Here is a 219,778-nt window from a genome sequence, read left to right as displayed (position 1 = left end):
GCAGAAATTGGGCTTGTTTTTGGCTTATTTGGCTTGTAAGTCACTTGTTGACTAGTTTTTGGCTTGAGGCTTGTTGCTTGTTGACTTGTAGCTTATTGCTTGTTGTAGCTTGTTGCTTCTTTTTTTTTTTGAGTGGCTCCCAGCAAGCAGAGGTGGGGCGGGGCAAGCAGGGGAGACAGTCAGGGGTTCACAGTGGGTCACCACAGTTCCAGACTGCACACGGGTAGAATCTAGTCATATAGAGTATTGGGGTTCTTAGGGATTGGCTTGTTTTGGCCTTGTTTTGAAATGGAATTAGCTTGATTTTTGGCCTATTGTGAAAGTCAGGGTGCTTATTTACCACGTGAAAGTTGGCAACTGTGTCAGGAAATAATGCAGAGAGACTCCCACATCCCGAAATCTGCTGGATTGGAAGCAAAATTCCCTAGGGAACCTCAGGCTTCTTGTGATTTGAAGGGCAAACTCAAGGGGAGACCTGTGTCCAAACCAGCTTGATTTCCTTCTTTGACAGGGTAACTAGTTTAGGGGATAAGGGGAATGCAAAGGATATAATATACTGAGACTTTAGCAGAGCTTTTGGCACAGTCCCACATGACATTCTAATAAGTAAGCTGGAGCAACAAGAGCTTAGCAGAACTACCATTAAGTGGATACATAATTGGTTAGACAACCACAAAGAAAGAGTAACTATTAATGGAATGATGTCAGATTGGAAGGAGGTCTCAAGTGGGTTTCCACAGAGACCTGTTCTGGGTCCAGTGTTATCTAAGATCTTTATTAATGACCTGAATGTAGGAATAGAGAGCATACTGATCAAATTTGCAGATGATACAAAGATGGGAGCGTGGGGGGGAAAGAGTTGCAAACACTTTGGAGGATAAAGCTAAAATTCAAAGGGATCTTGCTAAATTATAGAACTGGGTTATAGACAACAAAATGAAATTCCACAAAGACAAATGTAAGGTGCTACACTCAGAGAAGAAAGCCAAATGCACAAATACAGAAAGGGGAAAAACTGGCTTGGCAGCAGCACTGCTGAGAAGGATCTGGGAGTTGTTGTAGATCACAACTTCAACATGAGTCAGTAATGTGATACTGTTGCAAAAAACAGCAAATGCAATTTTAGGTTGCATTAACAGAGCCATAGCATGCAAGTCACGGGAGGTGTTAGAACCACTCTACTCGGTACTGGTTAGACCTCAGCTGGAGTTCTACATCCAATTTTGATCGCCAATGTATAGAAAAGAGGTAGCGAAACTAGAAAGGATCCAGAGGTGAGTGACAAAGATGATGAAGTATGCAAATGCTGAAGGAAATGGGTATGTTTAGTTTGGAAAAGAGAAGTTTAAGGGGTGACATGATAGCGGTCTTCAAATACTTGAAAGGCTGCCATAAAGAAGATGGAGAAAAGTTGTTCTCTCTGGCTGCAAAGGGCAGGACAAGAGGCGATGGGCTCAAACTATGTCATAGCAGATTTACATTAAATCTCAGTAAAAACTTCCTAACTGTAAGAACAGTAGGACAATGGAACTTACTGCCTAGGAAAGTCGTGGAAGCTTCTTCACTGGAGGTTTTCGAAAGGAGGCTGGCTAGCCATCTGTCTTGGATGGTGTAGACACAACAAATCCCGCATTGACAGGAGGTTAGATTTTCACTAGATGAGTTTTGTTTTCCTTTCTAACCCTATGGCTCTATAATTTTAGGACTGTGGCAGTGATCCTATGAGTTGAACCCCATGTAGGTCTAGAAGCACTTTTCCTTCTTCCCTGGGTTATTCGGGGTGGGGGAGCACTTGGTCCTTATAATGTAAAGCCATTATTCTAAGAGTTTTCTAATATACTGTGTCAGCAACTTTCATATTTTCTGTGCTCAGTTCATCGGTGATGCTTGGAAAAGAAAATAGGTTAGTAACAATAATTTCCATGTCACATTGGATCACATTTTTATTCACACAACACCCATATTTCTTCTATTATTCACATTTGTCATGCACCGAGCCATGCTGCTGAAACAGTGGATCCCCATGTTTATTGAAATGTGTGTCCGACGTGTATTGTCTTTGTCTTAACTTCAGGAACAATGTCTTTATGATTGTGTCTAAACACACCACTAGAAATTAATGAATATTAGGTCCAATATGAAGTCCTGACACATTTTACTCAGATGATAAATCAGGTCTGTCAGTTAAGAGGTCTGAAATTAAGGTTGAAATCTTAAGATTTCTTGAGGTTTGGAAGGAACATTTTGACCATTTATTTTTTTAAATAATTCAAAAGCTTAAAAATCCCACAATACTCAGATAGATCCATCCACCCCCATCTGGCTGCAATTCATGAAGAAATTACAAGTTAAGATTTCTAATTTATTTTTGACTCCAGCAATTGTTCCCCTGCAGTATGACAAGTCAGCAAGTATCTGTATGCATATGCTAGGTCATGTGCATCAGGATTCCAGATGCTTTTCTAACATGTATTTTACATTGTAGCAGCAGAAATGAAGCGTGTGCTGAAGTTGCCTGCAGTTATGTACTGAGAAGGCTTACCTTTCAATTGACATGAAATCTGAGGGTGGGAAGTTAATCCTTGCGAGAGGTCACAGTCCACCAACAACTGCTGCTGTCACTCTTTGGACAACGTGCTTATTCTGTAAATACTCAGGGGAGGGAGAGAGAACAGCCCTGGCGAAAGAGGGAAATTATTATATGCAGTATAAACCCCCGCCTCATGTACAGGGGAACCAATACATAAAAGCATTACATACCATACAATGTATATGAGTCTCTTCTATACGTTTCCTCAGAAGAGAGCCTTTTTGAATGCATTGATTCCAGAAAGAATGTTGCAAAAGTTATTTATTGCATTACATTAAACAGACCCTTTAGAGATTGCTCTTGCTCCATTGAAGGCGGTAGAAATTGAAAGCACTCCACTCTGATTACTAATAGCTTAATGATTGAAAGTGGACTACTACAAACAGTGTCAATGACAGCATAGTGTATATGCTATGACTGAAAGGTAAAGAACATCTAAGAAACATACAAGCCCTTTTTCATTTGACATCTGTTGCTTTAACAAAGTAACTGTTCTCATAAACAGGAGTTCTCAAGCTAATGAACAGTGTGAACCGCATTTAAATGGAGATTGTCTCCTTCCCCCAAATCGTTTCCAGACATCAATGGTACCGACCAACCACTCCTCTCATTCACCATCACATCCCTGTGGCAACTATAACAATTGCTTAGAAGGAAAAAACAACATTAGAGAGGTACTTAATGCTTTCTTAATTATCTTTTAATGCAATTTTGCAGCTGGAAACGAGGAGTCAGCTGTCCACAGGAAACCAGCAAGTGCTGCAGAGAGCCATTTTGTGAATAAATGGTTTATGCGGTCATTAACTAATAATGATAAGAACTGAGCAATTGTTATATCAGTATTGACTAAAGGCTTGATTCAGGGCCTATTTCTGCCCACCCTTTTTCCATACTGGTTCAAGTGAGTGAGCATAACACAACATGAGTCAGAGTGGCAGAATTTGGCTCTTAATTTTTTATTTAGTCCCTATACAAGCAAACCTCTCATTGAAGTGATTGGAAATTTTGCATGAGTAAAGCCTGAGCAAAAACTAAGTAAGGGCTTCAAGATTTGGTCTTTCCGGTTTTGTAAAGGGGCATGCACATTTATGGTGCTGTCTAATTCATAACACATTAGAGTTGTGTGTCTTTATAGTGGTATTATTCAACAAAGTCCATAAAAACACCTCCTGTTAACTTGTGGTCAGTACATCCATTGGAACGAGAACTGTGTATGTGTATGGCACAAAAGTCTCCACACTGCAATCTGAATTTTGCAAGTAAAATTAAAAATAAACAAATAAAGGCCTACATTTTCAAAAATTTCTATTAATCTGGGTGCTTCTGTTTTGTGGGGAACAACTTGAACACCAAGAGTCTTATTTTCAGAGACCCATAACACCAGCTGAAGATGGTGAAGGCTGAAGAGATCACAAGAGGAACACTTTGAAAAACTGTGGCACTCAAAATTAGAAGCCACTTTTGAAAACATAGGCTGAAGGGCACAATATACACTAGCATACAATTACCCTGCCTTTTTCGAATATTGTGGAAAGCAATATCAAAGTTTTTGTATCTAATGAAGAGCCTAAAATATATGACTGGCTGGAGTAGAGCAAGATAGTGAAAATATATAGTTCTCAATAGAATCCCATTTCATTCCACTTAATTCCCTTGATTAGCTGAGGTTCATTCAGTGCCACCAGTTATTGGTTTAGAACCGTGTAATTTCTATATTTTCCTATTCCTCCAGTCCAGGAAGACATAATTCAATACTAATAAAAATTGCATATCACACACTGGATTGCAAAGGCATTTATTAGTGCAGAGGGCCAGCTTTAATGATATTTCTGCTTTGTGCATTCAGTAAGGACTGTATCACTATGGAGAAACAATTATTGTCTCTACGGCAAAACAAGCTGTGTAGCACAGTAGGGGAAGAGAACAAATGTTCCTTTTTAAAATTTAAAATCGTCCACTGATGTCTGTCTATTCTGAGTCAAACTGGGAAGACTATGGAACTGATATAGGCATTTTCACAGCACTAGTAGATTGTATAGTAATGCTCATATCCCAGAATCAATTAAAATTAGTTTAATACTCATATCACTGGTAAATTATCTTCATTTCAACTAAGTGCAAAATAACAAGAAAACTATGTGGAAACAGCTAGCGATGCAAGAGAAATCCCCATATCATAAATTATCAGTGTTATGATCCTAAATTTTCAAATTAAAATTTCTTTCACACTTATTAGGGGTGATTTGCTAATAATATGGTATCAATCCTGTTGTAGGTCAGGACTGCTAACTACTATGATATCATTCAAGTCATTCTGAGAGATTTATCAGCTGATTGTCCATGTATTTGAATAGAAAATGAGGCTCCCACAGGTCATAGGGCTGTATTGCATTCATATATTATAAAGAATCCATATTTACATATACACAGATATGGTTGTTCCCAGCAAAACAGGCCTAATGTACATGCGGAATAGAACTCAGTACATCTTTCTCCAGCAGAAGAGGTCTTTACCAATTTAACTAAGGGAGACCTTCCTTACTATTTAGTACTTAGCATCCTCTTTGTAGGCCAAACACCAGAAGGTGACAGACACCTGAGCCATCTGATTCCATTGAAATACAGGACAATGGTACATATGCACACTAGCCAATACCATGTGTTGTACCCAGTTCCAACAATGGGTTATTTTTTGAGTACCTAAAAACATGCTAGGGGCCTGAACCATATGGAAGGCATTAGATTCTGGTAAAGAGAAAGAGGGTTGAATGCTCAGGCACAAGCATATTTGGTCTCTGTTGTTTACCATATGTGCTTCTGTTTACTCCTTAAAACACATGCTGAAATTTCAAGGCAACTTTTGGGGGTTCTGTTTACATGCAAATAGAGGGGAGGAAGAGACAAACCATGGAAACCACTCTCGGTTCAGAAGTTCTTTTTCAACCCATTCCCTGGCTCCTGGCTGAAGAAGAGGCCTCTCTAAGTTTTTATCTGATGGGATCCATACTTACAGGTCCTTATAAAAATCTCACATGTGGATCACATTAATTATGCACTCAGAGAAGCCTCTTCTTTAATTCTTTGGCATGACTTGCACCTTCCCAGGGTGAATTACATTCATCTACAAAAGAGAACCATTCATTAGACTGAAGAGTAATATTTTATTCAGATAGAAAACAACATAAAAGGGGACAATCCAAAGGAACCTGTAGATAAAACAGGGGGTTGGCCACATAGATGGAATACGCACCTTAGTTTAAAAAATAAATAAATCTATACATTTGCTTTTACCATGTTTCCAAATGGGTTGTGGTGTAGTACCCCCAATGACTGAAAATCTTTATCATCACATTGAGTTTTTGCAGAATGCACTTGAAGTGGAAATTTTAAACGCTTGACTGGTGACATTCATATAACTTTATACAGAACATTCCATTTCAAGAGTATTAATTCCAATTGAAGTAAAGTTCAAGGCAAATAAACATAAATGTAACTTAAGTTTTGTTTTGTTTTTTCAATTCAAATTCAGCCCATGTACTGGTTTCAACTATGAATAAGGCATAGTGGTTCAAGTACTGTACTACCTTAACAGAAAGAGAACAACAACGAAAAAATAATACCATGAAGTTCTTCTATCAGAGTACTTTATTAGGGAGGGTAAAAAGCATTGTTCAAACACTCTGAATAGCCTTGGCTTTCTGCACTATCCATCTCCTCAGGTTCAAAGTCATCTGGATCGTGGGTTAATTGGTCGGTGTCCTCATCTGAAGTGGAAGGGCGTGTTAGGATGATTCGAGGTATCTTGAGTAAAATAGAAAGGATTTCAGAGAAAAGAGATGAGAGAGTTCAAAAACAAGAAAGCACAAGAAAACAAAATTATACTGAATGAAAAGAGAGAACAGAGCCAATGAATTAAATAACTAGTGCAATTAAAATGTGCAACAGATGTGAGCAACACAGCAGAGATCTGTGGCAGATGAAAGAGTATGAACAATGTACTTATCTATCATACCTTTTACAAAATCCATGCACTGGAAGCAAGGAAATGAGTTCTGACGGACCTCATAAATCTTTCACTCCCCACATAACAAACAAACAATATTCCTATTTAGATATCAGAAAATGCACACTTCATCGTAACACAAACTCTTAACTCTGATACATTTTTCAAACCCCAATAATTAATGTATTATTTTGATTTTGAAGTCTTTGTATTTTGTTTTAAGGAATACATTAAAAAGGAAAAAATTGGTAACACAGTCAATATAACAATTAATATATTAGTCACATGACTGTAGACATTTCTGATAAAGTATTTAAAACTGATGTGCTTTGAGAATTGTGTGAGATTTAATTTTATTTAGTCATTTAGCAATTTTTGATGATAGGAAAGTACATGACATTGTGATTGATGGCAAAAATATAAAGGTATATGGACTTTCATTTGAGACTGATGAATGTATTATTAATATATATATATGGATTGCTGTGTTTCTTTTTGAGAAAGGTGTGTATTATGTTTAAATTTTGAGACTACTGGTGAAAGTAGTAGTTATTGCGGATAAGATTTAAGGTTGCTCTATTGTGTTGAAATATGCATTTCTTTATGCTTGATAAGAATGACATGCTTGTTTATTAGGTTGGCAGCATAAAATTTATCATATCTTTAACTATTCATTTCCTTGCTCTTAAGGGTTTAGTTTTTGTAAAAAATGTGGCAGGTAAGTGCACAGATGTCACTTAGCAACTTCAACTAGTTTTTGAAATGAGATTTTGGTTTTAGGAATTTTCCAAGTAATTTTTGATCCATTGTTTTTTCTTCTCTCCTCTCTTTCTAACTTCATCTTAATTAACCTAAGCAAAAGGAAGAAAATCAAAGATACAGTGTTTTAATTTAAAAAAATGGGACAGAGAGATCACCATATTTTAATTAATAGTGAGTAAGGTGCTGGCCAACCTGGTAATAGCTCTTGAGGAGATTTGCCTTATTCAGTGCACCCCATGAGGATATGTATGCTCACTACATAGCTGAGTTAGTTGTGCATCCTTCATAGAACCACCTCTCAACACTGAATGTTGGTATAAGGTGCTACAAATCATAACCAATAACAGAACCCAGGTTGCTTTGTTCTACACACCTAACGCCCAATCTAGTAGGTTTCAGATGGCCTAATTACATATGGAGATTTGTAGAATATGGATATGAGGCACTGTGGTGTAGCTGGTGTGATATAGGCTTACTACCTCAGAGGTCAGGGCTGAAATTCTGAAGTCAGTGGTAAAATTCCCAGGAACAGGGTCCAGATTTCACCCAGTGGACTGTTTCAAACTCCACTACAAACTTCTAATGATACTTTTGGTAAATCACTTAAGTTCTCGGTTTCTTGGTTATTTGGTCTTGAAACAGACATGTGCACATTTCCCCAAGGCTCTGGGAGCATTTAATTGGGAATGCTGGAGAAGGAGTAATTTTACCAGAGCCTGAGTTTCCATTCCCTTTTAAAAAGTAGCCCTCAGCCATTTTGTAGGATAATCATTAAAATATTCTCCATCACCGTGGTCTCATTGGCAAAAAAACTAATTATTATTTATATTATTGTGGCTCCGAAGAGTCCCAGTCATGAACCAGGACCTTATTGAGCTAGATGCTGTAGAAACACAGAATAAAAAAACAAACAAACAAAAAAACCCGGTTCCTTACAAACTATGTATACGACAAGAGACAACAGATAGATACAGACATTGATGGGGGAGTACAAAGAAGCAATGAGACAACATTGATCAGCATATAGGCCATGATCTCAGCTCACCACTCGCCTAACTGTTGCAAGATTTTTGTATGCATCAAAGCAAAGGAAAGTTTGAAGGAGGATAATGAGTTAGGTTTGCAGATGTTTATGGGGAGCTCTTGTCAGGCATGAGGGGCGGCACTGGGAGAAAGCACAAAGGCGCTTGCCAAATTTTAACTAGGAGCAATGGAGGCAGGCACCACGGGCGGATCAGATTCAGAAGTTGCAAGCTTGATAGTGAGTGACAGGGATAAGTAGAGAGGGGACAGGATGCGAAGGGCTTGGAAAGTGGAGACAAGTAGTTTATGGTTGATAACGGTAGAGAAGACAGAGTGAGTGGAGGGGTGCAAGGAGAGGGGTGACATGGTCAAAGTGACAGGCTAGGGAAATGATCTGTGCAGCAGCATTCTGAATGAATATGAGTGGGACAAGCCTGCATTTAGCAAGGCCAGAAAGAAAGATGTTGGAGTAATTGAGATGCAACTTGATGGGAGCTTGAATGAGTTTTAGCTGCGTAGATGTATAGGAAAGGCCATATCTGTATAGGAAAGGCCATATCTTAGAGATGTTATGCAAAGACTCTGTACGACAAACATAGCCGAGATGTGAGGATCTCAAGAGAAGTCTGACATCCAAGTTACATGACCGAGACACAGGCAGGAAGTGGTGGTGTCTCCAGGGACTGAGAAAAGAAATACTGGGCAGGCTTGCGGATGGGGGTGAGTGGGGCTTAAGAATTGTTTAGCCATGTTGATCTTGAGCCGATGGCTAGACATCTAGGGGTAGATGTCGGAATCATGTCTAGCTTTCAAATAAAGCAATGTCTTAAACATTTCAGTAGCCCTGCTTTTGAAATATGCATTTTACATAAGCCAATGTCAAATATAACTACTTTTCAAATATTACGATGCTATTTGATTTCATTGTACAGGTTGAGAAACAAAAATAATTAGGTGTTTTGAAAAAAATTCTAGAAGGAGCCACTTTTATGTCTTTCAGTGACAAAAAGCATTTACTTAATTTAATCAAAATGTCAAAACATTCTAGTTGTCAATGAGATGTAACGAAAAAATTAAAAGTTGCTCTTAAACATCCCTCAATTCAAGAGTCTTAAACTTATCTACAGTCCATACAAATTTGATTTCCCCTCATTTTTGTTTTTAAAATTATTTACATCTGAAAGAATCATGGAACGGAGGTTATAGAACGAGTTACTTACACTAGAGGAATGAATGCCACAGCATTTTAAGTTTCTGACAAACAGATTTTTGTGTCCCTCATTGTAGGTCTATAGATATGACTACACTTCAAAATGGAAGGTGTAAACTCCAGCTCAAGGAGACATACCCACCCTTGCTCTGATTGAGCTAGCGCACTGAAAATAGACCGTAGATGTGGTGGTGCAAGTAGTGGGAGGGGCTCGCCATCCCAAGTACATACCTAGCTAGCATCTTGGATGGGTTCGTACTCAGGACTGCTAACCCTTGCCATGGCTTGAGCTGCTGCAGCTCTACATTATTTATAGTGCACTAGCTTGGTCAGAGATATCACAGTTATGTCTCCTCCAGCTGGAAACTATACCTCCAGCTCAAAGCTTGAACTAGGCATATTCTATGTCACAGTGCATCACACATTTGGGATTTGGCAAGCTGAGAGGTAAGGACCTGGATAGGGGTTGCAATTCTAACTTGGAAGGACTATGGCCTCTCCATCATAAAACAACACAAACCACCTGCAGTGCTGAGGTTGGAACACTGAGCTTTTAGTTCCAAAAACACAGCCCTCTATGGTTTTAAGCAAAAGCAGGTACCACACTTATTAATAGAAAGATTTTTCTCAGATCCCTCCCATAAGATTCATTGCTACATGGGCCACCTTGTCTCTCATTCTTGACTCCACATCACCACTGTGGCAACTACAACAATTACTTCCACAAAAAAGTAGCATTAGGAAGTTATTTCATGTGTTTTTTAGCTGTCTTTTCATGCAGTTTTGCAGCTGGAAACAAGGAGGAGGAGCCAACACCATGTGATCAGCCAGCTTTCTACAGACTATATGAAATCACTCTGCAGACCAACAGGGGTCTAAAGACTAGAGTTTGGGAACTTGTGAACTACAAGGAGAGAGAGCACTGTCACCATACAATTTATCATATCCTTAACTATTTATTTCCTTGCTCTTAATGGTTTAGTTTTTGTAAACTATGTGGCAGGTAAGTGCACAAATGTCAAACCCCAGTTTGAGAAACACTGGTCTAGAACATGAAATTAGTTCCTTTTATCCAGTAGTGCAAGTAGAAATCATTTCTTGCTGGTACTGCATTCATGGGAGGGCACATGACCTTCCCACGTGACCCCTCCCTGTGACTCCTCCCCACCCCGCCCCCAGCCTGGGGCCCCCACACTCTCCCCATCACCTCCAACACCCCCCTTACTGGTCTAAAATTTTACAACTGAAACAGATGCAGTTGTAAAATTATACTTTGGGCCCCTGGTGTACTTCCAGGTGTCATTGAGGATCCAGCAGCACCCAAAATTGAAAACTTCTTAAATGAAAGAAGGATAGGAAGGACAATCACCCCACTTTCCCTTAACACACTATCACTGCCTCCCTTATGTCCAAACTAAGCTGCTGCCACCTTGCCTTTATGTAAGCATTGACCTCCACCAGGCACTAGGAAAGCAAAGATGCTGAGCCATCTGGGTTTGATGAAAAAGAGGCATAGAACCATGCGTGCCATGTACATCTTGATATAACTACAGCCCAAATTGTTTTATTATTTTCCTCAGCATGACATACAGGAGGGACAATCAAAATCAGCCTGGCAGAACATGCATAAGAACTGTCTCTGGACAGATAAGCAATTGATCAAAATCACGTTCTCTGATCTCTTGGGGCCAAATCCTGTTCACATTGAGATCAAAAGGAGTTTTGCTATTGAGTTCAATAGGAACAGGCTTTGACATTTGGAAAGGAAAGAACAAAACCAGCCAAGCAGGGGCTATGTTGCTTATACCACAGGTATCAAAGGCTGCTAACTCATGTGAGAAAGTCAGCAGACATCTGATCTTTGTCCATTGCAAGGGAGAAATCAGCAAACAAGGAGGCTAGAACAGTCTCTGTACCATATCCAACTCATAAGTCCATCTGCAAAGGATCAAGGAAATATGAAGACTCCAGATTACCTTAAAGTCCCCAGTCCCTTGGTTAGAATGCTTCCATTAGTATATGTTCATAGTCCAGAGGCTGGAGCAGGAAAGAGGCCAGAGCAGGAAAGGGGCAAAATGGATATGTTTCCAGGCTAGGGCCTTTTAGCTTCTGCTAAGCGCCAAGTAAAGGGAAATCTGTTCTTATTGTGAACGATGGTGTTTGGAGTCACATGGGCAAGTTACACGTCCATCACCCCCACCCATATTCTAGTTAGAACATTCAGAGAAAATCCATTAAGTGTAGACAGGCGTTTTCCAGGGTCCATTGTTGACTTTTCCCTTCACATGCTGGCTAAATACCTTGTGGGCGTTACCACAGGAGCAAGCATGTAATTATAGCTAATATTCATAACTTCAGATATCAAGATGAATATACATGCATAGAAATAGCATAATCATAAGTACCAGCTAGTTCACCTACAGGACTGCTATTCCCAAAAGAGATTATGAAAAATCACACCATGTAACTCAGACCCTATGTGCCAGCACCGTGCCCCATTGGAGTTTTGTTATCTGTTATGTAACAACAGAGAAGAAGCCAATGACATGACTCCATTTAGTTTAAAAGGGCAAGGTTAATTTTTAGCTGTTCAGGTATGACTGCACCTTTAGTCAGTGAGGGCACACTGACTGGCACACGTTCAGGTTAACGGGCTTCAGTGTTCCTTTGCAGTTAACTTTTTAATGTTCATAAACCTGGTATGTGCTGAGGTTTAAAGCATAACACAGGTTTTTAGGTTTGCAAATCTGTGAACCTCTGCCTCTGAGATTTTATTATTTATTTAGTTATTTAATTTATTTTGCTCGTCAATGTGGGAGGGTCTCCTCTCTGCCCTCTGCTCACCAGGTTATGTATGTGTCTTGTAGCACTTGTCTGAACACCAGTTGGAAGGAATTTTTTTTTCAGCAAGTGTGGACTGATTCTTTTCTCTTAGAACGGATGTAATTTTTTCCGGTTCAAACTGATTAACACAGAAAACAATTGGGGCTGTAAAACTTTCTTCACATGTCATAGAAAATTAAGTTCAGCTATATTTTCCAGTACAGTGATGAAATGGGTGTTTGTATATACAAACATCAACGTGCTTAACTACTCACTTTCTCCCAGAATATGCAGGATTTCAGTCTGTTTATATGGAATATGGGAGTTGGGTGAGGAGCCATTTCAGCATATGACTTATTAAAAAGACAAATTTTAAGTAGAACTGTATCCTAAACTTCATTATGGTATTATACCCAAAGATTGCATTTCAATGGGAGATTCAACTTCCTTTATAGGAACAGAACAGACTCCTGAAACTTTTACCACAAAGACAGGTTTCAGAGTAGCAGCCATGTTAGTCTATATTCACAAAAAGAAAAGGAGTACTTGTGGCACCTTAGAGACTAACAAATTTATTTGAGCATAAAAATATGGAACACTTCACAAATTCGTGAAGTGTTCCATATTTTTATGCTCAAATAAATTAGTTAGTCTCTAAGGTGCCACAAGTACTCCTTTTCTTCTTACCACAAAGGTGGTCCATAGATATGCGAATAGTAAGAGAGTTTCAGGAGTCTGTTAGACTAGTTTGGCTGCAAAGAAGAATTCTTTGTACACTGGGGACAACACCTGATACCTGTCAGGCTGCAGAACTGGGCTGACATCAGAATCCAAACATCCTCTGGTCAGAGCAAGCAGAGGCATTCCTCTAATGATTTGGACTTGATGTGATGCAGTATGAATGTCATGGATAATTCAGATCAATGGGGATAAACAGAATCAAAAACACTGTTTAAACACCTTCTGCCCCTCCACACCCCATTCCCACCGCTCCCCTCTTGAGGGCTCCTGACCAATTTAACAACATTTAAAAGCCTTTGTTTAAGTTTGTTAGCATATGCATTGTGCTGTTAAAGCCATATAAAGCATGAATGCCCTCCCTAGCACTGTTCTGCTCCTTTAAGGAGCAGAGCGCACCTCCTCCCCCAGAGGTGGGGGGCTAGCCCCAACTCTTTCCGGTACCCCGTACCCCTAAAAATCTCATTGGTACTGCGTACTAGAGAGTACCACCCTACTTGCACTACTGCTTCTATCAAAACCAGAGAACACAAAAAGAACTCAAGATTATAGTGAAAGCAATTGAACACTAAACCTCAATATCTGCAGTTCTAAGGCTCTCAAAATAGACAGAGGCTTAGCGTGCTAATGGAAGTCAGCCCGGAAAGGTCACACAAGCCTGATTCTGATCTCACCAGGAGTTTTACAGCAGTGTCTCTCTATTGACAGTGTGCTGGTTACTCCTGATCGACTCTGGTGTAAGTGAGAACGGAATCCACTTGTTGATCCCACTTATACCAAATTAATTTTTTCTCTGGAACTTTTTTTTTTAGAAAAATTGCTATGTTCTCAGGTTCATCCATTGCCCAAGCAAGACACAATATTCAAATGCCTTTCACTGTGGGGATTTGAATTTGAGGGACAAAACTTTGCTAAGAGTCTAGAAATAGTTCTGACATTGTGGGGAGATAGATCTCATATTCAGCTGGTACCATTTTACTACTATTTATATGTTGCTTCATGGCTTGTTTATGGAGATGAAGGCTATCTAAGATCTGTGTCCATAAGTCTGATTCAGACAGAGCCTAAAGGAAATAGCCTCCTCTTTATCAGTATCCCCTTTGGATATGCTACCCAGAACTAAATACAGTACTGTTTTCCCAGTGCTGGTCTCATCAGACCTGTACAGAAAACAATAGTTATCACTTTGCCTGGCATCATGACTGATTACATCTTTGTGTATATAACCCAAATGTCCATGGATTTTTTGGTACCACAGGTTTCTCATTTTATTTCCTGCTCATGGTTCCATCTTAACCACCCTCCACCCCAGCCTTTGTAATAGATCGCTGCCCTTTTTCATAATTAAAACCCTTTCCAATTTAGTATCTTCCATAGATTTAATTAATAGGCTGTTTGCTTGCTCTTCCAAGTCATGAAGATGTTAAATAAGACTGAACCTAACCCCAGTCCCTGCAGCACTTGGCTAGAGGCCTGATCCAAAGTCCATTAAAGCCAACGGAAAAACTTGCATTGATTTCAATGGGCTTTGGATGAGGTTTTAAGTACCTTCCGCTGTCTCTTAACATAGCTGATTAGGTTGCATGACAGTGCTGAGCACACCTGATATTATCATGCTAGGAGCATTGGGAGAGTATTATCAGCACCATGCAGGGCCATCCCTAGCTATTCTGGGGCCCTACACAGCCCTCCTGCAGGGTGGAGGTGCGGGGGACTGGCTCGGGGGACAGGGGGCAACTGCCCCCCAGCACTCACTGGCAGCATGGCAGAGGCCCGACCCTGCTGCAGTCCTCAGGGGAGTGGGGGCAGAACAGGGGCTGGAGCAGCACGCAGCTGCGCAGGGCACCAGGAAGATGCCCTATGCAGCTGCGTACTTTGTGTATGGGTAAGGATGGCCCTGGCACTAGGACACACTCAGCCAGAAGGAATAGGTCAAAGAAGGAAGGTGGAGAACCAGGCCAGCTAGCACTGGCTGAGTGGGGGATAGGAAAGCCAGGCTGGCAATCTAACCAAAAGAAGGTGGGAAGAGCCAGGGCTGGTGAACAGGATGGGAAAGGGGCATTTGGACTGACCAGTTGTAGATGAAGTTGGAAATATGGGAAGTGTTAATCCCCTCTTTAGACAAACTAATTTTTAATATGCTTAGGAAAATGTGACCTAGTTCAGATGAATTTACTTAAAGAAAACTTTCTTAAGGAAAGTTTTGTTTCAAACAGGGGGACAACGCCCCACTTTTCTTTCTACTGGTGCAATGGTGGTGCAATCATCTATTTCCCTTGGACAAGAGTATATTTCAGAGAGACTTTTTTAAACAGGACACACCTCCCTAGATGAGAGCTTTCGGATTGTATGTGAAATGTAACCACTACTTTATAAGTTCAAATCTAAATTAATGTTGTTTTTTTATTTGCACTGATAAAGGCAATAGTTAGACTTTAACAAAAGTAAAAGAGTTACACACCTGACTCCTCATCAGAGAATGAAAGCAGATTTTTGTTTTTTACTGTGTACACACCAGCAAAAGTTTGGATTTGATAATGTATCTATATCCATAACAGATCTTGTCTAAATTAAATTTCTTTATTCTGAGTGAAGGAGGTAATTCCTACTCATGCCTGATAAAATTAATTATATGTAGCTTTTTAAAAAATAATATTTTTTATCAGAAGAGTCTAATAATGTGTCTGAGAATTGCAGTAGTGAATGTATTTATCAACTTCCCCAAAACTTAGATAATACTGACATCTGCTGGCTTTTAAATTAATACAATAAGGTGATGGTTAAATAAAGACAAGACAGATGGCACAACCTGCGCTCAAAGAAAACTTAAAGGAAGTTAAAGATACAAGAATGACTTAAATAGTTTCACAAACTTACATGACTTTTAATGTCATACAGCCCATGTGCATTATTCATACATACACATAATGTCCATGTGATAAATTGCAGAGGTATCATTTGCCATGACCTGCATAATTCAAAAGGAGCTTTGCCTATCAGGATAAAGTTAGTAACTATGTTACCTGAGCACCGAAGTGGCTGGCAGAGTAGATTAGACAGATAAAATAGGTAGACATTATGATCTCTTCCAGATCTTTAAACATCTCAGGCACACAACTACATACAAACATGCACATGAAACTGCCTACCTAAATTTATGCATGCAATAAGACATCTTTCTCTATACTAGAGTTTTAAAACATGTTAGTTAAAATGTTCCAGCTGACATGAAAAGACAAGCCCTAAATGCTTCTTCTTTATCACCATGTGTAACAGTTGGTTTTTCCATTAAAAGAAAGAGCCTTAGCCTTAATGAACTGATTGTGTGTTGAGGCATTATGTCAAACTTCAATAGACAGCCCAGAAGACATGCAAATAAAAGTGTGAATTCATTACTGCCAAAGAGATATGAAAGAGAAGCAAACACTAACATGGCTGCTGGGGCCACCCAACCCCAAAATGCTGACATCAGTGACAGCAAGGTTATAAAATCCTTCCTCTGTCCTTTGGGAATCTGCTGCTGTCTGTCCATTGCCCAGCTCCAAACACTCTTGTCCAGGACAGCGAGGCATAAACCCTTCCAATGCCCTTGGGAACAATCTTGCAGACTCATTCTCGATTGTGCTTGTCTGAGTCTTCGGAGACCAGGTTAACGATCTGGTGCTTCTCTTGGTTATTTTTTTAATACATCATGAGGTATGTAAGAGGAGACAGATCCCATTTAAATATTTTATATATTTCCCAATTGTGTTGTACTTTTTAAAAATTGTGTATTTCCTGTGTTGTTGGGGCAGAGGAGTCAAGCTTAAAAGAGAATTGTATTTTCTCCCCATTCTTCTCCTTAGTTGGTACTAGTATAATTCTCCCCGAAGAAACAAGGAAAAAACAAGGAAGCTGAAATTAGGGAAAAATGCACAGGCTCAGATTTAGCAAAAGGCAAAAAGGATGGAGAAAGACAAATGTGTTCCCTCATTCGTAACTCCCTTCGGCCACAGCAGGTTTAGATGTTGTTTAAGCTGCTGATTAGCAGGCTTCACTCCATCTCCCTCATCTTCTAACGTATCATTAAATATGGTTTTGTCTGAGGGCAGTTCTACACTGCGGGGTTAAGTCAACCTAAATTACACAGCTCCAGCTATGTGAATAATGTAGCTAGAGTTGACATACCTTAGCTTGACTTAGTGCAGTGTCTATACAATGCTGGGTCGATGGGAGAAACTCTCCCATTGACTTACCTTATGCTTCTCGTTCCAGTGGAGTATTGGAGTAGACGGGAGAGCGATTGATTTAGCGGGTCTTCTCAATACCCGCTAAATCGACCCCCGGTGGATCAATCACCACACATCAATCCCCCAGTAAGTGGAAACAAGCCCATTTTATCACTTAGAATCTAAGTGAGCTTGTCTACCCAGGAGGTTAGTGCACAGTAAGCCAGAGTGTGAATTTATACCACACTAGCTACTCCCTACTCATTCCCTATGTGGACACTCTTAGTCCACACTAGAAGTACCCTTGAGTGGCTCAGCTCGATATGCTTAAGTGTACTTTTAGCGTGAAGTATGTTTGTCCACACAGAGAATTAGCGCAGAGTAGTTAGGGTGTGAATTTAAGGCGCTCTAACTTGCTGCTCACTAACTTCCCACATAGACAAGCCTTAGAATCAAAGCCACCAACATACGGTGCTGAAATATCAGACAAAGCCATACTGAGTGATGCACCCTAAATTAGATACAGAAGGACTTGATTCTCCTGTGTCTTTCATCTTGTGTAGTCATTTACAGCCTGATCCTTCAAAGCAGTTAAGAACACGCATGGTTTTTCTCAAATGAATTGTCCAATTGACTTCACAGGGACTACTCACATGAGCAAGCTATGTTTGTGCCTAAGTGCCATGTAGGAATGGGTCCATACAAAGTGGATGTAAAATGCAACCAAATCAAAATGCTTGCAACTTGCACCCACTTGCAGAGGAGTAAATGCCTAGACAAGAGGCAAGCCAGTTGAGAAGCAGATCTTATAATCTCTAAAACTACCTAATTAGAAGGGAATCTTAAAAAACTGATCTGACCACACTAAGGACCATGTAGGTGTTTTTGATCAATGATAATGCAATTCTTCATAGAAAACTTTAGGGGTCTGAAAATAATATCAAATCATGTAATGTCAGGATAACCGGTTTCTCAAAGCATTCACTCTGAGAAGCTTTGTTTGTTTGAAACAATTTTGGAACAAAAGTCTGATGATCACTGAAGAGGATTAAAGCATTCTGTAGTCCATTTAAATGGTCTCTTCTGACTTCTGCTTCTTTGAGCTGAACATTCAATTACTTTTGCTCCAATAAAATGACAAAGATGAGGTGATGTCTGAAGTATGGAGAAGGAAAATTTATTGCATTTCTGTGAAAAGTTTACATTTTCCTGAGATAGTAGAAACTACTAGGAATGGAAAGAAGTTATTGATGCTTACATTTGAGTTTTTAAATCAGTCCTGCGTTAGGAGGGCATTTTCTTGCTAGGCCTGGATTGACTGTAGAGGAAAAGGATTTGTCCATTTTGATTCTGATTGATGTAAAGATTTTCTTGGATCATGTCTGAACAATGCAAATGAAAGGCAGAGTGATGAGTGCCCAGATGGTTCAGTGCAAGTAGCGGGGGTTGGGGGAGGGGGTTGCTATGCTTGATTCAGACCAGGGACTTAAACCTGGGTCTTGTACCCCTCAAGTGTGTCCTGATCACCAGACATCTGGTTCTCTAGGGTGGGTCTTGCACAGTTTCTCCTGTTGGAGCTGTTCCATTTTGTATAAATAATTAAATATTCATTGAATGAGAGACAGATTCTCTAGTCCAGTAGGTAGGGTACTCACCTGGGATGCAGGTGACCTAGGTTCAAGTCCCTGGTCTGAATCAGGTCTCTGTTTCATCCGGATGAGGAATGGGAAATTTTTTTTAATTTCCAAAAGTTTCATAAGATGAGGGAAATTATTCCCATCCAACTCTGCATAAATAATAAGGTGTGATTGATGATTTCAATGATAGGGGGAGAGAGATTTCCTTAAAACTGAGGACCACCTATGGGAATACATGCCCAGCTCGCCTTGAAATACTTGTAGGCTTCTTTGAAAAATCTGCAATAATTAGTAATTAGGGCTGACTGTATTGGTAAATGACATATAACACTACAACAGAGGAAACATGGGAAATTTGCGGGTTTAAGGTAGAAAGATAAGAAAAATGAATTTTAATGGACACTGGTGAGATATCACATGACAGGATTTGGAAACAATATTAAGTCCAAACAGCCTGGTAATATTAAAGAATCATTAGGTCAAAAGTTGCAACAAAGATGGACCAGAAAAGAAGCAGGACATGCTGACACACTTCAGAAGAGAAGAATAGGTGATGCTGATAACATTCGTATTGGAGAGAGTCCACTGGCAATGCAAACTCAGACTTGGAGAATAAGGTTTGATTTCTTTTAAACAGAGGATCAGATGTTTAGTCTCCAGAAACAGCAGCAGATACTGAAGACTGAGAGGAACAGAACAACAGAAAATCACGTTCTTGGAGAAAGCCAGGCAGTGCAGGTGGGTCAGGGTCAATGCAGAAGCAGCACTATTACTCCATGAGGTAAAAGAGGAAGATGGGGAAGATAAAGAAACAGAATTAGATAAAAAGCATGCAGAATCCGAGACAGCATAGTATGGGGGCAAGCCTGAGTGATGTGTTCCTTTTGGAAATGGGTGAAGTCAGGACTTGCTCTGAAAGCACAGAGATCCACAAGCAGTGATTTGAGTCCCATAGCATTAGGTTATTTTTTCAGCCTTTGATCTTTTGGCTTCTCAGGACTTTTGTACACAACTAAAATAACTACATCAGTTTTAATTCAAGCCTTTTTGCAAGTCTGTGTGTGGACACTCTTTTGTGGACTCAGAACGTCTTACTCTGATTTAGTTTAAATTAGTAAGGAATCAACTTAAGCTAACCCACACTAAGACACTTCTATTCTGAAAGAAGAGTGTCCTTACAGGTTTCAGAGTAACAGCCGTGTTAGTCTGTATTCTCAAAAAGAAAAGGAGTACTTGTGGCACCTTAGAGACTAACCAATTTATTCGATCATAAGCTTTCGTGAGCTACAGCTCACAGAGTTACCCCAAAATAAGAAAAGATGTGAATTAACACTGATGCAGTTATTTTGCTGTGTGAGTGTCAGTAATTTTTATGCATAGCTATAGCAAGTTTGTAAAGTTTGTCAGTGAAAACTATATTTCATTGTAATTTTAGTTTTTAAAATTGTAAATTTCAAAAGTTAAACTGGTCCATCACAAATTTAAAAAAAGCTAGCCTGTTTCTAAGGGCTAGTCTACACTAGAAGCGCTACATTCGTGCAGCTGCACTGGTGCAGCTGTGCCACTGTAGGGCATCTGGTGAAGATACTCTATGCTGACGTGAGAAAGCTCTCCCATCAGCATAATAAATCCACCTCTGCCAGAGGCAGTAGCTATGTTGTTGGGAAAAGCTCTCCTGCCAGCGTAGCACTGTCCACACGGGTGCTTAGGTTGGTGTAACTTATGTCACCCAGGGGGCTGGCACATTCACATCCCTGATCAACGTATATTATACTAAAGTAAGGGGTAGCGTAGACCTGGCCTAATTTTTACTTTGAAAAACAGGGATGCGGTGTGAAAGGGATTTTCTTGTTTGTCCAACTAATTACTGATAATTCAAAGTGGCATTAAAGCTGAAGGCTGGCATGTAAGCATTTGGATTTTGGACTAGTTAAAATTCAAATGAGCCTTTTAAAATAATCTGGAGCAACCAGCTCTTTGAAGAATGGAAGACCAGAGAGGAGAAATTGAATCTGTTGGAGACAACATCTTTTGTCATGGCTGTGATACGATCTGTGGAGACATCATTAAAGCATAGGAGATAAAAGAGGCCAGGCAGGATGTTGAAAGAACAGAAGTATGATTAATAATAAAAGGGAGAGTTTTTCCTGATTAAAAACACACAAAAGTGTTTAATTTCTGAATTTATAACTTAATAAACGTAGCAAAAGATGTTTCTCTCTGTTTTTGAGGCAAGATCAGAAATACAGGGGAGAAGAATACTCTGCAAAGGACAGAAAGATCATTAAAATGTTACATCCTAGATCTTTAATAAGAGGAAGATTCTAGCCCACCAGAGCTTTAGTAAGAACTTTCTGCACCATCTAGTCCATCCCTCTGAATACTATTGGTCTTTTATCCAGATGTCTGGACCCAATGCTGCAATCCTTTCTCAGGAAAAACTCCCACTGAGGGTCAACAGGAGCTGTGCCTGAGTAAAGCTGGAGTAAGAATATAAGATGAGGTATTGACTACATCCAAAGTCAACAGGATAACATTCCCAAAGAGATGAGAGTCCCAGAGAGTGTTGTATATTCCCCTCTGCCAAAGGCACAGTAGTATGCACAAGTCAGCATAAAGACTTCTGTGAGTAAGTCTCTTGCAGAGACACATTTACAAAGATTTCAATGCAAAAATTTCTCTGCAGAAAGTATGTGCTGAAGCATCTCACCACCTGAAACAGCTCTAGCTAGCTGGCTCCTTCAGGGCCTCCTGCTCTAAAGTGGCCAGCATCGTCTGACCTTTCCCCTCCTCTTCTCACAAAGGGGTGGCTAGCTGGTCATATCCGGAAGGAAATATCGTAGAAGCCAGCTGGGTTATGTTACCATCAGGAGATAACATGGGAAGTGGTCAGTTTCTCTCCTCAGCAGAAATCAAAGGGAGAAGCCAACCAGCTCCTTCTACAAAAGATTTGGTCAGCCAACCACCATATTAACCAGCCTTTTCAATCATGTTCCCGTTGAATTGCAGTGATGATGTCCGACAGACTATTAGCCTCGAATATCTGCTAATACCTCTTAAGAGGATATTAGCTCTGCCTAGAGTTGGTCAGAAAAACTTAAGGCAGTTCATTCTAAATCAAAAAGCTTCAGGAAATCATGTCAATTTTGCCAACATTTTGTTGTGGACAAAAACTGAAAAAACAAAGTTCCTACAACATTGACCTGTTCTGTTTTGCTGTTTTGTTTTGAAATGACATTTCATTTCTATTTTTTATTTTGAATTATTATTATATAAGATCATATAAAAATAAAAAGTCAAAATCAAAATATAATTAAACATTTCAATCACTCCAAAACTAAAATTTTCAGAATTTTCCTTTGCGGAGAATTTCAAAGTTTCCAATTCAAAACACAGCCAAATTCAAAGTCATTTCATGTCCTCCAGCTTGATCGAGCTCTGATCTATTTTTGGTCATGTGACCAACTTGCAATCAAATTGCTTAAAAAATTCCAGAGGTTTAATCAAAACTGAATCATATGTTCACACATATTGTCATAAATATAAAGGGAAGGGTAACCACCTTTCTTTATACAGTGCTATAAAATCCCTCCTGGTCAGAGGCAACATCCTTTCACCTATAAAGGGTTAAGAAGCTAAGGTAACCCCACTGGCACCTGACCCAAAATGACCAATGAGGGGACAAGATACTTTCAAATCTGGAGGGGGACAAAGGGTTTTGCCTGTCTGTGTGATACCTTTGTTGGGAACAGATCAAGGATGCAAGCCTTCCAACTCCTGTAAAGTTAGAAAGTAATCTAGCTAGAAAATGCGTTAGATTTTCGTTTGTTTTTTTGGCTTGTAAAATTCGCTGTGCTGGAGGGAATGTGTATTCCTATTTTTGTGTCTTTTTGTAACAAGGTTTTGCCTAGAGGGATTCTCTATGTTTTGAATCTGATTACCCTGTAAGGTATTTACCATCCTGATTTTACAGAGGTGATCCTTTTACTTTTTCTTTAAATAAAATTCTTCTTTTAAGAACCTGATTGCTTTTTCATTGTTCTTAAGATCCAAGGGTTTTGGTCTGTGTTCACCTGTACAAATTGGTGAGCATTCTTATCAGCCTTCCCCTGGAAAGGGGGTGTAGCGCTTGGGGGCATATTTTGGGGGAAGACGTCTCCAAGTTGGCTCTTTCCCTGTTCTTTGTTTAAATTGCTTGGTGGTGGCAGCGTATCAGGTTTTTAACCTAAGCTGGTTCCCAAGGCAAGAAAGAAATCTGTGCCTTGGGGAAGTTTTAACCTAAGCTGGTAAGAATAAGTTTAGGGGGTCTTTCATTCAGGTCTCCACATCTGTATCCTAGAGTTCAGAGTGGGGAAGGAACCTTGACACATATAAATTAGTGTAAAGAGCTTCCCCTGCCCCATTAGCTGTGTCACAGGCAGGTGTGGTTTGAGAGAGAGGCTGGAGGAAAGGGAAATGAAACAAAGTATTCTATTGGTAGGTAGAACCACCTGGTACCAGCTCTAGGGGAGGCAGGCATTCCAGTATGAAGGCTCTAACTGAGTTAAAATTTGAGAGAATATTTTAGACAATGTGGTCACTCCTCTTTCCTTCGAGTATCCCTGGATTATACAGTATGTTCCGAATAGATAATGGGACAGTGCTCAGCAGCATCCCCAGCTAGGTCCAGATTTTCAAAAGAGCTGAGTTTCCATTTAAGCATCTAAGGAAGGATCAGATTTACAAAAATATTCAGCACCCAGCATCTCCTAGTGTGGCACTTAAGGACAGATTTTCAAGAGACCCAAAAGAGTGAAAATCTGATTTCTTAGTTTGATTTCTCAATGGGAGTTGAGCTCTTTTGGGAATTTGGTCCTGATCGTGGCTGCTGAGTATTTGATAATCTGAGTATTTGATAATGCAGTGTTTCTTTTATTATCCAACTTTTTATTAATTCAAAATTTTTGCTAATGTCTCTCTGAATGCTGGGACAGCATTTGTAACACAACTCAAAAAATATTTGTGTAAGCATTGCTGTTTGTTCATTGAATTCACCATCTTCACTTACTGTTATGATGTGATTTACTGTCTGGAATGGGCTGCTTTTAGCTGGTGCTTCACCAGGACCAGAGTCAGGTGTGTTTGGTTCTAAAAGGATGGATCCCTTGAGAGGGGAAAAGAAAAAAAAAGCATAAAATGACCACCTTTATTTTCTGGGTACTGCTAAAATAAAAGATAACTAACTCCCCCACACTCAAATCAGCTTAAACAGTGACTAGACACATTATCATGTAGGATTCCACCAGGGTAAATTCAAGCAGAGGGGGCTAATTCCTCTCATAGTTCCTTAATTCACCGAATATGTGTGTTTGAGTTCTTGAAAAGGTCAGAACACTAAAAAATTGTAAAACATCAAGCCAAGTGACAATTTTAGTTTTTGAACTTACATTTGTCCTGTTGTCAAAACATTAAAACTCCCTTTTAAATATATTTTAATGTACTAATTCCTTTTCATCTCTCAAAAAAAGTGAAATCTTTCCCCACATTTTAAAATATCTGAATTGTTCTGCTAATAGTGCCATCTTGTGGCATGCACAGGAAATACAGATACTTGTTGAACCAGCTGCATATTTGAGAAGGAATGTCTTCCCTTTTTGGTTCTTGATTTTACACGCTCACCAACTGAACAATATTTAGTAGCTAACACATGTTGAGTGACACTGGGTTCTAAGAGATTATTACTGCATGAGTCCATACTGCACCACTGATTTTTAAGCAGAACTGTCTACTTATTTCAGTCAGGAATTCTACTTCAAAATTGAGGGCACAGTAGGGCCAATAGTAACTAGAAAAGTGGATTTATTTTGCAGATAATCTGCTGATATGAAATACATATGGATAAAATGTTTCTTTCAAATTTTCAGTTTGCCAAAATCCAACTGTTTTCAGGTAATAATAGTCCTTTATTCAAAGAAAAAGTTTGTATTCACCCCTGTGGAAAAGTCCTATAACATTTAACAGAGAATTATAACCTTTCCAAAGAATTTTACAGCCAACCTGTAGAATTCAACCACAGGAATATAATCCTCTATTAAATTCTATAGGGTAGTTTTAAACATTCAAGAGAAAGGATATCATTCTGTTAAATTCTATAATTCTTGGAGTAAATTTCTTGTAGAATCCTGTTTACTTTCTATACCTCCCTATTTTTTTATCCCTATAAATTCTCTAGGACTTTTCTATAAAAGGCTTTGTAGGTCATGCATTATATCCCCAATGCAGACAACTTAATACATATTATGTATCAACCTTGATTCAACAAGAAACATCTCAGAATAAATAGCATTAATTCTAGGAAAAATAATAATAATAGAGTGCTAGCAACAATAATAAAAGGTTACTAGTTTGAGAACTATAGCTTGGAATAGTAGCACCACTGGGTCAGATTCATCCCAGGACAGCCCTGGCAAATGCTGCTCGGAGGAAAATTCTGGCACAAAACATCTGCAATCTCCTCATTGGGGAAACCTGAGGGACCTACATGAATCAAAAGAACAGGTGGCACTAGTGGAGAAAAAGGCCCAAAGGTAGAGCAGCCAGACATACACACTTATTATTTAGCACATCTCATTTGAAGCCTGTATCAGTAGAGCAATTATGAGCTGACCTCCCCGGTGTGAGCATCCTCTTGAGGGCATAAGGAAGCGTAGTTTATACTTCCTGCACCAAGCTTTGGTAAATCTGGACTAATAAATCTAACTGAAGTAAATAAGAAACCTTCTCAGAATTAGTCATTGAGCTAATAAAGGCAGTGCATTTTCAGGTTCATAATAAGGCGTTCTTTTTTCTTTATGAATTAGCCATTAAAGATCAGGATATTTTGTTAAACGCTTAGAAAGTATAAGATCTGAAAAATATATGGTAAATAATGGGAAAAAACTCAGAAGTCAAGGATGTCATTTCATGAACAAAAAGTAAAAACTATTTCCCCATGCTAATTTTTCCCCTTCTGTTACTCACACCTTCTTGTCAACTGTTGGAAATGGGCCATCCTGATTATCACTACAAAAGTTTTTTTTTTCTCTCCTGCTGATTATAACTAGACTAATCAATTAAGGTGGGCTATTGTGTGTATAGCAACACCCATTTTTTCATGTTCTCTGTGTATATATATCTTCCTACTGTATTTTCCACTGTATGCATCCGATGAAGTGGGTTTTAGCCCATGAAAGCTTATGCCCAAATAAATGTTAGTCTCTAAGGTGCCATAAGTACGCCTCGTTCTTTTTGCTGATACAGACTAACACACGACCACTCTGAAACATTTCATGAATGATTTGCATATTGAAACTAAAAATGGTTCCAAAGCTGCAAAGTCCAAATCTGGATCCAAAAATTCAAAATCTGGGATATTCAGATTAAGGATTTTGATTCAGGCGCATAAAAAAACATCAGATTAAATATGTGTTTATATGACCCAGTGGGGAAGGAGTAGGGAATTCTATCGCTCATGTAAGAAAATACAGCACTCCATTATCAAATAAAGCTTTCTACCTCCAGCACTTTGTCTCCTCCTTGTACCCCAGTCAAGTCCGCTGGGCCATCTTTGGCCACCCTTGCAATTAAGATTGCCTGGTAACATAAAACACAAAATTTCAGATCCAACTGAGTTTATCTCATAGCTCTTGGATGTTAAAAAGTACATGTGCAGCAAATTGATTTTCAAAGCCTGTTGCTCAGCTGCCTCTAAATACATATAAGCTAAATGTCTTAATTAACACATTAACAGAAAAATAAAACCACCCATTGCTGTCTGACACAAACAGCAATAAACACAAGTCAGTAACAATTTACCCAGCGCCACGAGGGACATATTTGAGAATAAGGATTTGAATGATAAACTGAGAAAAGACAAGCACTGTTCAAAAAGGGGTTAGTGTGAACGAACAAGTGGGATGGAAGCTGCAAATGTGTGTTACCTTGAATTGTGGGCTGCAAATGGAGTTACCTTGAATTCAGGTGGAAAATAACCAGTGGGATTTCAGCTGTGAGGCCTTCTTCTGGAACTAATTGTTCACATGATGCTTCCTTTCAAAGAGGCGTCACAGTTAAAAGCTACCACCAACTTCAACATCTATCTTGGGGACAAATATAAGAATACCCTTTTGTTCCCCTTGTCAATTTTACTACTAAGCTTACAGCATTACACGGATGATGACTGATGATGACTTCAAAAAGAAAACAGCTAAATAGGCTAGCTTCCAAAAACTGCTTTTTTCCATCTCTTTCTGAAGATTACTTGGTAAATGTTGGAATAATGAAATGCACCTCATCATTTTCTTTATATGGAGATGAGCCCTTTCCACCAGCAATGCTAATACCAAGACTCCCCATTTGACTGCACACAGTAATGGTTATCTGCAAGAGAATTATAGTTAATAACAAGTGGCCTGATGAATCAAAACAGCACCCCATACATTACACAGGCAACAATACTGTAGTTCCCATTCTGTAAACAATCTATCTAATTCAACACAAAGAAAAATGGTGTTTATCCTGTAGTAATATCCTCTTCGCATGGACTACCACATGGAAGTATAACCTTTACCTTTCCCAGAAGCACGAAGAAACACAGTATTTCCAGATCTAGGTCTTAAAGCTATGCAGAGACAATTTTGGAAGCTTATATTTTCTCATCATGTCACCCTTATATACTGAGCAGTATATTAGTGGTTAGTCCCATTGCTTTTAAGAGTACTAATTATGGAGTCAGGTACTACTGAATGGACGAAATCCTAGCCCTATTGAAAGTTATGGCAAAACTCCCATTGACTTCAATGAGGAGAGGATTTCACCCAATGTGAAATAGCTAGTGCTGTTGTATTCTGATCATCAGGTATCCATTTCAGAGAACAGGTGGGGTGATCAAATTATTTCTTTCACATACATCAATGATTTATTGAGCATTTGCCTTGGCAACAACACTATTTCTATGCATGCATCACAGTGAATTGTAAACCCCTTTTTTGGAAAAGTTTTTATATTCACTTTGGGTTGAAATTTCACACAAGTTCCCATCCCATACACATTCTTTTCTGGACCAGGTAATTACAGTTGATCAGCACTAAATTGGATTTAGACTGCTCTTTTTAGAGCTACTGAAATGTAATCTTCTCCTTTTTTTAAAATCAACATTTTTCAGACTAGCAGCTCATTAAATGGTAAAGGCCTTTTGGTTTTAAAAAAGCAAGGGAATTCAGAGTTAAAGCTGACATTGTATTCTTACTGCACTCTCACATGCCTAGAAATTTTAGTACATCTGGGCAACACCTTTGTACCATATTCTGTATCTCCAGTCCCTACAACACAGGCCAAATGGAATTCGTTTAGGTCACAGCGACAACTTAAATTAACCATTACTTTTGCAAGTTCTATTTGATGGTTTTCATAAATAATGTCATTGATATTGAAAAGCAGAAATAGCTTGCAAACATAATTCTAATACAGCGAATATTAGGTAAGGAAAACCATTTAAAATTGAAATTGAGCTGGAAGATAAATAAGGTTTCATCCATCAGTCATGTGTGTAGCTGAGATGCTCTTACTTTTGCTGCTTTAGCTAACACCTCTAAAGCAATCAGAACTTGGATTTTTTTAAATTTTACATTCAGAATTTTTCAATACAGCTGTGGTTTTAAACCACTCAGACAGTGTATTTAATTAATATTACAGTTCTAACATGGTGTGTTGATTTGTAACTAATTATATTTAAACGTGCAAGAAAATGCCTTATTATACTGATTAAAAAACTTACAACACTTAGATTATGCTCCATTTACCATGGAGTCCAACCACTATTTATGCTCAGCCTGAGTAGTCCCATTGAATTCAATACGACCATTCATGAGAGTAAAGTTAGTCACATGCACCAAAGCTCACAAGACCATCATTTCCCACAACGCTTCATTGATCTCATCAGGCTAGACTATAGCATGGTCTGTGCATCCACATAGGGGAGTAAGACCGTCCCTTACATTCCTGTGCAGCTTCCCCAGGCTCCAGTGCCATATGTGTGCATTATGTAGCTGCTATTAGCCCTAACTTAACCAAGTGGATAGGGAGAGGGCCTGTGCTCCCTCCAGCATGCTGGCCAGCAGAGAGAGAACTCAGCATGGGGAGGGATCATAATTTACTACTGGTATGAACCTGCACCAAGCACTACCCCCTAGAGCAAGCCTCTGAGGCATGCAGTTCCTTCTCTGTGCTGCTCCAGGGGAGTGCACCTAGGCCATGTCATGCCATGCTCAGGGCTATGGTCAAACCATGATCTAGTCTCCCCTCCCCTCCCCACTACACACACACACACAGTAGTTTTTTTCCATAAATCCAAGGCCCAGTTTTGCAATTCCCGCTCATAACAGTAGTCCTTGCTCATCTGAGCATTCCCACCAATTGCAAAGAGATATTCAAGTATGCAACGTCTGTAAGGCTGTGTCTTTAATTGTGAGTCACTAAGGCCCAAATATCCACAAGTAACCACTGGTTTTGGATGCCCAACTAGAGACACCTTGGGAATGGATCTCCATAGATGTGGGGCATCCACAACTCCCAAGGACTTCATTTGCACTTGCACTTGTGAGTGTTCAGCCCTTTTGAGAAATCATCCCACAGTGTCTGAAGCTGGGCATTCAAAAATTTAGTCACCCAAAATCAGGGGCTTCTTTTCAAAAGTTTGGCTACAAATAACTCAGAATATGGACCAACCCCTGTTCCCACTAAAGCCAATGGGAACAGGAATGGACTCCGGACAGCATTATATGAATATATTGTAAGTCAGATGAGGATATTTCTTGTCTTTATATATCCAGGGCCGGCTCCAGCTTTTTTGCCGCCCCAAGCGGCGAAGGAAAAAGAAGAAAGAAAAAAAAAAAAAGAAAGAAAAGAAAAACCAGCCTGGTTGAGCTGCCACCAAAGTGCCGCCGGAGAGGAAGAGAGGGACTGCAGGGCCTGCTGCCGAATTGCTGCCAAAGACCTGGACGTGCCACCCAGATGACGCTTTCTATTGGCCACCCCAGGTACCTGCTTCCTTTGCTGGTGCCTGGAGCCGGCCCTGATATATCACACTTAAAAACGGTCTCCTTTAAATTCAAAGCTTCTCAGATAAACCAAGAGTCACAGAACAGAACGGGAGTGAAAGGCTCTTCAGGGAGATGCTGCATTACCTTTAATGGTGACTGTGTCACCTCTGCAGCTCTTGGAACTTGCTCTTTCATTTCCTCTGGAAACCTGTTGCTGTCTGCTGGAAAGCTGCCTGCTGTGGAGGCAGGAGCCTGTGGCTTGTTGTTAGCCTCTGGAAAAGGCTTCGCTTTCACTGCTGCTTTGTGCTTCTCCTGAACAGCTGCTTTAGGGTTTCTTTGATCTTTAATGTTGTCATCAGTGTCAAAAAGACTGCCAGAAAACTTGGATATCGGCTCCTGTTTGTTAGAGAAAGACAAAACAACAGAAATGTAAATGCCTAATTACTGTCTAGGAGCCTGGACATTACATTCAGTAAATTAGTGTCATTTTTCTCTGTCACATGGGTGTAGATCGGGGGTAACTCTACTGAAGACGCTAGACTTAACTGTATCCCCCAAATTCAGATACAGAGGGGATCCTCCACGCAACTGCCTCTGTGACACCACCTCCCATTTCTCAGTGGAGCATGTGAGGCAGGTTTGGGATTCACAAGCAATGGTAGGGGACTGGGTAAGGGTGAAGGTGGGCAGTGGTTGGCTTCTCCTTAGCAGGGTTGAGGCCTCTGCCTGCTCTGAATCCATGGAGATAAGATAATGCAGCCTGGGACTGGATTACCTAATATGCGGAACCTCCTCTGCAGTGGGAATCCTCCACTAAGGGAGTTGGGAGCCAGCTGGAATCCCTGGTACAACAGCTACATTGGAGCCATGCTGCCAGGAAGTGTGAATGGGGCAATGGAAGCACATACATGGTGCAGAGGCATAGGTCCTCCATGCAGATGACCTTATGTCTCCTGTGAATCTCCAGAGATCTGTGTAGTAACCCCAGGATCCATGAGAAGGTGGTGATCCAACCCATTGTTTTAGCTCAGGCTCCAAGAGATAGTGAAGAAGAATGTATGTATAAACCATCCACATAAAACATCTCCAATAATTCATTCAGGCTGAGGAGTTCCTTCAGACAGCTCTGGTTTCAAAGAGCACTAGGTTTTCCGTCTTCACACATGCAATTTAATTTTTCTTGATGCTATTTTTATTAGAGAGGAGTTAGCAAGCTGGATAAACAAATCTCAGCCCCTCTCTTCTAAATTAGCTCCATGGGTACAGGGTTTCCATATTTATATACGGCTGTTTTTCTCTTTCTAACTTGGCAGCTAAAGGTTTGGATCAGATCTGTTGACTATTGTATCCTTTACTCCTTTAGTTGGAAGTAGGGCTGTCAAACGATTAAAAGATAAAAAAAAGTGGAATCTACAAGTTGAAGCACAAAGGGTCATATGAATGTTCAGCATATCTGGCACGTAATTACCTTGCAACACCGGCTACAGCAGTGCCATGCAAACGCCTGTTCTCACTTTCAGGTGACATTGTAAATCAGAAGCAGGCAGAATTATCTCCATAAATGTAAATAAACTTGTGTGCCTTAGCGATTGACTGAACAAGAAGTAGAACTGAGTGGACTTGTAGGCTCTCAAGTTTTATGTTGTTTTGTTTTGGAGCACTGTTATGTAAAAAGAAATCTACATTTGTAAATTGCACTTTCACGATAAAGAGATTGCAGTACAGTACTTGTATGAGGTGAATTGAAAAATCCTATTTCTTTTTTTATCTTTTTCACAGTGCAAATATTTGTAGTAAAAAATTATATAAAGTGAGTACTATATACTTTGCATCCTGTGTTGTAATTGAAATCAATATATTTGAAAATGTAGAAAAACATCCAAAAACACTTATAATAAATTTAAATTGGTATTCTATTATTAACTGTGTGTTTAAAACTGTGATTAATTGCAACTATTTTTTTCGTTAATCACTTGAGTTAACTGCATTTAATTGACAGCCCTAGTTGGAAATAAAATTATTTAACATACACACGTGTATGAACAACTGGGCCAGGATTTCAGCTTCTCTTTCTAAAGTTGCAGTACTTAATACAAAGCAAGACAATAGGCCTAATCCCGCCAACCTTCCTAGAGCAAAACTCCTGGTCCTTATCAGGCCATTGATTTTTAAGGCTAGATTGTGGCTTTGCTACAAACCTTGTGCATGGGGTACAGAGTAGCTGTACCAGCCTGGGGCAGAACAGGTAAGGGACTCTGGCTCTGAGGAGCAATTTCCTCACTACTTCCTCCCCCTTGATCCAAGGAGTATAAATTTGCTGCTGGCCTGTACCACAAGCAAATTACAACCACCTCTGGCCAGCTCAGTTCTGCTGGTCAGTGATTTAAGGGTGGGGAGGAACCAAGGTTCTGCCTACATGCTTCAGGGGTAGAAGTAGCTTGAGCACCATGTGGGGCATAATGGGAGCCTTTACATGAGTAAGTACACCAAGTCCCAAGCTAGCTTTTAGACAGCACTGGTCAAGGACTTATATACTGATTTCTGTAAGGACTGTACTGAAGCCAGTGTTATCCAAATAACCTATATTTACTCAATTCAAAATATTCAGACTTCTATAACTTTTCAACGCTAGCATTTGTATAGATATAACTAATTAACATGAGACCCCTTGTCTCTGGAATTCACTCTCCATTCCCCTCCTTATTCCCCAATAGTCTGAATCCACTGATCATCAAGGTATGCTGAATAGCCCATTTCACTAGAACTGGGGGAGGCATGTCGATATGGAAGGTTAGGTATTTCTAGGGAAACAGGATATTTCTATTTTTCATTGCTGGCCAGATTTTTTTTAAGTGTGGGTTTGGGGCTCTGCCCCAAGTGGTTTTGTTTTAGACAATTGTTAAGGCTCCTAGAATCTGGGAGAGGCATCTGCTTAAATGTATTTCAATCAAAATAAATAAAGGCCTGAAGGTGATTCCATCTCCTCCACCACAAAACACGAACAGGAACACTGAAACTATGGATTAGAACAGTGACCAGGCCAGTTCAGGAAGCTATAGCTCCTTTCTAACCAGGAGCATCCAGATGTTCATTGAATCAAAAATTGAATGGGTTGAATATATTTTTAATCTACTAGATTATGTCTGTGAGATTGTAAAGGAAGCTACTTACATCCTCATCAGGATCCTCCAATTCCTCTGCTTCTTGCTCAGGACTGACTCTCCCTTCCTTCCAATTTTCATTGCCTGAGTTGAATTTATACACATTGCCATCACGAAAACTTTCTTTTCCCTTTAATGAGGCCCAGCGAGAGCTCTGCGAGCTCCAGTTATGGCCGCTATAGAGTTTAGGAGACTTGGGAAGCCACTTAACAGAGTCCTGGTGAAGAAGAATAAAACAAGACAGGAGGCAATGAATAGATTTTTAAAATGTGACTGTATTACTGTCAATATCTACCTAGCAAGGAGATGGTCTGGCAAGTATGGTTGAGTGTTTCATCATCACATAATTCTTCATTGGCTTACACGGAGGTAAGCACTGCACCTAGGAAAGTGCCTTTAGTCCAACAGAGACAGTTAAGGTATGCCCACACTGCAATTGAAGGTATGATTTGCATTAGCTTTAATCTAGTTAACACACTAGTTTTAATCTAGCTAATACACTTAAAGGTGAAGACCATCTAACTGCTGTTTTGACCTGTGCTAGCTAGATGAGAGCTAGCGTGAGCACACATACCTGAGCTACAACTCATACTCAATTGCAGCATAGATGTACCCTTAAGGAGTAAACAGGCTGTAGTGGTGGCATGGGGCATGATCCGAGATCAGCCGGCATTGAATCGAGACCACATTCAGCATCTTAAAGGAGGAGCTCACTGCTTACGCTCAGATAAACACAATTGGCAACATTGTCCGTGAGAGCACCAGGTAGTGGCTTCTATACTGCTCTGTTAAAACAAACGGTCTGATAGAGCAGCCACGACTTCACCTGCTGTTTCTCCCCATCTCTTGGTGTAGAATCCCAGTGATAGTTAAGTGTTTGCTTTCACTGCCTTTGGAACGAAGTGCTTTATTTTAAAAGCATTGCCAACAAAAGATAAGAAAACAGTAAATTAGTATTTTTTTTAAAAGTTCACGGATATCTAAAGCACTGTGAAAAAGCCAAGGCACAAAGGGAAGGGGGAACTTTGAGAGCCACATAGCATGCTATTATAATTTACCGTGTGGTAATTTAGTCTAGTTTTCACAACATGTGGGCCTCTCATTAAAGCTATACAAAAATAGTTCTCTTTTCCCACCCAAACTTACACATTTCAGAGAGCTTTGCAGTTACACAATGTGTGGACCCTAGAAAAGTTGCATGTAAAGATGGGTGATAGTGGTCACACATCATCAAATGTACATATGTTCTCTTTGAACAAACTCCTTAAAGCTACAGTATTGACCCTGGAAATGAGGCAGCAGCTAGGGAGGTTGGTGTTGGGAAAGCATCAGTTCTTTTACATTGCACTTCTACAATAGCTTCCATCTGAGGATCTCAAAAGCATTTTACAGCCTAAGAACATTTCTATAATTGGTAGGTATTATTCTCATTTTACAGATGGAGAAACTGAGGCACACAGGTTATATGCCCCACATAGAATCATAGAAATGTAGAACTAGAAAAGGACCTTTATAGGTCATCTAGGCCAGTCCCCTGAGACAGAACTAAGTATTATCTAGACCATCCCTGACAGGTGTATGTCTAACCCGTTCTCAAAAATCTCCAATGACAGAGATTCCACAACTTCCCTAGGTAAGTTATTCCTGAGAGTAACTACCCTTACAGTTAGGAAATTTTTTCTAATGGCTAACATAAATCTCCCATTATTTTTTGTCCTGTCTTCAGTGGTTAAGGAGAACAATTTATCACTGTCCTCTTTATAACAACCTTTTACATACTTGAAGACTAATGTCCCCCTCCACTCTCCCACCTTCCCACTCTCGTCTTCTCTTCTCAAGACTAAAAAAAAAAAAAAAAAAAAAAAATTTTTTTCAATCTTTCCTCATAGGTCATGTTTTCTAGAACTTTAATAATTTTTGTTGCTCTTCTTTGGACCTTCTCCAATTTTTCCACATCTTTCCTAAAGAGTGGTGCCCAGAACTGGAATTCTAATCTCATCTTCCAAAGTGCTTGCCACCCCTCTCAGCTTGGTATTGTCCACAAACTTTATAAGTGTACTCTCTATGCCATTATCTAAATCATTTATGAAGATACTGAATAGAACTGGACCCAGGACAGATAAATTCAGAACCCCACTTGATATGGCCTTCAAGCTGGAGTGTGAGCCATTGATATCTGCTCTCTGAGTACGGTTTTTCAACCAGTTGTGTAACCACCATACACTAGCTTCCTCTAGGCTATATTTCCCTAATTTGCTTATGAGAAGATCATGAGACACAGTGTCAAAAGCCTTACTAAAGTCGAGATATAGCATATCTATTTCTTCCGCCCTCCACAAAGCTTGTTAACCTGTCAAAAAAGGATATAGGTTGGTTTGACGTGATTTATTCTTGACAAATCCATGTTGACGGTTACTTATCACCTTGTTATCCACAAACCGATTGTTTGATTATTTGCTCCATTATCTTTCTGGGTACCAAAATTAAGCTGACTGATCTGTAATTCCCTGGGTTGTCCATATTCCCCTTTTTTATAGATTGGTAATATTTTTGCACTTTTCCAGGCCTCTGGGATCTCTACTATCCTCCACAAGTTCTGAAAGCATCCTCACATGAATTTTGTCAGGTCCTGCCAACTTGAAGACATCTAACTTGGACTCTAGCAGAGGTTTACACCCCATTCATACTACACAAATTACTTGTGATGAATTCAATCCATTTTCTGAATGTATACATGAGTCACAGAGAAAAATGTAAAATAAAATAAGTGTGTGTGCATGCGCAGACATACATACGTACTCGTCAATGAGGTAAAGAGATGGAGGACAGTTCTAGACAAGGGAAACTTCAGGAAAGGCTACCTCAAGAACACTCCATCCTCAACAAATGGTTGCACTCACGCTGTTTAACCAGATCTTGGTTTAAGAAATGGTTTTCTTCATATTGCTTTTTTGTTTTTTAATGCAGCATCATTGCTATATGAGGCTCTGCACATACACAAATTATTGGTGTCAGCACAACTGATATTACAATCTGTTTTATATATAATATAGCAGCTGGTGACAATAAAAGTCCTAGGGAGGGAACATAGGAAGACAAGGATTACAATGCTGAAAGATCATGCAATATGTTTGTAGTCCTCTTGGGATTTTGTCTGCTTGTTTTTTGTTATTATAGTTGAAGAGACTAGGTACCATGCAACAACAGTAGTTCAGTGCAAGATGTATGACAAAATTACAGAACTCTTTCACAGACTTTTCTAATAGATCGTAATACACTAAAAATTAAACATACATTTTCCATTACTATATTCCAGTATGGTCACTTTGCCTCTAAAAGAAATTAGTTGTTAAAGGGTGCACTCAAAATAATTTTATGCTTAAAAACTCCCCAACCCCTGACCCTTTAATAGTAAAACAGCAAGGATTTCTGGATATTCTAAATCATGTAAGGTCAAAGTATTCTGCTTTGCAGAGCTGGAGAGCCAGTTCACTAATGAATGGAGTTTGAAAGAGCCACAAACAATCAGGTTTGCATTAGTGGCCCCCATTCCTGACAGCTTGGTAGATAGGAGAAAGGATTCTCTGTTGCATTTATTTCATCACTCTCCTTGGATGCCAGACAGCACGGGGACTGCTCCTGTGATCACCACTCTGCTTATTCTTTTTGAGATTAGGTCGGAAGATCAGAACTCTGATCAGACACATGGATTACATGAAAGAGCCACCATGAGGTTCTAGAACTGCAGGTAGGATATCACCAGTACAGGAGGTTATAGAGGTTTCAGAGTAACAGCTGTGTTAGTCTGTATTCGCAAAAAGAAAAGGAGTACTTGTGGCACCTTAAAGACTAACCAGTTTATTTGAGCATAAACTTTCGTGAGCTACAGCTCACTTCATCGGATGCATACTGTGGAAAATACAGAAGATGTTTGTTTTTATACACACAAATCATGAAAAAATGGGTGTTTATCACTACAAAAGGTTTTCTCTCCCCCCACCCCACTCTTCTGCTGCTAATAGCTTATCTAAAGTGATCACTCTCCTTACAATGTGTATGATAATCAAGGTGGGCCATTTCCAGCACAAATCCAGGGTTTAACAAGAACATCTGAGGAAGGGGGAGAAGGGGGTTAGGAAAACAAGGGGAAATAGGCTTGAATAGAGACTGGGAGTGGCTAAGTCATTATGCAAGGTAACCTAAGTTAATTGCATCCAATTTGCAAATGAATTCCAATTCACCAGTCTCTCGCTGGAGTCTGGATTTGAAGTTTTTCTGTTGTAATATCGCGACTTTCATGTCTGTAATCGCGTGACCAGGGAGATTGAAGTGTTCTCCGACTGGTTTATGAATGTTATAATTCTTGACATCTGATTTGTGTCCAACCGCATTTGCTCCAACCCCTCAGACAGAGACAAACACCTACAAGATCTCTAACAAGCATTCTTACAACTACAATACCCACCTGCGGAAGTGAAGAAACAGATTGACAGAGCCAGAAGAGTTCCCAGAAGTCACCTACTACAGGACAGGCCTAACAAAGAAAATAACAGAACGCCACTAGCCGTCACCTTCAGCCCCCAGCTAAAACCATTCCAGCGCATTATCAAGGATCTACAACCTACCCTGAAGGATGACCCAACACTCTCACAAATCTTGGGAAACAGGCCAGTCTTTGCCTACAGACAGCCCCCCAACCTGAAGCGAATACTCACCAGCAACCACATACCACACAACAGAACCACTAACCCAGGAACCTATCCTTGCAACAAAGCCCGTTGCCAACTGTGCCCACATATCTATTCAGGGGACACCATCACAGGGCCTAATAACATCAGCCACACTATCAGAGGCTCGTTCACCTGCACATCTACCAATATGATATATGCAATCATGTGCCAGCAATGTCCCTCTGCCACGTACATTGGTCAAACTGGACAGTCTCTATGTAAAAGAATGAATGGACACAAATCAGATGTCAAGAATTATAACATTCATAAACCAGTCGCAGAACACTTCAATCTCTCTGGTCACGCGATTACAGACATGAAAGTTGCAATATTACAACAGAAAAACTTCAAATCCAGACTCCAGCGAGAGACTGCTGAATTGGAATTCATTTGCAAATTGGATACAATTAACTTAGGCTTGATTACAGACTGGGAGTGGCTAAGTCATTATGCAAGGTAACCTATTTCCCCTTGTTTTCCTAACCCTCCCCCTTCCTCAGACGTTCTTGTTAAACCCTGGATTTGTGCTGGAAATGGCCCACCTTGATTATCATACACATTGTAAGGAGAGTGATCACTTTAGATAAGCTATTACCAGCAGGAGAGTGGGGTGGGGGGAGAGAAAACCTTTTGTAGTGATAAACACCCATTTTTTCATGATTTGTGTGTATAAAAACAAACATCTTCTGTATTTTCCACAGTATGCATCCGATGAAGTGAGCTGTAGCTCACGAAAGCTTATGCTCAAATAAACTGGTTAGTCTCTAAGGTGCCACAAGTACTCCTTTTCTTTTTGAGGTTATAGAGGTTATTTTTTAAAATATTAGAAATTGGACTCAGCCGCAGTTTAATTATGGATTTGAACTTCCCCAACAAAAAGGGTGTTAGGACATAGGGATTGGACCTCTGTCTGCTTTGCATCTGAGACCATTAGAAAGCAAGCAGACAGCGTTGATAGTAAAAATAAACACAGGTGTAGGTCTCTGATCCCATTTAAAAGCTGAACGGCAGCTCCTTAAACACACACACAATGTTGAAAACACTTTTTCAGCATGACCAGAAAAAGTCCATTTTCCCAAATGAGTGCAAGTTGAAAGATGTAAACAGAGAATATTATGACTGAATGTGGAGAGGTCTCAGTCAGTTACAAAAAGAGAGAGCTTCATTTCCCCCTCACTGCTGGGGGTGCTGCTGTCACACACATATGGAAAGTGAGTAGGTTGTCCTCGATACAGGTTAAATTTCAATCTGTAACTTGGAAGGGAAGATAAGCCTGGAAGATGTAAGTGCAAGGTAGTCTGCGTTCCCTATTTGTATTTTCTTCTTTGGTACAATAAGTTTCATAGCATCAGTTTTTTAGGTTGAACTTTATGCTCAGGCCATAAATGGTGATAAATAAGGGAATTGGGGGCAAAAGCACATTAGGAATTCAGGATCTTTTTCACATTCATAAGCTTTTTCATCACCGGGGATCTTTTGCATATGCAAAATATGCATAAATAATTTAATTCCACCTTAAGCAGTTTTTTTCTATACACACACATTTAGGATCGCTAAGGTTGAGCTACACGGGCAGTTCCAGAGAAAAAGAGCTCACCGTTCTATCAGGACTGTGCAATGTTCCCTCATGATCGATCACCAGAATGCGTTGCAAAGAGCCACAAAGTAAAACATAGCCAATGAAATCTTTGTGCCGGTGTGCTGATGTGAATGCAAGCCTTAACTTCTTCATCGCTTTTTATAAATCACTCCTCTTCCATAAAAGTTTTCAATGCAAAAATAGATCAATAAATAAATAATGCAGAGATGTAGGTCATGAACCTGAGTACAGTAAGAATGGAGGGTGCTGCATGGAGAACAGGGAGTGTTCAGCATCTTGCAGGCTCAAAACCCAAAGACTGCAAGCTCCCTGGAGCACAGAACCATGTCTTTCTCCACATTGTACAAAACCAAGCATACAACCGGAGTACACAATGCTGTCCATTCTTAGTTATACTAATGACATGCATCCAGAAAAGATGCATCAAGATGTCTCTTGATGGTGTTGTATTATAATTGAATATTCGTTAGCACTTGAATCTTTCAACAGCCCCCATTTATTGACCGAATAGAATATATGTCTTTCTCTGAGACAGAGCCACCTGTTGGCACAATACTAGCATTAATACAGCAATTTTTGCTTTCCAAGCATTTTACAAACAATAGCTAACTTTATGACACCCAGGTAAGATAATCATTCACATCCCTATTTTACACAGAGAAGAAACTCTGGCACACCCAGGTGAAATGGCAAACCTAATGTGCCTAATATCAAATATGAATTTAAGTGCCTAACTTTTAGACCATAACCTTTGAAATTTTTGAAATAATCCAAGAGTAGAATTGGATACCCTGGTTCCTAATTTTGTATTCAGAACTTTTTAAAGAAGCGTTTTTAAAATAGCAAAGATATTTTGCTTATGGAATATAGTTCCGTTCAGGAAATTTAAAATAAATTATTGAAACAAACATTTTTCTCATATCCATCAAAGTTTATTTCATTACAATGCACATAAATACAGTTCCCATTGCATGCCCTTCATCAGCATGTGCACACCACGTTGACGTACAAAACTGCTTTTCTACTTAATGAACAAGAAACAGGTTAGGTGATCCTCCTTTCCCCTGCAGAGGCTCTTAATCTCTGCCTCCTACCCTGTGCTGTCTTCATATGCAATCTCTAAGGATAAGATTATGTCACTGAGGTCATGGAAGTCACAAATTCTGTGACTTCCAGAGACCTCCGTAACATTTTTCGCCTCAGCCGTTGCGGCCAGTGGGTGGGTGGGGACTCAGAGCGCCGAGCTGCCGTGGGCATTGGTGGGGACCTGGGACTCCCACCTACTGCCCCGGAGCGCCAAGCCACTGTGGGAAGCAGGTACTGCTTCCCTCCCACCTGGCTCTCATCCCTCTTCCCTTGGGCTTCAGTCATTCCCCATCAGCCCCCCCACCCCATTTTTAGTAAAAGTCACAGACAGGTCATGGGCTTTAGTGAATCTTTATTTATTGCCCAGGACCAATCCTTGACTTTAACTGAAAATAACTCTCAAAATCTTAACTTTAGCAATCCATATGGAACAGTATTTTTTGTCACACCCTTGTGTGTTAAGAGGACAAGCTATCCTCATGAGGGCACAAATAAAATGGTGTGCAGATATTAAAAAAAAATCTCTTTAATAAATCCTCTATAGGAATGAGTTTTCCACAGGCAAAAAGGTTTGCAAGTACCACATATCGCTATAAATCATCCATGCAAAACAACAAAAAAATCCTAATCAATTACTCAAAAGAGAAGAATGGCTGATCTACTCATTTACATTTTAAGATTAAAGAGAAACAATCTTCATAGCAGTAGGCTAATTACATTGTATTTTGACTTGCAGAAGGAATGTTAACATGGCAGAATTTTCAGATGTGTAGAACTTGCAAAATGAAGCACATTTTGTTATCCATAACCTAGCTCATAAAGCCCAAATTTCACATTCCAACCTGCTTGTTCCCTATTTTTAAAATAAGTTTATTTATATTTTAAAATATTTTTTAAAAATTGTGAAAATATGGTACTGGTTTTAGTTTTGCAAGGTGTTTTCCTAGAGTAGACTTCCTTGCCATTTTATGTATGCAGTGCATGTAGCATTCTAACCAACCAAAAAGGATTGTACATTAATATAGCTCTTTTAAAGAGAGAAAGATTTCAAAGTGCTTTACAATCAAACAGATTTTTTTTAAAAGTGCACAAATCTCTTAACCTGAACAGCACACACATCAACATTACTAAATCCACCAATATTCTCAGGTACAGGAAGAGGCTATTTCCAACAGATACTGAAGTTTCACGAGGTAGGCAGAATGTAATCACTCAAACTGGAATTTTGATTAGGCTCACAGGGTTAATGCTCCTACACTTACAAAAAAACAACAACCCAAAATGGCCACAAGATCATTAATCACCACAGATGATCAAGACTTCCAGGTTGGCATCTCATCCAGAAGATGGCAAACACCAACAGTGTTTTGCTCCCTACCCCATGGCTCAGCATCCAGCATCAGAAAGTCCTTCGGTTCTGATTAAGGCGACAGCCACACCAATTCTACGGGTACCTTAGAGCTTATTGACTCAGTTTTTGCACCTATTTCAGTAAACGAATAGATGAACTGAAAATCTCCTATTGTGGATGCAGTTATACCAGCATAAAGGTGGTGTTTATCCTAAAGATGTTTATGCCAGTCTAATTGAGTCCACATTCTAGACTAGAGTTGCCCTGATTTAGTTATATCGGTGCAAAAGCTATGTGTAGACTAATGATCAGATCCTAAAAAATAAAAAAAGTGCTGAAACACTTCCAGTAGTCACTCGTAGGCAACAGAACCAAAAGTACCAGAGGCTAGAATGTAAAAAAGGCCGGAACGGAGTTCTGTGATTACTCAAGCCCTGGTGTAGACCAGCCCATAGGGTTCCCTGAGTACCCTCCTATCAAAGTGGCAATGCAGCCTAATCAGACCTAGGTTGTGAGATGTGAAAGAATCATAGCACAAGATGGTATCGTTATTGGCTTGGTTCACATCAACCAGCCACACTAAGAACTGCAGGAAATGATTCACCCAACTCCGGTAAACATTAATATCTCCCTTTTTGCGATGGAAGAATGGAGGCAGAGAAGTTCAATGCTTTGCCCTTAGGGACAAAACAAGTTAATGGTAGAGATGGGAACAGAACAGGAGAGTGCAGATTTCTAGTCGTCTGCTTTACTAGTAGAGAACACTCCCCATGACTGTTCAAATACTATGGTGAGGAGCCTAATAAAGGACAGCCCCAAAATAACAGCTGTTGTACTCTCATGTTGTAGGAAAGAGTAGCCTTAACTGAACATGTACATCCACAGTATTCCACTTACAGAACATGGCATCAAAGCTTACATATGTTGCCTGACCCTTTTTAAGGTTAATAATGTTTGAATTAATGGCCAATTCATCTGACTGTGATAAGGTTCTTCCTCCAGAATTGGGCTACACAGAACACACACTACGGAGTTCACTATTTTGTGGGGAATTTCGGGGTGGATGACAAAGACTACACTGAAAGCAAAGTAAAACCTTAGGTATCTTTACAAAAATAATGGATAAAGCTAGAAAAGACCCAAGCCACATAACCTCAGTGTTGTATTATCTCTATCTTGTTTTTCTGTGGTATCATTCTATGCATAAGCTCTTAGAATTACATACTCACACCCTTTGTTGAGGACCGAGTGGTAGGAGACAAAAGGACCAGCACTGTCTTTGGCATGCCACAGTGTCCAATGGTCCAAGTTCCTCAATGAGTTGAAGAGTCAAACAGTAGAAAGAGCAGCCAGCAATGGAAAAAACCCAGGAAAGATCAAGCCCCAGTCCACATGGTGACTGTCCTGTTATAGGGCCCGAGCATCATCTTCTCATGCTCAGTCCTCCATGCCCATACTTAGCCTTTTCACCCACATAATACTGAGGTGTACTTATTCTATAGTAGGTTAGCATATTGATACGCGTAACTGCCATATCAGCTCCTGATCATACCCATCGCTCTTTACTTAAGTGGATTTGCAGTTATTACTTCCATGTTCCTTGCGGTAGCACTTACTGAAACATGCTAACTCCTACCATTGAGCAAGCTCTTCTTAGTTCCCAAAATCTAAAGGTAACCACTAATCTATGCCAAGGGTTATGGCCAATTTAACCACACTTATACTAACTTATGCTTCAGCTAATATCTTACAGGAAACAGACCTGTAGGTTTCTTGTGTTATGGCTGAATATAATGAAAGCAGCTAAATATAATGAAGGCCAGGCAGTGAATATAATAGGCAAGCTTGCCCTATAGCTACACACAAAAAATCTCACAGTGCATCCGTGAGATCACAGCTGTGAAAATACAACCACACTTTGCACTACAAATACCTCAAGTGGTTGAAAAAAATCTGTTATTGTACAAAGACCACAGAAAATATACTATTGAGAAATGTAGAATGCATTTGGTGCTCACACATGGGTCTACTGAACTTAATAGGTTGAGCCTAACAAACTCCTTACCCCTATGACTACACATGAGCAGAATGGCAGTATTGAAATGTTAATATTAATCCACACCGCCATCTTGGTCAATTGGTCTCGTTAAAAGTTGGTATGGCAATCCCCATTTTTTCAGTTCTCTGTGTGTGTGTGTGTGTGTGTGTGTGTGTCACATGGGCTAAAGCCCACTTCATCAGATGCATGCAGTGGAAAATACAGTAGGAAGATATAGATATGCATGCTGCATGCATCTGATGAAGTGGGCTTTACCCATGAAAACTTACGCTCAAATAAATTTGTTAGTCTCTAAGGTGCCACAAGTACTCCTCGTTCTTTCTGCTGATACAGACTAACACGGCTACCACTCTGAAACCTGGTTTTCCTTAGTTATGTATTCAGCTAATTTATGATAGAGGAAAACAACTGTTACAGGCACTAGTGTAAGAAATTAGACCCAGCATCAACTTGGTTTTCCTTTCTATTAAATGTAAATAATACTTACCAGCTATACTTTACAGTGGTGGTGTTAGGAGAAAAACACTATGTAAAGGGATGGCCATTGAACAGTTAGCATTTGCTATCTCCTATTTAAAGCACAGATTGTTCTCAGACAAGTGTAGTCACTTAGCAAATGCTGACTTTGTAATGGTGTCACTGTAATTCTTATTAGCTCCAGGTTCTATGAGACTGGTTTCTGCCAATCATGTCATCTCTTATGATATAAAACAGTTTGTGGACCCAGTGTCCATAAATTCAAGCAGACTTTTGCCATTTCTTAACTGTTTTGAAAGGCAAATTACTACGAAGGAAAAGCAGTAAGTTTTCAAATCACCATTTACAGCAGCTCTTGTATCATCAGCCACACTGTAGGCAGCTGTAACATAGCATTCACTAGCCCAGACACTCTGCCGACTCTGCTACCTTTCCAAACGTCCTCATCCCTAATAGTCTACATTGCTGCACTCTGTGGTGTGGTAAAATCCCAACCTGCTGCACAAAAGGTTTTAACAGGGCCCCTAACAAGACAACAGTTCCATTAGAAATTTTACCTTCCAGGGTAACAAACATGTCTAATACTCTTGCAGCCATGCCCTGGATTCTCACTAATGAAAGATTAGGAAAAGCCAGGCTGTCAGTAAACATTCAAGGAGATAGACAAAGTGAGACCAGAGTCCTAACTGCAGCCTAAAATTACATTCCCTTCCACAGTGACTTCACTCTGGAGACAACGTCCAAGTGATTTGGAGTAAGTCTACACTGCAATGTAAGCCCAGGGTTTGTGGGACTTGAACCACAGGCTCAGTGTTTGTCAGCCCAGGCTTGAGCAGCGACACTGAGTATGCAGGCTGCTACCCACAACCTGTAATAAAAATTGCATTGGGTCATAAACTGGAAATCCCTCCCATTAGTATATTAACAACAGACGGAGTCAGAAACTTACCAGGCTCTGGGGCTGCTTCTGCAGTGGTTTCTGCTGCCGGCAGGCTGCCTCAGGGATAGTGTCATAAAACAGCTCCTTCCTCAAGTATGGACCTGGGTTATGCTACAGCTTCTGTGGAGGCAAAGCCTCTTAGTGGACTGGCATGACCACCAAAGTCACTTCACTAGCCTGATCCAGCAGCTGCCTACTCTCCCTCCAGTACTATATTAGAGTCAGGGTCAGAAGGTCACCATCCTGGCTGATCAGGCTACCATGAACCACTCTTGGCTCAGTGCTCAGCGTAGTGCCCAGCAGTAGCCAAAGTTCTCAAAAAAGAGGCTGGATGATGACAAGTTCCTAGAGTGATGGTTCTCATTCCTGGCTTTCTATTAGCTGCTCTTGAGCCACTTACTCTGGTCCCCAATGCTGCCAATTTATCCACGATTTCTTGGTACACGTCATTTTTGGTACACTTACTGACGTTGAACATCTTGCTTTGCCTCATACCAGAGATTTATCAGAATCTGACTGCGGTCCCACGCCCAGGTAGTAGCATGCTTGGCAAAGGACTTCTTGTCTGGGGCCATAGCTAATGCAGGAAACGGTTCATTCTGTTTGTAGCTCAGTGGTCAGAATAAAATGGAAGGGTTAAGCACCAAGCTGCTGTACTCAGTGATGAGCTGCCAAAATCTTAACTGGTTCCCTCCTCACCCCACGAGGGGGTTGTGGCCCACCCCTGCCCCCCGGGACTCCTGACCCATTCAACCCCCTGCATTCCTCAATGCCGCCCCCCCCCCCGGGACCCCCGCCCCATCCACCCCCCTCCCCGTCCCCTGACTTCCCCCAGAACCGGGAAGGAGGGTCTCGTGGGCCACCGGATGCCCACTGCGCCACGCCCTTAAGAGCCAGAGGGACCTGCCGGGGGGGTGAGGTGGGGAGTCCTGGCGTTGTTTACTTGGGGCAGCTCCCAGGAAGCATCCGGCAGGTCCCTCTGGCTCCTAGGGGCTTGGTAGCGCAGCTGAGGGCAGGAATGGCCTCTCCCCCCACTGATCACATCCAAAGTGGCACCTTAGGCACCGACTCCGTGGGTGCTCTGCGGCTGGAGCACCCACAGGAAATATTTGGTAGGTGCAGAGCCCCCACTGGCAGCTCCCCGTCCCGCGCCCGACCCCAGCTCATCTCCGCTCTGCCTCCGCCCCGAATACGCCGCCCTGCTCTGCTTCTCCGCCCCGGCTTCCCACGAATCAGCTGTTCACACAGGAAGCCTGAAAGGGCTGAGAAGCAGGCAGCGGCTTCGCGCTCAGGCCCAGGGAGGCGGAGGCAAGCTGGGGCGGGGAGCGGTTCTCCTGCAAGCCCCCCCCAGGGTTACCTGCTGCGGCACCGGCAGCCCACCTCACGCCCCCCCACCCCAGCTCACCTCCACTCTACCTCTGCCTCCCTGGGCCTGAGCACAAAGCTGCCACTTGCTTCTCAGCCCTCCCCAGCTTCCCGCGCGAAGAGCTGATCCAGCCCTGGAGCACCCACAGAGTTCATGCCTAAGGCGCCACTTTTGGCCGGTTGTTAAATTTAGAAGCCCTTTTAGAAAGGGCTTCTAAATTTAACAACCGGTTCCAGCGAACCGGTGCGAACCAGCTCCAGCTCACCACTGACTGTACTTGATTGCTTCTGTTTCCTAGGAGTTGATTGGCTATTCTTGGGATAGAAAGGAAAGGAAAGGAACAGTGGCCCATGGGATAGTATTGGTGGACTCTCAGGACTTGAGTCCGGGGAGACTGACCCAAACTGCATTCACACTGCAAAACAAATGAGAGTCCAACAGAACCTGGCTTGGATTCACCCCCAGATCCTAGGGGCTGGGTTATGCCAACTTATTGGCCTGAGTCAGACAGATTTGTGTGTAGATGGAAGGGAGTTTGGCGTGAGCCTGAACCTTTGAAGGAGTGTCGGACAAGACCCAAATTACAGCCCAACGTTTTCTTTTACGCTAGTAACATCTGCTGGGAGAGCAATACAGCGGTGCACAGACAATCCAGGAAGTTTTTGGAAAGTGTTGGGGACAACTTCCTGGTGCAAGTGCTGGAGGAACCAACGAGGGGCCGTGCTCCTCTTGACTTGCTGCTCACAAACAGGGAAGAATTGGTAGGGGAAGTAGAAGTGGGTGGCAACCTGGGCAGCAGTGACCATGAGATGGTCGAGTTCAGGATCCTGACAAAAGGAAGAAAGGAGCAGCAGAATACGGACACTGGACTTCAGAAAAGCAGACTTTGACTCCCTCAGGGAACTGATGGGCAGGATCCCCTGGGAGACTAATATGAGGAGGAAAGGAATCCAGGAGAGCTGGCTGTATTTTAAAGAAGCCTTATTAAGGGCACAGGAACAAACCATCCCGATGTGCAGAAAAAATAGAAAATATGGCAGGCAACGAGCTTGGCTTAACAGAGAAATCTTCGGTGAGCTTAAAACACAAAAAGGAAGTTTACGAGAAGTGGAAATTTGAACAGATGACTAGGGAGGAGTATAAAAATGTTGCTTGAGCATGCAGGGGTGAAATCAGGAAGGCCAAAGCACAACTGGAGTTGCAGCTAGCAAGGGATGTGAAGGGTAACAAGAAGGGTTTCTACAGATATGTTAGCAACAAGAAGGCTGTCAGGGAAAAGTATGGGACCCTTACTGAATGGGGGAGGCAACCTAGTGACAGATGAATGGGGTTCCAAAGAGGATGGCTCTAGACTGTTCTCAATGGTAGCAGATGACAGAACGAGGAGTAATGGTCCCAAGTTGCAGTGGGGGAGGTTTAGATTGGATATTAGGAAAAACTTTTTCACTGGAATGTGTTACCTAGGGAGGTGGTAGAATCTCCTTCCTTAGAGGTTTTTAAGGTCAGGCTTGACAAAGCCCTGGCTGGGATGATTTAACTGGGAATTGGTCCTGCTTCGAGCAGGGGGTTGGACTTCAGGGGTCCCTTCCAACCCTGATATTCTATGATTCTATGACGTGAAAAAAGCAAGTACACAATGCCTTTTTTGCATCAGTCTTCACAGACAAGGTCAGCTCCCAGACTGCTGCACTGGGCAGCACAATGCAGGGAGGAGGTGAGCAGCCCTCAGTGGTGAAAGAACAGATTAAGGACTATTTAGAAAAGCTGGACGTGCACAAGTCCATGGGGCTGGATGCAGTGCATCCAAGGGTGCTGAGGGAGTTGGCTGATGTGATTGCAGAGCCATTGGCCATTATCTTTGAAAACTTGCGGTGATCGGGAGAGGTCCCGGACGACTGGAAAAAGGCAAATAGAGTGCCCATCTTTAAAAAAGGGAAGAAGGAGAATCTAGGGAACTACAGACCAGTCAGCCTCACCTCAGCCTCACCCCTGGAAAAATCATGGAGCAGGTCCTCAAGGAATCCATTTTGAAGCACTTGGAGGAGAGGAAGGTGATCAAGAACGGTCAACATGGATTCATCAAGGGCAAGTCATGCCCGACCAACCTGATTGCCTTCTATGATGAGATAACTGTCTCTGTGGATATGGGGAAAGCAGTGGACGTAATATACCTTGACTTTAGCAAAGTTTTTGATACGGTCTCCCACAGTATTCTTGCCAGCATGTTAAAAAGGTATGGATTGGATGAATGGACTATAAAAGGTGGATAGAAAGCTGGTTAGATCATTGGGTTCAACAGGTAGGGCTCAATGGCTCAATGTCTTGTTGGCAGCCAGTATCAAGCAGCGTGCCCCAGGAGTCGGTCCTGGGGCCGGTTTTGTTCAGTTTCGTTAATGATCTGGATGATGAGATGGATTGCACCCTCAGCAAGTTTGCGGATGACACCAAGCTGGGGGAGAGGGGAAGAGGTAGATATACTGGAGGGTAGGGATAGGGTCCAGAGTGACCTAGACAAATTGGAGGATTGGGCCAAAAGAAATCTGATGAGGCTTAACAAGGACAAATGCAGAGTCCTGTACTTAGGACAGAAGAATCCCATGCACCGCTACAGACTGGGGACCTACTGGCTAAACAGCAGTTCTGCCAAAAAGGATCTGTGGATTACAGTAGACGAGAAGATGGATATGAGTCAGTGTGCCCTTGTTGCCAAGGAGGCTAATGGCATATTGAGCTACATTAGTACGAGCATTGCCAGCAGATTGAGGGAAGTGATTATTCCCCTCTATTTGGCACTGGTGAGGCCACATCTGGAGTATTATGTCCAGTTTTGGGCCCCCCCCTCCCACTACAGAAAGGAGGTGGACAAATTGGAAAGAGTCCAGAGGAGGCAACTAAATTATTAGGGGGCTGGGGCACATGACTTATGAGGACAGGCTGAGGGAACTGGGCCTACTGAGCCTGCAGAAGAGAAGAGTGAGGGGGAATTTGATAGCAGCCTTCAACTACCTGAAGGGGGGTTCCAAAGAGAATGGAGCTCAGCTGTTCTCAGTGGTGGCAGATGACAGAACAAGGAGCTATGGTCTCAATTTGCAGTGCGGGAGATCTAGGTTGGATATTAGGAAAAACTATTTCACTGGGAGGGTGGTAAAGCACTGGAATGGGTTACCTAGGGAGGTGGTGGAATCTCCGTCCTTGGACGTTTTTAAGGCCTGGCTTGAAAAAGCCCTGGCTGGGATGATTTAATTGGGGTTGGACTAGATGACCTCCTGAGGTCTCTTCCAACCCTAATCTTCTGTGATTACTCATCCAGAGTCTAGAGACGAAAGAATGTTTTTTAATCAATTGCCAATGGAGGATGGTACAGTCATCACAGGAGACTATGATGTCACTAGTTACCATTTTTGCTTTCCTCCAGTGCAAAAGGTTTATCCTAGAACAGATTTGCTGAGGTTTATCTGGACTCTAGCTATACAGTCTACCATAGTTTCAGATCTTTTGTAATATTTGGATTATCAAAACAATAAAACGGCACCCTATTCAAAGGCTATAGCCAACCCTGCCAAAAACTAACAAATAAAATTAAATAGCAACATACCCATGACAAGCAAAACTCTGCCTCCAGCAAAACAGAACGTCCTTACTCCATGTAAACCTAATCCCTATCAAATCCCATTATCTGTAGCAGACCATGCAAATAAACATGCTTTGAGGGTCAAACCTGGGCTACTTGGGACCAGATCAGACTATGAAATGCATTACCTATGTACTTTATATTGGAACTGGACAAATTATACAGAGTTCATGTTAAATTCTGAAGGAAATGGAAAGTTACAGTAAGTGTTAACCTGATATACCCAACATTTTGAGTCTGTAATATTGATTTTGTATAAACCTGACTTGGAGCATTTGAACAAAGCAGTATTGCAACTCACCACTCAGTGGGAAAATGCAAGAAAGCATACCCTACTCAAACCTTTTACTGATGTTTTAGTGATTTAAAATGCATGCAAAGTAATTATAATTATTACAAACATTTAATAATGTTCATAAAAAATGGTTACCTACCTGTGAGTAAGTACCTACCTCAAAGTTGCTCTTTGAAATGTGATGAAGATACAATTCTATTTCAGTGCGTTTTCACCCAGTGAACTGGAGCCAGAGAACTTTGCCTAGCAGGATGCATAGGAACAGTGCTCATGAATCCCTCCCCGATCTCATAAGGGCTGCATTGCCCTGACCCCCTCAGTCCTTTCACACCAAACATCAGAAGTCTAGACACTGATGCAGTGGGGATGGAGGGTGGGTGCATCACATCTTGAAAAACAGTTAGGTAACAGTTTTCTCTTCTTCAGGTAGATGCAGGTGTGTAGTCTACTTGGGTGACTCACAAGCAGTACTGGCAGGAGGTGGTGTAACGTCTATTTCAAAAAGGACAGCAGGACTCACTCCCAAAGTTTGCATCTGACTTGTAAAAATATGCACTGAGGACCAAGTGGCAACCCTGCAAGCGTCCAATATAGGAATGTCACTCAAACGCAGTCAACATTCCCCAGGCTCTGTTAGAATGAGCTAACACCCTTTGAGGAGACGTAGCCTGGGCTACTTTACATGCTGTATGCATGAAACAGGAAGTTATACACCTGGAGATCATCTGTGAAGAGACCCCTTGACGCTTCATTTGGTTTGCATATAAACAAAGAAGATGAGAGCGGAAAAGTTTGGTCATACCTAGATAAAAAGCTAAACATCGTCAGACATTCAATGTGTGAAGACATTGTTCCTCTGGGGTTGAATGTGGCCCTTGGTTCGCGTGCAAATGGGAAACCACTTTGGATAAAAACTTATGGTGCAGATGCAGGATTGCTTTGTCTCTTTAGAAAATTGCATATAGGGGGTTCCACTATCAAAGCCTACAACTCACGCATCCTCCTTGCACACGTTATTGCTACAAGAAAGGCAGTTTTCTAACACAGAAGGGAGAAAAGTTGTCAGAGCCTCAGAGGCCCTATAGGAGCCACTAGGACAGCATTATGGTCACGCAAATGAATTGTCTCTTTCACTGGCAGGTGGAGACGAGTGACTCTTTTCAAACCCCATGGCAGTGAGGTTCTTGAAAACACCAACTTCCAATGGATGGGCAGATGAAAGGCTGAAAATGCCAACAGGTGAGCTCTCAATGAACTAAGTGTAAGACCAGAAGACTGAACATGTAACACATACTCCAAGATGTTCTGGACGAACTTGCCAGGCTAATGACCATATTGAGAACTGCTTCCACTTGGCCAAAATAGGTTGCTCTTGTGGAGGGCTGTCTTCTATTGAGCAAGGCTTGCTGGACCACCTCCAAAATTGCTCCTCCTCATCATTTAACTATGCAGCATCTATGCTGTGAGATGCAGGGAAGGGAACACACCAAGATACTGGAGTCAGGCAATCAGAATAAGGAGGAAGGGATATGAGAGGCTGAACCAATAATGCAAGGAGGTTGGAGAACCAACATTGCTCCAGCGTGGCTGGGACAATGAGAATGAGCTTGACACAGTCCAATTTCAGCTTGAGAACGTCCTGCAGGATGATTGGAATTGGAGCAAATACATACAGGAGTGCTGATTCCCAGCTCAAGTGAAAATGAGACCAAACTGAGACCCCCTTTGGAAGCAAAACAGCTGATGTTTCTTGTGGTCTCTTATGATGAACAAGTTGATTGTTGGGATGCTCCAAATTGCAAAAATGAACTGCAGGAGACTGGGCTTTAGCAACCTTTTGTGATTCAGGGAAAAATATATGTTGAGGTGATCCACCAGGTGATTCTGGATCCAAGGTAAGTGATTGACCGTGCATCTTCCCCAATGCAAAAAACTGCCAGAGCCTGGTCACTTCCTGACACAGCATGCTGGAGCATGCTCTCCAGTCCGTTCATATAAATACACCACCACAGTATTGTCTGTAAGGATGTGCACTGCCTAGTCTCTGATGTGATCTCAAAGGGGCCGACAGGCAGCATAGATGGCAGGAGGCTCCAGGACACTGATATACAGAGAAGCTTCCAGTTCAGACCATAGGCCTTGAACTTTCAGTGACCCCAGATGCACTCCCCAACCTGTCCAGTCCAGGACTGGTGGAGGAAGTTGGACCAGTCTGTCCAAAAGGATGAGAACTGAGATGATAGACCAACTTCAGCCACATCTGAAGAGGATGCAGGTGCAGCCTGGTATCTTGGACCAGCTTGTGCATGCAGCTATATGCCCTAGCAATCTCAGAGATACTTGGACTGTGGTTGAGAATTGAGAGTGAAACTCCAGATATAGATGGCAAATTTCCTGGAATTTCTTAATCAGTAGAAATGCTCTCAAATGCTCTCAGGGCCCCAATGGACTTGATTCTTGGAGCTGGAACCAGTGTTGACTTCTTGTCATTTAGGATGAGACCTGAACGACTGAGTAGTAATGTGAAATGGACATGCCAGAGGACTTCCTCTCTGGACTTGCATCTCAGTAACCAATCGTCCCAATACAGGAAGATATGAATTACCCTTTTCCTAAGGTATGATGTTACCAAGTCATGGCATTTGGTAAAAAACCTGGGGACCAAAAGACATGCTGAAAGTCAGCATGGTAAACTGGTAGTGCCAGCCATCTATGACAAACCCGAGGAACCTCCTATGGCTTGGAAAGATTACTACAAGAAAATAAGTGTCCTGCAGGTTGCGGGCAAAAAACTAGTCATGATTAAAGGTTGGAAGGATAGTTGTTAGGTTAGCCATACATGCTGAAATTGTAGTGGTCCAGGACAGCTCTCATCCCTTCCTTGGTCCTGCAGACCAGGAAATACCAATGCTTAGAACCTGCCCCCAGTGCTGCAAGGGAACCTCCTTGCCAGACTTCAGAGTCAGTAGAGACTGAACCTGCTGAAGGAGCAGTTTCATGTGAGACAGGTCCCTGAAGACGGATGGGGTGGGGAGGAAGGATGGAGAGAAACTATCTGGCACAACCTGATGTGACAGTGCTTAGGACCCAGTTCAAGTCAAGCCAAACACCACAAAAACAAGCCAACAAGTCCCTGAACAGAGGGGATGGAGGAGAGGCCACCAGTGGCTCAGTCCTGGACACACAAGTCAAAATGGGCACTTACTGGATGCGGGGGGTGGAGGAGAAGGGGGACACGGAGAGCTGGCTGGTTAAGCTCAGAACCAGAAGACCTGCTCCTCTGGGATCTGTGGCCCTTCCAGGAATAGTCCAGCTGCCTTACAGGAAGGTAGGACTGTCCAGAAAAAAATCTGCAGATGGTATTGCTGCTGCTGCTGACCGCTATCGTGCGTCTCTCCATGGCTGGAGCATAGGCTCCGAAAGAACAAAGTAGCTTGGGAGTCTTTTAAAAAAAGGAGTGCAAAATTTTGTCAGTTTTCTCTAAAAACAAAACCCAGGCATCAAAACTTTAAATCCCCCAATGGTCTGCTGCACACTGGGTGCAATGACCAAATCCTGCAGCCATGAGGTCCTCCTCATGGTCACAGCCAATATCATAATTCTGGATGAGACATTAAACTCTTCTATGGAAGGTTCTGGTAACTTATCCATGATCTTAGACATGGCCACCCAATTGACAAAATCATATTTAGAGAGCAATGCCTACTAGTCTGTGATGTGGATTTGCAGGGAACAGGAGATATAAATATTCCTCTCCATCAAGTCCATCCTTTTGGGCTCTTCATCCTTAGGCATGGACTTATACCTTCTCTGTTGTGCCCTGCCATTTGCCACAGTTACCACCAAAGAGTTAGGGGCCAGGTGGGAGTAGAAACCCACAAAACCCTTCATGTGGAAAAAAGTACCGCTTCTCCAAATACTTCACCACAGAAGACAATGAAGCTGGATGATTCCAGAAGGCCTTTGCAGACTTCAAAAGGAGCTTCATTTATTGAGAGGGTTACTCTCCCTGGAGCTAATAATTTGAGAATATTCAACAGTTTATGAGTAATTCTCCTGCAGGAATCTTCCTGGATACCCAAGCCATACACCTCTGGAGGTGTGAATATGGCTTAAAGTCTTCTGGCACAGAGGAAGAAGATGATTCTGGCACAGTAGAGTTGTCCAGGTAGGATGAGGTGGTTTGGTGCACGAATGATGGATCCTATTCTTGCACCACAGTGGGAAGAGCTCCAGAGGTCCAGGGTGAAAGGGCTCAGCAGTCACTTGCAGCTGACATGGTTTGGGAGCAGGAGCCACCATCAGCGATCTCATTCTGCAGAGAGGCAAGGAGTAGGACCTCATAGACCAAGGAGCATCCCAAAGATTCCAAGAAGGCCACTGGGCATACAGACAAGGCATTAGTGACCACCAGGCACCAGGCCAAGAGCTCCTGCCTCAGCTGTGGGACAGATGTCAAATCTCGGTACCGATGGTGAGCCAAAGGTTATCTCTGGTGCCTATCTGTTCTGGAGGAGTCTTGGAGATTCTCTGGGGACAATGAGGGAACCAGCCCCAATGGAGCAAACAAATGGTCAGACACTTCTGATGTCCAATATGGGGTAGCATCAGTGCTGAAGAGGAATGGGGGGATTGGCACCTGTGGTACCAAATGAAACACACTCCCATCTGATTCTGGGAGAGGTGCCAGTACCAAGGCTAAGGACAGTACTTAACTCAAAAGGATCTACTGCCAAGACAACAATGGTGCCAAAGGATGCACCAGCATCAGTGGGACGTTTGGTGCCGGACCCTGCATCAGTCTCTACTCTACTGTCTGAGGCCCGGGCGGTGCGAGCTGTGGTGCTGATGAACCCAAAGCTCTGTGATGCAACCAGAAGGTGACAATGGCACAACATAGGATGAGACAGTAGAAGCCATGGCACCAGAGAACTCCTGAACCAGTGTAGAGTCCAAGACTGAGAGGCAAAAAAGGTTTGATGCAGTAAGTGCCCATGCTGCCTAGTATGTCATCAGAGTGGAGGTAGTCAGTGCTGGTGCCAATGTCATTGGTATTGGACTCAACAGACACCTCATGGCAGAACCAGAGTTGATGGTACAGGCTCTTACCCTATCTTGGGAGTGGCTTTGGAGAGCAGCTGGATGGACTGCTCCATCCTGTGTGCCAGACAGAGTATGGTGCCTGTCAGCACTCCTCTTAGAAAATGTGGTGGAGTCTCCCTGAGTGGTCCTTATTTGTTTTATGGCACCTCTTCCTCGTTGTACCAGCAGAGGGAGAATGACTCCTTCCTCTTTGGGGAAATGGCTGAGCCAAAGTGCAGAGTGACATCACTTGAAGGCGACTGGCAATCACACAAGGGCCTCCATCCTCATGGCCTGCTCCAGCAGGTGCTGCTTCAGCTGCAAGTGTCTTACCACCTCAGTCCTCTCTGAATGACTTGCAGATGGAGCACAACTCTTTAATGTGTCTTTCACTGAGACACAAGCACCTTGTGTGAGAATCATTGTTGGGGATGGCCTCCCCACACAATGGACAATGCTGGAACCCTGGTGAGGGCATCACACAGGACAGCCAACTACTCTAATTCCATACTAAACTTAACCTAATGTACTAACTAGTATACACAAGAAAAAAAATTATCAGAAACTGAGACCAAAAGCAGAGTTCTAACTGTAGCCATGGGCTGAAAGCAGGGACGGAGAGGGTCAGAGCAGTGCTGCCCTTGTATGACTTGGGGAAGGGCTAGGGCTGTGAGCACCTCTCCTAAAGGTACTGCTGGGCAAAGTTCTCTGGGCCCAGTCCACTGGATGTGCACGTACCTAAGTAGAATACATAGCTGCATCTACTTGAAGAAGAAATTCTATTATTGTTTCTGCCTGCCACCCCCACTCCCCTTTCTGTGCCTGCTAAAGGAAAAAAAAAACAACAGTTACTAACCTTCTCGTAACTGTTGTTCTTCGGGATGTGTTGTTCACGTCCATTCCACATTAGGTGTGCTCGCATCGCGTGCACGAGCTTTGGAAACTTTTTTCCTTAGCGGCTCCTGTCGAGCCAGTGGGGCCCCTGAGTGGCGCCACTGCGCCGTGCATATATACCCCTGCCACCCGTCCCCCTCCAGTTCCTTCTTGCCGGTGACTCCAACAGAGGGGTAGGAGGGTGGGTGGTGGAATGGACATGAACAATACATCTCAAACAACAACAGTTACGAGAAGGTAAGTAACCATTTTTTCTTCTTTAAGTGCTTGTTCACGTCCATTCCACCTTAGGTGGATCACAAGCTTACCTCTGGAGGAGGGTAGGAGTCACGGAACAACTGATTGGAGGACCGCTCTGCCAACTGCTGTGTCCTCTCTGGCCTGCTGGTTGACTGCGTAGTGGGTCGTGAAGGTGTGCTCCGAGGACCAGATGGCTGCTCTGCAGATCTCCTGGATCGGGCCCTGTGCCAGGAAAGCCGTGGAAGTCGCTTGCGCCCTGGTTGAGTGGGCTGTGACCGCCGGGGCCGGAACACCTGCGAGCTCATAGCACGCCCAGATGCAGTTTATAATCCAAGATGAGATCTGCGTCAACACCGTGAGGCCTTTCATCCTCTTGGCTACGGCCACGAACAGCTGCGTGGATTTAGGAAAGGGCTTGGTACGTTCAAACAGAATGCCAGCGCTTGACGGACATCCAGGGTGTGTAGGCTGCGGTGACTCGGGTCCGTATGGGGTTCTGGAAAAAACACCAGCAGACAAATGTCCTGGCCCAAATGGAATTGCGAGACCACCTTAGGGAAAAACTTGGGGTGCGGTCGGAGCTGCACCTTATCCTTGTGAAACACTGTATATGGTGGCTCAGAGGTGAGAGCCCTCAGCTCAGACACCCTTCTGGCCGAGGTAATGGCCACCAGAAATGCCACCTTCCAGGAAAAGTGGAGGAGGGAGCCGGTAGCGAGGGGCTCGAACGGGGGTCCCATGAGCTTAGAGAGGACCAAGTTAAGGTTCCAAAGAGGGACTGCAGGGCATGAGTACGGAAACATCCTCTCCAATCCTTTAAGAAACCATCCCACCACTGGGAGGGAAAAGACCGAGCCACCCAAAAACCCCGGATGGAAGGCGGAGATGGCCGCTAGGTGTACTCTGAGTGAGGACGGGGCCAGCCCCTGCTGCTTGAGGTGCAGGAGGTACTTGAGGATGGCTTGCACTGGGGTCTGGCACAGCCGCACCTGTCGGGGCTCACACCAATGCAAGAACCTTTTCCACTTGGCCACATAAGTAGCCCTGGTAGAGGGCTTCCTACCGCCAAGCAGAATCTGCTGCACAGGAAGGGAGCACTGGCTCTCCAAGGCATTTAGCCACAGAGCTTCCATGCTGTCAAGTGTAGTGATTGCAGGTTGGGGTGGAGAAGCCACCCGCCGTCCTGCGTGATGAGGTCCCGGTGTAGGGTCAGGACTACTGGGGCCTCCACTAACAGCTCTAGGAGCGTTGTGTACCAGTGCTGGCGGTGCCACGCCAGGGCGATGAGGACCACCACTGCCCTGTCCCTGTGTACCTTGAGCAGGACCTTGTGTACCAAGGGGAGCAGAGGAAAAGCATACATCAAGCCCCCTCCCCCCGGGATTGTAAATGCGTCCGTGACTGAGCCCGGGCTGTGGCCCTGGAACTAGCAGAAGTGCGGGCACTGGGTGTTGGCCCTGGTGGCAAACAGGTCTACCCGAGGAAACCCCCACCTGTGGAAGAGCAAAAGTACAACGTCCGCTCTGAGCGTCCACTCGTGCATGCGATATGGACCTGCTGAGGTAGTCCGCCAGCTCGTTTCGCACCCATGGGAGATACGACGCCTAGAGGTGAATGGCATGGGCTATACAAAAGTCCCAGAGGAGGATAGCCTTGTGACAAGGCAGCGAGGAACGGACCCCACCCTGCTTGTTTATATAGGACATGGCAGTAGTGTTGTCTGTCAGAACGGTCACGCTGTGACCACTCAGAGTGGCGTGAAAGGTCTGGCAGGCTAGATGGACTACCCTGAGCTCCTTCACATTGATATGGAGCGACCGCTCTGCTCCGGACCACAAGCCCTAAGGTCCCCCAAGTGAGCCCCCCATCTGTGGTCTGACGCGTCCGTCACCAGCATCAGGTCCGGTTGTGGGGAGGCAAAGGGGATGCCTTCGCAAACCACAGGCTGGGACTGCCACCACAGCAGGGAGTCTAGCATGTCTCTTGGGGCTGTCACTACCAAGTCCAAGGGGGTCCCTGCCTGGGCAGTACACCCGAGCGAGCCACGCCTGCAGAGTCCTGAGTCTCAGTCTGGCATGCCTGACCACGTGCGTGCATACTGCCATGTGGCCCAGCAGCCGCAGGCAGCACCTGGCCGTTGCCATTGGAAACTGGTGCAAGGAGGCCACCACTTGCTGGATAGCCCAGAATCAGGACACTGGAATGCTTGCCCTGGCCTGCACCACATCCAGGGCCGTCCCTATGAATTCCACTTTCTGCATGGGCATGAGAGTGAGCTTGGGGACATTGTTCCGTGAGCTAGGGCTCCTGGTCAATCTCAGGGACACCTCCACGTAGCCCCGCACTTCGGCTTCAGCTCGACCCCCCAGGAGCCAATTGTCGAGGTACGGGTAAACCCAGATCCCCTGCCTCCGTAAGAAGGCCACCACCACCGCCATGCATTTTGTGAACACCCGTGGGGCCATGGCTAGACCGAATGGGAGAACCGCAAACTGGTAATGTTCTTGGCCCATGGTGAAGCGCAGGAACTGCCGATGTGCTGGGTGGATGGCGAGATGAAAGTATGCGTCCTTCATGTTGAGGGCAGCATACCAGCCTCCCAGATCCAGGGAAGGGTTGATGGTGCCCAGAGAGACCATGCAGAACCGGACCTTGACCAGGAACTTGTTGAGCCTGCGCAGGTCTAAAATGGGATGAAGGCCCCCTTTGGCCTTTGTGATGAGGAAGTACCGGAAGTAGAAACCTTTCCCCCTTAGGCCGTGCGGCACCGCCTCTACTGCCCATGACTCCAGCAGCGAGAGAACCTTGCTCTCTGGGAGATGCTCGTGAGAGGGGTCCCTGAAGGAGGACGGGGAAGGGAGGTGGGAGGGAGGGAAGGAAGAGAATTGCAGCGAGTACCTGTTCCGTATCATGCGTAAGACCCAATGGTCCGACGTAATGCTGGACCATGCTCAGGAGAAATGGACCAGGTGGTTCAGGAAACAAGGAGACAGATCTGGTGACTGGTTTGGTATGCTGTCCTTGAGCACACCTTCAAAAGCCTGGTTTAGTGCCCGGCTGGGATTTGTGCTGACCATGGTTCTGACCTGGAGCATTATTGTTATTATTGCGTCATCGCCTATTATCCCTGTTATCACCTATGGTAAGGTTCATGCCTATGACGAGGCTGGTACTGGCGCTGAGGCGGAGGCTGCAGCTTAAAGGGCTTCCTCTGCGTCACCAGTGTGTGGATACCCAGCGACTTAAGTGTAGCCCTTGAGTCCTTGAGGTTATGCAGCCGCGCGTCTGTCTGGTCCGAAAAGAGCCCAGACCCTTCAAAGGGGAGGTCCTGAAGCGTACTCTGGACCTCAGATGGCAGGCCTGACTCCTGCAGCCAGGCAGAGCGCCTCATGACCACCCCCGATGCGATTGTTCTGACCGCCGTGTCTGCTGAATCCAGGGAGGCCTGGAGACAGGTCTTAGCTACTGCCTTGCCCTCATATACCAGGGCCGTAAACTCCTGTTGGGAACCTTGCAGGAGGTTGTCCTTAAACTTCCCCACCGCTGCCCAGGAGTTAAAATTATGCCTGTTGAGGATGGCCTGCTGGTTAGCAATCCTCAACTGAAGGCCCCCTGATGAGTACACCTTTCTGCCAAAAAGGTCCAGGCGTTTTGCCTCCTTGGCCTTAGGTGCCAGGGCCTGTTGACCAGGGCGCTCCCTTTCGTTCACCACTGAGACCACCAGGGAGCATGGACTTGGGTGGCAGAACAAGAATTCGTAGCCTTTGACGGGGCAAAGTACTTGCGCTCCACACCTTTGGCCGTTGGAGCGCTGGATGCCGGGGTCTGCCATATAGTCTTATAATTCAATTGGATGGTCTTAATGAGCGGGAGCACTATTCTAGATGGACCTTCAGGGCTCAAAATGTCCACCATGGGGTCCTCCTGCTCAACCATCTCCTCAGCCTGCAACCCCAAGTTCTGGGTGACCCTACGCAGTAACTCCTGGCGGGCTCTGTGGTCTAAGGGTGGAGGGCCAGACACCGCTGTTCCTGCCACCACCTCATCCGGGGATGACGAGGAGGTTAGCAGCTGCTCAGCCCGCTCTGGCTGGTCCTCCTCTCCCCTTCTCCCATGGGAGGGGCCTCTGGCTCAGGCTGGGAGACCTCGGGGTGACACCGGAGTTGGTGCTGGTCTCTCTGGTTTATCCTGGGGGGATGCTGGAGGCCTGGATACTGTAGCTTCCGGTGCTGTCGGGCGTCGGTGCGGGAAACGGGACCGCTGCAACAAGTAGCTCGCCCTGGATGGGGCCCCTTGGCACTGTTGATAAGCCCAAGGAGTCCAGAAGGGCCAATGACCTGGCGGCTCCCATTGGGGGTACCACCCCGTCTGAGGGTCCTTGCTGTCCGGAGCACGGTGTGAGTAACTGTAATGGCTGGAGTCGGCGCCGGACTGCAGTGACACTGACTGCAAAGGCCACTGTGGTGCCGATGATCTGTGCTGGCGGGAGGTCAATGAATGGCTCCTAACGGAACGGGAGTGAGACCCAGCACCGATATCCCCGGGACCGGCACTGGCGTTCTCAGGACCGGGATCGGTGTCTGCGGGAGTCCTCCAGCAAGGGCCGTCTCAACTCCTCCCAGTGCCAGTCTCTAATCGGTGCCGGAGAGCGTCATGACTCTTCCGTTACTTCCTCGCGCCGACCCACTCCCGGTAATGCGACTTCCTTCTGAGCCGTGGGTAACTGGGAGTCCGCAGAGGCAGAGCTCGCCTGGGACCAACTCCGGAGCGATGCCGGGATGGTGTCCTCTAACGGCACACCATTGCCGGCTTACCCCTCAACGGCACCCGTGGCATGGGTGCCGGAGGATTCTCCCTATACAGGAGGGGGCTCGTTGCCGACAGCTCAATGAGGTCCTTTGCAGACTCAAAGGTGTGAGGCGTGGAGGGCTGATCCATTAAATCCTCGAGCCCATCGTCCGCATTGAGCTCACTTAGGCCTGGGCTCGGTGGGACTTGTGGTGCTCAAGCCACAGATGCCAGCGCCGGTACAGTGGCCTTCCCACTCTTATTGGTGCTTCTATGTGGGGAACATCTGCGCCTTCCTTTTGTCTGCGCCATGGAGGACGAGTGGTGCCGGGGCCTAGTCTGGTGCTCTGGGGCCGACAGCTTTCAGTATTTAGCCGGTGCCGGGTCTCCCGACGGCTCCGGGACACTACGCACTGAGGAACCTGGAGCCGGCGTCAGGCGCTCCAGGCCCGGTGGCTGCAATGCGGCTTCCATCAACAACTGCTTTAAACAAAAGTCTCTTTCTTTCTTTGTTCTTGGCTTGAACGCCTTGCAAATCTTACACGGCTCAGTTTGATGTTCTTCCCCCTGGCAACGTAGACACGAGCCGTGGGGTCACTAACTGGCATAGGCCTGCAGCACGTGGCACAAGCCTTCACCCCGTGGGCCTGAAGCGGGTGCTGGAAACCTCCAAGCACCTAATCATTTAAGTGTCCAGAACAAAGGTATGCTAACTAACTGATAACAGCTATCTATGAGAAAGGCTAAAGGATTGCTCTCATCCGAGAGAGAGGTTGTTCCAACGCTGCCACGGATGGCAAGAAGGAACCGGAGGGGGTCGGGCGGCAGGGGTATAGATGCACGGCGCAGTGGCACCACTCCCGGCGGGGCCTGCTAAGGGGAAACGTTTCCGACACTCATGCACGCGACGCAGGCTCACCTAATTGGAATGGACATGAACAAGCACTCGAAGAAGAATTGAAGTTTACAGTAGCCAGTTTCTTTGGCCTTCAAAATATTCTCGCTAACAATACAAACCGGACAAAGAATTTGCTCGCTGTAAGTTTCTCAAGTCTTCCTGTCAAACATTCAAACGTTTACAAGAAGGTTTAGTTCCAAATGATTATGTGCTGAGAAAGTAACAGGTTTATTTTGATCCAATTTAAGTCTGTTCATTTCAGTTATCAACTTGCATCTGAATGCACTAGGTATATTAAACCTGCGTTCTGAACCTAAAGGCTATTCAGTTGTCTACATGGGATAAGTTAGCAGTCTTGGTCCAGTTCCTAGTGGACACAATCAAAACTGACACCATTGTTTCAAGTCTCAGCAGAAGTGCCAAGAATTTAATATATATGGAGATTGAATTGGTCTGATATGTATGCCACAGTCCAGGAACATTGAGAGTGGCATCATGAGAAACCTTACAATGCAACTGTTCGTGTTGTATTTGCACTGCATTTGAGAGACTACTTTCTCCAACATATGTTAAATCTGGTACTTTCCACAGCATTATATTCAGTTTAACAGAGTTCACTTAACTTAATAAAGCCAGTGTTCACTTATTTAAGATGTAGCACAATAAAATGTACAAATAAAGTCAATTCGAATATTTATCATAGCAATTTTAATGATACAATAAAAAGCTACTGAGGCTTTCAGATTTTTATTTTATTGTGGTTTTATATGTAGATATAAAACCTGCAAAGCACTTTAAAAGAATATCACTCTTCTTGTGTCATACATAAAACTAGTTTCATACTGTGCTTCTGAAAGTCTAGTGTGCATTTTGTTCTGTTTATTTTACAAATGGCACATTCAACTTTAAAAGTGGGAGCATGAGTTTCTATTGACTGCAATCCATCATTGCATCCAAAGCAAGAGGTTTCCTTATGATTAAGTTAAAGTGTGAGTGCATTGTGTAATAAACAGTAGCAGTCTGGTCATTTAATCTCAACTCAGCATACAATAAAATAAACAGTTGTGCTTCACAAATTTGAATCCTGTGATATAAACATCAGTTTTCCTTCTTTTTGTAATACCCCAAAGGTTAATTACTGCTTGAAATGAACACTTCCAAACAGGCACGATTGTTTTAACCTTGCTCTGCCCAAGGCTTCTGTTTTCTTTTAAGACTGGTCTGACATACAAGACACATTAAGGCACAAGTGGGCAGTACAAACAACAAATGAATACAACTATCCATGAAACTCACGTTCTCTTCCACAAATACTAAAATATGTACCGATTAAGATAAATTTCTTTTTAAAAATGAAATACACCATTTTGTTATGAAACTCCTATACAAAATTTTAAAATTTACACCATCTGAGCTGCCAAAGAGTAAAAATGTATCCATTTTCCACATAAAACTATATTTCTCACCAGCATATCTAACAACTGGGAAGAAGATACCCCAGCACTTAGGAAAAATCATATTTCCCCACATGTAAGACAAAAATATGGCACTACCTATACAGTAGTGTACTCTATTTATTAAAAACAAACTAAACTATTAAAAGTACAATATTGATTTGTAGATTATTGGTTCAATGCCTGGCTGAGATAAGGCACTTTCTTCCAGTGATCAGCACCTTCCACATACAAGGAGATGATGAATCAGGTTCTGGTTAAAAACAAAGGGGTCTGAATGACGTCCCAGAAGACGACAGGAACATTTCAACAGCAGGGGAAGACACAGGAGGTAAAACCTGGAGATGTAACTCTACACAGAAGTGGTCACTCTGTCAATGGCATTAGTGACCTCGTTTTTGTTTGAATCCAGTCCTTTAGCAGCATTCATATCATTCCGTAAATTCTCCACTGTCTTTTTCATGTTCTTTAACTCTCCAGGATGTGGAGTGGCTCGCCTTAGAAGTGTTCTCTAAAAACAAACAGTGGAGTAAACGGTTTTGCTTTTGTCTTTTTGAACCACACACACTTTCAAGGTTTTAGCATTTAATACCAAATATTAGCTATAACATGATTTTTAAAAATCATAATGTTAATTTCAAGATATGTTAATTTCATAGCTGCTTGTTGATGAAGTCAGTGAAAGAGGTCTTTTGGGGGGGGGGGGGGAGAACAGACTCTGGGCACATAATTTTCCTAATCTGCCCTATTAATTTGAAATCCACATCAAAAGAAGTTCCCAGTTGTGTGTGTGTGTGTGTGTTTGTTTGGGGGGGTGGGGGGGTCATGAAAAAACTATATGGGATTTTCAAAACCGCCGAAGTGATTTAGGAATTAATTCCATTAACCAAACAAAACAGATGCTTTTGAAAAAATCCCACAACACCTCTCTGTGATGTCTCTCTATATGGTCAAGTAAATGTTTGTGTGATGTTCTACTCTCCTTCCATCATCAAGACATGGATTAGATTATGTTTTGCCAAATAGATACTGAACTTGGAGGGAAAGAGAAGGAACATAACAGTTTATTTTCAGTAATTCTGTACCATCTCCTAGAGAAGGATATGTCCTTATGTTGGAATATGTGCAAGGAAAGTTGACAAAAGCTAAATGGAAAGATAATTTACTTGCATAATTTGAATAACCAGTGAATTACCTTTTAATTTTCTTTTTAAAAAAATCTATACCACATTAAGTATAACAGCATGAGTGTGTGTGCAGGTGCATATGTATATAATTTTTAAAAATAAGTATTTTGTGTACTATTTACATTATTACAGTAGCATTAGTGAACTATAAGGGGCATACATTGGGAATTAACGACTAGCTGAATAAAACACTTTTTTGATTAGATCACAAAATGATTTACATACATATTTTTTTTTCCAGTATCAAAAGTCGACTGCTTCAGGGCAGTCTGTAAATCCCCAAGTAATGTCCTGTACTTGAATTTTTAATAGTGTTTCAAAGTGCCTGCTGTTCTGAGTTCATTACAAGTGGTTCAATAAGAAGAGGTAGAAGTTTTAAGAGTTTAGTTAAAGATTCTTATTTCACAACTTTATGTGGTTCAGTTATGAAAAGTGACACCTTATTCAAAACGCAGTTCTGCTGCGTGCTGCCCCAGTCATATATGCTGCCTTCAGTGACCAAATTTAGTTTTACTACTTTTTACTCCAGTTAGCCCTGCACAAATGACACAACTGAAGAAAAGTAAACTAGATTATATTCCCCCTTGTGTATTCACAAAAGTTGCTTACTAAGTTTCCATCAGCTACCCCTGTGGAAACCAATATGAGGCAATCACAGCTGGCACAGATGTCAGGGGGACTAATCTGATCTGCTAAACCCTTTACTCCTGGTTCTGAGAAGGACATACCCTAGCTTGTCAGATCCCTCGTTCAGTTTACAGAGCAGGTAGTAAGGAAAAAATATATCTGTACACTTGTAAAATGAGCATATTTGATATGCAAGTGATTGTTAAAAATACTGTCTGTTTCAAAGTCACTCTTCAGAATAAAGCCATACTGCTAGCATGTCTGGAGTGTTATAATTAAGATCTTCTTGAGAGAGTACAGATCTGAAAATCCCCATGTTTGGAGATTTTTTAGATTTGTGTTTTGATGCAGGCTCACTTCAAATTAGGCTGAAGGCGAAGACATCAGCATGCCTCTGAAAATGTGCATGCAAAATTGGTACTATCAGCAAGTTTTGGGAGACATTTAGAAGTCTGCGGAAAGTTCTTTTGGCGCTAAAAGTCTCAATATTTACACGTAGCTGCTGTTAGTGAAGCAAAGCCATTACAAAAGAATGCTTTATTTCAAAGACCACCTCAAATTTTTTATTTCCAGGGAGTATGAAATGACCATTTAATGGAGGTCTCATAAGTACAGTGACAGATGCTCCCAATAGCCATTCTTCATTTGAGTTGGAAACAGCATGCACCAATGTGCCACATGCCATCTGATTATGGACACTATGTTGGTATCAATACATATGGTCATGAGATGAAGGAGGGGTAATGAAAGTGGGGGAAAAGACAAACATGATAGTGGGGGTAGAAAACTCAATGTGGACGAATGTCGGAGTGTAATAACTCAAAGTTACTGCCTAAAGGACATAGAGTCCAAGGCTTACACCTTCCACAGAGCAGAAGACCCTACTCCTATCCTGCTTTTGGAAAACTGGAAGGAACCATCCTAAAAAAATAAAGAAAAAACAGACTAAAATTTTCACAGTAAGAGAGTCTTGTTTTAGCAGAACTGAAAGTTGTATTTGATTTAAGCAGATAAACAATACCAAATTTAAAAAGCCTTTTTAAACTACTATAAAACCAATGTTTAACAGCTCTGCTATAAACATAGAAAGTCTGCTACTACTGTTAGAAACTTGGAATGTTTAAGGCAAGATGTAGACAGTTCAAACACTTTTTACTCTTTTGCATTTTAGTCACTACATGTGTAATAGCGTATGTTTGAGAAACGTACCATTTCATTATCCTCTTCATCTTTTTCATCATCTAAAAAGCGGATTGAACTGATTCTGTTTACTGCACGCTCATTCCAGGTTTCATCTGACATTTCAGTTACCAAGCTCTCAAATGCACCACATCGGGGCAGGTTATCTGTTATAATGGAAACAAACAAAGCTGAACCTTCTCAAGAAAGAACATGTTAACATACATTATGAGGACTTTGGGGTTTAATTAATTTCATTTTGCAGGGTTTGTTTTTAGTAATTTTTAACTTTTATGTAGATGTCCAAAAATTGGGTGGGTTTTGGGGCTCTTTGTATATAATATACATTACTAATTACATTACTTGTTACACTGTATCCTACTGTAACAAGTAATCTCTTGGTAATGTTACCTAGTGCACTTTAACTTAGTACTGTTTCAAACAGCACAACATTAAAATGCACTGGGGAACCTTTAGTGCACACCACCACCTCTATACAGGCCAATTAATGTGCAACATGTTAGTGAATTTTAGACATCACACCCTTGTCTGCATTAGTATTCCATATAGACAAGCCCTTAAGTACAAGTAACCATTTCTGGCATTTTTCCAGTGAAACATTCATTTTTTTGTATTGAGGGTGTTATCAGCTAAAACTGAAAATTAGAAGCCCTAATTATTACCTACTCATCCCACCCAAAATTCTACTGACCACTCACTTAGTCAAGCAATTTTATTTTTGACAGAAGAGAAAGCAGTTTTTCCATTATCAAGCATTCATCACGAAGGAATATGTAGAGTGCATGTGTTTGGTTAAAACTATAGTTTTGGATTAACTATCTGGCTAAGAAATGAGCCAAAAGGTTTGTAGCTAATCAACAGGCAACAATACAACATTTATCAACTCTCTGTCATTGGCTGACATGATGTCATGTTAAACAAGTGGATGAGACAGTGGCTGGTAATCCAAGAAGCTGGACCCACTACACTTATTTTGTTTACGTCAGGACTATGGTCTTGTGTGCCACCCAGTTTCCTACTGTGACAAAGTTCCTGCTCTATCTTGGTGGGTCTTGCGCTTATTGGTGGATTTGCTCACCTTGGAGCTTCACGGCAGCCCTCAGCTTGGCCGTTTTTCTGAATTCACAGTCCAGGTCGACTCCTCCTGTGTCTGACCAGGAGTTGGGAGATTTGGGGGGAACCCGGGCCCGCCCTCTACTCCGGGTTCCAGCCCAGGGCCCTGTGGAATGCAGCTGTCTAGAATGCCTCCTGGAACAGCTGTGAGACAGCTACAACTCCCCGGGCTACTTCCCCATGGCCTCCTCCCAACACCTTCTTTATCCTCACCATAGGACCTTCCTCCTGGTGTCTGATAATGCTTATACACCTCAATCCTCCAACAGTCCGCGTTCTCACTCTCAGCTCCAAGTGTCTCTTGCTCCCAGCTCCTCACACCACAAACTGAAGTGAGCTCCTTTTTAAAACCCAGGTGCCCTGATTAGCCTGCCTTAATTGATTCTAGCAGCTTCTTGATTGGCTGCAGGTGTTCTAATCAGGCTGTCTCAATTGTCTCCAGAAGGTTCTCGATTGTTCTGGACCCTTCCCTGTTAAGGAGCCGGAATCGTTCTTCACTCGCTCCTGAGCTATTTGCTTTCCTTTCTTTCCTAAAGCCCCCCGGCCCGGATTTTTCACACTTTTCCTTTTGCTTAGTTTCCCCCCCCCCCGCGTTTGGGCCGGACGCTTTGTTTTTTTGGTTTCGGTTTTTTTTGTTCTTTTGAGCTGCGTCAGTGTGCTGGCCGGTCGCCAGCACCCCCCCCCCCCCCCGATGCCTGCTTTTGGACTTTGCTCCTTGCTTACTTGAAACCCCCGGAGGAGGGGGGGAGGACTGCCAACCTGCTGTCCGGAGAGGGGAGTGGACCCCCCCAGACCCAGCTGTTTTGCTTTTTGCCTGGACTTTTTCCGAGAGCCTTGGGACAGAGCCAACAGCTGTAGCAGACGCCAGAGGCCGGAGAACTCCCGGGCAGCTATGAATCATCGTGGAGAGAGGCCGTAAGACTGAGGGATTTCTTTTGAATTTCTACCCTCGGGGGGGGGAGTTGACTGCATTTCAGCTGCGCCTGCGGCGGCACAGGGGTGTAGCAGGGAGCTACCCCCAGATCCATCGGTGCCCCCAACCCCCCCCACCACTATTACAACTATCACGGCCCCCGCTGCTTCGTCCCTGCTGGCAATCTGCCATCTGCCTTCGGATCCAGCTGTTTGCTTTGGACTTTGCCTTTTGGACCAGGCATAACAACCAACCAAGCGAGACTCTTTGGACACTTGTGGTGGGTTGTCCTCCCCCCCCCCCCCCCGGATTGTTTACCCCATAGCCTACCCCTACTACCGGACCCCGATTTTTGCCCCCCCCCCCCAGTGTTTCCCTGTCTCTCCCTGCTTACAATGGCAGAGAAGGAGAGACGCAAGGCCCCTCCACCGAAATTGGTTGCCCCTTCCCCATCTACCCTCCTGCCCACCCCTCAAGATTTCCCCACCGCCTCCATTGTTAGAACCCCTGCCACCGCCCCCGCTGGGGCATCGGCAGTGGGAGGCACCGGGGCGATTACTACTGCTGCTCTGGTTCCTGCCCCACTAGATTCTAGGAACCCCCCCCCCAGTTAGACGGAAATATCGAAGCGGGCCAAAAGGGAAGGGCCCCGCTAATGCCGCTGGACCCTCCGTGGCAGAGGCCGCCCCCACCACAGTGGCCTCGTCATCGATCGCGGCACCCCTCCCAGCTGTTCCCTCCACCAGCTCTGCGACCATCCCTCCCCCGGCCCCCAGGACGTATGCCCGGGTGGCGACAGGCCCCCCCTCACCTGCCGCCTCCTCATCTCGCCCTCCCACTGCCTCCGCTGCCATTACTAGTAGTCGGGGCCCTCTTCCCGCCCTGACCAGGAAGCACGGTGTTCGTTGCCTCCTAGTACCCGCCTCGCCCCACGTGGAGGCATACGTGCAGGCGTTGGCGAAAGTGGTAGGACCCATGGCCATTGTGGCGGCCTCCAAGATGTATGGGAAGGTCGTTCTCTTTCTGGCCTCGGAGACTGCCGCCCAGGAGGCGGTGGAGAAGGGCCTAGTGGTGGGGGGGGTGTTTCTCCCCCTGGAACCGCTAGAAGATCTGGGCGTTCGCTTCGTCCTCACCTCCGTTCCTCCCTTTTTACCTAATGTTGCCCTGTTACCTGCTCTTTCTGCCCTGGGGAAGCTTGTTTCTGTTATTAGCCCTCTCCCGTTAGGCTGCAAGGACCCCGCCCTCCGTCACGTCCTATTGTTCCGCCGGCAAGTGCAGATTTTACTGCCGGCGGGGGTGCGTGACGGAGAGGCGCTCGAGGGGTCCTTCCTAGTTCCCTACCAGGGAGCCCGCTATAGGGTCTTTTATTCCACCGGAGAGGCCCGGTGCTACCTCTGCCGCTCGGCAGGGCATGTCCGCAGGGACTGCCCTTTGGCCCGGGGGAGAGGGGCACCTGAGACCCCCGAGACCCGGCGGGATATCGGCCCTGTTGTTGCCGACACCCCTGGCCACCCGGCACCCGACACCACCCCCCCTCCCACCCGATCCACCGCTGCCCCCGTCCGGGCCCAAGAGGCACCCCTCCAACAACGCCCGGGCGACCACGGGAGTCCCACTCTTGCCGTAACCACCTCGGCAGAGCCTATGGAGGGGGGTGTGGCAAAGCTTTTACCGGGTGCAGGAGAGGGCTCGCCCCAAGGAGAACCCCCCGCCCCTAATGCTGCCTTACCGCTACCCCCCCAAACCCCTGAACCTCTGCCTCCGCGCCCCGCTCCGTCCCCTGCTACTCCACCCCCGGACGACGCCATGGAGGGCTGGACTGTAGTCCAGGGGAAGCGAGGCAAGCGGAGGGCTCGAGCTCCGCTGCATTCATCTGACGCGGAAGCCCCCCGGAAGACCAGGAAGGGAGGTACCGACCCTGAGCCTCCCGCCTCGGCCACGAGTGGGATCCATTCGCTGGTGTCGGGAGGTGAAGATAGACCAGCATTGGAGGGTGGAATCCCCCCTCCGCGGGGGACCCTCCCCTCCGAAGCCCCGGGGGAAGCCCCTTCTAACCAGATACCACCTGAACTCCCAACGAACCCCGATGTGACCGCCGAGGCGGGCCCTAGCGGAGAGGCCCCTGGGGTGGTGGGAGTCGGCCTTTCCTCTGTGTACGCAGAGATTGAAGCCCTGGATTTGACCCCGGTCACCCAGGGAGGGGATGATTTACTGCCGGCCGGCCTCGATTTGGGCAATCTCACCCCAGGCCCCCTCTCCCCATGCCCTTTCCCCCTGACTGCCTTTCCGGGTGAGCACCCCACGGAAAGTGGTTTACCGCCTGGGGCCATGGCTGCCACGACCACCCCGGAGCCAGTACCTAGCATTCCTCGGAGCCCCCTCCCTTGCCCCTTCACCCCCGACCCTGCTCGGGAGGCGCCTTCTTTTCGCTGTGCGCCTCCTGAAGCCCAGGGCCTTACCTCTGCCCCTGCCCCCACCCCTATTCCGGTTCAGTCTCCCTCCTCCTGCAAGGCTACCGCCGCCCCTGGGGTTATTTCTTTTCCGCCTTTTGCAGATTCCCCCCAGGGAGCAGTCTTTATGTTTTCTAGTTGCGACTCCCCAGGAGTTGCACCTTTCCCCCTGCCATCCCCGTCCGCCCCAAGGCACGAGATGGAGTTAGTAACCCCAGCCTGTCAGACACCCCGTCGGCGGTCCGCACCCTGCCTACCCGCCTTAGCGGACCACGAAGCTGCATCAAAAGCCCCACCAGGGACTGCTCTGGGAGTTGTAACCCTACCCCCCCATGAGCTGCAGCATGCATTACGGGAGTTCTTGAAACGATGCCGTGGTGCCCGCGATAGGGCACAGCTGGCTCTCCAGCAATGGGGGGACTTTGATCGACTCCTTCGGGCCGCGAGAGCCCTTATGAGGGAGGGTAGAGGGCAAGGGAAGGGCGGTGCCGCGGCCTACGAGCGGGCCCGCAGCTTCCGGAAAGAGTTACTTACTCACGGGATGGGACACGGGTTGCTACGCGACCCGCCGGGGGCCATGAGTACCCCCACCCCTGAGAACTCCCCACCCCCCCAGCCCTCCGCATGACACCTCTCATCATTGTAACCCTGAACACCAGGGGCTGTAGGATGGCTCTCCGCAGGTCCCAGGTGCTCTCCTACCTTCGGGAGGGGAGGTACTCTGTGGTTTTCCTGCAGGAGACCCACACGGACCCAACCGCCGAGGATAGGTGGCGGCTGGAATGGGGGGACGGGGTATACTTTAGCCACTGCACGGCTTGGCAAGCTGGAGTGGCGACCCTGTTCTCCCCCACCCTGCGGCCCGAGGTGCTCGGAGTCACTGAGGCCGTGCCGGGCCACTTGTTGCACCTCCGAGTTCGTTTGGAGGGGCTCGTGGTCAATTTTGTTAATATCTATGCCCCGCAAGTGAGCTCACAGCGGCCGCAATTTTACCAGCAGGTGTCCGAATTTCTCGACACCCTGGATTCACACGAGTGCCTGATCCTGGGAGGGGACTTTAACACCACCCTCGAGGAACGGGACCGCTCGGGGGCCGAGCCGAGCCCGGCCGCCGCGACCATTCTTCGAGACATAGTCGACTATCACTCCCTAGTGGACGTCTGGCGTGACCATCACCCAGATGATACTTCCACGTTTACCTTCGTTCGGGTGGAGGCCCGTCGGTCGCACCGCTCTCGGTTAGACCGTATTTATCTATCCCGTCTCCATCTTTCACAGGCCCACTCCTCCACCATTCGGCCGGCCCCTTTTTCCGACCATCATTTGGTTGCCGTCACGGTCTCCCTCCGTGCAGAGGGACCGGGGCCGGCTTACTGGCATTTTAACAACAGCCTGTTGGAGGACGAGAGCTTTGTGATGTCCTTCCAGGAGTTTTGGCTGGCCTGGCGGGAGCAGTGGCGTGCCTTTCCCTCGGTGCGGCGCTGGTGGGATTTAGGGAAGGTACGCGCCAAGCTCTTCTGCCGCAACTACACTCGGGGCACCAGCCGACGGAGAAATGCGGCGATAGAGCAGTTGGAATGGGAGGTCTTAGAGCTAGAGAGGCGCCTGGCCGCCAGCCCCGGGGACCCGTCCCTCTGCGGAGCGTGCCGGGAGAAGCGGGAGGAACTTCGAGCCCTCGAGGACCACCGGGCCCGAGGTGCCTTTGTCCGGTCCCGCATCCGCCTCCTTCAGGAGATGGATCGCGGCTCCCGCTTCTTCTACGCCCTGGAGAAAACGAGGGGGGCCAAAAAACACGTCACCTGCCTTCTAGCGGAAGACGGTACCCCCCTCACGGATCCGGAGGAGATGTGTGGGAGGGCCCGTGACTTCTACGCAAACCTTTTCTCCCCGGATCCGACCGATCCTGGCGCTTGCGGGGTGCTCTGGGAGGAACTCCCCACGGTCAGCGTGGGCGACCGAGACCGGCTAGAGCTGCCTCTCACCCTGGCCGAGTTCTCGGACGCCCTCCGTCGCATGCCCACCAATAAATCTCCGGGCATGGACGGGCTGACCGTGGAGTTTTACCGCGCGTTCTGGGACATCCTTGGCCCAGACCTAGTCACTGTTTGGGCTGAGTCCTTGCAGAGCGGGGCCCTCCCTCTCTCGTGCAGACGAGCGGTGCTCGCCTTGCTGCCGAAGAAGGGGGACCTCCGCGATTTACGAAACTGGCGTCCCCTCTCACTCCTTAGCACGGATTACAAAATCGTAGCGAAAGCAATCTCGCTGCGGCTAGGGTCCGTGATGGCGGACGTGATTCACCCAGACCAGACCTATACTGTCCCGGGTCGCAGCATTTTTGACAACCTCTTTTTAGTCCGAGACCTTTTGGAACTCGGGCGGAGAGACGGTCTGTCGTTCGCCCTCCTGTCTCTCGATCAAGAGAAGGCGTTCGATAGGGTAGATCATGGGTACCTCCTGAGCACCCTGCGAGCGTTTGGATTCGGACCTCAGTTTGTGAGTTTTCTCCGGGTGCTGTACGCCTCCGCGGAGTGTCTGGTTAGGCTCAACTGGACCCTGACCGAACCGGTCAGCTTCGGGCGAGGGGTGCGGCAGGGGTGTCCCCTCTCAGGCCAGCTGTACGCTCTGGCGATCGAGCCTTTCCTCTGTCTCCTCCGCAGGAGGTTGACGGGGTTGGTGCTGCGGGAGCCGGAGCTGCGACTGGTCCTGTCGGCGTACGCCGATGACGTCCTCCTCGTGGTCCAGGACCCGGGCGACTTGGCGCGAGTGGAGGCATGCCAAGCCATCTTTTCGGCAGCCTCCTCCGCCCGAGTCAACTGGGTCAAGAGCTCTGGCTTGGCGGTGGGGGGCTGGCGGCAGGTAAGCCCCCTCCCACCCGCGCTTCAGACCATCCGGTGGAGTGCCGGCCCTCTGCTCTATCTCGGCGTTTACCTTTCTGCCACGCACCCTTCTCCGCCGGAGAACTGGCAAAATTTGGAAGGCGGCGTGATTGAGCGGATCAGGAAATGGACGAGGCTACTCCGATGTCTCTCCCTTCGGGGGAGAGCACTGGTGCTTAACCAACTAGTCCTGTCCACGCTCTGGTACCGGCTCAACACCCTAGCCCCGGCCCCGGGTTTCCTGTCCCACCTCCGGAGATTGATTCTGGAGTTCTTTTGGTCAGGATTGCACTGGGCCCCTGTTGGAGTTCTCCACTTGCCCCTGAAGGAAGGAGGGCAGGGCCTGAAGTGTCTGTACACTCAGGTCCGCGTTTTCCGCCTCCAGGCCCTGCAGAGGCTCCTTTATAGTGCAGGTAGTTCGACGTGGAGCATATTGGCGCATGCCTTTTTACGCCGCTTCCATGGGCTCCGATATGACCGACAGCTCTTTTATCTTTGTCCGAGAGGTTTTCCGCGAGACCTCTCTGGGCTACCGGATTTCTACCAGGACCTCCTCCGGGCCTGGAAACTGTTCTCAACGACCAGGTCCGTGGCGGCCATCGTGGGGGCAGATCTCCTCACGGAGCCCCTGCTACACAACCCCCAACTTTGTGTGCAGGCGGCGGAGTCCCGCACGGTGCGCCAGAGGTTGGTCCTGGCGGGAGTTACGAGGGTCGGGGACCTCCTGGACTACGACCGGGGGGACTGGCTGGATCCCCTGACGCTCGCTCGACGCATGGGGCTCTCCAGCCTTCGCACCCCCCGGCGCGTGCTTCAGGAGGTGGAGGCCGCTTTGACCCCCGCCGCTCGGGCTTATGTTAGCCGAGCCTTGTGCGAGGGCGCGCCCCGCCCATCCCTTACCCCAGGCCCGCCGGACCTTTCCATCGGGCCCCTACCCTGCCGATCCCAACACACCCCTCATCCTTTCACTGCGAGCCGGCTGCATGAACTGCAACCGGTCGGTTTTCAAGTTGCATCACGGCAATATTTATATACACTCACGCTCCATACCCTTCATGCCCGCACCCTGGTGTCCCGCCCCGATACAAAGTGGCGAGATCTCTTACCACCTTTGGAGGGCGAGCAACCTCGGTGGGCCAGCCTGTACTCCACCTTGGTCCCGAGGCCCGTCGGGGACATCAGTTGGCGGCTCCTTCACGGGGCTGTGAGCACGGGCGTGTTTTTGACACGTTTTACCTCCCTTCCGGAGACTTGCCCTTTTCGCAATGTGAGGGAAACCCTGGCGCACGTCTATTTAGAGTGTGCCAGATTGCAGCCTCTTTTTCGGCTCCTCACAAATATTCTTTTGCGCTTTTGGCTTCATTTCTCCCCCCACCTCTTTATCTATTCACTCCCCATCCGTGGCCCCACCAAGTCGCGGGATCTCCTGGTTAGCCTCCTCCTAGCCTTGGCTAAAACAGCCATTTATAAGACCAGAGAGCGGAGGTTGGCTCATGAGGCGTCCTGCGATTGTGAGGCCGTTTTCCGACTCTCAGTACATTCACGTATCCGGGCGGAGTTCCTCTGGGCAGCGTCCACCGACTCCCTTGACACCTTCGAGGAGCGGTGGGCGCTGTCCGGGGTTCTCTGCTCGGTGACCCCGTCCGGTTCCCTCCGTCTGACCCTCTGAATGAGGGACAGAGCGAGAGCCGCCGGCCACAGCCGTTAGTTGCTGTGAATACCATCATTACTGTCTTCTAGGAGGGGTCCTATAATACATGGATGTACCCCCCTCCCTCCCAACCACCCACCCCGCAGCCGTGCCCATCTTGTCGGGCACTCTCAGGAGAGGGAGGGTCAGTGACCCTGGGCGCGGCACTAGGTAACTCGAGAGGGTGGAAGACCACGAGTGTCGAGGAAGCCCCCCCGCTCTAGGCCACCAGGTAACTCAGGAGGGTGGAAGACCACGAGTGTCGAGGAAGCCCCCCCGCTCTGGGCCCGGGCTAACCTGAACACCTCTCCCTCCTGAAAGCTGTTGTGTTATACCTTTTGATTGCGTTGTTTTGTTGCTAAGTTTTTTTTTTTATCCCTTTGTATTCTTTGTAACTGTTACAAATAAATTTCCTTTCTGTTTCAAAAAAAAAAAAAAAAAAAAAAAAAAAAACCTTCCCTGTTACCTTACCCAGGGAAAAGGGACCTACTTAGCCTGGGGCTAAAATATCTGTCTTCTATTACTCTCCTATAGCCATCTGGTCCGACCCTATCACACTACCTATCAGTGACACCCCTCCTCCGCCCCCCCTCCCCCCCCAAGAGTAGCATGCCTAAACCCCCTTCTCTAACCAGGCTATCTAGGTTCCACTCTTGCCACCCCCAAGCTTTCAAAAATCAGCCAGGTTCTCAAAAATCATGACATGGCTTTTTTGAAAATCATGATTTTTAAGCCAAACAAATAAAATCTTGGTGCTTTTTATTTGCCTTCTGGTTTGAGATTTTAGGATTCAGATTTTCAATCTTTGTCTCTGCAACTATGGGCACTAAAGGGTTAGGGGTTTTTTGGTTTTTGTTTTTAAATTAAATAGATTCTCATGTAATCCACGTGCCTCTTGGAGTTGGCCTTTAAGACAGACACCAAATATAGAGAATCACAAAAAAATTGTGAGAACCGACAACACTGAGCAATCACCACAGTATCTGAGTACCAATAAATAGCTGTTACTTTTGTGGGCATATCTGACCCTTCAGATATTGGGTTGCCACAGAAGTTCTAAAGACTCAACTGAGCCCCGAAGGGACTAGTTACACATGAGGGAACAAAGCAAAAGAGTTCGTAATTTAACTGACCCCACCAATCCCTCACCTATTCTTTTAAGACTGAAATACCAAGTTACTGCACAGTATTTACATTTGAGAGAAAGCCTGTTGACCCCTTTTTGACAGAATGGTGACATTCTAGGGATGATAATGCCTATTTTTTATGACATCTGCTATTAACTCACCTGGATTTTTCGAGTCAAAACTCAATCTTCAGCTTCCAACTCTGTTCCATAGCCACATACACAAGATTGAAAAACATATATCCACTTTGTACACATGTGCTTCACTACCGAGCTCTCATGGATTTGGGGGGTAACAAGATAATTATGCTTGCTTACTTTGTATTTTCGTTAAATAAATTCACACTTATATAACTGATGTAGAGGGGAGGTAAATCAATTTACTTAACAACTTACTCACTGGAGTTAAAATCTTTTGAGACAGTGAATAGTGAAAGGCAGAAGAGAAGCTCTTTAAAGGTGAACAACGAAAATGTTATCCGTTACCAAATATTAACTGTTTTTGTTATGTTTTTTTAAACAAAAGCTAAATAAACTAAAGATAAACTAAAGCTTTTTGTACAATGCTGAGGGGGGAAAGATACCAGACAGTAGATTTTTAAGATGACAGTTCTGCTGTACGTGGAAATGATTTTCAAAGTATACCATACCTTGGCAACTGGGCTCAGAAGGCATTTGAGGAAGTAAAACACATGTTAAAATTTTCTCTCCTGTTTCAGGGTCTGTGTCAGTCTGGAACATCAGCAAAGGTTGGGACTGGTTATCAGACAACCACAAAGCCTTCAGCTTCAAGGAAGTCAGTGACAGAGGAAGATGTATCAGCCTAATTTAAAAAGAAATGGAAAGTCTGAAATTTCAGGCCAGTTTCTAAGAGACTTAATAAATCAACCTGCCCAACTGGGCAGCGAACCAGTTGCATACCTGCATATGGTTTGATTTCAAGTAAAAATAAAGATGACTCAGCGAACTGGCTAACCATCTCACTTTATACCTTGTGCCAGGCCTGTTCTACTCAGCTGTTTCTCATTATGCTTAGATGTAATTTGGAGCAGGGAATGTCTTTTCATTGTGTGTGTACAGTGCTCACCATAATGGGGCCCTGGTTCAGGCCTCTACTTGTGCAACAATATAAACAACAAATAAATGAATCCAAAACATCACTGCATGACATGAGATCTGTAAGCCCAGTTTTTATGCTGATAAAAAAGTATAACTTCTGTTGTCTTAACATTTATATGATTAACCTGATTGTCAAACTTCCCATTTAGAAGGATCAGCTGGCATTAATGAGTCAATTCACCAGACTTCACCTGAAGCCAAGATCTCTTTGTTTTAATTTAAAAAGTCAGAAGAACATGAAGTGAAAAAGTTAGACTTTTCTGTTCCTGGCTGAAGAAAACCTGAAAGTCATGATTGGAATCCTATATTTTTATGTGTATTTGTCACAAAAGTAGTTTTGACACACATACGTATTGGCAGGGTTTGGAATTACATTTGGCCAGAGAGCAGGAACATATTGCCAATTTCAAAGTATTGTGAAATTCGAGTATAAGCTTTTTTTGCTGCTTCATTCTAAGACATCAAATCTACATGTCTTGACTGAGTATGAAGCAAAACCAGCATGGTAACAGGACACTATAAAATCTCTCTCACCTGTTTCCAGCTACATCCAGGACATGCAGTTCAGTGGCTTGTGAAATCTCAGAGGGAATTCGAGATAATCTGTTGTCACGCACAGAAAAGACATTAAGACTGCAGCACCCCCCAATCTATATTAAAAAGAGAGGAAAACTATTTTTGTTGCAGAACCATATTGTAAGAAAGGCATGTCACATAGATTGCACAGGATGTCACAGCTCATTCAAATTATAATGGCTTCAAGTCACAGACTGCAAATTAATAATATTAATGAGATAACAGATCTCTAGACAGTCTCTTTTAGTACTTTCATGAACAATAAGCTTGTAAAACTATAAAGTTCATTATTTAGAAACAAAGAGGTCAAGATTCTGCCTCACCTGTTCCTGCCTTCTGCTGCACAACCAATTATCTCAGCTGCACAGGTCATCTGTATGCGTCTCCCAGCAAATGTTAGTTTTTACCCCTCAACTTTTTCTAACCTTATATTTCAGTGTTAACATTCTTGGATCGTTTTTGTACCTCACCAAGCACAACAGAGCTCTGGGCAATATAAAATGTTAAATAAGCCAGTCAGCTCTTAACGTTTGTTGAGATTGCGGTCACTAGAGTCAGCAACTAGCAACAGTGTGAGACAAAGTAATAAACATCTTACAAATAAATGTCTTTGGTATAGCTCAAACAGTGACACCATTGTTTTATTAGAAGTTTCCAAAACTGATCCCTTCTTTCCCATACAAGCTGCCCAATATACTCTAATATCCTCTGCCTCCAGTCTTTTTCCAAATGTGATCATTTAACTCCCTCCATCCTGCCAACTAAGCTTACCTCATCCACAGCACTCCACATGGGTAATATATCCTCTGTTCATCATAGATACAAGTTTCTACACCCAGACTTTGATGCAAAATATATTTTCACATAAAATGCATAGTTAAAAATAGCATTAAATTGGTAAAATCCAGCTTCAATGACCTTTGCTCTGGATGGCAACTACTGATAACAAGAGTACTGAGGTTATTGAATTCACCCAGCAGAAAGCTTCTTCAAGCAATTCACTGGTTGTTCTCCTTCAGATGAGAACCTTACTTACCTTGGGTCTGCTAATCTTATATATGTTCACAAAAAAAAGAACAAAAATCCCTCTTACTTAAAAGTATATTTCTTTCCCCTTAATCCATGTATTAGGCCAAAATATCAGAAGCCTTTTGAAACTTTCAGATCAAGTTGATTTAAAACCTGACTGCATTAGTAAAAGCAGAAGCTACAGATGTGGATCCTAGTCTAAAAAGTAAGACTCTTTCTACACATATATACACACACACAATTTAAGTAGTTTAATAATATTTTATTATTCAATTAATTAATATTCCCTCTCTCAAGTGAGCCAATATATAATTGATATTATCCAGGATGCCTCCCCTTTAGCAGCTCTCTCTCCAACATGAAATGTTTTCTATTGTCAGCAACACCACCAACGCCACTCTCTTGCTAAAAGAGTAGGCTCCTTTGTAAAGCAATATGGTTCTTTCATTACAAACAACATTCAAAGTTCTTAAAATCCTTGATTACGGATCTTCAAATTACTTGTGTTAGTACCAACTAGCTATCAGAGCAAGCTCTACCTTGGCCAAAGCTAGAAATTAATAATCAAAAATCCATCTAAAATTAAGCTGTGTGTTGTCTTCAAACAAAATAATATGTTTTGATCATATGCATTTAACCCACTACTCCCTTTCTCCTGGGTTAATAAAGGTTTTAACATATTGGATTAAAAAACCCTAACCAAAACAAAAACATCCACCACCTTCATCTACATTTACATATTTTTTCATGGACAAATGCAGTATTTAACTATACTAGAAATTGGCATTGAAAGCATAAGCAAAAATGTTAAAATTACAATTCTTCTGCTAATTACTTTATTTCACCACCTCTTTGCAGCATCAAGTGACCACTCACTCAAATTGTTAATTAAGTTGTCTTGACAAATTCACAGCATTTGAGGTGCCATCTAGAAAAAAAAAATCAAATCTATTCAGTGTCTAATTGGTGCATCTAATATGAGGAGCTGTGAGGACAACAGCTACAGTTAGTGAATGTTAGATGAGCTGGCAAGTGATGACTCACCATACACAAAGTGTTTGTTTTTCTATGAATGAAGTTTGAGTAATTCAATCTTGGGAGCATGAGGATCTGAACAATTTTGCCAGACAAACAGAAAAAGCCATGCAGCCCTGTTGGGATACCCCACTAAGCTGAAAATTTCTATACTTTGACAATGAAGAATGTGCAGTGGAGCCAGCTGGTTTGAGTCATCATGCATTTAAAGCACTTAAATGAGAGATAGAGCAACTGTGGACTGAATAATATTTAAAAGGTTACAAGTTTACCTGACTCAATTTTCCAAGCAGCTAACAATTAAGAAAACACAAGAGACATTCATTTGATTTATTCTTCATCATCTGTACTGAATGGACCATACTATGCTAAAAATGGAGATAAAACATAAATCCCATCTCCCCTAAAGAGCTGCCAAAATTCACATGTGGTTGCTGCTACCTCAATTACTTTAACATGAACTATTCATCAGAACATAGTCTAATAATAAACTCACAAGTCCAGACCATTTGTATTTCAAAATAAAAAATTACACAGACAAAATACTGGAAGCTGTTTATGAAACAATGTTCTTCCATGGGGGAGATAGCATATATTGAGCAATTAACGTTAAGGGAAAACTTTATGACAGGATAAATGAATCATTTGGAAGATAAGCATTTGCTACTATTTCAAGAAAAGAATGCATCCACCCAGCATTGTAGGAAGACACCAGGACCGAAACACAAAAGCCATTGAGGTAGACTGCATGTACTAAACAGCATATTGAAAGAAAAATATGTCACTGTGACCACTATGAAGTAATGCAATACCAGAACACTGTACTTTACTTGGCTGCACGTCATTAATTGACAAAGAGCCAGGGACTCAGGCCATGCTTTTGTTGGTTTGGCAACATCTATTATGCATAATTTCAAACACATATTCAAACCATTACATGTATACTAAACATACAACAGTTCAGCCCTCATTCCACAAAACGTTTAAGCACATACTTAACTTTAAATATGGACTTCACTGATTTTAATGGGCCTACTCATCTGAGGAAAGTGCACACTTCAGTGCCCTGTTGAATTGGGGCTGCTTAAAGTGAGGACATTTTTTAAACTGTCTTTACTAAACTATATGCCATGGAAAGTGCTGATACACAACCAATTTCAAAGTATAGTCTACACACAACTAAACATAAGAAAATATATCTTAGTACGATACAAAAACAAGTTTCTAGGTCTGTTACAACAGCCTTGCATACCAGCCATGTTATATCACGTGTCTGTTTTCCTTTAAAAATTAAAAAAAATAAATAAAACCAAACAAATAAAATCAACCCAGCTGGTCAGATGGCAATTTGTAAGGTTGAATTACATATGTTTAAAATAAGATATCAGAGCCCTACAATTGATAGTTATGCAGTCTACATCTGATAATTGAAAGAAAATTAAGTGTTTAGGATTTAGAAAAATTACATACAAATCATGCACATGCTTATTATTTACATTAAAATGCAAGTGTTCTCGAAAATACACTTCATTGGATAACATGGAAACTCTTCCCTTGTCTTTTTTGGTACAATTTTTTGGTTTTCCTAAGTCTGACTGCTCTTCCAACAGTGACTGCTCTTCCCTTATCCCACTGTGGATGACCCTTAAACCTCAGACATGGGTGATTCTTTCTACTTCCATGGTTTCAGCTCTCATCTCTATGCGGATAATTCAGCTCAGCCCACCACTGATCTTTCCATCTCTGCCAAATTGTACATTGCCATTTCTCTCCAATGTCTTCTACCAGATGATATTTCACCATTAATTAAAAGCGTAACATGATTGAAGCAAAGCTCTATCTTTTCACACAAAATTCTCCCACTCTTCCTCCTTTCCCAGTCGGTCAATACCACCATCCTTCACCTCACAACTTGGGGATCATCATCTGCAACTCTTATCTCATTCTCAACATATGTCCATGTCTTGCCATGTGTTCCTCCACAATAACGTTCTCTCACCCATGCCCTGATCATTTCCAGTCTTGATTCTTGCAGCCTCTCACTTTCTTGATAACCATGACACCCACTACCTATCCATCCCAAATACAGCCATACCACTTCCTCTTTTGACTTTTCATGTCTCCAGTGGCTCTCCCATACCCTATTGCATCATGGACTCTGATTTTATCCTTTAAGGCCCTGCATCACTCACCTTTTCTTGTTCATTTACTGAATCTTTTTTTGTGCTACTACTCTGCAAATTTTGCAAACCTCAAGGCTCCATCTATCTGCTTCTTCTCCTCCCCACTCCTCCCTGGCAACTTGGTATGCCCTTCTTGAAATGGTCTGCAAAGCCAGTACCCTCTCCTCATTTATCCTTCCTGGATGCTCACTTCTTTTCTTTTGAACAATACAGCAGGGGTAAATTATAGTCATATCAGTTGGGACAGTTTAAAAAGAGATGGAAATAACATGACATAACTCTTACTACCTTTGTTACTTTGCTTGAATGTGGTATCCTTCATCCTAGTCAGTGTATCGTCTCTAAATGACTAAACTCTTTGAGGTAGTGCTGCAATATCTACTGAATCTTTTAAAGGAATCAAGGATATCTGGTAGTTGCTTGGTTTCAGAGTAGCAGCCGTGTTAGTCTGTATTCACAAAAAGAAAAGGAGGACTTGTGGCACCTTAGAGACTAACAAATTTATTTGAGCATAAGCTTTCGTGAGCTACAGCTCACTTCATCGGATGCATTCAGTGGAAAATACAGTGAGGAGATTTATATACACACACAACATGAAACAATGGGTGTTACCATACACACTGTAAGGAGAGTGAGCTATTACCAGCAGGAGAGCGGGGGCGGGAAAGAAAACCTTTTGCAGTGATAATCAAGGTGGGCCATTTCCAGCAGTTAACAAGAACGTCTGAAGAACAGTGGGGTGGGGGGATAAACATGGGAAAATAGTTTTACTTTGTGTAATGACACATCCACTCCCAGTCTCTATTCAAGCCTAAGTTAATTGTATCCAGTTTGCAAATTCATTCCAATTCAGCAGTCTCTCGCTGTAAGGAGAGTGATCACTTTAGATAAGCTATTACCAGCAGAAGAGTGGGGTGGGAGGAGGTATTGTTTCATGGTCTCTGTGTATATAATGTCTTCTGCAGTTTCCACAGTATGCATCCGATGAAGTGAGCTGTAGCTCATGAAAGCTTATGCTCAAATAAATTGGTTAGTCTCTAAGGTGCCACAAGTCCTCCTTTTCTTTTTGCGAATACAGACTAACACGACTGTTACTCTGAAACCTGTCATTGGAGTCTGTTTTTGAAGTCTTTTTATTGTAATATTGCAACTTTTACGTTAGAGATCGAGTGACCAGAGAGATTGAAGTGTTCTCCGACTGGTTTATGAATGTTATAATTCTTGACATCTAATTTGTGTCCATTTATTCTTTTACATAGAGACTGTCCAGTCTGACCAATGTACATGGCAGAGGGACATTGCTGGCACATGATGACATATCAGATTGGTAGATGTGCAGGTGAACGAGCCTCTGATAGTGTGGCTGATGTGATTAGGCCCTATGATGGTGTCCCCGAATAGATATGTGGACACAGTTGGAAACGGGCTTTGTTGCAAGGATAGGTTCCTGGTTAGTGGTTCTGTGGTGTGGTGTGTGGTTGCTTCAGGTTGGGGGGCTGTCTGTAGGCAAGGACTGGCCTGTCTCCCAAGATTTGTGAGAGTGATGGCTTGTCTTTCAGGATAGGTTGTAGATCCTTGATGATGCGCTGGAGAGGTTTTAGTTGGGGGCTGAAGGTGATGGCTAGTAGCGTTTTGATATTTTCTTTGTTGGGTCTGTCCTGTAGTAGGTGATTTCTGGGTACTCTTCTGGCTCTGCCAATCTGTTTCTTCACTTCCGCAGGTGGGTACTGTAGTTGTAAGAATGCTTGATAGAGATCTTGTAGGAGTTTGTCTCTGTCTGAGGGGTTGGAGCAAATGCGGTTGTATCGTAGACCTTGGCTGTAGACAATGGATCGTGTGGTGTGGTCTGGGTGAAAGCTGGAGGCATGTAGATAGGAATAGCGGTCAGTAGGTTTCCGGTATAGGGTGCTGTTTATGTGACCATCGCTTATTAGCACCGTAGTGTCCAGGAAGTAGATCTCTTGTGTGGACTGGTCCAGGCTGAGGTTGATGGTGGGATGGAAATTGTTGAAATCATGGTGGAATTCCTCAAGGGCTTCTTTTCCATGGCTCCAGACGATGAAGATGTCATCAATATAGCGCAAGTAGAGTAGGGGCATTAGGGGACGAGAGCTGAGGAAGCGTTGTTCTAAGTCAGCCATAAAAATGTTGGCATACTGTGGGGCCATGCGGGTACCCATAGCAGTGCTGCTGGTTTAAGAGCAGCATGGCCTCGAGTGCTGCCATGGCTGGGAAAGGGGAGTGAGCTGAAGAGCAGTGCAAGAGGAAAAGGTGGGCTTCAACTGCAAATTCTGACAAATCATGTAGAGGGAGTCCTGGCTTCAGCTGCCCCAAATTCACTCTCTCTCGCCAGTCTCATAAATTCGAGGTGGCTGTGGCTGAAGGGTTAAACTCTACAATTCCAGTTTATGAAATTAAAGAAATAATTGAAACTGAATGATGTAAAACTAAAGGCCTTAAAGTAAACACATAACTTACCCAAACGAATCCACAGATTCACACCAGAGGTTTTACTTGTTTTGTTATTATTACAGTTGTCTGGAAAATAGGAATCCCTTCCCACAAAAAAATTTATGTTTTTGGAACAAATTTTAATCCCAAACTGGGAAGGAAAAGTCAAAACTGAGAAATATTTCAAGGGAAGGGATTTAAAAAAAACCAAATAAACAAAAAAAGCTATTTTGGGAGACTCTGAACAGCATTTTCCAGCTTCCCAGTGAAACTGACATAAGCCTTCCAGCCTGGCTGTCAGAGTTCAGTGCACACAGCAGCTGGATGGCTGGGGGAAGGCAGAAAGAGAAACTGACAAGAGCCTTCAACAGGGAAACTGTCATTTTGATTTCTCCCCCCAAGGGAAAACTGAAGTTTTCCCAGGAAAAATACTGATTTTGCAAAATGGATATTTTCAGTCAGACAGACAATCATTCCAACAACATTTTTTTGACCAGCTCTACTTATTACGCCAGGTAGTTCTCTGTGTCAGATTTCTGCAGATGTAGGCTCATTAATGAGCACGTAATTACACAATTTAGGATACTTTAAAGTATCCTAAACAGGTGGTTCAGCACACTAGTTTCGCTCATGTTCTAACCGCAGGATGCGATTTAAGATTAGAGTTAGTCACCGAGCAGGTCTTTCAAGTTTAAAGGAATAAACCATTTGTGATCATGAACAAGTTTAAACACATTCAGCTCTTCCTGAAGTTAGAGTTTTGCCACTAGCTTCAATGAGAGCAGAATCATCTTCAAAATACGAATACTGAATACATAACTTGTCAAGCGACTGGAGTATCTGGCAGCCATTCAGTCTTTAACATTTTCACATTATGAATTGCCATCAGGTTCAGAAGAACCTTTGAACCAGAAAGCATCTAAAGAATTATGATGCTAAAGGTTCAGAATAATCTTGAACCATACCATAATTATGTAATAAGGTGTCAATGTCACCTTACTGCAGTAGGGAAAGACTGGTTTTACAAGAGCGTATAGGTATAAGTACATAAATACTTGTTTCACAGGTTTACCCAAACCCCACACCTAAAATAAAGTTTTATTCATACAATTCATAGTTCTGTCAGAGCACTATATTTCATTAAAACAAACAGTTTCTGATATCACAGGTACAAGTTATATCTCTGCTGCAGGGAGACATTTTAGGGGGCCGGAAGGGGAAGAACACATGTGTGTTTAGCAGCTCACACTTGACTACTGACATTTAGAGGTCAGAGACCACCATCTTCCCAATGCCATCCCGACAGCCACCTTGAGTTCAATACACAGAGGGACCAAGTCACCAACGGCAGTTTTTTAAGTGAACGTTCAGACCTCCTTGCTTAACTTCTGTATCAAAATCAGCTTGAGATGGGAATAAATGGGAAAGTGGTAATGAACACAGTACAATCTCACTATTAAGTAGTCACAAGCAGGGTTCTTCCCTTCTCTTACCAAGAAGAGTGAATGAAAAGGTCTTCAATATTTGTAACATTGTTTTGTTCAGTATGGAAATGGACACAATCTTCAGCAAAAGACCAAGCGAATCTCCTCCATGATGAGATTCATCCCTGGAGTCATGATCAACATCATCAGTATCCTTGAAGACACTCCTGAGCCTGGGTTGTTTGCATGGCCCATACTGCATGTGCCATACCACCTACGAGGCTGGTCAGACTCCTTTTTTCTTTTAGAATTGTAGAACATAAGAATCTCCATTCATTCCCCTCCCCGCCCCCCATCCACTTTAACATCATGAATTTGTGCCACAAATAAGAAAAAAAAACTTACGATTTGCTTAAAGCTAGTGTTTGTGGTTAAGACGGGTACTATACTAAGGGAACTGAACTGTTAATTACCCCAAGCACACACAGCATGAGCAGCACAGCAAGCTTCTCCACATGACCCCACGAGTGTTCCATAAGTCTTTTTTGGGGGGAGCAGAATCCAAAAAGGCATTCGTGTTGGCCTGTCTAAGCACAAAGAACTGAGGCAGCCACAGTGGTTTCTGTGACATGTTATTTATGAAAGCAAGTGAAGCAAATGCAATCTACCACGTGGACCCAAGAGTGTAATTTATTTTCCATTTGCTACCATTACCAACTCTGAATTCAAACCACTGACTTTGAGGTGAAAGGCTATAATAGCCATGTGTAATAGAAAGTAACAGACTGCATTTCCTGAAGTTTCAAGGGCTAGCAAATCATGTACAAAGCAAATGCACTTAAGCAGAGTTAGTGTTCCAGAGCATTTTGTTAGTGGTGAAGACATAGATATAAGATTAAAGCCTATCATTCTGATTATAGTGAGCACTAACACACACAAAAAACCTCGGAAATGTTTAGATAAAAAACTAATTAAGTGCACACTGCTTTGTAAAGGTGACTATTAAGGGGTTACACATTTTGTAGCTTCTGTAGGCTGAATGCACTGTGCACCCCAAGGTCTCATTTCCTTCCTCCATCCCCACCCCTGTTCCCTGCATGCCACCCTCCCATCCCCCTCTATTTCAGGGACTCCCAGCAACTCCTTCCACTCCCATCCCGTCTGCCACTGCCAGGGGGCTGTGTATGCCCCATTCTCCCCCCAGGCAGAGGCACAGTATGGCCCACCCATGACATTCATCCCTTCCTTCCTTGCCCTCCCTAATGGCATTTCCCACTATGCCCAGATCTCTGTGTGGCTCCCTCATTCCCCCTAGCCAGGTCTAGCTTGTCTCACCCCACTCCAGGGTCTGTGGTCCCCCCTTCTCCACTCACCATCTCGGTTTCCCCTGATTCCACACCCACATGCTCAGTTTCCTTCCCACCCCAGGGCCCTGGCTTCCCTCATCACCATTACTCCCATCTTGTAGGTTCCTGATTTGGCCCCCATCCACCCACTTCCTTCAGCCCTATTACCAAATTCACTTCCCCTCCCACACTTATCTCACAATCCCTGCCTGCCCCCGCAACTCTTTTTCCAGGTTCCTACTTCTCCCCCTAACTCCAACTTCCCCATCCACCCCAGGTCTCTGTTTCCATCACCACCACAGTCCCACCCTGGCTGCTTCCCATGACCCCACTCCAGGTTGCTCTTCCCCTCTGCAGGTCCTTATTCCTCCCCTCTCCTTCCCCCAACAAACTATCCCTGTAAGGCTCTTATTTCTGTGAGTTCAGACTACAATCTCCCCCTGCAGCAAGCTTAGCTGTTACCTCTAATATGGGTAGGCAGCAGCAGGGGGTAGCAAAGAGGAATTAACACACTGAATCAGTAGCACAGATGGCATTAGAATTCAGGCCACTTAACTCTCTGTCCCATGCTTTAATCACATCACACTGGCTCTCTCTATTATACTCCCTGCCAACCCCAGCAATACCAACCTTTCCAGGTTTTACTGATGAGCTAGACCAACTTCTCAGACCACCATTACATTTAATCCTATTCTACCTTTGTTTTGCTTCATACACTGCTTAAGTTGAGCAAGAAGCCCCAGTGATCACAGCTATAAAACTAGGGTATCGCTAAGCTTAGTATTACACAAATCACTGCTTTAGGTCTGGCTGTTTGATGACACAAGCAGCCTGTAGAGACTTTCATAAAACAAAGATCCCAAAATTGCAGAACCCCAAATAATTTCTTCTCTCTCTCATATTAAAAAAAACCAAAACAACAAAAAAAATCCCACCACCCATGTGCTTTCCAACCACAACTTTAAAGATCAGAATTTCTTGTGGTATCGTCATTCTACCTGCAGAAAAAATTACACCTTGGTTTAAGTGCACTGAGTTATAAGCAGACCTTAAAAACCTGTCTTCAAGTAGTGGTGGGTCTGACATGTACAATCAGATAGTTTCTAAGAAACTATTTAGGTCTTGGACCTCTTGTTCCATTATACCAGCCACTCACTAGCAGCCAAACCACCTCTACTTTTGTCCAGGCCTCTGCAATCCTATAGACAAAGCCTTGGTCATAGCCTGTTAGGTAGGAATATTTTCTAGTAATTTAAGTAGAACAAAAGCTGCTTACTACTTCCTACAAGCACCGATATTCACCATTTTTGTTTGTAACAGACTATCTATAATAATGCATATCTATAATCATAATGGTTGACTGCACACAACATACCTCTTTGGGCAAAGATATTAATTTGTTTCTGTCAACATTCAAATTGTTCAGCTTCTTTAGTTTTCCAATGCTCTTCGGCAATTTCTGTTTCAATAGAAAGTGACACATGAACAAGCTTTCTATTATCACAATGTCAAACAAAACTTTACCTCACTTTGAATAGGATCTAGGAGACAGCCCTTTTTGTAATAAAAAAGTTTACATATAAAGGACTAATTCTATTCATAGTCACAACTGTGCAACTCCACTGATTTCAGTGGCGTTCCAGAGTTGTAACTGAGACAGAATTGGCCTGCTTGTTTCAGCTTCTAACCAAACTGCACTCCTTACTTTATCTTTGTACTAAAATGACCATATACACAAGGTAGAAGATACATTATTTAAGTGTCCTTTAGAAGGCAGTTTTGAAGAAGTGGAAAAACAAATAAGTTCCCGCTAGAACTAAGGGATTGTCTACACCACGCAGCTTTTAGCGACAAGGCTGTGTCGACACTGCCTTGTTGCTAAAAGTCAGGGTGTGTAAACACCCTTTGTCAGCACTTTTGCCAACAAAATACTTCAAGCCCCGCAAGCGGCTTTAGCTTTGTCGGCAGGAGAGTGCTCCTACCGACAAAGCCACGTTCACACTGCCACTTGCGTGGGCAAAACTTTTGCCTTTTGTGTGTGGGCTTTTTTAAGTACCTGAGAAAGACAAAAGTTGTGTCAACAACTTTGCAGTGTAGACACCCTAAACCTCAGATTTTATTTTCATTCAACACGTGTAGCATTAAATCACTGGCTGAAACAACTGATTAACAAAGCAGGGAGCGACACAAAGAGCAACCACATAGCAGTGGGGCCTGCAATTTGACTCCACCATTATTTATAAAGATATGCACAGCACTAGTTGGCATCAAAGGGGAGCTTTGTCTACACAGGGAGCTATTCCCAATTTAAATTCATGTGTGGATGCTCTACTCTGAAATAAGAGCATCAACACACCAAATTGAATCAGGAAGTTAATTCATTTTAAATTCATGCTCCATCTTATTCCTACACAATGTTCATGTGTAGACAAACCCAAAGTAAAAGCTTCCTACACAACAGGCTCTCCAATTCTCTTATTAGTCATGGAAGACTTTAAAATGAATATGTACGTGAATAAATCTTCCCTTCATGTCAAGTTAGATCCTTCAGCAGTTAGAGGTAAAAGACAAGGGAATCTGTTTAGCTAGATACAGTATAAACTTTGGCTGCCACTTTCAGACATCATCTACTTCCCCTGTTTGAGACTGTAGCGGGGTGGCTACCCTGCTCCTAAAATAGAAGGGGTTAAAAGCAGCCCCGGAGAAGGCTGTGGCTGGGGATGGCTGATTGGGGAAACAGCCGCAGCTGGGCCATGCCCCAATCAGGCCCCAGCTGGCCTGTATAAAAAGGCTGTGAGCCAGAGGCCCAAGGAGTCTCTCTCAGGCTGGGAGAGAGCAGGGCCTGGCTGCCTGCCTGACAGGGTACTGGGAGTGAAGGAGGGCTGGGTAAGGAGCACGTTGAGCGGGGCGCTCCAGGCTGGCAACTCCCCAGGCTGTAGGGCCTGGTCCAAGGCCCATAGAGGTACTGGGAGGCAGAGGAAGGCAAAAGGTCCGAACCCCCTTGCCTATGATGAGTGGCCTTTACACTGCAGTCTGCCCCAGGGAGCAGGGGCTTGGTGATGACTGGCAGTAACCCAGACTGAGGCAAGGTGGGGATAGTGGGTTGGGGGTTCCCCAGGAATGGGAGACCCAGAGGTAGAGTGTGGGGATAATGCCAGGGGGCAGAACCCAGAGAAAGGGGCACCGGGGTCTGTGAGGTACATGGGGGCCAGAGCTGTGCGGATCACCGGCCTGCAGAGAACGCTCCATGCTCGAAAGAGCTAATTTCCCAATGACCAGCAGGAGGCGCTGCAGTGGGTCTGCTCCTTTACAGAGGCTCAGTATGAATTCTCATTGGGGACACTGTGGCACGGACAAAGACATTAGGTTACTTCTTGTATTTATACAGGCTCCCGTGCCATCTGCTTCTGGATTACAAGTGCTCAGTTGAGCTCGTTGAGGCAAAACAAAATATCCTCTTGCTATCCAACACACAGAGGATAAACGATTCTTTCTATATCTAAAAGAATCCTGAACTTTTCACTTACCCAAAAAGGTGCAGGCAGGGAAGCAAGCTCCTATTACTATACTCAGGTTATTCCTTGCCGTTCAATAAGCTCTGCTAACTCAACTAAAAGATGTATACAATAGGGCTGTCAAGCAATTAAAAAATTAATAGTGATTAATCAAACTGTTAAACAATAATATAATATCATTTATTTAAATATTTTGGATGTTTTCTACATTTTCAAATATATTGATTTCAATTAGAACACAGAATACAGTGTAAAGTGCTCCCTTTATATTTATTTTTGATTACACGTATTTGGACTGTAAAAAACAAGAGATCTAGTATTTTTCAATTCACCTCATACAAGTACTGTAGTGCAATCTCTTTATCATGAAAGTTGAACTTACAAATGTAGAATTATGTGAAAAAAAAACCTGCATTCAAAAACAAAACAATGTAAAATTTTAGACCATGCAAGTCCAGTCTTACTTCTTGTTCGGCCAATCGCTAAGACAAACAAGTTTGCTTACATTTGCAGGAGATAATGCTGCCTGCTTCTTGTTCACAATGTCACCTGAAAAAGTGAGAACAGGTGTTCTCATGGAACTGTTGCAGCCAGCGTTGTAAGATATTTATGTGCCAGATGCGCTAAAGATTTGTGCTGCATCCACCATTCCAGAGGACATGCGTCCATGCTGATGACTGATTCTACTCCATAACGATCCAAAGCATGTTCATTTTCATCACCTGAGTCAGATGCCATCAGGGGAAGATTGATTTTCTTTTTTGGTGGTTCGGGTACTGTAGTTTCCGCATTGGATTGTTGCTCTTTTAAGACTTCTGAAAGCATGCTCTGCTCCCCATCCCTCTCAGATTTTGGAAGGCACTTCAGATTCTTAAACCCTGGGTTGAGTGCTTTGCTATTTTTAGAAATCTCACATTGGTACCTTCTTTGCGTTTTGTGAAATCTGCAGTGAAAGTGTTCTTAAAATAAACAACATGTGCTGGGTTATCATCCGAGACTGCTACAACATGAAATATATGGCAGAATGTGGGTAAAACAGACCATGGGACACACAATTCTCCCCCAAGAAGTTCAGTCACAAATGTAATTAATGCATTATTTTTTTAACGAGTGTCCTCTGGAATGGTGGCCGAAGCATGAAGGGGCATATGAATGTTTAGCATATCTGGCACAGAAATACCTTGCAATGCCAGCTAAAAAAGTGCCATGCAACTGCCTGTTCTCACTTTCTCTTGACACTGTAAATAAGAAGAGGGCAGCATTATCACCTGTAAATGTAAAAAAAAAAGCTTGTTTGTCTTAGCAATTGGCTGAACAAGAAGTAAGAGTGAGTTGACTTGCAGGGTCTAAAATTTTACATCGTTTTGTTTTTGAGTGCAGTTATGTAACAACAACAACAACAAAAAAAATCTACATTTGTAAGCTGCACTTGCCCAACAAAGAGACTGCACTACAGTACTTGTATGAGGTGATTTGCAAAATACTAATGTCTTTTGTTTATCATTTTTACAGTGCAAATATTTATAATAATAAATATACACTTTGATTTCAGTTACAACACAGAATACAATATATATAAAATGTAGAAAAACATCCAAAATATTTAATAAATTTCAACTGGTATTCTATTGTTTAACAGTGTGATTAAAACTGCAATTAATTGTAATTAATTTTTTAAATTGCAATTAATTTTTTTGAGTTAATCGCGTGACTTAACTGAGATTGACAGCCCTAGTATATAATTTTAGATTAAGTCAGCAAATCACAAGTTAAAGTGAAGCTCTACTTCAAAATATGGACCATGTAAAAATGGCACCTTGTTACTCAGCATCATTGCTCTACACCAATTCAGTCATCGGTGCTTACAGTTCATACCATGGTCAAGAACAGAGTAAAAAGACTGAGGCTACTCACATCTGTTATTCTGATAAATAAGTTTTTACTCATTAGTACTGCAGAGCCAAAATAGCTAAAACTGAACAGGGTTCCATTCTGCTTTCTCCATCAATAAAACTGTGAACTAAAATCTAATTGCAGAGCCAAGTTCTGCCTTTAGTTACACCTGGGCAACATGAACAATTGTTGTTGTTGATAATGATTCGCATATTCAAAACAATCTAAATTGATTTTTCGCTCAAAAGTTGAGTCTACAGGTCTTGCCATTAGGTGAAGAAAATCTTTATACTTGTAAAGAGAGCATACCTTCCATAAGAGTCAGTAAAACAAATCTGTAACCCCACAATGCCATTCTCTCATATAATCACTCGCAGAAAAACAGTTATTTAAAAATGAGAACTTTGATTTACCAATTTTATATTATGGAAAGTTCCTCTTGAATGTATTGTCATTTAAATATACAGAATATATTCTATATGGAAACAATATCACGACTGTTGTAACAATCATGCATTTACTTAATGCAAACTCCACTGTATTGTACTTAGCAGTAACTATAATAGGAGGAGAAATAAAATAAAGGCATTACAACCAGAATGAATCAGGGCATAGCAGCAGGCCTAATTACTGTCAGCTATTTGAGCAGTCAAGACTATACTCACCAGCAGCTGGTTTTCTGTTAGAACTAGTTCAGTAAGGCTTTCACAGTCTCCTATTGCTTCTGTCAACTGAACAAGTTTGTTCTGATCAACCTTCAAGATAGACAAGTTCTTTAAATTTCCTATAGATAAAAGAATTGTTAAGTTTGGTGGTTGGCTTCAACTATACCTGCATCAGATGTTCCCTTTAAGATTAACACAGTCATGTTGTTGAAATTATATTATTCCAGAACATCTGCAATATATGTGAATATCTAAATATTATTTTTTTTTTAAAATAACATTTTTAAAATGTTAATTTTGTTATTGCATTACAATTTTTTGTAAAACCAAATGCTACAATGCATTGTTTCCTCAGATAACCTAACTAGTTTTGTAAAGCTACAACAATACTAAATATTCTATAATTCAGAAAACATTTAATGTTTTGGATTGCATTGCTAATGGGGATTGAACACAAACAGTAAGAGCAAAAAAAATAAAGTAAGGAACTCTAAGCATGTTCAACAGCAGACAATGGAGACTATGAAACTGCACATAACCTACAGTTTGAACATTTAAAATCATACAAAATACAGTGCAACTTTTCTTCTGTTGGGAAATTTTGGTGTATTTGACAAGAGTTTTCCAGACTAAAGTTCAATAGCAAAAACAGGATAAGTGTCAGATATAGACAATGAAAGCTCACTTGGAATTAGACATCACAAATGTAAGACAAACAGGGGAATTTTCCAATTTGCAATGGCTGTGTTTTATTGAATATGTAATGCTTATTTCCACTTCGATTTTAGGTGCTGAATTGCCAGCACACTATAGTTCTTCTAGACAATGATAATAAAATATCCATAAATAAATTTTAACTGTAGGATTGTTATTGGTGAAAGAGGAGCTGAAAATCACATATCGTCCTCCTCAAATAGTGACTCCATAAAACTATGTGAAAAGGAAAAAAAGTTAGTTGTGGGGTGAACTCAAGAACAAATGCTCCCAATAATAAATGCCTTTAAAATCCAAAAAAAACTTTAAAAACTGAAAGGTTTGCTTGGGAGCAAAAGTGTTTTCGGTTATATTTCATGAGTCTGAAGTTTGACGAAGGGGTAACAGTATACTATATCAATGCGTTAAGAAATGGGAAGTCCTTTTAGACAGGGAGTGTGGGATAATCAGGAGTTAAATATTTCACCATCCAAACATGACTGGGGAGATTTGGGGGGGGGGGGGGAATCAAGCCATACAATATTTCCTGATAAGCATACAAAAGTGTTTGAAATTTTAAGCCTCTAGTAATCTGTATTCATTAAACACAGATACTAAAAAACAAACAAACAATCTAGTACTTATGAAAACTGAACCCGCATTTAATTTTCTGTGATCAAAACATACTACATTTAGTTAGAATAGGCAGGTCCATGATATGGTGTAGGATGCCCTTCTCTATCCTTATCATTGTGCTGGACTACTATACGAACATGCTAGTTTTATACAAAACACAATTATAATCCCAAACATTAGGTTACCAGATCCTTCGTTATATAATGAATTCTCTATGAATATATAAGATTTCATGTGATTTCCTTTTTTGCTTTGTTTCCTTCCACTGTGTGCTCTTATGACATTTAACGTAAAATTTTCAAGCATTTGCCTCACCTAACTTATTCTTAGTGATTTTAGCAGGTAACTGAAATCACATGATAAAGGCTCCCAAGGAGGTTACACTGGTAAACGCTGCAGTTTCATATCCTGTGTGCATATTTACTGAAGAGGGCTAAGACCGAAAGGCATAGAAGGAAAGTTCGAACAACCCCATCTGTTGATATCAGTACATGACTTGTAGCCTGAACTCTGCACATCAGCCTCAATGTCACCAAGTGGCACCAAATAGGAATTTTTTTTTTTTTTTGCATTCTACTTTTTTTAAAAAGCTGACAAAAATTACCACATAAATGCCAGACTATTATTACTGTTAGTTTGTTCTAGCAATACAAACTAGAAGTAGTAATACTAACAGTAAACAGCCGTCGTTTGAGGTAGCACACCCAAAAGCCCCAAATAGGACCATGGCCAAATACACTAGGTGCTGTACAAACACTAGTTAGTCTCATACTGGCCTGGTCAACAAAGATAGACAGATGCAATAACTGATAAGGTCAGAATTCAAAGAAAATCATTCTGGGAGATGAGTTCAAGCCCTGTCACTGTCAAAGAGCTCTGTACCAGAATCACTGTAGCTCAGGACACAGATAGCTAGTATAAGCACTAAGTGCCACTCTGCTTCTTGGCGAAAGGACCACATCTTCCTCCAGGTCAGTGGTATCTAACCTTTTCAGCTGAAGAGCCAAACATTACTTTTAAAAAGGTCAGTGAGCCACAACTGACACTACAGGCAGACTCTGTCCTGTTCTGGTCCCTTTGTGCTATGTACGATGGAGACCTCTGCCAGCTGAGGAAAGTTTGAGCATTTCCCAGGCTGCTCTAACTTGTTCTGGAGACAGAGAACCTGTGAGTCATCACTGGGTGCCAAGTTAAGTTTTCTTCCTTCTACCCTCTCCTGAGCTGCCCTGAATGGCTGTGCTAGGCTCGGCAGCATCAGTCAAGCTCCATTCCTGTTCTTCGTAGGGTTCTAACAACCCAACAGGGAAGCAGATAATGGAACTGCCAGAGTTACTCTCCTCCCTCCCCTCAGATGCAAAAGGCAGCCAGGGGTGGAGCTGCTGTGGTTTAAAAACCACACAAAATGTTTTTTTAAAGACCTATGCTCCATGAATTTTACTAAATTTACTAAATGTACTACATGTGATGTGCTACAAAATAGAATTTACAGATTATAAAACCTCCAATGAATCAACTTGTACACCAGAGTGTGATAGAGCAAGTTCCTGCAGTATCTTTGGGAGATCTTACTGTATTAAGTTTATGTATCATTGTAGGCCAAGGATTCCATGAATTCCATGGGCGAGGGTGACCAAAGCTCCTGCAAGAACTAACAATGGGGGGTGATTAGGCAAATTCACTCAGGCTGCAACACTTCCAGAGAGGTGTCACCACCTGGAGAGGCTCCCATGTACTAGTTCAAATAGGATTCTCCAGAGAGCAGCAAAGAAAGGACTTCTGGATAAACTGAGTTTAAAATAACTGAGTGTCTTATTTCTGATCCATTCCAACCAACAGACAGACCTAATCCTTCCCTGGATGGGTTGGAAGGATTTGGGCCTACTGAGGTCCCATATTACTGATGGGTGACCTCTGGAAAGTTGTTAGCATGCGTATAAGGAACTTTTATTGATTTTTAGAGGTTTTCTCTGTAATGTTTTCATGTTAAGAATAAATGTGCATGCTTAGAAAGGGCCGTGTGGTAACTTGACTGCTCGCAACTATAGCTGTTTATAGCACTTGAAGAGAAAGATGGCGGCCTGTTTAGGTAGTCTGGCTTTCTGGGGTTATCACAATGTACGCAGAGAACTGTGCAGCCTCAAAACACTCAGTCAAGAGTAAGAAAGATCCGTGTCTCTAACCAAGAGAAATGACAACTGAGGAGCCGGGAGCCTTGAGTGGGTGCCATTGGTGGACCCCATGCAGAGGGAGCATGGGGCAGTTGCCCTGAACTGTGACACTCAACCCTCTGGTGCTGATGGTAATGTATCACATACGATGTACTGTCTCATACTCTGCTCAGCAAGTTGTTAATAAATTTAGGCAGCCTAAATGGTGAGGCATAAATTCCATAGTAGAAATAAAAATATTCAAAGTGCAAAATTAGCAGGACTGTGTGTATAATTAGACTTTGTTTACAAAAATTGGGATAGGCTCATCTCTTACATAGGCAGAAATTGCAAAAGATATTCAGGACACATACGCTTGCTATTTAGACCAGATCCAATAGTTGTCTATTATGTTTACTTTATACTACTTACCAATACCATCAGGTAGCACCTCAAGTAAATTCTGAGAAACGAGCAAATCTGTTAAGGAAGTCAGACCATTGATCTCTTCAGGAAGTCTTTCCAATTTATTTTCAGAGACATCCAAACATAGCAGGTTTTTCAGATTTCCTATTTCCTACAACACATTTCACAAAACAAAAAAATCCAAAATCATGTCCAAACTTGCAATACCAAGTCACTGACAGTTTCCTACCACATTTAAATTCCATGAAGAACTCAGAAGGAGGACCTCTTTTCTAAATGCTGGAAGATGACCACTTTCATTTTGTGTGATATTACAAATGACAACAGCAGCTTCTTATGATAAAAATATTGATTAGCACAGGCTAGGTAATTTAGACAAAACGTTTCCATCTCAAACATTGTGTACATAATAGGAACCACAAGCAAGCAATATAAGTGAAACATAAGCCAAAACAGTCTTTTTCTTGAGGAAATACTCAATGTAGTTGTTTCTCAGAGTTACAGAACTGAAATCCCAAGTACAAAGTCTGTCTCTCCCAAGTAACTCAAGGCAAATTATGATCAGCCCCTCTTGGCTGATATTTCAACATACCATAACTATCAGTATCTAGGGATTTCATATCTTTTTCCTCCCTTTGCAACAAATGGAGAAATACAAATCAGAAGTGCTGCACTAGCAAGCTTATAAAGCTATGAAATTATACTGAGGTCCTCAGCTATTGTTACCAATTACTTAGTTTTGACAATGATATAGTTTATCTAAAGATCTGATTGGGAAAAATTGACACCTCTTATTTTTATATTTTTCAGTACACCCTCACTCTGAGTATACACCTACACACATTCTGTCACAGCTGACTTTAATCATCAAAACATTCAGCACTGCTGTACCAACACAGCTGAAAATAAAGATAAAAAATAGAACAGCAACCTTAATATTTCATATATAGACTTTTACAGAGTAGCAACAAGATCACTGAAAATCTGAAGACTGATCACGTTAGATAGCAAAGATTTTTCTCTCTATTTTCTAATATTTGAACAACTAATTACATAAAGTAAGTTGCTCATAAAAGGCTTTTTCTTAGGATTTTTCCATTGGACATGAACAAAACCCACTAATTATTGCTAAAAATGGCTGCTAAACTTCAGATGTCCACAGAAAGCCTGATATAGCAGAGTCTAATTGGATCCTCTTACAAGTTCTTACTGTAGCTAGTCTAAATGACTGAAAAAGGCATACACTAAGTTCAGTTGCAATCACTATTATTTTTGCATTGATTTTCAGCATGCAAGATTTCCACACCACCCACAGTGGACTCAGCATATAGAATACCAGTGAAATGGCCTGATTTTTTGGCTTGAATCTTAAAAAAAAAAAAAAAAAAAAGCTGTTCTTAATGCACTAAGGACAGGGAAGCTTACTAGATTACAGAAATACCTTAGCTGTTAAGGCCCCTCATCCTGCAACTGAAGTCAATGGGTTATTTGCTTGCATGTATCCAGTTGCAGGACTGGGGTCTCAAAATTCTATTTATGGAGGAAATTTTATTATCCTATATCCTCTGTACACTGTATTTTAAACAGCAGAAGAAAGCTACAGAAGAGGACAGTTCACACACAACTTTGATTAGTTGCATTTTGACAAGTGTGAAGAGTGAGGATCAGTTGAACTGAATACTGGTCCCCTGATCCCTGGGCCATGAACACTACAGACAGAATAATCCATTTCTGGAAAGGGGAAATGTCCTGTCATTCATCACATAAATACTCTGAAGCCTATCAGCCATGTTTGGTGCATATGACAAAGGCATCATGCCCAACCTTCTAAAGCTGAGGGGCAGAAATCCTAAAGATACTTGCTGAACTTTTCAAAAAAGCTTATAAACTTCAAAGTTTAAAAACATATCCCCCAAAAAAGGAAGTTTGATATTTGTAGTTTAGCCGCAAAGAATTTTTTCTTCACACATACTTTTTTCACGAGAACACTACTTTACCTGAGGTATTTCAGCTAACTGGTTTCCATCCAGCCAGAGGTCTTTAAGACTGAAAAGTGCACCAATTGTTTCTGGCTGCAAAATGTAAACAAAAACAAAAGAGCAAAAGGTAGTTAGAGTAATACAGAAACAAGCAGTGCATGCAACAGAAGAAAAACTGGTTGCCCAGGAGACCAAACACACTGATTTTAGTACTATTACTATGTTGTAATGCTAGTTCTGATTTAGAAAATGTGACTACGTATGACCATAAGTTATCTGTATTCATTATATATTCTGGTAAGTATCCAACAGGTGATTTATGTTTTTGACTAAGACTATGTTAGTCTAACAAAGGGGACTCCACATTCTCAGACAGTTTTTAAACACCCTTACATGCAGAGGAGAGACAGGTATTAGGCTAGCAACTACAACCCATTAGACAGAATCAGAAAAAAAATGTATATTCAAGTGACCATACAGGGTCCTCTTTCTTGTTTTGCTTACCTAAAGAATTAAACTCCAAGTTATAGCTCCCAAAACAACTCTAACCCATCCCCTTCCCACCCGCCCCCATATACACACACAAAATACTATATATTATTGTCATATCTGAATGCCATAAGAATATACGGGAGAACACAGTATACCACAAGTGCGTAATTAGAGTTGTTGGTGGAACCATAATTGTAACATTAATATAATTTTAGTGTTTAGCGTAATCACTAAAATATGCTTTAAAAAGAGCAAAGTGTAAGCATTTGTGTTTCTGCACAAGAGCCTTATTTCATATTTTAGCACCCAAATGAGACGTCCGTTCAATCTTGAAATAAAAAAAAAGGTAAGTACTGGGGCACAACTGAGGAACAGAGAAAACAATCTGTGCCCCTTGCTTTGTTTCTGCAGAGAGATCTGTGGGGATCCTTCCTTTTTTGCAGAAAAATAATTCTACCACAAATTAATAACATATGGTGAAGTGCCAGACTACAGATCACATCATTTTAATAGCTATAGCAATAGTTAGGATAGGGTCATAAAAGTATCAAGGTACATCAGCTGAACTTATTGTTTTGTATTGTACGATGATCGCAAGAAATAGGTAACATGATGGCAGCATGTCACTGCCAATTTTTCATTTATACGTATAGAAATGTTCCAGAAGTGTCACTGCTTCCAGTGTGCGACATTTCTGTTCTGGATATTTTAGTTCCACATGAAACAGCAACATTTTCAATGACATATTCCACTGATAATATCTTACCAAGTTATAAAGTTCATTGTTTCCTAAATCCAGTTCTTCTAGTCTCTGCAGGTGGGTGAGTGATCTGTAAGCAGAGAAAGAACCCCATTAGGCTAGAACCCCTAGATCCCATCAGAACCCCTAGATACTTGAATGAGCTCTTTCCACTGTATAGCCAAACGTCCTTCTAGAAAAGGATTTTATTGGGCATAGATTATGTACATTAACATGATACTGAAGAGTACTGGGTTTGTCAGTATAATGTTGTGCCTCTCAAGCATAAAATACATTATAACTGATAAGATCATAGCCCACTATGCTAATCACCAGTCTTAGCCATGGTCAATACCACAATTTAGAATAAGTTGAAAACCTCCACAAAATGGAGCCAAACAATTTATGCCTGGATGAAAACTTCTTACATTACCCTGCATTGTTCATGTTAAATGGTTTATAAAGATGTAGGTCAAGATTTAACAAGTCCCTCATGTGCCTACTCACCAAGAGCAAATAAAGATTTTTTTCCCTGATGAATGTCTTAACTCATTAGCTTGTACAGAATTTCACTTGAATTAAAAAAAAACATTTGAGCATTTATGGCTTTAAAAGAAGCCTTCTGAATGTGAACAAACAGAACTTTCCTGACACTTCAGAACAGACCCCTCCTCTGGAGCTTCTGCTTACCTTTCCCCATGCTGCCTCAGCATGAAGACAAGACTGGCCAGTTTCACTACTGCTAGTCAGAACTCTGAGCAGCAGTAAGACTATCCATTTATAAACAGTTTTACTCTGATGCTGCATGGAAAAACTATCTATTCATACTAACTATTCTATAGTTCATTGTGGCATTTGAAGCGCCATGAGGCTCATGAGAGTTACGAACAGCAGCAACTGGGGAACTACTGGATATATCCGCAAGAGAGGAAGTTTCAAAAGAGGATGATACAGGAGGAGAGTATCCCCTGATAGTAGCAGCCAGGAAGCTAAGAGAAGAGACTCTTTACTCCCTTAGTCCATCAGCAGTGAGGAGACTCTGGGGTACTGGGAAGAAAGAAGGGAAAAATCTTCTTCTTCCAGTAGCCAAAAGGGAGAAAGGAGTTCAAAAACAGTCAGATGTCCAAGCAGGGGCCGTCAAAAAAAAGACTTGACTCCCTGTACCTGGTGCAGACACAGCACCCCAATAAAAATCCTAGGACCTTCTTTCTTTCACTGAAGTAGTGGGGTTGAATTATATATTGCAAGGGGATGCCAGACGCTCTCATCTCCAGGTTTGCAAGGTTTCTGTAAATTACTCAACCTCTCATGTAATTGCTTATTTACAATGTTTTTTTAAAAAATGTAAAGCTCCACACAGGTTTAATACAGCTCACACAGTGAATGTTAAAAGTTTTGAACATGAGATCTACCTTCATTTACGTAATAATTAATATTGGTCATGTAAGGATTAAAGCTTCCACCTCTTTAATAATTTGGCATTCGTTTACAGTATTTAGCTATTCAGTATATTCTGCACATTTCTATTACACAGATATATTACACAGGTAAAACTGATTTGCACACAGCCTTCAGACTCCTGTTCCTAACCAGTTATGAACTAAGTTCCTGAGGCAACTTGCTATTTATGAAGGGAAAGCTACAGCCCGTAACTCTTCATTCATTACGCAGGAGACTGAAAACACCTTGTATTCATCCACAAATTACATGAGGGCCAGAGAAAATATTAACTTCAGACTTTTTTTTTTCCCCCCCGAGGATGGGCATATATTAAAGCACACACGACCACAGACACACATGCAATGGAACTTACTCAGGTAAGTATGTCAGAAGATTCTCTCTTAGTTCCAAGGAAGCCAGGTTAAAAAGGCTAAAAATAGAAATGATAATTTTTGAAGTCATCTTAAGATATTTTCTTTAATAGTTTCAGTAACTAAGGAAAAAGGAAGCTTTATACAGTGTATTCCAGTGATCTCTAATGGAAGTCATCCACCAATAATTTCTTTTTTAAAATCTCCTCACACTTCATTTCACATGATTGCTTGATAGACTAAAGAGAAATTTTAAAAATTAGTTTTTTGTTTGTTTAAAAACAGTTCAAGGAAGGAAGGAATCAACATAGGAAGTAACACCCCACATTTCCACTTCGATAAAAAGGTCGGTGATATTAAGTTACTAAAAAGATAATGTAGGTTTTTTTAGTCATTATATGAAAGTAATTTTACTGATTGGCTTTTAGATGATGACATGTGGGCTGTAAAGTTACAGCAGCAGCCACTAAACTCATCTCTGGCTATACCCAACTTGACAACTATGGCATGCTCATTATCATAAGTGACAGTATGTTTCTAAGCTGTTTGCTTACTCCAGAACCCAGGCTTTTACTAACATCACCATAGTAACATTCAGATTTTTCAGGGTTTTATTTACGACTCAATGGAACACAAGGAGTCAGACATTATCCCAATGCTATAATCTGCCTTAATCCTCTAGCGTCCCAGGAAAAAATAAAAACCAGATATTGTATCTACAAATAAAAAACAGTTCCCTACAACATAATATGCTCTGCCTTGAGTGCTAAAGGTTTAGATTTTCTTTTTGGACAAAGTGAGGTAAAAATATAAAGTATTTATAGCTACTACTGCAAAGAGAAATGCAATCACACTCCTATTCTTCAGCCAAATCTGAATTCAAACAAAAACTAAATTTAAAACATTTCTAACATTGACCATATCCAACACTGGAGAATTTATTACTAGAATGAGAATACATGAAGTTGAATGAGTACCTTAGTATAAAAACCCACCAAGGACAAACAAAGTTGCAAATAAATATTTTTCTTCTGAATCAATACAAGAAACTGGATTACGATCAAGTATCCACAATGATGAGATGCTGGTACCTTGACTAGGATAAACAGTGTATGAGTTTAGAATCTAATGTAACTTTTTAAACAGAAAGAAAAGGAGTACTAGTGGCACCTTAGAGACTAACCAATTTATTTGAGCATAAGCTTTCGTGAGCTACAGCTCACTTCATCGGATGCATTCAGTGGAAAATACAGTGAGGAGATTTATATACACGGAACATGAAAAAATGGGTGTTATCATACACACTGTAAGGAGAGAGATCACTTAAGATGAGCTATTACCAGCAGAAGAGCGGTGGGGGGAGGCAGGGGAGAAAACCTTTTGTAGGGATAATCAAGGTGGGCCATTTCCAGCAGTTAACAGGAATGTCTGAGAAATGGGGGGGAACGGAGGGGGGAATAAACATGGGGAAATAGTTTTACTTTGTGCAATGACACACCCACTCCCAGTCTCTATTCAAGCCTAAGTTAATTGTATCCAGTTTGCAAATTCATTCCAATTCAGCAGTCTCTCATTGGAGTCTGTTTTTGAAGTCTTTCTGTTATAATATTGCGAACTTTAGGTCTGCAATCGAGTGACCAGAGAGATTGAAGTGTTCTCCGACTGGTTTTTGAATGTTATAATTCTTGACGTCTGATCTGTGTCCATTTATTCTTTTACGTAGAGACTGTCCAATTTGGCCAATGTACATGGCAGAGGGGGCATTGCTGGCACATGATGGCATATATCACATTGGTAGATGTGCAGGTGAACAAGCCTCTGATAGTGTGGCTGATGTGATTAGGCCCTATGATGGTGTCCCCTGAATAGATATGTGGACACAGTTGGAAACGGGCTTTGTTGCAAGGATAGGTTCCTGGGTTAGTAGTTCTGTTGTGTAGTGTGTGGTTGCTGGTGAGTATTTGCTTCAGGTTGGGGGGCTGTCTATAAGCAAGGACTGGCCTGTCTCCCAAGATTTGTGAGAGTGGTGGGTCATCCTTCAGATAGGTTGTAGATCCTTGATGATGCATTGGAGAGGTTTTAGTTGGGGGCTAAAGGTGATGGCTAGTATCGTTTTGTTATTTTCTTTGTTGGGCCTGTCCTGTAGTAGGTGACTTCTGGGTACTCTTCTGGCCCTGTCAATTTGTTTCTTCACTTCAGCAGGTCGGTACTGTAGTTGTAAGAACGCTTGATAGAGCTCTTGTAGGTGTTTGTCTCTGTCTGAGGGGTTGGAGCAAATGTGGTTGTATCGTAGAGCTTGGCTGTAGACGATGGATCGTGTGGTGTGGTCTGGGTGAAAGCTGGAGGCATGTAGGTAGGAATAGCAGTCAGTAGCTTTCCGGTATAGGGTGGTGTTTATGTGACCATCGTTTATTAGCACTGTAGTGTCCAGGAAGTGGATCTCTTGTGTGGACTGGACCAGGCTGAGGTTGATGGTGGGGTGGAAATTGTTGAAATCATGGTGGAATTCCTCAAGGGCTTCTTTACCATGGGTCCAGATGATGAAGATGTCATCAATATAGTGGAAGTAGAGTAGGGGCGTTAGGGGACGAGAGCTGAGGAAGTGTTGTTCTAAGTCAGCCATAAAAATGTTGGCATACTGTGGGGCCATGCAAGTACCCATAGCAGTGCCGCTGATTTGAAGGTATACATTGTCCCCAAATGTAAAATAGTTATGGGTGAGGACAAAGTCACAAAGTTCAACCACCAGGTTTGCCGTCACATTATCGGGGATACTGTTCCTGTTTGCTTGTAGTCCATCTTTGTGTGGAATGTTGGTGTAGAGGGCTTCTACATCCATAGTGGCCAGGATGGTGTTATCAGGAAGATCACTGATGGATTGTAGTTTCCTCAGGAAATCAGTGGTGTCTCAAAGATAGCTGGGAGTGCTGGTAGCGTAGGGCCTGAGGAGGGAGTCTACATAGCCAGACAATCCTGCTGTCAGGGTGCCAATGCCTGAGATGATGGGGCGTCCAGAATTTCCAGGTTTATGGATCTTGGGTAGCAGATAGAATACCCCAGGTCGGGGTTCCAGGGGTGTGTCTGTGCAGATTTGTTCTTGTGCATCACTTGCCCCATAACCTCAGCCGTGCAGAACACAATGCCATCCACAGCCTCAGAAACACCTCTGACATCATAATCAAAAAGGCTGACAAAGGAGGTGCTGTCGTCATCATGAATAGGTCGGAGTATGAACAAGAGGCTGCTAGGCAGCTCTCCAACACCACTTTCTACAAGCCATTACCCTCTGATCCCACTGAGGGTTACCAAAAGAAACTACAGCATTTGCTCAAGAAACTCCCTGAAAAAGCACACAGTGAAAGACAGCAAGCCTTCCTCCAACACCTCAGAGATAGCTGCATACCTGTCCCTCTCTTCAGCACCAGGGCCGCAGAAAAGCAGCCCCATGAGGTGCGGAACAAGTCAGCAAAATCATTGGCACCTCATTGCCAAAAGGCTAGGGGGAAAACTTGTCCCATCGCATCTCTGCATGGCAGAGCCAGGCACCTACAAAAGAGTACAGTGGACTAAGACACTCCAACACTAGGGGGCAGTACATCTAACAAGGCTATACCTCTTCCCTGTCTACAGAGAGCCAAAGGGGACATAGGCACTGATGCCAAGTGATCGTATGTGGGAACTGATCAACCCCTTGGGGCCCATTTGTCAAAGGCTATTATAGAAAAAAATTGGAAAGGAGAGCATGTGGACATGTTCACCCTTCTCTTCTGTGCAAACCAGATTGAGGAAACAGGTGGGGAGGGAGGGAAAGAAGACGACAAACTGGACAAGCTCAAGATGGTGAGAACACTAGAGAATTGGACTGCAGCCTTTCATACATATACACACACACACACACACACACACACACAGTGTAATGTGCAAAACAAATTGAGCCAAGCATCCCAATTTTCATAATATTTAGATAGGATATCCAGAACACATGCCACAAATGGGAGAGAGGCATAGTTAAGATCCAATGAAGTTCAGACTTAGGCAGCAGAGGAGCCAAATCTCCCATGGGGTAAGAACCACCATGCCATGCGGGCCAGCATGTTTATACAGACAGTAGATTACGAGTATCAAACCCACAAGCTTCAAAAGCAGATATCAGCTCTAATATCTGTTGTGCATTTAATAAAGCAAAGCATTTTTGTTCCTACTGCAAATACAAACATTCATATAAGAAATGTGGAAGTCAAGACAGTGCCCTCGTTTGCTATAGGGGCAAAGAAAAGGCCTGATATGTCAGAAAGAGGGGCTGTTAGCAGGGGGACAGTATTCCAACAGGATCAGTGGGAGGAAGGGGCAGTTCTGGAAAAAGCCCCAGCCCCAATTATTTAGAGGTGTTACTACCTTCTTATGTTATCCTAACAAGACTGTTATACATGGAATGAATTTTGGCCAGGTTTTACAATCCCATATGAGGCAGCAAGATTGCATGTGTGGGTGGAAAACTTGAAGTCTGTTAAAGGATTTGAGCAAATAGTTCAGGAAAAAAATTCAGGTGGAGTTAGCAGCTAAACAGGTAGCCGGCCCCTTTTTGAGTTTACTAGTGCCTAACCAACAGATACAGTTCTTGGATGTGGCGTGTAAGACACCTGAAGGAGAGTGTAGGATTACCTACCATTTATTCTACTCTCAAGTCTCCTCTGTGTATCACAATGTAGACCCTCAATTGTGTTCAGTTTGGTATTCCTCATTTAAAACACTAGTAAGCAATGGTTAGAGAACGTGTACCTGGGCACAGTCAGCAGGTCCAAGCATGCACTAAGCGAGCAAATGTGCTGTTTACTCAAAGAACAACAGATGCCCTTGAAACTGAGGTATTCCAAAACTGATAAAACAAGAAAAGGGGCCACAACACAGCTAAGAGAATGCTTGGCTGAACTAGTGTGTCTGTAAAAGCTGTCAAAGCCTTTCTAGACACATGAAACCGGGAGTCAGACCCATTATTTGTGCACAGTGATGGTGGCTACCTGACCAGACAAGTTCACTGAGGTAACAAAGGCATTAGAGCTTACTTACGTCTCAACTCAGCAAACTTTGGCACACATTCCTTCAAGTTTGGGGCAGTGACATCTGCAACATGAAACAGTTTGACTCCTGGAGGTCCATGCAATAGGCTGCTGGAAACTGGACATATGTTTACGCTACAGATGGTATACTGGGGCAGGCAAAGACAAGGTGATAAGGGGTGTGACCAAGCTCATAGGTGGAACACCCAGTGGCCTTTGCGGATAAAGGCTAAAAGGGCCAGCTCCCAGAAACAGAGACTCAGGATTTCGCTGTTAGACCTTGGGCCTCTGGGAGAAGGGGAGATCTGAAGCCTGCACAGACCAAGTTCCCTCTTGGGTACCCTAACCCCTTGAGGTGGAAGAGGTCAAAAGGAATCAAAACTAAGCTGAGGCCTAGAAGCAGCTGAGGAGGGTGTGACATTATCTGATTAAAATATGACTATGTAGAATATTGTTGCTACCACTGTCATATAACTGCAACAAATCTTGTACAAAGTTTGTCAAGTAAGGGGTCTATGGAAAGGTTACGATTTGCTGAATATGTTACTACAGTAACTCCTCACTTAACGTTGTAGTTATGTTCCTGAAAAATGCGACTTTAAGCGCAACGATGTTAAGAGGATCCAATTTCCCCATAAGAATGAATGTAAATGGGGGGTGAGGGGGGAGGTTCCAGGGATTTTTTTTTTTTTGGCCAGACAAAAGACTATACCTATCGCTATACATATATATACACACATATACACACACACAGAGTATAAGTTTTAAACAATTTAATACTGTATGCAGCGATGATGATTGTGAAGCTTGGTTGAGGTGGTGGAGTCAGAGGATGGGATATTTCCCAGGGAATGCCTTACTGCTAAATGATGAACTAGCAATTGGCTGAGCCCTCAAGGGTTAACTCGTTAATGTAGCCTCACGCTCTACAAGGCAGCACGAATGGAGGGAGGGGAGACAGCATGGCAGACAGAGACACACACCCTGTGTGTGAGAGAGAGAGAGAGAGATGTGCATTTCCCTTTTACGTTGACCCCACTCTTAAGTACACTGCCTTGTTAAGTTAATCAGCAAGCTGAGACCGCAGCAGCTGCTGCCAGGAAGCTCCCTCCATCCTGAGCCTTGTCGTGTGTGCCCCCTGCCCTATAGGGATGGGGTAAGAGGGGTGTAGGAGCAGGGGTGAGGGAGGACACCCTGACATTAGCCCCACTCTCCTCCTGCCCCCCTGCAAGCAGGAGGCTCTGGAGAGCAGCTCCAAGGCAGAGGGCAGGAGCAGCACATGGCAGTGGGGAGAGGCACAGCTGAACTGCCGGCAATTGATAGCCTGCTGGGCGGCTGCTGCACAGGGAACTTGGGGGAACGGGGAGTTGATGGGGGGGCTGCTGGTCCACCCTGGTTCTAAGCCTCCCCCCAGCTAGCTAGAGCAGGGGGGGCTGCTCTTCCTGCAAGCAGTGGACAAAGCAGGTGGCTGCCAAACGATGTTATCAGGGAACACTGCACAACTTTAAATGAGCATGTTCCCTAACCGATTGGCGACGTAACAACGAAACAACAGTAACCGGGACGACTTTAAATGTGGAGTTCCTGTATTGGTGTGAATGAGTTGTTGGTTGTAGGATAGGAGCTTCGTAACATTACACTTGACTCGGTTAAAAGCCTAGCACAAGAGTCTTGGGTGGATAAGCCTATAGCACTTCAACCCAGTATTAAAATTCAAACTACAACCTGTCACTTAAATCCATCCCTGTGTCTGTCTTCACTCACCTGCACGTACTGATCAGTTACTACTTAGAAGCCTTGTTCTGCAAATGCCACAAGCTTAGCATTTACTGAAGTGTTTGAAGTACTGGGCTCCTAGGCAGTTTTGCTTTTTGGTGTAATCAGATTTACCTTAACAAACCAATTAATATTAGGATTCTAAAGGATTACATTCCAAGCATTTCATAAAAGTTCTCTGACTATACAGCCCACAAATTATACTATTATATCCACTGATGTACTTTCCTGCCATGTTTTTCCTTTAAAAGGTTGAATACTATATGCTTATTTACAGTTGCAACTAGTGCTTAATGTCATCCTATGTAATTATTGAAAGTTGCATATCAGACTCAACTTTAAATGGTCATAAAATGAATTCATGATTCATATGTATTATGTGGTACACTGCAAATGATATATAATTTAAATTAAATTTCATTTTCCCAGCAGATTGTTTCATAAAGCCGTGTTTAAGAAGAGATTTTTTTTTAAATGGGGTATTGATTAGGTGGGGTTTTGGGGGCCTTCAATTGGGTAAATATATATTACAACATGCATAACAACAAACATAAGTGTAAGTAAAATTCATTCTGTGACTATGAATTAGTTATTCTTTTTACTCTTCTTAATGAAGGGTCTTATAGAATTTAACTAGGTTGTAAAGCCTACAGAATTTAACAAAAATATTTTATAGGTTTTTGGAAGCATCCAATAGGATTCAGTAGTAGCAGGGACAGAATTCTTTAAGATAGTCGAAATCCACAAAGATTAATAATGAAGTCAATAGGATTTTCCACATTATGAATATGAAAATTGTAAATAAAAAATAAAGGCTCTTCCACCTTTCCAAACATACATTATAAATTATACACATTATAAAAAAATAATAATGAAGTGAGGCAACTAGAATTACACTGGTCAGTTTTGATGAAGTATTAGTTTTAAAGGAGTTGTTATATCTACTGACCAATATGTTTAAAGATCAATTTAATACTTTGTGGGGAGTTTTTTCTTTTCTTTTTGGAGGCCAAATAAGCTGAGGGTAGGGATTTATCCTTATATGTCCAAGTTAAATGCTATTTTCTTTTCTTAGTGTTCAGTGTATAATTTTTGGGGGAAAGGAGGGAACAAGATAGAAAACGGCTTAGAATCATAAAAGATTAGGGTTGGAAAAAATCTCAGGAGATCATCTAGTCCAACCCCCTGCTCAAAGCAGGGCCAATCCCAACTAAATCATCCCAGGCTTGGTAGATATTAAATCATAGAAATGTAGGAATGGAAAGCACATTGAGGGGTCATCAAGCCTGGCCCCCTCTGCTGTAGCAGGACTAGTACACCTAGACCATCCCTTACAGGTGATTGTCCGACCTGTTCTTAAAAACCTCTAATGATGGGTGTGACACTGCACCCCATATTCTTCATAGTGATATTAGTAGGATATAATTATACCACAGTTATGATGTATTTTATGCAATAAGGCATCGAAGGTGTCATTAGAAAGGGTATGCTTTGTTGAATAGGATTATCCTATTTGTATGCATGTATCATTTTTGTATCCAAAGTTACGAATATTGACTATGTTTCTATTTCACACATAGCTATTCCTGGGCAACGCCCACTAGGCAAAATGCAGTCAGTCTACATGGCTGGCTGGAAAGGGTCCATTCAGGTTAATAAGCCATGAGGAAGAAACAATAGGCCTTAGGAGAGGCCTCCCCACTTGGGAAGCCTTCCTGTGAAGGCTCCAAACAGCCAGTGTGGGATGGGTATTGTGACTCTACAGGGACATGTAACCAGGTGATCTGGTGCTGGATTCCATCTTGGGATGTCAGTATTTTTCCAATGACTGGCACGGGATCCAAGCTTTGAAACAAAGGGTTCCTGCCATATGCAAAAGTTATATCAGGCAGAGGAGTGACATTATCTAGGTTCTTCATTGACTCCCCATCCAAGGAGACTCCTGGAAACACCTGAGGAACAAAGACTGAACTGGAAGAAGTGCTGGACCCAAGCTAAAGAGATTTTTAGCCTGTGAATGGAACACCTAGGGATTCCAAGCTGGCAGCAAGTGCAGCTTGCCCCTTAAGAATCTGCAGCCTTCTTGTATCATCACTTTGGATACGTAGAGCAGATTCTCACCCTATTTAGTATATTAAGCTTAGTTTGCATTTGCTATTCCTTACAATCACTTAAAATCTATCTTTTGTAGTAAATACGTTTGTTTTCGCTTGATCTAATCCAGTGCGTGGAAATCATAACTGAAGAACAGAAAGCTGTTTGCATATTCCTCTCCAAATTGAAGAGTGTGTGTGGGGGGGTGAATTTTAGGCACTTACATTGTACAGTTCCCTGTGCAGCGCAAGACTGTATAATTTTGTGTTTACACTCCAGAGAGGGTGTGTGCCTAAGGAGCTGGGATTTGCCCTTGCAGAAGCCTGCCTATGCAGGGGCTGGTTAAAGAGCCTGTCTGCATGTAACTTTAGCTGGGTGTGTCCCTACCTGTATGTATGCTGGTGAAAGTGCAGACTAGAGAGAGGGCTTTGCAGCTTGTCACAGCAGTACAGTGTAAAAGGGAGCCCAGGCTAGTGGGCTGGGGGGCTCAGTGGTAGCCCAGTTCCAGGTGGTACCCCGGGGAGAACCAGTCACAGTGGGGATTCCACAACTTTCTTTGGAAGCCTATTCCAGTGCTTAACTACCCTTTCTTCCTAATATCTAACCTAAATCTCCCTTGCTGCACATTAAGCTCATTACTTCTTGTACTACCTTCACCGGACATGGAGAACAAGTGATCGCTGTCCTATTTTTAACACCCCTTAACATATATGAAGGCTTATCAAGTCTCTCCCTTCCCCCCCCCCCCCCGTCTTTTTTTCAAGAATAAACAGGGTGGGTTCCAGGGTGGGTTTTTTGTTTTGTTGTTGTTAAGAAAAAACATTCCTCAGAGGTTAAGTTTTCCATCTTTTATCATTTTCGTTACTCTCCTCTAGACTCTCTCCAATTTGCCCACATTTTTGGGACAAAATCCTAAAGTGCAGCGTCCAGAATAAGACACAGTCTCAACCAACACTGTTGAGTAGAGTGGGACAATTATCTCCCTCATTTTACCTACAGTACTCCTGTTAATACATTCCAGAATATTAGCCTTTTTTGCAACAGCATTACATTATTGACCCATATTCAAACTTGTGATCCAACATAATCCTCAGATCCTTTTCAGCAATACTACCCTTTAGCCAGTTATTCCCCATTTTGTAGTTGGGCATTTGATTTGTCCTTCCTAGGTATAGTACTTTGCACTTAACTTTACTGAATTTCATCTTGCTGAATTCAGACCAGTTCTCCAATTTGTCATGGTAGTTTTGAATTCTAATGCTGTCCTTCAAAATGCTGGCAACCCCTCCCAGCCTGGTGTCAGCCACAGATTTTATAAGCACACTCTTTGCTCCATTACCCAAGTCATTAATAAAAATATTGATTAGTACCAGACCCAGGACTGACCCAGGTGGGACCCTACTAGATATATGTTCCTAGTTTGAGAGTGAACCATTGATTATTATTCTGAGTATGCTCTTTTAACGAGTTGTACATCTACCTTTCAGAAATTTCATCTAAATCACAGTTCCCTATTTTGCTTATGAGAAGGTCATATGCGACTGTATCAAAAGCCTTACTAAAATCAAGATACATCCTGTCTACTCTTCTCCCCAATCCACGAGGCCAGTAAGCCTCTCAAAGAAGGAAATTGTGTTGGTTTGCATGTTTTGTTCTAGACAAATCCATGCTGTCTATTCTGTATAAACTTATTATCCTCTAGTTCTTTACTAATTGATTAATAATTTGTTCCAGTAGCTTTCCAGGTAACAAAAGTTAGGCTGATTGGTCTATAGCTCCCCAGATCCTCTTTGTGAGCTCATGGAGGACTGGAGAAGAGTGAACATAGTACTTGTCTTTAAAAAGTGAAACAAAGACAATTGCTAAAGATTTAAGATGGTTTCAGCTAGTTCCTTAAATTCTCTAGGATGAATTACATCAGGCACTGCAAACCTGAATATATTCAACTTATCTAAATATTCTTTTACCTGTTCTTTCTCTCTTTTGGCTTGTGTTCCTTTCCCCTTGTTGTTAATATTAATTGTGTTAAATACATGGTCACCATTAACTTTTTTAGTGAAGACAGACGCAAAATAGATATTAAACATCTGAGCCTTCTTTATTAAGAGTCTTCTTCAGGTCATCAGTTATTGCTAAGTAGAGGACTACACTTTGCCTCTTTTTCTTGCTCCTGATTTATTTAAAGTAACCTCTTCTTATTCCCTTGCATGTCCTTTGCTAGATGCAACTCATTTTGTGCCTTAGTTTTTTCTGATTTTGTCCCTACACACTGTGTTTTATTTTTGTTCTACTCTGTAGCCATTCATCATTTTTCTACTTTTTGTAGGATTCCTTTTTGATTTTCAGGTAATTAAAGAGCTCCTGATGGAGTCATATTGGCCTCTTACTATTCTTATCTTTCCTTCACATTGGGATCGTTTACAGTTGTGCCTTTAGTATTGTCTTTTATAAACTGACAGCTCTCCTGAACTCTTTTTTCCCTTAGGTAAGGTCCTGGGAAGAAAATCTATGATTTTTGAGTTTGTTGAAGTCTGCCTTTTTGAATCCAGAGTCCTTATTCTACTGCTTTCATTCTTTCATTTCCTTATAATCATGAAATCTATTGTTTCATGATCCCTTTCACATTTGCTAACACTTCCTCCCTGTTGGTTAGAATCAAGTCTAAAATTGCTGTCCCCCTGGATACTTCCTCCACTTGCTGAAACAAAAAGTCTGTCCCCAATACTTTCCAAGAATGTATTGGAAAATTTGTGCTCTGCCATATCACTTTCCTAACGGATATCTGGAAATATCCTTTGTTGCAGGTTAATTTCAGAGAACTGTCAAATAGGACAGTGTGCCAATAATGGCATTAGTAAGAGAATGTGAAAGCAGGAAGCACAAATTAAGAGTATGAGCCACAATTATTTTTTTTTGTAATTCATGTCAGGTAACTTGATCTCACTTCGCTATCACACTTGTCACTTTCTGATGCATGGTCTACATACTTTGGAAGCAGGATTTCTTGTCTGACAAAACCATTTATATATTTGCCCCAGTTGTTCATACCTTCTCCCTCCATCCCCGCAAAGACAGTCACTTATTGAGGGAAAAGGAGCTGGGTCCAGGTGTTTGTCTTGAGCTTTAGGGGGAGTCCAAAGAATGTTTCCCCTCTCTTCTCAAGCCAGGAGGAGGAAGTTAGGCATCTCCATCTCACTAACAAGAATTTTTCTCCTCTCCCCCTCCACCATATCCATGACAGGGGAATTTGGCCAGAAATTTTTATCCTATAGAGAAGGCTATAAAGGATGCTAGCCCTTCCCTACTAGCTCAGCATACTGGGGTGTCCCAGAATAGGGAACATACTGGAAGCCTGTTTTGAGTAGTAATTTTTCAGAGATCTATAGGTTGAGAATGAAGAAGATACAAAAAGTTACTAGCATGGAATGGCTCCCCACACAACACAGCGGGAAAGAAGAGTTAGGGGGAAACACAGGTGCCTCAAATGTTCTAAGAAGCCCAACATTCAGAAAGTTTTAGTAACAGGAATTTTAACTGCATGTAGTTTTACTATGTCTCTGGTAGTTTATAAGTATTTCTGCCACTGAATATGCAGTTTGGGGTTCCCTGCACACTTATTCCTCTTCAAGTTTCCTTTAATTGGCCTTTATGGATTTCACCACAGTATACCAGATGCTCCCTTTTGCACTAATATCTCCAAAAAAACATAAGCAAGAGTGGGCACAAGTATTAGAAAGCATCACTATCTACAAGCAGATAGTAGATAATTAGGATTATATTTAACTTTTACATTATCATCGTTACACTTCAGAGTTAGCAATGTTAACTGTTTCATAGTCCTAGGGCCACAAGCTGGAAAGGGGCCACAGGACAGACGAGAAAGCATTTAAATGATTAGTTTTTGGTATTTTCTAAACACAAAACGCATTATATATTTTCAACTGCCTTAAGAACATAAGAACAGCCATACTGGGTCAGACCAAAGGTCCATCTAGCCCAGTATCCTGTCTTCCAACAGTGACCAGTGCCAGATTCCCCGGAGGGAATGAACAGGTAATCATCAAGTGATCCATTCCCTGTCGTTCATTTGCAGCTTCTGGCAAATAGAGGCTAGTGACTCCATCCCTGCCCATTCTGGCTAATAGCCATTGATGGACCTATCCTCCATGAATTTATCTAGTTCTTTTTTGAACCCCATTATGGTCCTGGCCTTCACAACAAAGATATTAATCCATGGTATGCCCACAACTTGAATACTACATACAGACATGGTCTCTTCATCTCAAAAAAGAGATATACTGACATTAGAAAAGGTTCAGAGAAGGGCAACTAAAATGATTAGGGGTTTGGAATGGGTCCCATATGAGGAGAGATTAAAGAGGCTAGGACTTTTCAGCTTGGAAAAGAGGAGACTAAGGGGGGATATGACAGAGGTATATAAAATCATGAGTGGTGCGGAGAAAGTGAATAAGGAAAAGTTAATTACTTGTTCCCATAAAGTAAGAATGAGGGGCCACCAAATGAACTAATGGGAAGCAGGTTTAAAACAAATAAAAGGAAGTTCTTTGTTACTTATCACCTGATTATCTTATCATGATGTTTGCACATTGATTGCTTAATTATTTCCTCCATTATCTTTCCGGGTACAGAAGTTAAGCTGACTGGTCTGTAATTCCCCAGGTTCTCCTTATTTCCCTTTTTATAGATTGGCACTATATTTGCCCTTTTCCAGTCATCTGGAATCTCACCTGCCTTCCATGATTTTTCAAAGATAATTGCTAATGGCTCAGATATTGCCTCAGTCAGTGAAGCTTGGCCACTTAACGCAGATTCTTTAGATGACTAATTTTGGCAAAACATTTTAATCAGAAATACACAAACTGGTCTGAAGGTTCACTCTTGACTATTCAGATTTAGATAAGGATCAGATTCCACCCTTCTCAGCTCGGCCTTGGCTCTCCCAATCTTTAGGTACAACCCTCCAGCAATCTTCCCCTCCCATGAATTTCCACCCACGCCAAAGTTTACTGAACCCTGAAGAAAAGAGCTGCTGGGTCTAAGCTACTGTTGAAATCTAATTTCACACACACACACACACACACACTTTAAGAGAGAGTGTGACCAAATTCAGCAGTAGATGGAGCCCAACAAAGACATAGCTACTGGACTCCACTGTGGAATCTTCAAAAGCATTGTTGGGGAGAAGAATTAGGGTGCTTAAAAATATGTGGATCAATATATGTGATTTTGGATTTCTTAACTGAACATTCTACAGTTTACTCAGGAATATTACTGAAATAGGGGTAAATGCTAAGACAATTCATAAGATGAGTAAGAGTTTCAGCTATTTTCAAAAGCTATTCCATTCAGAATATTTTCCAGGTTGCTTTTCCACTGCCTCCATTAACAAAATAGCTCAACAAAATTCAGTATTTTATTTAAATATGGAACTTTTAATATTAAGTTAACACAAGACAAACATTTGACTTATACACAAGTTGATAGATCTATTAACATCAGAGGTCACTCTATTCATTAGAAGTTTTAAATTGCTGTAATAGTGCTCATGAAATACAGTGTAAACACTTTCAAATTCATGAACATTCAGTTTTACTATTTAATGGAGAGCAGTCTGCATCACACAGAGCCCCACCTAATCAAAAGTGCAAAGATTTCTAAAGCTAAGCTTATCAGAGTTTAGTAAACAGAGTCAGACAGAGAACCCATAGCATTAACTGAGTATATCTAGCAGTACAAGTAAAAAAATTCCACTTTCCATATCACTATGAGTTAAGCCTCGCTATCTCATTTGTTGCTTCTGTAACACTGCACTTTAACAAGTTTGCATTTTAAAGTACACTCATTAAGTGAACTCTTCTTCCTTGTTCCATACAACCCGCAGAACTATTTTTACTCCATGTGAAGCCATCAGATGTCTCAGACTGCAAGTTTATGTCTGTAAAAAAGTGCATCCTTGCCCATCTTACATCAGTCTGACATACACCAACTCTCTCAGCCACACATCTGTTCATGAAGCCATAAGTGAAAAGTAATAAGCCTAACATTTGGTATGCATTTCTGAGACATTTCCATTGCCTCTGTAAAATCTTTCAGTCCACAGATATCAATACAACTTGACTCAAATCACTGCCATTTTAAGCCTACAACTTATAAAAAGTACTTCTAAAATCAAAATTATGTTTTGTGACTTCATCTTTCTGACCAGATATCGAAGGATATTTAGCTTTCCATCTACTCTGGAAAGCATGTCTAGTTACAAGTTTCTCAGAAGTCTTATGTCTTGTGGAATGTTTTAAGTACACAAGACCTGTCAATAGAGACAAATCCTTATCCCCACTAATCTTTCAATTCTAGTAGTCATAAAAGCGTTACTTGTAACAAGAGGAAAAAATATACCTGTGCTTACCGGAATGTTTTCTTTCTTTGAATAGTAAGGTCCACAGATCTGTTACAGTAACTACTTCAGCCTGCTTGCAGCTTTGGGGCAGAATCAGACCTCTCAGTCACTAGCAGTAGGTGAATGCCCCACCCCTGACACCCTCTCTGCGTGAAACAACTTTCACAGACATGATATTCCATTCTATTTTCCTAAACTTACCTGACTGGAGATTAGAGTTATCAGAAAGTCTACTTTAATGGGAATAGTGAATATAATAAAACCTGGTACAGGGCTTCAATGGGGTTGTCAAGGTTCCTTCCCCAGTCTGAATTCTAGGGTACAGATGTGGGGACCTGCATGAAAGACCCCCTAAGCTTATTCTTACCAGCTTAGGTTAAAAACTTCCTCAAGGTACAAAAACTTTGCCTTGTCCTTGAACACTATGCTGCCACCACCAAGCGTGTTAAACAAAGAACAGGGAAAGACCCCACCTGGAGATGTCTTCCCCCCCAGAATATACCCCCAAGCCCTACACCCCCTTTCCTGGGGAAGGCTTGATAAAAATCCTCACCAATTCGCATAGGTGAACACAGACCCAAACCCTTGAATCTTAAGAACAATGGAAAAGCAATCAGGATCTTAAAAGAAGAATTTTAATTAAAGAAAAAGTAAAAAAGAATCACCTCTGTAAAATCAGGATGGTAAATACTTACAGGGTAATCAGATTCAAAGCACAGAGAATCCCTCTAGGCAAAACCTTTTAAGTTACAAAAAGGCACAAAAACAGGAATATACATTCCATTCAGCACAACCTATTTTACCAGCCATTTAAACAAAAGGAAATCTAATGCATTTCCAGCTAGATTGCTTACTAACTTTTTACAGGAGTTCCGAAGAGCATTCCTGATCTGTTCCCTGCAAAAGTATCACACAGACAGACAGATCCTTTGTTCCCACCCGGTCCAGCTTTGAAAGTAACTTGTCTCCTCATTGGTCATTTTGGTCAGGTGCCAGTGAGGTTATCTTAGCTTCTTAACCCTTTACAGGTGAAAGGGTTTTGCCTCTGGCCAGGAGGGATTTTATAGTTCTGTATACAGAAAGGTGGTTACCCTTCCTTTTATATTTATGACAGGGGTAAAGTGCTGGAAGGAGCAGAATGAGTTTCCTAGGTTGGGCTCTATAGTCTTGGAGTGGACCCAGGGAAGCTGCTCTACAGAAGCATTTAGTGTCAGGGTTTGTACAAAAAATTCTCTCTCAACCATGCTGAGAACATTATAGTACAGAGATGTTACCTTTTGCTTGGACAGTCTCATACACCTACATTAGAGCCCCCCGGAGGAATTTAAGGCTCTGCACTGCTTAGGCCTTAGCTGAAGTATTCTGTCCGGTTCTGGGCACCACGTTTCAGGAAAGAGTTGGACAAATTGGAGAAAGTCCAGAGAAGAGCAATAAAAATTATTAAAAGTCTAGAATCAATAACCTATGAGGAAAGATTGAAAAAAATGGGTTTGTTTAGTCTGGAGAAGAGAAGACAGAGGGGACATGATAAGAGTTTTCAAGTACATAAAAGGTTGTTACAAGGAGGAGGGTGAAAAATGGTTCTTGTTAACCTTTGAGGATAGCACAAGAAACAATGAGTTTAAATTGCAGAAAGGGACGTTTAGGTTGGATATTAGGAAAAACTTCCAAACTGTCAGGGTGGTTAAGCACTGGAATAAATTCCCTAGGGAGGTTGTGGAATCTCCAGCATTGGAAGTTTTTAAGAACAGGTTAGACACACCTATCAGGGATGGCCTAGTTATTACATAGTGCTGCTGTGAGTGTCAATTTCTTTCTAGAATCCATGAGAACGATGATCACTTCATCCAACCATCCATTTTGAACCTATCTGTTCCTGGGTCAAGGATTGCTTTTTCAATAACAGACCTCCTCAGGCAGACACAGCCAACGGTCCAATGTTCGGTTAATCAAGCCCAAGAACCAGTAAGACATAACCAACATCACTGCCACACTCTCTTTCCTATCTTTTGTCCTGGGGAGAAGTGGAAAAGAGGTGAGTAGGCAAAGAGCAGAGACCTTACCCAGCTTTGCAAGGGATCATCCATCACCTTGAACCCAGAACCTGACATATGGAGAGGCCACAGGGCACTTAATGGCCATTTCCAGATGCAAAGAGATCAATCATCAGCCCATCAAATTGACTTATAATCAGCAAGAATATTTCTGGATCCAAATGCCACTCTGCTTGATCTGGACTTCTGCCACGTAAGTCTTGGTAATCATCCTCCTCCTCCTCCTCCTCCATTTGATGGGAAGTGCACATCAAGGCAGGAAACTCTGGTCTGTCCAGGACAGAAGCTGATTTTCTCTAGGGATGGGCTTACTGTGTTCTACTTTACTTATGAAAATCCCATCAGATAGAGACTGTCACAACCAGAACAAGTCTGTTACCAATGGGAAGAAGAGTACACCGAGACCTCAAATCATTGTGTTCCAGCCAGTGGATGCTATGCTTTCGTTCTAAGACCTATTTTCCTGGATAGAATTGGGACCTGAAAGAGTCCTCTCCACTAACTCCTGCTAACATCTGACAAAAGATTTCTTTGCCTACCACACTAAGAGTGGACCCTTTTGGAAAAAAAAAATCTCATTATCTGCACTCCCCAATTCACAGAGCGGAGTGGAAAAAAAGACAATAGGACCTTGACCTCTGTCAACAAACGTTATTTCAAGTGAGATGCGGAAGAGAACACAAATTACTGGGTAGGGCTCGTGTGAACTCCGATTCATTAAGTGTCTGTGCACAGCATTCCCAACAGGCTTCACTAAGAAATAGGTTATTGTTTCTGACACACTAGTTTTCCCTTATGACCATCTATATCTGATGTTAACATTCTTTGCCATAAGACCTTTTACTAATAGAATTCATCCTCAGTCCACACCAATGACTGAGTCCCTGGCACCATACATCTGTTTTATCTTGCATCCACAATACTCCAGAAGCCGCATCACTACAGGTTTGTCTCAACTTTCTAAACAGAGCCCAGACGAGCAGAGTTTTCCAGGAACAGACAAGAGTGAACGCCCTTTTTCCTTAAAGCCAATATTAATACTCTCATGATCTTGGAAGAGACCTTGGAAGCATCTGTCAGATCAAAGGGTAACAATCAGTTTTGAAGAAAATAGTTCACAATCCGTATGCCAAGCTGGAGAGCTGTCTGACGAATGATAACATTAGAATGTGAGCCTTCTTTAGGAACTTCAGGTGTTCCAACTGGGGTCAGTCTATTTCTTCCCAATTCTCTAAAGCTAGACACAGTACAAGGAACAGCCATGATGGAGAATGGTGATATTGCTCTGATCTGAAGTAGATTATGTAGGATTTCATTCCTGCCCTGGCATTCCCATAGACTACTAGAGACTAGAAAAGGGACAAACCTGTGCTTGTAATTCTAGCACAGCTCCAAGGAGTAGCCCTTCTCGACAATGTCCAGTGACCTCATTTTGAGGAAAGCTATAGGCAGCCATTTATTCTCAAAATGAAAGAGCCCAGCACCAGTCAGGAGTCTAACAGATTGTTCTGAGGCAACTGAGGGCAACTACTGACCTTGCCAGAGCATCCTATATTTGTTCCAGGTACCCCTTGCAAAACAGCAATCCCTCTTGTTGTACTTCAGGGGCTGCTTGTCATGTTATCTGTATTTCTTGCAGTAGTGTCTGGCAGCAGCCAGGATTGTAAGTCTATTTTTCCCCAATAACTCCGGAGTTGTCTCAGCTTTTCATCAAGTTTTCCCACTACAACATGATGAGAGTGGAGAACTGACTTGTCCAAGTGTCTGATCTCAATGACAAAGGCCTACATTAAACAGATTTGTTTCCCCACTATCTATTCAGGAAGAACTCCTTACAATAGGGAATATTTCGGGTCAAGAGAGGTGGTCAGTATGGGAGGTATGATCCAAGTTAGCATGGTTTGTGAAAGCATAAGAAAGGTGTCTAAATTAAAAAAAAAAAAATAAAGTATGAAGTTCTTTTTTGGCTGATGCCAACTGAGAGCTTTCATGCCCATAAGAAGGAGCTGAGGTGACACCTGCCTGGACTTGGCTGCCTACAAAAGGCTTTTATAGTGAGGAGGCCACTCTATTAGGTTAAAAAATATCTTCCCCAGTTTGAAATGCTGAGTCCCTGACCACCATGAAAGACAGTTAAGTTTAACTTCAGAAGTGACACCAGGTTGAATTTGGACTGGTGCACACTAAACGAACATCATGCCCTTATAAAATGGAAGCCGGGAGACCAGAAAGTAATAAATGGCGCTGTGATGTTGCACTCCATATTCTTTATGGAAATATGCTTCTGTTACAGATATGACATAACTGAGATGTACTTTATGCGAGATGGATTTTGTAAGGTATCAGTGGAAAGGTTATAATTTACTGAATGTGATTATCCAATTTGTATGAATGCATGTATCAATTCTGAATCTAAAATTAGAAATATGGACTATGTAACCATTACAACTGGGTGTGTATTGAGAAGACACCCATCAGACAACAGGCCATCAAATTTGGTGAGCCATCAGGAACGAACAACAAAAGCATGAAGATCCTAATCAACCCTGCCTGGACTAGACTGAAGAGATGAACTGCACTCTACCCTCGGAGCCAGCTAAGCTCCCCAGTGAGACACACACAATAAAGGGAGACACAGGAGAAACAGACCTTTCCTTTTGCCTTTTTCTTCTCGGTGTAGCACTCTCCCTGAAGCCTGCAGGGCACCAGCTGCTGCAAATATCTCAGGGGGGGAGGAAAAGCTGGGGGGAAGTCTCCCCAAAAAGGCAAATGCAGCAGTGGGACACTGTTGGGAACTGGACAAAGACTAACCCAGACTGGTGGTCGGAAATTTGTAACAGAAGTTTGCAATTTCCCTCAGACAAGCTCTGTGGCAGGGGGACCGGTCAGAGCCACCAGCCACTGCAGAAGCACATAAAACTGTGTGGAACTTCAGCGGGTGGGGCATTCTCCTGCTGCTAGGTCTGGGTCTCTCTGTGAGCTGCAACAAGGCTCAGGCACTCACTGTAATAGATCTGTGGCTCTCAGCATGATGAAGAATTGCAGGTAACAAGTTTGAACAGAGGTGCAATTATCAAACTGATAACATCCTTTTAGTCTTTTATCCTGTAGTCTGTCCAGCTTCTCCCAACTCCCTAGATTTGTACCTCCCAAAGACTAAACATATGCACATATACCCCAAGTTCAGCGCAGTCACCTCAATGGAGTGACTGATAGGAACACAAGAGAAGGTTTTTAAACAGACTAAAAAAAAAACGTATTACCCTGAATCAATTACTAATTTGTGTAACATACTTGTAAATTTAATCTTTACATTTTTGCATACACCTGGTGTACCACATCTAAGTCAGTGAAAACAAATTAAATATCATATCTTGATTAAAAAAAAAACAAACAAAAAAACAAACAACTTACTTCCCAATGTTTTCAGGTAGTGCCTGCAGTGAGATGTCATTTACAGAAAGACACGTTAGATTCTGTAATTCCGGAAAGCTTTCAGGCAACCTGTGGAGATATTAATTCGGATAAATCAAACACTTGTACTACAATAACTATTCATATTGGCACAGTCAGATTGTATATAGTTGGTGGAAAAGGATAGGAGGTGGCTCTTATATAAAAAGCTAAACAACAGTACTAAGACAAAGGGGAAAGCACTAGAAAGAAAAAAGTTAAAAGTAAACCAAATGGGTTTAATTTTCTTCTTGTTTGTATGTATTAAGGCAACGCATATCCCATATAAGAAAACCACCACAAAAGATACATTCAAAAGCTGTTGAAGCAGCATATATTGTGAGGGAAGAAGAAAAGAGTACTTGTGGCACCTTAGAGACTAAGTGAAGTGAGATGAAGTGAGCTGTAGCTCACAAAAGTTTATGCTCAAAATTAACCAATTTATTTTGAGCATAAACTTTTGTGAGCTACAGCTCACTTCATCTCACTTCACTTAGTCTCTAAGGTGCCACAAGTACTCCTTTTCTTTTTGCGAATACAGACTAACACGGCTGCTACTCTGAAACCTGTGAGGGAAGAGTTATTGTTTCGGAAGCATGGGAAATTTATTTTTTCATGCCACCTGTTTCAATATTAGGTTATGGAGCAGCCTCTTTTGTATTTTTAACTATTTGTTAAAGATGTCTAAAGCATGGAACACATTGCGCAGCCATCCTAGCCATCTCATACCGCTAAATACCAAGGGGCTTGATCCCAGCTATGTGGGAGATGGATCACGCTAAGGAAAAGGCGACCTAATGTAGAACAGGCAGAGACCTTTTGGCCTAGTGATCAGATAAGATTTGTTAACATGAGCTATCTTTAGGGCATGCAGCAAGAACTATTTCTTTTCACAGATTCAGGGGACATCAGTGCATTTTCAAATGTCAATTGATTTTTTTGGTTTCTAATTGTTTGAAGGCTGGGGTTAAACTGCAGGCTTATTTAGCTGGTAGAGGTTACCTTTTTTAAAAGCTAGTCAAAATGCCTAGCCTGAGATAGATTTATACATAAAGAAAGGGCCTAAATAAATAAAAATCTAATGGAAAAAAATTGGTTGACAGCCACTTTTAAAACTGAAGATTATTACATTGGGTAGTGTTATAAATACTGGAAATACAAACAGGAAAAAAATGATCCAGAAAAAACTGGACTAGATGACCTCTTGAGGTCTCTTCCAACCCTAATCTTCTATGATCCTCCAAAGATTCCATATGTACTGAGCATACTCAGGCCCTGGCTGTCGGGGCTGAGCAGGACTTTCCCTGCAATTGCTGCTCTGACCTGCTGGGCTGTTATGGCATCAGACCAGAAATGCAAGGAAATTTTTTCCTGTTCTCTCAATGCTCCTGCTTGCTGGATCCCAAGCAGTGCTATGGAAGAAGCCACCTAACTTCAATGCAGAGCGGACAAGAATCTGACCTGAGAGGGGATGCAAGGAGTTGATCAGGACTGGCTAGACTGAAGGAGACAGGGCAGAAGGATGTGTGACCACTACAGCACACTCTCCACCAAAATCCAGATTGAAACCCAAGATTCCCAAGTCTCAACATTTCTCTGGTGTCAGCAAATAGCTGAGAGACTCACTGGCAAAATGTGTCCGACTCCCTCTAGTGCTAGTCCACCAACCAGTAATAAGTTGTTATCCTCTGTCAGTTTACTCTGTTAATTCAAGTGGCAGAGGTCTGTGCAATGGATCTAAATGTTGCAACCATTTGAGTGTCAACATGGTTCCATGGAATTGAATTTCTGCTGGTTTGTTTTTTACACCTAGAAAGCTACAAACAGTCAAGCATTCAAAAGTTAGAAAATTGCCTGTGCAACCTTAACTCAACCCCTTTAAAGACTGTATCCTAATGTGTACACAAATTACATGATCCCATACTATATTTTCCACATGATCCCTTCCTCATTCAGTGCACAGGATGACCTATGCTCCAGGGTTTAATCAGGACTGTATAGTAAAAGAGGCTGTTGTCTATAGGACCTCTGTTTCATTTGTTGCAGAAGTTGGAAGGTGAGTAATTAATGAGGCAGGGAATTGCAAGAAGACAGAGGGTGGTCTCGTGGTTAAGACAACTGAACATTGCCCAGGAGAACTGGATTCTATCCCTGCCTCTGCCAGAGTTCCTGTGTGATGCTCGGCAAGGAACTCAGTGGCCAAAACATGAACATTTTGGTCATGTGTGTTCTTCAGCTTCTGGATACCCAATTTGATACCTTGGAATCTAATATGCAGAAGTGCTGAGTACGCATAAGAGCTGTGCTGGAACGTATGAAATGCTATAAAATGCTAAATAATCTCAAAACCAGTTCTAAGGCATTCTCAATTTGGGCATCCAAGATAAGGGGACAGTTTTTACCTTAGTCCCTCAGTGTCCCATTTGCTTTCTGTAACCTAGGGATAATACCACCACCTCACCTCACCAGGGTTTTGTGAAGGTAAATTAATAAATATCTGAAGCACTCAGATTCTATTGTGATGATCACCATACTAAAACCCACAAGGAAATTAATAATTTTGTCTTCAGAGCAAGACTTCAATACTGTGCAGTAAATAAAACTTGGGGCTACATGTTGAACAATGAGAAGAAAACAAAATATTGAACAGCTGCTCATTCTGTGAGCACCCATCCAGCCAGTGCACTGACAGAGGTATGGGTCCTGTGGAAAAAGCAATGTGTGATATAACTGAAGGTTGTCATAATGCATATGCACAAGGAGACAGAATTAAAAATTGTACCAAGCAACCTTAAATTGTGACATTTTACAGCTTTTGAACCCTGGATTTTGAAACCTTACAGTTCTTTTCATGTAGTTGTTTTGACTGCAATATAATATATATTAGACAAAGACCAATACATATTTATTTTCAGTAAATCATTTTAAGTGGCTCCCCACCCCCCAATACAATACAACGGTTCTCCCTTCATCAAGAAGTGTGCTGCATATTGCTCCTCATTTTAAACCCCAGCAAATAGAAGCTTAGTGTTATTTTCTAACACCTTGTGACTTTCTTTACAGTTTAGGAAATAGGGAAGGATTCAGCTTACGAGTAATCCTTTTAAACATTGTTACATGAAATATAGAAGGATCAGAAAACTAATTCTTTGCTTGAATAACAAGAGCAGCACAGGGCCTAACAGCACAAGTGTAACAAGCCAGAACACAGTTGTGATATCCACAACAATGCTTTTACTGCTAGCATGGACACGACAACTATTACTTAGTTAGAGAATGCTATGGCTTAGGCCATGTTATAGTCCCATCATATTAGGCAACATTAGCCTAAATATTCCAGGGTAGGAAGAGGGACGGCTACAGGCAGAAGGCCCTATGTCTATGCAATGTTGGATTGGTGCCCTCTCTACATGACAAACATGCTACTCTGTTCCATCAGGGAAGGATCACTTATGCGGATTCCCTCCCTATTTCTAAACCTCTAGAGACAGTCACAATGCATTAGAGGCTTTCCTTTTACCCCCTTCTTGCTAGATGCAACCAGCCAGGGCAAAGGAAGTTATAGTAGGTGCTGCAGCACCTAGTAGCAACTCAGCACTTGAAGGCTGAGCTGAGCCCCACTTCTCCTAGCTGCTCCTGCACAGAGTCCCTGTCTATCATTCATTTGCCGCCTATTTGATTTCTCTATCAATCATCTTGATTGTCCAAGAGCCTGTCCTTCTCCTTTGCTATGTGGAGTGGTGGGGTAAAGAACACTAATTCATTAGGCTGAATCAGAGCCACAGCAATCAAGCGAATCCTGCCAAACTGAGCCAATCAAGAAACATCTAAAGGACGCTTTCTTAAAATGATCAGTTACAGTTTATTTGGTGCTGTACAGAACATGAGACGAAGAACTACCATCAACTATTACTCTTTCCTAGGCCAAAACAGGAGGGAGCAGTGACTAATGCCACTATGAACTGCTTTCACTGCAACCATGCAATTGCACCAAGGGAGGGAATATGGATATTAGAGAAGCAGCAGTCACCATCAGATGGAGAACAGTTTGGCCACATGTCACGTATAAATATATTGGATTAGCCCTAATTCAGTGGCTAGGGATACGGCATGGGTGCAAGCCTCAGGCGTAGTCAAGGAGAGCCATTATTTGCACCTGCTGAATTAACCCTAATTTTAAGCAGTCAAACTATGCCAGTACAGCTACACTGGTTTGCTGGTTACTGACTGCTACATCCCACGTATAGACAAAGGCTAGAGATGAAAGGAACAGATGACAGTGGAAAAATACAGCACCATAGCTTTGCTGGTTTATACTGCTGGCCCTGCTTGCCAGGCTTTTTATCATTTGGATTTGTGTTCTTAAGTACTGACTAAATTCACATTTGTTCTGAGTAGCCTGTAATCTTCAACCCCTGGGAAGAAAGGGTGCACTTGTCCCTGTAACTCTGATCTTTGGCTACCACCCTGTGGAAGAAATAGACCCTGCATGACTCAGACACACACTATATTTACTTTAAGAACTGAGCAAGTTAAATAAGATTGTAGTGCTGGCCTGGAAAGCACTTAGCATAAGGGGGAGTGTTACCTGGTCAGTGGGTTCCCACTGAAGTCTGCTACTTGTAATGCTTTGCAAAAGGAGATGCTTTCTGGAATTTCAGGAATTTCTGCAGAAACAAACAAATGCATGGTTAACAATTGTGATGTAGAAGACCACCTTTCATTCGGAAATGGTCACAGCATTACATACTGTATCTAGTCATTTCAAATCAAGGAAGTTATCTTGCTGTGTGCTGTGACTTTTTTTAAATGTAAGACTGTTTTTTAAAAAGTTACCGATATTTCCAAATACAATTCAAGGTGTTAGTTAACATTTAGAGAGCCCAAAATTAATTGGGACCCAGACATTTTAGAGACTAATTTATCTCTCATGCCCTGCTCAAAGGGCCTGGAATGCTCACTTGTCCAAATGAGGGTTGTCTGTAAATCAGCAGAAGAATCTCTGGAATTCAGTCTCTCTGTTTAGCAAAAGCCAAAGTCAGCCACTTTAGAGACACAGTCCTAGATTAATCATCTAATCCAGGGATTTGGAAATTTGGGTCAATATAAGGACAGGCATTTTTTTTAGAGGGTGTGTTGGCAGGGTGTGAGGGTAGAACAGAAAAAAAAAAAAAAGAGTAAATATCTCTGCCCAAATGTACACTCATGGGCACAGTACCATCCCCTCTCACTACACTAAAATCTCACACTTTATAGCAGTGGTTTTCAAACCATGGGTCATGACCCACAGTTGGGTCGCAGAATGGAAGGGACTGGGTCGCGGCAGCTCTGGTCAGCACCGCCGACAGGGCCGTTAAAAGTCCCGTCTGTGGTGCTACCTGGCAAAGGCAGGCTAGTCCCTACCTGTTTTGACAACGCGCTGTACCCCGGAAGCGGCCAGCAGCAGGCCCGGCTCCTAGGCAGGGGGGACCATGGTGCTCCGCACACTGCCTCTGCCCCGAGCACTGGCTCCACACTCCCATTGGCCGGGAACCAGCCAATGGGAGCTGGGAGGGGTGCCTGCAGGCGAGAATTCTGCCTTTCCTGTATCCCAAGCCCCTCATCCCCGGCCCCAGCCCAGAGCCTGCACCCCCAACCCAGACCCCCTCCCCCATCCCAACCCACTGCCCCAGCCCTGAGCCTCCCCAAACCCAGAGCCCCATCCTGCACCCCAAACCCCTCATCCCTGGCCCCACCTCAGAGCTTGCACCCCCAGCTGCACCCCAACTCCCTGCCCCAGCTCAGAGCTCCCTCCCACACTCTGAACCCCTCCGAGCCCTCACCCCAACTCTCTGCCCCAGCCCTGATCCCCTCCCACATGCCAAACCCCTCATCCCCAGCTCTGTTGGGTCATGAACATCAACAATTTTCTTCAACTAGGTGGCCAGAAAAAAACTGAAAACCACCACCTTATAGTACTACTCTCTTGAATCTAGGTCACAAATAAATGCAAAACACTGTTAGTCAGGCTTGGTCTACATTAGGAATTTATGTCAGCATAACTACATCACTCGGGGTGTGGAAAATCCACATCCCTGAGCGACATAGTTATACTGACCTAACCCCAGTGTAGACAGTTACTGCCACCTGGGGAGGTGGAATATCTACACTGACGGGAGAAGCTCTCCCTTCAGCATAGGTAGCACCTTCACTAAGCAGACGTGAAAATGGTTGTAAGAGTAGACAAGCCGTCCGAGGTCTGGTTTAATATAAATGAAGTTAATCAGCTATTTGTAGGTAAACAGGAAGTTTCAAATACTGTACAGTACATAAGTAGAGCTTTAAAAAGATGTCTGCCAGGTTTCATGCGTCAATGCTATTTTCATGAGCAGCCTACGTTAAGGGTCCTTAAGTTCTTACATTAAATTACAACAAGAATAATGCCCACACTGGTAGGATGTATTTGCTTTCAAAGTTTCAGATTTGTGATTCCAGTCATTTACTTTGAAAGGAATAAAATTTATATGAATACTTGGATAGAGATATGCACAGAGGAAAACAGCATGTTCAAATATTAACAGCAATTAAACCTTTGTACATATGTCCCTTCGTTTCAAGCATCCTCTTTTGAATAAGAGCCCCGCTTTCATCTGGGAATTGTTTACGAGACGAGACAGTAGAGAGCACTTTGAGAATGTTTATCTCTAGAAAACCCCTAATTCTTTGTTACTGCTACTAAACTGATCTTAAAATGTAGATGCCACTGCTTCATCCTTGGAACACTTAGTTCAGCCACTTTAACAAGAGGCAAAATACACTCATACCAGGCTCAGTGAAAACGTGAAGGCTAGAGGAGCTTGCCAGGGACAATAATGTAATTAGCTTGATCTAGTGTTTTAAATCTACCAGGTTGAGATTTATTTTGTGTTTTAGTCTCCTATTGGTCAAACCAATGACAACAACAACAACAAAAAGGTAGTTATCTACTTCCTCAATTCTTCCAGAACCTGCGTAGGAATATTACGCATTTAAAACAAATGTAAAGCGCATAGAAACATCACACTAGATCTAAATTCTCTCCAGTCAGAAGAAACCAAGGTAAATCTAAAAAAAAGTAACAGCAATTGCCCAGTCATAAATTTTCTTTTCAGTTCCCTTCCATCCCCGCCTCACATTTTTCCCAGACCACATCCCCTGTTTAAGTTTGTTAAATATATTCCTCCAATTCTAACCACACAGGAAACGTAGTCAGGCAGTGATCCGATATACTTACTCACACAAATAGTTCCCTGGACTTTATTGGCCAGCAGGACTATATGGCCTGTGTGTAGTGGGAGGTATATGTAGTTTAAAAAATGAATTTGGAAAGTGTGTTCCAATCTGATCCAATAACTTTGGAGTTTCAACTCTAGAAACCTGATTTAGGTATAGCAGGACTTCCTCCCTCCTTCCCCCCCTCGCAAAAATAAGCTTTCCCACAACTATATTGTGAAGCCTGTGGGAAAACGTTTCTTTTGAATGACCTCCAACTGCAGAACTGAAGAGCAAGCAAGCAAGACCATCTTCAGAAGCAGTGCTTAACTAAGTTTAGATGCTCAATGAGGGGATTATATAGGAGTGTTTCCCTGGAAACCTCCTCTGCTTCCTCACACAACTGTACAAAAAGCACATCAACTAGGGTTACCTACGAGACAAGGTCATCCTGCTGATATAAATAATATACATAAAAAAGTGTTCGTCTGCATTTCTTTCATTTTTAAAACTGCTGTCAGGGAGAGGCAAATGACCACTAAAAGATTACTGTGATTCAGAAAAAGAGATCACATGAATCTGAGCACTAATCCCAGGATTCTTTGAGCATCCAGGAAATATCCCACAATCTGCTGTGAAAGTTACCTAGAAAGTGTAGCACCTAGAAGTAGCACTTAGTACCCTGAGATGCCTACTCACAGTGCAACATGCTTTGATCAACACAGCAGAGCACAGTGTGGATACAGCTTCAAAGGCAAAGTAGCTTAAATCAACGTGTGCAGCAGTGTGGACACCGCTTAGGTAGCTGCATCTATTTACCTTGATATAAGCTATACTGGTATTTCTGTTAATGCCCGAGCCCTGGTGGAGTACGATTTGACATTCGGAGAGAGGCTCACAAGCTAATTGACAACAGATGGCAAGACACTGTGTGATCCACTTAAGAGACTCCCTGTGGTTCACAGATTCCAAGGCCAGATGGCACCATTGCGATCAACTACTCTGACCTCCTGTACAACGCAGGCCATAGAACTTCACCAAAATAAGTCCTAGAGCATATCTTTTACAAAAGCATAGCTTGGCCCTTTGACAGGCCAGATATAGCCACAGAAGTGGGGTGATAATCTAAAATGCTCAGTCCTGTCAAGATAATAAAGCAAGGCTCTTGAAACTTCCAAAGTAAGCAGCTTCTCCCCTGGCATTGCATGTGGTTTTGGAAAGACAAGTAGTAAGTTAATAGACTGATATAGGTGAAATTTCAAAACCACTTTAGGGTGGAACTGAAGGGGTTACCTTCGTACCTCCTTGCCCCTGAAGAGATCCAGTCATAAGGGCTTGGAGCTTGCTGACCCTCCGTGCTGGAGGCAGTAGCAACTAGAAAAATGGTCTTGAGGGTACGATGATGAATCAAACAATTGAAGGGCAGCTTGAAATAGGCTCTATGAGCTTGAAGACAATGCTGAGATGCCACATCAGACTAGTATCTCTAGTAGGTGGATAAGTAGGTAGGATGCCCTTGAGAATTCTGATACCGGATGAGAAAAGAGAATGACTGTATCAGAGAGCAACACCAATACTGCCGCAAGGTGGACTTCAACAAATCAATTGCCAGTCCAGCATATTTCAAGTGCAGTACTGGTGAAATATTAGGTCCATGATGGATTCTGCAGCAACCACTCAAGGTTGTTTACCACATGTCCGTTTAAGAAGTCTTCCAGGTCACTGCTGGCTCCTAGAAGGTACAGAGCAAATGGGATTACTCAGTAATAATGGCACCATATCCACATCCTGATTGTTTCCTGATAGAGAGGGGATGACCGAGAGCCTCCTTCCTTGTTTACATAGTGCATCAGGAAGTGCTGTGTCACAATTACCGGGCAAACGGCACCTTCCGATCGTTTTAGTCCCCCACTTAAGTGCACCCCTCTCACTTAAGAGACAGGCCCGAATTTCTGCACCTTACCCTGGGCAGTACCATGGTCCAATCACTCAGACTGGAGGGATGTATACAGTGCAATTGAAGGTGTGATTGCAACTCATGTAGACCTAGCCACACTAGCTTTAAGCTAGCTAACATGGCTAAAAATAGTAGTCCAGATGTGGCAGCACAGACCCCAGCATAAGCTAGGCACACAAGTACACACCCAGGGTTTTGGGGGAGTGTGTAAAGCCCACGCCGCTGCATCTTCACTGCTGTTTTTAGCTGCGCTAGCTAGATTTAAAAAAAAAAAAAAAAAAAAAAAAAGTCACACCTTTGTTTGCAGCAGTGACACACTGGATCTCTGGCCTGCAGTACCCATCTTCCAAAAGTGGGAATGCTACAGGCCCAACTGCATTTGGTACCTGTGAGCCTTTTCCCTATGGGGACCTGTGAATAGCAAACTGATTAAACATTCCAGTGACTCAAAAAACAGCACCTCTACAAAACAAAAACAAAGCATTATATTCATTCCCCCAAAGGTGCAGAGCACACAGGGCAAAGCGTATAAACAGTGGGTGGCCTGTGCGTTTGGATCTTACCGTTACCTTAATCTTTCCTTGACAGCTTTTCTAAGTTCCCCTGTGGCTAGCATTCTCCCCGGGCATGGCTGAGAGAAACAGACCATTCTGCTTGCAGCATGCACTGTCTGTGTGTTCCCTCAGTTGCATGTCAACTTAACGAACACTCCCTGGGCAACCTTCCTTAGCTCACCCAAACTCACTCCTTTTTTTTCCCCCTAGGCCCAGGATCTTAATCAATTTATGTTGTATCAACGCCACAGCTTATGTCAGCATAATTTATGTCGCTCAGAGGTGAGTAACAAAAGTTATTCCGACATAAGCACCAGTAGGGACTGCGCTATGTCGGCAGAAGAACTTCTCCCAATGATACAGCTTCTGCTGCTTGCAGGGGCTGGAGTGGTTAAGCTGACAGAAGAGCTTTCTCCCATCGGCTTAGAGTGGCTACATAGAGTTTTTAATTGGTGCCGCTGTAATGTCCCTAGGGTAGCCATGCCCTTAGTGTTCCCTTTAATATCTCTCTCTCTCAGCCTTGGCAAACCACTTATATCAGCATGTTGGGGCCAAGGAGTCGCTTCTTCACACTTTTAAACCTGGCAATTATGCTTGATTGTTGGGATGCTCCTTATCTAGGCCCATTTTACCTTTCCAGCTTGATTGCAACAATGCCTTTTGATCTCAGTCTATAGCAAGTAACCCATCATGAAGAAACACTAGTTTCTAGTTGGGAGAAGAGAGAGGAACACACTGCCGAGCTGCTGCAGTTTGCTCCTGGGACCTGCCTCTGATCAGCCATTCATGTAGGCATGACTAAAAGTGGATTCCCTTTCTCCTTAAACGTGCTGCGACCACTGCCAGGCATCTTGTGAAAATGGTGTTGCTGAGAGTTTGAAGGACGGTACCCTTTACTGGCAATGGTTGGGTCACACTGACTGAGACACTTCCTGTGGACTTCACTATGGGGAAGTATGCACCCTGCAGTCGAAAGTCATGAACCAGTCATGAGTGTGAAGAAGTGAAAGTATGGAAGCAAGAGAGTTACCATCCTGATCCTGGGGCAGCATATGTATTTGTTGAATTTCTTCAGCTGTAGTATAGGACGAAGACCTCCTTTCTTCTTCGTAATAAGGAAATACTGGGACTAGAAGCCTCTTCCCCTGAACTCTCATGGAACCTCCTCTATGGGTCCTAGACAAAGGAATGAGACACTTCTGCTTGTAACAGTCTCTCGTAAGAAATGTCCCTTAAGAGGGCAAAGGAAGTGGGGGACTAGAGGGCAAAAAGTGGAACTGGATGGAAGAGCTGTGGGCGATCTCCAGCACCTGTCTGATGTTACCACAGATCATGCCTTCTGGGCTGGCTCTGTTATGGCTCCCAAAAATCCTGTCAAAATTTGCTGATGCCCTATAGATGCAGGGGAGAAGGAAGGCTGGCACCAAGAAGAAACGTGGGTTCAACAGGGCCATGGTAATCAGGTTGTCTGGTGTGTTAAAATGTCACTCTCTCATCTGGGATTGATGACTGTATGGCTTGCAAGACGGGGCTGAGATGTGTATCTCCAAGTGGCCTTACAATCTTTTTAATGGAGTGCATGGCATTGTCTATCTGCTCACTGAATAGTTCCACGCCTTCAAAAGTCAGGTCCTCAATTGTGGCTTATGTGTGTCCCTGCTAATGCCCAATCCTTGAAGCCATGACATTCCGCACATAGTCATCGCTGTGACCACAAATACAGCCATTGCCCACCTGTAGGGCCATCTGGCCACCAATTGGTCGTCTACGATTATCAAAGCTCCCACCATAGAACAGGGAAAAGCTCAAAGAAATAAAAGAGGGAATTGTTCTACCTAGGTCAAAGAATCATAGTTGGCCAGAAGGGCTTGATATTTTGCCACCCACAGCAGGGTCTATCAGTCCCTCATTCATTTGGATAGCAATTCTAACCAGGACAGAAGTTGTCAATATGATGAACAACTTTTGATTTTTTTTTTCTTGTATGACAAATGTGTCTATTTCTAGAGAGTCTCCACAACTCTCATAAGAAATTCCTGAAGTAAACCAGCACCGAGGATACCATTTCATCAGCTGACAAGGATGAAAAGTCCTTCGGTGGTAAAGTAGGGTGGAGGTGTTGCTCTGGTCCCAGGTCTCCTTCTTCCTGATTCCTTCCTCTCCCCCTGCCCTGGAGTCAGTGACCTAACCATGGATGCCACTGGGGAGAGTGATCTCTCTCCTCCTGGAGTGTGGTAGACATTGGCTCTTAGAAGCACATGGAGGTTGGACCCCAATATGTTCAATAGGGCCACAGTGGCATGTCCTATGGATGTGGCTGGCTCATCTGATATTGCCCAGTTCAATGTCAATCCTGATGTGATGGTCGCTGAACCCTGTAGGGTCAGCCAAGTGGTCTTTCAGTGGTGTCACCCACAGATCTCAGAGGAGAAGATTCTCTGCTCAAAGCCGGTGAGAACATGTGCCCTAATGAAGGAGTAAATCTGTAGGAGCAGTGCCAGGGCCTACAGAACTTTCTGTACCAGGACTGTACTGAGGACATGCCTGGTTCTTCTGGGGGCACATCAAGTGGTCTTTGTTCAGCTGCAGGCATCAATGCCAAAGGTTGTGCCACCAATACCAGGGTTGGCACTAGATAATTTTTCTCTCTATGCCACAGGCTGTTTTTTGTCACTAGCCCTCAATGTCACACATGAGGCTTAGGGGTTCTCTCCTGAGGCCTTATGCAGTCTGTCCTTGTGGGAAGGCCATGAGCTCCATTTAGAATATCTGCCTCTGTGTTTGGGGAAGCCCCGCTCTAGGTCTGAAGCAAGACACTGATAACATTGGTACTGACACCTAGTACAATGTTTTTTCTCTCTCTGCAGTCTTCTCTATGCTGATTTTAGGTGTCATATCTGTTAGAGTGGGCACATAAATAAGTCAGTTTGCCTGGTAGCTGGGTTCGGATACCTGTTTCCTCAGGGTATGAAAAGACCTTCAAAGATTTGCAGGACACATGCACCCCTTGTGCATCCTCAAAGAGAACTACCAGCATTCTGAGAATTTATCCAGTATATCAGTGGTCCCCCAACTTTTCACATTGCATCCCCGTCTTCCCTTCTACTCCCAGAAGCTGCAGTCAGGAGCTGGGGCCAGGAGCAGGGCTGTGGCTCCCAGAGGTGGGGGATGCATAGACACGGGTAAGGGGGCTGAGCCTGGGGCTGGAGTCACAGCCGGGCCAGGGGCCAAAGCCATAGCTGGATTGGGAGCCAGGGCCAGCAGCCAAGAGCGGAGCCACCACTGGGAGCAGGCTGGCACTCCCTCCCCACGCGGGCAATCCAGGGCCCCGCCGCACTCTCTTCCCCCCCTCCCCGAATGTTCCTCCATGCCACCCCCAACCAGGGTGCACCTCACAGTTTGGGGACCTCTGCAGTATATGGAAGAGGCATCTGCTGTGTCCACCTTCAGTTAAATTCACCTGTCACAGAAATGACAGGGTTTGTAGCCCACAAGTTTACAATTCGCCACATTAAGATGCCCTGTACAAAGGGAAATGTAAGATTCTACCCACCCCCGCACAGAAATATAAGTGCGAAGTTTGACTTTTGAATTAGACAGCTTTCATCTCATTCCCCCATTTGAACGTTGCCCATACAGGACTAAACTGGGCACAGTACAGGAGTAGAAAGAAGGCACCAGTTGGCATACGTAGTTAGCCACACAGTGCCTGTTGTATTTCCCAAGTAACTTCCTGTAGCCCTTTGCTATAGCATACTCCTTTTTGCTGGCCAGCATGCAGGATGGTTGACCCATGGGTCTGGATCTGCCCATACTTCACTCCTTCCTGCCTCCTTACCAGACAGTTGTCCAATGGATGGGGGGAGAACCACCATATTTGCCCCTGCACTTCCTTGAGTGTTTGGGCTTTCTTTTGACATGTCTGAACATATTTCAGTTAGCATTAGATTTTAGCTCCTCAAAGCAGGGACCTCATCTTCTCTTTGTATAACACCAAAGCATACTGTCGGCACTATAGAATATCTACCTCAAGACAGATGTTACAGTGATAGGCACAACAGTTTAAAAACTAATCAGCACCTAGAATCCTGTCTCGCTGCAGCCCAAACACAGTTAGTACCCATATTTCCCTCTTCTCCAAAATAGAAGGAGGAACTATTTTCAATCTGGTCTGCCGAGCTTTGGAGGAGGCATATAGAAACAGGACATTGTGGCAAGGCACCCCTTCTGCCTCACCGGACTTAGCGCTCCCTCCTCCTACAGGGACAGCGCCTGGGGAAATCAGTCCCACTCTGGAGCGTGTTCGTCTTCCCCCTTCGGGGTTTGTTTCTCAGTGTCTTCCCAGTAGGCCTTGGAGCAGGCCTGAGGAGTGCTCCTCTGCCAACCAAAGGGAAACAAGTCTATAACACACTGAAACAAAAAGGAATACCTTTCTCTGGCCCCCTCATGGGGAAGGTGTTGTTCTGTTGCTGGCCCTGGGGTGTCAGTCCTTCCCCAGGCACTGGGTTTGGGTGTCTCCCCTATGGGAAGCAGCACAGAATCACATGCTGGAGAAGCCTATCTTCCTGCTACTGCCAGCCTTGCAGCAGCTTGTCTTCTCCAGCCAGGAGAGAGGATTTAACAGGTTTCAGGCAGCCCTTAATTGGACTCAGGTATTCCTAACTGACCTGAAGTGACCCCTTTCCAGCTTGTAGGAAAAAGGGCCTTCAGCATTCTAGGGTTAACATACCTGTTTTCCCAGACCCTCCTGACTTTGTCACAACATATAACAGAAACAGATTTAAAAATCCACTCAATAAAGCTAAGAAATAATTTCAGGAACTAATCATGCCCCTAAATTACCATGCCACTTTGTGGTTTAATAACCACATTTTAAAGAAATTCTCTTCTCTTTCTGCATAAGAGACCCACACAAAAACAGAACAAACAAGTATACTGAAAATATTTTTCACTGAATATTTCAGCTATCTTAAGTGTCATTTGTAACACCAGTAAGTAAAATTAAGGCCAAAGACTGATTTTTTTAATTTGACACAAAACCCCTGCGTTTTCTTAGTATGCAAAGTTTCCTGTTATAAAGCAGTGCAGACAGCCTGTTTAGATCATTTATAATTCACAGATTAAAAGAACATGCCCTCCTGGCCCACTTTCTCCTATTTCAGACCCATGTAAAACCCAAGGATTATGATTTCACTACAGGAGCAGAAATGTCTTCAATAAGTGAAAACAAATCCTGAGGGTGTTTGCAGAATTGGGGGAAAAGGAGACTTGCCCACAAAGTGTCTCTTCTCTCCTTCCATCTACACTTTCTTCCACACACGCCCCAACAAAAACATGAATTTGATATTCACTTGAGTCACACTATCACAAAAGTAGATTAAAAAAAAAAAAATCAATCAAGGCTGATGCCAAACTTCATTACATGATGACATCAGGAAAGGATTATCAAGGGAGCTGGAATATCTGCCCACTGAAGGTCAATTTAAAGCAGATGATTTAAACAATATTTCTGAACTCCTTTTACTTAACGCTTAAAGAAAATTACAGGATATAGGTGAGCAGAGAAAAATATGAAATAAGGTCCAGGATGAAACACTGTACCTATCAAGAATCATCCTGAATTGATAATTATAAAAAAAGAAAAAACCATAATGGAAGAAATGACAACGACCAGTATAAAATACTGAGGTCTCTGAGACCGTGTTAAATTTCAGTGGGTTATGCAGCGTCTTCCATTTCTGTTCACTATTAGGTTTCACAGCTGATATTTAAACAGTATATCTGTGCAAAAGTAAAGCTAGCCAGGTAAGACACTTTTCACGGTTGCTGGATAACAGACTGAAATCCTGCTTAAATATCCCAGATTTTTCTAATGCTGCACATTGATGAATGCTCTGCATTTACACATGCTGCCCCCGATGTTCTGGCATACACAGACTATGTGCAAGCACTGCTGAATAGGAAGGCTAAAGCACTCATAAGCTCTATGACGTATGACAATGCAGCCACGCTGAGAGCAAGCGAAAGTTGTACCAGCACACAAGCGGATAAAATCAGGCTCAGCAGTCATGTATGTAAGAGGATATACCTTTTTCCAGGCAGGGTTGCTCTCTGGTAATTTATTACCCTTGTTTAAGAATAAATTATGCTTGTCGCTGACAATTTAGCAAGCTTGCTATATTTAATGTACACATAGCCTTGGGAGAAAAAAAGTCTGACTACAGAATTCCCTGCATTGTCTACCTCAAGCACTACTTCCTTCAAGGTTTTAACCAAAAACCTCTATGTATCTCATGTTCAGTTGAGCACTATTTTACCTTTTTCTCCCTAGTAGGTTTTCACCATATGGTAAAAACAACCTTGTTCTGGAAACCACTTAAAACTAAGTCACTCAGTGCTACACAGAATAAAATGTGTTTTTATGGACTGCTTGTGCTCCATGCCCCCCAAAGCACTTAAAAGTAACAAATTAGTTGCTTCATTTGCCTACCTACTGGCTGCATTGCCAGTATCTATAAGCACTCTACTACAATTCACACAGCTTTCAATAGCTGTTTTGCAGATACAAAAGTGGCTGGCTAAGACACTGGAAGTGGCACTCTAGTCACTATAGAAGGTCAAATTCTGGCAGCATTTGCAGCCTATGAGCCAAATTACCTCAGTTACTAGCATACATGTGGAGGGTGCCCCTCTGATCTAAATACATTTATTCCGCATTTAAACCGACAAGATCCACCACCAATAGCTGCTCTGTGAACGCCACCAACGACGTTAAATTGGTTCTATGTCCCACAATCTGTCCTCCAAGAAATCATCATGTTCCACGCCAATTCAGGTTTTCTCACAAGCTCTGCAAATACTGGAGGACCGTTTAGCCTGTGCTTGCGATGCTTATGGACAATAATCCAGAGATGTGTCAGCTCCACGCGTCCATTAGAAATGGCAGACAGCGAGAAGGACCGCACACGTTTGTGAGATTTTTTAAAAAGGTGTAAAAATTATGGAATAGAGATGACACTATGGGATGGAGACCGTTGCATGCTGGGAAGTTGACCCCTTGCTCCCGGTCACCCCGTGTGACTCGTTTCTGCCCCGCCATGCATTGCCAAAACAATGTGCTTGACAGTTCCAGGTTGCACGCTGGGATATCTAGCCACAGTGCACGGCCCTGTGCATCAAAACAAGCAGCATGACGCAAGCAGCCACGCATGACCAGCACAAGCGATATACTAACGGCGGCTGCTTTATGCCAATGTAACTTGTGTCAGCAAAAGTCTGTATTGTAGACATGCCCTAAATCACTTTTGAAAATGAGACTTAAGCTCCGATTTTTTTAAATGGTATTCAGGAGTTATTCCATTCAGTGGTGTGATGCCTTAGTGCCTACAACCACGCTGAAGTTCCCCACAGCTGGGCCAAATCTTTCCTGGCTCTGTTCACTTACCAAGATATTGGAAATGTTCCGTGCTCCCCTGTAAAGGGGAGGGTGGGGTGTGTTTTTAAACTTCTGAAGGTGTAGTCAGTCTCTGGATCAATTTTCAAGCCCAAATCAGAAATGGAGTACTGTGATCAGCTGGTTAATCTTGTCAGCTGATATTTGCTAATATTCGGCAGTTTTACTCAACATTTCTTAAGTGGTACAAAAGCTCTGCCACAGCTCCTCTGAGATGTATCTATGGAACAATTTTGTATCCCTCTGGGATTGTCTAACTGCCAGTTTTAAATTTAGACAGTGGCGGTGTGGGGCAGAACGGGGAGGAGAGAACACTTCAGTTTTTATAACTCTCTCCCTGTGCAGTCCATCTTCCACTTGCCTCTGGACTACCAGCTGCTGGCTACACTGATAGGAGACAGGCAAAGAGTTCTGTGGCACCTTATAGACTAACAGACATATTGGAGCATAAGCTTTCGTGGGTGAATACCCACTTCGTCAGATACATGTCATAGGGAGCAGGGTATCCATTTTGTTTGTTCCCTGTTCAGTTCAGTTCTGTGTGGTATGCTAAAGTGAAACGTTACAAGACACGCTTTGTGTGGGTGAAATACCATGAGATTTTAGTCAACACCAAGCACAGACTGCAAAATGTAACATCATCTGGATTCTTCCAAACTGGAATGAAAACTGCAGTCCATAGCCGAACACTTCAATCTGGTCAGTTTATCTTTGTAGAGAGCAGCATTCAGGTCTCTGAATAGTCGACTTGGTCTGCTCAACTTGCATAGTCAGATAGAGAACTTTGCCTGTAGCTCAGTGTTGCAGATTTTGACACATCCGCATATAAAATACTCATTCCCTAGATTTGTATAAGGCACTCTTTTCCTCAGAAGAGCAGCAAGTTAACAGGCAGTTACATGCCCTCTTCTCATTAAGTTCAGTCTCTGAGCTCTTTACTCAGACAGAGTCCCTATTTAAAGCGGGTAACTGTTAGCCAAATGTGACTTTGTAACAGGGTTTAGTAACTGCTGGGGCACCCCCTTGTGGCTGCATCTGGGGATTGGCTATGCCCAGTCTGAGGCCCACTTCCTTCTCTTACTCATGCCAGGTCCCCTCTTGCTCTCTTGATGGAACAGAAGCTGTGTGCCACTCTGCACCTTCCTGAGGTTTGCCGTTCGGAGGGCAACACTGCCACGAAGCGCAGCCCCTATCGGCACTGCTTTGTGTGTGCCCAAAGGCTTGCAGTTTGGGGGGGCAATGCCTCCCTCTGCCCCCCCCAAACTATGCCCATGTTAAAAAGTGGAGGGCATGGTCCCTGCCGCCCCCGGTTCCAGCACCGGTGGCCCCCTCACTTCTACAAAGGTTCTGGCACCATTGTCCCCAGCCCTGCCCCTCCCTGCTCTAGGCCCAGTGCTTAGGGATTAAAGGAGCCGTGAGCTGGCTGGGGGGGGCCACAGTGCCTCCCAACCACAGGGCCCTGCACAGTCGCCCACCCATAAGACTGGCCCTGCCCTCCTCAAGTGATAACACACCCTTACAACATGTGACCCTTTCATTTCTGCGCTGCCCAGCTCTGAAGGTAGTGCCTCTGTCCGCAGCTGCAGCGCAGAAGTAAGGGTGGCAATACTGTGACACACACACCCTCCTCCCCCCCCCCCCCCAATAGCCTTGCGACAGCCACCCCCACAACGCTCTTTTGGGTCAGGACCCCCATGGTTATAACACCATGAAATTTCAGATGTAAATATCTGAAACTGTGAAAGTGGCCATTTAAAAAATCCTATGAGCTTGAAATTGACCAAAAGGGACCGTGAATTTGGTACGGCTCCCTATAGCTCCTACATGTGTAATATTTCCGTCCATGAGTGCTGATTAACTCAATTCTCAGGTTGAGGATGTGTAAGACACTCAGAACTGCTGCACAGAACAGAGGCTATCTATACAGCTTTGAGTAAAGCTCCAAAGCATGTTCATTTACATTTATATTAGTCTAGTGCAGTTGTTCCCAAACTTTAAAAACCTGTGAACCCCTTTCACTAAAATGTCAAGTCTCGCAAACCCCCTCCTAAAAATGAGGATTTCCCAGGATTTTCTCCTTTACATGAGTATAAAATTAAAAAACAGTGATCTTTTGTTTTTATGACATGCTTATTACACACTATTCAATATTATTATTTATCATTACAGTATTTTTATTACATTATGAAAATGGCAACACTCTTCCAAGATCTCACTTTCGTAGCTTGTATCACTTTGAATAAGCCTGTTATAAGACAAGGCTCCTATGTTTCATCAAGGAGTATCAAATATGAAACAGAATGAAGGTATTTAAGAAGCCAACTCAAAGAGTTCCTCCTATACAAACATTCAGGTCTTGAGCAGTCCAGGCAAACAACGCATGTTACAACACAGCTTAAAAACTTGTTCTTGATAATAATTTTAAAAGCAATACTAGCTGCCTATTTAATTTTAAACACACCAAAAAATATCCACCTCCCTTTCCATTTCTTATAAAGAGTTTTGAAGTTTACATCTCCTTAGTGTGATAGATATGTTTGCTTTGATCTGCTTAGCTCTTAGAAGTCCAGGGGCTCCAGGTTGCTGGCCCCGTGCTGCCCGGGGTTCCTAGGGACAGCTTTGTGCACCCCTGGAATTCTCCCCCCCCCGCCCCCCGAGAACTCCCTGTAACATTTCACAAGCCTCCAGGGGTTCATGAACCCCAGTTTGGAAACCATTGGTCTAGTGCCTACGAGCAACTCCGCCAGGGCCAGTCCCAAGCCCGGATCAGAAAGGAGGAGGGCTGGTTGATGAGGTGGCTTCACCGTAAAATAAAGTTCTAGCTACAGAAATTACTCACATAAACCATATAAACCAAAAATCATGGCCTGAGGAGGATGGAAAGCATTCGGATGCACATATGACAGTGGATTATCAAATCCATCAGGAAGTCACTCACTCGATGATTCAAATTCTGACGGTCAAAAAGAGTACATCCATAGCTACCTGGAATGTATGAATTTTAAATAGTTCAGGAAAATTAGCACAGGTCATCAAAGAAATGGATAGATATAAAATTGACATCCTAGGACTTCTTGAAGTCAGGTGGAAAGATCAAGGTATATAACATCTGTAGAAAAAACAAACAATGTTATATTCAGGTAGAAACAAACATGAAAGGTGTAGGGATCATCATGAATAGCACTGCAAAGAAATCACTTGTGAATTGGCAGCCAATATCAGATAAGCTATGGCAGCTAGATTCCACTCTCAGCACATTAAGTGCACCATAATCCAGGCATACACTCCAAACAACGATACAGATGAAGAGGATAAAGAGAGATTCTATACAGAATTGAAAGATGTAATGAAAGAAATACCAAACCATGATCTTGTCCTGGTTATGGGAGGTTTAAATGCCCGGATCAGAAATGAAAGAAGAGATTGGGAAACAAACAGTCATCGGCCCACATACAACTGAAACAATAACAACAGACAATGGCACAAGACTTCTTGAATTTTGTGCCGAAAACAATTTTAGCATCTGCAATTCTTTCTTCCAACATAAAAACTGTGATACAGCATGGCCAGAAGGCAGCAGGCAAGTGATGTAGGAGAGATATGGAAGTCCCAGGATGAGGAGAAGCCTTATTCCCTGTAGAGGGAAGAAAGGTTTCTATAGATTAATTAAAAGCACCTGAAGCCAATTAGAGCACCTAAAGCTAGTCACCTGATAAAAACCACCTGCTTCAATCAGCCAGGGGAAGGAGTTAGAGCAGAGTGGTCTGGAGTTGGAGCAGTTTGAAGGAGTTGAAGTAGAGGAGAGAGTTTGGAGAACTGCCGTGGCTGGCTAGAAGACCAAGACCCTAGTTAAAGAGACACCCAGCTTGTGCAGGGGGGAGCAGGAAGCCCCACAAGCTGAAGAATAGGAGAAGGAAGTAGCCCTGGGGAAGGAAGCACTAGTTCAAGTGGTTTACCACTATCCCTAGGGCCCCTGGGCTGGGACCCGGAGTAGAGGACAGGCCCGGGTCCCTCCCTCTCCACTACCCTTCTCTGGGTTACTAGTGGGACAGTAGATACCCTAGTTCAGGGGCAGGAAACTGTGCCCTGAACCCCCCCTCCCAAGAAGAGGAAGAGCAGGACCCATCATAATCGTATCGGCAATTTGCCACAAAACACACAAAAAAACCCATGGATTTCACCAGATGGCTGTACGCAAAATGAGATAGACGTGGAAAACATCAGTGTTAGACACAAGAGTATTTAGAGGAGCAGATATAGGGAGCGATCATTACTTGCTGAAAGCAAATATCAAATTGAAGTTTAAAGCACTCAGAAAGAAAGAACACAGATTCAGATTATTCAATACACAGAAACTACAAGATTGCAGGATACAAAAAGAGTACAAGAGAGGTCAAGAACAGGTTTGAGGCTCTTAAAGATCTTGAAGAAAATGAAGTGGAAAAATACTGGGATCTTTTCAAAACAGCTATGTTAGAAGCAGCTGAAAAGATAATTGGTAGAAAGAGAGGAAGCAATAAAGAACAGTGGATCTCGGAAGAAACAGAAAACTATAGACAAAAGAAGAAAACAAAAAGGCTCTAATACTACAATATGCGATTGAAGAAACAAAATAAACCTATAGGAACTTTGACAAAGTAGTAAAGAAACAATGCAAAAAAGATAAGCAAAACTGGATAGAAAGTAAGGCTAGTAAAGCTGAAGAAGCAGGGGAAAGAAGTGATACAAGAACAGTCTACAAGATCCTGAAACTGTTAACAGGATATGGATCAAAATTCAGACGTGTCCCAGTGAAAGGGAAACTAGGAGAAATTTTGAAAACACAGAAGGTACAGGAAAAATAGATGGGTGGAACACTTCAAAGAAGTGCTAAACCAACCAGAACCAATTATAAGACTGGAATTTAACAATGACAAACTATTAGAGCTAGATATAGATGTATCTGAGGAAAAAATGGATTGCAGAAGCTGGAAAAAAAAAAAAAAACACAAGGCACCTGGTTTGGACAGCATTCATCCTGAGATGCTTAAATATGGAGGCAAAGACATGGAATCAGTCATCTGTTCACTATGCAACAAAATATAGATGGAAGAGAAAGTGCCAGAAGAATGGACCCTCGGCATAATAATCAAGTTACCGAAGAAAGGTGATCTACACAACTCCTCAAATTGGAGGAGAGTAACTTCTGTCTATCAAAGGAAAAGTATTAGCAGCATCCTCCTGAACAGAATGAAAGGAAAGATGGATACCATCCTACATAAACAACAATCTGGATTTAAACAAGGGAGATTATGCACAGATGCTATTTTCACCCTGAGACGGATTACTGAGAGCACAACTTAATTCCAAGGCAGTCTTGCCATCAATTTGGTGGACTTTCAAAAGGCATTCGATAGTGTAAACAAAAACAATGTGGAAAATTGTAGAACAATATGGAATTCCAACAAAATCAATCAACTTCTGAGTTGGCATAGAATGCCTTCATAAATGCTGCATTAAAATTAAAAGTGGATTGAGTAAGCTATTCAGCACCAAGACAGGTGTAAGGCAGGGGTGTGTCCTGTCTCCTTTTTTATTTATGCTAGTCATCAACTGTGTATTAAAACAATGTGACAGTGATACATATGGCCTAAAATGGAACAATTCAAGGCCATTTGATCTATATTTAGACTTTGTTGACGACATCGCTCTTATAAACGAAGATGCCAACAGACTACAAAAATGCACAAACCAAGTAGTAATGGAGAAGACAGGTTTGAGATACAATGCAAAGAAATGTAAAAAAAAAGTCATGCTAATAGGAACTACAGGGACAGAAATCAGAATTGAAGAAGAGAAACTAGAGAAGGTGGACAATTTTACGTATCTTGGAAGTACCATCAGCCAAGATGGTACCAATTCCGAGGCAAGAAGAATAGGGAAGGAAAACACTGCATTTGGAAGACTCAAAAACATCTGGCAACTCAAACATCTCCTCAAGACAAAACTGAACGTGTACAAAGCAACTGTTATTGCCATCACAATATATAGCAGTGAAACATGGCAACTTACCAAGAAAGATGCACCAAAACTGGATGCATTTCATCACAAACGTCTGATAAGAATACAGTAACTTCTCACTTAACGTTGTAATTATGTTCCTTAAAAATGCGACTTTAAGTGAAATGATGTTAAGCAAATCCAATTTCCCCACAAGAATTAATGTAAATGGGGGGCGGGGTTAGGTTCCAAGGAAGAAAAAAATTTTGCCAGACAAGAGACTATTTCATTTATATGTATATATATATATATATATATATATATACATACACACACACATATAAAACCTTTAAGTACACCAACCCCACTCTTAAGTACACTACCTTGTTAAGTTAATCAGCAAGCTGAGACGGAAGCTCCCTCCGTTCTGAGCCCTGTCGTGCGTGTCCCCTGCTCTTTGGAGATGGGGTAAGCGGGGTGCAGGGGAGAGGGGGACACCCTGATGTTAGCCCCACTCTCCTCCCCTACCCCGCCCCCCCAGCAAGCAGGAGGCTCTGGAGAGCAGCTCCAAGGCAGAGGGCAGGAGCAGCACATGGCAGTGGGGGGAGGGACAGCTGAACTGCCGGCAATTGATAGCCTGCAGCTGCCGCACAGGGAACTTAGGGGAGCGGGGAGTTGATGGGGGGCTGCTGGTCCACCCTAGTTCTAAGCCCCCACTAGTTAGCTGCAACAGGCTGCTCTTCCTACAAGCAGTGGACAAAGCAGGCGGCTGCCGAACGACATTATAAGGGAGCATTGCACAACTTTAAATGAGCATGTTCCCTAACTGATCAGCAACATAACGAAACAACGTTAACCAGGTTAACCAGGATGACTAAGTGAGGAGTTACTGTATTGAGAACAACATATAGAGATAGGAAGACAAACGAAGAAGTCAGATAAATTACTGGACAAGGCACCCTCACAAATAATCTACAAAAGGGAAATCAGCATCTGGAACATGTGCTGAGAATGGAAAGAGAACGCTTACTAAATACTGCCTTGAATGGAAGCCACAAAACGCAAGAAGAAAGAGAGGAAGACCGCAAATAACACGGAAACGAACAGTTCTGAATGACATCAAGCACCTCAACGTGAAAAGGGAAGATTTGGAGAGAAGGGCAGTTGATAGGCAAGGATGGCAAATGTGGGTAGCCCAATGTGCAGCAAAGCATGGGATGGACGAAGGTCTAAGGTAAGTGCCTACAAGCAGAGACATCAATTCAGATATCTGGAAGCAGGGGCAATTCCAGTCCCCACCGACCCCACAGAAGGGACCTCACCCTAGTCCTACTTGTCCCAACCTCCTCCCCACCACTGGGGCGGCAGATCTCCCTCAGCCAAGGAGCCTCAGTCTTACCCACTTGCTTCATTGTACCAGTGCTGCCAGGAGTAGAGTTCTCAGCAGACTCCCCTGTGCTCCACTGTACAGGAACAGACTCCCCTTCATCTGGATGATGGGGCAGCAGGGCCAAATTTGAGTGATGCTGCAACCTCATTGGCATTGCAACCTGGCACTTCACTAACATCTGATGCCCCTCCGTCTGTAAAAAGGGGCAGCTGGGTCAAATTTCAGTGGCGTTGCAGCCAAGCAGCCAAAATGATGCTCCGAATGGCTCTGGCAGCAGCTGTACTGATTTAGCATGGGACCAATACTTAAAGTGGCATTCGCCACTTCCCCCTCAATTGGTACCACTGCCTAGGATCCAGGACCTGGTTGTGCTAGGTGCTGTACTAATACAGAACAAAGACAGTCCCTGCCCCAAAGAGCTTCCAATTTTCCAGAAAGGCATGGCAATCTTATAACCATGTTCCCTACTCCGCTGCACACACAGGTGAGGAAGAGATGCAAATGACTGATGCTTTTCTTCCTTTTTTGGGCTTCAAAAAAAAAAAAAAAAAAAAGTCACCAAGATACTACTTTATAAAGCACATGGGTTACACATGCAGAACAAGGGAAGCTATATAGACAAGGAAGAAGGGGTGAGATTTAAAAGCAAAACACTAGACTTGCAGACTAGTTAGTGATGAATTTAAGCCATCAGTAACATCAGGAAAGAATGGATAAGTAGAGGTGATCAATTATAGGCTAACGTGAAACGGATGGAAGGGTTCCAAGGTGAGATGGAAAAGAAAGTGTCCCCCTGAGGAGGAGTTCCAGGTAAATCACACAGAGAATCCCAAGTGTAGTGAGTCATACTAAAGGGGCAGGAGGTAAAGGCAAGTGGAATGAATGAACAGAGGTGATGACAAAGTAGGAGTTGAGCAAGTCCATGGAGAGCTTTTTGGTCAGAATATTTTGTGTGTCTTGGATTCAGAGATGGGTAGGAGTGAAATGGTCTCAGTTTCTGAAGTGACCAAGTAGTATGGCCCTATTCTTCTGCAGCCAAAACTGAAGGATTTAGGAAGACTAAGATGATTTTTGCAGTAGTACACAGATGAAATACAGTTACAGGCTTACAGGTTTCACAACTGAATAAGATTAGAAGCTACTTTTTGGGCCATCTTGTCCAATACAGAGACCAAAAAAAAATCCTTTAGCCAAACTCTATTTGTTGGAAATCCACTCCCTTATTTAACTTCCTTAATTATATAATTCCACTGCAAGACCTCACTGTGAAGATGATCTTTTCCATCCCAGTCACTAACAAAAACTTACATTTCTATCTTCACTAGTCTTGTATACCGACTAATTCATTCTTGTCTTTCATTTCTACAGGTATTTGTAGCCTTATCTCTTCTAAGCTGTGCGTATCCAATTCATTTAGTCTCTAGCGGACATACCCTCTGACCCGCTAATTATTTTTACAGGAGGTTGGGGGTTTTTTTGGCAGCAAATGAATAAGGAATTCTGCAGGGTCATGGGAAGAACAGAACGCTGCCAGAATTCAGAGACTAAAACCAAGCATAATATGCATTTCTTCTTCCATAACTCCTTCGTCTAAATGTTGGCTCAAAGACGAGATCCAATCTTGAATACAAATATCTTTAAATATCTGATTTAAAGACTGATAGTCACATACTTAAAGCCACAAAAACCACACTTGAGTTTAGTATATTTACACACCAAAAGAGATATTAGTACAGAGGGTGATATTACTTTCCCTATGAAGATTCTATGGGCTACCCAGTATTCTATGGGCTTCCAACTGCATTTTTCAACAGATCCCTCTTTACTGTGTGTCCATCATCTCTGTCTGAAAGGATGGGTACCACATTACTATCTACTGTTGTGGTCACTGTTATGGATGGCCATGAGCACCCAATCTGAACAGGAATCAGAGTTGCCTAACCTGCTGTACGCCATAGAAACAAGCACCACCAGATTACTTTTGGCATTCATGGAGCAGCTGAACACAGTGGACCATTGCTTTTGGGTTTGGGAAACAAGCACTGAGTGGTCAGACTGCATTGTTATGCAGCCTGGGACGACAAGCACCTGCCTGGAACCATGTGCAGAGCTCGCCCCAAAACTGTTGCACAAGGGCTCCAAAATGAGAGCTGCCCTCTCAGTGGAGAAGCACGTGGCGATCGCTGTGTGGAAGCTGGCAACTCCAGACTACTATGGGTTGGTCACGAATCAGTTTGGAGTCAGGAAGTCAACCACTGGGGCTACGGTAACGCAGGGACATTAATTGCATCCTTCTACAAAGGACTGTGACTCTTGGCAATATGCGTGAAATAGTGTATGGCTTTGAGGCAATGGGATTCCCAAACTGCGGCAGGGCAACAGATGGCATGCATATTCCAATTCTGGCCCTGGACCATCTTGCGATGGAGTACATCAATAGAAAGGGGTACTTCCCTATGGTATTGCAGGAGGTTGTGGATCACGGTGGGCATTTCACTGACATCAACATGGGATGGTCTGGAAAGGTGCATGACACACACATCTTCAGGAACACTGGCCTGTACAGAAAGCTCCAAGCATGGACTTTGTTTCCACACCATAAGATACCAGTAGGGGATGTTGAAATGCCTACAGTGATCCTGGGAGGCCCAGCGTACCCCTTACTCCCATGGCTCATGAAGCCTTACACGGGAAACCGGGACAGCAGCAAGAAGTGCTTCAACAACAGGTTGAGCAGGTGCAGAATTACCATAGAATGTGCCTTTGGCAGACTAAAAATGCCCTGGTACTTCCTTAATGGCAGATTTGGCCTAAACCAGGAAAATATTCCCATGGTCATAGCAGCCTGCTGCGTTCTCCATATTTGTGAGGCGAAGGGTGAAAAGTTTCCCACAGGGTGGAGCACAGAGGTGGATCTCCCGACGACTGAATTTGATCAGCCAGATACCATGGCTATTCGTGGGGCACAATGGGGGGCTAATCAAGTCAGGGAGGCTTTGAGACAACGTTTTGACAATAAGCACCAGTAATGTGTTTTCTACATAGCATTTTGCCATGCTTTGTTAACTTGCCACCTTGCATGAAAATTGTGATGATTCCTGACTGGGATTTACAGTCAGCAAATGATCAAACTGACACTATGTATTACTGTTACGACCAACCACTACATGTATGAAACAAAGATTGCTTATCTTTTTGACAGTTTGTTTTTATTAAATACCAATTAACACCACAAACACAAGGCTTGGTAGGATGGGAGATAAGAGTGCAGGGCACATAGGCTCTTATAGCTGTGTGTAAGTCCAGCTCTTATTCTGGAATCTGTCCAAAGGGGTGGAGTGAACGGAGTACTGAGACTTTCCAGGAAGTTGCAAGGTATGTGCGGGAGGAGTTTTGGGAAGGCAGTTCTCTATCAACCGGCCGGGGGGGTGAGGTGGGGTGGGGAGTGAGCACACCCGTATTCTGCCTGGAGCATGCTTAGGGATTTAAACATCTCTGCTTGTGTCTCCATCACTTTTATCATCATCATCTGCTCCTGGCCCTTTACAATGCGCTCCTCACTGTCCTGCCTTTTTATTTTAAATTTTTCCTTCAGGGTCTCTCTCCACTTCCTGCATTCTCTTTTTTCAGCCTCTGAGGATTGGAACACCTCTCTGAACATGTCCTCCTTGCTTCGGTTAGCATCAACCCAAAAACAGCATTTAAGAGGGCTCTCCTCTCCCGCATCATGTGCGCCAGAGACAGACTGCTGGAATTGACTAGACCCATCCAGAGTGGAAAAGAAGTCCTAACTCGCCACACCACCAAACGACCCTGCTTTGTGCTCCGCATCGTCCTCCAACTCAACCAACCACCTCGTCCACAACTTCGTCCACAGGGTTAAATCCACTGTCCACTCCCACCAGAGTATCCACAGGTCTCTCGACAGTGGAGGTGGGGTTGCTACCAAGGATAGTGTCCAGCTCCTTACACCAATCCATAAGTGTTTCCTAATAACCTTTAAAATATTCACAGATCCGCTATAAAAATCAGCCTACCACATCTTATCTGTTCTTTGACATTCACATCCCTGACTGACTCATTCTTTCTTGGTACCTCCTTACAACCTTCTTTACACAAAGAAAATTTACAGATGAACTGGGGAGGACACTGGTGGGAATGATTTTGGTAAAATCCCCATGCAGACACAGCCTTACAATGGAATAACTATTACTTGCATATTTATGCTCTCTCAGACATAATTTGAGTTAATGCTGCTTACACGGTTTACTCAAGTCTCCTCCCCCATCCCCGGCGCCAGGAAGGTTGGGGGAGAAGTAAAGCAATGTAGAAAAGGAAACAACGTCACACTTCTATACTGGCAAACAAACAATGACATTAAGAGGTTGTAGGACCTGCACCTGCTGACGATTTCAATCTAAGGCTTTTTCTAAGAGGGAAATTCACTGTCTTATATTCAGTATTAGCACAACAGAATTTGAGAGAAACTAAATATGTAGCAATGAGTTTCCCTTACCAATATACCTAATTATTTAAGAAAGCACCATCACTCAAATACTTTTCTGGTCACCTTTTAGTGAGGGCATCTACAAATAAAGTCCAGGGTAGACTTCAGATTCTATTTTTAACAAAAAGAAAAGGAGTACTTGTGGCACCTTAGAGACTAACCAATTTATTTGAGCATGAGCTTTCGTGAGCTACAGCTCACTTCATCAGATGCATGCCGTGGAAACTGCAGCAGACTTTATATATACACAGAGAATATGAAACAATACCTCCTCCCACCCCACTGTCCTGCTGGTAATAAGCTATTACCAAATAAATTGGTTAGTCTCTAAGGTGCCACAAGTACTCCTTTTCTTTTTGCGAATACAGACTAACACGGCTGTTACTCCGAAACCCGTTTTTAACAAACCGTTCTCAACAAAAAGCTATTTAAAAAAAACACACAATTAACAAAAAAAGGTAAGTTTAATACTTGGCAGTATTAAGACAGTGAGGGGAGAGTTGGAAATAAGAAGGTTACTCACCCTGTGAAGTAACAGATTCTTCAAGATGGTGTCACTTTGGGTACTCCATTTTTGGTGATTGTACATCCCTGCACCTTTGATAGACGAGCACTGCTACTGAAATTCTCCTGGGTTCTGCATGTGCTCTCCCCATCTCATGCCATTGTCGATATCTATCTTGCACTGCGCAACCAGACCCCTCTCAGTTCCTTCTCTACCACAGAATCCGGAAATTGAAGTCTGAAGAAGAAGGAAGAGGGCGGGTTGCGTAGCACGCACAGGAACACCGTCTCGAAGAACCTCAATTACTGTACAGGGTGAGTAAACGTCTCTTCTTCTTTGAAGAGTGTCCCTGTGGGTGCTCCACTTCACGTGACTGTCAAGCAGTGCCCCTCAGTGGATAGAAGGGGCTTAGGACTTGCATGGGTAACGGATGATAACACACTAAGTCCTACCAATTTGTCCAAACTTGAGCTCGGATCTATTGTATAATGTTTTCTGACCACGTATGCGGACGCCTAGGTGGCCACTTGACGTATGTCCATGATTGGTAATTGTTGAGAAAGGCTACTGAGGTTGATAAGGATCTGGGGGAATGGGTTCAGATTTCTGTTTGGGGTTGTATATCCTCCTGTTAGTAGCAAAGGTGTATGCATCCAGAAATCCATTTAGACAGTCTCTGCTTGGAAAGGGTGGAACTTTCAGATCATTACAAAGTTAAAATAAAAAGTATCAGTGACTTTCTGAAGATCTTAGTTCTCTCGAAGTAGCACACTAGTGTGTGTCTGATGTCCAGAGGGTGAAATATTGAGTCCCATTTTCTCCCATGAGGTTTAGGGAAAAATGAGGCAAGATGGATTGGTTGGGTAAAAATATAGGACAAGGTTTTAGAGTGACCTTGTCGTTGAAAAAGATGGTATATAGTGGGTGTGCCAGGAGGGCCCCTAATTCTCCCATTCGTCGGGCAGACGTGATAGTGACTAAGAATGCCACCTTCATTGACAGATGTGTTAGCATGTTGCTAATGGTTCAAATGGGGCCCAGGTAAGGCAGCATATTACCAAGTTCAAGTCCCAAGGAGGGGCAGGTACTCCTATTTCAGGGTGGACATTTCTGATATCCCTAAGAAAGTGTTTGGTGATAGGATAGGAAAATACAGATCTCATAGAGCTTGTGGTCTTCTTTCTTCTTCTTTATGCCACTTTTCCTGGTGAGGGTTTACCTTGTGATGAAAGGCGGTAATAGCTGCGAGATGGACTGTGAGCAAGCTAAGGGATAAGCTGTAACTAAAGAACTCTAGCCTGTATTCTAAAATCATTGGTAAGTGGGCGGTAACAGCTCGGGATAGTTTGTTTTTGCACCAGGTATAGAATCTCCTCCATTTATGAAGTATTATGGGTGGTAAATGGCCCAACTTGATTATCATTCACATTGTAAGGAGAGTGATCACTTTAGATAAGCTATTACCAGCAGGAGAGAGTGGGGTGGGGGGAGAGAAAACCTTTCGTAGTGATAAACACCCATTTTTTCATGCTTTGTGTGTATAAAAAGATCTTCTATACTTTCCACAGTATGCACCCGATGAAGTGAGCTGTAGCTCGCGAAAGCTTACGCTCAAATAAATTGGTTAGTCTGTAAGGTGCCACAAGTACTCCTTTTCTTTTTGCGAATACAGACTAACATGGCTGTTACTCTGAAACCTGTCCTTCTACTGTTCAATAATATGTTTTTCAGCTGTTCTGAGCAGGTCAGTTCGTCATGATGGAACCGTGTAGGAGCCATGCTCTCAGGAGAAGCCTCTCCAGGTTTGTGTGATACACCTGTCCAGCATCTTGCAATAGAAGATTTGGCAGAAGTGGAAGAGTGCATGGTGCACATACCGCCATCCTCAAAAGGTACAAGTACCAAGTTTGTCTGGGCCATGTGGGGACTATCAAGGTGACTTTGGCCTTGTCTCCTCTTATTTTGTGTATTACCTTTGATAGCAGGGGAATGGGGGAAAACGCATATAGCAGGGAGACATCCCATTTGAGAAGAACGGCATCGCGCAGGGATCAGCACGCCAACCCTGCTCTCGAGCAGAATTGCGGGCATTTATAATTCTGGGATGTCACAAAGAGGTCTATGAATGGGTGACCCCGGTGTTTGAATATGTTCTGCAGAACCGTGTTGTTTAGCTTCCACTCATGGTCCTGAGAGCATTCCCTCCTCCTTGTATCTGCTGCGGTGTTCTGACATCCAGAGAGAGAGATGAGGCATTGTAGCGGATACATCAGTTCCATAGTTTCCTGGCTTCACTGCACAGGAAATGTGATCTTGCTCCCCAGTCAGTTTTATATAAAACATTCAGGCAATGCTGGTTTTGCTCCTGATCAAGGGCAGGAAGTGCAAGCATGCGTTGCGGATTGCGCTATTCCAGGAAGTTTATGTGTAACAGTGTCTCAGAGGGAGACCATCTTCCCTGAATTGTACGATGTGTAGGTAAGCCCCCCCATCAAGGTGGCATTTGTTGCGAGAAGCATTGAGGGTAGATTCTGTCTGAAAGGGACTGCCACACACACATGTTGTGGGGTTGGGTCCACCAGCGTAAAGAGTCTGACTTTGAGCAGCACAGTGAGGTGCCTGTTCAGGCCATGTTTGTGTGGAATGTAGACTGTTCTTAGCGAACCCTGACTGCAGAGCATGTGAAGTCATGTATGTCATACTACGGATGTGGTTGCTGCCATGAGGCCTAATGGCTAGAGACAGGTCCGCACCGACATCTGTGGGCTGTTCAGTACTGTGAAGATCAGACTGTTTATAGTAACTAATCTGGTCGGTGGTAGGGACGCTTTGGCCTCTAGAGCTTCAAGATGGGCCCTGTTGAAGTCCAGTTCCTGCATGGGTGTCAATGTTGATTTTTCTATATTTACTTGGAATCCCAACCGCGAGAAGAGGGTGATTATCCTGTGCATAATGTCTATGGCATCTACTTCTGTGGGTACTTTTAGAAGGCAATTGTCCATATAGAGAAAAACTGTCACTCCCTGCTTGCAGAGGTGTACCACCACTACCGCAAGAATTTGGGGGGGACACACGCTGCTGTCGAAAGGCCAAAAGGCAGAACTTTTTATTGATAATATTCTGTCCCCAGAGTAAACCTGAGGACCTCCTGTGTGCAGGATGTATGGTTATGTGAAAATAGGCATCTTGTAGGTCGAGGGCTGAAAACCAGTCCCCCGTTCCAATGCTGATATTATTGTTGCTAATGTGACCATCCCGAACCACTGGTTGAATTTGTTGAGTTTTCTGAGGTAGAAAATAGACCCTCCTCCCCTGCATCCACTATTCTTTTTCTGGGTTAAGAAGTAGTGGGAGTAAAAGCTTTTCCTTGTGTTGTGATGATACCTGTTGTATGGCACCCAGATGGAGGAGGTGGTTTACTTCTTGCCATTGAAGGTGTTCATGAGAGGGGTCCCTGAAGAGGGACAGGTCTCTCAAGCCCTTGACCAAACCCGCAAAATTGTTGTTTTTCAGAGGATTGGTGGGATGCTGATGATTGAGCTGAGGGTAGTTGATGCTTTGGAGGTCTCGGTCTGTGCCTTTGTGTGTCATATTTCCTGTTGTTGGGCATATGGGACAGACCTTGTACATTGTGTGGCATAGTATTTACCCTGTTTTCTTATTGATGCAGGCGTGTATATACACCAAGGGAGCAAAGAGTCACCAGAGAGTCCTTCATGGTGTGAAGGGACTCATCAGTCTTTGCCGCAAACAGCTTCTGGCCATCAAATGGGAGGTCTTCCACTGTGGACAGTATTTCTTTTGGGAAGCCAGACAAGTGAAGCCACGAAGCTTGATACATAACTAGGACAGTGGCCATGGAGCGTGCCGCCGGGTCAGCAGCATCTAAAGATACCCGTTAGGTGATTTAGCTGGGAGTTGGCCCTCTGAAATAATGGCTTTAAATTGATCTTTTTTGTCTTCTGGGATTATGTCAATAAAATCTGAGAGTTTGGAATAGTTTGTGTGGTCATATTTTGCCATTAAAGCAGCATTACTAGCAATCCAAAATCGAAGAGTGGCTGATGAATAGGCCTTGTGTCCAAAGAGGTCTAACTGTTTTCACTCTTTGTCATTCAAAGTGGATCTGGATTTGTGCTGCCTGTTTCATTGGTTGATGCCATCAACCACTAAGGAATTCGATGTAGCGTGAGAAAATAAAAAGTCCATTTCCTTTGAGGGGACAGTACTTTTTATCCACTCTCTTGGAAGTGGGCAGTATCATAGCCGGGGTCTGCCATGTTTTTAGCCGACTTCATGAGTGCGTCATTTATCAGACGTACAATTTTTGATGAAGAGAATGCTTGGAAAATGTCAATAATTTGTGTTGGAACTCTGGGACTTCCTCTAGAGGGATCTCTAGGGAATCAGGGATTCTTTTAAAGAGCTCTTGGAAATGTTTGAAATCGTCCGCAGCTGTGGGTGGCGGTGGCATTATGGCCTCATCTGGGAAGAAGAAGAAGAAAGAAGAAATATTAGTGGCTGGTGTCATGTCCTATTCCAGGGTCACCTCCTGTTCTTCAAAGCTTTCTTCAAGGGGCTCTGATGGTGCAGTCATTGAGGATGGTGGGGGAAATCTAATCCTCTCCCCACAGGGTGCTGGGGTACTGTCTCCTATATAGCCTCTAGGGGTCCCAGTAGGGCCACTGAGTGGGGAATGGCATACGCAGTGCCATCCTTCTCACAGCAGAAGGCAACCTCCTCTTCATCTCTGGCCCCTCCATTTTCCAGCGAGGAGAAAGAGGAGATGGGCTCCCATGGTGCCGAACATGCCAGAGAAACATTGGTACCAAAGAGAGAGGTTTCCAGCGTCAGTGAAACAAGCAGGTCTTTGTGGTACAGAAAATGGTGTGGAGCCAATGATTTTGGTACAAAGGTGGTCGGTGCCAACGATGCTGTTGCAATTGCGGCTGTCAGTGCTGACATCTGAGCACTCTGCGCTATTGGGACAGGAGGCGGTGCCATAGCCTGGGTGCAGCATCCTGCTGCCGCTTATTAAGGCGGCTCGGTCTGTGCCATAGCAGAGGAGATAGATGTCTGTTTGCCCCTCAACACCGAGCTTGCCCACTTTCACGGTATGCGCGCTACTGGAGGCTCCTGGTGTCTTGTAAGTACTCAGCTGCAGTGCAGTTGGTACCAAGGACATGGAGCGGGCCGGAGACCACTTCTTTTTTGGCAGCTCTTTAGGATAGGAAGTCAATGCTCTTTTCCTCACTACCTTTTTGGAGGAGTGAGCCTTCCACTGTGAGAAGGGTGAAGTTGTAGTCCAGAGGGAGTCTGTGGACCAGGATCGGATGCCAGGTGCAGAGACTTCTCCATTAGTAGAAGTTTGAGACGTAGGTCTCTGTCCTTCCTGACGCAAGGTTTCAAACTGGTGTAGCGAGAGCACTTCTGTGGGACATGTGTCTCACCTAGGTGCCAGAGTTTTTTTTTTTGTTTTGTTTTGAATCAGTTTTGTTTTCTTTTTTTAAGAAAATAAACAGGGAGAAAGGGATAAGTAAACCTAATTAGGGTACTTAAGACCACTCTAAAAGACTGTTCTAAACACTAAGTATAGTTATCGGTTTTAACACTACTGGGAGCTCAGTCTCAGGCAGAGGCCAGCTGAGAAGGAACTGAGGGGGATCTGATTGCGCAGCACTAGATAAGTGCTGACAATGGCACAAGATGCGGAGAGCGAATTTGCAACCCAGATGAGCACTGCTGCTGAAATTCTCCGATCAAAGGCGCAGGGATGCACAATCACCTGAAGTGAAACACTCACAGGGACATGCCTCGAAAAATCAAACTTAAGTTAATCACTCTACACAGCAGTCTGTACACAACAGATTCCGGGGCCACCCCAGGAAGAAAGTGATCTACAACAGCAGACAGAAATATAATGGGACAGAAACACAAGGGGAGTAGGAGAGAAGAAACAAGGCCAGAATGAAAAGGCAGCAAGACACTAGTTGCAGGACGGCCCTTAAAGTTTTTCTTTTAGAATTCCTTATTTCATTGGGAAGAAAGATAATATTTATATACCACAACTATGGGTGCAAGGTAAGTCTTGTTTTCATTTCAGGCTGAAGCAGGCCAGGTGCTATTGAAGAGGAGATGGGCAAAGAGAACATTTAACCCCTCCTCTCCCCCAGCAATGGTCTTCACAAGGCTCCAAATTATTATCCGAAAGGCCAAAGTTATGAATGTTAAGCAATGGAACAACAGCAAATTGGAGAGTCTTCATCCTTTATATAAATTATAAAGCACAACAAAATGCTGGCTTTTTAGCCAAATTCTACGTTACAAATAACTCCCCTAACAATGGGAACCTAGAATCGCTCCTGAGGTGAAGGTAGCTTTCTTATTTCACATGTAATGGGAAGGAACTTCAGTTGCAGGAGAATAGTGCACACACAGAAGTGACAGCTTACATTTCCCTCTGGCCATCAGCTCTTTGCACCTCAATCATGTGAGCACACAAGCACGATAGAAACTAAGATGGGTAAATTCTTGTCCCCTCAGTTTGATTGAAGTGGTTGGTGGAGGAACTACTGATTGACAAGGAACAGTGAACAGCTAGGATAGAAAACGGGATAGTTGCCATCATCCTCACTGCTACAATCCCCAGACATTGCCAGTGTTATATTAATGCTAAAACAGTTCACATTAGTCATGGTAGGGCTAGCATCTCCAGAAGCTATTTTTGAGGCCAGAAGAAGTGCTGAGGCCTGGTCTACATTTAAAACTTATACAGGCATAGTTATATTGGTTAGGCATGTGGGGTGTTTTTTGGTTTTTTGGGGTTTTTTTTTTGTTTGTTTAAACAGACATAGCTATGCCAGTATAAATAGGGTGACCATATGTCCCATTTTGACCAGGACAGTCCCATTTTTAAACCTGGTCCTGAGCTTCCAGACTCTTCCCCCCTCCCTCCCCCGCCAAAAAAGTACGCATTTGTCCCGTTTGCTGATCAAGTTGGCAAGAGCAAACGGGACAAATGCCTACTTTTGGGGGGGGGGGGGAGGGGAGAAGAGTCTGGATGCCCACTTGTGTCAACATGTTTGGTGGGGGCAAGCGGAGATGCCAGCCTCCTCCTCCCGCCAGGGAGGGATACAGAGCTAGGGCAGGGGGGAGAAAGTTGAGGCAACATTCCAGCACGGGGAGGGGGCCAGCAGGGTGCCAGCAACAGGCAACAGCCTCTTGGGGGAAGGGGCCTCAGGTAAGAGGCTGGGAATGTCCCGTTTTCTCTTTGGGAAGCTGTGGTCACTCTAGTTACAAGTCTTAGGGGTTGTCTACACTTGAAACGCTACCGTGACACAGCTGCAGCTCTGGAGTTAATCCAGTGACAGGAGAACCCCTGTGGCGGTAGCTAGGTTAACGGAAAAATTCTTCTGTCAACTGAGCACTGTCTACACAGGAACTTAGGTCGACCTAACTACCTCATTCAGCAGTGTGGATTTTTTCCACACCCCTGAGCCATGTAGTTGGGCCGATCTAATTTTCTAGTGTAGATCAACCCCTAGTCTACACACACCAGCATAAGAGAGTGCTTTTGCAGGCATAGCTTATGTCTCTCAGGGGAACTGGTGTAAATTATGCCAGCAAAAGCACTTTTATGCTGATATAAGCTGCATCTATGCAGGATACTTTGCTGATGTAGCTATACTAGCATAGATATAGCAGCACAACTTTCCTAACGTAGACATGGTCTCCAAGCAGATAGCCTGTGCCAGCTATTCAAGCTGGAACCCCTGCCCACACCAGGAACAACTTTTTGGTCAGTCAAACTCAAGAATCCTAAAGGCTTGTCTACAGAGAAATTAAACCACCTGAACTAAAGGTGTGAATTTAAAGTGTATTACTTAAAGCACATTAGCGCCGATCTACAACGGGAACCTACATTGGCATAGCTACATCTCTCAGGGGTGTGAAAAATCCACACCCCTGAGAGATGTAACTAAGACCACCCAACCCCTGATATAGACAGCACTATGTCGATGGAAGAATTCTTCCATCGACATAGCTACTGCCTCTCGGGGAGGTGAATTACCTATGCCAACAGGAGAATCCCTCCTGCTGGAACAGGGATTGTTCCCACTGAAGCGCTATAGCGGCGCAGCTGCAGTTCTGTGGCTGTTGCAGTTTAAGTATAGACATACCCTGAGACTCCTGTGTGGATGCTCTCAGTCAGAAGTACAGTGGACTGAGTTTACTTTAGCTTAATTCCTCGTGTAAATGTCCTAAATTTCCAGTCCCATATGCAGGGATAACCCACACGTACAATGATTAAGTTTGCACAAACATCTTTTCTGAAGTACTGAATGTGTTCTTTGTTGGAGTATATTATTATTTCTCCTTCTCAGCTGCTGCTACCTCCATAGGGAACAGAAGATGTCCCTCAGTCCTAGAAATCCTGGTACCATGTACACTGAGTTAGGAGATCAGGCACTTGGGTAGCAAGCACAGGGCTGGGACTTCTGGGAGTAATAAAGAGCAAGGAGCAAAGGCGGCAGGGAACGGATCTTCACCATCCCTGACAAAGCTTTCACTGAGTAGCATTCTTCCCTTCATGCCAACATAAGAGACACTCACTCTGCTGACAGCATGATGAAGTGTTGCCTGCATTTAGCAATTCACTTATATCTTGGAGTTTAAAATATACTGCAAGTTATATTTGTTGGTGCTGGGGATGCCACTGGCTCTTTACACACTTTTTTCGATTTGCAATGCAGTTCTGTAATCTATACATCTGATAGTGGCCTATGTAAAGTTGCCCTCAGCTTATCACTTGAAGGGTGGAGAGAAAGGAAGAAACATTAGCTCTATGATAGAAGAATGGGAGCATTCTGTTCATTCAGTAACTTCTCTTCCACCTCATCCTGTGATAGAACATTCAGAGTATCCCATTTTATATGTGGGAAATAGACAGGTACAAGGGGCAGTGGTGGTAATGGGTATTAGTATTCCATCTCTGAAGGAAGTAGGATGGTCAGAAATGAAGCAATTAGTGCAGTAAGCAGACAGCTAGGACAAGAACAGAACAATGATCTCTTGTGCCCAGAGTTAAGATGTCACCACCACACTTCCCTATGCACGCAGCAGGTCATGTTTTGACAAGCAGAGCTGTTTTTCTTGGTCTGAAAGAAACACACATGATTGTAGTTTTTGCTGAATACATAAATAGCAAAGACTGATTAATAGAGAGTCACTGGGTAGGAGGAACCTTAGGCATGTTGAGATTCTCTCCTGTATAAAGCTGTTCTGAAGAACAGAAGTAGGAACCGCACAGAACACTCTGATATTTAGAATATTGTGAGAATCCTTACACAAGGTTTTTTTTTAGATTGACAAAAGCAACTAAGTTGTAAGCAGTTACATGCAACTGTATTAAACTGAAGAAAGTTAAGCCAGTCATTTTGGGTAATGAACTTGGAAGCAAGAAAATAGCACAATAAAATGGGTGATTAAGACTGGACCTTGGATATACAAGAGAAATTGCTTCCTGCAACCTACTTTAGTCCAAGTCATCACTTCAGAAGTTATTGCACAAGGAAGTATTTTATAAACCACCACCACCCTCCACACACAAACATTCATTCACACTATCCATTCTTGTTAGAATTGAACTCTCATGCCAACTTCCAAGTGAAGTCAGGCTGCTTAAGGTCCAATGGCTCTGCTCCATCGGTTCTTCATTTGCAGGGAAAAAAAACACAGAGTTGAGCCAAAGTACTGTTTCTTTTGGAATTAAAGGGTTGCCATCTCTTGGCAGACCTACACAGCCAAAAATGCTGTACATAAAGCCAGTGGCATTAACACAGAGATGTATACACCATTTTTACAATGCAATTTCTTAACCAACTGAATGCATTCTTTCTGGCTCCCAGATAATTCCTGCTCAATCACACAGCCTTTTCCCTACAAAGCTTTGTGAATATGAATGAAATGATATAGTACAGTGGAAGTCCTGCAGTAATTCTTTTGGGAATGGGGGTCAGAAGTGGCTGCATTTCATTACTGAATGTCCAAAGGAGGGGTCTGGTGAGAATGTAATCACCTGACACCTTCACATGAGGATTCAAAGTTTAGATAGATATGGAGGGAAAGGAAGGGGAGAGGAAAGGTTAGGTGACTCTACCAATGGAAACAAATACAAAATTTCCCTTACAGTTTAATGTCACTTCTCTAGCTCTTCAGTGTTCTTTCTCCTTATATTCAGGTACATTTTTGTCCCCGTCCCCCCCATACATGGCAATTTTCAGGAGTATACACTGAAGCAACACTCCAGACCTAAAAAGGATAGACATGACTGCCTCTGTATTTAACTGGCTCTTGCTCCTTCACTAAACCAGAAGCACATCACTGAGTGTGACCCCTCTGCCCAGGGCTCCTTGTGTGTTGCTTCTGCAGCGTTCCTGATATTTGCTGGCCCAGGCAACAAGAGACCATGCTCCACTCCTAAACACTGATTTGCTGTTCCTAACCCATCAGGGCAGCAAGCTGCTGCAAGGGGGCCCTGCAGGTCCTAAACATCTCCCACAATTACCAAGGGATCACCAGGCTACAAAGCTAACAAGTCACACCAATTTCACTGTCACTGCTTAGAAAAGCAGGAGCAGTAGTTGAAGCAAGCGCAAGACCTGAACAACAAACGGCATGCTTTTTACTTGCAGCAAGGAACAACAAAAGATTAGGCGGAGAGAGACAGAAAAGGATGAGGAATGGAATGGACATCTAGCCAGGGCATAGCCTTTGTACATCAATGGGCTATCTGCCACATCTTTCATTTTGGTCTCTGCCTTCTAGGTGTATATTTATAAACTGTGCTTGAAAACCTTACCAAACAGACACACACACAGCAAAACCGGATATATAGATTAGTATTCCTTCAGCCAACAGTATTTAACCTTTCAGAAAGGAGTGGGTAGAGAGAAGAACAGTACTCTAATGCTATAGTTCTACTGCTGGCTCCCCTTAGCATTGAACCATAGCACACACAGTCTAGCACTCCAGAAAACTCTGTGCATTATCTAGGAGCACATTCTTCATGGTGTTTAGAGGCTTCAGAGCCATACAAAGACCCCCAGTAGCATATTGAGAATCACAGTACAGTGTAGAACCTCAGAGTTACAAACACCAGAGTTACGAATTGACTAGTCAACCACACACTTCATTTGGACCTGGAAGTATGCAATCAGGCAGCAGTAGAGACCAAAAAAAAAAGCAACCAAAAACAAGTACAGTACTGTGTTAAACTACTTTAAAAAAAAAATGTTAAATTTAAAAAAAAATTGACAAAGTAAGGAAACAGTTTGTGCTTATTTCATTTACATTAAAAAGGTTAAAAGCAGCATTTTTCTTCTGCATAGTAAAGTTTCAAAGTTGTATTAAATCAAAGTTCAGTTGTAAACTTTTTAAGAACCGTAACGTTTTGTTCAGCGTTACGAACATTTCAGAGTTCTGAACAACCTCTATTCCTGAAGTATTTGTAACTCTAAGGTTCTCCTCTGTACAATAAATAGGGCAGAACCAAACAAGTCTGTGAATACTCTAGCTTACCATTTCGAGACAAATCAAGTTCCACCAGCTGCATAAAGTTTGCTATTTCTGGAGGGAGCCGCTGAATTTCATTATCACTGAGTCCAAGTTTCCGTAATTTTACAAGCTGGAAAAAGGGCTGAAAAAGAAAATCCCATATTATTATTCACATAATGCATCTGCAACTTGGTTAAGTTCACATATGTCAAGTTTCTTGGAGGGACAGCAGCACTGGTTGATATAAACATCTAAAGTTCCAGGGACTGCCTCACAAATCTTCTTATTCAACTAAGCCCTGGTCTACACTGGGGCAGGGGGAGGTGGGGTGGAAATCGATCTAAGTTATGCAACTTCAGCTATGTGAATAGATCGACTTAGATCGTACTTACATCGACTTACCATGGTGTCTCCACCACGGTGAGTCGACTGCTGCCGATCCCCCGTCAACTCTGCCTGCACCTCTTGCGGTACTGGAGTACAGGAGTTGACGGGAAAGCGCTCGGGAATCGATTTATCATGTGCAGACTAGACGCGATAATCAATCCCTGCTAGATCGATCGCTGCCTATTGACCCGGTGTGTAGTGAAGACATACCCTTAGTATGATAAAAATCAAGTACAGAAACAACTTAAAAAGAAGTCAGATTCTTTTCAGAACCACAGAAAACAATTTCCATCTAGGTATTTGTACTGACCTTGCTATGAAGGGTGAGTAGACCTTGCAGCACTCTTTTGTGAAAAATAAAGTTCAGTGTAGCTTTTAGAACATTTATAAAATTCTAGCCATTATGAATCACAGCAGATTCATAAAGTCTAGACAGTTACGTAATTGTTACTTAGAGGCTGGCTTTTAAGCAATATACTTTGCTGACTACACTTCTAGATAAATACTATTTTGGTATAATTTATTCAGCAACTCTCTCAGAGAACATCTCAGCATTATTCTGATCTCACAAAGTAGAATATAATTATAAAAGCTATTCACATACACAGATATCCACATCCCAGTTATGATGGTTAGAGCACAAAGAGAACTTGCTACTCTAAAAAGTCTAAGTTCCATTCCCATAGTTTTAATACTATAGGGAAATATTGTGCTCACACAAGTCAATAAAACATCATCTATACGACGATCTTGTGATAGCTTGGACTTGGATATCACAATTTTCTACTTTGAAAACTGCTTTTCAGAAGAAGGCATTACAAAAGAAAAACAGTGTTGCCAACTCAAAATTATATTGCAAGTCTCATGATATTTAGGTTTGGAGGGGTTTGTTTTTGTTTAAGCCCCAGCTCCTGGACTCAATCTCAGCTTTCATTTAGAAAATTTTCTAGCCCTAATGGCTGCAGTGAAAATATGGACCAAGTGTTTTCTAAAGGATTTAAAAATAAAAAAATCCACAAATGGCAAATAAAAAGAAGCCCCAATTTTTATTTTTTTAAAATCTCATTGGGGGGGGGGGTCTGACACATGATTTTTTTTAATAAAACTGACCTTTTATTACTCACTAGGAAGTCAAGAAATATGCAGAACTCCCTTGAAATACAACTGTGCAACAATGAAGGACTAAAACAAAAACGATATTGGATATCACTTGACTCCAAGCAAATGGGAAGGGATATAGTGCACACAATTGCAAATGGAAGGGGAGATGGTTCACAAGACACTATTAATATACAGCGCAGACTAGGAACATTTGAGAACTCCTCATCCACACAGTGTTGTTTATTACACATACAGCATGTACACATGTCTGTAATATATATATTGCAAACACCACATAAAAATATATAAGGACCAAATAGGACCAGTTAAACCTGAACAAGTTACAAGATATTTAGCCAGGTTACTATTCCCAAAGTGAACTAAATTTCTTACATTTAAAGTTCTCGAAGAATTGTATGTCCATTTTATGTACCAGTTGAGGAGGCAACACCAATATGTAGATAAATGATAAACTGTAGAAATGTGAAAAAAGTCTTAAAGTTGTTGTAACCTTTTTATACAGGCCTAAATCATTTTTCAGTTCCAATTTTAGTGGATCCTATTCCAATTTCAGATAATGCCTATTTATAGTTAAGCAAGAGCTACACTGTCAATGCTCACTGAAGCCTTGAGGTAGTCTCTGAGCTACGCTTACTTCTGCCAATTGTTTGTTAGTGGCCAAAACAGCAGTATTTACTAGTTAAAATATCTATATTTATATCTATATGCATGCACACGTTACACTCATCAAGAGAGCATACTGCCTTAAATATTTGCTACATGTAATCTGATAGACCTGGCTCATTACTAAATTACCATAATAGTCGGACTCTATTCACAAAGCACTCTGGTAGGAACCTAAGTGCAACATAATAATTTCTTGATATTTGAATGGGGGCCAGACCAGAGTGTCTACCCAGCATTCAAAATATGCTGCAACAGCATGGTTTTGACTGTAGATCCAACTTCTTTGCATGTGTTTTGGCAACATTTTTTAAATACAGCTTCTTTAGTGAAAGAATTCTCAGTTTAAAAAAGAAAAAAAGGGAACATTACCCATTTTTCTCAGCATTGTGTTTAAGGATTTATATTAGGAGGAACACTTCAAAGCTCAATGCTGTTCATTTTGCTGCAAAGGAAGGGGGGAGGGTCACTTGTGACACTGACTAGCTATAGTCCACAAATTAAGACCTTGTAAATCAATTTTTATCCTTATAATGTTCATGACCAAAAAAAAAAAAAAATTGTACACCACACATTTCATTCCTTAATGAAATCTTTCATGTCAAACATTATAACTGGTCCTCCTGAATCTGGAAACAAGCAAACCAAAAAATAAAGTCAGTCAGTCTCTAATAAGGATTGATGAAACTCCAACTTCTCTTCTGGGCAACGGGCCAAACACACACACGTTGCTGGACTTCTTTGACTGCTCCCTTCTTGCAAGAAGGCAGAGCATTAATGCACTAGAATCCTGCATGAATATTTCAATCCCTTGCCTGAACAACAATAAGGAGCAGATGAAAGCAAGAGACAATAAAAAAAACGAAGATAATGGAGGGCTAAAGAACACTCTTGAAGCTAGGCTGCTTTAAGTGTTCTTTTCAATGATACAACCACACTGAAGCCATGTGAAAGTCAGTTTATAATCTCCCTTTGACTCAGCAGATTGACCAAAACGCTTAACATCACAAGCAACGTCTTCCTTCAGGAAAGCCACCACTAACAGCAGGAGGCTCAGAAAGATAATTAGGGCCTGATTTTCTAGAAATGACAACAGTTACATCCACAATAAGTTGCCATGAAGAGACTATGAATGAGTTGCAAGCTCAGTGTTGTATCTGACGAAAATTGAGGCCTTGGGAGGGGGGCGGTTTGAGGGACGACAAGCAGTTAAAAGTCTATTTTAAAATAGCCCTTTAAGCATTTTATACATAACATAGCTTTGGTGTCAACTTCAGATAATAAAGGCTGGAATTTCAAATCCAAGAAATAAACATATCACTGGGGATATCTGAAAATCACTGGAACTTTTATTTTACTTACTGTTTCATATAGTGCCTATAATTAAAGTATCAAGGCACAGAATAACTGAACAGAGATCAAAACTTCCCCTGTCTTAAGGCAGCAACAGCTTTTAAAAAGGAAAAATAGGTATATAGGAGTTACAGATTTAGGAAGAAAAGTTTGAGAATAAAAAGCCTCACGTATAGTAAATTGATAAACAATTTGAACAAGAACTTTTTTTAAATGTAGGCCTTTAGTTAAGCTCATAAACCCACACTTCTTTTCAGGCAGAAGCCTAATTTTAGGCAACAATTTTTAACACCAAAGTATGAAAGCCACCAAAATGAGAAAAGCCCTCAGGTTTTGAGAGAGTAATCTTCCATTTGCAGGTTATGTTTCTGTAATTATCAGGACACTGATTAGAATAATTTTCTTTAAAACTGTTTTATTCTTCTCTTGTGCTGCCCCAGAAAAAAGGGGAGGATTTGAAGCTCATTGTCACAACCACAAATATTTCTCTGGGCAAACAGGCAGAAGCCAAAAGAAGTTTTGGTGAACTCTCCGAAAAGACAGCTAAAAGGAAAGGCATTTGTTCCAAATTATCTCACAAATCTTTGAGATTACAGATACCATTAAATGCATGTTTGTCATAGCATAGATATGGTATAAACATTTCGTATAACCCGTATGAGCACCTTTGTACTGGGATGGTAAAACGTCTAGCATAGCTGACATTTTTTGCAGTTCTAGCTAAGACCATTGCCTCAGCTTGCTAGGGGGCTGAAGCTGGAAAAAATATACATATAAATCCTCTCCCAAACAGTGAAATGCAGCACAGTTTTAACATATCATTGAAGCGATAAAGTGTGAAAGAGCAAGCATCACTTTGAATGAGGATGATGGAAACCAAACTGCAGAATGATTTACTCCCGAGGGCATTCTGCACCAAAAATTTAAATATTCTGCACACGATATTTTAAGAATCTGCAAAATTCCGCAAATTTTATTTGTCAAATAAATATGGAGGCTCCAGCATGGCACTGGGAACACAGGCCACGGGCTGCACAGAGATGGGAGATCACTGTGCGGTTCCCCCCAGGGACATGGACTCAGCGGAGAGGCTGCACGCAACCCTGACACAGTGTGAAGGCCAGACCTGCCCCAGGAACACCCCAGAGCCCTGCCTCTCCGTGCCAGGTACACCAGATAGGCTCAGCAATGCAGGATCCAAGTGCGGAGGGGCTTGGCAGGGGGAGGGGAGACCCAGGTGTGGGTTGAGAGGGCTCTGTGTGGGGCAATCTGGATGAGGGCAACTCAGTGCGGGATTTGGATGCACAGGGGCTTGTTGGGGAGTTGTGGGTGCAATGATAATGGGACTCTGCAGGGCAGTCCAGATGAAGAAGGCTGGGGCTCAGTGGGGCGGGGGGTGTCTGGGTGTGGGGGTATAGATGGTTGGGATTCAATAGGGTGGCGATCCGGGTGGCTTGTTGGGGTGGTCCAGATGCAGGGGAAGTGGGGCTCGTTGGGGCGGGGGGGGGGCAGGGTTGGGTGAAAGGGGATGAGGCTTAGTGGGAGGGTCTGGGTATGAGGGGTTCTGGATGCACGGGGGTTTGGTGGATGTGGGAGCAGCTCCCTGTACAGTGATCCCTTCCCCTGCAGCTGAGGAGCAATGGGTGCAGGAAGCACAAGGGGACTGGGGAAGAAGACAGTTTGCCGAGCTTCCTACAGCTAGGGGAGAAATCCGAAGGTGGGTCTGACATGGCCTCAGATGCCATGCAGGGGAAGAGAAAGTCCCATCCTTCCTAGCCCTGCTGGGACTAGCAGGTGAGCCCGGTGCAAGATAGGAACCACCAGCCAAGTCTTCTCAAGTCTTGCCCCCTGCTCCACAGTGATTTACCTCTCTGACAGCTGCCCTGGACACCCGAAACATACTGCTGAGGAGGGTCGTATGACCGCTCTTACGCTTTCCATTGCTTCCCTGTCAAAGTCATTTTTCTGCGAGGAAGCAAAGAACTCTGCGGGGGACATAAATTCTGCACACACACAGGGGCACAGAATTCCCTCAGGAGTAAGAATGTTAAAATAATCAGAAGAGGGAAATAACTGTTGCGGTGGGTTTACTTCAGATGTTTTTGATTGGACATTGGAACCCTCTGCTGCTGGCGTCACAAGTGATGGCATGCCAGCTCAAATGTAAAGTTTAATTAAATAAATCTTTACCTTAATACACAACTTTCACAGAAGAAAGCAATGCTCAGCATGGAATCTTTCATAACACTGCACATACAGTTACAAATTATACTGCATGCAGAAAATTCAGATTAACTTTATAAGCCTACATATATTATGGGCAGGAGATCCGTCTAAATATAGTTTTAATAAATGGTATATGTTTTTCAAGATTACTGGTCACCAATTTTAAGTCAAAGAGGATTACATACATTTAAAAATATGACAGACCGCGAGACTGGTGCTTTGTGTAGATATTCATATACTATGCAACCTATGCCATTGATTAGCTTTGCTAAAAGCAGGATTTAATCTGTAGAATATGCAAGGACAGTGTCATTCCAAGTGCTTATTTGTCCTAGTAAGAAAATGAATATTAACTAGTAATCCTCGATAGAGTAGTTATTCTTGAATGTTAAGTTCTAAAAGCGTGGGGAGTTGTGCCAACTGTACTTACCATGTCCAACCTAACCTCAGATTTGAATTCTAGTTTTGGAGTTTATTCCAAGAGCAGAAACTAAACTGAAAAACATAAAAAGGACTTTTACAGCAAAAAGAGACTGCCAAACCCATAAAGGCCAGTAAAAAAACTAATGTGTAATTTAAATTCTATTGAAAGAAGTCTCTTCAAATTCAGATAATAATGGATCAACAGTCTGAAAGTTATAGACTCATTCTTCTTAAAAGTCAGTTTACAGACTACCTGTGTAGCTGCACGACTGAAAAAGCAACTGAATGACACCTGGCAATTTTCCACGATATGTCCAGGAGGAAGTCTCCAGCCAATCAATATATATCTCAGGAGCAAAATAAAAGGAAGGCAAGAAAACCGTAAGCCAGTATTATGGATGTAGGATCCATCACAACCAAAGATAAGAGTCTCATCTTCCCCTACATAGGGGGCAGTTGGGCCTAAAGCAGTGAAGTACTCAACCACTGATAGATTACCAGCATCCTCTATGAGAAGGATAAAGCCTCATCTCTTAAACTACTATGAGACTTCACTGTTTCCCAAGAAACAAAAGCTCCAAGTTTATTTCTTTCTTGAAGAAGACTTTTCAATCAACTCTGTGGACCCTCTGGTGGCAAATTTGAGTAAGTATAGCTAGATGGCTTATATTAAGTTTAAATAACTTTCTTTTACATTGGAAAGACAACCAAACTTCAGAAGAAACACCTAATTTAACATGTAAGAGATACTGCTAATATTGAACAGCAATTGTTTCAGCTCTGAACACCTGCTTGGTTAACAGATGCCTCCCATGTGGAAATCAAGTCACTGTATGGCTATGTCAGTACTTATCACTAATTGTTTCACAGAAGGGATATTTCTGTGGTATATTAATAGTCTGTTTTAGAACATCATTAATGTATTAGCCACATGTCTTAGTTACTGTCTTTGCTGTACAGATACTGTATATATCCAACTGCCTTTTTGCTTTAGGGTTTGTCTTCATGGCATTATTATGCTATCAGAGCCACATCTAAAGTTTTACCCCCATAATCTGACTCCTATCCCCACACATACACGTCTCCAGCTCCCCACACACACACACACACACACACACACACGTCTCCAGCTCAAGTGGTGCTTAGAATTCAAACTAGCTGGTCTGTTGGAGGGGGTGTGAGGCAGAGGGTTGGTTGGAGCTTGTATGCAGTGGAGATGCAGGAATTCATTGTTATAAGTCACCACCAGTTAACCCAGTCACTGCGCTGCTAATCCAATCACTGTGCATTATGAGTGCTGTTTTGCAATATGGCAGCTTTCAATAACACAAGGCTTGCTCAAGCGGAGAAACTTGAGTGTACTACCTCAAGTTAACTGTTGCAATGAAGCCCTTAAAAGAGTTTATAGTCATTGTTTGGGATCAATGGGGACCTCTGAGCAGGAGTATGTGGGAACAATGAGGAATGACAGCCCAAGAGATCAGCAGAAAACAGCCAACTGTCTATTTAACCATGGTACAAACATCTGGAGGAAGTTAAGCATTTGAAATAACTATGAAGTTTAATTGGTTTGGACAGGTATAAGTGTGAAAAAAATTAAGTTGGAGTCTCATGTACTGTAGGATAGTCAGCAGCAGCTTTGTGTACAATAGAACGCCAGTTACTATAACATAACTGAAGTCAGGATCTTTCAGCTACCCAAAGGCCTCACCATTAGCAAGTGAGCAAATCCTGCATTCTCACTACTTACTGGGATAGTAAGTGGGGTGCAGAACAGAATGGGATCTGACAAACACTGCTCCCCTCAATTTATTCTGGACAATAATCAATTTAGAAAAAATATTATTATAACTTTTGGGGGGCATGGACTGTTGTTTAACTGTTTGTCTAGCACAACAGGGCCTTGATCTGGCCGAGGCCTCTACAAAACCCCCAACAACTACTAGACCTCATCACAACCAGCTGACCTCATTTCTGCAGCAGAAAGTAGTGGATGGCCCAAAGAACCAGTCACCTTTTTGTACAATGAATCAAGTCTGTGGATGCCCCACAAACAAAGTCATCTGACAGTATTTATCACAGTGAAAAGGAGCCTGCTAGAGGGTTTTCTTGTGGTTTTTTTTTTTTTTTTTTTCCCCGCAGAGGGATGGGAGTGAGCATGGGTAAGGATTGTTTCCAAACATCCACCCCAAAATTTTACAGCTGGGTTAGAGTAGTGCTTTCATCTTTCTGGAGTCATTACGTAATTTTAAGACTGAATAATGCATGAAAGAATGTCATGCTTCTGCATTCCATCTTTTCCTTAAGCTTCACATACATGTGCAACTCACACTAAAAGGAAGGGAAGGAAAAAAGCCAAATTTCAGGGCAAGAGAAAGCCCAGATCTACAGTTCATGATGCAAACTCCGCTGGCATGCACTCTAAATGACGTGCTTGACAAGACATAAGAAATGCAGCATGCCCCTCTTCCCTCCAATGGATGCGCTGAAGTCTGAGATACAAAATCAGCAAGGCAGAAAGGGAAGGGAAAAAAGAGGCCAAAGAGAGAGAGAGAGCGAATGGGATAACTGAAGCTACACTAAGGTTGGCACTCCACCACCACCAATTTAGTGTTTGGCAGCTGTGCTCAAAAGACGTGCCATCCCTAACCTACAATCAGTAACTGGCCAGTTTTGAGTCCAGGACTATGCTGCTACAGCTCACTTTTACAGAAACAGAGAAAAAAAAAGCGCAAGGGGTTATCTGGGCTTACAAATTCACATGCTGCTGCATCTCTACTCACATGCCTGCTCTGTAATGCAACACATTGAAAAGGTTGCTTCATTTTGTTTTCCTGTAGGCAAGGATTTACTTTTTCCTTTATGTAGACTAAGCAGCAGCAATAAAGATTAAAGAGCATCTGGTGCCACAGACATAGGATCACAGTAGAGGGGGGGAAAAACCATTTTATTTTAGCTGCTGCAGGGGAGGCCAGTGATCAAGCATTACAACTGGTGCTGTTGAGACTGCAATTAAACTGCCCTCGAGCACCTTGAGCAGGGCAAGGCAACCCCTCCTCTCAATAGTGAATTTGTAGTATGCACCAATCTGCTAAGCAATCCATGTTTTACAGTAAAACATAATGAACACTGTGTTTTGAGACATGTGCCCTCTTTCTTCCTCCGAGATAAATGCCACTGTAACTGCCTCTCTACAGGACTGTAGGCAAGGGGCTCCCAAATTAAAATAAAAGGAAAAGAAATATTAAATCAAGAGGACCTCAAAGAAAATCCAGATTTTTGAAAGCATTTGTATTCTGCCACATTCTCAGAGGCACCAACAGGGAATTTACAGGCTCTGCAGAAGCTATCTAAATATTCACTTCTGCTGAACTTGTTTTCTTCTTTTGTTGGCAGTTTGTTTGTCAGTCCACTAAAAATACATTATTTTCTTTATGCCTCAACCAGCAAAAGACAAAAACCAATTTTAAAGGAACATTGTGCATTAGTAACCTACTGCAATTTGGAGCAATCAGCACACAGTGTTCTTGTATACTTACACTAGTTGCGTTAACATAATATCCCAGTATAATTCCTCTGCAAGGCATCATTTACTTGAACTGTCAGTGCAAGTGTATTACAGACTTTAAATAGGGAAGGTGAAAGAGTGGAGACATTTATAAAATATACATTTAGTATCATATATAATTTTAGTTGGGTCACAAAAAAATCTTTTTTTAGTTCAATTATCTTCACAGAGCATATGCATGCTCCTTGAATTTTGTGTAAGGGAATGCACAGAATTTATTGAAATTTATTTGTTGTATAATCTATATTTCTAGCCTGAAATACAAGCAAATTTAAAATTGCATTTGACATGAATGTTTCCAGGTGCTACTTCTAGAACAGTATTTACAGCAAGATCCATTAACCACTACTGATAGAGATGTAATTTGTGGAAGTATTAGTGTTGTAGTTTAACCTTAAACCCTTGTATATGCCATCACCACACTGCTAGTCACAACTGTTTTTATAATCCCATCCATAGCATGCTGGACTATGTTCCATTGGACATCTCCCCTCTCCTCCCCACATATGACAACTTCAAATGCCGCACATATTTTCTACAAATTTAAAAAAATTCTATTTAGAAATATGGCATCATAAATGAGGATAATTATAATGCATAACATAAGGGGAGAAGCTAAGCTTCATCTTCCATATAACTAAACAGTATACTTAAGTGTCTCACATATTCTAAAGAGAAGGAAAGACCTATGTTTAAAGAGTTTTCATAGAACTTTATCCTGAATGAGGAGGATTTTGATCAAGACATGGCACACACACTTTATAAATACGGGAACTAGAGCCGGGTGAAATTTTTCAGACAAATAGTTTATTCACCAAAAAATGCAATTTTTTGGGCTGACAAAAATCTATTCGTATATTTCGCAAAAACCATTCACCAAATTTAACACAAACAAAAAAAGAAAATATTTTTCCAAAAAAGTTTCAAAATGTGTTATGACACTTTCAAAATGAAATATTTATTTTTAAATTTAGTTCAAATTTAAAAAAAAAAGGTAAAAATATCTAAAACCAAATCAAAACTAAAATGAAAATAATTCATTTTGTAGCAAACAAAACATTCAGTTTGACCCAAGAACTTTGAACATTTGGGTTTTTTAGTTCACCCACCAGTTCGGGGGGAGGAAAGGAAAAAAAAAATTACTCATTCAGTTTACAAGGACTCTACAAGGAGGTACTGTACTAATATACTATAGCAATTACAAGACATTTCAGTGGGACTTGACAGATTACAAAGGGAGGACACACACCACTGTGGGCTTGTCTACACAGAGAATTGCACCAGTTTAACTAACGGTGCAAATTTAATGTAATGCACACACCAATGTGGATACACATTTCATTTTAGGAGTGGCTATTTTGATTTAGCTTAAACCTGCTCTCAACAGGCTAAACTGAAATAAGCCACTCTAAAATGAATGAGGAGTATCCACACACAGGTTTGCATTGGTTTAAGCCACTCTAATTTTCTGTGTAAACAAGGCCTGTGTCAGTCTCTGGGAAAACGCTTGATCTAATGAAAAACTGGAACATCACAAGGACAAAAACTGAAAAGCCATTCAAAGAAGTTATGGAACCTTTCCGTTACTTGCTAACATAATTGATCCCAAATACAAAGATCACAGGTTGTCTGCAAAACAGGAAGAAAAGCTGAAATGTAATCCTCGATTTTAAAAGCTACAAAAGACAACCCAGTTTTCTACCCCAAATCTATACAGAAGCATTTGTGTCACAGTTCGTTGCATTAAATGTTAGAAGTAAAATGACAAGACATGACTGCCGAATTGAAAATTTGCAAAAATTCTGAAGGACCTGCACTTCTGTCCAACCAGCTCAGCGATGATAGGATGTGTTTTTAAACATTCAGGTTGGTTTGAATGAAACTTTGTAATAGGTCAAGTGCTGAAACATAAATAAGTTGATAAAAATGTGTATCGGTAGTTAAGTGCCAACACACAAAATTGGGAAATGCAACTCAGTTGACTGGAGACTTATGTTCAGACTTGAAAGCTTTTAACTTTTGGTGTGTGCCTTTTCATGTTTGAGGAATATAAATATGTTTATGAAGTGAATCACACAGCATGTGTATTTGCTTCCTTTCAGAAAGCTTTGAGAGCTTACTCGATTTGTCTCTTACCCCACTAGCATCTTCAGATTTGGAGTGAAAGAGGAATTTAAGAAAAAGAAAAATGAAGATAATCCTAAAAAGGCCCTACTCTTCAGTGAGAGTTAGTTTCTTTACCATAGCAAATGATATCCAACTATAAATTAAGTTGAAAGAATAAAAATCTATTTCCACTCCCTCCAGCAGGTGAGTAAAGAAGGGACATTTAATGAAACGTGGTTTATAAATAAAAGGTTGTAAGTGACTAAGAACACCGTTGCGCCAATGCATTGTGCTTTTCCGGTCAAAACTAAATACAGTCAGTCAAATACTGTATGTTAAAAAGAGGCACTCGGTGAAGACTATAAAGGTCTTTCTTAACTACTAGATTTTGGTCAATCAAATCAACTTTTTCTTTTTAATCTTAACCCTATGAGTTATAGGAGGCTGAACTACATAAGGACCGGGTGAACAAAGAGCAGATATCTTAGTTTACACACAGGGAAGTTATGCTGCTCAGCTGGTTCTTTACTCAATAAAGTCTTCTCCAATCAAGATCAGATACTATACAATATTATAAAGACTTCTTAGGCGACCAATTACCAGAACATACAGTAGAGTGCATGTTAGAAACAAAGAACCTATAAATAAGTTAGTGACTGTTGTGGGATAAATTCCATGACTACTTTTGTGTTTTAAATAATTTGAGTGGAGTAATGGAAGGCTACCGCCACCAACCATCAAGTTGCCACCACTGATTTACACTCCTGGCGTTCACCACCTGACAATGCTTTGACTCAGGAATGGGTGGGTGTTTTGGGGGGAAATGCAGGATCCTGGACTGTAGGACGGACGGACGGACGGCGCGCGCCAGCCCTGTAGTCTATGATTTTCTACAGAAATCCTTGCAAACACATTCAGAGCTTGTCTACGCACAAACTGGAGCTGAACTAACTAAAATCTAGTTTAATTCATATCTTTTGTTATTTCTATGCAAGTCTCTGTGTGGACACATTTCAAATTAAGAATGTCGTACTGTGATTTCACTTAAGCGGATTACGAAAGTGACTATCGCCTTAGAGCAAAGTCTACAGAGGCCAAATTACCATCCGGGCCTGAAGCAAAATGACAAAAGTTTGTATACGATGAGTGTGTAATTATTCCACCAACCTGCAGCCAAAGCATGGACCAGTCTTTCAGCACAGCCTCTAGACCATAGCAGTGCATGACACTGAGATTTTGGCCAGTGTGTCAATGTATTTACGTGAGCCTACGGCTACGTCTCACTCATTCCCTACACACTGCTTCCCTCCCTCCTGTATCATCAGTAGTGATGTTACAGAAACACCTGCAGGCCCCAAGATCGGGGCCCCATCGTTCCAGGCACTGGACAAACACAGTAACACACAAAACGTGTCCAACAGAACAGAATATTTAAACAGACAAGACTGGTGATGCGTGGGATGGAAAACAGAGAGACAGGCAATTACTTGCCCAGAGCCACACAACAGGTCCATGGCAGATCTAGAAATAGCACTCACTCAAAACTGCAGGACATCCAGTCCAGTGTTGTACCCACTGGACTATGTTGCTTCTTAAGGCCCTCTCCCTAGCCCAGAGATGGAGAAACTATGGCCTGGGGGCTGGGACCCTCCTGCCCGGGCCCTAAGCCCCCAGCCCCTCCCCTGCTGTTCCCCCTCCCCCGCAGCCTGAGCTCACTGCGCCACCAGTGCAATGCTCTGGGCAGCAGGGCTGCGAGCTCCTGGGGCAGTCCAGCTACAGAGCCCGGCCCGACCTGGTGCTGCGCGGTGGCATGGCTGGCTCCAGCTGGGCGGCATGGCTGTAGCACAGCCAGCCACCAGTGCTCCAGGCAGCGCGGTCAGGGGGCAGGGAGGTTGGATAGAGGGCAGGGGAGTTCGGGGGCGGTCAGAGGGCAGCAGGGGGAAGTCAGGGACAGCCATTTCGGGGGCAGTCAGGAAGGAGAGGCGAGGTTGGATGGGGCAGCAGGGGGCAGTCAAGAGCAGAGGTTCCAGGGGCAGTCAGGGGGTGGTGGATGGGGCAGGAGTCCTGGGGGGGAGGGGGCGGCATTGGGGCGAGAAGCAGGGGTGGTTGGATAGGGGTCAGGGGCCGGGCCACACCTGGCTGTCTGGGGAGGCACAGCCTCCCCTAATCAGCCCTCCATACAATTTTGGAAACCCGATGTGGCCCTCAGGCTAAAAAGTTTGCCCGCCCCTGCCCTAGCCCCTCCACAGTCAGTCCTTCAGCACAACAGAACTACATCAGCTCTAATGCATGGCAGCAAAAGGCCTCAAAAGCTAAGGTGCAGACTTTGCCCTCTAATAAGGAAGTAGCAGGTGGCATGAAGAATCTGTCTACAGAAGTGTAACTTCTTTCTCTACTGACAACCTCTACAACTCTGAGCAGCACAATCAAAACATTTCTGTCAAGTATGTAATTTACTTAGTTCCTTGAGAACTGCCTTAAGTAATCCCGTTAACCAATCCCAAGTACAGACATTTTAACGAGGACACAAATATTTGTGTGTGTTGTTGCAGAGTAAGTTCACTCTGTGGTCTGCAATGATTTCACTTGCGCATTTCACATAATGAACTTTAGGGCATGTCACAGGACCCTTACTTCCCACAGCTTTTCCTGGGCAGGTGTGGTGAACGCAAGAACTGAGCAAGAGGAGTTTCTAACTGTGGACTAAGGAGGGTTTTGCTGAATTCAGGAGGTCTTTGAGAGCTTTGTTTAAGAGTTGTTTGCTTTGTGTGTTAAAATGAGAATTTGTTTATAAAAATATTGTAGTGTGTTTAGGGCACAATATAAAAAATAAGACTGGTGACTATTTAGGTCCATATTGTCCCATCAGTTCATAAACAGAACTCACCGACAATTTCAATGGCATCTTCTGCCTAAGAGAGGGTCACAACATGCCCCTTTACCAATTCTTTGCAAAATTTGTGCCTCACTCTTCTCTTAATATAAAGTGATGACTACAGCATCTTGTGTGCGATGTAAAGTTCCACATTTTAAAAATATATATATTCTTAAGTTCTTACATTACCCTGCCAAGGCAGTTTTATTCCAAACAGCACAACTTTAAAATTTCCATTACAGTAAATGTTTTTAGAGATGTGGTCTCTGATCTCAAAAGATTAGAAGACCACTATAACACACACTTTGTTGTTATTATTTCTTATATCTATTCAGACACTACCCCTAGCTGAGCCCATTTATCAGAAGTTGTTAATGGACACACAGTAGAACAATGGAGAAGAAAAGTCCATAGAACACTACGAAAGGCAGACTAGTAAATGTGTTTATGTGCTTCTGATAAGCCAGGCAGCATAAGGATAGATATCATGACAGACAGTTTCCATAAACTGTATGCATTGGACACAAATACAGTACCTCTAAAAGCCCATGCACAAACTTCAGACAAGACTGCATCTGTTCTCAAATACATCTTTTTACCTACCAAGATTTATTGTTTAACTCCGATTCTTGCTATACTGCAACCCCAGCACACTTGTCCTTATCCATCAGCTATTTTCTATACCTGGGGGACTCCCAATACACTGAGTAGAGAAGGATTTATATGCCATCATTAAGCAGGCTGAATGCAGAAGATCGCATAGGGAACGGACAGAAAAATTATTGTATGAATCACCTGACAGACATCAACAACACTGTTCAGGAAAAAGTAATGACTGCAAGAAGTGCATGGATCATTCTGCCTCTATCATTTATAGCACCCGAGCGATTTTACATTTATTCAGAGCCTTAGGTCTCAGTAGGATCTACAACCCCCTCATGCACTCTCACTGCATCTCTGAAACAAGGTCCTGTCTGAGGTAGAGTGACAGCAGTTACAGTAAGCAACAAGAGCACAGTATACTGCACAAGGACGGAGTTGAGAGGGAGAGGAAATTTTGGTCAGATAGCCATACTCTTACAAAAAGTCATAGGGTGTTCAGTCCACACAGAGCAGATGACGCTTTAAGAGAGGTCCTATCCAAAAGGCAAGGTGAGTGAGGTAATGTTTTGTTGGACCAACTTCTGTTGGTGAGTGAGACAAGTTTTTGTGCCAAACAGAGCTCTTCTAACTGCAAAAGTTTGCCTCTCTCACCATCAGAAGTTGTTCCAATAAAAGATATTACCTCACCCACCTTGTCTTTCTAATATCCTGGGATTGACACAGCTACAACTACACTACATACCTGAAAGGCCTCACACAAGCTAGAGTTGTGTGAAACTAGATTTATCTACCTCATAAGGATGGAGAGTTGAGTCAGGTATGCCCAGATTCAAACCTGTTGTTCCAGGAAGTCTAATTATTTCAAAAGATGATACTTGGACCAGTAAAGCATTCCCTTCAGTTAAAAACACTTCTAGTTTCACTAAGCAAAGTCACGCCTTACCATTTCATAATTACTCTTATTAAAAAAGAGAGTCAAAAAACAGTCATAGCTCCTGTAAGAAAACTTGTTTTAAAAACCATCATTTATCTTTCAGAGAATGAATTATACTCCCCTGATCCCAGAAAAACAATACTGGACACCTCTGAAAGTTCCTCCTTTCTGGTTTATCCATTTCTGTTCAGTTACATAGGCTGTTTTAACTGAATTCTGAGTTAACAGAAGTTCAACTGCCTATTAAATTCAGTTTCCAGTTAAGCATGTTTCATTTCCAGCGTTAGATTTTCACCACTGCAATTCACTAGGGTCCAAAGTTTGCACCTGAGAATGCTTTTAAAAAAAAAATAAATAGCACACCATCACCCACAAACAACTAAACACACCCACAATTTACCAACTGGCTAATCATCTTCCCATGCTAAAACCTTTTAAAAAGTTTTTTTTTGTTTGTTTGTTTTTGTTTTTTTGTTTTTTTTTACAGTTACTCATTAAAATTACTCTGGACTGTAGCTTTTTCAGAATCACCAAATGCTCCTATGCCATTCAAGGTAGCAACACCTACTGTTTCACAATAGATTAGTAGCAAGTTTTAATTTGTTAGAAGTTGTACAGGAAATGTTGTCAAACACGACAAACTATGCCAATGAAGTACTACACGGAAAGTTCTGGTGAATGCTTTCTGTAAATGAAGCACAACACTGATGACCTCGCAGAGTTCATATCACTTGAAGAGCAAATCTACAGTACAACAAAATAAGAATCAAACATTTTCAGTTTCCAGAAGCAGAATACAAGAAAGGAAAGATCGTCAACATCATGGGGGAAAAAAAAGAGAATTTGTCAGCCCAACAGATTAGTATATTAAAAAAACCTGGCTAGATACAAAGTGTACTTATAACTCAGCAGCACAAAGATAGATGTGAATAGATGTTGTCACGGGCATTCACACCAGCAAGCTTTAGGCCTTTCATCTCCCCAGTTCTCCCATAGCAAGTACTGTACTACTTCTACACCACTAGGATTTTGAAATATTGTTTCTGAAAGGCCACTTACACCACTATGAGCCACGGTGAAACACTGAAAACTAATGCCACATTATGGTTTTCCTCTGTTACTAGTATTACCAAAATCAGTATATAGTTTGATAATCCAGTTGCATTATAATACATTAAATGGCCATTATCAAGCAATCCTAGACCCAGAATTTAGAACCAACATCAATAAAAATATTGCTATTGGTTTAAAAAGCTTAAATGAAGATAGTTGGCTTAAACGTAAATGGACAGTGACAACTCACTTAAGAGTGTTTTACATGTAACACCTAACCTCATCACAGCTGTAAAATCCAGTTTGTTTACTTTGTACTGTACACTCTACAGTACTTCATGTATAGTCAAGTTATTCCTTTTGTTTATTTGGACTGGTCACTTCTTTTCAGATACAGCAGAGTGTTATTTAAACCCACAATATTAGCATGTAGTATCTGAAAATCACTTTTAACGCATGTTCTGACACTAACAAGATCTGAAATGGAGTGCCCCTTTAGACATTTGTGACAGAATGTGAATGAAAGCCAGAGAGCCAAACTGATTGGTTTATTTTTTTTATACTGCAGACCTGAGAAAAGTACCAGAAGTAAACAAACACTGGTGGTGTAAACTAATACATTTCTTAATTTCCCCTCCACTTGCAATTATCTACGGTGCTATTAGGAATAGTAATTCACTTTAAAAAAAATAAAAAACTTTATTGTGTCCCTTTAATTAGAAGATAATAATAGTTGATTGTAGGCAGTACCATTGATTTAGGACTATATTAATTCTGACAAGCTTTCCTCTTCCAAACCAAAGAAAGTTGCCCAGATCTTATGATCTATTGGGTTTTTATTTTTATGGAGGGGGAAGGGAGTTGTTTGTTTTTTTAGATGACACCCTCCCTAGGCAAACATTGCTACCACAAGTTTATTCTTGTTTAATTGGTGAACTGCACCAAGTCACACCAGAGGTTAAACACGTGTATTGGGTCATTAGTACTAACAGCCTCAGCAAATAACTCTACGAGGGTGAACACCAAACTAAAGCAGAAGTAGCTACCTTCTTCCCCCCTCGGTTCTCCTTGGGGGACTGGTAGGGGAGGAGTTGCACTGTTTCAGATGGATCGCTCTAATGTGAGGAGGGAAACTCACCCACCACCACCACTGAGCCGCGTGCCTCGCACGACGCTACAAGTAGGGTGACCGGACAGCAAGTGTGAAAAATTGGGGGTAATAGGAGCCAATATAAGAAAAAGACCCCAAAATCGGGACTGTCCCTATAAAATCGGGACATCTAGTCACCCTAGCTGCAAGCCTTGGGGGGACACGCTGTACTTGAAACACCGGCTGAGCGAGTGGATTTGGATTCAAGGTGGAGTCCAGTACATTCCCTTCTGCCTTACGGCTTGCCTGTTTTAGCAGGCAGCTGGCTCTCGAATGGATGGAGCTGCAGGTTTTCGGAGGAGCTGGCCTGGGCACAGTCGGGGGGAGGGGGGCGGGGAGGAGAGAGAGACGAGGACTGGCCTTCCTTGAGCTGTCGCCCCCCATACGCCCCTTTTCCAAACACCTCTCGGGAGCCTGGCTTGTGACAGTTCATAGAGAGCGGCCAAAGCACGAGCACTTCTCCCGGCTCAGCCTCAGCAGGCGCCGAGGGAGGTAATCCGGGCCACGGGCTCCTGCCGGGGCTGCTCACCTGGCGCAGCCCCTCACCGGGAGGAGGCTACGACCACGCCACAAAGCCGGCACCTGTAACCCTACACTGGAGCAGGCTGTAACAATAGCGGAGGAGGGGGGAGGAGCCCCAGCCCAGGCAAATGAGCCCGGCTGGGCAATTTAATCCCGGGACCTTGCCTTGCTTCTCCAAGCCCCCGCGCTCACCTTGGGCAGCTCGCGGAGCTGGTTGGCGTCCAGAAGGAGCTCCTCCAGGCTGCGGCTGTAGCGGTAGATCTCCTCGGGCACCGAGAGCAGCGAGCAGTGCCGCTTATCGATGGACTCCACATGACGGTTGCACCGCCACAGGGGGATGCAATGAAACATAGCAGCAGCCAGCGCCGCCCACGAGGGGTCCGGCCGCTGCAGGGCTGGCAGCAGCAGCGCCTCTCCCTGCCGCCGCCTTCCCCGGCTACTGCCGGCCGCGCCAAGAGCGAGCCTGGGAGCGCACCCAGCAGCCCGGCCGGGTCCGACGCTCCTCCCCGACCAGCCCGCGCCGGGCTGCGAGCCCCCCTAGCAACCCCCGCCGGAGCCGGGTTCCAAAGCGCCCGCCCCCCTCCCGCCTAGCAACCCCCGCCGGGTTCCAAAGCGGCCCCAGCCGCCAGCAACCCGCTACGGGTTCCAAAGCCTCCTCCCTCCTGCTCCTCCTCTTCCCACTGCGAGTCCCAGCAGAGGCAGCAACAGGAACCCGCATCCAACACGCTGCTGGAGAAGGAGGAAACTCTTCCCCCTAGACCAGTCCCAGAAAGCCCAATGAGCAGGAGCAGCGGGGGAAGTCCTTCTTATGGTCTCCTGTGGGGCCCCTGCTCTCCAATCACTTGTATCTCGTTAGCACGGGTCCCTGGGCGCTCTGCTCTTCTCTCCCTCCTTTCATTCCTCTGCCTGACCCGGAACACTCGCTCTCGCCCTCCCTCCCCCTCATTCCAGGCTGACATCATCACTCCCTGATCCCTCCCCCTCTCCCTTCCTGACTCTGGTCTCTGACCCTGAGGCTCTGGGACACCAATCCAGAGCACCTCTTCTGCTGCTGCTCCTTGCTGCAGCAACAACACGAGGCAAGAGGCAACGGCAGTATTGCACCCTTCAAAGTTTCCTGCCCATTAAGAAACGGGATCAACTTTCCCACCCTACCAGCAAAACAAAACAAAACAAGCTGAATGAGGGGTTACACACCCCGGGGGGAGAGGAAGAATCTGATGGATTATTGATTGATTTGGATGGTTAAAATGAGGGGTTCTGTAAATATAGACAGTAAAAACAGAAGTTTGTACAAACACTAATATTGCTTTAAAATTGTAATTTTTCCACTCTATCTCTACTTTTAATAGGTGATGGAGTCTGACTGTCCTCTTCCGTGTCTGAAACCTTGTCCGTAGTCAGTACACCATTTGATATTGTCAGAAAGTGGAAAGATTGTCATCCTGGTCTGTGATTGTAATCACAGCTCTTGTCGCTGGCTCTGGTCTTTCAAATGCTTAGACAGGTGGAACTATTCATCTGAGGAAAGTTACATTCATAGTTTTTTGCAGGATCAGACAACCCCCGTTACACAAAACCTCGTCTTTCTGTGTACCTCAGCACATGCAAAGACTGCTTTATAACAAATCTTTTGTCATACTACACTAGCCAATACCTTAAAAATATAATAAAAAATAGATAGTAGCTCCATGTTGCACTCAGTCCATAGTAAGGCTCACTCAGGTCCCAACCTTGCTAACACTTTTGCAACATGCTTAACTTTGTTACTCATAAGAACGGCCATACTGGGTTGGAGCAAAGGTCCATCTAGCCCAGTATCCTACCTTCCAACTGGTCAATGCCAGGTGCCCCAGAGGGAATGAACAGAACAGGTAATCATCAAGTGATCCATCCCCTGTCGCCCATTCCCAGCTTCTGGCAAACAGAGGCTAGGGACACCAAGGGACTCACTTGTATGAAGTTATGCACTTATTTAAGTGTATGCGGAATCAGCCCTCATGTAGGACAGGACCAGCAGAACTTTTTCCTGGTGGTACTAATTTATACTGCTACTATCCCAACGTAATACAGAATTTAGAGGAGTATCAAATAAAAGTATTTTAGAAGGTACATAATAGTATTCTAACACAGGGGTTCTCAACCTTTCTCTTAAGGCCCCCCCCCCAATATGCTATAAAAACTCCACGGCCCAGCTGTGCCACAACAATTCTTTTTCTGCATACAAAATCCAGAGCCGACATTAGGGAGTAGTAAATAGGGCAATTGCCCGGGTCCCATGTCACAGGGGGCTCCGTGAAGCTAAGTTGCTCAGGCTTCGGCTTCAGCCCGAGGTGAAAGAGCTCGGGACCCTGGGCTTCAACCCTGCATGACATGGCTTCGGCTTTCTCCCCTAGGCCCCAGCGAATCTGACACTGGCCCTGCTTGGTGGACCCCCTGAAACCTATTTGCGGCCCCCGGTTGAGAACTGCTGTTCTAACATGCTTAACATAGGCCCTAATCCAGCAGGTGAGTAACTTTACACTTGTGACTAGTCCCATTGAACTGCAGTGGGACTATTTATAGGTGTAAGGATTTGCAGAATCAAGTACAGTAATGTTAATTTGCATATTCATTCAGATATTATAGTACAAACTATATTGTGTGAATAAAGAGACTGGAATGAATTTGGCCAGCTGAATTTACCTGGCTTAACCATAGTATTGGCTAGAGAGGTCTAAGCTTCTTTCTCTGAGATGCTTTGAATCTTTTAAGAGCAAGATTGTATGCAGACTGCATATATTTTCTTACATTACATTCTTCACAATATATTGTTGAAGCAATTAAAAAGAAAATGATATAACTTTTAGGCACCTTACAAACTAAAATGATTATAGCATAAAAACAAACCAATTTGCTGTGCTGAAGGCTTTCTAAAATAAGGTTTTCAACTCATTTGAAAAAAGGCTAATTCTAAGGTCAAGAGGGTTAGCAGAGGCAAACATACAAACAACACCATCTGTTACTACAAACTTCATTCCTTCATGCCTTTGAGAGTGGGATGGCTACGAGCTTTACAGAGATAACTCAGTCTCAAAGATCTTGTTTGTTGGGTTTCCTTATACCATTTTTGGACTCTGCATAACTGTGTATAACTATTTAGCATTAGAAAAATAACTATTTAGCATTAGAACTTGTTAAGATGTTGTTAATAATTATAAAGTTGGAAAATATATTTTTGGGAGGGGGTTGAATCCAATATTGTCTTTCTTCTTTCCCCCTTTCTAAAATCTTGAATAATTCCTATTTGATAGTAAGAATATTGGAAGTCTTTTTAAAATCTAATGTGTTATTTCTCACCTTAGATCAACTGCTAAATCTCGCAAGTTTCATTTGTCTGATTTCTGCAGCGTTTGCAATTATCTGATGATTTTTCTTAAATGTGCCCTGACATTTTAGGATTTTGTACACTGCTAACAGTTAACTAGCCTACAAAATATTAAATAAATACCTGAAATGTTTCCTGCTTTGTTACAAACACCCCAAGACCTATCAGTCTGGAACCAGAAATTTCATTTGTTTTCACATGTATCCAGTGATTTAAAAAAAAAAAAATGCAAGCCCTGAATACATCTGAAGAAACTGCATATAGAGAGGGCTGCTAGATTGAGTAGATCAAATAATTGTAATGATTGCTGATGTAACACTGACTAGATTAAGTATAGCACACAAGAAACTTTTTAGAGAACAACAAAATACAGCAGCTAGGTTGACTTTCAAACAAGTCATGAGTAATACAAATACTATTACATCAAGAGTGAAATCTTGGCCCCGCTGAAGTAATTTGCAAAATTTCTGTTCACACAATTGGATCAGTATTTCACTCCAGAAGACCATAAACAGGTTTACAAGCTAATCTTAGTCTATCTTGAGCATGCAGACCATTTTTTTTACATTTTGTAGTAAAAAAAAAAGTAACATCTGGATGATCTTTTTCCATCTTGTATGCAAATTTACTATTCAGTGCCAGACTGACAGCCCAGGAAATTGGCATCCTCCATTTATTCACAAAACATATACAGCATGGCAACCCTAGTGCAAGATTTCCCCAAATTGTCCCACTGATGTGCTTCTACCCTATAATGCAGAGATCAGCTTTAAAAGTCGGTAGTTCCATCTTGACCTCCTTAGCGTCTCTGCTGGGAAAGACCAACAGGGGTCTCAATTATTGTCAGTTTTTCTGATATGGACAGCTGTCTTCATTTCACGTAGACCAAGAAACAGTCACAGACTGGTATTCCTACCAACTTGGGTTGGATTCATACCAGGACCATCAAATCGACAAGTCTCCATCTCCCTTTCTAAATAGTTTCCATATTACATGCTTCTGCACAAAAGAAATGAAAAATCCTCTTGTTTTTTTCTGATTTTTTTCAAAGCAGTCAAATACTACATGTAAATACCTAGGTAGATTAGACTGACCACACTACCAATCCATAGGGTTATTATTTGAAATCAGTGAGTGAGAGTTCAAATTGTGGGTGTCACTTGCTCAGTGCCAGAGATTTGACAGAACTGCTTTCTACTCTTTCAGAAGGAATGTGAGGAATGCCTCATTTGTTTGCTCTGTAGAACAAACAATGTAAAGAAAGTGAAGAATGGCATAAAGGCAATAAATCAAGGAAACCCATAGTTATGTGTGCAAATGCCCTGAACCTGCCCCTCCTAACACCCAGGTAAATAATTAAGTCAAACTATTTCAATATGTTTTGTGGTATTCACCAATTAATTGTGAATTTTTGAGTTATTTTTGGCAGTGCCATAGGGAAAACACTAGTGTGCAGCCTTGGCAGATCCAGGAGAGCAATATGCTTTCATTTTCCCATTTGTTGTTGTTGCTTTGGTAAGAAAGAAAAAGAGGGGAGAAGGAAATAGAGATTGCAATGGTGATGGATGCTCTGGTGGCTGCTGGCATTTTTAGCACCATATTAAACTGCTAGAAGACAGGTATAATTAATGCAGTAAAAATAGGACAGGGCTCCTGCAATTTAACCACACTAAGGGCTTGTCTCCACTTACCGGTGATCAATGCTGCGGCTAACAATCCATCAGGGGTCATTTTAGCGGGTCTAGTGAAGACCCGCTAAATTGACCGCCGATCGCTCGGCCGTCGACTCCGGTACTCCATTGGAATGAGAAGCATAAGGGCGACGGGAGAGTTTTCCCTCTGGGGAACCTGGCATTGGCCACTGTCAGATGACAGGATACAGGGCTAGATAGACCTTGGTCTGACCAAGTATGGCCGTTCTTATGTTTTTATGTTCCTGTCGACCCAGCACGGTACACACACTGCAATAAGTCGACCTAAAGTACGTCTATTCCAGCTACGTTAGTCACATAGCTGGAGTTGCATAACTTAGGTCAACTTAACCACGTAGTGTAGACCTGCCCTCAGAGACTGTTTTTCCCCCCAGAATTCCCCTTATGTAGACAAGGAAAAGGGAAAGAGAGAGAAACACAAAAAGAGCACAAGGCAAAAAAACAGAGAAGGCGGGGCAAAGCAGAAAATGTAAGAGAAAAAGAACTAGAGATTAAAGTGCTACAAGGTATATTGGATTTAGTTACTTTAAAAAATAATCTGAGTAAAACTCTCAATCTTAAATTTTTGATTCTCCCTGCAAGAGGAGAGGAATTACCAACTCCCTTCAAGCAAATTACATCAACATACTACCAAATAAACAGTAAACTAAAGTCCTGAGAGTTGCTGAAAGTCAAACTGGGCTGACTACTAGAGTAAATTCACAATGAGAGACATGCTTCTCCTTTCTCAAAGCGGTCTGCTGATCACTGCAACCACTTCTAGCTCTTACTTTTTATTGAAATCATTAAATAAGGAGTTTTTAAAACAGCAGGCAGCTGCAACTGTAAATTATCTTCTTTTTATCACAGAACAACACAAGCTGTTATAATTCACTATTGTGTAATCATGCCAGACTCTTAAAGTGTTACACCTTCATGTACACAAGTCAGATGTCACTTAATAAACAGTGAAATAAAACTCATGTATTATAAGGGTATGTCTACACTGGCAGAGTTACATCGCCGGCAGTTACATCACTGCTCAGAGAGCCCTGAAGGAAAACTGCTGTTGTGTGTTCACACTGTCAGCTGCCTGCGCAATAGCGTGTTCACACTTGCGGCGGTATTCTGAGCGGTGCACTCTGGGCAGCAATCCCACAGAGCATCTCTTCCTCTTCTGCCACTGAGAGTTGTGGGAAGGCAGAGGGGGTCACGGGGCATCCTGGGTCCTGTCCCAATGCCCCGTGATGCATTGCTTCACATCCCAGCAATCCCTGTGCTTCCGTCCGCATTTGGTGCCATCTTTCAACGGTTTGTGTACTGCGTTCTCTGCCTCTTCGGTCTGCAGGAATGGATCCTGCGTTGTTCACCAATATGCTGCTCGCTCTCACTAACACGTCACGAGTGGCGGTGGAGTTATTCCTTAACTACAAAGACAAGAGGACTGCGACATTGATCTTGCCATGCGTAGTAGCTAAGACACGAGATTGCTTGTGGCATTCACGGAAGCGCTGACCACAGTGGAACGCCACTTTTGGGCTCGGGAAACAAGCACACAGTGGTGGGATCACAGCGTCCTGCACATCTGGGATGACGAGCAGTGGCTGCAGAACTTTTGGATGAGGAAAGCCACTTTATGGAACTGTGTGATGAGCTTGCCCCGTCCTGCAGCACGAGGAAACGAGAATGAGAGCTGCCCTGTCATTGGAGAAGCATGTGGCGATTGTACTGTGGAAGCTGGCTAGTCCAGACTGCTACCGATTGGTCACTAACCAGTTCGGAGTGGGAAAGTCGACCGTTGGACTCATGTTGATGGAAGTGTGCAGGGCCATTAATTGCATCCTGCTCCAAAATACTGTGACACTGGGCAATGTGCATGACATTGTGGATGGCTTTGCACAAAAGGGCTTCCCTAACTGCAGAGGGGCGAGAGATGGCATGCATATTCCAGTTCTGGCACCAGACCACCTTGCCACTGAGTACATTAATCAGAAAGGGTATTTCTCTATGGTTCTCCAGGCGCTTGTGGATGTTTCACGGACATTAACGCAGGCTGGTCCAGAAAGGTGCATGACGCATGCATCTTTCAGAACACTGGCCTGTTCAGGAAGCTGCAAGCAAGGACTTTCTTCATGGACCACAAGATCACTGCAGGGGAAGTTGAAATGCCCATTGTGATCCTGGGAGATCCCGCCTACCCCTCATGCCATGTCTTATGAAGCCATACACAGGGAACCTTGACAGCAGCAAGGAGCAGTTCAACAACAGCTGAGCAAGTGCAGAATGACTGTTGAGTGTGCTTTTGGCTGTTTAAAGGCCTGCTGGCACTGCCTATATGGGAGACTGGACCTGACCAATGACAATATTCCTATGCTTATAGCTACGTGCCGTATGCTCCATAATATTTGTGAAGGGAAGGGTGAAAGCTTCACTCAGGGCTCAGCGCCTGGAGGCTGAATTTGAACAGCTAGAGACCAGGGCTATTAGAGGGGCTCAGCGTGGGGCCATAAGGATCAGGGATGCCTTGAGGTAGCAATTTGAAGCTGAAAGCCACTAATATTTGTTGCTGTGCTCGGGAGTGCAGTGCTTGTAATGCTAGGAGGTGTCTGTGATTGGTGCAGATGACGCACCATGAAGGTTTAAGAAAATTGCCTGTTGCTTTGTTGGGCTCTGTTTGCTTTCAATTAATGGAATAAAGATTGCTTTCAAACCCAAACAAGTCTTGTATTAAAAAACAACAACGGGAGGAGAGAGAAAAACAAAAAACCACATCAGCCCTGTGGGGGATGAGGGAAGGGAGGGTCCCAGGAGGAGGTGGGGTCCTGGGACGGTTAAAGATTTGTGTATGTCCAGGTACCATATTCAACCTTGTCCTTTGGAGTACAATGAGTGGGTACTGTCCTTCATCAGGGCTAAACTGCAGAGGTACGGGTGTTGAGTGCAGGGCTGGACTGTGACTGGGCAGGAGTGGAATGCAGCGGGTACAGACTGGAGCCAGGAGGTGGATAAGAGTGTGTTGGCGGTGTCTGGGGGACTCATGGGAAAGAGTTTTGCGACAGCGGCTGCAGGGGAGGGCGGGCACGAAGCTGATTGGTTTGCGGGGCTAGTAGTGCCTGGAGCGTGCCCGCTTGGCGCTCCATAACCTTTAAGAGATGCTCCACGGCTTCGTCCTGGCGCGCCGCGTTCTCCTTTCGGTCCTTCTTCTCTCTGTCCTGCCACTCCTTCAGTTCTTGTTTTTCAGCCACGGAGTGCATCATGACATCACACAGAAAGTCCTCTTTCGTTCTTCATGGCCACTTTCTCATTCTGTGCAGCCGTTCGGCCGTCCATAACAAAGGAGGAGGCTGGGCTCCCAAGGTCATATCTGTGAAGCCAAAATGCAACATTTGACAGAAGCAGTATTGTTTGCAACACACAGACCACTGATTCCGTTATTTAAAACACAGCCACTATTCACATACCTGTCACTAACTGGCTGACCCCAAGTGAGCACACCTGAGCTACCAGACCCCCAAAATGGTCAGTAACTGCCAGGGCAGGGGAAATCAGTATTCCAGGACCACACTAGACACTGGGCTTGTGGCTCTTAGGAACAGTCAGCACTGTAGGGGTGGCCTTATAATCATTACTGTCCCCACATTTTCCACAGGCTGTGTTCATTATGGAAGATATCGCGCTGCTGAGGGTGAACAGGGAATCAAGGGAGGGTCTTCTCCAAGACTGCAGCTTCCGCCCCGGTCCTTATGCGGCTCGCCTGTGTGTAGCAATGGTGTCCCACCCCCGGCCCCTTGACAGCAGAGTGGCGCAGGAAAGTTACCCTTAATGGGGCAAGAAACAAAACAGCTCTGCCAAAGAACCTGCAGCAGCGGATTGCCCATTTATGTCCATGAGAGTTTCGTGGAGATCTCTGAGGCAGATTTCCATGAAGCAAGGGAGTCAAACAACACCCTGTTCCACCCCTCAGGCTAGGCATGTGGTAGTACGTACATCACACAGACACAAGCCTGCTTTCTGCAACCTTCCTGCCCGCAACAACTCGCTTCAGCAATTCCCAAAATCAAAGCCACTTACCAAGGGCCTCCTCTCCTGTTTGCACTTCGCCAAGCTCCAACAGCTGTGACTGGCTAGCCTCCTCCGGGGTAGAGAAGAGCTCCTGGCTGCATGCATCTTTGACCTTCGAGTCATCCTCTGTCTCTGGGTCCCCCTCCCGGTTCCCCTCCGCCTCCACATCCTTGTCCTAGATTTTCTCCTGTAGGCTGATTCCACTCTCGACTGGCATGCGAGCCACTGAAGTATCCACAGTGGCCTTCACAGTGGAGGTGGGGTCGCCACCAAGAATCGCGTCCAGCTCTTTGTAGAACCGGCAGCTTGTGGGCGCAGCACCGGAGCGGCGGTTTGCCTCCCGCGTCTTGTGGTAGGCGTTCTGCAGCTCCTTCACTTTGACCCTGCACCCCAAGCCCCCTCCTGCACCCAAAACTCCTTCCCAAAGCCTTAGGCAGGTGTGTGTGTTGGCGGGAGGGGGGGGGAACGACAGGACTTGGACCCGTTCTGGACACGACCACCAATTATACAAACCTGCCGCCCCTGAGTGTGGGACACCTCCCGGAGGCCAATTGCAGCACTGTAATTGACCAGGGTGACTGCGGTGCTGTAGCCCTGGTGCAGAAATCTGTACGCCTCTCAGCGGGGTGGATTTTTTACAGTGCTGCAATGCTAAGCGGTTTGGCAGTGTGTTCACCTCAGGAGTTACACTGCAGAAAGCTGCTTTACTGCGCAGAAACTTGCCAAAGTAGACAAGGCCTTAGTCTAAAAGAATCGAGGAATTCTGGTGACATAAGAAACCTCTTGAGCAAAGCTTTAGTGGCGTGTGCTGATTACAATGCATTTAATGCAGTCAATGTATTTATAGGCTGGTATAAATAGTAATACTTTTGAGCCATTGTACAGCATCTCTTCTCCTCTCCTCCCCCTAAAAAGAAAGATTGCATACTGTAAGCTCTGCCTTTGTTTAAAAATAATTAGTTGTAAATCACATCAGGCAGCAGTCCTCTGATTTAATCTGATTTACTTAAATTTGATTTGTAGGAAGGGCTAGCAATAAGCCTATTGCTTTACAAACTATGATTTGTTACAGTGCACCCATCTTCAAGGGCTGAACCCCTCTGACAACTACATTTGTGAAGCCAGAAAAGTAGAACAAATAGAGCTGGGATTCTGGCAAGTGAGGATTTGGGAGTTATTTCTGGAGAGGGATTCTTTGCTTTCCTAGTCGCTGTCATGACCATCATGAAGACAGCAAGCAGAGACAAGCATTCAGGCCTGTTTTTTTTAAAAACAGCCTCTAATATTGCACCCACAATTAACTGCAGATGCAAAATCAGACACTGACTTGAGACACCTTTAAAAGATGGCTCCTACTGAGGGCCAGTGTGACAGGGTGGGCTCTCCATTACGAGCCTACAAAGCAAAGCAAAAGTCCTCCCCTTGCCAGGGTATAGGCAGGCACCAGAGTCTCTTATCAGGTTGAGTCCAGGCCAACATCCTTCTTTTCCTTTTATAGGCGTCAGCGTAGTGTAACAAATCACAACTGTGGTGGCTCTGCAGCCCCTTAATTCATAGAATCATAGAATATCAGGGTTGGAAGGGACCCCAGAAGGTCATCTAGTCCAACCCCCTGCTCGAAGCAGAACCAATTCCCAGTTAAATCATCCCAGCCAGGGCTTTGTCAAGCCTGACCTTAAAAACCTCTAAGGAAGGAGATTCTACCACCTCCCTAAGTAACGCATTCCAGTGTTTCACCACCCTCTTAGTGAAAAAGTTTTTCCTAATATCCAATCTAAACCTCCCCCACTGCAACTTGAGACCATTACTCCTCGTTCTGTCATCTGCTACCATTGAGAACAGTCTAGAGCCATCCTCTTTGGAACCCCCTTTCAGGTAGTTGAAAGCAGCTATCAAATCCCCCCTCATTCTTCTCTTCTGCAGGCTAAACAATCCCAGCTCCCTCAGCCTCTCCTCATAACTCATGTGTTCCAGTCCCCGAATCATTTTTGTTGCCCTTCGCTGGACTCTCTCCAATTTATCCACATCCTTCTTGAAGTGTGGGGCCCAAAACTGGACACAGTACTCCAGATGAGGCCTCACCAATGTCGAATAGAGGGGAACGATCACGTCCCTCGATCTGCTCGCTATGCCCCTACTTATACATCCCAAAATGCCATTGGCCTTCTTGGCAACAAGGGCACACTGCTGACTCATATCCAGCTTCTCGTCCACTGTCACCCCTAGGTCCTTTTCCGCAGAACTGCTGTCTAGCCATTCGGTCCCTAGTCTGTAGCTGTGCATTGGGTTCTTCCGTCCTAAGTGCAGGACCCTGCACTTATCCTTATTGAACCTCATCAGATTTCTTTTGGCCCAATCCTCCAATTTGTCTAGGTCCTTCTGTATCCTATCCCTCCCCTCCAGCGTATCTACCACTCCTCCCAGTTTAGTATCATCCGCAAATTTGCTGAGAGTGCAATCCACACCATCCTCCAGATCATTTATGAAGATATTGAACAAAACCGGCCCCAGGACCGACCCTTGGGGCACTCCGCTTGATACCGGCTGCCAACTAGACATGGAGCCATTGATCACTACCCGTTGAGCCCGACAATCTAGCCAGCTTTCTACCCACCTTATAGTGCATTCATCCAGCCCATACTTCCTTAACTTGCTGACAAGAATACTGTGGGAGACCGTGTCAAAAGCTTTGCTAAAGTCAAGAAACAATACATCCACTGCTTTCCCTTCATCCACAGAACCAGTAATCTCATCATAAAAGGCGATTAGATTAGTCAGGCATGACCTTCCCTTGATGAATCCATGCTGGCTGTTCCTGATCACTTTCCTCTCATGCAAGTGCTTCAGGATTGATTCTTTGAGGACCTGCTCCATGATTTTTCCAGAGACTGAGGTGAGGCTGACTGGCCTGTAGTTCCCAGGATCCTCCTTCTTCTCTTTTTTAAAGATTGGCACTACATTAGCCTTTTTCCAGTCATCCGGGACTTCCCCGGTTCACCACGAGTTTTCAAAGATAATGGCCAATGGCTCTGCAATCACAGCCGCCAATTCCTTCAGCACTCTCGGATGCAACTCGTCCGGCCCCATGGACTTGTGCACGTCCAGCTTTTCTAAATAGTCCCTAACCACCTCTATCTCCACAGAGGGCTGGCCATCTCTTCCCCATTTTGTGATGCCCAGCGCAGCAGTCTGGGAGCTGACCTTGTTAGTGAAAACAGAGGCAAAAAAAGCATTGAGTACATTAGCTTTTTCCACATCCTCTGTCACTAGGTTGCCTCCCTCATTCAGTAAGGGGCCCACACATTCCTTGGCTTTCTTCTTGTTGCCAACATACCTGAAGAAACCCTTCTTGTTACTCTTGACATCTCTGGCTAGCTGCAGTTCCAGGTGCGATTTGGCCCTCCTGATATCATTCCTACATGCCCGAGCAATATTTTTATACTCTTCCCTGGTCATATGTCCAACCTTCCACTTCTTGTAAGCTTCTTTTTTATGTTTAAGATCCGCTAGGATTTCACCATTAAGCCAAGCTGGTCGCCTGCCATATTTACTATTCTTTCGACTCATCGGGATGGTTTGTCCCTGTAACCTCAACAGGGATTCCTTGAAATACAGCCAGTTTCAAATTCCTTGAAATTGCTTGTGCTCTGCTCCTGTACGCCTGCAGACCCAACAGAGAAAACTGAGTTGTTGGATTTGGCTAGACCTGAACAGCCTCAGCCAAGCTACCCACACATATTCCGGATCTGGACAGGCAGTATAATCTATTAAACTCCACCTGCAGTCTTTGCTCCGGGGCTCTGTTAGACAATGACCAACACTTCAGCTCATGCTATTGAACATCATTATTCATTATTACTATCTGTACTGAGTTAGAACCCACAGGCCCCAATCAGATTCAGGGGCCCATTGTACTAGGTCCTGTACAAAAACAAAAGAAGACACAGTCCCTGCTCTGAAGACCTTACAATCTAATGCTCTGCTAACTTGGAGGGACATAATTTAGGGGAGCACTAACAAGTAGGTATACATCAGAGGCAGTCCTTTGCCACATTGTTTCCAACGCTGGTTGGTATATCTGGAGACAGGGCCAGTCTTAGGTGTGGGCCACCTGGATGACCGCCCAGGGCACTGGTGGTCAAGGATGTGCGGAGGTGTGCACTGCTGGTGTATTGTCAGAAACTGCTCCTGACTGGCAGGGGAGTGCCATGTGGAAGGGTGCCCCGATTTCTCCCTGCTTCCTCCTGGTGGAAGAACATGGGGACATGGCGAGCGGTGACACACAGATACTGCTTGTCCCCCTCCCCCAACATTCCTCCGTGGCCCCATAGGTAGGGTGACCAGATAGCAAGGGTGAAAAATCAGGACAGGGGGTGGGGGGGTAATAGGCACCTATAAAATCGGGACATCTGGTCACCCTATCCCTAGGCAGCTGTGAGTGGGGGGTGGGGAGCGAGGAACAACACTAAGCGCTCTTATCCACTTTCCTCACCTGCACTCTGCTGTGAGGCGAGCATCAGGAGCTGCTGCTCTCCTGCCCTCCCCTTACACAGCCCAGGTAGGGTTTTCCCAGGTAGGGAAAGTGACCTTGATGCAGGGAGCCCTGATGTTGCTCCTGCCCCCCCGCCCTCCCCCCTGCCACAGCTCCCTGGGGTACATGGAGGAGCAGCATTCAATGTGGGGAGTGAGCAGCAATTGCCAGCTGCTCTGTACTTCCAAGTCAGGTTCCCTATATGGGCATAGGAGGGAGGTGCAGGAGTTAGGGATGAAGGGGACACAAGTGTGCAGGATGAGGGCTTCAGGGATTGGGGCAAAAGGGGCACAGTGCAGAGGCTGGAGTGGAGGAGGGGGCAGGGAATAGAACCAAAGGGGGCACAGTGAAGGAGTTAGGGGTGCAGGATGAGGGGTTCAGGGGCTGGGATGCAGGAGGGGAGGACAGGGGTTGGGGAAAAAGGGGCACAATGCAGAGGCTGGAGTGCAAGAGGGGGTGCAGGGATTAGCGGTGAAGGGGGCACAGTGCAGGAGTTGGGGTGCAGGAGGAGGGGTTCAAGGGTCAGGGGCAAAGGAGAGAGTACAAGGATTCAGGATGCAGAAGGGGAGAGCAGGGTTAGGGGTTAAGGGGGAACAGGGCAGGAATTAGTGGCAAAGGGTGGGGTGGGGAGCCTGGGGAGCCCACAGGGGCCGGAGGCAGTGGGGGGGGGCACCCACAGGGGCCAGGGGCACCAAAATACAAGTTCATCCAGTGCACCATTCTTCCTAAGTCTTGCCCTGTCTGGAGAATATTTTGCCAGTCCATCTGAAGTCAAATAAAAGTAATTAGCACTGGGGCTCCAGCAGCCTAGGTGATGGTGAGAAATGTTTTCACTGACTCATTTTTTTTTCCAATCTGTAATTTTTATTGTGGTTCATAATTTCATAGTTTCCTCTTTCATCTTAACTGGAAGGGAAGCTTAGTGCCCTTAATATAATGAAATAGGATCTTACATGCACGCACACACACTTTTACATTTTGTTATTGATAAATGCAAGTTTTAATATTGATTCTTTCACATCAGTTTCCCGTTATGGTACTTTTCTGATATAATGCATGCTACTTAGATTATTATATTTTAATGGCTTTTAGAGTAAGAAAAAGAATTTTATTTTGCTGTTTGTCTTTCAAACATCAAAATATCCTGGTAAAAGAGAAGCATTAAAAAAAAGGAGAGAGAGATTAAAGACATTTCCCCATTTGAAAAGAGGAACTGACATATTGTGAAATTTGTTGAGTTGATAAATCTGAGAGCCAGGACAAAAAGAATATTATCTGGAATTTATTTGCAACACTCAATGGAAAATTAATCAAAGAAATTACTGGAAGCGGCTGCAGTAGGTAACAGATTTTTTATTTGCCTTGAAATTGCCTATTCATAGTGACTATTCAAGATGAAAGCAGAGACGTGAATTTGTTGAGTGGCTTACTGTACATGACAGTTTAGTAAGGGGAATTGTATGTGGAATTAGACATGATTCTTCAAGGGAGAGATTACTCAGAACACCAAAAGCAAAATTTACAGTTTGTTTTAAGGGCTTATGGAGGACTGCTCAAACTTCGAGAAGTCACATAAAATATATGGCAAGAGAAAAGAAAATATTAACCATTATATGCAAATTAAAAAGAAGACCTGACAAAAATAAAATTATTAAATTCACAATAAAACAGCAGAGCTAATCTATTTGGTCACAACATCAATCAAAAGGCTGTCCATTTCTATAAAACCTGTGTCACAACTGTCAAAATCAATTGTTTTTAAAGGTACGTAGGTCAAATAAAGTAAACATTTCCTAAACACGCTTACTGTGAGAGAACAAGAATTTTTCATAGGCACCATAAAGTGCTCCAGACCAGTGGAAAGAGTAAATGGAAAGCAGAACTGACAGATGGATATTTTCAAGCTTGGTACTGGCACACAGGCAAATATTATGATGTGTTTAATGAGCTCCAAAAGGGCAGCTACTTTTACCAACCAGACTTTAGCCCCTTCTGTTAGGAAACAGATTTTCGTGATATAAATGTGCTCTGGTAAAAATGCTTTCTTTTTCTCTATAAATGTGCTGAAATTCATTTGCTTCTCTATAGATTTGGAATGATAGTAAATATTTGCAAAAAAATTCTGAAAAAGTAATTCATAGATTCATAGATATTAAGGTCAGAAGGGACCATTATGATCATCTAGTCTGACCTCCTGCACAATGCAGGCCACAGAATCTCACCCACCCACTCCTGCGATAAACCTCTCACCTATGTCTAAGCTATTGAAGTCCTCAAATCATGGTTTAAAGACTTCAAGGAGCAGAGAATCCTCCAGCAAGTGACCCATTCCCCATGCTACAGAGAAAGGCGAAAACCCCCAGGGCCTCTTCCAATCTGCCCTGGAGAAAAATTCCTTCCCGATCCCAAATATGGCGATCAGCTGAACCCTGAGCATATGGGCAAGATTCACCAACCAGATACCCAGGAAAGAATTCTCTGTAATAACTCAGATCCCACCCCATCTAACATTCCATCACAGGCCATTGGGCCGATTTATCAGGAATATTTAAAGATCAATTAATTGCCAAAATCATATTATCCCATCATACCATCTCCTCCATAAACTTATTGAGTTTAATCTTAAAGCCAGATAGGTCTTTTGCCCCCACTGCTTCCCTTGGAAGGCTATTCCAAAACTTCACTCCTCTGATGGTTACAAACCTTCGTCTAATTTCAAGTCTAAACTTCCCAATGACCAATTTATATCCATTTGTTCTTTTATCCACATTGGTACTGAGCTTAAATAATTCCTCTCCCTCTCCGGTATTTATCCCTCTGATATATTTATAGAGAGCAATCATATCTCCCCTCAACCTTCTTTTAGTTAGGCTAAACCAGCCAAACTCCTTGAGTCTCCTTTCATAAGACAGGTTTTCCATTCCTCGGATCATCCTAGTAGCCCTTCTCTATACCTGTTCCAGTTTGAATTCATTCTTCTTAAAGACAGGAGACCAGAACTGCACACAGTATTCCAGGTGAGGTCTCACCAGTGACTTGCATAACGGTACTAAAACTTCCTTATCTCTACTGGAAATACCTTGCCTGATGCATCCCAAGACCGCATTAGCTTTTTTCATGGCCATATGACATTGGCGGCTCATAGTCATCCTGTGATCAACCAATACTCCAAGGTCCTTCTCCTCCTCCATTACTTCTAATTGATGCGTCCCCAGCTTATAACTAAAATTCTTGTTATTAACCCCTAAATGCATAACCTTACACTTCTCACTAGTAAATTTCATCCTATTACTATTACTCCAGTTTACAAGGTCATCCAGATCCTCCTGTATGATAGCCCGATCTTTCTCTAAATTGGCAATACCTCCCAGCTTTGTATCATCCGCAAACTTTATTAGCACACTCCCACTTTTTGTGCCGAGGTCAGTAATAAAAAGATTAAATAAGATTGATCCCAAAACGGATCCCTGAGGAACTCCACTGGTAACCTCCCTCCAGCCTGACAGTTCACCTTTCAGTATGACCCGCTGTAGTCTCCCTATTAACCAATTCCTTATCCACCTTTCTATTTTCATATTGATCCCCATCTTTTCCAATTTAACTAATAATTCCCCATGTGGCGTGGTATCAAACGCCTTACTGAAATCTAAGTAAATTAGATCCACTGCGTTTCCTTTGTCTAAAAAATCTGTTACTTTCTCAAAGAAGATCAGGTTGGTTTGGCACGATCTACCTTTCGTAAAGCCATGTTGTATTTTGTCCCATTTACCATTGACCTCAATGTCCTTAACTACTTTCTCCTTCAAAATTTTTTCCAAGACCTTGCATACTACAGATGTCAAAATAACAGGCCTGTAGTTACCCGGATCACTTTTTTTTCCCTTTCTTAAAAACAGGAACTATTGTATGTTAAAATTATACATTTATATTCCAATAACACTTAGCTGTCCCAGCTAGGAACTGTACAGACACATAGAGTCTTATCTGAAGTCTTTCCTTTAACTTCAATGGGCTTTGGAAGAGGCCCCGTGAGAGATACAGTCCCTTCCCTAAAAATTTTACAGTCCAAATCGATACAACAGACAAAGGGTGGGAGGGGAAAATTAGATGCAGAGACTTGCCTAAGGCCAAACAGCAGGTCCAGTGGTGAGCTGGAGCCAGTTCGCACCTGTTCGCTAGAAACAGTTGTTAAATTTAGAAGTCCTTTTAGAACCAGTTGTTCCGCGAGGGACAACCAGTTCTAAAAGAGCTTCTAAATTTAACTGGCCAAAAGTAGCGCCTTAGGCGCCGACTCCCTGGGTGCTCCGGGGCTGGAGCACCCATGGGGAAAATTTGGTGGGTGCAGAGCACCCACCGGCAGCTCTCCGCCCCACCCCTGGCCCTAGCTCACCTCCGCTCTGCCTCGTCCCCTGAACGCGCCGCCCTGCTCTGCTTCTCTGCCCCCGCAGGCTTCCCGCGAATCAGCTGTTCGCGCGGGAACCTGGGGCAGGCTGAGAAGCAGGCTGCAGCTTCCCACTCAGCCCCAGGGAGGCGGAGGTGAGCTGGGGCAGAGGGGTGCGAGGAGGGCTGCCCACACTGCAGCAGGTAACCCAGGGGCGGGGCATGCAGGGGAATCGCTCCCTGCCCCAGCTCACCTTCGCCACCCTGGGCCTGAGCAGGAAGCCGCCGCCTGTTTCTCAGCCCACCCCTGCTTCCCACCGAACAGCTGATTCGCGGGAAGCCAGGGGGAGTGGGCGCGGAGAAGCAGAGCGGGGCAGTGCATTCAGGGGAGGAGGCAGAGCGGAGGTGAGGTGAGCTGGGGCTGGGGCTGGGCGGGGAGCTGCCGGTGGGTGCTCTGCACCCACCAAATTTTCCCCGTGGGTGCTCCAGCCCCGGAGCACCCAGGGAGTCGGAGCCTAAGGCGCCACTTTTGATGTGATCAGTGGGGGGAGGGCTGCAAATATGGGCCCTCACTCTCCGTTCTTTGTGTACTGCTTGAAGAGAGGCCCTGCAGAATGAGACTCCACCTCCTGCAGCTATTGGGCATGCCCTATATGGTTTCCCCCATCTTCTTGACTTCTCCAACTTGGCACACCAGAACCACACCAATCCTGCCACAAAAGGCCCCTCCACAGCTGCAGATAAGGGGGCTGGATTTGTCCCAGTGAGTTCTCAGTCATGATCTCAGGATGCAGCCCATAAGCATGAACAGTTATAACTTCATAGGAAAGCTAAGAGCATGTTTCACATGTTGCTGAGATTCAACCGTCCTCCTCACCCAGCCCCCACACTTTTTTCACTCTTCCCTTAGGTGCCTCTCTTTGCTCCCCTCCCCCATTTCTCCAAGAGCAAAATAATGTTTATTATAAATATAATTTCTGTGAAAGATGAGACACTCTCTCCTATCATCTCAATTAAGCCTCAAGACCAAAAGCAGAGAGAAAAGAAAGGGAGAGGATGAGACAACTACAGATCAAGCCAATACTATGCACTTTATAACTGCAGGGAGACATTTTTAAAGATGCACTGGATAAACTCTATACTCAGGTACAATACCTTAAATCTTGTGATTTTTCTTGCTTTGTATTTTTCCTTCCGACCCTTCCACAGCTTCATATTCCCTCTTACTAAAAATAACCCCCCTTAACATTTTGAAGTGACAGTGGGAAAAAAAGAGGCAGCTTTCCTCCCTCCATTGCCAATAATTATAAGCAAAGCTGGTAACGATGCCTCTAGTTAATGTTGTTCAAAACTTCCCATTAAAAGATCCTGTTCCCAGTTGCTTATAATTTTGCCAAACTAACCATTTGGACTGAACTTTCCATGCCTCCAGCTGATTTTTTTAAAAAAAGTTTTGGCTAAAACAGTCCAGCTATTTCTGAGAACAAGGTCAGAGAAAATTATGTTGTGTTGCCCATGTTGAAAACATTCTTACAATTATTTTACTGAGACGATCTAGTGTCCCCTACTTTGGGGCAGGGACTTGAAATTTAGTGGGGCAGTCTCCCCACTGTCAGGGATGTGTCCTTTGTTGTTCTGGTAGAAAAAAAAAAGAAAAACAATGCAAATTTGGCCAAGGTACAAGCCTCTGAAAAAGATCTCCATTTGTACATGCTCAGTAGAGGTTTGTTAGAGTCTTGAACCTAAACTTCCAAAGATTATATGTGCACTTAGCATGCTTCATCCCCACAACATAGGTCCTACATGGCAATCGAATGGTGCATGCACCATCCCCACAGAGCAACGGAACATACTCCATCCCAGGGCTACAGGGGCTGAGAAGGATTTTCTCAGTAATCACTCTTCCCAGCATCTGGGGGCAGCTGCAGCATCAGCACCAGAAGTGAGAGCGTGAAGACTGTCTATCTCGTCTCTAATTTCAGTGAGCCCCTCCTGGACCAAGGCAATGAAGAAGAGAAGGAAGAAGTTCCCTGATTTGAATGCAGAGGGAGTGGGTGTGGGGGGACAGCAGAAGGGGTGGAAGGATTGTCCACGAGCACAAAGAGTGGGAGGCAGGAGAGCCAGAGCTGGAGGGTGGCAGGAATGGATAGGAGGAGAGCAGGAAGTAGGCAGGAACCAAGGGATATAAGAGTGGACAGACACCAAAGGGGCAGGAGTAAGGAGTGGGGGGGATTGATAGGAAGAGAGGAGGACAGAGACAGGCTAGGGACACTGGGACAGAAGAGACTATAACTACTAGAGAACACCCCCTACAGAACCTCAAATTGAATCCAGGAGTCCACAAACTCTACATTATTCTGCTGTTAGTAAATAGCTGTGAAACTCACTGGCAAAGGGTACATCTCCTATCCTTTAAGTTTCAGAGTAGCAGCCATGTTAGTTTGTATCCGCTAAAAGAAAAGGAGGACTTGTGGGACCTTAGAGACTAACAAATTTATTTGAGCATAAGCTTTCGTGAGCTACAGCTCACTTCATCGGATGCATTCAGTGGAAAATACAGTGGGGAGATTTATATACATGGAGAACATGAAACAATGGGTGTTACCATACACACTGTAACGAGACTGATCAGGTAAGGTGAGCTATTACCAGCAGGAGAGCGGGGGGGGGACACCTTTTGTAGTGATAATCAAGGTGGGCCATTTCTAGCAGTTGACAAGAACATCTGAGGAACAGCGGGGGGGCGCCGAATAAACATGGGTAAATAGTTTTACTTTGTGTAATGACCCATCCACTCCCAGTCTTTATTCAAGCCTAAGTTAATTGTATCCAGTTTGCAAATTAATTCCAATTCAGCAGTCTCTCGTTGGAGTCTGTTTTTGAAGTTTTTTTGTTGAAGAATTGCCACTTTTAGGTCTGTAATCGAGTGACCAAAGAGATTGAAGTGTTCTCCGACTGGTTTTTGAATGATATAATTCTTGATGTCTGATTTGTGTCCATTTATTCTTTTATGTAGAGACTGTCCAATTTGGCCAATGTACATGGCAGAGGGCATTGCTGGCACATGATGGCATATATCACATTGGTAGATGTGCAGGTGAATGAGCCTCTGATAGTGTGGCTGATGTGATTAGGCCCTATGATGGTGTCCCCTGAATAGATGTGTGGACACAGTTGGCAACGGGCTTTGTTGTAAGGATAGGTTCCTGGGTTAGTGGTTCTGTTGTGTAGTGTGTAGTTGCTGGTAAGTATTTGCTTCAGGTTGGGGGGCTGTCTGTAAGCAAGACTGGCCTGTCTCCCAAGATCTGTGAGAGTGATGGGTCGTCCTTCAGGATAGGTTGTAGATCCTTGATGATGTGTTGGAGAGGTTTTAGTTGGGGCTGAAGGTGATGGCTAGTGGCGTTCTGTTATTTTCTTTACAGGGCCTGTCCTGTAGTAGGTGACTTCTGGGTACTCTTCTGGCTCTGCCAATCTGTTTCTTCACTTCAGCAGGTGGGTACTGTAGTTGTAAGAATGCTTGATAGAGATCTTGTAGGAGTTTGTCTCTGTCTGAGGGGTTGGAACAAATGTGGTTGTATCGTAGAGCTTGGCTGTAGACAATGGATCGTGTGGTGTGGTCTGGATGAAAGCTGGAGGCATGTAGGTAGGAATAGCGGTCAGTAGGTTTCTGGTATAGGGTGATGTTTATGTGACCATCGCTTATTAGCACTGTAGTGTCCAGGAAGTGGATCTCTTGTGTGGACTGGTCCAGGCTGAGGTTGATGGTGGGATGGAAATTCTAGAAATCATGGTGGAATTCCTCAAGAGCTTCTTTTCCATGGGTCCAGATGATGAAGATGTCATCAATGTAGCGCAAGTAGAGTAGGGGCATTAGGGGACGAGAGCTGAAGAAGCGTTGTTCTAAGTCCACCATAAAAATGTTGGCATACTGCGGGGCCATGCATACCCATAGCAGTGCCGCTGATTTGAAGGTGTACATTGTGCCCAACCATGAAATAGTTATGGGTGAGGACAAAGTCACAAAGTTCAACCACCAGGTTGGCCATGACATTATTGGGGATACTGTTCCTGTTTGCTTGTAGTCCATCTTTGTGTGGAATGTTGGTGTAGAGGGCTTCTACATCCATAGTGGCTATGATGGTGTGTTCAGGAAGATCACTGATGGACTGTAGTTTCCTCAGGAAGTCAATGGTGTCTCCAAGATAGCTGGGAGTGCTGGTAGCGTAGGGCCTGAGGAGGGAGTCTACATAGCCAGAAAATCCTGCTGTCAGGGTGCCAATGCGTGAGATGATGGGGCATCCAGGATTTCCAGGTTTATGGATCTTGGGTAGTAGATAGAATACCCCTGGTCAGGGTTCTAGGGGTGTGTCTGTGCAGATTTGTTCTTGTGCTTTTTCAGGGAGTTTCTTGAGCAGATGGTGTAGTTTCTTTTGGTAACCGTCAGTGGGATCAGAAGGCAATGGCTTGTAGAAAGTGGTGTTGGAGAGCTGCCTAGCAGCCTCTTGTTCATATTCTGACCTATTCATGTTGACGACAGCACCTCCTTTGTCAGCCTTTCTGATTATGATGTCTGAGTTGTTTCTGAGGCTGTGGATGGCATTGTGTTCTGCATGGCTGAGGTTATGGGGCAAGTGATGCTGCTTTTCCACAATTTCAGCCCGTGCACATCGGTGGAAGCACTCCATGTAGAAGTCCAGTCTGTTGTTTCGACCTTCAGGAGGAGCCCACCTAGAATCCTTCTTTTTGTAGTCTTGGTAGGAAGGTCTCTGTGGGTTAGTATATTGTTCAGAGGTGTGTTAGAAATATTAATGGCCCACCTTGATTATCATTACAAAAGGTTTCTTCCCCCCCCCCCCCGCTCTCCTGCTGGTAATAGCTCATCTTACCTGATCACTCTCGTTACAGTGTGTATGATAATACCCATTGTTTCATGTTCTCTGTGTATATAAATCTCCCCACTGTATTTTCCACTGAATGCATCCGATGAAGTGAGCTGTAGCTCACGAAAGCTTATGCTCAAATAAATTTGTTAGTCTCTAAGGTGCCACAAGTCCTCCTTTTCTTTATCCTTTAAGTGAATCCATCACTGGGCAACAGATAACTACCGCTACCAGTTACTCTGCTAGCTCCAGTAGTAGACATCTGTGCTGTCGATCTAAATGTCTGAACATGCGGGTGACTCAAGCTGGGGGTCAATATGATGGTATTTCTGGTTTTTCAGTTTATATTTTTTTTAAAATGGGAAATTACATTAAAAAGACTATGTTAAAAGCACAACAAGTTGCAAAGTCAAGCACTCAAAAGTTTGGAAATGCTAGAATTAAGGTTGACTGTGCAATCTTAATTCGTCCCCCTTGTGCCAAACTCTGGCATTTCCTAACCTTTTGAGTGTTTGGTTTTGCAACCTTCACATTCTTTTGAAATGTAATAATAATAATGATATTCCATATGTCTATACAACCTTTAATCTAGCAAGACTGCAGAGTACTTACAAATTGCGCTACTGACATGCAGCCATCTCTGGGGTGGAGAATTGCAGCCAGTCAGACAGCAATAAGCAGCACGCTGGAAAACACTAGCTGGTCTGGAAATACTGGCTAACTCATGAGTAACAAAAAGTGCCAAGGGATCTTTAATGACTATACAACAACAACAACAAAAATAGGACCTCAGTTTTTAAAAGTCAATCTACTTAGAAAGGGATAAAGGGTTGAATTTACCCTACTAGGATTCAAATATGGTTTTATCAAGTCCATGTAGGTATTTCAAACCTGATGTTTAAAAATAAGCCATCCCCTCCAGTGCTATACTGAGTTCTGCAGAAGCCAATTCAAACTACTGAGCTGCAAGGTTGGAACAAAGACAATCAGTGTCTACAGTGTGCTGACTGCAAAACAGTAGATGCTTTGCTCATTGTTTGCACTAAAATAGATAATGGATATTATGTTCCGGCACAGGCACACTGTTTGCAAAATAATTGCACGAGTGAGCACCTTGCAAATCATCTGCATTGCAGGGAGTTAGCTATTCATAGATTCATATTCTTTGCCAGTACTTCACTATTCTCAGAAATTAAAATTCTCATTTTGCATGTTATTTGTCACAAAAGGAGAATTTGCCTTTTAAAATTTTGGAGCAAATCTTTTTCAACTATAAAACAAATATAACATGAAATCTAATGCATTTATGATAAGGCTTGCTCTATCCCTGTTAATATAATGGGTGTAACTTGCAGCCTTCTGTGACAATGGGGCTGCTGCATCCCACAGAATGATCCTTGGGGTGAGATGCAGCAAGGGTTTAAAATTAAGCTGCCCGGAGCATGTGTTCGGTCAGCACATCTTGCATGTGAAAGCGGGGGAATAGTCCCGCTATTGTGGGGAACTTTCCTGGCTTCTGCACTATCCCGGTGAAGTGGGCTAGCGAAAGGATCTGAGTCCTCACACCCACTTCCTTTACCCAGTGGCCTCCCTGCCCTTGAGGACTCCCCTTCCACTCTCCTGTCTGGCAGAGTCGTCGTAACCCCAACAAGGCTGGGCCCAGGATTCTTGGGGGGCTTGATCCCCCAACCCTGCTGTGATCACCTAGGACAGGGGCTAGGGTGTCCCCACTCCGGCGTACTCTCTCTGCACTGGGCACTTCTCTGACCCATTGACCATTACATACAAGTTAAAGCAAATGCAAGTTATGTAATCAACAATTAATTTTAAAAGGAAAAAGGAAAAATGGGAAAGGTTAAAGGAAACACATCAACCCGCTCTGTGGCAGGGAACATCACAAGCAGTGTCTCTGGAATGTCAGGGCAGTTCACAGTCTGTTCCTTAAAAGTCCCACGCCTCCTTCTCCGGCCCTGGCTGTGCTGCAGGGATGCTGTGGTTTGGACACTTGCTCTGGTGGTGGCCACACGCTTTCAGGCTCTACGTGGTATGACCCTTCTTCCCAGTGTCGCCCCGCCCTCTTGGTGATCCAAGCCTGGCCTGCAGTGCCTCTTGGCTGAGGCGTCTCCCTGTGCTGGGCCCACTGCCCAGGTTCCCCTCGCTCTCCCCAGCTGCTCACTGCACCCAGCTCCGCACTGCTCCAGCCCCAGCTGCACCACTCTGTCTCTGCACGGCTGCTGCTGCTCTGTCTCCAGCTCCCTGGGCTGCTTCTTTGGCCCCTCTGGCTCTGGTTGCTACAGCTCTGCTCCCAGGACAGAGTCTGCTCTCTCTGGGCTGCTTTTCTGGTCCCTCTGGATCTGGCACAGGTCTGCTCCCCAGCTCAGCTTGAGCCCCTGCTTTCTCCTTAGCTCGGCCCCACTCTGTCTGACCCAGGCAAATCCAGCTCACAGGGAGGACGGGACCTCCCTGGCCTCCTGACTCCCTGATTAGCCTGCTCGCCTTGTCATTCAGGCTGACCTGGAGCATTGGCCTCGCCCCATTGTTCCTGGGGACTATCAGTCTCAGGGTCCTGGCTTCCCATAGACCCTTCCCCTTTTAGTACTGGGAGCTAGCCAACCAAAACACCCCCACTGAATGTTAGTAAGGGGGCAACAGTCCCCTTACACAGGCATCAACGCCCCCCAGGAGTCCCCATGTAAAGCAGGAGTTTCAATGGGTTTGTGCAGCTGTAACCTCCCCAACTCACTGAGGAGTTTCTGCTGCTGGAGCTCTTCCCTTTTGACCAGTGCAGATCCTAAAGTGAAGCATGCCCTTGGAATGCATTCAATGCGAGTACTACCCTCAATTATTTCCCTGTGACCAGATCAAAGGAAAATTCTTATTCGTTGGTCAGCAGGACCAAATGAAATTCCTCTTAAATCTGTTGTAACAAATATTCAACTTATACTGAGAGTAAAGGCATACGAACTGTAGTCTGATGCAGCAGCACACTCAAAGATAGCACCATAACAAAGTGCACAGCATAGATAAGCCTCTCAGAAAAAGCTAATTCGATCGCATTACATGTTACAGCGGCCATGCCATGGGCAGCGTGTGGCTCCAGTATTTCATACAATCATAGAATATTAGGGTTGGAAGGGACCTCAGGAGGTCATCTAGTCCAACCCCCTGCTCAAAGCAGGACCAATCCCCAACTAAATCATCCCAGCCAGGGCTTTGTCAAGCCTGATCTTAAAAACTTCTAAGGAAGGAGATTCCACCACCTCCCTAGGTAATGCATTCCAGTGCTTCACCACCCTCCTAGGGAAAAAGGTTTTCCTAATATCCAACCTAAACCTCCCCCACTGCAACTTGAGACCATTACTCCTCGTTCTGTCATCTGCTACCACGGAGAACAGTCTAGATCCATCCTCTTTGGAACCCCCTTTCAGGTAGTTGAAAGCAGCTATCAAATCCTCCCTCATTCTTCTCTTCTCTTCTGCAGACTAAACAATCCCAGTTCCCTCAGCCTCTCCTCATAACTCATGTGTTCCAGTCCCCTAATCATTTTTGTTGCCCTCTGCTGGACGCTTTCCCAATTATTCCACCTCCTTCTTGTAGTGTGGGGCCCAAAACTGCACACAGTACTCCAGATGAGGCCTCACCAATGTAGAATAGAGGGGAACAATCACGTCCCTCGATCTGCTGGCAGTGCCCCTACTTATACATCCCAAAATGCCATTGGCCTTCTTGGTAACAACGGCACACTGTTGACTCATATCCAGCTTCTCGTCTACTGTAACCCCTAGGTCCTTTTCTGCAGAACTGCTGCCTAGCCATTCAGTCCCTAGTCTGTAACGGTGCATGGGATTCTTCCGTTCTAAGTGCAGGACCCTGCACTTGTCCTTGTTGAACCTCATCAGATTTCTTTTGGCCCAATCCTCTAATTTGTCTAGGTCCCTCTGTATCCTATCCCTACCCTCCAGCGTATCTACCGCTCCTCCCAGTTTAGTGTCATCTGCAAACTTGCTGAGGGTACAATCCACACCTTCCTCCAGATCATTGATGAAGGTATTGAACAAAACCGGCCCCGGGACCGACCCTTGGGGCACTCTGCTTGATACCAGTTTGGGAGGCTGGCCTGAGTGCTGAAAGCTCCCTTGGTGCCTGGACCATGGCCCCATCACCACTTGGCCTCCTCTCCCTGCCCACACTCCACTCACGCTCTGCCCCAGGCCTCACTCACGCTCGGCCCCCTTGCCCGCCTCTTGCTGAGTCATTCCAGCTCCCCTTCCCCAAGAACCCCACCACGTCTCTCCCCTCTTCCTCCACCCTCCATCCCTGACATACCCACCACTTGCCGCCAGCTGCATCCCTCCTCTCCTCCACCCCCTCCTCCCCCAAAGGCCTCCCTGTCCGCCTGTTGGTTGCTGAGTCGCTCCACCTGTCTCCCCCGAGACTCCCACCGCCCACCAGTTGCCGCGTCCCTCCTCTCCTCCACCGTCCTCCCCCAAGACCCCTGCTACTCGCCATGTCCCTCCTCTGCTCAACCGCGTGGAGGAAGGGAGGGACACAGTGAGTGGCAGGCGGCTTGGGGGGGGATGGAAGAGAGGAGGGACTCGGCCAGCGGTGAGTGCCTCTGGGGAGGGACTGAGCAGGGACAGGAAGAGGTGGAGCATGGGCAGGGCCACAGGGGGAAAGTGGGAGTGGCCACCATGGCCCAGGCATCTGTGCTCTCGAAGGCCGCGGGTTGGCGGCTGCACCACAGGGGAGGCTTAGCTTCCCTGGCCTATTATACCATCGCCTATGGCCATAACCAAAAAGCAGGGTTGATTTTTATTTCAGCTTTACAAATGCTGTAAGTTAGCGATTGGTTTTTCCCTTTAGCTGCAGGGAAGTCCTTTGCTGAGGAAGAAAGGGTTTCGGATTTACAGTAAATCTGATATTATTTGCTGCGTGTGAAACACCTAAGACTGGGGTGATCGATGAAACATTTGGTACCTGGGTTGTGAGTTTTCAAACTTGGAAACATTATTCAACTTGGTCTAACTCCTAAGGTCTAAGGTCCATATCCAAGGTCCAGGCATGCGCCCTAGATTTGTGTTCAGAGGGAACACTCCATATACACATCTGCTCCCCCTACATAGGGTGTGTGTGTATAGCAGAGTGAGGGGAGCTGTTCCTTATCCCCTCTCCCCACCCCCCACAGTCCTGTGGAGCTCTACAGAAAGGTAATACAGTTCAATCTGTAATATTTTTCTGGACCCCAATCCCCACAGTGGGGATTTTCTTGTGTAAAGAGAAAATTGTATCTTCTGTTTTCATTGAGTCCTCCTTTAGGCAAAATGCCCCTTGCTGACAAACAAGAATCTTTAGTATTTACATAGCATAAGCTTCCCCCTAACTGGAAAGACAAGATTTTAAATTAAATTTCCCTTGGAAAATAGTGTTTTAAATTTAAAAAAAGCGAGAATTAAGAGAAACACATGTTTCATGAAACCAAAACTTTTTTTTTTAAAGGTCTGGACAGTTTGCAAAACTCAAATTTTCTTGCATGCCTAATTAGGGGGGCATAAGATTTCCACATCAAATACACCTTCCCCCATTTCTCTGGGTAAGCCTTTTCTCAAGTTCTATTGGCATAAAAGATTTGATTAGTGATGTCCATTTAATAACCCAGAGAGAGGAATGCTGGCCAAGAGGACGGTTTCACAGCAGCTGGGAAAACAATTGCTGAGGAGAAACAGCAGGTTTGGTGAGCGTCTTGTGCCCCAGAGGCAGCCTTGGATAGGAAATACCCTATAGGATGTTGTGGGCATCTTATAAACTTTTGGCAAACCAAAGCAGGTGATGATGTCTCAGAAACGGCAAGAGAAACTAGGTCTTTAGAGCGGGAGCAAGACTGAGCTCTCTGGTAATGTATGACAGGAGCCCCAGGCCTTGACTGCACTATCAAGATTACCTGTCTCTGACTCCATGGATGCAGCTGAAGCAGTGCTGAGCCTTTGTCTACATTGCTGCTAACCTGTGTTCAGCGCTGGCTCAGCAGCACCTGTTGCTGACATTTATTGTCAGCAACAGGTAATTTCTGTGGTGTATTTAAATGCTGAGACCAAAGGATTTGCCCTTGGGAAGGAACAGGAAGTTGAAAAGAAAAGGCAGTGAGAATTCATAGTACAGACGATAATCAATTCTACCAAAAGTGGCACTGAAGAAGGAAACAAACACTATGATCTTATATGTCTGAGAAAGAACGGACTTCCGGAAATAACATTTCGATCATCAGAGAGATTAGGGAGAGAAAGTGAAGAGGAACAGAGTAAAAAGGTGTTCCACATACAATAGGGACTTCTTTAATAACATTAAGAAGTGAAACTGCTTTCCATTGTTGTATGTATATTAACCTTGGGGCTTGGTGGTGTACAATCTGAGTGATATTTTATGCGTGCTCTGTGTAACTCTGGGCAAAGAAGCCATTGCTGTGTGGAGGCTCCTTTGGTAGCAGCATTAGTAGGTTTGGACCTTTGAGAAGGAGGACATCCAGTGGCTGAACGAGGTAGCAGCAGACTCTATGAAGGAGTTCACAGTGGATTAAGAGTAACAGCCGTATTAGTCTGTATTCGCAAAAAGGAAAGGAGTACTTGTGGCACCTTAGAGACTAACCAATTTATTTGAGCATAAGCTTTCGTGAGCTACAGCTCACTTCATCGGATGCATACTGTGGAAACTGCAGAAGACATTATATACACAGAGACCATGAAACAATACCTCCTCCCACCCCACTCTCCTGCTGGTAATAGCTTATCTAAAGTGATCACTCTCCTTACAATGTGTATGATAATCAAGTTGGGCCATTTCCAGCACAAATCCAGGTTTTCTCACCCTCCACCCCCCCCCCCCCCCCGACACACACACACAAACTCACTCTCCTGCTGGTAATAGCTTATCCAATGTGTATGAAAATCCAGGTGGGCCATTTCCAGCACAAATCCAGGTTTTCTCCCCCCCCCCCCCAAAAAAAAACCACACACACACAAACTCACTCTCCTGCTGGTAATAGCTTATTCTAATTATATATACAATTATAATTATTCTAATTATTATTATAATTCTTGACATCTGATTTGTGTCCATTTATTCTTTTACGTAGAGACTGTCCAGTTTGACCAATGTACATGGCAGAGGGGCACTGCTGGCACATGATGGCATATATCACATTGGTGGATGTGCAGGTTAACGAGCCTCTGATAGTGTGGCTGATGTTATTAGGCCCTGTGATGGTGTCCCCTGAATAGATATGTGGACACAGTTACCAGCAGGAGAGTGAGTTTGTGTGTGTGTGAGTGTTTTGGGGGGGGGGGGGGTGAGAAAACCTGGATTTGTGCTGGAAATGGCCCAACTTGATTATCATACACATTGTAAGGAGAGTGATCACTTTAGATAAGCTATTACCAGCAGGAGAGTGGGGTGGGAGGAGGTATTGTTTCATGGTCTCTGTGTATATAATGTCTTCTGCAGTTTCCACAGTATGCATCCGATGAAGTGAGCTGTAGCTCACGAAAGCTTATGCTCAAATAAATTGGGTTAGTCTCTAAGGTGCCACAAGCACTCCTTTTCTTTTCACAGTGGATTAAATACACCCCAGTGCCGGGGACTCTCAAAAAGCCAATGTACCATTTACACCACACTTAAATACTTAACATCGGGCTTAAATGAGGCTTGAGTGACAGCACAGGCTTTGTGCAGGCCCTGTGCACTTGGGTGAATTTCACCCCGAGTGAATTATCAGTGAAGACTTAGCTGCTTTACCAGATGTGACCTGGTGTCCTGATTAAGTATCACTGGTAAAATCTTCAAAAGTACTATGTTTCCTTTGAGCCCGTGTGCACTGCAGTTTCTTTACATATTGCTTTTGTGTTTTCTTCTCTTTCTGTATTTTTTAACTTTCAAATGCTGCAGGTGAACATATGTGAGTCAACATTTTCAAAGCCAGGGATCTATCATTTGGCCCTACATCCATTTTTAAGCACCCATAGTAAATACGAGTGTGATTTGCAGAAATGAGGAGCACTCAACAAATCCCACTGAAGTGAATGAGATCTGAAAGTGTTCCACATCTTTGAAACTCAGGCTGTTTGTATTTAGGTATTCCAATACAGACATAGGCATTTAATTTTAGGTACCCAAGTTCGAATATTTTCACTTATGGTTTATAAAGCCCTTATTATTGTAGCATTTAAGTGCTATTTGTAGCAATTCATAGAATTTGTAAATATGCGTCTTAGGAGAGAAACTTAAAAATGAATTACAGCAAAACATACTCGACCAAATTCATCCTTTGTTGTAATGCTACCGAATCAATGGACGACTCAAAAACCATAAAATTGTACGATAAGCATGTTGCCACTGTACAAAAAAAGTAGGACTCACAGAATGAAAAGGTACAATATCTTTGATAATATCCAGTAGAAATCAGCCTTTGCAGCTGCTTGCACACCTGCAGGTTGTTTTAGTACAGTACTCCATCCATTTACTTTCCCTTTGGTAATAGCTGTGTAATGCCACTGTATGCATTAAATGGCTACCCAAGATCTTCTTTGGCTTGACCAGTAATTATAATAAAATTTAAAAGAACTGAGCCAGAAAGAATGCAGGTTGAGGGAGGATGAGTGTGCTGGGCTGGCAAGTAGAAAACCATCTACCTCCTTGTAATGATTTGATCTAGAGTCATTGACAGACAATGACAAAGGACCTTGATTGTCATCTTGGTTGCTTTTCCAACAAGGGGTTTCTCCAGTGCTTAGGGTGACCATATGTCCCGTTTTGGCTGGCACAGTCCCTTTTTTAAGCCCTGTTCCGGCCATCCCAACTTTTTTGGCAAAACAAAGTTCACCACATGAACAACTGCTTAATTGTTGCACTAAACCTGGCCTTCTTGTCCCTGAACCCCCCATCCCAGATGGTGACCACCACCGGAACTCCAGGAATAGAATCCTTCAAAATTCCAGACTCCTTCCACTCATGGGCACACCAACACTCCCTAAAATACAAGCCAAAACCTATCCCACTTGTTGTGTCCAAATAGACCTGCAGGTTGGGCTAAAGCATGTAAGCATCCCTCCATACAGACACCCATTTATAATGAGTGAGGAAATGGTGCCAGATTGCCTGGTCTTCCTTCATCTCTGCAGTGACCCTTACAGTTGGTGTCCCCCACTAGTAGCAGTAGTGAACTGCACACAGAAGGTGTGCAAAATTCAAATGGCTCAACAGGGATTGGCAATCCCTCAAACCAACCTTTTTTTGGCCCTGGTGACACTAACAACCATGAGCTTGTCCAGAGGAAAGTGTTATGCCCCTGTACCATGTCAATCCAAATGCCCAGGAATGTCAATGTGGTAGCAGGGCCCCAGTTTTTTCATTAATTGGGGGAACACCCAATTCGCCCGTCAGCTCTTGAAAAACTCAAAGCAGCCCCTCACGCTCACCTGACCTGGCCTTCCCTGCAAACAGAAAATCATCCAGTTACAGTTACCTGTTGCCATCCTGCACACAGGTGCTTTTATTTTTCTCAGTCAGTGCTCCATCCCTGCTCCACCCCAAACTCCGCCCCCACTCTGCCACTTCCGAGGCCCAGCCCTTGCTCCACCTCTTCCTACCCCTGCTCTGCCCCCTCCCCAAGGCTCCACCCTCGCTCTGCCTCTTTCCGTCCCTACTCCCCCGAGGCTCCCTGCCCGCCCACCAATTGCTGCTCTCCTCCCTCCTGCGGCCAAACCGTGAATCAATGGCTCTGCCAAACACTTATGGCTGGTGGGTACTGAGCATCCCATATTTTTTTCTATGGGTGCTTGAGCCCCAGAGCACCCACAGAGCTGGCACCTATGATCCTGCACACCTCTTAAACCCCCCCCCCCCCCCCCCCCCCGCCCAGCACTGTACTGAATTTTAAAAGGGACACACACAAAATAGCACAGCCCATGGACATTGCTTTGTCCACCTAAAACTGACCATTGGAGGAAAAATCCAAGAAGGCCAAGTCCACTGGGTGGACCAAGAGGAGGTGGAAGGCCAAATTTATGTTGCTCTCTGAAAGCCAGGCAGCAGGACCGTATCAGTGTACCTTGCCACGTCAAATGACACATAGTGCACAGAGCACAGTTTGGGGTCGATCACATTGTTCACTGATTCTCCTTTTGGGTATGAGAGATGGTGAATAAGGCAATACTCACCAGGTGCTTTCTTAGCTAATAAAGCCCCAGCGGGAGATACAGAGATTAGGCAACAGCATTTGCCAGAAAGGACCCACAACCCCTCTCCCTTTTTATTCTCATGTACTTATCTTTGTTAGCAAGCACTGAAGCTGCAACTGTCATTTTCAGCCTAAGCAAGGCCAAAATTCTTGCGATCCACGATTCTATACCAGAGGCAACTGGTTTAAATTAACAAAGTACCTATGGTTGGTTTGTTGAAAGTACTTATTCAAATTGCAGGCAGCACTTTGTTGAGCCTGTGACTGGATTGCCCCCAGAGTGCCACCTAGAATTGGGTTACCACTGAGCCCACTGACCCACCAGCCTGGGCTCCCTCTCACACTGTATTGCTGTGACAAGCCGCAGAGCCCTCCAGCCTGCACTTTCACCAGCATTCATACAGGTAGGGACACACCCAGCTGCAGTTACACGCAGGCTTATTGACCAGCCCCTCCACAGGAAGGCTACAGTTAAGGCAACTCTCAGCTCTCCAGACATGCACCCCCTCTGGAGTATAAACCCAAAATTATACTGTCTTGTGCTGCACAGGGAACTGTACAGCATAAGCTCATAAAGTTCACCCCCTCCCTCAGTGTGGAAAGGAATATGCAACAACCTTTGCCCCTGAGCTATGATTCCCATACACATCACCCCATACACGTCACTACAACTCACTGGTTTAGATAAAGCAAAAACAAGTTTATTAACTACAAATGATAGATTGTAAGTGATTACAAGTGATAGCAAACAGACAAAAGCAGATTACCTAGCAAATAAACAAAAAATGCAAACTAAGCTTAATATACTAAATAGATTGGATATGAATTAGCAGATTCTCACCCTAAGAGATACAAGCAGGCTGCAGATTCTTAAGGGGCAAGCTTCACTTGCTTTACAGCTTGAAATCCCTTTAGCCTGGGTCCAGCACTTCCCACAGTTCAGTCTTTGTTCCTCAGGTGTTTCCAGGAGTCTTCTTGTGTGGGGAGTGAACATCAGCTGATGTCAGTCCCTGACTTATATAACTTTTGCATATGGCGGGAACCCTTTATTCCCAAAGCTTTGTTCCCAGACCAGTCTGTGGAAAAATACTGACATTCCAAGATGGAGTCCAGAGGCATGTGGTCTCATCACATGTCCTTGTAGAGTCATCGCAGCCATTACTTGGGGCATTGCTACACTTGCAGATGTAGCGCACTAAGTTAAATCAGCCCTCGGAGACTGCAGCAGGGAAAGCGCTGCAGTGTGTTCACACTGTCAGCTGCAAGCACACTGGCATGGTCACATTTGCGGCACTTGCATTGGGAGCGGTGCATTATGGTCAGCTATCCCACAGAGCACCTCTTCCCAATCTGGGGCTGTGGCTTGTGGGAAGGAGGCAGGGGGGTGCGGGGCATTCTGGGTCCTGTCCCAACGCCCCGTGATGCATCGCTTTGCATCCCAGCAATCCCTGTGCTTCTGTCCACATTTGGTGCCATCTTTCAATGGTTTTTGTACTGTGCGCTCTGTCTTCCCTTTCGGTCTGTGGGAATGGATCCCGAACTGCTGAGAATATGCTGATGGGTCTTGCCAGCACATCACAAATTGCAGTCAAGTTACTCCTTAAACTACAGACTGACAGAGAGGAGTCTGACGATGATGTCAACTTGCATAACGCATACGACACAAGATTGCTTGTGGCATTCACGGAGATGCTCACCACAGAGGAATGCTGCTTTTGGGCTCAGGAAACAAGCACTGAGTGGTGGGATCACGTCGTCGTGAAAGTCTGGGATGACGAGCAGTGGCTGCAGAACTTTTGGATGAGAAAAGCCTCTTTCATGGGACTGTGTGATGAGCTCAAGCCCCACCCTGCAGCACAAGGACATGAGATGGAGAGCTGTCCTACCAGTGGAGAAGCAGGTGGCTATTGCAATCTGGAAGGTGGCAACTCCAGACAGCTACCGATCAATTGCTAACCAGTTTGGAGTGGGAAAGTCAACCGTTGGAATTGTGTTGATGCAAGTTTGCAGGGCCATTAATCGCATCCTGCTTAGAAGAACCGTGACTCTGGGTAACATGCATGACATTGTGGCTGACTTTGCACAAATGGGTTTCTCTAACTGTGGAGGGACGATAGATGGCACTCATACTCCAATTCTGACACCACCCCACTTAGCTTCTGAGTGCATAAATTGGAAGGGATATTTCTCTATGGTTCTCCAGGCGCTTATGGATCATCATGGCTGTTTC

General features: G+C 43.6%; 2 protein-coding genes across 2 annotated transcripts; both read right to left on the bottom strand.

Moving 5' to 3' along the window:
* Positions 1-6,234: 6,234 nt before the first annotated feature.
* On the bottom strand, positions 6,235-45,933 carry LOC140908768 (uncharacterized). Its single transcript, XM_078851959.1, has 6 exons — positions 45,856-45,933; positions 33,223-33,429; positions 30,196-30,447; positions 26,528-26,605; positions 24,042-24,137; positions 6,235-6,391 (listed from the first exon to the last, which is right to left on the bottom strand). Exons 1-6 carry the CDS (start codon positions 45,931-45,933, stop codon positions 6,239-6,241), a joined length of 864 nt encoding a protein of 287 aa, XP_078708085.1. The 3' UTR covers positions 6,235-6,238.
* A 17,455-nt stretch (positions 45,934-63,388) lies between these two features.
* LRRC1 (leucine rich repeat containing 1) lies at positions 63,389-184,953 on the bottom strand. The gene is made up of 14 exons (XM_073336268.2): positions 184,605-184,953; positions 165,452-165,569; positions 128,885-128,963; positions 124,258-124,347; positions 103,447-103,503; positions 101,661-101,724; positions 100,421-100,495; positions 98,430-98,574; positions 94,522-94,640; positions 89,824-89,907; positions 78,939-79,054; positions 77,936-78,108; positions 67,127-67,263; positions 63,389-64,614 (listed from the first exon to the last, which is right to left on the bottom strand). Exons 1-14 carry the CDS (start codon positions 184,761-184,763, stop codon positions 64,456-64,458), a joined length of 1,575 nt encoding a protein of 524 aa, XP_073192369.1. The 5' UTR covers positions 184,764-184,953; the 3' UTR covers positions 63,389-64,455.
* Positions 184,954-219,778: the final 34,825 nt, after the last annotated feature.

The sequence above is a fragment of the Lepidochelys kempii genome, chromosome 3 (assembly GCF_965140285.1).
Source record: "Lepidochelys kempii isolate rLepKem1 chromosome 3, rLepKem1.hap1, whole genome shotgun sequence".
NCBI lineage: Eukaryota > Metazoa > Chordata > Testudines > Cheloniidae > Lepidochelys > Lepidochelys kempii.
This window is presented reverse-complemented; position numbering and strand designations above follow the sequence as displayed.

Coding starts and splice junctions, on each gene's coding strand:
- LOC140908768 (XM_078851959.1), bottom strand. CDS start 45,933: ATGTTCAACGTCAGTAAGTGTACCAAAAATGACGTGTACCAAGAAATC. Junction 30,448..33,222: donor TGGAGGATCCTGATGAGGAT/GTAAGTAGCTTC, acceptor TCTAACAAACAG/GAGCCGATATCCAAGTTTTC. Junction 26,606..30,195: donor TGACACAGTCACCATTAAAG/GTAATGCAGCAT, acceptor TTATGTTACCAG/GCAATCTTAATTGCAAGGGT.
- LRRC1 (XM_073336268.2), bottom strand. CDS start 184,763: ATGTTTCATTGCATCCCCCTGTGGCGGTGCAACCGTCATGTGGAGTCC. Junction 124,348..128,884: donor AGTGGGAACCCACTGACCAG/GTAACACTCCCC, acceptor ATATCTCCACAG/GTTGCCTGAAAGCTTTCCGG. Junction 98,575..100,420: donor AGTTAGCTGAAATACCTCAG/GTAAAGTAGTGT, acceptor AATGTGTTGTAG/GAAATAGGAAATCTGAAAAA.